General features: G+C 38.6%; 1 protein-coding gene and 2 non-coding genes across 6 annotated transcripts; all 3 read right to left on the reverse strand.

Annotated features, from left to right (window-relative positions):
* Positions 1-4,418: 4,418 nt before the first annotated feature.
* On the reverse strand, positions 4,419-4,582 carry LOC142461800 (U1 spliceosomal RNA). Its single transcript, XR_012786996.1, has one exon. It is a non-coding gene; the product is annotated as a U1 spliceosomal RNA (small nuclear RNA).
* A 27,662-nt stretch (positions 4,583-32,244) lies between these two features.
* LOC142462007 (small nucleolar RNA SNORA15) lies at positions 32,245-32,378 on the reverse strand. Its single transcript, XR_012787157.1, has one exon. It is a non-coding gene; the product is annotated as a small nucleolar RNA SNORA15 (small nucleolar RNA).
* A 40,870-nt stretch (positions 32,379-73,248) lies between these two features.
* Positions 73,249-236,533, reverse strand: PCDH17 (protocadherin 17). Of its 4 annotated transcripts, XM_075563004.1 has the most exons (5): positions 231,666-236,533; positions 231,456-231,539; positions 195,738-195,796; positions 195,432-195,604; positions 120,657-124,463 (listed from the first exon to the last, which is right to left on the reverse strand). In XM_075563004.1, exons 1-5 carry the CDS (start codon positions 234,012-234,014, stop codon positions 123,781-123,783), a joined length of 3,348 nt encoding a protein of 1,115 aa, XP_075419119.1. In that variant the 5' UTR covers positions 234,015-236,533; the 3' UTR covers positions 120,657-123,780. The 4 variants fall into 4 exon arrangements, with proteins under 4 accessions (XP_075419121.1, XP_075419119.1, XP_075419118.1 ...); XM_075563006.1 differs by lacking the exon at positions 120,657-124,463 and adding an exon at positions 73,249-73,302 and having other exon boundaries at positions 231,456-236,533; XM_075563003.1 differs by having other exon boundaries at positions 195,432-195,601; positions 231,456-236,533.
* Between the last annotated feature and the right edge of the window lie 51,825 nt (positions 236,534-288,358).

Here is a 288,358-nt window from a genome sequence, read left to right on the forward strand (position 1 = left end):
ATGCTTTGCCAGGGCTCTGGCAGCAGTCAGGGTCAGCCAGCAGAGACGTGAAGGCAGAGAGAGAAGGGGCGGTTCCCAAGGCCATTATCAGAAGGCCACATCCACAAAGAATCACCATCAGACTGTGACTTGATTGAGAGGCTAAACTCCACCCCTATATTTTTCTGTATCTTCAAGTTGACATAAAATTTTATAAACACCACAATTGAGCTGAGTCCTCTTGTCCAAAATCAACTGAGTATAAATCTATGGTTTTAATTTCTGAACTCTCCATTCTGTATTGGTCTATCCTAACAGTATCAGACTGTTTTGAATACTACAGTTTTATAGTATGTTTTGAACATGTAAAATGTGAATCAATCGTGCAGATTTTGACAGATGTGGTATTATTAGTAGACAATACTCTGTATTTTCCCCTCAGCAATTCAAATATTCACTTCACTGTTTTCTGGTTTCCAAGGCAACCGAGAAGAATTTGGCATTTAATATCGAAAGTTCTTTGTGGTAATTTGCTTCTCTCTTGATTTTCAGAATTCTTTCTACAGTTTGTTGTTGTTGTTCATTCTTTATTTCTTTTTTAATTGATCATTTTTATTGGGGGCTCTCACAACTCTTATCACACTCTATACATACATCCATTATTGGAGGCAGGAGACACTTCTCTCTCAGCTCACACCCTGGGAGATGTAGCAGCTGACAAGACACATGGACCCAACCAGATGCAGAGACCCCTGCCAGCGCTGAGATGTTTCCAATGCCACCAGATCCAAAGACTTTCTACCCACTACCTGCGAGTCTGAAGAGGACTTTTTAGATTGGTATCGGACATATGGGCTAATATCAGACTTATGGGCTTGATCTGGACTGCACTGGTATGTTTTCTCAATGTTCAATTGTTCTTGTATATAAATCTCTTTCTTATACACATATGTGTGTCCATGGATTTGTTTCTCTTGTCTAGTCAGACTGACACATTATGGTACCAGGAGTGAGAGCTTACTTACAGTGTATTTTGATGTGAATTTTTTGGGTCTATTCGACATGACATTCAATGAGATTTTAGTGTTGTCAATTTATATTCTTCATCAGATTTACAAAGTGTTTTTTTTGGGGGGGGTGCATTCTTTTAAGTGTTCTTTTTGCTGCCTTCTCTTGACTTTTCCTCTGGCTTCCTATATTTTTCCTGATTCTGTCCATAATTTTATGTTTCTTACAGCCATCAAGTCAATGCTGGCTCATAGTGACCCTTTAGGACAGAGTAGAACTGTCCCTGTGAGTTTCTGACCTTTTATGTTTAGCAAGCTTGATTTTTCTTTTATACTTATACAGATTCAATCATTTCTTTTGTCTAATTTGCTTTCCTGATTATTTCTCCTGCTATCTCAGATCTACCATCAGTCTTTCAAATTTTAAATGTTCAGTTATTATATCATTGTTTTACTGTTTCTGTTTATTTGTTATAGTGCATAACTATTTATATTATTATTTAGCTAATGATCATTTTCCGAATTTCCTCTCGTACTTTGTGTTTTCCTTTCGTTCTTTCAGTTTGTGTAATAGTACACTGTGTTGTTTTTCTAATCGTCCATTATCTGAGCTACCATATAGAAGATTTCATCCTTTTTTTTATTGTTTTCTTGAATGTGAATATACTTGTAATCTTTGGGGGCTTGTGATTTTGTTGTTGTTGACACTAGGACCTATGAGTGTTGCCCCAAGTGAGTTTTCTCAATTCTCCCACAAACCTAATGCTTTAAAAGATATTATCACATCAAAGCCAAACGTACAGCTATCAAGTTGGTTCCAAATCTCAATGACCCTATAGGACAGCAGCCCGTGCATAATCACTACACCACAAGAACTCCTTCAAAAGAATCTAAGTCATTTGGAAAACTTTAGTTGGGCCTGCCTTTAGGCTTTGTTCATCTTATTCTCATTCCTACGCATTAAGAGACAGAATGGAGTTTAATCCTCTTGGAAACTGGACAACACACTGATTTCTCTCAGCTGAGCATGGTCTTTGTTCACAACTCCCTTCTTTTCTCTGTAAGAGTTACAATTGGAACAGACCTGGGTTCCGTCCTTCAGGTATTTCCAAACCAGTCAAAATACTCATCTTGAACAATTTACTAGCATGATCTTATTTAGTTCTTAGTCAGAAATTGGCAGCCTAGTTAGTACACTAGAGGACCAAGTGTTTCCTAGGGCTCTCTTGTATCCCTGTGGATGCTATAGCAGGAAGGGAGGAGTGGAAACAGTAGAAAAAGTGATTTCCCTACAATTTAGACTTCATCTTTACATTGCTTGAGCTTTTGGGTCCTTATTGGTACCCTTAGCCTATTTTTTGTTTGTTTGTTTGTTTTGGTGCTCCCTCCCTCCCCCCCACACACATTTTTACAAGGTAGAGTGGAGACTTCTGGATGCTTTTGCTAATGTTTGTGTGAATAGAATGAAATTCTCAGATCTGTCCATGAGCTATGCTCCTAGAAATCCTTCCTTCGTGGTTTTTAACTTGATGCACACAATGATAAGCTGATCCTAGCTTTTATGAAAATAACGGCGACAAATATTAATATTTTAAAACCCAAAGTTAAATGAGGTTATCTATTGTGTTCTGTTAATATTATGAGGTTATCTATTACGTTTTGTTAGTATTCTTAGTTTCTATCTAGGTTCTAATATCCATTGCAATTTCTACACAGACGTAGTTAGAGGGTTTATTAAGGAGGTTGATAGGTTGCAAAGCACACGAGGAGTGCTCAAGACAGAGTTGTGCATCAGGACGCATTACAAAGTTCATTCAGAAACGCTAATAGATGTCCAAAGGGCATCTCTCTCCTCTGTGAGCTTTAACTGGAAGGCATTCAGCTCAAGCTTCATGGGTCAGTCACCCCAGCTCCCTGAATTAAGTGCTCAGAGCCATTCCACTCCAGTAAGTGTCAGCCCCAAAGCACTCAGCTCCACTTTCTTGGTTCAGCAAACCCAGCTTCTCCAACGAAGTGTCCCAAGGCACCCAACTCCTCAAGCCAGAGTCCAGCAAAAGCACTAAGCTCGACCTGCTCCAGAGGCTGGGATGTCCTCCTATCCTCTCTGTTTCCAGCCCTGGCTTCTGGGTCTGCTGGAGCTGCTGTTCCTAGGATGGCAGAGCTTTCTCTAGGATCCAGGAGCTTTACTTGTGTAGGGATTTCCGAGTCCAGAGGAGCATTCTACTCCTGTCTCTTGCTGGTAGTGAAGCCCCTCCTGCTTCTCAGAGATCTCATTGGATATGCAGCAGGATGGTATTCCAGTGAATTCAGTTCACAGCTACTCACAAGTGAATCCCATCAGTAGCTGTCCCTACCTTCTTACTAGACCCATGCAGGAAAATGTGTTTGGGTGGCAATGAGTCTTTGGCTAAAAGAGCCACGTTAAATAATTTGCTGCCCCTGCAGCTATATGGAGTTTTCATGATGCAAACATTTGTTCTATAAATTAGCACTCTATAACTTGATTAATTTGATTATCTTTCTAGTCTGTTTTTTTCCCACAAATGTTTTGAAGTCCCCTTGTTGTTAACCTATATCTAAATTAAATCAAACTTTATGGTTTAATTAGTCAACTGTAATATTTGTTGTTTCAAAAAATCATACAGTAAATTCTGCTCCATTTCATTCCTAAAAACTGGGAACAAATCTTAAGACTGAAAATTTCATAATGTTATTTGAAAGGATTAGATGCATTCTAGAAAATAAGTTTTTAATGATCTTGGCTATACTGCTCTCCAATTAGTGCTGGGTCACCAATTAATTTGATTCCAGGTGCCCAGGTTTCCTGGATAATGACACTGAACTGAGCTTTCTTGATCTTTCACCTAATGCTCCCACTGGACTAATGACTTTGACCTTGGTCAGACTTCAACAGCAATTCTCTCAATTTAACGAAGTTTTTTTTTTCATTTTATTTTTAAAATGTGACAAATCAGAAGAAATTCAATCATAGCTTCATTGTCATTCATGCTTAACAAAACTAATTTGGGGACACTGGCTTCTTACCAATAGGTCTGCACTCCCTCTACCTGTGTTCTTCATCACAACCCCCACCATTCTGAGACTTCCTTTTCTCTCCCCTTCACCAGCCATATCTTTTCCCTGTCTTTAAATTTTCTAATTCTCTCTCTTTATATTATTCAAATATTTACTTTACTAATAAGCCAGAGCCCTTCTTGATATTTACTATGCTTCTAAACACAGTGTAGAAGTAAATATTGATTTCTAACCATCAGCAATTATCTTTCCATGTCATGAGAACCAAAATAAAATCCACATTGTCAGTCAATGCAATGCATTTTTTGTCACTTCCTAATTTAAAAAATGGACTTAGTGTAAATTATCTGTCTTGGTAGATTTTATACTTTTAATATTTCTGTTGTTTTTTTTCCACAGGGGAGAGTGCGAATGCAGTTCCCCACAACCACAAATTCTGCAGTCGAGTTTCCCACATTTGGGGAAATAGCAGGGGTCAGCACATCTGGAGTGCAATGGGTGAGCCTCGCCCTGTGAAAACCACCTTCGTGATCACGGTATCTCCCCTGCCAGGTAAGTATAAATTTTCTCTCTTTAAAATGTAATTTTATTTTAGTTGGAACTCAATTTTGTACTTTTTTGGCACCACTTATAACTTCTAGGGTATAATTATGCAATCAAGGTCTACATATTAAGTATTTGGTAATTATTTATTTTTGTCAGGATTTTGCTTCAGCTTGGTTGGTGTTTCTCAACTCTTATTATTTCAATGCAAACCGAAGTTCTAACAGCTATTTTCAAATATATATGTGTATATAGTTTCAAAGCCTTATGCAAAATATAAGTAAAAGAAAATGGAATTTTTCATTAACTTTTAAAAAATGCATATATATGTATTTCTTCATAAAATATGTTGCTTTAAAACAGCACAATAGCTTCTTGTATCTATCAGCAGCATTCAACTAACTTGAAGTTATTAAATTTACATGAAAATAGGGAAAATGAAGAATGATGAACAACATGTAGCCATAGCATAAATTTAATTCAAAATACTTTTTATCTTGGTGATAAAAGTTAGGAATTTGACCTAATTTGTATTATTACTCTTGCCCATTGTGATCCACTCAATTGTAATGCATAGCAGTTCTGTAGAAAGAATAAAAGTGTCTCGGGGTTTCCAAAGTTGTAAACCTTTATGGAAGCAGACTGCCACGTCTCTCTTCCACAGAGAGGCTGATGGACTTGAACATCTAAACTTTCAGTTAGCAGCCAAGCACCTAACCAATGCCCAGTGGACTTTAACACAGGGCTTGCTGTGCGGAGGGTGACAGACCAAACATTGTTTCATGGTCTTGTGCATAGGTTGCTGGGAGTCCGTCATATGTCACAATGGACATAGATAAAATATCATCCAGGATTATCAGAATAAATCATCTTTAAAAGCAGACTTTAACTGTAGTCTATTTACCAGTAACTTCAAAATTAGTCTTTCAAAATGCAAACAACAATATAAATCAACTCATTTAATGTCTCAGTTTAATTAGGTGCTCTTTTAAAACTGCCAATTATAAGGAGCAAGCTTATAGTTTCATTTATTGTTCTTCAGCCTCCTAGCCGAAATAATGATTGTCTGCATTTTGAAATTGCCTCCAATTTTGCCTGTTGAGATTTTCTAAGCCTTATCACTCCCGTTTTTTTTTTTTTGCTTCCCAAGTGAGCAAGCTGATACTAATACCCAGGTGCTCTTTTTTTTTACCGCCAGTAGCAAGTTCAAGTATTGGGCAAATATGGTACAAAGATCTCTATAGTGTTCAAGAGCAAAGATGCCACTCTCGGGACTGAGCTGTATTCAGCCCAGGCCATGGCATCTTTAATCACAATGCATGCATGGGAAAGCTGGAGGATGAATGAGGAAGACAAGAGAAGGATTGATGGATGTGAATTACGGTGTTGACTGGGAATGTTAATATACCACAGACTGCCAGAAGAATGAACAAATCTGTCAGTGTGCTCCTCAGAAGGGAGACGGTGCCACTTGGTCATGTTCTCAGGAGGATACCGTGCTTGGTGAAGCAGAGGGACAGCAAAACAGAGAAGACCTTCAACAAGATGAATAGACCCAGTGGCTACAGCAAGAGGTCAAGCAGCGATGACGCTGAGGCGGGGCAGGAGTCGGCTCGGACTTGGTGTCTGTTCCCTTTCCTGGCTGGAAAGCAACAAACAGCAGCATCAGAGAAGTTCGTGCAATGCAAGCTAGGTTTTCATGAGAGAAATCTCACTCCAAATTCAACCCCAGCCACAATAACTCTCCAAAGTCAATCTCCGTTTCGCTACCTGCCTCAGCATCTAAACCAAATATTAGATCATATGTGCAGTCAGCTTCTGCTGAGAGAGAATAGCGATTGGTTCTGTGAACACAGCTAGGCAGTGCTCCCCCAGGAGGCGCATTCCGTTTCTTCCTTTAGCTTGTTAACTGCGTCCATTATGGGCTTGCTAGCATGTTCTTTCAGCTGCGCTGCTTTGAGCGATATTGACAAAATTCTGAGTGTGGGTTATAAACTTAAGCCATCTAAAGTGGAAATTTTCGTAATTAGCATTTATGATCAACAGTATGGAGTTGGAACCTTCTCAGAGTGGCCCTCAGTCATGTGTCTCAGCCTGGGTCTCAGGTGTAATCATGCATCTCAATTTCAACAGAAGGCATGGCTGACAGTAGGCTCCAGGGAAGAGCTCAAACCTGTTTACTGTTATTTTTATGCTCTAACCAGGCACTGGTTCTCATTTTTTAGAGCACTCTGGGAAGAGTTACGAGACCACTGTGTGCTTACTACCATGGCAAAGAGCAGTCAGCATGAGTCATTCTGAGGCCTTCACGTCTAAGTCCAGGAGGCTGACTTGGAAATGCCTTTGCTGTTGCCACTCTGCCCATAACCCTCCGGCTAAAAAATGATCCTGCTTCTCAGCACGATAGCGAAAGTGCTCATGGCATCTCTGTGGCACAGTCAACAATTTAATTCAACTGTTGCCATAGAGGAGACCTCTAACCCTGGTGACTGATTTAAACCTCGGGAATAAGCATAAATATGAGTAACAGAATGAAAACCAATTCCACACCAAAGAAAGTGCAAGAACCAAACACACAGAGACCTAGAACAACACATACATGGAGAGAATTTTTTTAATGATGTATAGGTCATAGGTCTACAATTGGATGCAGCTGGAAAACCGAAGTGTATTTAATTAATATAAAAATAAAATTGAAAACACCAACTGGCCTTCGTGACTCTACAACTTTGGTTCTGAATTAATGTTAACATCTGGTGCAGTATATTAATTGGCACGCCTTATGGTTTGATTGAGACTGGTGCTTAAATTACAATTATACCAAGGGATCCCACTAACTTTAAACCGGTTATCTCCTGTATCAGTCAGAGGAGTCTTCATTTTAACATTCTAAAGAGACAAAAAAAAAAGCACTAATGATTTTTTGTGACCACCCAGGCCAACTCTACATAGCTTGAAGGTGTAATTGCTAGAAGGAACAAGCCACACCATTAAAGTCTCTACTGTAAAGGGCACTGACTAGAGAAAACGCCTAACTGGGGGAAGAAGGTGTTCATACTGTTGTTTCCTCGTGAAAACAACTGGATATTTCTGAAGAAATGGTCTGTCATGATCATGTGGTCATTTCTGACAAACAGTAGACTGAGACACTAACCTAACTCTTATTTATTTACTTAGGGTAGAAAATTACCATTATCTTTTATTTTCAATGAACTTTAAAAAATATTTTATTGTGACTTGGTGGACGTCTGCAGAACAACCAATTTTACATCCACGCACATTTAATTTCATTGCATTTATTGCATTCCCCTCAATGTAACATCACTTAGTTCATGTCCTCTTGGTAATTCCTGTTTCCATCCCTCCCTTCCAAACAAGAGTCAGAATTGACTCTGGCATTGAGTTTGAATTGGTGGGATGTTTTCCATTGCTAATACTTCTGAACTTGGTCCTTGGATAAATGCTGCCCTGTTGATTTTTTATGACTAGTTATTCTAAGTTGAGCTTGTCTCTGTGTGTGTGTGTGTGTGTGTGTCATTTTTTCCCTTCTAGATCTATCTATTGTTCAGCTAAAAATTGAGCCACAGTAGGGAACTTATTTCCAGAACTAAATGGTGACTAAGGGTTAAGGATTCAGGGATCCATCAATCTCTTTCTTACTTAGACATCTGCTCTTATGATTCTTGTCTTTGGTTTGGAAAGTTTGATTATGGTGTGTTCTACTGATTTACTTTGGGGGTTCTATCCTGTTTGGGGTTCATCCGACATCTTGAATGCTTATCTCATGTGATATTGGGGAAGTTTTCCTTTTTTAAAATCATTTTATTGGCGACCCTTGCAGCTCTTATCACAACCCATACAAACATCCATTGTGTCAAGCACACTTGTCCATATGTTGCCATCATCATTTTCAAAACACTTTCTTTCTACTGAAGCCCTTGGTATCAGCTCATGTCTCCCCCTCCCGTCTCCTTCCCACCTCATGAACCATTGATAATTTATAAACTATTATTTTTTTCATGTCTTACACCAACCATTGTCTCTCTTCACCCACTTTTCTGTTGTTCGTCCCCCTGGGAAGGGGTTATATGTTGATCATTGTGAAGATGATCAACCCCACCACCTACCCTTCCCCTTCTGGTATTGCTACTCTCATTAATGGTCCTGACGAGTTTGTATATCCTGGATTCCCTGTGCTGTGAGCTCTTATCTGTACCAGTGTGCATGCTCTGGTCTAGCCGGATTTATAAGGTAGAATTAGGTTCATGATAGTGGAGGGAAAGGAAGTATTAAAGAAGTAGTGGAAACTTGTGTTTGTTTCATCAGTGCTATGCTGCATCCTGACTGGCTCATCTCTTACTGTGACCCCTTTGTGAGGGGATGTCCAAATGTCTACAGATGGACTTTATTCACATCGATATAATTTTTTGTTCTGGGCCTTTGATTCCTTATACCTGATCCTGTCAACACCTCATAATCACACAGGCTTCTTCCATATGGGCTTTGTTGCTTCTCAGCTAGATGGCTGCTTGTTTATCTTCAAGCCTTTAAGACCACAGATGCTATATCTATTGATAGCTGAGCACCATCAGCTTTCTTCACCACATTTGTTTATGCACACAATTTGTCTTCAGTGATCGTGTTCAGAAGGTGAGCATCACAGAATGCCGGGTTCTTTGAACAAAGTGTTTTTGCATTGAGGGAGTAGGGAAGCAAAGATCCAACGTCTGTCTGCTACCTTAATACTTAAACACATAAGTATATGCACATAGATCTACTTCCCTATCATTGTATATAAATATATTTACCTATGTACATGCCTGTATTTAGACCTCTATAAATGTTTTTAGCCTCCTAGCTCATTCCTGCATTTCCTTTTACTTTCCTCTTGTCCCACTATCATGTTCAACCTTCATTCAGGTTTCAATAGTTCCTCGTGGCTACCTTGCACTTCAGCAAGTCCCACCAGACATCCTATGCCCTCCTCGCCATCGATGTTAGATCACTTGTCATTGGGTTTGTCAGCACCCCCTTAACCTAACTTTTGAGCCAGTGCCCCAGAACGAAAGGAAACCACGGCTTCTAGTTTTCTGAGCTGAAAAAAGCCTTCTGATGAGCGCAGTTTCCCTTATGAAAGAACCTGTGCCGCTTTTTCTCCTTTGTGGGGTCCTTTGTTTGACATGAACTTGTCACTAAAAACTGCAAGTCCTATTTCATTCAGTTTTTTTCTCCATTTTTTTAGTCCACTCCAACCACAACTTAGGTTTGAGGACAAAGAATCTGGAGGAATTTTTAAAAGTTTTTTTCAAAAGAAACATACCATGCATATTTAAACAGCCCTTCTAGAAAGAGAAATAAACAGAAATATACTATTAAAACCTCTATATATGTGGGGTTTTTTTTTTCCCTCCACCATCCTTCCCTTCTCCCTCTTCCTCCTCTCTCTGGCCTCTTTCTTTGTAGTCATCAAAGTCTTGCCTTTGGTGTATTAAACACATATCTTCTTTTTTGCTTTTCGTTATAACAATAGTGATATTAAATATTTCTTTTTGTACAATTGACTGATTTTGCTAAGCATAATATTTTCTAGTTTGGTGTTTAGGAGAGTTGTCCTTGTTTAATATTGATGCATACAATTCCATAGTATGAATGTACCAAAGCTTGTTTATCTATTCCTCTATAGTTGGAGTTTTTGATTGTTTTCATGTTTTTGCTATTGTGGAAACTGCTACATTAGACATAGGTGTGTGCATGTCTGTTTGTGGTGTGTGTTTATTTCTTTAGGGTACACACCAAGTATAGCCATTCCAGAACCATAAGTTACATGTGTTTGCATCTGTCTGAGGAAGTCTCCCACTGGTTTCCATGGTGGATGTTCCATTCTACAGTCCCGCCAGCAACGTCAAAGCATCCCTATCTCTTCATATCTTCTCCAGCATTTACTGCTTTCTCTTTCATTGAATTTTGCCGGAAGTATCAATGTGCGGTGATGTATCGTGGTTATTTCGTTTGTATTTCTCTTAATACTAATGAGCACAAACATTACTTCACATTGTTAGTAGCCACATAGACGTCATTTTGGTAGATTGTCTATTTATGTCTTGTTCCAATTTTTTAGTTGGGTTATTTATATTTTTCTTGTTAAAGATATAGTTTTCTATAGCTTTTGGAGATTAACCTTTTATCCGATGTACTGTTACTGAATATTCTCCCCTTCAGTGAGTTCTCTTTTGATGAAATCCTTTGATGTGCGTAAATATCATATTTTTAGCAGGCTCCAGTTCTATATTTTGTCTCTTACTGTGGGATATTTTTTATTATGTTTGGTATTGTGTTCACACTATGTTTTATAAGGGTCCCTAAGTTTGTCTCTAGTTTTTCATGGTGGCTTTTATTGTTGTGTCATTTATATTTAGGTCTTTGATCCATCTTGAGTTTGTTTTTTTGTACGCTTCATTCTTTTGCAGGTGAAAATCCAGTTTTTCTAGCACTATTTGTTGAAAAGGCTATATCTTGCCCATTTAGTGTCTTTTAGTTCGTTATTAAAAATTAAGTACTTGGTTGTGTTTCTAGGTCCTCAATTCTAATCAACTTCAAATTATTGTACCACCAATGGCATATTTTGATTATCATGGCTTTATAGTAAGTTTTCAGGTCTATGAGTGAAATACCTCCTACTTTGTTTTTGTTTTTTAATAGTGTTTTATTTATCCTGGGTTTCTTTACTTTCCCCATAAAGTTGGTGAATAGTTTTCCATTTCTTTGAAAAATTGTGATGGGATTGGGATCCAAATTGCATTGAATGTGTTAAGTATTTTTGGTAAAATTGATATGCACAATGTTTAGTCGGCCTCGCCAGGAACATGGTACGTTGTTCCATTTGTGTATATTTCTTTTGGCTTCCTGGAGTGTTTTGTTGTGTTCCTTGTATGTCTTTTGTTCCTCTGGTAAGATGTATTTCTAAGTATTTTATCTTTTTGTCTAGTTGTAAATGGTATTGATCTTTCTATATCTTTTTTCAGTAACATCACTTTTAACATACAACTGATTTTGGTATGTTGATCTTGTAGCCTATTATGCTGCCAAATGTTTTAATTACTTTGAGCAATTGTTTAATTGAATCTTTGAAGGGGGGGTTATGTATATGAGTATGTCATCTGCAACCAAAGAGGATTTTAGAAGAAGGATCTGTCTATGAGGATACCATTAGTGCCTTCTTGATGTCTACAGCTCTAGCTAAAACTTCCATAATTATATTAAATAAAAGTGATGATTTAGGGCAATCTTGTCTAGTTCTCATTTGATGAGGAAATTACTTCACTTCCTTCCATTAAGTTAGACACAGGCTATTGGTTTTGAAAATATATCGTTTATTATGTGGAGAAATCACATTTCTATACCTTTTTTATTGAATGTTTTTATCTGGAATAGATGCTGATTTTTTATTCAAATGCCTTTTCTGCATCAATTGATATAATCATATGGTTCTTCTCAATTATTTTGTTTGATGAATTGCATTGATTGATTTTATAATATCAAACCATCCTTACATATTTGGTATGAATCATACTTGATCATGATGTATTATTTTTTGGTGCTTACTTGAATTCTGTTTGCTAGGATCTTATTGAGGTCATGATATGTACATTCATTAGAGATATTGGTCTGTATTTTTAATTCTGGTGATGTCTTTTTCTGGTTTGAGTATCAGAGTTAGAATTGCTTCATAAAATGAATTTAGTAGCATATTGTCCATTTATATATTGTGGAATAGTTTATACAAAATTATTACTAAGTCTTCTCTAAATGTTTGACAGAATTTTCCAGTGAAACCATCTGAGCTTGTTTTGATGTTGGGAGTTTATTTTATTTCTTTTATGACTAGCACTATTCTTCCTGTGTTATAGGCTTCTTGATATTGTCTACATTTTCTGTGGTGATTTAGGTAAACATAGTTCATTTCTAGAAATGTATCCATTTATTCTAGATTTTCAAATTTGTTAGAATATGATTTTTCATTATATGATTATATATTTATCTCATGCTATCTCTATTCTTTTAATATTCTTCTACAGTATTATGAATCAGAAATAAAATATTCCATTGTAGTTTTACAGCAGTTTGTGCTTTGTGCTCTAGACCACCCCAGGGTGATGCAATGGTGAACATGGAAGGAAAATCAAGGGCACCTCATGTTATGAGAATGATTGCCTGCAGGGGCAGTGAATTATTAATGTGTTTCAATCTGTCGTGCATAAGTTCGCTATGGGTTGGGATCGACTCAATGGCACCTAAAAATCAATAACAACAAAGAAAGCATAACAATTAATCCTGTTAACAATAACTCACAACAATCAAATCAGCATCTTCTCCCATCTTCTTTTACCCAACCCACCAGGAAATACAGCCAGTTATTTGTAGAAGTTAAAAAGACTATTCCTAGAAGAGCCATTTCTCTGTGCTACACAAGCAACTTGCTTTGCTACACAATCAACAAACAGTAAATAACTTTGTCACTATGGATTTTAATATTTTTGTCCAATGTCTGTTTCAACAACCTGTCATCAGCCATTTATCTTCACTTCAAAACTAACACAATATTGTGTTATACAGATATTCAGTGCGTACTTCAAACAACCCTGACATCACATGTAATCCTTATAGATATTGCACTAAAATTTCTCTGGGAGTCTAGAGAAAAGAATATAAAGTTGACATTATTTTTCTCTGAGATTCATTTGGTACACTGATTCAGGTCATAAAAATACTAACCAAACCTCTCACACACAGAAAAAGTCCAGCTGAGCCATTGTTCCACACATGGTGCAAGAACCCATAACTGCACTTACCTTCATGAAAACCATTTGGTTCACCAAGAGCCACTCTATTGTGACACTTAAAAAAAAAAGGTATTGTCTTGGTACCTCTGTTAGTCTGGGTACTTTATAGAAACAAATCTACAGAAACTCATATATGAGAGAGTTTTATATAAAGGTTAAGTACACATCAAGAAAACAACCCAGCCCAAAGCTGTCCAAATCCATAAGCCCACCATTAACCCATATGTCTGATCCACAAAGTTCTCCTCCATCTCACGAAACACACACTCTGATGCTGACTGCAGGCGGAAAGCTGACTCAGTGAACATGTAAGCATCTCAGAAATGGCAGGGGTCTCCACATGGCTTCTCCAGCTCCCAGGCTGGCATTGGGGTAGGTCCATGTGGCTTCTCCTCAGGGATGTTTTGCAGGAAGTGAGCCTTGCCAGCTGAAGCAGGCAACTGGTTAAGGCAGCAGCACCCTGGTCCAACCATCAGAAAGGAAGAGACTTGAGAACTTGAAAGGCAAGGCTCATGGAGCTATTTATCCCTCCTCCCTTCAATTAACCCTACATGTGTTTATCGGCCAGGTTGGCACAAGAAACTAAATACCGCAGTACCCTCGATATTTCAAAAAGCTAGCACCATTAAGGCTTTGTTTGTTTATGGAAAGGAGTCCAGCTTTTGCAGTGGTGAAGTCATTTGACTGGTGGTGGAAAGCTTAGCTGTTCAAACCCAACTGCTGCTTCATGTGAGAACGATAGGGCAGCTGGCATCCTGGAAAGGATAGCCTGTTTGCTCATCCCATAGCAGAACTCCTGAGACTATGACCCTCAAGCCAGCCTGCAGGTCTGACCATGACCTCACTGCCACTTCTCATTATATTAAAATGTTGTGGTACCTATAATCACTCATGATAACAAACAGGTGTTACTTTGCAAAAGTGCCAAAACATAACTAGTATTATTAGTCTATTATGATGTTAAAATATTTGGATATATCTAGAAATGTCTCTTTAATGTCTTTCATGCATAGAAAGGTTTTATTTATACACATACATGCTGAGATTAACATTTAAATGACCTTAGCTAAATGACCCACATCCAATGATTCCAACTTTGACTCACAGGCACATTCAAGAATGGAACTCATTCATAATCCAGGACCTTCCAGGATTACTGGAAGGATTTAAGCATCAGCATTAATGACAAGAATTGTTGGACCACAACTGCCTAATTGAAATTTGTGTTTTTTGGATTTCTTACATAAGGATTCCATTATATAAATAATAAGCATGTAGTCATGTAATGAAATGTAAAGAAAACAAAACATCTTCACAACTCAGTACCATGACAGATGGAGAAAAGAATGAAATTGTCAAGGATTTCATTTTAACAATTGTGAGGATGGCATAAGAGCAGAGTGGGTTCTTCTACCATACACAGAGTTGCTATGTACAATTTGCTGACACCTAACAATGCATGTCATCTGAAATTTAATGTGAAGCAGTATTTTTGTTCTCTGCCTCCTCAAACTATTCTCACCATTCTTCCCCATCTCATTCGCTGCCAACATCATCTATCTAACTGTTCATATGCTTAAGCTTAAAAATGCAAAAATTCAAAAGATAGGGACTATCCTTCACTATGTTATTTCCCCTCACCACATTTAACCCTTCAGCAAATATTTTATGTATTACCCCCAAACCTATTATCAACCTATTAATTTCTATCTCTAATGTTATCACCATATTCCATCATTAAGATTTTAACATCTTTGTTGGCATATGACTCATGAATAGTACAATTCAACAACTTAAACGCGTTAAAAAGAGTGGTGCAGTCATCACCACAATCATTTTAGAAGAGTTCCTTCTTTCTGCTGCTCAGTTTTCCCAGGCCCTTTCATTAGGTGCTCCTCAGACATCGTACCGTAGTTCAGTCACATGCAGCAGTCTGCATAGTTCAGTCACATGCAGCAGTCTGCATAGTTCAGTCACATCCAGCAGTCTGCATAGTTCAGTCACATGCAGCAGTCTGGTACAATTGCTATCAAATACGCTTCACAACATTCTCTTCCTTCTGCAGCTCCTTGCTATCGGCTCCCTTTGGCCCCACCCACCTCTTCCGCCATACCCACCAGGAACACTCTTCTAGTTGTTGTCTCTATGTATTCATCTCTCCTGGATTTCCTATACAGAGAAGCATAGAAAAACACCACAAAGACTCAAAAAGTCTACCCACAATGACAAAATACAACAGAAATAAACCCTAACATGAAAAAAACACAAACTATTTTTTTTAAAGAACAAACCCAAAGTGTATCATAAGGGACATCAAGTGACTAGGCTTTATTAATTCAAGTCAGATTTCTCATTTGAGCCTACTGTAGCCATTGTCTCTTCACTATTTTCTGTGTAGTAACTACTCTGTCCCCATCTCTGAATGATGATTAAAGGGAAATCGCCAGAGACGTATTCCCTAGGTAGATCCTACAAATGTATTTTGGGTTCCACGGTCATCTACATCCTTCTGCACACCAGAATCTTACAAGTTAAGTTCTCCTTCATTTGTTTATATGATGTATAATCCTTAGGTCACAGATGTTGGCATGCTTCTTTCATGTGGAATTAGTTGCCATCTCACTTAGGTGGCTGCTTGCTTGGAAATAAGTCTTTACTACCCAGCCACTATTCTTTCTGGTAGGCACCATCTATCAGCCGGGCATTTCTTCACCACACTTTGCTATAGGACCATATCTTCAGTGTTTCTTTCATGAGGCCAAGGATCGAACATATCATAAGAATTAACTAGATTGGAGCTAGGATCAAGTGTTGGCCCCAAATCCATTCTGGGTCACTTTAGAGACATTACTGTTTGTTTATGGTAGAGTATCTTATTGAGGGCGTCCAGACAGCTTGGTGGAGATCCTTACTGGTGCCAGTGACCCGTGCACCATCTTTTCCATGTATGTATCTTGAAGTTCACATTGACAGAGAGATCGTCAAGTCAGCCAGGATCAGATTTTCAAGAGAGGGGGAGGGGAGGATAACAGTTTAGTGTCTGCCTTGCAACATTATGATGGAGGTCCCCCAGACTGGCAGACATCCCTACCAGTGTGATGAGGGATACTGATGGGGAAGTCAAGTCAGTATCGGGGAAAGGGACCATAGACGTTGGGGACAAGGCAAGTGCACATCTGTTGGTAGAGCAATGGGGAGAACCAACTTCCTGGGGGGTAAAAATGACGAATAATATACTAAGGGCCCTAAAGGGGAAGTATGCCTGGTAATATGAACCTAATAAGCCACATTGGCCTGAGTGTCTATTCATTTACTGGGGACCCAGGCCACATGCCATAGAATGCTGAGGCATTGAATCCTGGGTCTTCAAGTTGCATAATATGCTCCAAAGACTGTATCAGAGGGATTGGATGTGAAAATTCCACTAGGTAATCTAGACTGTACCTCAGGCATACCTGTAACCTGACAAATAAGTCACACACACATGGTGTGCAAAGAAGCAGAAGATGGAGATACCGAGTGTTGAGTTGTCATTGGTAGGCAGGCCAACATGGACTTATTTTTTCTTGCCGTATTAAAATATGTGTTGGGTCTTCTGGTAGACCTCTGATTGACATTGCCAGTGATTATTGTGGTGAGTTTTGTCTGATACCCCACTCCCATTGTTTCTGTAAAAAGCATTCAGTCGCATAAGGTTTTGTTCTGTGCAAGTGAATAAGCCAGGCATTGTGATATGTAGTTCGCCCACAGTTGCTCTACCTTGTTTCAATAGTGTTTTTAACAATTAGAACCATGGGCTCATCAGTGACAGTGTAAACAGAAGGTCCGTATAGTTCATTTTTTAACTGGGGATCCAATCGGTTTTCCTACCTTTACTCCGGCCATCTACCCGCTCCCAATCATAAAATAGTCTTATCTCAATGTATAGCAGATACTAGGATTGGCTTCTGAAAACTTGCCACCGATTTCCCTTTTTACCAACGGCACTTCTCTGCTTAGCATACAGCTCCCTGGAGACCTGCTCTATTTATTTGTCAAGTTTATCTATGGGTGCTGGGTTTCAATCACTATGTTTATGCCCCACTAACTTTCTGGACTATTTGTTTTGTTTAAATAATGCAACTTCTGTTTCTCAGTTTAGGGGTTTTGCACTGATACCTCTGAATAGGATATTTTCTCAAATTTCACCTGTCTTTTGTGGTGTGCATGTCCCATTTAAATGTTTCTGAGAGGTCATAGCTGATGCCCAAACTAAAGTAGTCACCAAGATATTCTCTATGACATCACCTTGTTTTAATTACCTTCATGAGGCCTGTTATTATCAAACATTATTTTCTTCCTGTAATGATGATTGCTACATTTTTATTTCTACTGGAAAATAAATTTCAAACCATCTGAGAGGATATATCAGTCTTATTTATGCCTGCGTCCTCACACCCTGGGGCATTGTTTGGATGAAGAAATGTTCTGTGGACAAATATTTCCAACCAGTGAGTGGCCCCCAGTAGAACAGGAAAGAAGCTAACAGTAACAGTGAGCATTTCTGGCTGCTGGTAAGTTAGCTGCTAGGACCTTACAGTTTAATGCTGGGGAAGTGACTACCAATGCATATTCACAAGGTAACTATTTTGTAAAAGAACACTTAGCTACATATAGAATAAATTTTTTTTGGAAAGTATTAGCCTCAATCTTGATATTCAGTAGTTAATCAAAACTGATATTCACAACTAGTAGTTAATCAAACTGAAGTCTAGTTATTCATCAAACTAGTAGTTAATCAAAACTGATATTAACAGCTAGTAGTTAGTAAAACTGAAGTCTAGTTACTTCATTAAAGGGTTTTATTGAGAAGATGAGGGGGCAGTGGTGGGTGGTTCAGCGGTAGATTCTCACCTTCTATGTGAGCCGTGCCTGTCGGTTAGGGGAAGTCTGTGTATGGCTATGATGCTGAATATGTTTCGAACAAGCTTTTCAATCAAGTTGTATGAGGAAGAAAATTGAAAAGACCTAAGTTCGAAAATTATCTGATGATAAACATATGGATCAAAAAGGTCCAATTTCAACTCCTGCTGGAGATTGGGTAGGACTGCGTAGTGTTTTGATCTGGTTTTCTGGGCTTGTCTCAATGACGGTTAACAATATTGAGATGAGGTGGGTTGGCTCACAGATGTGGGGCAGCTAAAAGTAAAATTTAAATAAACAGATAAGAGAGAATAGCTATTCTCTCTTATAAAAGCAACACTTAAGGTAAAATATATAGTCATCCTAAGTACACGCGATAACTAATAAAGAATTAGCAGAATACCAATGATGTGACTTGGCCCAAAACTGTTTGCATTACTTTGAGCACCAGTCACTAACCATGACTCAGCATTCTTGTCTATGAAATATACACTAAGTTTGTCATGATTATCAGTATGACAATTACCTGGAATAATGTAAGTAAAAGCACTTATAAACATCAATGCACTACACAAGTTTTAATAATCATTGCACTTAATTCATTATCTTCCCAGATTGCGTTATTATCATGATCTACTGACACTAGGACAATTCAAGGAATATTTTTTTTTGCAAATCCTTAAAATAGCAGTTGCTATTTCAGGATCACTTGAAGCTAACTTTCAGTAATTATAAACTAACCTTCAGAAGGGTTGTTCTCTTTAGCTATGCTTTCACATACTTTTAAACATTAAACAGCAATAATTAGGCTTTATGAATATATTATAATAATCCAGGATGGCATTTGGTTACCAGTCGGGTTGCTAATCAAGGTCAGTAGTTCAAAACCACGATCTACTCCAAGGGAGAAAGCAGAGGTTTTCTACTCCTGTACAGATTTAGTCTCAGGAGCAGTGACCATTGATTCTTCCCTATTACATATCTTATAGAATAATTGTTATGCACTGTCATCCAAGTCTTTTTTGATATTTAAAGTCAATTCAACATTTAAAAAAATGTTCTCTCTAGCAATCTTTTGGATACCGAAATTGAAAACCATGAATTTCTAGACAACCGCTTCTCCCACAGGTTTCCATCATTTCAGTATGACACCAAGCTAAGCAAGGAATGATCCTTATGCCAAAAATATACAGGAACCATAGCAAAGTGTGGTGAATAAATTAGATGGTGCCCAACTATCAGATAAAATAGCACCCGGGGTTTTATTTTGTTTTTCCAAAAGGTAGTTTATTATTTCATACAGTTATTATAATAAAAGAAGTACACAAACTAGATTGTGCTGTAAGAAAGAATTTTGTAATATTAATGAAAAATATTAAATAATACCTGACTAAAAACAATAAAACTTTTATTTAAGATAGTTCTATATTGCTTCTGTTTTTTCCAATAGTTTTATTGGCACATAATTCACATATCATATAACAGAACTGTTCATTCAATCACATCAAGGGGAGTTGTACAATCACCACCACATCTATTAAAGGCTTGTTTCAAAACAAGTAGCTATCTAAGTGAGCTGTCAACTAAGTGTACATGGAAGAAGCACACCACCATCAGTGACATAATTTGCGGTCAAAGGAGGGAATAGAATCTGAGCCTAAATTGCGAGAGTTTGATTTATAGAGACTATGGATGACACTGGGAGCCCAGACCACATTTGTAGGATCTATGTAGGAAATAGGCCTCCAGTGATTCCCCCCATGCATAATGGAGGGATGGGAGGAGAGCGTTACTAACCAGAGTGCATTGGAGAGATGAGCACAGAAGATCAAAATGATCAACCTGAGGAGAACTGTTAACACCTTGTCAATTGATCGCCCCCCAACCCCCCAGATACGCATTAACTCTGATCTGGTTTTCAAGATTGTTATAGGCTTTGTTTATTCATATTAGGGTTTATCACAGATGTGTTTTGTCATTGGGGTGACCCTCTTGAATTTGTGTTATATATTTGTCTGTTTTTCAGTATGTGAAACCCAGGATTGATGAACTTACAGATACATCAAGTTGAATAAAGGTCTCTGAGGGTTCTAGTAGGGGTGGTGGTGAAGTAAAAGGGAGCTGATGTCAAGGAGTTCAAGAAAGAAAATAACATTTTGAAACAGATTTTAGTAGTAATTGCACAATACTTCTTGATGTGATTGAACTATGGAGTGATATTATGTCTGTATTAGCTCCCAATAAGATGGTTTTGAAGTATATATATCAAAGAGAGAGACAGACAGATAGACAGAATTTGCAGTTACATTAATGTTGAACATGGTATTGAAGAGCATAAACTAAAGCAAGCATAAGCAAACCATGTACCTTGTTCATACACTGCCAGTCACCTGTTTTTATAAAGTGTTATTGGAATAAAACTATGCCTTTAAATATTGGCTATGACAAATTGAAAAATATATGGCCCAAAGAAGATGAAACATTTATTATCAGATCTATGTGACAAAGCATTGCTAGTTTCTATTTAGTTTATATCAAAATATAATTTTATAATTTAAGTAAATCTCACTTACTAATTTCCTATACTTTCATCTGCTTAATTTCAATTACATTTAATATTAAAAAGACAATTATTGACACAGAACATGAAGTGTTTATTATCAAAATTTTACAAAGAAATATTGCTGATTTAGATTTAATTTATAGCAAAAATAGCACCATAATCTAAATTAATTTCATTTGACTTTATACTTTCATCTGATTAATTTTAATTACTCTTAAAATTAACATTAAAAAGACAGTTATTGACTTTTTCCATTCAATAAGCTTATTCATAAGCAAGATATTCAAAGATATTTTCAGAAGGCTGAGGCTAGGTGAAAGGAATTAAGTCTAGTTGAGTCTTATGTCTCAAATACTGTGATGAGGATATTAAAAATACCCGCTATCCAAAGATATAATGCTTGGGTATTAAAGGCTTGAAGGTAAACAAGTGGCTGAGAAGCAACAGAGTCCAAATGGAAGAAGTGCACCAGTTTGTATGATCATGAGGTGTCGTTAGGATCAGGTATTCGGCATCTAAGACCAAGAACAAAATCATACCCAATATGAATGGGGGAAGGGCATGGAGTAGAGACCCAATGCCCATCTGTAGACAATTGAACATCCCCTCACAGAAGGGTCACAGGGAAGAGATGAGCCAGTCAGGGTGCAATATTGTACCAATGAAACACACAACTTTCTTCTAGTTCTTTTGTGCTTCCTTTCCCCCACTATCATGACCTCAATTTTTCCTTACAAATCAGATTAGACCAGAACATTCACACAGCCACAGATAAAACCCTGCCACACAGGGAATACAAGATAGATAAACCCCTCAGGATCAACAATGAGAGTAGAGATATCAGGAGGATTAGGGGAGGATAGGGGCAGAAAAGGGGAATCGATTACAAGGATCAACCTATAACCCCCCTCCCAGGGGGACGAACAATGGAAAAGTGGATGAGGGGAGATGGAAGATGATGTAAAATATGGAAATAGTAATCTATAACTTATCAAGTGTTTGTGAGGGAGGGAGGGTGGGGGATGAAGGGGGAAGAAATGGGGAGCTAATATCAGGGGCTCAAGTGGGAAGAGAATGCTTTGAAAATGATGATGGCAACACATGTGCAAATGTGTTTGACACAATGAATGAATGTATGTGTTGTGGTAAGAGATGGAAGAGCCCCCAATAAAAGTACTTAATAATAATAAAAATATTTAAAATATTAACTTTACTTTCTTGGTTTCTCCTCTCATGTGAGTCTGATAAACCCATTGGAAGAATTCTGTCATAAAATATGCTACTTGTTAGAGATGGACTTTTCCCCATTGTGATAGGTTTCTTGTGCCAACTAGGCCAATAGGAACTATGGACAGAGTTTAATCAGGTCACAGCTTGACTGGAAGGCTATGGGATGAATGGTTTTCCAAAGCCTCCCCCCTTCTTTCTTCCTCCCTGGTGATTGGATGAGCACGCTGCTACTTGGGCTAGTTCTTTGCCTCAACTGTAAATATGTGCTGCACTACCTATGGGACAAGCCAACCTGTGAATCCTGTCACTAGAGCTTAAAGCTCCTTCAGGACCTGCTTTGCCATTCTGCTAGTACATATATTGCTTGAACTCAAGGCTGGTGGATCTTGTCACCATGCATTTTTTTAAGTTAAGATTCCATTGGGACCTGCTTTCCTAAGCTTCTGTGCCTCTGAGTGTTGCTGACCCACCCTGCTTTCTGATGCCTGCAGGCAGATTCTGCCTGTCTTGCCTGAGGGAAGACTGCTATGCTTGTTTCCTTGACCTTGGATGGCAGCCTGTGTGAGTTGAAGATTTTCAGTATATTAACTGTTGCAGGAAAGTGATTTGAACGAGTCCTCGGCACTGCTGTGCAGACTAATAAGCTGTCATATTCCTTCTCATTGTATAAACCTATCCTTTTATATAGATATATAATAATAAATGGCCTGGTTTTGTTTCTCTAGAGAACCCTACCTAACACGCCCATATTCCAATTCATACTCCCTTGTAGACAAAATTCATCATAAAAAAAATTGTCATGCTAAAGGCAAACTAAGACATCTAGATTGTATTGCAGAAGATTGCATCTATTTTTTTTTCATTTTTAAGTTCTCTATGGTGAATTTTTTTCCTGCTTGTAGTGTTGCAGAATAAATAAAATTTAGTTATTTAAGATTTGGAGTGGGGGAGTTTTGAGGGCTGTAATATATCCCCTGAGGTTGTTACTCGTTTTGCCCAACTATCATTTCTCACATAACTTATTTAACTTGAAATTTGGATAAGATTTTCCATCTAAGTTCCCTTCCAGATTTAAAATTCAATGATTTTTTTTAAATGGAGCTTTTTAAAGGAAGCCAGATGTTATTGAACAGCACTGTTTACTCATTAGCAACTAAATAACAAATATTTTGGGCTATCCACTTTTACTTTTAAATTTGAGCATTCTGTTACTATAACAACAAATGCCAACACAGCTTTCCTAGAAGGACAGAAAGGATTTATTCGAATGTATCACTCAATCTAGGGCTTTAATACTTAGCACCTAACACGGACTTTACTGCAGGGTTTTATTTCTCCCTCCTTTGTAATAATGCCTGTACCGTAGTATAAGCCAAGCTCTTCAGCACATTTTAATGCAGTTTTTGTGGTAAAAGTAGGTGCCTCGACTGATATTCAGGTCAGCTTATACTCGAGTATATACGGTATTCTTATTCTTCTGATTTGAAGTTTACAATGAGATTATCGTACCTACTATACCACTTATCATGGCTTTCTATTTGCTTAGTGATGTTCTTTGTGGGAGAAATACTCCAAATATACTTATTTTTGCTAGAATTGCATTAAGTCTCAAGATAATATAAAGACATCATCCAGTGAGAGAAACCATCAGTATGAAGCCATGATTGTGTCTAAGGTATACATGGTTACACAACTAGTGACAGAAAGCAAAGGAAATTGTCAATAATTCATGATTGGTGACAGATCACTTAATCTTGGTAATGGCAGGACTATAGAAACCAAGAGAGGCCACAATTGGACACATCCCCAAATACGGATTAGGAAAGTTTACAGTGTTGGTCCTGGGACTGTCTCATTACTTGGCTGCTTGATGATCCATAAGGACCAGGGTACCCCAATTTCCATCAAGGTATGCCCAGGCAAGTGCTCTGAGGACAAGACTCCCCCTGCTGGGATGACTAGGAGAATTGTAATCTACTTTCAAACACCCTCTGCTAAGAGAAAAGATTTTCCCAAGGTCATTTCATGGTGGGAGGGAGTTCTGTGCAGCCTGAATTAGATTCACGGTTCCCACTATATGTCACAGCTTTCTAAAACCAACGGCGTTCTAATTGGAACTCTGCTACATGGTCACAAACTAGTATTGTTACTGGAAATTTATCTGTAAATGATCTTAGTATGTTTAGTTTTGTCTACATACATTCTCTACGCCAATCAGCTAACATGTTGAACAAAAGGAAGAAACCTATGATTTTACACAACCTACAGGAAAACAGAAAACGAATTGTCATTATTGTACATATTTGCCATTAAGTAGATTCCAACTTGCAGCAAGCACGTGTGTGCAGAGTCGAACTCGTCCCTGGGGTTTTTAAGCCCGTGACTGTTCACAAGCAGATGGACACCTGTAAACGGGTTTGAAATGTATGGCACGTGGTAAAGCATGGAGCTCCAAGGCAATTGCACCACTCAGGGAATCCCAAAGGAAGAATGGAAAAAAATAAGAATATATTGAAGAGGGAAGAGAAAGGGGGTGAATAGTCACATTCATTTTTAAAGACGTTATTTATATATCTACTTGGTTATTGCTTCTTAGACTATTGTAAATAACGGTCCATGAAAAGAGAACTCATACGCTTTATTCTCTTACAACACTTCCGATAAGAAGTTAATAAAATGTTGCTCCAAAATTCTGTCTGGGGATTTCTCGTATGAGTTATTTTCCATTGCTCTGCATTTCTGAAGGAGCCTGGCGCATGGCGTAGGTGTTGGGCTGCTAGCCGCAATGTCAGCACCTCACAACCACCAGGTCCTGCTCCCACAACAAATTATCATCTCAGAACGCCTCTCTAGGGTTACTCTGCTTCAGAAACCACTTGGTATTTTATGTTTGTTTATGTTTCTCTACATTTTTGGAGCTGCACATTTCTAAGATAAATTTCTAATATTCACCTAAGAATCCAGTAAATTCTCTCAACTCTTGGAATTTTTGTCTTGAAGTTTAAGAAAGAAACAGCTTTATTTCCTCCTGTGAGTGACAATCATACAAATATCAGAAAAATGTTATTTATGTTTCCTTTTACTTTTCTTGCTTCTAAGCCAAACACTGTTTATTCTGTATGGCTTCTTATTTTCTCATAAAGTGTGGAACAAAACTCAAAATTATAAAAAAAAAAAGTAGTCTTATAGAGATTAATGGAGCACCAATGCCATGGCCCTTAGTCATCCTTTCGGCCTTGAATGCCACTCACCTTCAGAGTTCAATCTCCAGCCAACAGCAGATGGGTAGATCAAGTGAACAATAACCCTTGGAGGGTGCGCACACCTGCAGAAGTACACAAACCTTAGCATAATCAGGCACATGAGAACAAAATGGTAGCATTTGCCCAAGGACAAAGTTCATCAGTCGGGAAAGGTTAGGGAAGGGGAAACAGAAATAGGTAACACAGGAAGGAAGGGAGAATACTCTTATATCATGAGGATTGCAATTAATGTCACGAGATAAAATGGGTAGGATTGTTGAATGAAAGCAGATTTGCTGTGCAAACTTAAGTCTAATTTGCAATAAAATGTTTACGTAAGTTTTCTGCTTTCTTCCTTTGCACACACATCCATTTGATAACTTTTGTATATGAGACGTACTCTCCGCCTTCTCACACATCCATTTGACAACTTTTGTATATGAGACGTACTCTCCGCATTCTCACATGTGCCAAACTGATAGCAAGGCTTTTGTCCTGGGAATTGGAGTCAGTTTGGTTTTGGGGGGGGGGGGTTTGCTTTAATCTTTTTGTTCAGAGGGAGGTATGCTCACAAATCTAAACATTAACAATATTCTATCACATCTGCACACACTCAAACCTCGCTGAAGGAGTATACCATATAAAAGTCTACCTCTATAACTAGTCACTATTGTCTACAATGTTAAAATAGACTGAATTTCATCATGTTTTAATCCAAAAGAACAGGTAGTTCTAGGGGACCTTACTCCTCTTTCACCTCTTGTATTTTTGTCTTTTTTATTTGCATTTTTATTGGCTATCCATATTTGAGAGTAGAAAGGATTCATTAACTCAAGACCATGAAGTCACAATATTAAGAGGAGGAAAGGATATCTGAATTTCAAGTGGTTGTTGAATTACTCCAGTAAAACCAATTAGCTTTGCTTCTACCACCTATCTGCAGGTTTGTCTTATTGCAGTAACTCTTTGGAATGGCGCTGGGAGCCCAGCACCAGCAAAGCCGTCTCCACCATGGTGGAGAGGTTTCAGCAGAGCTTTCGAACTGAGACAAAATGGGAGAAAAGGTCTGTTTATCTAACCCCCCAAATCTGTCCGTTAGAATTAGAACAAGGGATACCATTGCTGATGTCTAATGGACCTTGGCTGAGAGAAGAGGATACCAGAAAGGCATTGGACTGTGTGGATCACAACAATTTATGGATAACCCTGAGAAGTATAGAAATTCCAAAATACCTCATTGTGCTCACAGAAACTGTGCATGGATCAAGAGGAAGTTGTGCAAACAGAACCAGGAAATACTTCATGGTTTAAAATCAAGAAGGGTGTGAGACAGGTTTGTATCTTCTCAATCATGCTCAGCACATCATCAGAGAAAATGGGTTATACAATGAAGAATGTGGCATTGAGATTGGAGGAAGGCTGGTTAACAACCTGCAATGTGCAGAAAATACCGTTTTGCTTGCTGAAATTAGGAGAACTTGAACCACTTGCTGATGAAGATCAAAGATTGCAGGTGGATTACAACTCAAAGTAAAGATGTTCAACTCAACATGAAGATGGAACTCAGTGTAAATAAGACCAAACTGGATTGATCATGTCTGCTTCTACAAAGACTGACACTCTTACCAACGGTGCTTAGGATTTCTATGAGTCAGAATCAACTCGATTTCAGTTTTGTGTTTGCTCTTCTTTATCCTCCCTCTCCGCTTCCATTTTTCTCATTTCAGTCGCTGGTAATGATGAATGCATCTTGACTGTATGATTGATGAATTTCAAACTGAAGAAACTGGTAATCCTTCCATTCTTCATCACTAGCTTTAGCAGCAATGATCCCTGGCAGTGTAGTGAGATATTCATAGGGATGCTAACTGCAAGATCAGCATTTTATAGACCCAGTCACTCTGCAGGGGAAATATTAGGTTTTCTGCTTCCATAAAGATTCCCAACCTGACCAACCATGAGGTGTCTAAGGGATCAGGGATCAGGCATCAAAGAACAAAAAAATTATATCATTGTAAATGAAGGCGAGTTCAGAGTGGAGACCCAAAGCCCATCTGTAGGCAACTAGAACCCCCTTACAGAATGGTTGCGGGGAGGAGATGAGTCAGGCAGGGCTCAGGGTAGCAACAATTACACATATAACTTTCCTGTAGTTCTTAAATGCTTCCTCCCCCCACTATCATGATCCCAATTCTACCTTACAAATCTGGCTAGACCAGAGGATAGATAGGAACTGGAAACAGGGAATCCAGGATAGATGATCCCTTCAGGACCCAGTGCTGAGAGAAGCGATACCTGGAGGGTGAAGGGAAAGTGGGGTAGAAAGGGGGAACCGATTATAAGGATCTACATACAACTTCGTCCCTGGGGGATGAACAACAGTAAAGTGGGTTAAGGGAGACATCGAATGACAGTGTAAGATATGACAAAATAATAATAATTTATAAATTATCAAGGGTTCATGAAGGAGGGGGGAACGGGGAGGGAGGAGGACATTAGCTGATATTAAGGGCTCAAGTAGAAAGCAAATGTTTTGAGAATGATGATGGCAACAAATGTGCTTGACACAATGGATATATGTGTGAATTGTGATAAGAATTGTACGAGCCCCCAACAAAATGATTAAAAAAAAAAGATTCACAACCATGGAAATCCACAGGGGCAGTTTTATTCTGTCCTTTAAGGCTGATATGAGTCACAATCGATTTCATGAGAATGAGTTTCGTTTGGGGTCTTTAGTAGTTGACACATCAATTTGATGATTTTCTATTGGTCTTCCCTTTAGATGTATAGAGATTATCATACCACCATAGCATTTTACTTCAAAATTGACAGTGAATTTGTCATTCTTAGCATATTAAAATGGTCAATTTCAGTCCGTTTGAACTTAATAATGCTTGCAATATTGATCTTTATGTGCTCCATTTCGTTTTTGAAATTCCACATTTTCCTAAATCCATATCTTGTGTATTCTGCCTTCTGATTGTCAATGGATGTCTGCAACTGTTTCTTCTCATTTTGAATACTGCTTCGTCCATGTCCTTAAGGGCATCTCTATTTGAGGAGACAGCTCTTCCCCCGTCATAGTCTCGGTGACTTTCAGCCGAAGGGATTCCCACTGCTATTCAGAAGCTTCAATGACTAATACCCTCCGCACTGGACTCCCTCCTCCTTTATCTGAGTCTGTTTATGCTTAGGCGCTTCACTGAAGCACGTCCACTATTCTCTGGCATGCTGGTATTTGAAGTCCTGATGGTAGAACTGCCATCATCGCAGCACACTGGCAGATGAGCGGCTTTTGTACCAGGTTTATGCTGTCATTGTAGAATGACTTCTTACCTCCCTTCCTTTTCTATGTTCTGGAATAGTTTGAGTAGCATTGATATTAACTCTTTTTTCAAATATTCGTTAGAACTCTCAAATTCCATGCCGAGGCTGGGGGATTTTGTGGAAGGGGATGGTTAGGAAGAATATGATTGCTTCTTTGGTTGTGTATTTTTAAAACTTTCCAACTTACTACCTTTTAGTTGATTCGGATTCATTGTGACCTAGAAACAAGGAGTAACTGTGAGTGCCTGAGAAGAAAGTCACATCTACTTCCAGAGTGACAACTGGTGAGCTTGGAGGGCTGACCTTGTGATTGGTGGCCCAGTTCTTAATCCACTACCCTATCACGATCCTCTCTTTGGTTATTGTTCGGTCGCATTTTCTACTTCTATTTGTGCTTATTTCAGTAAGTAGTGTGTTTCTAGAAACGTGCCCAGTTTTAGAAAGTGTTCTAGAGAGTAATTTTTCATACTATTCTGTTTTGAATGTGTTGACCTACTTTGAAGGGTGTGTTGTAATGGCGTCCACCTCCTTTCTTATTTTGACTATTTGCACCATCTCATTCATTCCCTGTGTCCCTTTGGTCAGTGCTTTGTCAATTTTATTGATCCTCTCAAAAGCCAACTTCTAGTATTTTTGATCCTTTGTATTCGTGTTCTACACTCTTGTCCATTTGTTTCTGTTCTAATCTTTATAATTTCCTTTCTTCTAGAAACTCTGGACTTTTTTGCTGCATCTTTTCTATTAGTTCAAATTTGGGGCAAACTATTTTATTTTGGCCCTTTCTTCTTCTTTGATGTGTGTTTCTGTTGCCATAAATTCTCCTCTGTGCCCTGCTTGTGCTTTGTCCCAAAGATGTTGGTATGTTGTATTTCATTCCTATTTGATTCTAAGAGGTTTTTTGGGTGTGTTTTTTTTAATGTCTAAGACCATTTCTGAAGGTGAGTCATCAAAACTTAGTGATTTGTGAATTTATATGAATAAATACAACTAACTAATTTAGCTCATTATTAATCATAATGAAAGCATAGATTTAAATAAAAGTAACTGATCATGTTATTTATTACATCATACAAAGAAAATAGTTAATTGCTGTGGCCTTATCTGTTTTGTAATTGAAAGGAGAGTTAAATAAAAGTTTCACAAATAATTTCTCTTCTTTGGAAATAATCACTTGGTCACTGTAACAAAAGGTACATCATTATAAAGTTTCTCAGCTGTAAAACTGTATTTTTTTGTCTTGCTAGATCTGTGGTAATCTAAGAGCAAACACACAGCTACCCAGAGTTAAGAAAAAAGAAAAGTTACAAAAAGGAGAAAGACAACTGAGAAAAATAAATTGAACAAGGACACGTAGGAAGAAGGTCTAGAAGTCTACCCGATTTTTGACTTTCTGAAACATTGAGTTAGACCAGGTGACAACTCTAGACATCAGAAAAATGGTATCTGAATGTTCATGATTCTTAAGATTGCCTTAACCTTTTAAGTGATCCACATTTCATGCCCAGACTTCTGTTAATGAAACTATCTGACTATGCTGCTGCCTCTCCATCAGCAATGACCCTTTCCCCCAATGTTATTGCTTCTTTCTACATGATTTTATGTAGAAGCCAAGCCCATTATTCTCAAGTCCATTCCAACTTATAGTCACCCTCTCAGAAAGACTAGACCTGCCTCATGGGGTTCCCTAGGCTGTAAATCTCTGTTTGAGAGCAGACTGCCATATCTTTCTTTTACAGGCTGCCTGGTTGGCTTGAACCACTGATCTCTCCCTTCGAACCTACTGCTTTCATCACTGCGCTACCAGAACTCATTAGATGGAGCGTGGAATGTGGCTCATTGCAGAGAAAAGTTACCATTGGTGACTGAATGAAATGAGATCCACTTTTGGAAATATCCATGCCATGCATAGGTTTCAGTGGTTTTAGAGCAAAAGTGAAAAAAATTGCAATATGATATAGACAAGTTTTTATTAACTGATTATTTAATGATAAAAGGCAAAACTTGAAGCGTTAGAAATCAGTGACAAATTATTGTAGATCACCAACAGTAGATGGATTATAATTAAATTCAAATTTTGTCACAGATTTTTATCCCATACCTGTCCTAATAATTTTTAAATAATGATATTTACTAACATTTTCTTTCCTAATATTGAAATAGAATCCCTCTGTTAATTTAGAGAGAGAGAAAGAGGTTCTATTTTGTTTGGTTGTGTTTTGCTTTCCTTAGTGAAAGGTAAAGAGTGAAAAGCAAGTCATAGAAAACATAATTATTTCAGAGACAGCAGACAGAATTTTTTACAGCACTAACAAAATGTAGGCAAATGCATAGGGTATTAAACAACATCTCCCAAGTCAAGGTTAGGGAGGCAGTGAGGCTAGGAGTAGGGTGGGGAGGGTGTGCACAGGCAGCACAGAGGCTTCAAAGTGCCAGGAGTGGCCAAGCCTGAGAGAGAAGAAACTTACACAAATCACAGAGTCATAAAGCATTTGCATTTTAGAGTTGGAAGGGATTTAGTTCAACACTCTTATTTCACAGAAGAGGAAATTGAATCATGTTCTGCTAAGTGCTATGGTATGTAGTGCATGTTTCCAAAAATTGCAAGCAACTTTTCAGAACCAGCCTTACATATTAGATAAAATATATCAGTCTTCTCTTCCTGTCACTTAACCATAATGCTCTTTATCCCTTGACTTCCTTGCTATTATTATTTTTATTTTGTTCATTAATAAACTGTCTTCCATTTTTCAAGCATATTACTGGACAAGGAAATTGTATGATCTTCACCTTTAAGAAGCTTATGATCTAATAGGTAAGATCGGAAATATAAAAGTGACTTACAATGCAAAGATAGCAACTGAATAAAGGGGGATTCATTTGTGGTATTATGATTCCCCATTAAAGCAACAACTGATCCTTTCTCTAGATCTCGAGGGGAATATGAAATCTAAGCGTAATCTTAAAGCATGAATGAGTCAGAACTATTTAAATAATTAATATATGATGAGATAAATGTTTCATATATATTATGGTGTATGTGTAGAGACAGGAACAAGGAGAGAGATTGATATATAGGCAATAATTTTAATATAATAATCCCATTAAATTGATATTTTTAAATATCCTTTAATTTTTTCTAGCTGTATTCGCTGCCAATAATCTCTACTTCGTGTCATGGCCTGTTGTAAATGGTGTGGCCCTCCCTTGACTTGGCTCTGACTGAAGGTATGACACGGTGAAGCATGACCTGCCTCTGCACAGTCTTGGAGATTGCTAATGTCATCCAACCCATTGCTGCACCACTTTACTTTGAGCACCTTCCAACCTAGGGATCATTTTCCAACAGTATCATTAACAATATTTTGTTGTGATAAATAAGGTTTGTCACTGGGTAATTGTTGGAAATACATTACCAGGCCTTTCTTTCTACTCTGGGAATCTGGAAATTAGATTAGAAATTATTTATCCATGGTGGCCCTGCTGGTGGTATTTTTAAGAAACATAGCAAAGCGTCTAACATCACAGTCACTATACTATAACAAACTTTTAGATTTTTTTTCTTCTTTTTTGTTCTTTGTGTTCACCTTACAGATGATATGCCATGAAGAAGACACAGCACACCAGAAGTGCGTTAAAGGGCAATGATACTGTGGCATGTGTCTGGTTGTGTAGATTACAGATTAAAAAACATAGTATTCAGTCATGCGTACTTTTAGATTTATTATGGGTTATGGTTTTAAACACTGATGTTGATAAAGCTCCAATTTATATCTTAAGATCACTCTTTTGCCCCAGACTGGTTCATCAGGCTACAAACTCAGTAACTCTATTAGAATTCTAATAACCATCTAAAAGTCAAGATCTGTGATTTCTCTGTACTTATGTACCACATCTATTTGCTTTCTCTTATTCCATGTCTTTAAGCACGACTTCTTAAAGACTCATTTATTTTGATCTACCCTTGTCTTCTTCAAACTGGTCTCTTCTTAACAGTTAGAAACATCTTATTTAAACATAAGTTCCTATGTTACACCTTCGCTTAAATGAATGCAAAAACGTCTCATGTCACCTACAGTAAGAGGCACAGTACTTTCTATACCTCGTGCCCTTTTAGTTCATTATTATCTATTTGTTCTGGTCACCAACTTCTCCCTCATGATTCACTCTTCATTAGGTACACGTGCATCTCACACTGTGTTTCAAGATTATCGGGCATACTCCTACCACAAGATATTTTGTATTTGACATTTTCTCTGCAAGGAATATTTTGCCCTGGATATAAACAGAAAGGCTCACATTTTTGTTTTCTTTTTGTCTCTACTTAAATATCACCTTTGCAATGTGGATTTCCCAAGACAACTCCTCTAAAGTACACTTGAGAGAATGTAGTTCATTCTTCTCTAAATCATGAATATCTCATTTGAATTTGTTTGTTTGTTTTGTGCCGTGCACAGGATAGACTAGAATGTAACAGTTATAGGGGCAAAATTCCTTAAACTCCAAACTTGGCTCTCACAGGTTGGCATAGAGCAGCTCTAGCACACCACCCCTCCGAGATACCTATAAGGAGAGTGCAAGTGGACAGCCCCTGCTCCGAGTTACTTTCACATCATTGGAAATTCCACGATTAGAAGTGCCTTAGAATAAGCATTGCTTTTTCTTATCTAATGGCTGGTACTCTGGAAGAGAGACACAGCAAGTTAAATGAATTATTAATACTCGACAACCTCATTTAATTGGATAATTTGTTTCCATGATAACTACCTATTTTATTTCAGTATGTTATCATTTTGTTTTTACTAAAAATAAGGATTTAAAGATAAGAAATGGGTAATTTTGTGGGGGAAATTACCTGGTTGAAAGAGTCCACGTAGAGAGTAAGGAAGCCAGAGAATATATTGATAGATAAAGATTACACTACCCATGGCTATTTTACTTACGAGATACGAACACAGTCAGGAAATTTAAACAGCAAGAGTTTGCAGAAGGTGAAAGACTTGTTTAATTCTCAGAATAGCAATCCAGAATAAAGCAGAGCAGTTCAACTCATGGCACGTATACTGCATATTGCTATCCATATAAACTGATAATCATCCTTACCTTGTAAGCTTTCCATACAGAAAATGAATTAAAGTATGAGCTCAATAATAGTTCAAAACATCAGATTTTACATTTGACAATAGTAACTATTTTACTTAGGACCAGCTTTTACAGGCAAGAATGATGGGACTGTCTTACATGCTGAGAGAGTTAAGGTTTATTGTGCCAAACATATGTGGGGTTAACTGACGAGCAGAGAGATAAAAGACTCAGTGAAACCTTCCTGGTTCTCAGGTCTCTTGCTCTATGATGGTTGGACCAGGGTGTAGCTGTATTAGCAAGTTCCCTGCTTCAGATGGCAAGGCTCACTTCCTGTGTGACATCCCTAGGAGAAGCCACATGGACCTACCCGGGTACTGGAGCAGCTGAGAGGAGATCCCTGCCAGCGCTGAGATGCTTACACCACACTGGATTCAAAGACTACCCACTGGCCTGTGCGAGCCTCCTGCATTCCACATCAATGTGCATGTTTTGTGGGTTTGAGGAGGATTTTGTAGATCTGTGTTGGATTTATGACCTAAGTCAGATTTCAGGGAATGTACTGGACTGGGTTGGGATGCTTTATGAATGTACACTTAACCTATATATAAAACTCTCTTACATATATGACTTTCTGTAGATTGGTTTCTCTAATTTACCTAGACTAACACACATATTTTGGACTTGTTTTCAGGAGAAACCAGACTCCAAAGGAACTCATGCTTGGTAAAATACAGAGATAGAAAAAGTGAGGCAGGCCCTCATGAAATTTAGTGATACTGTGGGTCCAAGAATCGGAGCTGGCAGTGGTTCGTCCTGTTGTCCATAGGGATCACTGATTTGGAACTGATTAGATGGCACCTAATGACAATAACAGCTTTCAGGACAAGTTTTAAATTCAGCTTTTAATTGGTGAGTTACATTGATAACATTCCATTGCCTCATAGAGAACTCTGAATACTGACCTCAGTTTATATTTTACACATAAAGTAATATGCAAGCGTTTCATGATGAGATTTTTATATTACATATTTGAGAAAGGCATCCTCTCCCTTAAAATTAGGCACATTTTCAGACTTAGCTTAATCTTAAACAGATTTAAGAATGTAGTACTGGAAACAGGGTCAGGTCTATTAGTTGATGCCCATCTGAAATGAATGTGAAGGAAAGTCAACAGGTGATAGATACAAATACATTTTTGACTAGTAAATCCATCACTCTCAAAAGATACCGTGCCCCAGGTGACAGTTACAATTTCAGAAATATTTAAAATGGGAGTATAGATATCTATGTAAAAAAAATCTATGTCATTTAGCCAAAGCTAGTGAATAAACGTGAGATGTATTTTTCTGGGCATCCCCTTTGTTTGTAAAAATCAGTAGGCATTATACAACTCACATTTAATGTACACTTCTGGCTAAAGAAACACAACAAAAATCTTGAATATTTGACGTAAAGAAGTTCACAATAACTGAGAGGATGCAAAAGTAAACAGGCAAGCATTGGGGAGTTTGTTTCAAATGAGTGAGCAATTATTAAGGAGTTTTGCTTGAGTGAGACCAAGTCAGCGTTGTAGGGGGTATCAGTTGAACTAAAGATTCCGGACTGATTAAGAGCAGCTGGTAGAGGGAGGGATCGGGAAGTACATAATCAGCCTATGCGAAGTCAATATAATTGGCCCAGACTCTCCCAGGAGCCTCTGCTCCTTCCTAGTTCCACAAGACACTTTTAGAAAAGGGATTAACTCTCTGCCATAGGGATGTGTGATATGCTGCAGAATCATCTTAGAGTAGCTCAAAACTGTTGTTGCTAGAAATTACCTGGACCAGTCATGACATATCACAATGAGAAATAGCTTCAAAACAGCTCGGAAACCAGATGCAGAAAAATTCCTTCTGTCTTTGCTCCAGGAGAAAATGCCAAAAATGTACCAGTGTATGTTTGAGAAAATCCTTTACCATATCTGCTATCTGTTGTACATTTTGCTTCCAAGAACTTTAAGTCATTTTGCAATGTGGATTTCACAGCCCTTCAAACCCTCATAGTAATAGGCAGCATTAAAAACATTATTGATACCTTATTAAGTATCACTAAGACCTGGAAAATCCTGAATGTGGCTTGTTAGTGTCACATGATTTAGCACCTCTGCAGTGCATATATGTATGATTGGCATAAAGAATGAGCCATGTGAATATTCAAAAAGGATTTCTGAATAATCTCATTCAGCTACATTATAACAGACAAAAATAGTTAGAAATTATATTTTCAAACATTAAAGAAAATGTATATCTACAAATATGAAGGAACTTCAAAAAGTTTATGAGAAATGGAATAAAAAAAAACGCAATTCTTTGCAAACTTTTTTGAAGCTTCTAGTGTATCAGAAAAGAGAGTCAACATAAAACCTACCATAAGTTTAGGAAGATGTATTTATAATTATATAAGATTTTCAACTATTTGAGGAAAATATTAAAATTTAAGAGATTTAGAAAGAGATGAAAGTTATGAAGGACTTATTTTATTTTAAATTTAATATTTGGGCTAATCTCTTATATAAAATATTTGGTGTTAGGTCTAATTATTAGAACTATTAAATAAGAGATAATAGTAATAAAATAGTTATACCTGTGTATGTCGCATGAGCAAGACTTCCCTGTGGCTTTCCAAGCTTGTAATTGTTTACCGGAGTAGAAACAATCCTCTTTCTTCTCAGGCATGTCTGGTGATTTTGAACTGCTGACCTTGGGGTTAGTCACACAACCAGTCTAGTCATGTAATTTTATTTATTAGACTGTTCACTGCAAGGTTAACAATTTGAAGCCACCATTGGCTCCCTCCTCAGGAGAAAGATGAGGCTTTCTACTCCTGGAAAAAGTTGAGGCCTCGTAAACCCACAGACAGTTCGACTCTGTCCCACCTGCTCACTTAGTGAAGATCAACTGGATGTAAGGGAGTTTTTGAGCATGAGCAATATACAAGTTACCTTTATATTCTGGGTCTCTGGGGGAAAGATGGGGCTTTGTACACCCATAAAGAATGACAGTGTTGGAAACTCATGGGCTGTTCTACCTTGTCCCCTAGGGTTGCTATGAGTTGGCATCAATTCCATGGCCATGAGTTATTTATTTAGCTAGTTAATTAATTAACTTATTTATTCCCCCCTATGTTTCTGTAATAAACTAATTACTGTAACTGAGTTTTACCAACTATACACTTCCCTTTAGACATCCATGCTGTTAGCTCTGGGGTTCTACTTCTAGACTTTAAGCAAGATTTGTGTCCTGACTCTTGTCATTTTCTTCTCACATAAAAAATATAGCATTTTTGAGTCAAAATGGCTAGTTCTTAAAAAGTGATAAACTGATGGTATTTAGACTAAAGATTCTCATACTTTACAAATCACCTGGAGCTTTTATTTAATAAAGCAATTTTCCACCTGGGGGTGTGGGGTGCAGCCTAAGATTGTGTACAGCAGTATTTCTCTGCTGCTCTCAGGTGGGTAAGTATCATTCTGTTAATCTATCAGTCACATTGTGCATAGCAAGGGTTTAGAATTTAGTTGCTATTAATTTTTTCTTATCATTAAATTTAGGTAAGTGCGTGAGTTCAGGTAGACTAGAGAAACAAATCCATAGAAACTCATACGTGTTCAAGAGAGTTTTATATAAAGGGTAATTATACATTAAGAAAGCATCTCATCCCAGTCCAATTCAAGTCTGCAGGTGCGATGTTAGCCCATATTTCTGATACCAATCTATAAAGTCCTCTTCAGACTCACAAAACATGCAATGATGCCAAATGCAAGAAGATCACAGGACAGTGGGTAGAAAATCTTTGGGTTCAGTGGTGTTGTAAGCATCTTAGTGCTGGCAGGAGTCTCTAAATGGCTTCTCTGGCTTTACAGGTCTGGTTACATCAGGGTAGGTCCATGTGGCTTCTCCAGCTCAGGGCACTAGAGTAGTTCCATGTGTCTTGTCAGCTGCAATGTCTCCCAGGGAGTGAACCACAAGAGAGAGCCATCTCAGGCCTCCAAGGAGGAAATACAGGATCTCCCAGAATTCTCAGGAGAAGGCCATGCTCACACAGAGGCCTCATTGGCTATTATCTGATTGACAGGCTAGACTCCACCCCTACACTCTTAATCCTCAAATTGACAAACGATTATATTACTACCACATTAAGGCCCCAAACTTGCAGATTGTGTGACTTCAAGAGAACTCTTAAAAGGGGGTGGTGAAATGGGTAGAATTTCAAATACCCAGTGGAATTCTGAAATTGTGAAGCCATTGAGATGGATAAAGACCTGATGCTATTCTCCTCAAATAACCTTTAGATTCAAAATCTCAAACCAAAGTGTTCCCTGGAAGTTGGCTTTAAACTAAACAACAGATTGCCTTAATTAGTAAAGTAAGTCTGTCTTCAGCATTGAACTCATTCAATTAGCAAGTGATGCTAGTAAAGGTATGTGTGAAGCTTCCACATTACAGACCATTAGCTTGGTCATTAGATGCCGGTCTCTTTCACCTTTGCAAAACATATATGGCAAACAGGATTAGGTTCTCAGTGTCTTAGAATATTTTTGCAAAATGCTATTTTGAAGAAGAAATTTTAGCATCACATTTTAGATAAGAATGTATAGAGGAACTAAGACTTGTTCTGTGATTTATTTGTTTCAGGTTAGCACATGCATTTTTGGAGGCATGTAATATATGAAATCCTTGTGCCTCTGTAAGTTAGATCTTGGGCTGCTATCCACAAGGTTATTGGTTCAAAGCAACTAACCTCTTCATTGGAAAAATGTAAAGCTGTCTGTTGCCATAAGCATGTAGTGTCAGAAACCCTGTATAAGGTTTCTCTGAGTCAGAGTCAATTTGATGGCAGTGAAATTTTTGTTTTTATTACATGTATCCTGTAGGATTCTGAGTCATATTAATTGTATGAATTCTATACTCTGTACAAAATTCATGATCAGCAGATTGTGGTAGTTATACAATTTCATGTCAAATTGATAAATAAGAATGAAGGGGTGGAGTCTAGTTTGTTAATCAGGTCAGCCTGGTGATCCTTCCTTGTGGGCATGGCCTTCTCTTGAGGATTCTCAGAGTTCTCTTCCTCCTTGGAGGTGGGACACATTCTCTCTGTTTTGCCTTCCTGTTGACAAGACCCATGGAGCCATGCTGATGGCAGCCAAAGCCCTGGAGGTGCTTCTACTGCCCGTGGATCTACAAGGCTTTCCAACCACTGGCCTGTGATCTTCCTGAATCTGGTATCATTGCATGTGCTGCATGAGTCTGAAGAGGAATTTATAGAATAGTGCCAGACATGTGGGCTAATATTGGACTTATAGACTTGATCTGGACTGGGCTGGGATGTTTTCTTTTCTTTTATTTTTTAAAAATCATTTTATTAGGGGCTCATACAACTCTTATCACAATCCATACATGCATCAATTGTGTAAAGCACATTTGTACATTCATTGTCCTTATAATTCTCGAAACATTTGCTCTCCACTTAAGGCCCTGGTATCAGCTCCTCATTTTCCCCTCCCTTCCCACTTCCCTCTGGATGTCTTCTTAAAATACAATTGCTCTTTAAAATAAAGCTTACTTTTATACACATATGAGCATCTCTGAATTTGTTTCTCTAATCAACCTGACCTAACACACAGAAGGTAATATTCTGGTAACCAAATATTTAGTAGATGGTTCATTCTTTCAGTAGTAGCATAGAAATATTAGTTGCTGTATATTTGCTGCAGGAAGATTTGCATGCTTTGGTATGTGCTAATACATCAGAACATGCTTCACCCCACTGAGAGGAACAATATTCCTATAAAAATAGTTGCATTCCCTATAGAAAATTAGGGAATGTTTTCTATTTCTTCAGACAAATATTATTATTAATAAAATCGCACAAACTCACAACTGGTTATCATTGCTAGCCTCTCAACCATTCAATTATCATCTTCATATTTGGGAAAGTACAATCATGGGCTCAGGCACAGGAGCAATTTTAAGGATAGGGCAGGACGATGAAGCGTTTTGTTCTGTTGTGCATAGGGACACTGTAGGTTGGAGCCGGCTCAAGGACACTGAACAACAACACAATAAAAGCAAATGCAAGCTCCAGACATATAAGTCTTCTTGCTTACCTATCCTTGATTTATTTTTTTACAGTGTCTATGAAGCTGTAAACAAATCAATTTCCTCTGCTAATATGCTTAATTAGTACCTAAAAGGTACTTTTTCTGTTATTGAGTTGGAAAGTCAAAAAGTAAAAAAAAAATGCAGACACTGTCAATTATAATATCGATTATGACCACTTCACACTAAATGATCTCCAGTATCCGGAAGCAGTGTCTACCTAATGTCAAAGCAATTACTCACAGAATTTTCAAGTTCACAGAATTTCAGTGAATGAGAGGTGCAATGCCCCCCGACTGTTTGTTCCAAGGAAACAGATCACGGACCTCAGATCGCAGGTTGAGCCACCAAAGTTGAGTTCCAGCTGCAGGCCCAGCAGAGTCAACCAGAAGGAGGCAATAAATAGAGCATGAAAGAAAATTGCAAATTCTGTCTTCATTGGGAAAAGAAATGACATAAGGAACTAAAGTAAAAATGGGGGTGGGGACAAAAGAAGTCAGGGTAAGCTTTCTATAGGTAGCCCAAATTACCAAACCCAATTTTTAAGTGACCACATTAGCAATTTACATATATACGTACTATAAAAACATTTAGAAAAGAGGTATCATACACACAATTTATAATAATGTAAATACTGTGTTTTCAATTTATTATGTCACTTAAATATTCAGATCATGAGAGACCAAGGACTGTCCCTGAAAAGGATCACATGTTTAGTATGAAGGAGAGGGACAGCAGAAAGGAGGAAGCCGTGGACAGGATGATGGGCACAGTGGGTGAAGCAGTGCACTCCAGCAGAACCACCATTGTGCCGATGGGGCCGTGTCTCATTCCATTGTGCAGAGGGTTGTTCTGATTTGGCACTGATTCGGCAGCACTTAACAAGGGCAAAAACAAGAAAATACTTGAGACAGTGGTATTGCACTAACCCAAATAATAATAATAAAATAAAACAATAGAAGCAAGCAAAAACAAACAACAATCCACTCCTCTCGAGTTGATAACTACACAAAAAGACCCTCTGGGGCAGAGGAGAGCCACCCTGTATGCAGAGTTTCCTAGCATGTCAATCCTGACAGAAGCAGACCAGCACATCTTTCTCCGACTGTCTGCTGGTTTTCAACCACTGACCTTTTCACTAGTAACCAATTTCTCTAACCACTGAGGCACCAGGACTGCAGCTCCATTACACTATGGGCCTGGTGAATTCTATCATTTATTATGCTATCCTTAAGAAGATAAATTGCCACCAGTGGCCACGAACTGTTTCATATTTTGACCTATTCTATTATCCTATTACCAAAGTTGGCCAAGTTACCAAAATAGTGTAGAAATAATAGTCATAGAACAAAATACAAAACTTAATGTTGTTCAATCCAATCTAAACTTTCCAATAAAGCAGGGTGTTTTTTTTAAGTTTTATATTCACCTTAGATCAATACAAAACCCAGTATTTATATTAGATAGGAGTTCATTTTAATGTTGAATTAACACATTTTTTATGCTGAGTTGAGTTGAATGTGTAGAATCTCTTTGTGCTGCAAGTTCCTTAATTTTAATTGCCCAATTATCTGAGACTGCCTTGTTCAGGCTTAACAGGAGCAAGTGAGAGCACGTTAGTAAGCAGCACAACGGTTAGGTCTAGAGGGCTGCTCATGTGTAACTAGAAAGCAAATTACACCGCATTCTTCATAAGCAATATCAGAGGGAAGCCAATAACTAAGAACCTAGAAAATAATGACTAAAAGAGATTGATGTTAAGATTGATTTACTAATTTACTCATTAAATAGTTTTCATTATATTCAAAAGGAGTATTATAAGATAATCTTATGTTACCATTATAAGTCACTTTGATTAGGCAGAAGAACCTGTCTTTTTTTTTTTTTAAGGAGTTTTGTGATAATCAACACCACCTCTTGAGGATAGGTACAATTGAGAAATATTTGACTATTTCTTTAGAGAAATAGATACCTTAAAGTCAAATTGTGAAGTAAAATTGCTTTGAGAAGACAAATAAAATTACAACTAAATGTGTAAGATGCTTTTATTTTATTTTATTGTGCTTACATTTTTCATAAAATGTATTATTAAAAACCACAGTGAAATTTGCAAAGTTAATATTTTTAACAGGCATTTTTCAGCTCTTAGTATGCATTTGCTTCCTGGTGACTTTAAAATTTTTATTCTCAACAATTATTGTCTGGAAAAATTATAAAGAATGCTTAATGATACAGCTTTAAGCATAAAAGTACTGTAGTGTAGAGTTTTATTTTCATTATAAAGATAAATCATCAGTTGAACTTAGTTTGTTGAATTATCATACTTTCTTTGTAAATCAATATTAAGGCTTTAAAAAGACAACAATAACAAAATACAAACTCTGCAGAACATACAATAAAAAATTAAGAGAAGTTTACAACAGAATAAATTTTTAAAAGAAAAAAATCATAGACTACTTAGTTTTTTAATTCTACATGAATAAGTACATTGTGGAGCTAGTGTTCTGTTTTTTAAAATAGGCCTGTTCAATGTGTCCGTCTTCCCCTGTGACAGGTAATGATGCATCAGTATCTCTACATAAAGTACAAATTAATCCAGTAATCTCTACTCTATCTGTATATTCAGAAGAATTGAAGTTCAAAATGCAAACAGAAGCCAGTACAGTAATGTTCAGTTCAGCACTATTCACAATAGCCAGAAGATGGAAACAATCAAAAATCTCCATCAACAGAGGGATAAATAAACCAAATGTGGAACGTACATACAGCGGAATCCTGCTCAGCCATAATGACAAATGAGGACATGATGCATGCTGCTCCAAGCTTGAACCTGGAAAACATCATGCTGAGCAAATAAGTCAGCTGCAAAAGGATAAATACTATATTATCCCATTTATATGAAATAAGTAAACTCATAGAATCACACGTGATTAGTGGTTACTAAGGGTGGGATGACAGGAAGGGAATTGTTCATTTTGAGGGTATTGAGTTTATGTCAATAGTGGGAAAATGGTTTTGGAAAGAATAGTAAAAATGGTTCCACAGCAGATGGACATTGGACCTCCACTCAAGTACTTACTCAGTGCAAGAACACTTTATTCTACTAAATTGGCATTCCATGACACACACCTTCCTGACACTATCACTGAAGACAAATGTGTGCATAAGCAAATGTGGAGAAAAAAGCTGATCGTGCCCGGCTACCAAAAGATATAGCATCTGGGGTCTTAAGGGCTTGAAGATAAACAAGCATCAATCACGCTCAGAAACATCAAAGACCACATGGAAGAAGCACACCAGCCTGTGTGACCAAAAGGTGTAGAAGGGACCAGGTATCAGGCATCAAAGAACAAAAAAATCACATCAGTGGGTGCCCATCTTCCCTATAGGATCACTGAAGCCAAATGTGTGCATAAGCAAATGTGGTGAAGAAAGCTGATGGTGCCCGGCTATCAAAAGCATCTGGTGTTTTAAAGGCTTGAAGATAAACAAGCAGCCATCTAGCTCAGAAGCAACAAAGCCCACATGGAAGAAGCACATCAGCCTGTGTGAACACGAAGTGTCTAAGGGATCAGGTATCAAGCATCAAAGAACAAAAAATCATATCATTATAAATGAGGGGGAGTGCAGATTAGAGCCTCAAAGCCCATCTGCAGGCAACTGGACACCCCCTTACTGAAGGGTCGCGGGGATGAGACAAACCAGTCTGGGTGTAGTGTAGGGCGATGAAACATACAACTTTCCTCTACTTTTTAAATGCTTCCTCCCCCCCACTATCGTGATCCCAATTCTACCTTACAAATCTGGCTAGACAAGAGGATGTACATTGGTACAGATAGCAACTGGAAACACAGGGAATCCAGGACAGATGATTCCCTCAGGACCAGTAGTGTGAGTGGTGATACCTAGAGGGTGGAGGGAAGGTGGGGTAGAAAGGGGTAACCGATTATAAGGATCTACATATAGCCTCCCCCCTGGGGGATGGACAGCGGAGAAGTGGGTGAAGGAAGACGTCAGATGGTGTAAGACATGCCAAAATAATAATAATGTATAATTATCGAGGGTTCATGAGGGAGGTGGAAGTTGGGAGGGAGGAAAATGGGGAGCTGATATTAAGGGCTCAAGTAGAAAGCAAATATTTTGAGAATGATGATGGCAACCAATGTACAAATGTTCTTGTCACAATGGATGTATGTATGGATTGTGATAAGAATTGTACAAGAACCCAATAAAATGATTTTTTAAATGGTTGCACAACTTGAAGGGTGCAATCAACGTTACTGAATTGCACATGAAGTAATTGTTTAGACGGCTATGTTTTATATATTTTCACCACAATAAAAAAATAAATATCAGGAGCATGTAATTCAAAGTCAAGAAAAACTAAGCAATAGAAAAATCCCTGAGGGACACACATGTTGAAATTATCAGATACTAACAGTTCTATTATTCTGTGTTCAAACTATTCTGTTAAATTACTCTAAAAGATTGCATGTGGTCTTAATTAGTAAACAGAAACTCCCAAAAAATAAAAAGAGTAGTAAAGAAAGAAAAGAAAATCAACATAAAGTATAAAACTGGAAAAATATAGGTTAGAAGCTAAGAGTACACTGTCTAAATGAAAAGCTCACAGCTTAATAGTGAAGTGACGATGGTGAAAGAAAACTTTAGAAATCTTGAAGGAAAACACATAGAACTTGTTCAATTTGATGTATACAGAAAGACACAGTTGAAAAGAAGAACAAAACCTCAGCGATAAAGAATCTAATACATCTGTACTGGGGAGTGTGACAAAATGACAGCAAAGTTTACAAATACTGGGTACCGATGGATTTGAAAAAATATATAACTTAGTGTAACTCAAGCAGAATAAATCAGACAAAGCATACTGTCGCACATCACAGTCAAAGGACTGGAAATCAAAGACATAGTCCAAGAAAATGAAATAATGCACACAGAAGAACAATGATTACAATAGTGACTGAATTCGTACCAGAAACAGTAAAGGCCAGAAAAGAGTAGAATGAAAATATTCATGATACTGGAAAAGAGTTGTAAAAGTCCACTCAAAATTCTACTTGCTACACAAATACACATTTGAAAAAGTAAATAGGTGTCCTTAAATAACCCATGATGCTAGGAGACTTATGATAGTAAAGCCCTCAGTCTAAGGGAATTGATAATAGATTGAAACTCAGGTCTCAGAGAGGCAAACTCCAAAATGTGTGTAAATAGCTAAGACACCTTTTAAAAATTTTTACTGATTTTTGTAGATAAATTACTGTGTAAATAAAAAACAATATCAATGTAAGATGGCTATAGCATATTTATGTTTTACATTTATGGTCTGATGCATCAAGAGTGTGATAACAAAAGCTGTGAAAATTTAAGCTGGCAGCTTTTTTTAAAAAATCATTTTATTAGGGGCTCATACAACTGTTACCACAATCCATACATATATCAATTGTGTAAAGCACATTTGTACATTCATTGCCCTCATCATTCTCAAAACATTTGCTCTCCATCTAAGCCCCCGGCGTCAGCTTCCCCTCCCTCCCCGCTCCCCATCCCTCTTGAACCCTTGATAATCTACAAATTATTTTGTCATATCTTGTCCTGTCCGATGTCTCCCCTCATCCACTCTTCCATTGTCCCTCCCCCAGGGAGGAGGTCACATTCAGGTCCTTGTAATTAGTTTCTGCTTTCCAACCCACTCTCCCTCTAGCCTCCCAATATCGCCACTCACACCACTGGTCCTGAAGGGATCATCCGCCCCGGATTCCCTGTGTTTCCAGTTCCTATCTGTACCAGTGTACATCCTCTGGTCTAGCCAGATTTGGAAGGTAGAATTGGGGTCATAACAGTGGGTAGGGGGGAGGAAGCATTTAGGAACAAGAGGAAAGTTGTATGTTTCATTGCTGCTATGTTGCAGCCTGACTGGCTCATCTCCTCCCCAAGGAGGGATGTCCAGTGGCCTACAAATGGACTTTTTGAGTCTCCACTCCGTACTCCCCACCTCATTCACAATGATATGATTTTTTGTTCTGATGATGCCGGATACCTGATCCCTTCAACACCTTGTGATCGCGCAGGCTAGTGTGCTTCTTCCATATGGGCTTTGTTTCTTCTGAACTAGATGGCTGCTTGTTTACCTTCAAGCCTTCAAGACCCCAGATGCTATATCTTTTGATATCCTGGCACCATCAGCTTTCTTCGCCACATTTGCTTATGCACCCATTTGTCTTCAGCAATCATATCAGGGAGGTGAGCACACAATGATATAATTTTTGTTCTTTAATGTCTGATAATGATCCCTTTGGCACCTCATGATCACGCATGCTGGTGTGTTTCTTCCATGTGGGCTTTGTTGCTTCTGAGCTAGATGGCTGCTTGTTCACCTTTAAGCCTTTAATACCCCAGATGCTATACCTTTTGATAGCCAGGCACCATTAACTTTCTACACCACATTTACTTATTCACCCACTTTGTCTTCAGTGGTTGTGTCAGGAAGGAGAGCTTCATAGAATGCCAATTTAATAAAAGAAAATATTCTTGCATTGAGGGAATATTTGAATGGAGGCTCAATGTCCTTCTGCTACCTTAATACTAAACCTATAAATATATGCACATAGGTCTATTTCCCCATCCTCATATATAAATATATTTGCATATGTACATGCCTTTATGTAGACCTCTATAAATGCCCTTTGCCTCCTAGCTCTTTCCTCTATTTCCTTTGACTTTCCTTTTGTCCCACTATCATGCTCAATCTTCATTTGGGTTTCAGTAATTCCTCTTGGTTACATTACCCTTGATCATGCCCTACCAGGCCTTCTAAATGCACCTTACCACTGGTTTGGATCATTTGTTGTTCCCTTGTCCCTGAGTTGGTTAACACCACTACCTTTCCCCTCACCTCCCTCTCTCCCATGTCCCCCAGGAACTGTTGGTCCCCTTTTCTCCTCCAGATTGTTCATCCATCCTATCTTATATAGACAGACCTGTGGAGATAATAACATACACAAAAACCAGACAGAGCAAAACCACGCAACAAAATAAAAAAAAAAACAATAATAAACCGATGACAAAAAACACACATACAAGAAGAAAGAAAACCTTGTAGTTAGTTCAAGGAGTGTTTGTTAGCATTTAGGGGTGTTTTCCAATCCAGTCTGTTGGGGCACCATGCCCTGGTCCCAAAGTCAACCTTCAGCATTCCCTGGGGACTTCTCCAATCCATTACCTTGCTGTTCTGTTACACCCCCTTAGTGTTTTGCCTCTGTGTGGAGAGATCAGATTGGGTGCTATTCCCACACTGTATCTCTGGTGTTGTCCACTATAGGGCTATGGGTCAGTGAGGGGCGTCATGTCTCATAGTGGGGCCGGCCATGTGGTCCTCACTGTCAACTGGCTGCTCTAATTGGGAACATCATCCTCACGGCATGGTGGGCCAGGATGTGCTCCACTCTCTCCTCCTCCCCTTTCATCTGCTTCCGTGTGCTCTGATCAGATGTGTCCCTCTCTTAGAGTTGCAGATTTAATGCTGTCCTTTGATATAAATTCTTCTGGGGGGAGTAAGCTGGCAGCTTTTAATTCCAAGCATAATCCCTGAAAAATATTTCAATGAAGTTCAGATTAAACTCTGTATCCAGACTGATTGATCACCAGTTGCCAATTGGTTGCCATGGAGTTGATTCTGATTTGTGGCAGCCGCATATGTGTCAAACTAGAACTGTTTTCCATAAGGGTTTTAATGACTTATTTTTTAAATGTTCACACACAAAAATACATTGAAATAGAAATGGACTGTATCTGCTTTTTCATAAGTTGAACATCGTTGTGACAAAACATACCTATTAAAACAAAGTAGCTACTTTTCACTCCAGGTGACAGGGACTCAGAGGGTCTGGTGCAACTTCTCTTGTGGAGTCTCGAAAGCCCGGTCAAAGCAGCTTCGACCTGCAGACCTTGCACTTAGCCACTCAACAAGTAACAACACCACCTGCGCTCCTCAGAAGGTCCTCACTCTACCATTATTTTATAACTGATTGAGTGAAAAGCACTTTCAGTACTTTCATTTGAAAGTTAGCATTCATAATGAAGATCAAAAATTAATTAAGCATTTAAATTTTCCTTTGAGTGAACTTAGTAAATGCAGAAGGTCGCTGGAAATACTCGGAGGCAATTTTGCACTACTGCTACCACAGAGAGGAAAGGGGGAATATCTGAGGGGGGAAATCTCATGAAAATCCATGAATACATAAATGATTTTGAAACTTGAAATGTAAAAGAAAAATATGATCAGAAAAGGAAAGGTGGGAAATGAAAACGAGATTGCAGAAGACGTTGCGACAAATAATAAGACATTTTTCAAGCATGGAAGGAACAAAAGGTCAGTGACAGAGAGCGTGAAGGCTCTCACAGATGGGCAGGACAATTTACTGACTGAAAAGACAGACATTGCTAAAACAAAAAACAAATGAGTTCATTGCCTTTCTATTCTCATAGCGGGTTAGGGAAACAGAATCAGAAATGGGCCTAAATCCCCGGGGAATAAGAGAAAGAAAAAAAAAAAAAGGACTGTACTGTGCAGAAGCAAAGGGCTAAAAGATTCATTTGTTAAATAAGAACTATCCATTTAATTTTTTCCTCCTCAAATATATTGTTACCATTTTAACAGAAATCCATGAAGGCTGTTTGCAATAAAAGTAAGGCTGGAACCCTCTCAGTCCATGCTCCCTGTTTTGTAAGCTGAGTGAAGAAGATTGGGACAGGCCCAGGACAGGCAGGGCCTTTACCTGGAATCCAATTTCTCAGTAAGAAAAACAGCATTTGAAAGTAGTTTCAGTAGGTTTCCAAAGGTCTCTATTGACTGCAATGAAAGAAAACCATCAGTTAATGGGGATTTGCACGGAGGTTGCCCTCAGTTCTCTTATATAACAGGGAGTAGTGTCAAAAGGTGTCTGCTCTTATTAAAGGGTGCAGACAATACAGAAAACTACTATTTAAAATGTGTCTCACAGCTTCACACTCACTGAAGAGAGCTACACTAGAATGGATGTGTCTTGTTAGGTTCAGACGCTAGTTTGTACTGTTGAGCGGCTTCATTTATTGGATGGTCCATTTAAATGTGCAACTGGTCCTTAATGTTAAACTGAGACAGCCTCTGAGGAAGGTGTAGCCAAAAGACATAAAATAGAAGCTCTGGATGCAGTTGGAGGGGATGGGGGAGAAGGAGGGAACCCTATTCAAGAAGCAGAAGAATACAGATATTATATAGTTTATGCTTTGTGTGTGATGAGTGAAGCCAGATTAAGAAAAGCACCATCATGTTTTCTCCAAAATGTAGACATATACATTGAATACAAGAACAGATAATATCGTGTGTTAGGCTAAACCTTAAAGTTTCTTTGAAAAACCCTGGCCTCACAAATAGCCCCAGTCCTGATATAAGTCACAATAAAGGGGCAGAGCTAAACACGCTGGCCTATTAGCTCCTTCACTCGGGAGCCCATTTTAGTTAGCCTGCGACCGCGCATCTCTTCACAATTACAGGCAAGTTTGGTTCCCTTTTAAAGCATGTATCCAGCATGGTTCGAAAAGAAAGAGTAGCCAAGAGAGAAACGAAAGAATTGATTGCAAAGACCGATAAGAATTCAAAGATAGAAACCAAAGGGATCCTTCAAAAAGAGAGAGAATTGAGAGCCCACACACCATGATAATTTAAGGAAATTGAGATATTTTATTCTTTAGACGAAAAGCTTCGATGAAAACCATGGCATGTAGCGTAATAGTCTTCTCAGTTTTAAATTTTCCCAAATAACAAGTTTTCTCTTCTATATTGGTGAGATAGATGGAGATGAGCCTGGAAGTCCTTCGTGAACAATGGATCTGCAATAGGAGGGCATACAAATATAAGTACTACTTGGGGAACTTTTATATCAGACCTCAAACTCCTTCCCATCAAGCAATTGCATTCCATAATGACCTGGTAGGGGCCGTTGGGTCTAATACACAGCTAAACACTCAACTCCAAGGCAAAGATTAACAATTCAAACCCACCTGGAGACACCTCAGCAGACAATTCCAAAAGTCCAAGAAAACCTGTAAAGTCATTCGACTTGCCTTGGTGTGGCGGAATCAGATCGGGTACAATTCCCACACTGTGTCTCTGCTGTTGTTCCCTATAGGGCTATGGGTAAGTGAGGGGCGTCATGTCTCATAGTGGGACCGGATATGTGGTCCTCACTGTCGACTGGCTGTTCTAATTGGGAACATTGTCCTCACGGCATGGTGGACCAGGATGTGCTCCATTCTCTCCTCCTCCCCCTTCTTCTGCTCCCGTGTGCTCTGATCAGATATGTCCCTCTCCCAGAGCTGTAGATTCACTGCCATCCTTTGAAATAAATTCTTCTGAGGGGAGAGGCAGGTGTCCACTTAGTAGTTGGGGTTGGGACCGGTCCTCCAGACCTCTCCACTGGTTCCCTACTCCACTCCAGCATGTGGCATTCACATCTTGGAGCATTGGTTGAAGTCTGGTCCCTCTTTCCCTGTGGAGATATAAACAATACCCTCCCCTTGGGTGGGTTAGTGCCCTGTGGCCCTGCTACCCATTTCTTTTTTATTATTATAATTATTTTCCTTTCTCTGCCTCCTTTTTGGTTGTCTACTATGTATGTCCCTGTATTTTTTCTGGTCCCTGTCACATTATCTGGTCCTCACCCAAATAATGTTTGCATACAGTAGCTTTTTCTCAATGCCCATTTTGCACGTTTTTTTAAAAGCTTACCTCAGCAGATTCATTTGGTACTTGTCCTTTTGTGCTTGATTTACTTCGCTTAGCATGATTTCATCCAGTTTTCCCATGCAGTGATGTGCTCATATGTTCATCACTGCTTTTTAGTGATGCGTAGTATTCCATTTTATGTATATACCAAAACGTAGTACTCCATTGTATGTATATACCACAGCTTTTTAATCCAATCATCAGTTGATGGAAATTTGAGTTGCTTACAACTCCTTGCAATTGTGAATTGTGCTGCAATGAACATTGGAGCACAGATGTCTGGCCTTGGTTTCTTTCTTGCCTCTTCTGGGTATATGTCCAGTAGAGGGCTCAGTCATATGGTAACTGGATTTCCATCTGTTTTAAATATCACCAGATTGGTTTCCATAGTGGCTGTACATACTTCCAAGTCCACTATCAGTGGATGAGAGTTCCTGTCTCCCCACATCCCCTTCAACATTTGTTCCTTTTGATTTTTTGAATTGGGCTACCTTTGAGGGTCTTAAGTGGTACCTCATTGTTGTTTTAAAAGGCATTTCTCTTATGGCTAAAGATCGGGAACAATTTCCCATATGTTTGTTGGCCGATCGGATTTCTGACCCTATGAAACTTCTGTTCAGGTTCTTTTCCCACCTCTCAAGTGGGCAATTAGTTTTGTTGTTTTTTTTGAAGCTAGCAGATTATTACAGATTTTAGTAATAATGCCTGTGGCTGATGCATCATTGCTAAAGATGTTTTACCAGTCTGTGGACTCTCTTATTGCTCTCTTGGTGAATTCTTTCGATGTACACAGGTGTTTTTTCTTCAGTATATCCCATTTGTCAATTTGTACCTCCTCTGTGTGTGTGTCCTTCCCTATTTCTGATAGCCTGGGTATTTCCTGTGCCAAAGTTCTCAAGTTGATGCCAATTCCCTCATTGATGGCCCTAATAGTTTGGGGTTTAACTTCAAGGCCACAGGTCCCTTTGGGGAAGGCTAGAAGAAAGACTAACAGTATAAACCTTCAGCGATGTAGCAGGGTCCTCCTTACAAGGGACCCGGCCTCCCCTTCATTCAAGGGATTGTGGGTCTGTAAACTGGCTCAGGTCTGGGAATTGATTGAGCGATCGTGACTGTCTATTCTGCTGTTCACCTGATCTACCATTCTTTCGCCTGTACAGATCACGTAAATATTTGGTAGGCTTCCCATCTATTTCATTCCTAGGGATACTGTGGCTAAGTAGCCAATGCCATAATTCCACACGAGACAGGTTGCTTTGATTATTATTGAAAATTTGTTGTCTATTATAACCACGCCCACCCTGTCTCTGTTGATTCAGTGCTGACACCTTCCCTCTACCATCACAGGGACCAATCAGCTCCATTGTGGGCAAATGTCGGAGTTCGCCTAGGGCAGTGCCCACTGTTAATCCTGGTGCACATAAAATAGCAATTACAGGAGCCTTAAGAGATGCTGGGGCCCACTTCACAAACTTGTTCCTTATGGTTGTGGCAAAGGGTATGTCCTCAGGACACCCCCTTTTTGGGTCTATGGGAATATCTTGATAGATCCATTCTAACATGCCAATTTTACTAAGCTTTTGGATGCCTTCCTCTACAGGGTACCAAGGTAGATCAGGTGCTTCAAGTTGGTCTAATCTAGACCATCTGGCAGTCCATGCTTCATTGAACCAACCAAATAAAGAATTAGATCCTTTTTTGGCTTGTCTCGCAGAGACATTGAAAGAAGAGTCTGTGCTTAGGGGTCCCATATCCAGAAACTCAGACCGGTCTAATATTACATTTCGTGCACCAGTATCCCACACCCAAGTAACCATTCCCAGGAATATTCTCCAGGCTTTTGTTTGTACGTATTTGAAAACTCGAGCAGGTCTTTATGTGTGTAGCGCGCTTCTTCTTGGATAATCATCTCAACCTCACCTTTAGGAGGTTTCTGAGACAATTTAAGTGACAGGTCTAGCGGAGATAATGGGTGGTGAGGGTGTTTCCTGGGTGCTCTCAGCAATATCTTGCGAGGCATCTTCTTCAGGTAATGCTACTGATTCAGCCCCACCTGGCATATCAACTTGAATAGTTTGGTTAATCTGGTCAGGTGTTTCTAAGGGCTCAATATCCTCTTCTTCTGGATCATCAGCCCATATGTTCCCATCCCATGTTTCAGGGTCCCATCTTTTCCCAATTAATGCCCTTGCTTTGGTTTCAGACACTACTCTAGAACTGCAATTCAGCTGCTGTTGTAATTCAGCCACTTGTATAATGAGACTCTGGACCTGGTTCTCAGCAATGTCAGCTCTTTTACTAGAGGAGAGAAGGCTGTCCTTTGTAACACAGATGGAAGTTTTCAAATCTGTTAGTCTGCACCTGAGGCGTGCTTTTGAAGCTCTGAGATCATCCCTCTCCATAATCACACTTTCCATTGTACAAAGGACTAGCCAACCAGCTTCCTTATACTTGTCATTATCACAAAACTCCTGGAAAATATCAAACATGCGAACACCTAGAGCATCTCCTTTATCCAGCACATCATCTACTGGTGGTGCTACTTTAGGTATTATCTTTGCTATTTCACACCATGGATTAGTAAGGGTAGCAGACGTATCCACGTCAAGACTAAATAGGTTGGAAAGCCAATTTAAGAAAACCATATTTATGGTTTATTTATCTAGAAGCACTCCTGGTACCAAAATGTGTTGGACAGGGTTCTCTAGAGAGACAAAACAGACTGCTAGTAACTGTATATAAATATATTTATAAAGATAGATATATAATACAAGAAATGAACCATTAAAGTATATACAGATAGCCAATACAAGAAATTAACAGTTAAATTATAAAGCAGTGAGACACTAGCAGTCCTTTAAGGCTTGAGAGCTGCCAGTTGCCAGTCCCTTTCTATAGAGAGAGCTGGGCTATATATTCCAGGCAGCAAACAGCAAGGCAGTTCCCCAACTGTCATCAACTGTTGGTTCCCCAGCTCCAGAGACGAACACTCCAATTGTGGGGGATTAAAGGGACCTCATCTTACAGTGACACAATCCACAGGTTAGGCATCCCACAGGTAGTGGACCCCTTTAAATTGAGGCACAGAACAAGCAAGGCGAGGCTCACAGAGTCATTTATCCCTCCGCCCTTCAGTTAATCCTACTTGTGTTTATCGGCCAGGCTGGCACAATAAACTATCGCAGTCTATGATTTTATTTTTGTGCATGTAATGAAACAAGGGTCTTGCTTCATTTTTCTGCAGGTAAATATCCATGTTTTCCAGCACCACTTGTTAAAGAGGGCATCTGTTTCCCATTTGATATTTTGGGGGCCTTTATGAAAGATCAGTTGTCTGCATGCTGCTGATTTTATTTCAGGGTTTTCAGTTCTTTTCCATTGGTCTGAGTATCTGTCATTGTACCAATACCATGCGGTTTTGACAACTGTGGTTGAATAGCATGTACTAAAGTCAGGTAAAGCAAGCCTTCCCACTGTGTCCTCTTCTTGAGCAGTTCACTGCTAATTCTGGGCTTCTCTTTCCATATGAAGTTGGTAATCAGTTTTTCCATTTCTTTGAAGAAATATAAGGGTAAATGTATTGGCAAAACTGACATCTTGACTATATGAAGTCTTCCAATCCACGAGCATGGGATATTCTTCCCTTTGTTGAGGTCACTCTTGGTTTCTTGTAATAGTGTTCTGTATTTTTCCCTGTATAGATTTTTACTTGTTTTAGTCAGCTATATCTGTAGATATTTCAATTTGTATTTGACTATTGTGAAGGGTACCACCTTTGATCTCTTCTGTGGTCTTATCTGATGTGTATAACAGTCTAATGAACTTCTGTTTCTTGATCTTGTATCCTGCACTCTGCCAAACTCCTCTATTTCTTCCAGTACTCCCCTTGTGGATATTTTGGGATTTTTCCAAATATAAAATCATATCATCTGCAAATAATGATAGTTTCTCCTCTTCCTTCCCCAGATGAATACCTTTGATGTCTCTTCTTTGCCCTATGATTTTAGCTAAAACCTCCAGCATGATATTAAATAAGAGTGGGGACTAGGGACATCTTGTGTGATCACCTTTTTTCAGTTTGATTGTGCTAGTCTGTTCTCCATTGACTACCACGTTGGCTATTGGTTTTTCATATATAGCTTGTATTGTCTTCAGGAATTGAGCTTCCATTCCTATCTTCTCAAGTGTCTTAAACAGGAATTGCTGCTGGATGTTGTCGAATGCTTTTTACGCGTCTATCGATATTATCATGTCGTTCTTATAATTTTTCATGTGAATGTGATGAATAATACTAATAGTGTTTCATATGTTGAACCATCCCTGCATCCTGGTATGAATCGCACTTGGTCATGGTGACTTATTTGTTTTATATACTTTTGTATTCTGTTGGCTAGTATTTTGTTAAGGATTTTTGCATCGGTGTTCATTAGGGATATTGGTCTGTAGTTCTCAATTCCTGTGGGATTCTTTCCCGGTTTTGGTATCAGAGTTATGCTAACTTCATAGAAGGAGTTCGGGAGTTTGCGGTCCTTTCCTATGTTCTGGAAGAGTTTGTGTAGGGTTGGTGTTAGTTCTTTCCTAAATGCTTGGTAGAATAATCCAATGAAGCCATCTGATCCAGGGGAGTTTTTTTGTTGGTAATCCTTAATAACCTTGTCTATTTCTTCTATTGGTATGGGTCTGTTAACATTTTTAACATCCACTGAAGATAATCTATGGAGGGTTTGTTTTTCCAAGAATTTGTCCATGTCATCCGGGTTGTTGAATTCATTAGAGTACAATCTTTCATAGTATTGCATAATTATCCTTTTGATTTCATTAGGGTCTGTTGTAATGTCCCCTCTTTCATCATTTATTCTTGCTGTTGATTTTCCCCCCTTTTCTGTGGTTAGGTTTGCCAGCAGTCTGTCGATTCTGTTTATCCTTTCTAAGACCCAACTTTAAGCAGCACTTTTTCCCATAGTTTTCTTATTTTCCCTCTCCAGTATCTCAGCCCTGATTTTATTAATTATTTTCTTTTGCTATTTCTAGGATTGTCATGCTGACTCTGCTCTATTTGTTGTAAACTTTGTGCCAGTATATCAATCATCAATCATCCTCTCTCAGGTGTGCATGTACTGCTATGAAACTTCCTCTGATAACTGCCTTTGCTGTGTCCCATAAGTTTTGGTATGTTGTGTTCTCATTCTCATTGGTTTCTAGAAATTTCCTAATTTCATCTATGATCTGTGCCAGCACGCACTCCTTTTGCAGTAGATAGTTACTCATCCATCAATTGTTTGCTCTTGTTTTCTTAATCTTCCTTTTGTTGATTTCCAGCCTTATGGCACAGTGGTCAGAAAGAGACGTTTGTATGATATCAATATGATTAAATTTATGTAGGTTCTCCTTATGCCCAGCATGTGGTATGTCTTCGAATATGTGCCATGTGGTCTTGAGACGAATGTGAATTAATTTAATTTGGATGAAAAACACTGTAAATAACTATTAGGTCAAATTGTCTAATTGTAGTGTTTAGATCTCTAGCATCCTTGTTGAGTTTCTTTTCCTGTGATATATCTTTCTCAGAGAATGCTATATTGAAGTCACCTAGTATAATTGTTGAGGCTATGATTTCATTTTTCATATTTTGAAGTGTTTGGTTGACATAATCAACGTGTCTCTCATTCAGGGAATATATGTTTACAATGCTTAGTGGTTCTTTGCCTACCATTCCCTTGATCATTATATAGTGCCCCTCCTTATTTGTTTTTACGGTTTTCACTTTGAGGTCAATTTTAATCGAGATTAGGATTGCAACACCTGCTTTTTTATTGCTTTTTGCTTGGTATTCCTTTCTCCAGCCTTTGATTGTCATCCTATTTTTGCCTGAAACCTTGAGATGTGTCTCCTGTAGGCAGCAGATTAATGGGTTGTGTTTTCTAAGCAAGTCTGCTAGTCTCAGTCTTTTAATGCCTGAGTTCAGGCCATTGATAGTCCGGGATATCATCTCCCTCTGCAGATTGTGATGTCATCTTTTTGTGTTGGGTGTTCCCTACCTCCTTTCTCATTAGTGTGTTGTGCATTTGTGTGTATCATTCTTGACTTCTTTCCATCCTTAATCCAATTCTATCTTGGGGTCTCTTTTCTCTTTGTTGCCCTTTTGGTGAGGTTGTTCTATGTGGCGGTCTCTTATTTATGATTGGTGAGTGTTGTTCTTCTGCCCATTCTGAGTCGGCAAGGATATTTTGTAGGGCTGGGGGCTTCTAACTTATTCTTTGCCTTTTTCCTTGTCTGGGAGGACTCTTATTTCTCCGTCTATCTTGATCGATAATTTGGCTGGGTAGTGTAGACTTGGGTTTCTGTTGTTTTCCTTCAATTTTTGAAATATGTTACTCCACCCTCTTCTCTTCTTCATAGTTTCTGCTGATAGATCTGAGCATATTCTTATTTGGGAACCTTTATATGTGATTGTTTGTTTTTCCCTAGCCACTCTCATGATTTTCTCCTTTTCCTCAAAGTTGGATAGTTTAACTATTATGTGCCTTGGTGACTCTCCATGGGATTCAGTCTAGCTGGTGTTCTTTTAGCTTCCGGAATGATTGCCTGGTTTTCATTCATTAAGATAGGGAATTTTTCCTGCAAGAATTCCCTCACTATTGTTGCAGATGACTTATTTGTTATATTTTCCTCCAGTAAGCCAGTAATTCTAATGCTGTTCCGCTTCATAGCATCAGACATAGCTTTTAGGTTTTCTTCAGCTTCTCTGATGATCTTATTAGATTTTTGTTCACGTTTGTTAAAGTCTGCTTGGCTGTCCTCCAAGTCACTGGTGTGGTTCTCTGCTACCTCCAGTTGATTCTAGGTCCATGTTTCTGCTACTGGTTTTTGTTATCTCCTCCCTAAACTCCTGTATTTCCCTTTGGCGTATGGTCTTTATCTCCTCTATCATTTCATCCTTTTTCTGTATTGTTTCCCTCATATTCTGTATGACTACAAGCAGCTTTCTGAAAATTTCTTTCTGTGTCAGCTCAATGTCTGCTTCTTCTATGCAAGCTGTTATGTTTGGGCCATCTTCTGCCATTGGCTTTTTTTTTACTGTTTTTTTTTCTTTGAGGTCGTTGGTGCTGATGGCTGTTTGCATTGGGTTGTTTTAGAGGAGCCAGGTGCCATTTTCCAGGGAGTCGAAGAGCACTGTCTCTTTGTGGGAGACTTGTAGGAATGTTTCTTTGAACTACCTACAGCTAATTTCACAATGGAATTAACCTACCACTTTATCCTCCTGTGGCTTCCCTCTCAAGGCAGTGTCCCAAAAGGCTGGTGGGTTGCCTGCTTTGGTATTGCAGAGGTTGGGCAGAGATTCCTGCAACAGCTTGGACTGTTGACTAGTTTTGGCTGAGCTGCCTTATGCCCCAGGTACACAGACAGGGATTCCCTGGTAAGAATTTGGGCAGAGTATCCCCTAGAGGGAAAGCAGGGCTTTCTCAAACCTAGGACTAGCTACACAGGGTGGCGCTTACCTAGCTGGATGTGGTGCAGGTGTAAATACCCTAGGCTAAGGGGAGTGGTTCGGAGGTCAGCATTGGAGTGAGAGAGAACAGGAAAGGGACAAAGAGGAGGAAAAAATTAAAAAGTAAAACCACTTAGACTGTGCGGGGTGGGGGTGGGGTGGGGTGGGGGGAGATAAAGAGAAGAGGGAAACAAAAGCAACAATGTAGCTGAGACCAGAACCCTGCTGCAGAGTTGCAAGGGTTTAATCCCTGTCTGGAGGCCCTGGTGGCAAGCAAGGGCTGAGCTGAGAAAAGCCCCTGCACAGACCTCCAAGATCGTGGGGGGACAGAGAGGAGAGATGGAAACAAAAGCAACAATGTAGCTTTCATTATAATTTTAAAGAGAAATTAATGTTTACAAAATTTATCAAAGTGATTTTGACATATTTAGAAATATCCCTGATCCCTGCCCATGGAGCTGCAAGGGCCCTGTTCCTCTCCTGAGGTAGACTGGAGCAAACTGCAGCTGTGTTGATTCCAAGCCTCCCTATGGGCTCCAAATGGTCCCAGCTCTGGCAGAGATTGTGGCAGAACCAAGGTTAAGCCCCAGCCGGCTTCCACTTATGTAAGTCAAAAGCCCACAGTCCCTCAAAACCCCGTGGGTCTATGCCTACTTATCTTTATGATGCACCTCCTGCATTCTGGCAGCGTTAAATTTCCCTCTAAGCAACTCTCCTGGGCTGAATTCTGAGTAGTCTCTCTAGTATGTGTCACTCCATCGCCATCTTCCCGGAAGTTGGTGCTATCTAGTTTGTATTGTTTTTATAGATAAATATAAAATGTTATTAAACATGAGAAGTATCGAAACCTATGAAATAAAACACCTACATATCCTTATTTTGGGTTTCTATAAAGTGTTACATTTGTATGAATCTGATAATTCTCACATTACTTAATTTTATCACTTAAAGTAAAACTGTAAAATTTCCAATCATTTTACCAAGCTATGAATCTGCAAAAACTACAACCAAATACAGCCAAGAATACAGAGAAAATTATTTGAACTTTTTCCTTTTTTAAATCATTTTATTTGGGGCACACACAACTCATCACAATCCATACATACATCAGTTGTGTAAAGCACATTTGTACATTCATTGCCCTCATCATTCTCAAAACATTTGCTCTCCACTTAAGCCCCTGGCATCAGCTCCTCATTTTTCTCCTCCCTCCCTGTTCCCCTCCATCATGAAGCCTTGATAATTTATAAATTATTATTTTGTCATATCTTACTCTGTCTGATGCCTCCCTTCACCCACTTTTCTTTTGTCCATCCCCCAGGGAGGAGGTCTCACGTAGGTCCTTGTGATTGATTCCCCCTCTCAACCCTCCCTCCCTTCACCCTCCAGGAATCGCCACTCTCACCACTGGTCCTGAAGGGATCATCTGTCCTGAATTCCTTGTGTTTTCAGTTCCTATCTGTACCAGTCTACATCCACTACTCTAGTCAGATTTGTAAGGTAGAATTGGAATCATGATAGTGGATGGGAGGGGGCGGAAGCACTCATGAACTAGAGGAAAGTTTTATGCTTCATCTTTGTTACACTGAACCCTGACTGGCTATTTGAACTTATTCTAAGAAATAAATGAATGGTATTGCAATCAAGGTTTGGGGGAAGGCTTATTAACAACTGTGGTGTGCAAATGGCAACACCTGGAGAACTTGGAGCACCTGCTGATGAAGATCAAGGTTTCTGCCTTCAATATGGACTGCAGTTCAATATAAAGAATACCCGAATCCTCACAACTGGACCAGTAGATAGCATCACAATAAATAAAGAAGAGACTGAAGTTACCAAGTATTTCGCCTGTTTTGTTTCTACAATCACTGCGTATGGAAGCAGGAGTCAGGATATGAAACCATGTTTACATTGGAGCAGTGTGCTGCAGGAGACCTCTCTAAAGTGTTGAAAAGCAAGGACATTACTTTGAAGACCAGAGTGCTCCTGACCTCAATTGCTTCATACACCTGTGAAAGTTGGACATTGAGTAAGGAAGACTAAAGAAGAGTTGATATATTTGAATTGTGGTGCTACCAAAGAATATTAACAGTGCTGTGGACTGCGAAAAAGGATGATAAAACTTTGTCTCACATACGTTAAACATGTTATTGGAAAGGGACATCATGCTTTGTAAAGCAGAGGTGCAGTGAAAAAATGGAAGACCTTTGACAAGATGGATTAACACAGTGGCTTTAACAATGGGCTCAAACACGACAGCTGTGATGAGATTGTCATAGGACAGGAAGTGTTGTTTCATTCTGTTGTACAATGGGGCCAACTTGATAGCACCTACTCAGGACAACATTATAACTCTCCATGCTAATGAGCCAAGGTTGGAGAAATGACTTGATTTCTAAAAATGTCAAAATCACTTTGATAAATTTTGTATTCTTTAATTTCTCTTTAAAATTATAATGAAAGCAACAATAAAAACATATGAATGTAAAAAAGCCCTTATAACTCAAGTTAGTCAATTGTATATTATTATTTTTTAAGCATTAAGAAAATAGAAAAGTGATAGGCTAAGGCTGAAGTATTTCAACTTAAGATAAGCATTCACTTTCAGTGAGGTAATACCTTTCAAGTTCATAGTCATTGCATCTACAAGATAATATTGGATTTCAAATATATCTACAAATATAATGTCATTTTTCTTAACCTCTTTGCATTTTCTTTAAAATTTTTACAGTTAATAGACACACATATATATAAATAGGAAAGCAAACTGCGTGGAAACTTCTTCAACATATTGGAAAGAGGTTATTAATATATTTGCCTACTGTCATGGAGTCAATTCTGACTCATAGAGACCCTGTATTGGGTTTGAGAAACAGCCTCCTTTGAGCATCTTGTGGGTCTGAACAAATAGATCGCAGCCCAACACCTATCCCAAATAATTATCGATAATTTTTTAAATACAAAGTCCTAATATATAATTGGCAAAACAATGACTAGCTGTATTTGAACACTTATTCAAACTAATAATCAAATCCAAGTACATAAAGACAATGAGAAATCATTTTTACTAAATTGAATTGGTAATGATTTAAAAGTCATTTAATTCTCAAAGCTGCCCAGTGTGCGGTGAAATAAACAGTCACTCTCATGCACTTTTGATGGGAGTGTAAATTAGTAAAGCTTTTATGGAAAGCAAGCTGACAATGCAAAGATTGGACATTTTGACTGTGTAATTTAATTTATTTAAAACTTAACTTGAAATATTCTCAACTTATGGGAGTAGCAGCTTTGTAATCAGAGAACGAAGTTGAAACTAAAACACCGTGATGCCCAAAGGTCAAACAGTAAAAATACAATTCATACAGAGAAAAATGGGACAGAGTGACAAGACAATTATTTCTTAAATTGTTTTAATGATACACAGTAAATCTAACATTGAAATGTTATCTAAATAAGGCATGAATCACAAGTAGACACAATTAAATGACTTTATAATCATATAGATAGACACATAGAGATATACATGGAGAGAGAGAATACTGATTGCATCTATAATAAATTTAAGCAGTGATTAATTCTACTTATTGTGATGTGAGTTTATCTTTTATTTTATGCATTTTCTAATTACTGAAAATAAGCTCATAATTTTCTTTATAACCAGAAAAATGCTTTGATTTTTATTTTATTAAAGTACATAACCTTTGTGCTTGTAATTTCCCCTTTGAAATTTTACCATAATGAAATATTCCTAAAGGAAGGCAAAAATAGATGCTAAAACATATTCATTAAAGTGTTATTTGAAAAAAATATTAAAAATTAAAATTAACCATACAGGCCCTGGAATTGCCAACACAACAGAGCAACTGATGAAGATGATTCCAAGTTATGGATAGAGAGGAGACTTGGTTGCTTATCCGGAGGTCCACTAACATGAAGGTGGATATTGGGCTTTTCCAGCCTTGCTCCAATGCATCCACTTGATCAACTACTTGTGTAGGGCAAGTTGTCCTGCATTTTCAGTGTCTTTCCAGATCAAATGTCATTCATTTCATAAATATGGCTCAAAGTCTTTATCTGGAAGAAGTGAGGCTATAATCCAGACTTCATCTAAAACTCACATCCACATATCAGAGATAAACTAGAACTAAAATTATTTGCCTATCTTATCTGCTAGCTGGTGAAAGACATTTTCTTAGGACAGTACAGGTGAAGGGGAAAAGTTGAAGACACTCCACAAGATAGATCAGGACAGTCGCTGCAATGATGGCCTTATTTATAAAGGTTGTGGGGGGTGGTACTGAATGGGACAGTGTTTCACTCTGTTTAGCACAGGTTCCCCGTATGGTGAAAGCCACTTAATAGTACCTAACAACATCTCTAAAAACAAGCAAACAACCACGATTAGAACAACAAAGCCGGTTGTTGTGGTGTGGATTTCAAGTCATGTGCTACAGAGTGATGGATGCCAGTAGGTCTTCAAATCAGTGGTCTTTAGGAAGCAGATCACGAAGCCAGGAGCTTTTCCCCAAGGAGCCTATTATTAGTTTTGAACTACCAACCTTTTATTTAGTAGCAGGGACTCTACTTCTATCACTAGACATGTGGATGAGACTATTGAACATGCACAGTGAGGCTATTAAACATATGTAGAGGTAAAACTAAAAAAAAAAATCTCACCTTGTGGAAACATCCTTTTCTGTTATGGTTTCTTTTTAATTTTTCATCATTTTATTAGGGGCTCGTACAACTCTTATCACAATCCATACATACATCAATTGTGTAAAGCACATTTGTACATTCATTGCCCTCATCATTCTCAAAACATTTGCTTTCCATCTAAGCCCCCGGCATCAGCTCCCCATTTTCCTCTCCCTCCCCACTTCCCCCTCCCTCATGAACCCTTGATAATTTATAAATTATTATTTTGTCATATCTTGCCCTGTCCGACGTCTCCCTTCACCCACTTTTCTGTTGTCCATCCCCCAGGGAGGAGGCCACATGTAGATCCTTGTAATCGATCCCCCCCTTCCAACCCACCCTCCCTCAACCCTCCCAGGATTGCCACTCACACCACTGATCCTGAAAGGATCATGCTCCCTGGATTCCCTGTTTCCAGTTCCTATCTGTACCAGGGCACATCCTCTGGTGTAGTCGGATTTGTAAGATTGAATTGGGATCATGATAGTGGGGAGGAGGGTGGAAGGGGCAAGCATTTAGGAACTAGAGTGTACTTTTCATTGTTGCTACATCGTATCAAGACTGGCTCCTTTTTTTTTTTTTTTTAAGAAGCATACTAGAATGCTCTACATGGAAGACTGGGACTGGGGATGGGAAGGTGTGGTGAATAATATCTGCTTTTCAGCTGTTCTCTGTATGTCATTCACAATTAGAATAGTCTTATTTTAAACCTCACTATTTATAAACTGTAATAATTTAAAACATACCTCTGAAGAAACATGGAAGACAGAAACATTTTATCGCCTTGAAGAGCGGAGGCAAATTTTCAAAATGAGCACTCCTGTGTCCTCATCCCTGGGGTGCAATAAGAGCAACCCACAGTTCGTGTTTTCTGTGAGTAAAAAGTGATGCAGAACATGGAATCCCAACACTGTCTGGTACATGAATGCTTTCACCCAAATATGTACAAACCGTGTCAATCCACTGTGCACAGAGTATCATGGTCAGGCCGTTTTCACGCCTAGTCACGCTAAGCGGGAGCTGAGAAAATACTACTCAGAATGGGCCTCATGGCTGAATCAAGGCTGGGCTGCCACCATCTTGAAATTCATAGATTTGGACAAAGGAGCTCTAAATGTTTGCATTTCACGGGGATTCACAATATCTATTTCCGGCTCTGGTCACAATAAGAAATCACTTATCTAAATTAATGTGATTTTTAAATTTTGAATTGTCCTAATAACAATATTACTTGAATTATCTCATTAGTAGTTTCTGTTAATAAAGAATAGGGCTTACACTTTTCATAAACTGTTTAAGAGCAGGAAATACGTGACATATTCAGCATATCTGAGGTACCAACCTCATTTCAAAGGTTCACACTCTTCAATTTGTTCAAAATAATTTGGGAATCTCCTAGGGTAAAAAAGGCAATTGAGCAATTTATATAAATAACAGATTATAGTTTATTAAATGGAATGATATATGTCAAAAAGCACTTTATAATCCATAAAGAATAACAGTAGTTTAATTATTTATATAATTTGCTAAGTTGCAGGGAAATTTTATGCAATGAAATAGGGTAAAATAGGATATTTGCCCATTATTCACTATAGGAACTCCCAATTGTTCACATTGCTGCAAATATAAAGGTGAATTCTAATTAGAAATAAAATAATTATTCATCCATATTCATGACTTTAAAAATGTTTACTGCTGGTTTTTTTATGTTTTTAAAGAACCAAATCTGCAAAAGCACAATTCAGTAACTTATTTACTTCATCTTAAAGGATCAGGATTGGAATGTTGAATTAGATCTGACAAGAAATTGATAGCAAGTACAAAGAAGAGAAGTGTTTACTTGTTTAACAATCCATAGTAAATGATTTTTACAGGTTTCTTTCTAAGTCAGCACTTTGCAAACTGTTTGTCAAAGTTTCAGTTAAAATGCACTGCTGACATTAGATAATTAATGGTATTGCCTACATATTTAATCTTTGTATCTTTCTGATATATTCCATGTTCCACAGCTGGGAATTGCTGCACTTCAAAGCTAGGCCTAGTCATCTGCTTCTGAATGACATCCATAGCCTTGCAAACCCTGTGAAGCAGTTCCATTTTGCACTTGTGGGGCGACCATGAGTCAGACTTCGATGGACGGCAACTAAGCACAATGCGCAAATCTCTTTTCCTGTGTCTTTCATATTGAAAAATAGCAGACGGTGTGAGGACTTGTAAATGAATAAATGGAGTTATAATAGCTTTTCTGGTGATTTGCTGAAATAATCAGTAACACATAATAAATAACAATTCTTCACTGGTGTTATTACAAGAAGTATAAAATATAGAAGTGGGAAAAAATACTATCACATAGATTGTAGCATTTTGGAACCAGCATTTTAAAACATTTACAAAATAGGATTCCAATTCACATCCACGGTAGCAATCTGAATGACCTAAGAGACAGAACAGGCCTATAGTTTTGATTTATAAGTGATTTACAATGGACTCTCTGTTTGATAATTGGAAAATGGGTGAATGAATGGGTTAACAAGACCAAAATCTGTTTAAATAATTCAATGATTAACATTTTATTTAGGACTGTCTTATTCAAATCTTCCTGAATTACATCATGCAGTATCAAAATGCTTATATTATAGACATAAAATATAAAAAACCTGGAGTTGTTTTAAAAAAAAGTCCATATTAAAATTCAAGAAAAAAATCGAGTTTACTGCTTTAAAATAGAATGATGTTCTTCTTTATCAGTGTCTTGTATCATTATTTTACAATAAGTTGTTAACTTTTCCCATCATTTCTTTACACAAAATTTTGCTTTAATTTTATTTCTGGTGATTGTTAATAGAGATAAAAGTTGGCATTTTTGCATATTGGTTTTATGTTCAGTCATAATAGTTAACGGAAACAGGGAACAATAGATGAAAATAGTTATCACGTATATGGCAGCATTTGGGAACCACCATTTAAAAGCATATACAAAATAGGCCTCAAATTCACATCCAGGGTACAAAGTTGTACTTCGAATAAAGAAGACCACAAATGAATTGATACACTTGAGTGGTGGAGCTGGAGAAGAAGATTGACTCTGCCAGGGCTGCCAAATCCATCTGTCTTAGAAGGAGTATGGCCCTAGTGCTCCTTAAGACAAAGATGGCCAGACTGTATCTTACCTCCATTGGACATGTCAGGAGACCAATCCCTAGAGAAGGTCATCATGCTTTCTAAAGGAGCAGCGTTGCAAAAGACAGCAAGGTCCTCAAGGAGATGGATGGGCACAGTGGCTACAACAGTGAGCTCAGACATAGGAACAAGGGTGAGGATAGCTATATTCTGTTATGCATAGGTCCCTGTGGCTTGGAACCAACTTGGTGTCACCTAAGAACAATGACAACAACAAATTATATGAAGAACAAAGTGTTAAGAACAGTGAAGTAACTATGAAGCAATGGATCCACAGAATGTTACTGCGCTTTATATTTACCAGCGCCCTGATAGGTAATATAATTGTCTGTACACATCACGAGATTCTAGTAGGATTACTAATGTGAAGCAGCATTGAGAAGATAAACCTCTGTGAAATGAAAGATGTCTTCATTAAATGATTTGCAAATGGGTCTGATAAATTGTATTTGAATACATGTAATTACCTAGTTGACAGCATACATTACATCCAAATGCTAGCTAATATAATCATTGTTTGATATTAATTTCAAGTGACTTTTACCGAGCATATTCTTTTCTAACTGGATTAGTTCAAGAAGCTAGATTTACAATGCTGCATATGAAATTTATCTCCAGATATCATTTATCCTCGTTCAAGCTCAGTGAAAAAAAAGGTCAATGAAATAGAAAGAATACTGGCATTGTACCTAAAAATTATCATCTATTTCCTCACAAACCATTATATTAAAAAAAAACCTTGAAATTGTTGTGCTACTAATTTATTCTAGAAGGTAAAATGATGTCTAATAGGAAAACATAAATCTGATTCCTAGTTCTGAATTAAGCAAGTTCTTCCCTTATTCAAATCTCAAATTGTGAACATTTTCTTCCCAAGGAAAAAAATTAATTTACTGTCCAACAATGTTTCAGGTCACCCACCAGCGGCACATAACCTGGAGTGAGCGCAGGTAATTTGGGGGCAGAAAACCCTAAAGAAGTTGTCCTCGCCAGTCCAATTGGATGTGTCCTTCATTTCCTTGAAACTGTACCCTCTACTAGAAAGAAGATCTAGGTCTATAAAGTAGCACTTCTGTGAACATTTTTAATAAAGGGATGTATCATTAAACATCGTTTAAAATCATATACCAGCTGATAAATCAACCCGTGTCTTTCCCAATATCATTTGAAACAAAATTTAAGAAATACCTTGACTTACACAATTCTTATCCATAATTTGAGCCATTTTGCTTTTAGCAAAACTGAAATTTTAGAGGGTTTTGTTTTGTTTTTTTAAACATAGCATGACTGTTAAAGAAAGTGGTAGTCAAATAGGAGTGATCTCTATCATCGAATATATAAAACATGTGTCCTTGCATTAAAGTCTTGTCATGGGTGACTGAGTGTCTGGCCGCGAAGCCCTGTCTGCCCTCCTCCAGCTTCAGTACGGGGAAGGAAAATCTAACCCCACACCAGCCCAAGAGGCAAAGATCAACTACACCTCCAGTCTTCATCCTTTTCCACCCTATCTGACACCATCCATTGCTCTCACACCTCCCTACTTCTCTGCTGGCACAAGAGTCCACTGCCATGGCTACACATAATTTGCATCCAATACTCATGAGCATAAGGATTTAGTAGGGAAGATTATCAGTCAGAAAACAGTAAAACTACAGTTCTCTTGTCCACGGTGCCTTTTTGTGGCCATGCTGGCAGGCATGTCTGTGTGATTCTTGACCTCTGCATCCATGGGCCAAGAAATCCACTGATGCTTTGTCTCATCATCTCAGCAATGCTGCTATGCTCTGCCACATATTCCCAGATAGATTCCTCTGCTCGTACTCTTGGTCTTAGCATGACTAGGACTCTGGTCTCTCTGCTACCTCTGCCACTTCAGGCAGGGATCTCACATATGTTTTACTGGTGGCTCTTTCTTTTTGCTGGTCTTGGGGATGTTTCTTTTTTTGAGGGGGGGGTGGAATGTTTCGTCCTGCTTCTGGGAATCCTCTCTAGTATCCATAGAAGTGGGAAAACTAATCAATCCCTAATTTAGAGACCTAGAACCTTATTTCCATGGTCCTACCCAGTGATTCAGTAGGAGTTAGACATGGATAGAAGAGCAATAAGTAAATTCACTTCACCATTGTGATAGGTAGGTTCATTGTGCCAACCTGGCCAATAGGAACATGTGGGATTAATCAGATCACAGGTTTGATTAGAGAGCAAAAAGCAAATGGCTCAGCAAGCCCTGACCCTCTCTCTCTTGCTCTCTGGTAATCAGACCAGCATGCGGCTGCTTTCGCTAGTTATCTGCTAGTGAAATGTCAGCTACATTCCCTGTGGTATCCACGATCCAACCAGTGGATCCTGTCACTAGAGTATGAGCTTCCTTCAAGACCTGCTTTGTCATGCTGCTGGGGTGTACATAGCTTGCGCCTGAGGCTGGTGGATCCTATTGTCTTGCATTGCTTGAGTTTGATATTCCATCTGGGTCTGCTTCACTAAGCTCTGGAGCTGCTGACTGTTGGTGACCTGCTCTGCTGTTTGCTGCCCATGGGTGGACCCTGGCTGCATTGCCCAAGAGAAGACTCAGCTGTCTGCTTCCTTGACCTTGTACCTAGTAGCCCTTGTGAGTTTAAGGGCTTCCAGTGTATTAACTGTTCCATGGAAATGAGTTGAACTGAGCCAGATGGACTAATTAGTTGTTATAATCCTTCATGCTGTATAAATATATATACACACATATATATATAAAATCATGTGTCCCGGTTTTTTATCTTTAGAGAACCCTGCCTAACACAACCATAGTGTCAAAGAATTGCTATTGAAATATAAATGTGACATAGCCTCCTGTCTGAAAAGTGAAGTATTTGTTTACAGAGGCATTGATGATACCTTGAAAGGTAGAGAGCTGCTCTAAAGCAGTGGTTCTCAACCTGTGGGTCGCAACCCCTTGGGGTCTTCATCTCTAGGGGCTTCCTCTTTTTTGCCACTTTACCAAAACATGATGTCCTTCTCTAGGGACTGGTCTCTTTTGACAATATGTCCAGAGTAAGACAGATTCTCCCCATCTTTGCTGCTAAGGAATACTCTAGTCTTCCTTCTTCTGAGACAGTTCAGTCTGTCCTTTTAGCAATCTATGGTGCTTTCAATATTCTTCAGCACTGCAAGTGAAATTCATGGATTCCTCCATGGTCTTCCTTAATCCGTGTCCCACTCTCACATGCTTATGATGCAATGGAAAACACCATGGCTTGGGGCAGGTGCACCTTAGTCCTCAAAGTAGCATCTTTGCTCTTCAATACTTTTAACACAAACTCCTAGACAACGTCAACCTTTTCTTCATTTATCATGATGGCAACTATTGGTCCAGCTGTGAAGATTTTGGTCTTCTTTACTTTCAGTTGTAATCCATACTGAAGGCTACAATCCTTGATCTTCATCAGCAAGTGCTTCAATTCCTCCTCTATTTCAGCTAGCAATCTTGTATCATCTGCATACTACAGGTTGTTAGTAAGCCTTTGCCAACCGTGATGCCACACTCCCCTTTATTTTTACATCAGTCTCTGATGATTTGCCCATTCTCTGGTAATTTTCCTGCCTGCAGATGGGAGAAACATGGTGGGAGATAACCACCCTGACACACACCTTTCCTGACTTTAAACCATACAGTATTCCCTTGTTCTGTTCACACACTACCTCTGGATCTATGTACAGGTTCTGAATGAGCACAATGAAGTGTTCTAGAATTCCCATTCTTCTAAAGGCTGTGCGCAGCTTATTCTGGTCCATACAGTTTAATGCCTTTGCATAGTTAATGAAGCTGATATCCTTGGCTTTGAGCCAAGATTTTTCTGACATCAGCAATGACATCTACTTTCTCTTCTGAAGCCACCCTGAACTTCTGGCAGTTTCCCGTCAATTGAAAATACAACTCCATTTCAGTCAAACAGTAAACTATAAAATGGAGAAAATCTTTAAAAGTGTACCTGGAAACAGGATAGAAAACAATGTTTTTCATTCTTTACATACTTAGAGTAGTGATTATTAGATCCTTTCACTTGGCGAAAAATGATTGAGGGGAACAAGACACCATTTGAAGTTCTCCCACAATTTTCAGAGGGAATAAGATGTTGGGTGTTTCAAAAGAGAATGTAAGGACATTTTGTAAATTTAGGAAGTGCATCCATGAAAGACAGAGCACAATTGCCCCAGTGGGTTGCTGAGATTGTAACTCTTTTCTTTTCATGGGGAGCTCTTGCAGATAACATAGCAATCCATAGTTCAATTAAAGCAAGCATGATTGCGCAATTGCTTCCACCATCATTTTCAAAGCATGAGACTGTAACTCTTTATGGGAATAGAAAGCCTCATCTTTCTCCCTCGGAGCAGGTGATGGCTTTGAATCACCAACCTTGCGATTGCCCAAGGTGTGAATAACCACTACAACAACACCAGGGCTCACATAGAAGAACTAGATTTTATGAAAAGATATTGACTCTGGATCTACAAAAATCACTGTGTTATCCACATTCAACAGGAGGAAAGCAGTTCACTTGTATAGAAGCGTGCATTCCCCAATACTCAGTACAGATGTGGGCGAGGAGAAAAATATGAAATGAAGACTCATTTAGAACATTACACTGCCTCCCCAACCCCCAAAGTGAGCGCGATTGATACAAATCAAAAGGCATTCCTCTTGCACAGAGTAAAATAACAACAACTTCTAGGTAGTGATTTGTTCACTGACTCCTATGTACCAAATAAACTCCTTTAGTTCAGTTTAAAAGAGGAGATTTACCATACATAACTCATTTAAAAATTAGGCAATGTTGAAAAGTTAAAAAGAGTTACAAAAGCTTCAACATTTAGCATGGTTTGGAATGGAACTTTCCCCAGAGCAAACTGTATCTTAGCCAGGAAGGTTTTGAAAATAGAAACACATAGACATGAGTGATCATGGAAATCAAGAAAATAAAGAAATGATACCTGCTAGCATTTATCATTTGGAATTTAATTAATGGAATAACTTTTATGTTTTCCTGTATTTTGTAAATTAAGAAAACTACAGTTGTATCATTTTATAATCATGAAGAATAAGCATATTAACACATGTGTTAATGACCTCAAATGGATTTTCTTGGGAAGCAAACATCGAATGAAAAACAAAACACATCTTCTCATACTTGGTATCAAGTTATTGGTCATGGTTCTGTACTTCTGCAGTTGTTGCCGGTAGAAGGAGACACTTCCTATTGGAATAGCAACGGATAGCGAATGTTCTAGAGAAGAATAACCAACTACTGAAATACTGACATTGAATTTACATGATCGTGAAAAACAAATGGAGACTCTAACAAAATATTACTTCTGTTCAAGTATCCCTGTCATAGACAAATACAAACAAAAATTAAGAAATTACCTGGTAAATGTTTTAGTTTATACTGAAATGCTACATAAGTAAACCACATTATTTCCCATTTACCAATTCTTTTCCTTAAATAGACACTTGATAACAGAAAAATTATAAAGCCTGAATTGGATATACACTTTTAAGTCATCGAGATTGATTATTTAATTATAACTGCCTAATAATTTGATATTTAAGTTTTAACTGGATTTTGTGCAATGATTTTCCTTCCTGAAAGATTGCAAATATATTCCTATGGTCACAATAAAAAATAAAATGCACAGTAACATCAGAATATTTTAAATGCAGGGAAAAAAAATCAAACTTTTGTTTGTTTCTTCTTTAATCTGAGAATGCATGAAATTGGGGGTCATCTTTGATTGAAGGTGATTTACTATCCGGGACCTAAAAAAAAGTTGAGAAAACATTTTAAAACCCATTTTTTAAACAATATGTGCACCACTTTAGTTAGCATAAGAAAACAGATAAATTTAAGACACAGATGCCCTTGAAAGCACTGTGCATATCATGAACATGTAGGAGAACAAAACAAGATCCAACAAAGTTACAGATTTCAAATTTAGCACTGTGTGGTAAGAATTCTCTTTTGGACACTAGTTTTGGGAAGCTGGGTGGACATTGTCTCTAAAGAACAGTCATGCGAGAAGCAGGAAGAACAGACAAGTGTATACACTATATTAAACAGATATATTCTACTTCAGGTGTCCCAAGATGAGAAAACACACACACACACACACACACACACACACACACACACACACCAGAAATAAGAGAACAGGAGCAAAGGAGAACGTTTCATAAACGCTGTCCTGATATGATCGTTTTTGATACTCTTTGTCTTCGCTTACACCCCGGTGTCTTTTCAATATTCCACATAACAAAATAAGCCTCCTTTTAAATTCTTCTTTTATAAGGCATAAATGACTGGATTCTATTGCTTCCTTTGCTTTCTCTCTCAAGAGACAGAGAAATGGAAATAGGAATTTTTTCATTGTTTCCTCCTCCTTCCAAGTAAAACACACATCAAGCATGTAAGATAAAAATCATCCTTATTCAGATTACCTACACAGTTACTTGTACTTTTAACTCTTAGCAATTACATTTAACTTATATGTATGTATCTGAGAATAGTATGCATTTGTATATATTACATACTTTGGCCTTTTTAGTTGTTATTTAATTAAGTGATGTGTAAGATATTTTATATAGAATATTGGTCGCATAGAAAATATGAGATCACATTCCTTATGAGCTTACACGCAGGAAAAACAAAACAAATGCTGTCAATTGGTTTAGAGCTATAATCAAGAGTCAGCATCTGCTTTTCCTTGGGACTAGACCTCCTTGTTTATTTCAGGTTGACTGAAGAGAGATCATTTAGTTTTACCTAATTTGTAACTATCCAAGGCATCTATAGATACAATCCTACTCGGTGAAAAGTTCAGAATTATATATTACCTTTTTTTTAACCTTTACTTTCTTTTTATTATTTATTATTTCTATTGACTTATTCTGATTCTCATATTGCCTTATTCTTTGGACTAATGAATTAATCAACTAAAAATGGAAGCCCCTGTTTTCACCTTAATCAATAAAGAGAGATGATAAGATATTGACATATTTTGGTTGAATTTCATTGATGTTGTTACATGTGTGAATATTCTCTTATAAATATTATTTCGTAAGTTCCTGTTCACCACTTGTTTTAGGATGCTAGCCTTCTGACAAATACCACAATTTCTGGAATTCAACAGAGGTTCTGAATGAGCTGAAAAAGTACATTAATTGTTTACCTGTCCGCTGGATGCTCTCTGAAAATGTAAGGGAATTCTCACAGTGCTTGGTCTGTTCAGCGATTATGATGATAAAGAAAGAGAGAGAGAGAGAGAGAGAGAGAGAGAGAGAGAGAGAGAATATGTTACTTTCGGCTAAAGGATTGTTGTAAGTTGCTGGTCAGTTGGTTCCAACTCACAATGACCTTAAGTACAACAACCTTAAGTAACATTACCTCATCCTGAAGTATCCGTACCATCATTTGTAGATTCAAGCTTATCATTGCATGGAGTCAATTCATCTCATTGAGTTTCCTTCTAATGATCCAACTATGATGTCCTCTTCTAGGGGCTGCTATCCCAAAATCATATTGTGTCCCTCTCCATAATTTAAAGGTGTTAGACATGGTATTTTCAGTCACCTTATATGCTTGTGACATACAAGCATATTGGACATTGAATAAGGAAGGCTGAAGAAAAATTGATGCTTTGAATTGTGGTGCTAGCAAAGAATATCGAAAGTACCATGGACCGCCAAATGCATCAACAACTATGTCCTGCAAGAAGTCTGGCTAGAGAGCTCCTTTGAGGAAAAGGCTCCTGCGAGGTCAATAATGGCCTATACAGGGAAGAATGGCAAGACTTTGTCTTATATCCTTCAGACAATGTTGTCAGGAGACACCAGACCCTAGAACAGAACACCGCGTTCAGTAAGCAGAGGGGTGGAGAAGAAGAGGAAGGTCCTCCACTGAATGGGTCAGTACACTTGCTGCAACCAGAGCCTCAGGGTTAGGAGTAATTGTGAGGATGACACGAACAGGGAAGTGCTTCATTCGGTTGTTCGTAGAGTTACGATGGGTCGAAACTGACTCAATGGCACCTAATAACAACAGAATTTACTAAATCCCTCATGATCAAGATGTGAACCCAGAGACTAATTTGAGTTACAAGCCATATACTACTTAATGCTATCTCTTCTCCTTTTTTCACACTTCAATTGGGTTACTCTGCTAGCTTTTTCTCTTAGGAAGACATTACACCGAGGTAGAGAAATGTATACAGGCTTCTGGTTGGCTTACTGAATAAATCCTCATGTCATACACCAGAACTTCCGACTTGCTTTGCTGAACACAGCAGGCATTCTATACTGCGTGTGGCTGAGGTGCTAGACTTCTTAAATAAAGATGATGGCCATTCTTTGCACTAAAGTCATGGCAAATGAACTCTTCTCAATATGTCCTCTTTCCACTGGGCAATACACTTCTCTTCTCTGAGCTAACTAGGACTAGCTGACTGGATTTGTCCTATATTTTCTATTCACAGTAAATCTCTATTACCCCGTCACACCTATTTTTGTAATGTGTGTTATCTGACAGCAATTCATATCCTTTTGTGAGCATTATGAATATAATCCCACCAAATAAACAACAGCAAAAGGTTAAATAAATGTTCTAAAAATGTTCTTAAATAATTCAGATATTAAGCCACATAGCTCAACTTTCTGGAAGTCAACAGGTTGCTAATAAGTAGTAAACATATCACTAAATTATGACAATATTATTGACTTGAATTTAAACTACAGTAGATCTAAATCACTCGATAGTATTCAGTGTTGCCAACAGTGTGTCACTCAATGATTCATCACTGATTTTCAGGAAAGCAAAACACTGGTTTGTAGTATTTTTGAATATTCTTTGTCCAAGTACCCTGTGGTAGTTATATAATTGTCAATTTAAGGATAAACATGTGGGGTGGAGTCTAGCCTGTCAATCAGGTCATAGCCAATGAGACTTCTGTGTGGGCATAGACTCCCCTAAGGATTCTGGGAATTCCGGTATTTCCTCCTTGGAGGTGGGAGACTCTCTGCTCAAAACCTGGGAGACATAGCAGCTGACAAGACACATGGACCCACCCTGATGCAGAGACCCCTGTCAGCGCTGAGATGTTTCCAATGCCACTGGATCCAAAGACTTTCTACCCACTGGCCTGTGATCTTCTACATTCAGCATCATTGCATGTGTTTCATGAGTCTGAAGAGGACTTTACAGATTGGTACCAGGCATATGGGCTAATATCGGATTTATGGACTTGATCTGGATTGGCTGGGATGTTTTCAATTGCTATTGTATATAAGTCTCCTTCTTATACATATATATGTGTCCATGGATTTGTTTCTTTAGTCTACCCAGAATAATACATACCCCTACCAAAGAAGATGGAAAGTAACCAAGATAATGTAAACATGCAAAGAAATGTGAAGTCACTCTCATCAGTGTCTGTGAGCCAGTTGTAACCCACCACTAATAGCCTTTATAGGTCTTACAATATTATTTGTAAAGTTTGTATTTCTAAACCATCTTTTTTAATTGAGTAAAATTCAGTATATGTTAAGTATTGCTATTAGTTAAAAAGCTTAAAATGTCAACCACTGGGAGCTTGCAGTGGCAAAGAATTCTGAATTCAGCATCCCAGACACTGCAGATGACCATTTCTATATGTGTAATAAACAACAGAAACAGAGACAAAATGCCATGAGAACCATAATGTGCAACACGGTGGAAACACAGAGATAAAGGGGCCATTTCTCTGAAAATCATTCGTTAGTGCTTGCCTAAATAGACCTACAAATGTTCTAGATAAAAAATAATATCTTTTGCTTAGAAATATCTAACTCAGATCATTCAAAAAGAAAATGTTTTAGTCAATGTTTACTAAAATTTTATAAACTTCATTGTTCATAAAATTCTAGTTGTTGGAAGACATAAATATTTCAACATTATGATTCAAGTACGTTATGATTCAAGGCTTTCAAATATTTCTATAGAAGATTTATAATACATAAGGAAGCAAAGTAATAGACTAGAAACTTTTATTTTATACCCATCTCACAGTTATATCCCTTATAAATCTGCTATGCTTTAATGTACATAATTGTGAAGAACTTAATGCACCAAACAAAGACACCCCCAAAGTGAAACCAGCATATTCTGTTGCATTATATGATCATACTTTCTCAGTTTTAGATCAGAAGAAGATTTAATTTATTTATATGCATTAAATCCAAACTAATAAAACATATTTAATTTAACTTTCTAATTTATTGATTCCAGATTTTAAAAGTTATCCATAGACATCTTGATATAGTCTTGTTTTTCATTCTTCATTTCTTAGTTTTAATTTTATTTAATAACTCACTGCCATACTGACTCTTAGTGACTTACAGGACAGGAAGAGCTGCCGGTGTAGGTTTCTAAGACTGTAACTCGTTACTTGTTTAGAAGCCCCATCTTTCTCTCAGTTTTATCTGATAGGGGAAAATCCATACATTTTTCTGATTCTAAATCCCACAAATAGTGAAAACAGCTTAATGTATTTTGAACTTTTTTCATCTTTTTACTCACCCCCTCCTTCTTCAAATGTTACTTACAAAAATAATTTGGGGTCCTTTTAATATCTGATCTACTTTCCTTGTAGGTTATCCACTTTTTATATTAGTTCTAATGGTTTGAGTCCTTAACTAAAAACAATTTTCCAGATGTGGTGTGGCAATTGGAGGTTAGAGAAATGTTACAATCTTACATTCATGGTAATTCCTAAAACTTAGCCTTAAAACTAATTGTAAGCAAAGTATATTTGATGATTTTATCACACAAAAACACACACAAACATACACAACAAACATAGAAGCTGGCATTCGCATGCCCTATAGTTAGGGTAGTATGTACATCAAGTCTTGTATTCTTGCAACTGTGGCATTCTAAGGATGAAAGGGGCCCTAGATCAAGCCAAAATAATATAGAACACAAAAGCAGCAAAAAAGATATTTCTACATTTTACACGATACTTCTCATCTCTTAATGTTCTGAGATCCTTTCCAAAGCATGCCAAATACTTTTTCAATGGTGGCAAATATGTCCATAATGTCCATTGTGTAAGGAAGTCAACTGCCGGGTGTCTTCACGACCTCTGCTCCTTTCTAACTAACAATGCTATGCCTTGCTGTGGTTGTTTGTGTGGGTACATAAGGTCATTTTGAATAGCTGTTTAAAATTTAGCAGAAAACTTGAAACATACCTACATAAGATAGCCAATCTTGGCATAAATAAGTTAACTACAATTTAAAAGATCTGAAGAATAGCACCATTTTTTCAACCCATTTGGCTCAACCCCACTGTTCGTGAGCAGTCAGCCAAATGATGTGGATTGAAGAGGCAAATCTTGCATTTTTCCCTTTGTATATTTCTCCATTTGGATTCTTTCCTTTACACAATTTAATATCGGTGTTGGTATTCCTCTATTCTCTTGATTACTAAACCATGAATCTGAGGCTTCTGCATAGCTTCAATAATATTTAAATTAGATAGGATATAATAAAAGTGTGTGTGTACAAGGTAAAAAGAATGAGAAGTATAATATGGAACATAAGTCAAGAATCATCAAAGATAAAGATCTGAAATATCCTATGCTCTTTCCTTACCTGGGGCTTTCTCTTTGAATATATATATTCTGACTATCACCCAGTCTATGACTACTTATGTGAGTTTCCAAGACTGTAACCATTCATTGGAGTAGAAAGTCTTGTCTGGCTCCCACAGAGCAGCTGGTGGTTTTGAACTGCTTACCTTGCAGTTAGCAGGCCAATGTATAACCAGCATGCCACCAGGGCTCCGATTTGATGCAATGACAAGATTAAATGCAAGTATTCCATCAGTTAAATTAATAATGTATATGTGAAACCAAAATTGAAATTTTGCTACTTATCTCTGAAAGATATTAAGTTCTTAATATAATTTTGAGACATTTTGGTTACATTATAAATCTGGGCTTTCCATGACTTTGAATGACCTTTAATTATTCACTCAATACTTGTACAACAAAGAAAAAGTTCGTGGATTGAATCTTTATTCTTTGAATCTTTATTCTTTGCCTGGTATGTCCTGGGAAGTTCTGCTTGTTGGTTAAATCTTAAATCCTCCCTATCAATACTCAGCCAAAATTTCATTTAAATACTTTCTATGAAATTTTTACTGTGAATTAAATCATGAAAGAGGTGCCAGAAGTGTCATTTCATATAATGATGTGACTACTTTAAGATCAGAGTTAGGATGTAAAGATCAGAGTTGACTTCACTAAGTGTTTCTAGCACTGCTATTTTTGCCAACATTTCCCCCTTATCCTGGAACGAGTCTTGCAGTTTATAGCTTTAGGTTGTCTTTCTTTCATCCTCAATTATTCTAGTGAAATTCTGGTTAGTCATTTATCTGAGCCAACCCTGGATGGCTGTTCTCTGAAAACTTGAAAGTTCAAGGGGGAAAAGTAGATGTACAAAGATTCAAAGCAATGGTGTGTTGTTAATTAGTGTTGAAATAATTAGTTCATTAATTCATAGCTAGGCATTTCTACTCTTTTACTGTTTTGTGCCCTTGATTTTTGACTCATCCTCCTTTTCAACATTCTCTAAGTCCTTTTTCCCTGCTATGTTATGTCCCAATTCATTATTTTCCATATTCTTGACTTTGACATTTCTAACTCTGGTCTGTATCAACTTCCCACTGGTTGTATCCTTTTCCACAGGACACCCACAGCACCAGCAAAACACACATGCACGCACGTGGGCACCACAGAATCTAATTTAACATAACCAAAATGAAAAGCTAGTATTGACCACAGAAGAAAGTGGAGAAAACAATATTAGTAATTCTGCCTTGATTACTGTGTCTTGAAATGTTATTCCATTTGGCAATTGTTTGTGTTTGTTGTTGTTTTTTAATCACTGCTGAGTGATAGGAATTGGAGAACAGAGACAGAGGCATTCAGAGGGAAGCAGCAATCACGAATCCACAAGGAAAGCTAGAGCATGAAGGGACCAACAAGAGAGGGACCAGGCCTGGAAAAGAGAGGGACCCTCCCTTGGGGCCAGGCCTGGAAAAGAGGGACCCTCCCTTGGGGCCAGGCCTGGAAATCTTGGATCCTAGTTTCTGGAAAACCATCTGTGTAGGGTATGTTACCTTGTGGCAGCATTGAGGAACTCTGATACATAGTCAAAATATTTGTCTTATTAATGTATCAACATCTATTTTTTTAATTTAGGCTCAGCTAATTCCATGAGTGAACAAATGGGACAGACTAGATTCTACAGGGCAACATTCTTACTTCACCATTGAATTGTTTACAGGAAAAACTTCAGCAACTGTTATTGAAGGACAACCTTGAATATCAATCTAATGTGTGTGGGATTCTTTAATACATTTAATATATATAGCCTTAAACTGACATTAGATGCAGTGGTAGTTCAATGCTAGAATTCTAGCCTTACAGGTAGGAGATAATTAAATTCCTGGACAATTTACCTCATGAGCAACCTCCCCCAATCCCACCCGACCCGATCCCCAATCTGTCAGTAGAAGTTTGTGTGTTGCAATGTGCCAAACAAATTTCAGTGTCACTCCACACTAAACCAGACTAGGGGGAAAGACCTGGTGATCTGCTTCCTAAAGTCAACAGACCTTGTGGATCACAGTGATCGGAGCCTCTGCTCGTCATGGGGTTGGTGCTGGGTGCACTTCCTTCCTGAACTGGGCCTCTTTGAGTCAGGGTCGCTTACAGCACTTACCACCACAATCCACACCTGAGTTTGTTTAGAAAAGATATAAAGTGTGGAGAGTGAATTTTTAAATTTGACAAAAGTAAATATCCATCCTTTTTCTTTGCAGTGGGGCATTGAAGAAAACACAGACGAGAGGTCTGCCCTCTGTTCTAGGATGTAGTAATGTTGACTGAGGCAATTCACTGGTAGAGGCTGCATTCTGGGGTATGATCTTTCAACTGTCTAAATGACTCTATTTGGGCAATGCAATTGCTTTGACCATCACATTACTAGTTTGGAATCTAAAATATGCACATGCAAACACACACACACGCACACACATGCACACGTGATGAGACTTCAAAAAGTTTGTGGGAACATTCCATCCTCTTTTAATTCCATTTGTCCACAAACTTCATTGAAACTCTCTCATCTGTAAGAATGGTATACTTTGGTAAGTTAACGAATCCAGAAAGACAAATGCATCCTAACATGTACCAAAAGCATAATCATCGTTGAGCCAATGAAACTCAAACAAATCATAATAACCTGTTGGGGTTAGAAGTTCATGCCAAAACTGGATGATTTCCCCAGAGCCAATCAAAATGATGGAAACATTGGTGCAAAATCACAGCTGAGCAGGTTTAGCCTCTCCTCACGAGCTACAGATGGCAAGTAATTTAGGAATGCCCATTTGGTGAAATTTACCAGTTCCTCTAGAGATCACACATATGGGTTTGCATTTAAAAAGCAATTGCACCACAAATAGCTTTTTAAACAACAGATGTAAGTATTGACAGTAAAAGGATGTCCAAAAAGCAAAGTATGTCCACATAAGAGAAAAAGAGAGCTTATGTTAGACTTTACAGAACTGCATTTGGCCTTTTAACTAAAAAAAAAAACAACAACAAAACAACGACAAAATAATTGTGAAATCAATGTATACAAAGCTTGCCAAGCCTTCTAAATTAGATATGAGGTTCTGTCTTCACATGGTATGACTTTCCGGTATTCTACTTGGTTTTCCACCTTCGTGTATTATAAGGTCACTCTTAAATCCCCAAAGTGTTGGGAAGTACTTTTAGAAGAGTTACATCTTGGAGTGAGTCTGAGCTTTCTGCTTTGTACAGCACTGATTTTGTTGACAGAAATTCAAAATGGAGCTGGAAAATTTAGTGTGTGTGTGTGTGTGTGTGTGTCTGTGTGCTTAAGTCTACACAAAGGACATCTTTCTGCTTGTAGATGTGTGCACAAGTTAGTAAGGATGTTAGTTATAAATTGTGAGGTTTCCAATTGCCTGCCCTTTATTGCTTCCTTTAAAGAAGGAAATTAATTGTGTGAAATTGCCTTGCTGGTGAAGTGACACCAGATCGCAATGGCAGCACAGACCTAATCTAGCAGGAAACCAGGCAATCGCATCTTGTGAACACTCACAGAAATATTTCACTTGGGGAGTGAGCACGGCCAAAATTTTCCTGGAGACATGTGCATCATCTTTCCTTGCCTATATTTAAGGGTTGTAGATTCCTCTTAAAGGCTGTAAGAGTATCTTGCTTTATATCGAAGGAGTAGCCTCTGTACCTCGCAGTACAATCCCATCTAGAGAGTGGCTGTAACTACAACATTATGTGTGGACAAAATAAAGATTTTGACACTGATTGTTTCTTGATTGAGTTACTTAGGATGTTGCTTTTCCCCCAATCTCAAACTCAACAGAGGGGTTGAATACTAATAGCTGTGCAAATGATAACATTAACAGGAAGATGCCCTTTTGGGGCCTGACCGCGATGTGTAGCAGCAGGTGAAATATTGGGGGAGGTTGAATTGCTTTTGTTTGAGGGTACATAAGTGGGCAATTGGTGCTATCCCAGGAAGCAAAGGAAAATGAAATTGCTTATACAAAGAGACAACCAGATTACAATTATTACTAAAATATGTATGACACCATCTTGAGGGTGTAGTGAGGAAGCAGAATAGGGAGTGCCCACAAAGTACTTATTCAGATAAGGAAACTGTTGTTCCCATGTGTCTTCTTGTATATTCAGCTTTATGTTTATACTGCGTATTTCCTAGGAATTTCAATGTTACCCAAGCTGTATTAAATTTAAGTATTAAATTAATTCAAGTGTTTTCTTGTTTCACAGAACAGACTGCATTAGAAATATAAAAGCTTGTACATATTACATATAACACCATAAATGCAATTGATTATTGTACTCCACAGTGTGCTAACTGCTCTTGTGCCATTAGATAAAGAGCTCTGATTTTAGAGATTTACAATTTGAGGGGGAAAAGTACCTAAATAAGCTTTCCCCTTTAGATGGAAAATTATCAGTTGGTTATATTAGATAAGGAATAATCTACTTGTGATTTCTTGCATAAAGGAATGTGCATTAAGACCAGTTCTGAAGGATGAAAATATATGAGGTATATAGAGGGCAAGAGGAACAAACTGAAAATTCCAGGCATACAGAAGACTCCAATGGTGAAATACAGAAATAATTGGGCAGAGGGATTTCCCCTGAGTAGTCAGGTAGGAGGGTGGGAGGTAATCACAATCGGGAGTTCCATACTATTTTATGTGCAGCAAGAGGCTATTTTAGAGCAATCGAAGGTATATATTTTTTTTCCTTTGGCTTCTGATATGATTGCTAATGTCTCCATTGCTTTAGAGGAAGACTGTCCAAGCAGATCTAGAGAGTGCACAATTACATGTTTTAGGTTTAAAAATTTGTGTGAAATGAAAAATGTGATAAAGTGGTTAAAAATGGCATTGACATGTATAGATGGAAGTTGTATTGGCCTGTGTGTTAGTCTGGGTAGACTTAAGAAACAAATCCCAGGCACTCATATATGTATAAGAGAGAGCTTTATATACAAGAGCAATTGAATATCCAGCCCAGATCAAGTCCATAAGTCTGATATTAGCCCATGTGTCCGATATTAATCTATAAAGTTCTCTTTAGACTCACAAAACATGAGCAATGATGCTGAGTGCAGGAAAATCACAGGCCAGTGGGTGGGAAGTCTTTTGGATCCAGTGGCATTGTAAACATCTCAGCACTGACAGGGGTCTGCATGTGGCTTCTCCAATGCTTAGGGCTCAGGTTTCATCAGTGTAGGTCCATGTGGCTTCTCCTCAGGGATGTTTCACAGAAAGTGAGCCTTGTCAGTAGAGAATCTCCTATGTCCCGCCTCCAACAAGGTATTTTATCTCCTTAGCAGCTCCAAATGAGATCATAAAGTTGTAATCCAATTTACAAGCTAAACGCCATCCTTTCACTCTTAAGCCTCAAATTGACAACAGATTATATAACTACCACAGGCCACCCCTTGTCAATTTGACACTTTCATACATCTCTTTAGCCATATACAATTTTCAACCAAAATCATATCTGTACCTAACAGGATAAAACTAAAATGCATACAATTCAACATGTGCTACCCTCATTTAAACATAACACTCTCTAAGTGAACAAAACAAAAATATCCTATGCCTGACAATTACAGTTAACTAACAGGTACACCTCAATTCTACAAATATATTCCTATGAATATATTCCCTCACCTATGAAAATTTGTAAGCCAACCACTTCATGCCTTAATTTGCGTCCCCCCCCCCCATTTTGGGTATCCAATTTCTATACTGCCCACTTACATCAACCCAGTCCTCTGAGGAGACAATCATATCCTTTGTTGTGAAGAATTTTCATCCCAGTTTGAACCTTGTGAAGTCTGCATCCATAAGCAAAGACAAATCAGGACAGGCCATTCTTAAAGTCTGCAGCAATATGCACCAGTTCACAGGCTCAAATATCTTCTCTACATCTGGCCAGGTTCTGGTCAACTCAATGTGGGCTGCCTCACTGAGTCTCACCAGGGTGCCCATTGGATGCTTACCTTTAGACCATGGTCCCATCACAAATTCTCAACAACTCTAGCCCCCCCCCCCCCCGGGCTAGGTTATGAACTTCAGGGCAGTCAACCTGCTTGCTCTTATCTTCTCTAGTCCCTGTGAACCAGATCCACTGGTGTCAGGGGCCAGACTCAACCCTTCTCTTTATTGCTGCATTTCTCCCACTTCCACTCAAGTGGATCCAGGTGGTCACCTAGCAAGCATTTCAACCTGCTCACAGATTTTCTTTAACATTCAGTCCAAGAGAGGAATTTTCTTCGTGGTTTCAGGTTTTTTTTCCAGCTTCTGACAAAAACCACTTATTCAAAATTCAAATACCCCAAAATTCTTTTTTTCCCTATCAATCTGTCACCAGTGTAGGCTTATCTTATCAGGGAGTTTTTTTCAGGCATGTTGAAACACATTTAAAGATCAAATTTTGATTGCTCAAGGCAAAGGGGCTTACAAGCTCTCTATTTTCATACTTCCAATAATCACTTCTATAAATCCTTATATCAATAATAATAAGCAGAAGATATCTATATTAAAAAGCAAAATCAGATACTAAACTCAATTCTGAAAATAGACAAGTTCAATCTTTATTTAGCTTGTCTATATCCTTATTTAAACTATTCTATTGATACAAAATATGGAATTAGACCTCTGAGATCATCAAGCCAGAGACAGGTTTCTATTGGTCATTTGACCTTCTCTTAGCCATTTACCCTAAGCAGCATGCTTTCTGAGAAATTTGAGGGGAGATTTCTACCCCTGAGCTCAAAATATACATTAACATTCATTTTCATCATCTCAAACAGGACTAGCCAAAGACAACAACTAAACAAAATAATCAAAATTTTAATTCCCTATCCTTTCCAGAAGAGAACCCAGTAAACTGCATGTACATACCTGACCTACAGCTAGTCAAAGAAGAAAATCTACCACGAGGGAGATAGATGTCAAACAAACATCCATTCTCCGTTTTTATGATTTAATTCTCCTGTACCCCACTCCTAAGGTACCATAATGTGTTAGTCCTGGTAGACTAGAAAAACAAATCTAGAAACATATGTGTTTAAGAAAGAGCTTTATATACAAGAGCAGTTGAATATTGAGAAAACTTCTCAGCCCAGTCCAGATCAAGTCCATAAGTCTGGTATTCACCCATATGTTTAATATAAAATTCTCTCCAGATTCACAAAACACATGCAATGATGCCAAATGCAGGAAAGTCACAGGCCAGTGCGTGGAAGTCTTGTGGATCCAGTGGCGTTGTAAGCATCTCAGCACTAAGAGCCTATATTTTGATTTTCACAGTTAAAAATGGCACTCTAACTGAAAGAAAAAAATTGGAAATAACTTGCTACCATTCCCATCCTACACACACAGACACATCATGAAAAAATATTATATCAAATAGGAAGACAAATAGTGGGGAAAACAAAATGAAGTGCATGGCCACTGGTAAATTTCCTTGAGAAGGGATCATGGGCCCAGAGCACATGGAGCAGAAACAGCCATGGCACATGGAAGTAGAGTAGAGGAGCCTGTTTTTATTTGTACATCAGTGTGATGTGAATTAGAAACATATATGTCCTCTCAGATGAGATGAGGAAACTATGAGGTAAACAGAAATCTTTCCCAACATTGCTAAAATATCCTAAAAGTTAGATAACTTACTAAGCAACTGTGAGTAGGCGGAAAATCACAACTGACCAATTTTACACTGAATTAATTGGGGACAATGTCAGTCAACAAAATTTGCTCTAGAGTAATGTTTTTCATGGTAAATATATTGACTCATTATAAAATCTTAGTTCAGTGAGGTGTAAAGAAATAAAAACAATAGAGATACATATTTACAGATCCAAGTGTTGGTGAAGACAGTTAGTGAACAAACAGTACATGAAGGGGTACATTTACGTTCTAAAGCATGTGATAAGGAGAATTGTGGTAGTCTGATTTCGGGACTGGGCTGCTAACCGGTTGGTGGTTCAAACTCTCCAGATGCTCCAAGGGAGAAAGATGAGGACCTTATTACCATAAAGATTTAGGCCCAGTAACCCTGTACAGGGTGACTATGAGTTGGAATAGATTTGATGGAAGCAAATTTATTTTGTTTAAAATTGTGTACAATAGGGAAAGAGATTTGTAGTGATTGGAGAAATCACAAACAGTTTGCTAGAAGTGTTGGAATAATGGACACAAACCAGTTTAGACCAGGTTTGTGAGAAATATTACACAATAGGGGCTGAAAAAGGATTTCACAGAGGCTTAACTATAATCACCAAGAAGATGGAAAGCCTTCTCTTCTATTCACCATTCTATACTCAACATTGAGCCTGACACATGGTAGATAATCAATGGATATTGGATTATTAGCATGGAAACATCATTAATATGCATTCTCATAAGACGAGGATTAGTCAATGTTCCCCAGTCTCTGCATTTTTGGTGTTTTGAACTAAACAATTATTTCTTAGTAGATGTGCCACCAAAGCAAGCACAAACAATGATTTCTTATGCAGAATGAGCTATCCTATTCGTTGTAGGCTACTGAGCAGCATCTCCGGCCAGTAACACTAGATCCCAAATCACGTCCCCAGCAAGAGTGCTAATCAAGGACAGTATTGCCAAAAAGTTTTCTGTGGAGGGAAATTTTCCTTGTTGAAAGTCACTGGATTGATCTGTCAACAAGAAAACAAGGAATGGCAATTGTAATGGTTGCTTATGCCACTATGGCTGTTGAGTAAATTTTAACTTATGTAAGTAGACTGTTGAGTAAATTCTGACCCTATGTGAGTAGAGTACAATTGGTTTTTAGAGTTTTTAAGGAAGTAGATGGCCAAGTTTGTCTTTTGAGGCACTTCTGTATGGAATTGTTCTATCAATCTTTCGGTTACTAGCTGAGTAGTTTGTACCAATCAAGAGAGACTAGTCCCTGGAGAAAGGCATTATGTTTAATAAAGTAAAGGGGTAGCTAAAAAGAGGAAGGTTCTGACTGAGATGGATGGACAGTGGCTGCAACAATGGGCTGTAGCACAGGGCCATAGGTAGAGATGGCGCGGGACCAGTCAGTGCTTTGTGCTGTTGGGAATTGAAGCTCTGTGGCACCTATCAGCCACCACCACCATCACCATCCAGTAAATGAAAATAATCATTAAGGACACATAATTAGGTGTTTTAGTTCACTAATTGAGAATGTTCTGTTTTAAGGGTTTTATGCTTTTTATTCCTACTCTAAAGTTAGTATTATTAGCTTCATTTTAAAGACAGAGGATTTCTAAACATCAAATCCCTCTGATTCAAGTTATCATATTCAAATTAGACTATGCAGCTTTCTCTGTAGTTATGTATCATAATATTCTTATATGGCACAGTATATGTGTTAATCTGGGTTGATGAGGGAAACAAATCCACAGACACATATGTATCAGAGAGAGTTTTATATATAGGATAAGTATGCATTAAGAAAGCATTCCATCCCTTTCCACTATAAATCCCTAAGTCTGACTTAGCCCATATGTCTGACACCAATCTACAAAGTCCTCCTCAAACTCACAAAACACACCCAATGATGCCGAATGAAAGAGGATCACAGGACAGAGGGTAGAAAGTCTTTAAATCCAGTTGGCAGGAATATCCATGCAGCTGCTCCAGTAGCATCAGGGTAAGTCCATGTGGCTTCTCCTCAGAGAGATGTCTTGCAGGAAGTGAGCCTTGCCAGCTGACGCATAGAATTAGTGAGCAAGGGACCCAAGAACCAGAAAGGCAAGGCTCACCGAGCCATTTCTATCTCTGCCCCTCAATTAACTCCACATGTGTTCATCAGCCAGTTTGGCACAATAAAGCTTAAGTATCTCAATATATTTATGTTTATAAATATGTGTAAGGGGTAGATGGAGAAAATATCTCTGTGTCTTCTGACAAAATGTATTAATCATATTGAAGATGAGATTATCTGGAATAGCATTTCTCTTTTTATTTGGTTATTATGTTGCTAGTTGATGTCTATAGTGACCTTATGAACAACAGAACAAAGCCCTTTAGTCCTGTCCCATTCTTGTTTTTTGATTTCTTTCCTATTAAAAGATCATTTGTTGGGGGCTCTTTACAGCTCTTAAAACAATCCACACATCAATTGCATCAAGCATATTTGTGCATAAGTTGCCTTCATTATTTTCTTTTTATCAGTTTATTGATGGTTCTTACAATGCTTATTACAATTCATTCATCAACTTTTCAGGCATAATTGTACATATGTTGCCATCATTCTTTTCTAGACATTTTCTTTCTATTGAGCCCTTTGTCATCTCCTATTTTTTCATCCTCCCTGCCCCCTCACCCTCGTGACCTCTTGATAGATTATAAATTATTATTTTCGTATCTCACACTGACCACTGCCTCCCTTCCCTCATGGTTTCTGTTGTTCTTTCTGCTGGAGGGGTGTGTGTGTTTGTGTGTCAATCATTATGATCAGTTCCCCTTCTTCTCCTCCTTTCCCCCTTCTTCTCCCTTCCCATCTGGTATCTCTCTTCCCATTCCTGCACCTGGGTTGTAGCCATCATTATTTTCTAAATATTTACTTTCTATTTGAACCCTTGGTATCAGCTCCTCTTTTTATCCCTCTTGATAAGTTATAAATTATTATTATTTTCATAACTCACACCTACTGCTGTTTCCCTTCCCCCATGGTTTCTATAGTGCATCCCTTTCCAGGGTAGGGGAGGGTGTTATGTGTTGATCATTGTGATCAGTTCCCCCTGCCTCCCCTCCACTTCTCACCTTCCCTGACTACTGAAACCCATTCCTATTTCTGGATTCCGCGTGTTGTTAGCTCTTATCGCTTATCTGTACCGGTGTACATGCATTGATCTAGCCCACAGTGAAAGGCAGCACTGGGGTCATGATAGTAGGTGGTGAGGAAGCCTCAAGGAACCAGAGGAATATTGTGTGTTTCATCAATGCTATATTGCACTCTGGCCGACACATCTCTTCCTTGTGACCCTACTGTGAGAGTATGTCCCATTATCTACAGATGGGTTTGGGGTCTCTGCTCCAACCCCTTATTCTTAGCAATATGGTTTGTTTGTTTGTTTGGGGTCTTCTGAGGCCTGTTACCTGATCCCATTGACAACTCACGATTGCACAGGCTGGTGTGCTTGTTCCATATGGGCTTATTGCTTCTCTGCTAGATGGCCACTTGTTTAACTTCAAGCCTTTAAGACCCCAGAGAGTTGGGCACCATCCACTTTCTTCAGGGCATTTGCTGTGCACCCATTTGGTCTACAGTGATTGTACCAGGAGGGTGAGCATCACAGAACACCAGCTTGTTAGAACAAAGTGCCATTGCATTGAGGCAGGACTTGAGCAAAGACCCAAAGTCTGTCCACTACCTCAGTGTATTGCCATATAAATATGTGCACATAGGCCAATATCTCTATTGTTCTGGATTAACGTACTTACATTTGTACATGCCTATGCTCACCTATCCATAGCTTTTTTTCCTAGATCTTTCCCCTGCTTCCTTTTAATTTCCTCCTGCCCCACCATCATGCTCACCCTTCTTCTGCCATTTAGTAATTCCTCTCAGCTAGATTGCTGTTGCTCCAACACTTTCCCCCGACCCCTCCAGATCTCTCCGACCTCCTCATCCCTGATTTTAATTTCCTAATTGTCTTCATCTATGGCATTGTTTGCTCACCACTCCCTTCTCCTGCCTCCTCCTCCCTGCAAGTCTCTCCATAATCATCAGTAACATTGGTTTCTTCTTAAGCTTGCTTCCTATGCCTATCTTGTGTAGATAGACAATACCAACGTTAATAGGGACAGAGAGAAAGATAATAATAATGAGAGAAAAAATCATTGCTACACTTGAGCCCATTGTTACAGTCAATGTCAATCTATCTTGTTGAGGACCTTCTTGTTTTTCTGCTTCCCATCCACTTTATTAAGTATGATAATAGGTTCACAGTCTCCATACCAGACAAAGTCCCATCACCCTCCTTTCTAGGGAGAATTCTGGCTATATATATCTTTTTGGTAATGTGATCACCAGGCCTTTCTTTTGGGTCATTTGTGGGTGGACTCCAGCTGTGGTAATTATAGAATTGTCAATTTAAAGTTTAAGTTTGTAGAGGTGGAGTCTAGCCTGTCAATCAGGCCATAGCCAATAAGGCTTCTGTGTGGGCATAGCCTTCCCCTACGGATTTGGGGAATTCTGGTATTTCCTCCTCAGAGATGGGTTACTCCATGCTCACACCCTGGGAGACATAGCAGCTGACAAGACACATGGACCCACCCTGATGTGGCGCTGGGTACTAAAGAAGCCATGCAGAGACCCTGCCAGCACTGAGATGTTTGTTTCCAATGCTACTGGTTCCAAAAACTTTGTACCCACTGGTCTGTGATCGTCTACATTTGGCATCATTGCATGTGTTTTGTGAGTCTGAAGAGGACTTTATAGGTTGGTATCATACATATGGGCTAATATCAGACTTATGATCTTGTTCTGGACTGGACTGGATGTTTTCTTAATGTTCAATTGGTCTTGTATATAAATTTCTTTCTTATATACATATGTGTGTTCATGGATTTGTTTCTCTAATCTACCCAGACTAACACACCAACTTTAACTTGTTAATATTTTAGTTAGCTTCCAATGATGGTTCACTATGTGGTTAGCCAGTTATTTTAAGATAATTCAAACTTGTATTATTTTGAGGTCTTATCATCAAAGAAGGGGTCCTGGTGACATAGTGGGATATGCATTGAGCTGTTAATCACAAAATCAGTAGTTTGAATCCATCAGCCAATTTACTCTGTCTATTCTTTTTTTTAAAATTAAATTTAATTTTATTTTTTAATCATTTTATTAGAAGCTCATACAACTCTTATCACAATCAATACATACATCAATTGTGTAAAGCACATTTGTACATTCACTGCCCTCATCATTCTCAAAACATTTGCTCTCCACTTAAGCCCCTGGCATCAGCATCTCCTCTTTCCCCTCCATCCCTGTTCCCCCCTCCCTCATGAGCCCTTGATCATTTATAAATTGTTATTTTGTCATATCTTGCCCTGTCCAACGTCTCCCTTCACTCACTTTTCTGTTGTCTGTCACCCAGGGAGGAGGTCACATTTACATCCTTGTAATCTGTTCCCCCTTTCCAACACGGTCCCTCTACCCTCCCAGTATCGCAACTCACACCACTGGTCCTGAAGGGATCATCGTTCCTGGATTTCCCTGCATTTCCAGTTCCCATCTGTACCAGTGTATATCCTCTGCTCTGGCTAGATTTATAAGGTAAAATTGAGATCATGATAGTGGGGGAGGAGGAAGCATTTATGAACTAGAGGAAAGTTGTATGTTTCTTCGTTGCTACATCGTACATTGACTGGTTTGTTTCCTCGCTGAGACCCTTCTGTAAGGGGATGTCCAGTGGCCTACAAATGGGCTTTGGGTCTCCACTCTGTAATCCCCGCCCCCTCATTCAAAATGATATGATTTTTCTGTTTTGATGATGACTGATACCTGATCCCTTTGAAACCCCGTGATTGCACAGGCTGGAATGTTTCTACCCTGTGGGCTTTGTTGCTTCTGAGCTATTTACCTTCAAGTCTTTAAGACCCCAGAAGCTATATCTTTTGATAGCCGGGCACCATCAGCTTTCTTCGCCACATTTACTTATGCACCCATTTGTCTTCAACAATCATGTCAGGGAGGTGAGCACACAATGATACGATTTTTTGTTCTTTGATGCCTGATAACTGATCCCTTTGACACCACTTGATAGTACAGGTTGGTGTGCTTCTTCCATATGGGCTTTGTTGCTTCTGAGCTAGATGGCCACTTGTTAACCTTCAAGCCTTTAAGACCCCAGAAGCTATATCTTTTGATAGCTGGACACCATAAGCTTTCTTCTCCACATTTGCTAATGTACCCATTTTTCTTCAGACGTCAACCCAGTTCTCCAAGATGTGAATGAAACATGCCGGAGGGAGTAGGGAACCAATGGAGAGGTCTGAGAGGCCGACCCCAATCCCAACTACTACGAGGAGACCTGCCCCTCCCCCAGAAGAATTTATTTCAGAGGATGGCATTAAGTCTTCAGCTCGATGGGACACAACACATCAGAGCACATGGAAGCACATGAAGGGGTAGGAGGAGAGAGTGGAGCACATCCTGGCCCACCAGGCCTGGAGGACAATGTTCCCAATTAGAGCAACCAGTCCACAGAAAGGACCACATGGCCGGCCCCACTATGAGACATGATATCCCATAGCCCTACAGGGGACAACACCAGAAACACAGTGTGGGAATAGAGCCTGATCTGGTCCCACCACACTGAGGCAAAACGCTAAGAGGGTGTTACAGAACAGCAAGGGAACAGAGTAGCGAAGTCCCCAGCGAATGCTGAAGGTGGACTTTGGGGCCAGGGCGTGGTGCCCCAACAGACTGGACTGGAAAACACTCCTAAAGGCCAAGAAACGATCCTTGAAATAACTACAAGCTTTTTTTTCTTGTGTTTTATTTTGATTTTTGTCATTAGTTTGTTGCTGCTTTTTTGTTGTATATTGTTGCTTGGTTTTACTCTGTCTTGTTTTTGTGCATGTTATTATCTCCACAGGTCTGTCTAAATAAGATAGGCTGGATGGACAATCTGGAGGAGAAAACAACGGGACTGACAGTTCCAGGGGCACATGGGAGAGGAGAATATGGGGGGAAAGGTAGTGGTGTTAAGAAAGTCAGGGATACGGGAACAACAAGTGATCCTAATCGGTGGTGAGGAGGGTATAGGATGCCTGGTAGGATGTGATCAAGGGTAATATAACCAAGAGGAATTACTGAAACCCAAATGAAAACTGAGCATGATAGTGGGACAAGAGAAAAGTCAAAGGAAATATAGAAAAGAGCTAGGAGGCAAAGGGCATTTATAGAGGTCTAAATAAAGGTATGTACTTATGCAAATATATTTATATATGAGGATGGGGAAATAGATCTATGTGCATATATTTATAGGTCTAGTATTAAGGTAGCAGAAGGACATTGGGTCTCCACTCAAGTACTCCCCCAATGCAAGAATACATCCTTCTATTAAATTGGTATTCTATGATGCTCACCTTCCCGACACCACAGCTGAAGACAAAGCAGGTGAATAAGCAAATGTGACGAAGAAAGCTTATGGTGACCTGCTGTAAAAGATATAGTGCCTGGGGTATAAAGGCCTGAAGGTAAACAAGCAGCCATCTAGCTCAGAAGTAACAAAGCCCATATAGAAGAAACACACCAGCCTGTATGATCACAAGGTGCCAAAGGGATCAGTTATCAGGCATCATCAGAACAAAAAATCATACAATTGTGTGCTCACCTCCATGATACTCTGTCTATTCTTATAATGATTTGAAGTCTTGGAAACCCAATGGGGCAGTAGTTTTACTCAGACCTGTATGGTCACGCTGAGTCAGAATAGAATAGATGGGAATGTGTTTGCTTTAGAGTTTTTTGATAGTGCCACATAGAAAAATGTTAATTGAAATTAATATAAACTGAAAAAATATAATTAGCTTTTGGTGATTCTTAACCTGATATATTTATCTCAGAGAAAGAGTGGAGGTTCTACAGTGCTTCAGACCATACTTTCCCTCCATCTTTCATTGAAATTTATATGGCATGTAATCTCAGTTACAAAACTTCAAATCTCCATTTCATGTGTCATATAAAATCCTATAAGGACTAAATATTATAGCAGGCACCCTCCAACTGTGCGATCCTGATTTACTCCTTTGGTTACATTTGCCAAGATGGCACCTCACTCTGCCAGTTACACTGATATCTCCTTTGGAGGTCCGAAGTTCTTCAAAGTCAGACACATTCATAGGTTGAATGGTTAGGCTGAAACTAATCTTGTTTTGCCTTTCTTTTTCCTGAGAGGTGTAGTCATGCCGTGTTTCTGATGACTCTGCAGGAGCACTGGTTAGATGAGAATTTTGACTCCATAACTTACTATTTACTTGTTATGATAATTACTTGTGATTGGACAATGGATAGTGTTCTAAACACATACAATCCCCATGAGTTGGAGCTGACTCAATAGCAACTAAACAGAACAGAAACACTTAAAATATGTATATTCTTGAGCAAGTCATTATATAAGCCTGGTGGATCTTCAATGTTTAAGCTCTCAGCTGCTAACTGAAAGATCCACGATTTGAACACACCAGCAGTTCCATAGAGAGACACGAAGCTGCCAGCTTCCTTACAGATTTTCCCTTGCTAAGTCTATGGGGAAGTGCTACTCTGTCCTACAGGGTCACGCAAGTCAAAATGGGCTCTAGGGCAATGGGTTTGGGAGTAAGGCTTAAGGAAGTCGAAAAGTTTAATGCCGTAAAGTTTAAGAAATGGAGATTCCATTTTTCCATTCTGCATAATCAAGGCAACAATAATGTATGACTATAGGATCTTTGTACAGAAGGAAGAGCTAAATACAGATAGAGTACTTAAAACTGTGCCTATACACAGTATGTCTTTGCTTAGCACTTGCTATTTTATATTGTATCATAACATTGGAGAAACAGAAGCCTGTGGGCAGAGATATGTAGACAGATACAGGGTTTGTGAGGACAGACAACTGAGATTGCAAGATTACTAGGCTTTAAGCACACACACATCTTTATGTTTGTTCTTTCAATTCTAACAAATGTGAGTAAACCAATTTTATAAAGTTTAAGTGCTATGAAAGCTTATTCAAAAATATTTGAGTACCTGTTATCCTCCAAACCTTATAAATTGTTAACATCTACTACTCATTTTTAAACCATCACTTTCATGGTATAAATTCATATCCTTTATATTCCTCGACATTCCTGAAAAAGATTTTTTAAGAGATAAGTGAATAATGAAGGCGTCTATTAAATAATAAACTGATTTCATTTACCAAGTTCTTTTTCACTCAACTCATGGTCTTTTTATATTTCATTGTGAAACAGAAATTATAGTTCTCTTTGTCTTTGTATGAAAGCTCCAAAAATTGCCAGTTTATATGAGGAAGTAGCTGTTTGTAGGTGCCATCCTTTGCCTCCAACTCATAGCAGCCCTATATCAAACCAATAGAAAGAACTACCCTGTCCTGCACCAGACTCACAATTGCTATATTTTGAGTCCATTGCTGCCTGCAGTCACTGTGTCTACCCATCTCTTTGTTAGTCGCCCCCTTTTTCACTGTGGTTCAAATGCACCTGCCGCTCTTCGGGAGAAAGATGAGTCTGTCTGCTCCTGTAGAGATTTACAGCCTTGGAAACACTTATAGAATTCTCTGAGTTAGAGTCTAGTCAATAACACTGGGTTTGGCTTTGGTTTTCAGTTGACTTTACCAAGCATGATGTCTTGTGATGGGGACTAGACCCATCTGATAATATGTCCCATGTACTTGAGACGAATTCTACACACTCTTTGCTTCCAAGGAGCAGTCTGGTGGTGTATCCACTCTAATAGATCTGTTCTTTCTTTTGGCAATAAATTGTACCTTCAATATTCTTTGCCAACACCATAATTCATATCAATTTTTCTCCAGTTCTCCGTGTTTGTAGTCCAGTCTTCACAGGCATACGAAGCAATTGAAATCACCATGGTTCCAATCAGGTACATTTTAGTTTCCAAAGTGACATCTTTGCTGATTTGATTTAAACGAGTCTTGTACAGTAGATTTGCCCAATCTAACACATTGTTTAATTTCTTGATTACTGATTCTGTGATCATTGATTATAACTAAGTAAAATGTAATTTTGATGCCTTTAGTCCTTTAGGCTGTTATCATAATGTGTGCTTGTCCATTTGTGAGGATGTCAGCGTGTTTTCATTGACTTGTAAATTATACTGAAGCTGTACTCTTTGATCTTTATCAGCGAGCACCTCAAGTCCGCCTCACTTTCAGCAAGCAAGTGTGTGTCACATCCACAATGAGTCTTCCTTCAGTCCTGGTCTTCTTCTTCATATAATTCAGCTTCTCAGATTATTTGTTCAGTATGAAAAATGAACATGCGTACTGAAAATAAACCCAGAAGCACAATATTCCTGGTTTCAAACCATGTTCTATTCAACAACTGCCTCTAGGTTCCATGTTTGTTGTTGTTGTTGTTAGATGCCCTAAAGTTGATTCCAACTATACTGACCCTATATGCACATAATGAAACATTACCCTGTCCTATGACATCCTTATAATTTTTGTTTTATTTGTGCTTATTGTTGCGGTGCTTTATCAATCCATCCTGCCAAGGGTCTTCCTCTTTCTTGCTGCCTCTGTACTCCATAAAAAAACAAACAAACTCACTATCCTTGAGTAAATGCTGATTCATAGCAACCCTGTATGACATGGTAAAACTTCATTCGTAGATTTCCAACACTGTACCTCTTCACAGGTGTAGAAAGCCTTGTCTTTCTCCCTCCAAGGTAGCTGGTGGTTTTGAAATCTTGACCTTGCAGTTAGCAGTCCAACATGTAACCCACTACTCCATTCCCATTCTTCACAATGTGATTCACAGTCTAGTATGATCTGCGCATGCCTTTGCATAGTTAATAAAACACAAAGAAGCATCTGTCCTGTGTTTTCTGTTTTGAACAATATCAGTAATAATTTTCCTCATCCCATGTTCTCTTTGGACTCTATCTTGACTCTCAGTTAACTCTCAATGGACTGCTGCAACACTTTTTAAAGTATCATCAGCAAAACTACTTGGATACAACATTAATGATAATTTTGGTATTCTGTTGAATCATCTTTCTTTGAAATGAGCACAAATATGGATTTCTTCCAATCTTTTGGCCAATTAGCTGTCTTCCAACTTTCTTGGCATATATTAGTGAGTGTTTCCAAGGCTGTTTAAATTCATTGGAACAGATTAAATGATATTCCAAAAACTCCTGGAAATCTGCTTGCTACTAATGCTTTCAGTGCATCCTGGGCTTCTTCGTTTAGTAGCATTGATTCCTGAGCTTATGCTACCTCGTTAAATGGGCTAAAGTCAAGCAAATCTTTTTGGTATAGTGACTCTGTGTATTCCTCCCATCTTCTTTTCCTGCGTCATTCAATCATTTGCTTATAGGATCCTTCAATATTTCAAATCAAGGCTTGATTTTTTTCCCTTCTGTTCTTTCAGTATGAGGTAGGTTAAGGACATTCTTCCTTTCCCCCCCTTTTTTTAACCCCAGGTCTTTATACATCTATGGTAGCACTTTACTGGGCCTTCTCAAGCTGTTTCCGAAATGTTCTTTTCATTTCTGCCACTTCTTCGTTTCTATCATTGGCATAGCTACTGTAGGATCAAGAGAAGCTTCGGAGTCTCTTCTGACATGCAATTTAGTCATTTCTTTCTTTTCTGTCCTTCTATTGACCTTTTACTTTCTTCGCATGCACTTGAGATCCTAGGTGTCATCTCACAATTCAGTTATTATATTACAAGCATCAAATGTATTCTTGAGACGGTTTCTAAATCCAGATTGGATTTATTCATCAGCATTTTATCTCTCCAGAGCATATTTTGGATCTCATCCATTTGTTTTAATTTTTGAATCTTCAACTTGTACTTCATACATATGGGCAATCGATAATTGATTCCACAAAAATTCCCTGACCTTGTTTTGGCAGATCATATCGAGCTTCTCCACTACTTCTTCCCACAGGTATAGTCAATGCCATTTTAATGTACTCTGTCTGATGGGGTTTCACATGTATAAGCACCATTCATGTTTTTTGGAAAAATCATTTACAATGGAGAAGTCATTGGTCTTACAAATTTCTATCATGAAATATTCAGCTTTGTGTCTATTAGCAAAGCTTTATTTGCCAATTATTGTTTCTTCCTCTTTGTTCTCTACTTTTACTTTCCAGTCACAGTGGAATTCTGCAATATCTCCATCACCGCCATGGTGTGTATGTGTGTCGTCTTCTGTTGTGTTTGGTGGGAGAAATAAAATGCGTGTAATTTAATATTCAATAAACAATCACAAATGAGTGATTCATAAAAGAAAGAGAAAACTTGGTGGAGTGGAAACTCTAAGAAGATGATATCTGGCATACAAATGGAGGGAATGGTTTAGATGCCAGTCTAGCAGGTTCACCCATGGTGATAAAAGAGAAGACAGATCTGGGGTGCAGATTTAATTGTAGGGGTGGGTCTGTTTGGAATTATCTTTTGATTGCTTCATTAGTTTCCTCAGTGCACTTCCATGATATTTGCTTCTAGTACTTTGGTAGCTATAAAGAATTGTTCATTTCTTTCCAATAAAATTGCCTTCCCAATTCGCTTGACCAATTGCACTGTCACACTCTCTCTTCATGAAATGAAGTCACAAGGATGTTGTTGGCAACTACTGGTGTCAAGTACAAACTCTTAAGAGGGTCATCCATGTCGGGCATACTTGGGATATAATATTCTACTTTATCCTTGCATGCATTCCAGACTCCAGTCACAGAGGTGTACTTGCCAATATCCAAATTTGGTGAAATAACAGCCAGATGAGCCTTTGCTTATCATGTTTCTTTTCCTGCAATTGCCTTCCAGCTTCCTACTGATTTAAATCTCATGATGGTCTAATTTGAATGTTATTTGAATGCTTAGAAATGTTTTCCCAGTCCACTGGGTGGAAGACACTCAAAAAAGGTAATATATTCATGAAAAACTATACATTTCAAATGAGTCTCTGTTAGAAATCCGTGTGACCTTAAACAAGTCTCCATGGATTCCTCCATTCAAAAAAGTGGTATTAATGAGAGTAATATCTAATTTTAGGATATAAACCTAAACGAATTAACCTATTTTAGAATAGCTTAAAAATATATGCACCTCTTTTTCACATTCCTCTCTCTCTCTCTTTTCCTGAGTTTCAATGAAGTCAGATCTGATTCAAGAAAATCCCAAAAGTTTCAGAGTAGAACTGTTCCCCATGGGACTTTCTATAGCTGAGTGTTTGAAAAAATAAATCACCAGGTCTTTCTATAATCTTCTTTACTACGTCTATATTTACTTATTACATCTCAATCATTCTCTTACAAGTTATTCTTTTATTTTACAGATTTATAAGATCTAATACATTTCTTTGAAGTGCTATACAATATGTGATTTCCCCCTTTAAAAAATCATTTTATTAGGGGCTCATACAACTCTTATCACAATCCATACATACATCAATTGTGTAAAGCACATTTGTACATTCATTGTCCTCATCATTCTCAAAACATTTGCTCTCTACCTAAGGCCCTGGCATTAGCTCCTCATTTTGCCCCTCCCTCTCTGCTCCCCCCACCCTCATGAACCCTTGATAATTTATAAATTATTATATTTTCATATCTTGCCCTATCTGACACCTCCCTTCACTCACTTTTCTGTTGTCTGTCCCCCAGGGAGGAGGTCACATGCAGATCCTTGGAATCGGTTCCCCCTTTCCAACCCACCTTCCCTCTACGCTCCCATTATTGCCACTCACACCACTGGTCCTGAAGGGATCATCTGCCTTGGATTCCCTGTGTTTCCAGTTCCTATCTGTACCAGTGTAGATCCTCTGGTCTAGCCAGATTTGTAAGGTAGAACTGGGATCATGATAATGGGGGAGAAGAAAGCATTTATGAACTAGAGGAAAGTTATATGTTTCATCGTTGCTACATCGCACCCTGACTAACTTGTCTCCTCCCTGAGACCCTTCTGCAACAGGATGTTCAGTGGCCTACAAATGGGCTGTGGGTCTCCATTCCACCCACCCTTGATAATTTATAAATTATTATTTTGTCGTATCTTGCCTTATCCGATGTCTCCCTTCACCTACTTTTCTGTTGTCCGTCCCCCAGGGAGGAGGTACATAGGTGATATTTTAAGGGACTGAAAAATGAAGCAATTTTTATAGTCATCTAAAAATTAATGAGCCATGTGTTTCAAATGCATTGTATCATAAACATTATCATATTGACTGTCACAATAACTCAATGAAGAAGGCATAGCTACCATATATGAATGCAAAGAAACGATCACTAATAATGCAATATAGTATTCAAATTCATTCAGTGTAAAAGGATTTGAGGTAGATTTTCAAATACAAAGAGACATCAAATTGTTTGTGAAAATGGAACAAAAATATAATGGAAAATTTCCACACTTTCTGGAGCCCTTTGTTCATCCCTTTGATTTTAAAGCCTGCATTCTATATGAATGATCTGTAATGTAATCTCTTATACTTGAGCTAGACAACTAAGAAAACTCTATATGGGAAAAAAGGAAAATAAATGAGGCATTACATAGACTTATCAGATACTGAATCCAAAATATATTTTGTTTTACTTCGTTGTTCCCAGCCCATGTGATGGGACCAGTACTATCTGAATGTATGCATGCTTCCTGCACCCACTGACTGCCGTGGATCAATGCCACCTCACAGTGACCCTGCAGAACAGAGCAGAACTGCCCCTGCAGGTTTCTCGGCTCGATATGGTAGTAAAAAGCCCTGTCTTTTTCCTGAGGAGCAGGCTGGTGGTTTTGAACTCCTGACCTTGCAGATCGAGGCCTCGCTTGTAAGCACTATGTCACCAGGGATCCTACGTGATTTGTTTTATAGAACTAAATAAATTCAAGACTTTTAAAATCATTCCATAAAAAAGAAGAATTTTAAATGTCCAGAATTCTGTATCTCAAAGAAGATCCAAGGGAACCAGGCCAATAGTGGCAAAGGTACTAATTTGAATCACACACAGAGACTTGGTTAGAACCCTCACTGCGTGGAACACAATGCACTGGTTGGTATAAATATTTTTTTTGAAATGTTCCCTTAGGGACGACCAAATCTGTTGCTCAAACATTACCACCCACATCCATATGCATCACTTTTCCTGCCAATGTTTTTCAGTTGGTTATTGCTGTTTTCTTTTGCCACCCTGTAGACCTTATAAAGTATGCATGCCTGTATGTGTGTATATATACATACATATACACACATATATAATGTATGCATGTGCATATATATTTATGCTGTTTAATGTCTACTTGCTGGTCAAAAGCAAAACAATGTAACAGAGCAATATTCACCAGAAAAGCACTGGCAGGGATATGATACATATTGGATCCCCATTGGCTCAATGATCAAGCGATCAGCTACTCACCAAAAAGCTGGTAGTTTGAGTCCCCAAACATGCTTTGCAAGAGTAAAACCTGGATAATCTACTCCTGTAAAGATTACAGCCTAGAAAATCCCATGGGATAGTTCAACTTTGCCAGTGAGGTCACAGTATCTCTGGCTTTATCTATCTACCTATATAAGACATGACAATTTTATTTTAAAAATACTCTTGATCAAAGTATATTTACCATCCTTCAGGGAATTCTAATCTATTGCTAGTTACTGAGGTTCTTAACAATATGAAACAAGACCTTCAACACTCTAGATAATTAATACAAATAACACATTTGAAAAACATGCCAAATTATCACTTCCCGTTGGAAGAAATCATTTATTTCCTTGGGGGGGAAATCCGTCTTTTACTCTAGTGTCAGCACATCGTTGTGGCAGTTTATTAAAACTGGAAGTGGGAGTTATACAGATTAGTCTAAATATCTTATTTTGCTTTTACACTAGGTTTCTGTTAAAACAGAACAGATCATTATATTCATTCATCACCGTTTGACTGTGAGGTTGTTTCACACCAAAAATAGGCAACACTTGTGGCATAGACGGTAATTGAGAGCAACAGTAAATCACATTTTAAGGACTCATCACGGTGAGAATGAGGCACTTCGTTGCTACTCGTGCCTTCTTATTAGGAATGTTGCCAAGAAAGAGACATTTAAAGGTTTCTTTAAGCAGTGCCTTCTTTCATTAGTCTTTCTTTAAAAAAAAAAAAAGTATGTTTTTTTATCCAACCAAAACGTGTTCTCATGTCACTGGGGGTTCCCTAACTACTGGGAATTCACCACCATTTAGAAGTTTGGGATGCATAGCAACCAAAAGCACAGAGTAGAACTGCTCGTCTTCATGGGAGCAAACAGCCTCATCGCTCTCATGGGCAGGTGCGTTTGAACTGCCAACCCCCTGGTTTTCGGTCCAATGCTTAGGGTGCTCCATCATCAGGGGTCCTTGGAATTCCCTGCATGGCTCTCTGCGGTGTGTTTAACTGAACTGTGGATAGGCACATGGCTTCCACTTGTATTTTCAGTTGTCCTAGGTGAATCATGTCTTTCATTATGTTTCTGTGACACATACTATTGGATCTCAAAATCCAACGTCCACTTTTGATTAAATAAAAAATACTATGAGACACAGAATAAAGTAAACAAAAAGAGCTTGGGAACAAAAACTTCCAAATGACAAAATTGCTCTGAGGGTAATTGCTTCCATAAGAGTTTTTTCTCATATTAGAGTGCATGAATTCTCCGGGATCAGCAGACATATGTTTCAGAATCACGATGTTTTCTACCAGAACGTGGAGCATGTGGGTTTACATTTTGAACATAATGAAAATGAGTAGCTATTATAATTTGGATCTAAACAACAATATATTTCAGTTGAAAATAATATAGAATTAATGTGTAAACTATGCACTTATCTAAAATACATTGGGATATATGTACTAATGGATGCATTAGAAAAGGTCAAAAAGAACTAAGTGACAGGAGATTTGCAACACTGTAAGATACACTAGTAATTTAGCAATACCAAACTTGAAACCACCGGCCGTCAGTCCCTAAACAGAGCCATGTGCCATATTCATGTTCATGTTTCATTTTGCAGTTTAGCTTCAGCAAAACACAATCATTCATCATCTTAAATTAATTGTGTTTAGTTTAAAATTTATTGAATTTGTAATCCTGGCTGTATGATGTCCGTGAATTCCTTTGTTCTTCTAGTTAAAAACAATGTACGGGATCTATATTCACTTTTAAAGCTATACTTGTTATGCTTTATATCTATTCATATTAACTGTCAGAGTATGCAAATAACTTCTTATACTTGAAGGAATTTAGATTAGTTTTCCCTTCAAGAATAGGGAAGTCTCACAGCTTGGACAATCTGTAAGGGACTTGCCCAGAACTCAAAATTCAAAGTGTTCACGCATGCTTTTTGGACAGCAGTCATTCCAGCAGAAAGCTTCCAAGAATTATAACTTTAGAAACAAGACATCATCCTTGAAGCACTTGGGCTTTGCATATGATGCTTTTATTTTCTAGAATTCCAGTTTCTAGTCACCCATTAGTCCAGTCCCCTCTGTCAATACGCCAACTTGTACCTATCCTTCCAATAGTTTACTCTGTAAGTCCTTCTAGTTGCAGTTCCTTAAATGGAAATGCTTCGGAGAATCAGCAAATACATATCTAAGGCACAAAGTTAATTAGATCACCTTATTCCCACCGGGCCTTAAGTCCTAAACTGTCTTTATACAGATTGATTCGTTTCCCTAGCACTGATAATATTGGGATCCCTATCTTAAATTATCCACATAACATTTTTTTGTTGGGAGTGAAAATATTTGTGAGATGGTCCAATAAGTACTTTCCACTTCACATAATCCATTTGATCATTTAAGGAAAAAGGGGTGCAAAGACATTTTCCCTATTTTGATAACAATGTTTTGCTGGGGTTCTAATCATAATCTAATCTCTAGGGGACATGGTATATAGACTCTCAATCAATTTCACAAATGTGGATTTATTCCTAAGTGCATAATACTAAATCATGAACTGCATGTGAAATTCAGCCATTATTGCATGAGCTCTCTGACATTTGTAATTAAAATTGGGTAGACACAGTTTTCTGAGTAAAATTTAGCCAAGAAACTGAAAATGGGTACAGAAAGACAACAAAGGAATCCGTACTTTCATGGACTTTGTAATACATGACATTTATGCAGGGAAAGTATTTCCCGGAGACTCGTGGTAGATATTTAAATGTGCAGTAGCACCCAGGTATTGTTTTATGTTTTTCTCAGGAAAGATGACAAGTTCTGACTTTACTTTGTAACACCTTCCTCTTTTAAATCATTATAATGCAACAATTCTGTTTTTCACATAGCAGAGATAGGAATGCTACATAAATTAAAAGTCAAGGAGAATGTATATTTTAGGGAATATTTATTTTCTCCATTTTATTTTTAATCCTGAGACTAGTTTTTGGGTACATACACCTTGGGACATCTATTAACTTCAATTACAATTTGATCATCAGATAAATTATAAGGATAAAATTAAATATTATATATAATATTTAAATATTATCATATTTAATATTTAGTATGAATTGATATATCATTCATGTAATCATATATAATATTTAACATGGTTTATATAACATTAGTATATAATATAAATTTAAATATAATATTCATATATAAGATATACTATCTAGTATTTTATATTATATATAATATGTTTTATTCTTGTAATTTTTAGTTATATATGTATATATCTATATACACACACACTAAATCTGAGTTATGCTTTATATCTTTATAAGGTCAATTTTTACACTTGATATATAAAGTAAATTTAGAGTGTTTTTCTAGATTACATATTGTTGGGGAAGGTTAACCGAAGAATTTATCTTTTCATTTTTTTTAATTTATATGAGTCATACATAAATTGTTCCAACATGGACTATATTAGCAATATTTCTTCTCGTGAAAATCCTCACAATCCAGGTGCACTGAAAATACGTCCTTCCAATTGAGGCTATTGTTCTTCCTGGATGACAGTGTAAGAATATTTTGCTTTTCTTTAAGGCCCACAATGAGTAGGTCGGGCGTGAGCTGTTATTACTGAGGGAAAGTCAAGAACTCAGTTGGCTTTTACAAACTAGGGACTGCGTTTTCTTTTGAAATAATGCTGACTTTGCCATTAGAAGTGTAAGTTAGGGCTGTAGCATGATTTCCTATGTGTTTAAAACGGTTATATTGAGCATTGAGAGAAAAGGGAAACAACTCTTGCATTTTTTTTCTAAAAAATTTTCCCTCATTTGGCATGCTTTCTCTTGATTTTAAAATAATTTAATTGACTCCCAGAAAACTTAGTAAGCTTCCCCCCCACACACACACCTTTGGTGCAAATTTCTTTATTTCAGAAAACACTTATAAAAAATGGTAAATTATTTTTCTTCTAACAAATGGCCACCCTACTCACCCCGTTTCCCTCCACCCTTCAATTCTAGTTGCGTTATGGACGTCATTTCTGTCACTTTTTGCTATGGTGGTTATTTGTGACCCCCTGGAATTCCAAGCTCCCCGGTGCTCAGATCCGGGGATATGCGACAAAAAGATGAAATTTATGTAGAACTAATGCTTAATGTCTTTTCAGTGAAATGCGATTATAAATGACTTCAAGTGGAAAGCGAGGAAAGGTCTATTCATTATCTTAAATCAGAAATAGTCGCCGTGGTGATATCTATTTTTCTAAAATTCCATTAAAACGATATTCTTTTCTGGCTGTTGATTTAACTTTGGAAGAAGAAATCCATAGTTTTAACAATTATCTGAGTTGCATAACAAGGCTCAATTACTCCAGCTGGTATTGACTGATGTATTTAATATTGTAATAAAGATGCCAACGCTGAAAAAATGGGTTAGTTTGAAAATAAGGCAACATGCCATTTTTTCTACAGAATTGGCTAATGAAAAATATTTCTTACAATGTGATAAGACTGCTCAAGTAAATTTATGCTACGCCGAATTCATGAGCTCTGCAGTAGTTCTTTGGCATGCAGCAGCCTGCAGGACCTACAGTGGGCTCTCTATTTGTGTGAGGAATGGGGAGGTTTCACTGACTGGTAAGCTGTCCACATTACAAGGGATCACTTGGAAATTCTCCCTGATCTGTGTGGACTTTCATCTAGAATGTTCTGTTCTCTAGAATGTTCTACTTTGGCGAATTCTATAGCGCACATTCAATAATTACACTCAATTGTAACTTTCTTTGCTCCCACAATTCGGGGAAATTCTGTTGAGGTGGACATTCGAAGCTGCGATTCAGAATTCAGTGAGTCTAGTCCTTGAAGAACTTGGCAGAGGGTAGAATCAGTCCTTGGGATGCCAGGGTTAGTGGCTCTGGGCCAGATGCTAATTTTGAATTCCTGGCACACATCACGTTGTGTCTCGATTAAGCCAGGTCTGTGAGTTCCATGCAAGCCCAGCAACAGATTTTATGCAACACATATATTTGCAGTGAGAGCATCTTTGATTCAATTCTAGCTTTAAACATGTGACAAATGACTTCTACACTATACAGCACACACTACCTTGAAAAAAATGTGAATAGGAAATGTTAGGTATGTTATTGTTCTGTGGTAGCTAATTCTAAATTTTAACAAAGTCAAAGTAGGGAATTTCTTGCTAGGGCATGTCAAGAAATAAAGGACTCACTTTACCTCCATGTAAAAATAATGTTAATTCTAAGAAAATTATTTGTCTCTCCCTACTTAGTGTATGATAGAAATGAAACCATGATGTTGCTTCTGTTTGTTAATTCAAAAGTCTTAGAAAAGATGGATAAAAATAAAGATGGGGGGAAGAAAATGTTGATGTATGAAACTAGATTAAAAATATTTCTTTAGATGATCCATATCTGTGCCTTATTTTATTTATATGCACCCATGTGCCCTTCCAGGAGGTTTTCATTTGTTTTCCACAACAGGAAGCAAAGGCTTTTCAGCAATGGGGGAGTCTCCAGAAATACAACGCTTCTTGTAGCAGGGTTTGGACCTCGTTCTTATTTTGAAGTCACTTGTAAATACATATCTATTTGCAAAGGTTTTTAAGCTACTAATATAGATTTTTAAGCTGGGAGTTCGAGCCCTGGAGCGGTGCTGTGGATTGATATGTTGCCATAATGTTCTGACCTTGATCTGTGCCCAGCTGCTCAGTTTTCAGCCCAGATCAAAAAGACCAGGGTGAGTGCAGGACTGCTGGCACTGAGAAGCACAATGAAATTCAAGATGCTGGGAAATCTAATGTCCAGGAGCTCTACACACAATTTCTATCCATGGTAATAATTAAAGAAAATAAAATCAACCAAACTATAAGAAATGTTGACCTTTTGTTCTGAGAAACAGGTCCATTAGTTGAATGATTGATTTTGCATCCCCCCCACCACCACCACACTTATCTGTGTGTGTGTGTCTTTTCATTGTGTTTTATGAGACTATTTCAGGCCCATTGAATATTTAAAAGAGAAAGGAAATGGAAAAACAAGGGCAAATTTAGAAACCCTTATTCATTTGCTGGATTTCATTCCAGCCAATCTTCCACTGAGTCAGAAATAATGTGGCTCTTTGGGATAATAAAATGGGTTGTGTTATTATATTTCATAAACTTATTTTATAACATGCTCACAATAGTCGATGGGAAACACAAGTAGAAGCATGAGGAACTTTAGAAGCACAGTAGGGAATGAGCTGGTTTTTATTCAACACCGGCCTCACTTCTTTGGGTGTATCTGGTCTAAATGTTGGACATTATGGTCATATATAATAGAGATGATATAGGGAGGGCCTGACATCTCCTAATTTTTCATTCTACCAGTGTAGTGCTAGCCACCTCCTGTTTTTATGATACCAATTTAATGCCAGCCATTTCCTGTTTGCATTAGACCATTGTGATGCTAGTCTCCCACTGTTCTCATTAGTGCAGGACTGTGTAATAGCAGCCACCTCATGCTTTCATTATAAGAGAGCGGTATGGTGCCAGCTGCCACTTGTTTAACTTTACTGAGAAGCATTTGACCATGGACTACACACTTCCTACAAGCTACTGGCAAGCAAGGTAAAGGCCTCAAGGGTTTTGGTGAACTGATGGTAAGAACTGAAGTGACTTATTGACTACCACTGTGAGTGGATGATAACAGCCTTTGCTGGCCGGGAAACAGAGTAAATTGATTAAATTCTTGAACACTTTTACTTCTATTTTCTTGTTTTGTTTTAGTTTGTGTTTTTAGGGGGAAAAATTCTGAATTTTGAAGTAGTACTTTGTGGTAATATGTGGAGGTATTTATGCTAGAGACAAAACCATTACATTAGTGCATAAAATTCATTGAAAACTTAGTGTGCATAAGAGTCTCAGTAGCTTTAAGCTTTTCATATATGCCTCATGCATTATTATTATTATTATTATTATTCAAATTTCACAGATTAAGAAATTGAAGCACATGGCTGTCACATGAAGCAGAGTCCTGGAAATTTCTTCTGTACATGAAAGATCCCCAAACCAAAGAACCCACGCCATTGAGTGGATACCGACTCAAAGTAATCCTATAGGACAGGGCACACTTTTCCCTGTGAGTTTTGCAGACTGTAATTCTTTATGAGATTTTGAGCTGCTCACCTGGAAATTAGTAGCCCAACGTGTAACCACTAATGCACCAGACATCCTAAAAAGTCCAGGCTAGTAAATAGTTTCAGCCTCCACGACTACTCACCTCTGCTGTCGTAGCTCGAAAACAATCATGGAGGAAAGAACCAGGAAGCAAAGGGTATTTATAGAGATCTAAATACAGGCATGTGCATACGTAAATAAATTTCTGTGTGACAATGGGGAAATAGCTCTATGTGCATATATTTATAGGTTTAGTATTAAGGTAGCAGATGGACACTGGGCCTCTCAAGAACACTTTGTTCTATTAAACTGGCATTCCATGATGCTCACCTTTCGGACACTATCACTGAGGACAAAGCGGGTGCATAAGCAAATGTGGTGAAGAAAGCTGATGGCACCCAGCAATCAAGAGATATAGCATCTGGGGTCTTACAGGCTTGAAGATAAATTAGCATCCATCTAGCTGAGAAGTAACAAAGCCCACATGGAAGAACCACACCAGCCTGTGTGATCATGAGGTGTTGATGGGATCAGGTATCAGGCATCAAAGGACAAAAAAATCATGTCATTGTGAATGAGGGGGAGTGAGGAGTGGAGACCCAAAGCCCATCTGTGGGCAACTGGACATCTCCTTACAGGAGGATCGTGGGGAGGAGGCGAGCCAGTCAGGGTACAATATAGCAATGACGAAACTTAAAATTTCCTCTAATTCTTAAATCCTTCCTGCCCCACCCCATATCAAATCCCTTACAAATCCAGCTAGACCAGAAGATGTATACAGGCACAGATAAGAACTGGAAACACAGGGAATGAGGGCAGATAATCCCCTCAGGACCAATAATGAAAGTAGCGATACCAGAAGGGGAAGGGGAAGCTGGGGTAGAAAGGGAGAACTGATCAACTGATCGCAAGGATCTACATATAACCCCCTCCCTGAGGGGGATGGACAACAGAAAAGTGGGTGAAAGGAGACATCAGACAGTGTAAGACATGACAAAATGATGATAATTTATACATTACCAAGGGTTCATGAGGAAGAGGTGGGTGGGGAGATGGTAAAAAAGGAGGAGCTGATACCAAGGGCTCTAGTGGAAAGAAAATGTTTGAGAATGATGATGGCAACAAATGTCCTTGATACAATGGATGGATGTATGGATTGTGATGAGTTGTATTAGTCCAGTAAAATGATTTTTAAAAAAGAAAGAAAATGAATGAGTGTACATGAACATTTACCATGCAAGTGGCAAGCCACATTTGTCCCGCTGACCCTTACTTTCTCACATCCGAAATGAAGTCACATAGCCAGAGGGGTGGATTGGAATGACGTGGTTAGTCTAGGGAGCTAAGCTGCAGGGTCCATGATTCTAACTTGCGTTCTCAACTTGTTCTCCATAACTTTCTCACTGAAAATACCTCCCCCTCATTCATTTGGGAACTTTTATGGTGCATTAATGAAAGTTTTCAGACAGAAAAATATATTTCCTTAGTTCTGTAGGGTTATAAAATATTCATATATTTTATATTTTCCTGACTTTATGCCAAATCGTTTCACTTAAGAAATGTCTGTAAGAATTACTTTTGAACAATAAGCACCATAAATGTGAAATGTCTCATCCCAAAGTCAAGGAGTCTTTATCTGTGGATTTAAAAAATACAATCTTATATTTTGACCTACATACTCTTTTTGTTACATAAAATATTATGGAGTAATTTTTTTAATCTAGCACTTTATCATTCTAAAGGTGGTGTTTTATTAACTTTACCAAGTAGGGTAATTGACAGATGTGTAGAAGTTTGTTGAAATGATTAAAAGCTGTTGAGAATCGTAACCTGCCAGTGTTCCCTGAGAAACAAAGCCCTATCCATCTGTTAGGGGACTCTCTGGATGAGTGTAATGAGTCACCTTTCAAATGGCAGCTGTCACCCTAGCATTTCAACCTTATAAAAGGAAATATCTCTATATATCTATATATGTGTGTGTGTGTGTGTGTGTGTGTGTGTGTAATGATGTAATTACCTCGATGAAAAGGGGGCAAAACTCCCCAAGGTCAGAAAGCAAGCCCCTGCGATATCAGGCTGTGATCTACGACGTGGACCCCAGTCTGTTTGAGGCTAATACAAGTCACATCGGCAGGAGGACAATTAATATTCAGAAAGACATTCAGGGTCTGCCTGTAGCGTCTCCCTTGCCTTTAACATTTCTCAACATCAATATTCCCTCGCAGAGAACGTAGCACCTGTGGAAATGACTCTGAGTGAACGGCAGCAGTGAAACGTCAGAGACAGGGGGGAGGGGGATGAGAAGTCAGTGCCCTCCCACGGGAGGGTCGGAAGCTCTTCAAGCCCCACTGTGCCCACCATGTGTACAGCAATGTGGGCATCAGTGCTGCCAGGTGGGGGTTGGTGGGGAGACGTTTGTCTCATTGCGGCTTCTTCGTCTACCATTTATATTGACTCTCTTTGTTCTGGTGTTCGCTCTAAAGTAAGGCAGGTGGAGTCATTACATTTGCTGTGAAACAAAATGCAAATCCCACTACGCAAATAGCCCATTAAGAATTACATCGTGAACAGTAGTAGTATGTCAGCAATTACATGGCTTATTTTAGTTTTTTCTTATTATCATTAGAGGAAGATTCCAGTGGAAAGGAACGTCAACAAGTTGTGTGGGTGCTGGAGTAGTGACCCTGGACTCAGACTGGCGGTGTCTCCACGTGAGCTGGGTTTTGCCTCTTTCCGCCCGCTCTTCTGGCTCGGGGCTCTTCCAAACGTTCCTGGTTAGCGGGGAAATTCACTTTCACCGCAACAAATCCATTAGCGACGCACTGCATATTCAGCCAGGTACACCAAATAAAAACAAAAAAATGTGGATTGGGTCTGGTAATTCCGATTTATATTAATTCGCCTGTCAACGTGCAGACTCTCAACTTTGCCACTGGAGTTTCTGTCACTTTTTCTTTAACACATTACCATTATTATTTTTAAACCAGAGTCATTTCAAGTTCAAATTCATGAAATGTGCATTGGAACCACCCACCCTGCATGACAAATGGATAATGCAGAATGTGTGTCAAGAGAAATAACTTTTAAGCAAGGATTTGTGCTCACCTTCCACTCAGCTCATTTAGAAAGTCAATCTGACAATTTTTTGGCATCCACGAAATACTTTGAAATATATATTTTCCCAGTGATTTGCTGGTGGAAAATGTTTAAGAGATAAATAAAGGTGTTCCGCCTGTAACATTCATCAGACAGCTGGGTGGTCGGCGAACTCTGCTTGAGTGTGTGTTTCCTTCACCTGCCAACTCCCTTTTATTCTCACCTTTCTAATACATGTTCCTCACAAGGGCCAAGGTCATGGGAGAGAAAGAGAGAGTAAATAGACACACACCTCCATTCAATGCAAGGCCGTGTCAGGGATAAGCTAGTCATATCAAGGGGTCCCTCAGGCAACAGAGAACTAGACTCTTGAAAGAGCCCTGGAGGAGTACCCTTTATCTTTCTTTTACCTCGGGAGTAAGCTTTCATCCACCCTTCCTGGGCAATCGGCTTTATGTTGCATAAGGAAGAATAAATAAAACAGTCATTTCAAGCAAAATCTTTCCCTTTTGTTCTGTGGAGATTCTCCCAATATGTGTTGTTGCCACTGATTAGAACCTGACATGATACTCGCAGCTGCAGGATGACTCTGGCCTTGCAGTTCTTGAAAAACAACTGGCTGCCATCAAGTTGATTCTGACTCAAAGTGACCCTATAAGGCAAAGTAGAATTGCCTCTATCAGTTTTCAAAATTGTAGCTCTTCTCGGGGATAGGAAGCTTCTTCTATCTCCTGAAGAGCAGGGAGTGGTTTCAAACAGCTGACCTTGAAGTCATCAGCCCAGCACCTAACTCACTAAGCACAGGGGCCTCCTTCATGACACTTCAGAAGATAGAGAAGCAGCATGTTCCTCAGACACGAGGGTGGTTAATCGTGGTCTTGCTCATTTCAGACCTTTTCTCAGGAAAGATCAATCTCTAGAACAAGAGGTCATTTTTGCTACTGCAGAACGTCAGAGAAAATGAGGGAAAACTCTCAGGGAGATAGATGGACTCAGTTTTCCCAACAAGGATTTAAGCAGAACAACAATTCATGAATATGGTATAAGACTGGCCAATGAATGGGAGCCAACATGGCATCAGCTAGTAACAACAAATTTCCAGACTAAAATAGATTGACGGCAAGTTAGGGTATATTCTTTATGCTAAAAAAATGAGAATAAATTCCAAGACTACTGTCTAAAGCCTAGGGCAATCAAAAACATGTCAAACCTAGAATCCATTGTCTATTATCCAAACACTAATATTGTTTGTCTTCTTCCTTAACCACATCTTCTAATTTATATATATTTATATATAAATATATATATATATATATATCCCACAATAACATTAACATTGTTTCTAACAGTTACTGTTGTGTGCATTGTAGAAAGCTTAGAAGCACCCTTGGTCTTGCCTGCTAGATGCCATTAGCAAAATTACACTCAGATATGAACCAAATTAGCCTCCTCTGAGAACTACTGATTTAAAGCCATTCTTTTTTAATTTTAAACAACAATAAAACAAAGACAAATTCATGGTGACCGCGGCTGTTGCAGAGCAGAATGATGCACCATTGGGTTTAGATAACCATGACCTTTAAGAGCAATGCCTCTCTTCTGGGGCATCTTTGAGCGAATTTGAACAGCCAGCATTTTGACGAGAAGCCAGTGCTTAATCATTTTCACAACATGGTGCTACCAATTCCCTATTTTAGTTCCTAAATTATATATATGTATATATATATTTATATATAATATATATTTATATATATAAATTCCTGTGTTCTCATATGTAGAGAATTATGGAATAATTAAAATTATGGAAACCCAAAGGGAGGACATTTACATCAGCTTGAGACAGAGGAAACAGACAGTCCCAATTCTTATGAATGTAATTATTCTGCCTACCAGAAGTCACACAACAGATTCCAGGAGATGTTTTGAGAATCTAGAAATTTTTAAAAAGTCAATCTCCAGGGATGAAAGTCATCCACGACCTTGGTCTTCGTCTTTCTCTTTGGTCTCCCATTTCCTCCCAGAGCTCCAGACGTGATTGCAGCTTTCAAAGGAAGAATTATTTCTGGGAAGTTGGAAACATGCACACAAATGCTCAGCTGAATGCTTGAAGCTGAGAATGGCAAGATTCAGCAAAGTTGGCATTGCCTCTGGAGAGTTGGACCCAACCCAAGAACAAGGTGCTATTAAGCAGCATCTTCTAAAGAATGGATCACCAGGCAGAAGCAAGCTGTCCTCGTGTTTTGGGTTTTTTGGTTTTTTTCCCCCTAATTTCACATTCAGCTTGGCAAGACTTCATCAGAGCTCTCCAAGCTACTGAGCCTAATTCAGGTCTCTCCTTCGGCAGAAGAGAAAATTGTGACATCTCCAAAGCGCAATATTGGGTGTAGTCCTGAACTTGACCTCACCCTCCTTTCTCCCTTTCCAATAAAAGAATAGCCTATGTAAATGTGAAGAACTTGCTTTTGTTCCGGAAACCATCACCTGTTTCTGGCACCTCTGCTGCCAAAATCTCATCCCACCTTGAAGCTACCATGCGAATTCTGCCTTCTTCAAGAAACTCCGAGTTCCTTTCCCACGTAAATTTCCCATTGCAAGTTCTGCTTTATCATAATACTAGCCACAGACAATATGTGTGTTAATAGCTTCCATCACCACGGTATTTTAAATTTTATAGAAATAGATATTGCATTTTGTTCATAGGAGGAGGCTTCCAATAATTTGTGGGGGCACGCTATCTTTTCATTCTATTTATCACAAATCTTTTGAAGGCCCCTGAGATCAGGGTGTTCCACGAATCTGCAGAACCACCATGATTCTCGATGCATCCGTGCTGAGCAGAACTGGAATGCCGCCCTCCTGACGAAAAGGCCCACCAGAGAAGCCACATGGACTTCCATGATTAATTCCTTTCCTCTCCGGTATTGGAAAGGGTGTAGAGACCTCACGCTTGTCCAAAATGAAAGAAATGAAGTATGTGTATGCTCAGAGGTAAGCCTTTTTGCTTACCTTTAATGAAAGACAACACTTGCCATGATGGCATCTTAAAATTTGTTTTTCTTAAAATATACCCACCCAGAACCGTCGAATTGACTGTAATTTATGGGATTCTATATTAGACTTCTGAAAGTATAATCCTTAAAGAAGACGAAAGCTTCATGTTTCTCCCTCAGAGATGCTGGTGGGTCTCAACTGCTGATCTTGCGATTAGTAGTCCAATTCTTACCCCAGTGAAATTAGGGTCCCTTTCTTACTATGTAGGGAATGTATATTAATATGTAATGAAATAACTTGTCATCATTATTTCATTCAATTCTTGAATCCACTAGGCAGTCCTTCACTGATTCTTTATTCCAATCTATTACTTCATCTACCTCTTCGTCCATTGTAGAAGCTGTGATGGTACAGTGTTTAAAGTGTTCACCTGATAACAGGAAGCTGGTGATTCACACCCACCAGTTGCTGTACAGGAAACAGTCTCTTTCCTTGAAGATTTTCAACCTTAAAAGAAAACACATACCACTACAAATGTAATATTGTCCTCCGGTGCTATGTGAAAAATACTCTTTGCTTCAGAGGACCCGATGGCAGATGGGAACACTAGTTGCCTCTTTATTTTGGTGTCACACAAATGCTTTGAGAGCTGTGTTTAAATGAAGTCAACTGGACAGAATGTATCTATCCCTACACTGCCTTGGAAAGCCTAATGGGCTGTTCTACTTTGTCCCAAGGGGTCACTACAAAGGGGTCACTCCGAGTCAGAAACCACCTGATAGCAGTTTGGCATGGTGTTGATTTTATTATACATTCTCCCCGCTGTAGTACTCCAGGTAGGTTACAGCTAAAAATTATATTGTGAATTTATTCTCTAGGTTAAGAAAGACAATCTGGGGACTTTGCTGTGTGACACGGTTACAGGATAAGCCACGACTACCTCCATCAGGTCTCTAAGCACGTGGACTATGAGGGTTATTGGACTAAAAAAGGAAACAACTTATCAATTGATATCGGGGAAAATTCATGAGGTGGAAAAAGATGAAAATAAGAGTAGGCACGTGAGGGAAATAGATGAAACATTATTTTAAAAACTACCAAAGCCCTGCCACTGAGTTGACGCTGATTCGGAAGGCCCCTCATAGGACTTCCAAGCTGGCAAATCTCGACGGCCGTGTCTCCTGTCTCTCCGAGAGAAGCTGTGGGGTTTGAGAGCTGGCCTTTCGGTCAGCAGTCAATAAATACGAAATGAGTCCTATGTAAAAGAGACACAGGGACAACAGCTTTTAAAAGGGAAAACATAAAGTATTGAATATCCTTGTTTAAAACTGCAGTGATATGTTTCAAAATACAAGAAGGGACATATTAAAATATGATTTAATGCTATGAAAAAGGCTGTACTGAAATATTTAAGATCAATGATGTGGAAACTGTACATTTTGTCTGTTTGAATTTACATTTCTAAAACCTAAAAGAACATACTGGTGATACGGAAGAAGTACCATTTATTTCTGGACCTCCCAAGCATACCTGTGAAACAACAGCTGTGTGTTTTCTCTGTCTGTAGGAGACTTGGGTTCCAGAGAGCTAACTGCTAACGGACTCAAGCATACTAACGGCTCTGAGGGAGACAGAGGAGCCTGGCTGCGCCCATCAAACCACAGTCTCCAAAACTCTAGGGAGCAATTCTACTCTGTCCAATAAAGCCATGAATTTTAATTGATCTGAGGGCAGTGTTTTCCCTGTTAAAATATATATATATACTAAACAATATCTTTATAAGTTAAAGTCAAGCAAGTTCGGACCAACGTCAGTTTTGATTAATCACCCTGAAAAATGACTGATAATATTTGTAATTTCTCCCTTTTCAGCTAATCACTGGAGATATAGATGATCTGTTTTATCTAAAGGGAAAGAAGTCATAAATATAATTTTAAAATGTGTCACACATTTCTTAGCCATCGAGCTGGTGTGTAAATCTCTTCTCATCTTCTTTTTGTTGGTTTTTACTACTGACTTTGAAATTGAGTCTTCTGGTTGCTATGAGTCAGGATCAATTTGACAGTAATGGGTTCAGGATTTTGTGCATACATATTAATCCATATGTATTGGTGCAATATTTTAAATGCATCTTCAATATTACCAGTTTTTTTAGGATTTTCCATAAAAACAGTTTCTAATACTATTAGTGTAGAATAAGCCCAATAAATTAACTCGAAAGACTGAGTAAAGTCTGCATGGTAGCTTTGGGTGAAGATGAAGGGTTTATAGAACAATATTAACCCTTTGATATTTTCATGAGACCATACCATCAATGTAGTGAAACTTTGCATTAGATGAGAGTGGAAAATTCAGGCTAACTTTACAGAGACACAATATTTATTATTATTTTTCTTTATTTACTTGGAGACCACAGAGTTCGTTCTATGCTGCTCAGAGAATTAACTAACAAGCAGCAAATCACTCCCACATAAGCCATCTAAAGTAAAAGATGTGACTATCAATTAAAGGAGAAAATAGGTTAGTAAAATGCTTAAATTTTTACTCAAGTAATTTAAGCTACTAGAAAGGCAAGATATTAAATAAGACCAGATTACTGACTTCACAAAATTTGATTCACTCACAGATTTTGAACTTTCGGTTCACTTTTGATTTTTTTACACTTACCAACTTGTCTATATTAGGTAAACCGTTATCTCTCTGTGCTTCAGATTCCTTAACTCTGTTATTGCTTGGAAATTTATTCCAGTTTTCTGTTAATTTGAAAGCTCACTACAGACAGAAATCCTAAGTATTAGATGTATAAATTCTTCTGTCAGTTGGCCAGACTTGATGCTGTAAATTCTTAGAGAAGCAAGGAGAAATGTAATGTAAGCAACATGAAATGCCAAGTTCATAATCTAGTATAAGGCAAAACAAAAGGAGTGTTCCAAATGTGGGTTCTCCCATCCCAATTTTTGAAAGATATTATTAAGTAGTTTCAATTAAGATGTGGATGGTCAGGAATGTGAAATTTTAAAAATATGTCATAATAAAACATATTTTAATGGAGCTATGGAGCTAATTTAATGTGTATAGAAAATAGAATAAACAAAATTTTTCTTATCTCTCTAATATATAGAGAAAATGATTTCTATATAAAATAATCTAACACTGCCAATATAAAATAATCTTGCTAAACTGGATTCTTTGTAAGAAAGTAAAACAAGGAAACAGGTGGCCTTGGGCTGTCTCAGGTCAGAGTTAGGTTGCTGATCCTGAAGTCAAGTGTTCGAAGTCACAGGCCGCTCTGTGGGGAAGAGATGGGGCCCTGGACTTCTGAAGAGTTAGTCTTGGAAACCCACCAGGGAAGTTCTACCCTGTGCTGTAGGATCACGTAGTTGGAATCAATTCAGTGGCAGTGAGGTTTTTTAAAGAAAGAGTATACTTCAAAAATATTTTCATAAAACATCTTGAGGGGTAGGAAGCCAAAAGGGAGGGAGTCCTGAGGTAGAGGAGAAAAGTTTGAAATTCATCCTCAGAACTTTGCCCTAATTGACCAAATGTTTCAGCCAGCTAAATCCACATCCTTGCATGTAGCACCACCCACCTCCGGGGATGCTAGATAACTGACATAAAACTCCTGCTTGAAAGCTGTTTTTCAGGAAGGGCCAGTTTGGACCCATGAATCCTGGCTGGCGTATGATGTCCAGCAAGCGCTTGCAGGGAACATCCCGGAATAAATCCAGCTCACTCCCCGCCTCTGCAGCACAAACCATCCCCACGAACTATTGCACACCTGTCCTGTCACAAGGACTCTGCCTGATTGAACCATTTCCTGGAAGTCCCTGCCCATCTTTAGGGATAAATAGGAAGCTATTTCCCCAGTTTGAGACCCTGTTAAAACCCTGGCAATTTCTTGGTTTGGGGAGGGTAAGGGAAGTATTGCTTTGGCCTTCCCTGTGTCCTCTAAGGAGCGTTTTGCTTTAAATAAATATTTGTTCCTGTGAAGAACTTTGCGTGTGTGATTATTCTTAGTGGGTAGAAAATAAAACCTCTCCTTTATGGAACTGGCCTGGAAATAGTGACCACCTCTGACAAAAGGAAGACAGTTAAATAAAGCTGGAGCCCCTCCTTTTAAGAATTTAATCCCGACTATTGAGTAAGTTATTCAAAAGTCTAAAATCAATTGAACATATTTCCTTGACCCCTTTATAGCCATCTTCAAAAGCATGTGAAGGTTTTAAATATGGTCCCTTAATTTGCTGGCCTATATCTGTGTGCTATACTGATTCAATAGTGACCTCTACATTTTCTTTTCTTTCTACAAAGATCTATTCCCTAAGACTGTCGGGCATATCTCCTTTAAAAAGTTACTTGTTTGACTTTTTGATATTTCATCCCTGGGAAGGATATCTGGAATTTGTGTTCCACTCATGACATCCTCCTAATTGCAACACAACCAGACTGAGTTCTTCCTTGAGAAACACATTACTACTCCAACATTGGTCAGATTCTCCTTAAAGAACAGGGACGGCGTGTTGACCTCCTCCATTCAAAACCAGTGATGAGCCGGCTAGGCTAACGGACTTTACTATACTTAAAAATACATTTGTTTTTCATTAGGGAAAAACTAGTAGTGCCTAAGCAACATAAAGCAGATTCCTGTGTTAGTATCAACCAGGCACAAGCTAAGAATTCTCTGAAGGGAAAATAAAATGGTCACTTAGGGTCCTTATATGTAACTCATGGCATCTCAATGCTGTTCACGGATTAAACAACAAATCAGCCACGCTGTGAGCAAACAAATGGACAGTGTAGTTGCGTAGTCAGTCTACTCAGTGAAGTTCATCCCATCGAGGTGCTCTTCCATCTGGGAGGGGATGCAAGAAACCCTTCTTGATTTCTGTTTTGCTGGATTCAGAAGAGAAGTAAAGAAACAAAACCCAACAGACAGAATAGATGTTGGTTTGGAATCTGGAAGAGTGCATTTCCTGAGTCAGATTACAGAAAAATATGTGACCGTATGTACCTAAGAAATAAATGCAAATGCTAAATTCAATGTATGAAGAATTTCATTTGTCTCACCCCCACCCACCCCCAGATTGTGACGCAGATACATTCCCTTGTTTACTATTTACTCCTGGGGCATAGTATATAAAGGACAATCGAAAGTAGGAATTTAATAGGTCCTTGTTGAATAAGTAGAGAGGCACATTATTTAAAATGACATGATAAACATGTTCACTTTAAAAAACCATTTGTGAATATAGGTTTTCACCAGGAGTGTAAGATTATGAAAAGGTTTACACATCGACTTTTCTGAAATCCTTTGGGATTGTGTACCAATTTATCTTCAAGTCGATTAAGATTAAAATTCACCAGGACTATTAGTCTGTGACCTCGTGGTAATTATTTGACTAGCCAATTTACACATGTTTTGGAGAAAGGTTGTCTTCCCATTCCTCTCAAATCATTGCTATTGCTAATTTTTGAATCTCCTACTTACAGGCAAGCAGAAACCTTGCAACCAAAAATAAGTTGTGAATTCAATCTCCTTTCTGAAGCAATGACCGACGGGCCCCTGTGGCAGGTGGCAGTACGCAGTGCTTCGCTTCTGGGTTAATGAATGCAAGGGAAGGCAACGGCGCTATTAGTAATAGCTTTTTATTCGGAGTCCTCGTTTTCCAGAGAGGTCACATTAAACACAGCCATTAACAACAGCGTTGAGATAAATCCATACAATGTATGCTGCCTTTATTGTTGTCCTTGTTCACCAATGGCTTGGTGCAGCTAAGAACCACATGGAGGGATGGGGTTGATATATGGGAATAGCCAACCTGCAAAACACTGGGGCCAGGGAAGTTGGACATTAATCAGGTCTCATTCAATTATTTTTCAAAACAACACATCTTGATAGCCAAAACTCTCCAAATGAATTTGAATTAATTTTCTGATAAATGCTGTCTGTTGTCAAAAGAATATCATTAGGCAATAATGTGTGGGTGTAGATTATGTCAGACCGCAGTCTACTTGTTGACCTCAGCAACGTCCACTCCAGTAGGCAAGAACACAGCTTCCACCTGGTTCTGATAACGCTTCCTGCTCTCTGACTACACGGATTGGGTTTAGGGTGTCATTTTCTAAATCGAGCAGTGTCTAGATCCTTTCGAGGAAAGTCATGTTTTACAAGATCTCAGCTAATTTAGGAAAACAAAACAAGTCAATTTTCCAACCAGGAATTCAATTGATTCGTGGAGTAGTGCGCCAATCTTTGCACATAGCCTGCGATGGGAATATGCATATCAGGTTAAGAAATAAAATGGATCCATTCTTTGAAATTGCATGATATGTCTCTTTAATGTATACTTTGGTATCAGTATAACTAACACTTACTCTCACTGCTTTCACTGATGAAAATAGTTTTCATCATTAATATTTGATGGGAAGATTTGTTTAAAACCATTAAAGAATTTATCAGTAAACAATTGTTGGAACTCTGAGTTCTAAATAAAAGGTCCCTAAATTACTTCTTTATTTGTGCTTGGAATCAGTTATTTAAATACTTTAAAAGGTAAAATATTATGAAATTCTTAATTTTGAGTGTGTGCGTGTGTGTGTGTGTGTGTGTGTGTAGGAGGGTGTGATTTAAGACAATATTTTATATTCTAAATTATGGTGAAACCACACTGTTGATCATGCATCACCCTCTGGGGCAAGATACTCCCTAAAGATGTGATTTTGGCATCTCTTAAGGCTTCCTGGGAAGCCAAGCACCAGAGTTCTGTGATGAAGGCAGTAATTAGCCAAATGAATAAAAGTAAAATTCCTTCCACTCAACAATAAAAGCTAAAGAGTCCTTACTACCGAATTACCACCATCTTGTGAATGAACAACGGTCACCACTAAATGCAGACAATGTGTTAAATAGCTTACAGCAGTAACAGAGAGTTCTAAGGTACAGCCCTCATCCATTGGCACAATCAATTCTTAAAATCTCACGGTGTTTTCCTTCTTCGGACACACATAACAAATTGAACGATTTACTCAGCAGTAAGGATGTTTTAAAAAATAAACCCCACTCTCTTAGTTTATTTCATCTACATACTGCCTTAGATTTTACTAAATGGCTATCTGTCTAGTAAGAGAGAGGCAATATTGGTAAGACTAAATGGAAATTGGTTTCCCATCAAATTTCTGCTATCCACCTGTTGTCTCCTGGCTTAAAAAAAAATAGCATATAAGAGAGTCGACACATTTCAGATATATAAGTTGTCCAAAATATAGACAGTCAATGAAATTTCGCATGTACAAGATCCCTTCTTTTTCTCATTTCCACATTTACGAATAATAAAAACTCAGAGTAGAGCTTTGGAAAAGCTGTTACTAGGGACCAAAGACAGTTCTCGGGAGAATAAGGCTGATGGGAGTTGTCCTCTTCCCTCTGAAAGCAGTGTTGCAGGTGCGGGACAGTCTCAAATCGTGACGGCATTCGACAGAAATATTTTCAGTAGAATTTTTTGAGGTTTGAAATTACAAAACTACATTCCGTTCTATGTTGGTATCAGTTTTTGCTTTTGAATAGAAGGATCTTATGACATTTATGCTTTTTCTACACTGGCTTAGTGGCCAGAAAAGAAGGCACAGAATTCTCCACCAGTATGCAACGGGTGCGCGTTCCTGCTCCAGGGTACAAACAGCCTTTATTTAAGTCAGCGCCACATCCTCTAGGTATGGGCTGCAGACAGTTTGTCATGAAGCTGTAAAATGCCAAAAAACTCTAAACGCTGAGGGAAAACGTCAATCAAGGCATTTCCCATCTGCTGCTACTTCTGCAAGTGCTAATTTTTCCAATTCCTGAAATTTGAGGTTTCCCAGCCTCATATGGAAGTTAGAAACCTGCTAAATGCCACAGAAAAGGTGCCACTAAAATGAGAGAAAAGAAGGTGTATTGTTCTCGAAGGACGCCAATAAAAAGAGGCAGAAGAGCATTGAAAAACAGGAAAAACCAATTTTCATAAGACCCAGACTTCTTGAAAAACACTACACAATGCAAGTAAACGGTGCTGGTACCACACATGCATTAAAGCATTTTTCGTGTTTTTGAAATATAATGGGAACACACATCCCGAACCACGGATGACACTTTTGGAAATTAATGAAGGGCCTGGTATCTACATAGGCAGAAGCTGTGTGTGTTACTGGGGGAAAGAAACAATGAGAAAGTTTCAGGTACTAGTACAAATGGCATTCTGGTGACTTAGCATGACTTTAATAAAAGCTTCTACAAGGACTTGCACAGAACCATGACTGACGGATGTATTTTTTGACCTTTCGGTTAGCTCCATCAGCTCACTCAAACACATTTTGAACAGATTATGTACTGTAGTACTTGGTAGACTATACATTAAACAAGAGACTTTGCTCTGAGGCTCTGCTTCCCACACTCCATGGGGAAAAAGGAAGCAGGAAAAAACAAAACTCATAGAGTTCGACAGCTACCGAGGCAACACTTGCCATTTACAATATAAGCCCAAAGATTTTTGCAACACAACTATATATTAATTTAATAAAATACACAATATAGCTCTTATACACTCAACAATTTGGCTCATATGCACGGAATCTGCAATAAATCAATAAAAATATGTCATTTGATGTAAACACATTGAATCCTCTTACACTTGCGCATTTAAATGGTCATATGATTTGTAAATGTCTAAGATATTTCACCTTCCTGAGCTACTTTAGTGTCCACAAATGAAGAAAAAACATTAGCCACGTTAATTTTTCACCGATTACCGTTCATTCGATAACAGCTATGTTTTAAAGTTTTCCAATGTCAAGTTTAGAATGTCCTAAGTCGTTATTTGTTGGGCACTAAAATGCTAAGTAGGCATTTTACATCTTTAAATTTCCTTCTTCTCCTTTATGAAGTGAATCTGTCTATGTGTGTGCAGGACAAGATGGACTCTATCTTTTTACATTTAACTTTTATACGACATGAAGTGTAGTACAGACGACCAAGGTTTTTATGTGTTTTAGCTTTTGACTAATGATATGGAATGTTCCTTGTGTTTCTATGTGTGGCAGGGAACTTTATACAGAAATGTTTACCACAAATATGTGTTAATGTTTGGTGTAGCTTGGACTACTGCAAGGTCTTTGGGGACTTTCAGTAGAAGCCTGTGATGACTGTTAGACATCCATCACAGATCGCAATCAGGACCCTGCTTTGTATGGGGTTGATAGGTAAACAGTTAAGTCAGCATCCGTCACGGAGGGAGGACAGCCTTAGCGTGATCAGAAGTCCGGTCTCACACTGCATACCTTCCTAACTTGACTCCTCATCCTCGTTTCCTTTCTTCTTCCTTTTCCTTCCTCTTTCAGCATCCTTAATTCTGTCCTAATGTGAGTTTGGTCCACACAAAACCATTCTTATCTCTGAAAAACAAATAGCAGTGAAAACAACATACTCGTGGGCACTTCAGATGTTCACTAAAAGCCTTAAAGTAGCATTGGCCGATCTTCATCCCTGGAAAACAGCTTGTCGCCAGGAGGGATCATTTTTAAATCAACAGAAGAGACAAGAAAATGCCAATGCCTTCTTTCTTTCTTTCTTTCTTTCTTTCTTTCTTTCTTTCTTTTTCTTTCTTTCTTTCTTATCTTTCCTCACTTTCTTACAGCCACAGGGTCATTTCCTCGGCAGTCCTGCAAAAGCTTATCAATTTCTCTCACGACTTCCTCAGCATCTACGGACTCTCTGCCCAGATCCCTGCTGGGGTGGTCCAGCTGCTCCAGGACGGCGCCCATCTCGCTGGAATCTCGGCTGGTTCTGGAATGCACATCCGCCAAGACCCTTGCCATCTGCTCAGATGCCAGGAAGGGTGGGTCTCTTGGTTGCTTACTGGGCGACAGATACTGGCCGTCAGCGGGCAGGTACTGGCTACTCGCTTCGGCCAGGGCTCCTGGTTTAGCTTCGCAGCCGTCTAGAGAGCCTTTTGTGGAGGGGCAAGGCTCCACGCACGCCTTGGTTGGGCTGCTGGATGCGGAGGGGACCTCTTGGAGGAGAGGGCTCAGGGCACGTTTGGCTTTTAAATAAGGTTTAACATTGGCAATGAGAATAGTGTGCTCTCGCTTGTCTTTTCCAAATGTACAAAAAGTCTTTTTCCCGGTGGGATTCACAGTTTCGTAAGTCTCAGTCTCGACATTAGCTTCCACTGTGGGTACAAAGAGATTTGTGCGGTAATCTGCATTTTCAGCCTGATTGGCTGCGGGGAACTGTGGCATCCAACACCTGTCAGAATGACCGAGCACTCGACATTCATCTGTGCAATTAACGCACTCTTCTTGTTCTGCAAAACAAAAGAAGAAACAGCAAATCCAATCATTAGGGCTTCCTTGAAATTTCTACAGAGGCTGTGATCAGCTCTCAGTGGGCTTGCTTGACCTCTGGTCTCTTAATTAAAAAGGAAAAGAAAACAATATTAAAACATTTCAGGGTGGTTGCGTAAACCTGCTGGCTGAGACAATGGTTTTATTTAAGTCTATTCTCCAGATATTGGCAATTCCCTCAACCGAGGAAGAAGTAAGAAGTGGCCTTGGGAGACTGGCTCTCAGCAGAACAGAGCATCCCTGCAGACTAATCTCCTGGCGAGACCAGTTAGACTCTGTTCTTCATAACCCAGCCTGGAAACAATGGATTTCAAGCAAGGTTATTGGGATTCTCTTCTTTCTTTCTTTCGCCTTCATTTTTCTTAAATCAAATAACTGGTCACAGACTTGCTTGCAAACTTTCATAACAATTCCTTAATTGCTTCACTCCCCCACCCATCCCAAGTTTGATCCCTATTTTACTTGTAATTGTTATGTTGGTAACAGTCATAGGATAAAAAGGTTTCGTTAAAAAGCCTGCTTTTCCCACTGAGAATGACAAATGGAATGTTCTTTCCGAATGTATTACGAATCAGCTTGTCGGAAAGTGCACATTGATGTTTTATTAGATATGCGTATGGATCATGTAATCCGTTTTCTTCACTTCTGCCTCGTTTGCTTTTGGTGTAAGTAGGTGAAAATGGATTTACTCAACAGATATAGTTCAGAATGAATGACAAATCATGGTGTTCTATTTTAAAGGGTAAGGCTTTCTGTGAGAATTTTTACTTCTCTCCTTTGCCAATAAGCATATAGAGAGTCTAAATAAAACATTCTTTAATGATCCCTATTTCAAAGATGCTGAACAAGGAGATATGAAAGAAAATTCCTTCATTATGATAGCAGCTGTGTACTCCCATCAGTCCCAATATTTTAAAGCATAACTTCTGACTACATCTTCCTGTCACCCCTTTTGTACATGGATGGTGGTACCCTTATGTGTAATGGTCCTGTTTAAATCAAGGGACCTTTTTTTCTAGGAGAGGATATTTACATTTCCCTCTATGTGATGGGAGTAGAAATCCCTCGGCACTTAGAAACCCCTGGGATTTCCTATTGATTGAGGCTAGTTGATCCCTACAAATGCAGAATGTCCCTTGCAGGAAACAAAAGTCCACCGGCATGATACTTAAAAGAGAAAAAACAAATGCAATAGCATTGATTAACAGATACTTTACAAAGTCATACATAAATATGAGTATATGTTTAAACCATAAATCACTCCTTATCCTAAAAACATTAAAAACAAAACACAACTTGATGTCAATCAAAAGATTGTATGACAAAATAATTCCCTAAGAAACTAATATTTTTTGTTTGATTTCTAAGGAATCAACTTGTATTGACAAAAGGACATTATGGCATTTCATGGTTGGTACCATTTACATGTGTGAAATTTGAAAAAAAATGAGGAAGTAGTTGAATTTTAACTTTTGTCATGGTCATAAAATCATGTTTTCCCATGAGTGAGTGAAGTATAGTATGTGTATTATGAATACAGGTAAGAATACTGAAACATAGTTGTAAATGAGTTTGCACTCACAGAGTTGAAAGTCAGGGCTCGACAGACAGACAGATCTGTTAAGGTTAGACAGAGGGACTTGAAGAGCAGGAACAGCAGAGGTGCTAGGGTTACTTCCTACACAACAATTTTTAAAGAGGAAGCTGGGACCAAAAAAGAGAGGCGCTAGAAAGGTTTAATATAAAGTATCTGCTCTCTTTCTCTTCCTTGACTGGGGATCAAGAATGTTATCTCTTAAAAATTCCCGTTATCTCTTTATGTATGTCAGTAAGTGTTAGAGTAAAAATGTCATTTTTATCATTTCATTTAACCACTTCTCATCTTAAAATGCAGTAGAAAATGGTATTATTGCACTTGGTAATATTTTAGCATCTTATAGAGCTGTGAATTTTTCAAATCCCTTTATACTCCATAGACTTACTTTGAAATAAGCTAACATAGATTTATATCCCAATATTGACTGACCTTTCACTATTTGGATAACCTACCCACTGAATAAATTCAATATGAATTGAAGGGGAGAGGAAGATAGAATAATGCAGATATATGTAAGTGTAAATCAACCTTGCATTTAAAACCACCGATGTAAAGTGCACGTCGGTGCTAACATCCTGCAGCTTTTACCTTGTCTTCCTTTTGTAAGAATCAACGCAGCAATTTTTGAAGTACTAAGTATGACGCATGATAAAGTGTGCCCCTCGTGATGAGATGATGATTGGAATGGCCTCAGTCCTCAGCCAGTGGACAAAATTGAACGAACACTGTCAGACCAGCAGCAGAAACTATGAGCGCAACGGGAACTGCAACTGTCCGGTGCCACACTGGAATTGACGCCCAAAGTAATCATTTTGGAAGTTACACAAATAAATAGATAAATTGATAGGGACACCAAAGAGACATGGGTCATAACAGTGGTTGACGAAGCAGAGAAAAATTATAAAATTGAACAGAGAGAGAAAGAGAAGGGAGAAAGGGGGAGAGGGAGAAGGAATGTATAGGAAATGAAGAGAAGAAAACAGGTAGAAAAAAAGACAACGAACAACGACGAAGGGGAAACTTAATCTTCAAACTTACTGTGGAATAGATGCCAACTCCTATCAATTCTCTATTTATCTATCTATATTTAGTGACTCCATATATATTAGAAGGAACTCTGCCATTTGAACTTTTAAATTTTATTTTAATCCCATCAATATGCTAATTACATTTCCTAAGAAGAAGGGGGCGGTGTATTGTCTCGGTCCCTAGAGCTATTAAGGTATATAATCAAACTGCTTTCTGCTCCTTACAGAGAATAGATTCTGTAAAAGGTAGAGTGAATTATAAACCATAAAAATGAAAGGGAGGCAAATGATTTGTACAAATTAGATTGAAAGGCACTATTTATGTAAATTAAATATCTGTATAAGAAAACAATATTTGAGACTCTGAAGAGAGGAAATCAAAGCAAAACCAAGTAATCATACCTTGAATTCTTCCTTTTACATCAATCCAGGAAACCCCCCCAAAAAAAATTCACTCTAATTTTCAAATTTCCCTCAATACAACAAAGATGATCACCCTTCCACATGATACACTCCTTGCCTACAAGATATTGAAACCCAAATGGAATGTGGAGGAAAAATGAGAAGCTAAGAAGTGCTTGTATCGTAAAAACGAAAACCTTGTAGACTCAACCACTGAAACAGCTCTCTCAATTAATAAACTGTACATTAATAAATGTGCCTACACTTGTCATCATCAAACGCACTATTTAGAAACAGCCCTGCCTGGACACAAGTGTGGGAGGGTCCCCTTTTTCTGTCCTCAGCGTTCCGGAGGGTGTAAGAAGCATAACTCCGAGCTAGCAGTACTCCACTCTCAGTTCAGCGCAGACATGATGTGCTCGTGTCAAGCCAGAAATCTGTAAAGCTCCAAAGCCTTCCAAATAAGAGATGCAGTTGTGAATTCTGCTTGGAGTGGATTTTCTCATTGCACTGATTGATTGCTCTGGATGTATATGTAAAAAGCAAGCTTAAATGGCACTTCTGTCATCTCTGGTTCTATGTGCCTAACATAAAATCATTTCTAGATTATAGCAATCTTACAAGTACTACGAAGAGTGTCACCCTATATAAAATCAAGCTGGGCCGAAAGCGCTTAACTCACTTGCCCAAAACGGTATGCCTAATACCTGGTAAAGCAGACTTTGAACCCAGGTCACAGGATTCTTTACTGATTCATTGATATATAATTAGGAAAAAAACAAACAAGCACAAGTGTGTTTCATGCTTTAAGATTTTATATTCATTTTTCTGATATGTCAAATGCCATTCTATAGACGTGAGCTTAATTCTTTTGAAGAATGAAAGAATCAATATCTATGGATATTGGTAGTATTAGATAACTCACCCCACTTCCTGTCATTAAGTTACCACTCATAATGACCTTATAAAATATGTCTCCAGATTTCTACATTCCTCAAAATATGGGCAACTCAACCAGTAAAGGTGGATGAAAAGTGCATATCATGGCTTGTTGACATAAAACCATCTCGGGCTGGTCGGATACGGCTGCCATTTCTCTCACAGAAGGAAACAAAATAGTGTTTGCTTTGCCTTCCTTAGTAAACAGTCAGATTGCTGTTATTTCAGAACAGACCCGGTTCTTAGATGCTTGTCCTCGATGCCAAACCCACTGTCACTGTGGCTATTCCAACTCAGAGCAACTCACATAAGGTTTCTCAGCTAGAAATCGCCCTCCCTCACAATGCCTGCCTGATGAGTCTGCATGGAAGACCAAGGACTGAGGGGCCCACCACCTAACCCAGAACGCCAGCAGGGCTCGTTCTACATGCCCAGGATGGATATTTTGAAACAAAAGCAGACAAATGAAAAATCGGAGAAACCTTGAATGACTGGAAAGAATGAGGGAGATAATAATCTAATTTAAGCATTTTAAATTTGAATACTTTTCAGAAACCTGTTCCTTGCAGGAATTACCTTCAAGCTAACCCTCGAGGAAATACATTATATTCACCTTAATAAATAAAATAAAGCTGATTGGGTTTTTTTTCTTCTTCCCCTATTTTTTTCTTATATGAAAACAGTTTGATTTCCCCTTTCTGTTGATAAAAGCAGAATTTGTTAAGTATCTAGTTTTTATAATGCGTGATTTTTTAAAAATATATGAATCCTCTTGTTTCCTGGGATGATTGGACAATGTTGGATGTCAGAAGCATCTCAAAAAGTTCCGGGAAAACTTGAGTGGAAAGATAAGAGAATCGCTCCACTAACTTTTTATGTCCCCTGCTCCCCCCAACCCCCAACACACACACACACATTCACCTCTACTATGCGTTTAACATTTGAAATAATTTTCTCCACTCCTAAAGCCACATCTATTCCACAGGCCCCGAAGGAAAGACTCTAAACAAATTCACTTGATTTAGTTTGATTTTCTATCATAATTTATGAGATATTTTGGATTATACAGGCCCCAAAGGGAACTATCTAAACAAAATAACTTTATCTAGTTTGATTTTACATCATAATTTATGAAATATTTTGAGAAAGGGTATAACTGTCCCAAATGACTATAATACTTTCTATTTAGCTATACTGTCATACACACACACACACACACAAAGAGAGAGACTTGTATTCAAAAATCTGAATAGCAACATATGTGATTTACCCTGCTATATATATCAATCATGTAGATCAAAATCTACCGTGATACAGTCATTTTCTCCTTTACCACTTTCATGTAAAATCTACGATTTAAACAAAATATTTACTAGTTCTGGCTATAGAACTTATAATTACATAATTTAAATTTATTTGGACATAAAGCTGCCTAAAATATTTATATTCATATTGACTTCTTTAGTGGAAAGCTTTTTTCTAAACCTAGCATATGCAGTTGAATAATTCAGTCTTAGAGATTTTAGGCAAGCCAACATTTTGAGCCAAAATACAGGAATTATGTCACCTGCAATTACTCCAAGCAACATATTTGCATGGGAAAGAAATATTTAGATGAAACTCCAAATTATCTGCCCTTAAATTATTGGATCTTAGCAATCTTCCACTAGTGTCACAATCATTTGATTTTTGCATGATATCAATTTTGTAGTGTAGCTGTATCACTGGGAGTGTGTCGCCTTTTCAATGATGGATATGAGGTGTCCAGAATTACTATGTATAATATTTCAATTTGAAGCAACATGCTTATTTAAATCAGCAAGTATTAGCTAAGATTAAGGGGCCCTCTGCTTAGTTGTAGTTGCATTGGAAAAGCAGGAGGAAGCTCGTGTGTGCAGGGATTCTGCAGTGGTCTCCGCAAAGAAATGATGTAAGAAACCAGTCCATAAGTCTCTTTATGTACATTTACCTTTTTAGTCTATTATGTCATGTTCTCAGGCAGGCGTTTACACAAATCAGAAATTTAAACGTATGCTCTCTGCTGTTGAAGAAGTACAGGCTACCACCCGAAGAGAGATACTTAGCAACCAATTTGATACTACTTAGGGAAATGTTAGAAAACATAAAAGGTTTTCCGCTCCTTCCTTTCAGGTTTGCCTCCTGCCTGAGGACCTCACATCATTTGTCGGTCTATCTGAGAGCTCACAGATCCTTTCTAGCACAAGAGCTCCATATATGGATCTGGTTTCTGCTTCTGACTATTTTTAATAAAGAAGAAATAAATAAGAGGTGGTACCTGACATATTTGAAAAAACAAATCCATAAATCAGGCTACTGAGGATAATGTTTTCAAAGATGCTGTGGCTACTGGAAAGGGATATTTGCAAAGGAGTTGTTCTACTTCCTGACTGTCAACAAAGCTATGTTATTTCTGCACTGTGAATATCTTTAAATAGCAAGAGCGCGCTTCTCTTGAGCGTGGTGGCTGCTACTGTTTCTAACAGCAGCTTCAAATTAGAGTTGTTTCCAAGTAGATAACTCTATAAATGGAAGTTCATTTTTTATTTGTTCTCATTTATCTTTCTTTTTTTTTAAATTTCTAATTTACCTTCTTTCACCAATGTAAGCTTTCATAACACCTAATTAGCTGTCTGGAAAAGCAGAGAGCGGGCACCCATCTCTATTTATGGCGGGCACAAGTGTTGTGTAGATGAATTCTCAAAATCTAAGCAAAGCACCTGTCACTGATCCTCCACCTGCCAGCAAACTGTAAGTCAAGACCTGCGACCAGCAGTTTATGTGCAATGAGTTTCCTCAAGGCATCCAAGCAGCTCTTTCCCTTCTTTCAATAGACCCAATCTCACACACACACACACACACACACACACACACACACACACACACACACGTCTCTATGAGCACAAGTTCTAATGTATCTGCCTATATTCTAATGTACCAGAGAAAACACAGCAATACTAAAATGAAACCCCAGCAAAGTCCAACAAACCTCTAATAACATGGATTTTCCCCCTTGGTAAGTTGACGCAGTTTGCAACATGCTGTGAAGTGACACTTCTCTAACATCAACAACTCTTTCTCTCCTGGCTGATGGTGATTATCCTTCCTTACTCTCCTTCTCCTCCTGTGCAGCACTAACACTTGTTAGGATGCCGGGGTGAGTCATTCCAATGACACATTGACAATCTATATTCATGCAAATTATTTCCATTTATGACTTCTGTGTCCCACTTACTCGCATATTAGTTAAAAATAAACCTTCTGATGTCTCTCCGTCTGACTTTAGAGGAGTAAAAATTGATTTTTCAATGCTCTTTCTAGAGAGTGCTAATACAAGAAAACACCTTCTTCTTGTATTAGAACTAAAGATGTAGTCTAATACTAAGATTTCTTACTACATGTAATTTCCTCTGCTCATGATTACATGACTTCCTGGCTTGGTATCAGCAATATTTTTTAAATGATGGCTGTATCCCTAAAACACCAAAAAGGAGGTAAGAGAAAGGGTAACATTTTGGTTAATGACTGTAACTTAGTTAAATGACCTTTATCAATTCTAATGCATTTCCTCTGACTCTTCCATGTACAAAAGGAACTATGTTATAGTACATACACAGCAACCGCTTTACAGAGACACCGATATAGGCTGTGTGTTTGCTTCTTTTATTTTTGAATGTACGGGAAAAACCTAATAGGCTGCACAATTCTCACTTTGTGCAGATGCCTGTTTGTGTGTTGGCAGTGATATAATGATAAGACAGCAGAAATAGGACTCTGGGTGCTTAAATTATTTCCTAATAATCAGCCCTAGGGGATGACAATTCAGACACAGAGTTCACATAATAAAAAATACTATGAAAGAAACATGAGCATTTTCAGGTGGATGGGCTGCTAATCTGGCTTTTCCCGGTTTTACCTTCGTTGTGAAATGCATCCTGTTGGCTTAGGGTAGCAGGGAGCCTATTTTGAAGAGGAAGTTACTCTAATACTATCAAGTAGTTAAACCATGGCAGCTCTGAAGCCCCAATCCTATAGCGTGCCCCTGCATTGTGCAATGCTCCGGAATGCATTGCCACAGCTTTGTCCAGACCCGAGGAACTACCGGTCTATATCGTATTCCAGCGAATCCAATCACAGCTGGGGATTTGGAGCTGCTTGTTCTTTGTTATCTGCTGCTGGGTATTTGTGCTTGCTATCCAGTGCACCTGTACACCCTCGGGGCAGGTTGTTCTTGCTGTGACCCTTTGGCCAGGCTAAAACATTGACCCAAGTTAAATTTTCTGGTCTACTTGCTTAAAAATAAGTAGCCAAGAGTCTTTTAGGAAGAGAATGCAAATTAAGTCAAATGGAAATATAGTAAGAAATACAAACACAAGAGTGTTGGGAGTTTGATATGGAAGCATTAAGACTACAGAAAAATTAGAATCTACAGCATGCACAGGGACCCGATGGTACAGACGGACATAATTGTGTTTCGTGGCACACTGCTCTAGCATTAATATTCAAAATGCAGCTGCCCCCCTCCCCAGTCCCATCCTGGAGGCCCAGTCATCACCTGGAGAAGAAGCAGATGTTGGCAAGTGAAGGCCCAGCTCAATGGGGCCATTGCTTTTCTAGTAGGCAGCCTGGGAGAACTGGCTCTGAGGATCAAGAGTGCACCAATGGAACAAGCCTTGTATTTTCATTGAGAAAAGGACTGCAAGAGACCCTCTTATGGGAAAGCAGGAAAGAAAGATATGCAACGCCGATGCTGCACCAGTGTAAAGACAGATCAAAGGCTGTGGGAGCATGAGATTGGTGTGGTTCAGCAGTTACATTACAGAAGATGCATTCAGTCCTTCATGAGGTCCCAATGGCCCAGATGGTTCGGCCACAGAATATTAACCAAAAAGTAGGTGTGTCGAGCCCACTCAGAACTAAGGGCATATTGGAAGCACAGTGTGGGATGCTACTTCTGGAAGGTCACAGCTTTGCAATCCCTACGAAGTCATTCTATTCTATACACAAGAGCCAGAATTGACTCACTGACAATTTAAGAATAAGAACAACACATTAAAACACCTACTTCATGAACATGCATTGGAAGATTTCAGGCAGACTCAACTTGACTTTAAACAGGCTAGCACAGGCCTGTTTGAAACATAACATAACAGGCAGTTGTGCAGGTAGACATCTGAAAAATCTTAATCTACATCTATCTGGCTCAAAAATTCTTGAGGTTGTAAGACTGTATCTCTCTTTGCCAAAGAGTTTACAATTTGCTTGGAAACAAGAAACTAGATTTAAAATCAGCATAAGGGCACATGAGGGAGGGGGGAGCGGGGAGGGAGGGGGGAAAAAAAGAGGACCTGATGCAGAGGGCTTAAGTGGAGAGCAAATGCTTTGCGAATGATTGGGGCAGGGAATGTGAGGATGTGCTTTATACAATTTATGTATGTATATGTATGGATTGTGATAAGAGTTGTATGAGCCCCTAATAAAAAGTTTAAAAAATAAAATAAAATCAGCACAAGGCAATGATTGAGGATTGATTGCCCTTGAACTCCTTCATAGAGGAGTGTGCAGATGGTAAATACTCCCGGATGCTAATGGAAAGGATGGAAGGTTTAGGCAACCGAAGAGCTTCTGAGGAAATGGCTGTCAATGTACTCCCTCAAAACCAGGCACAAAAAAGTTACTCGGTCACCACTCTCTTCTGACACACATGGGGCCAACATGAAGTGGAATTGACCTTGTAGCAACTGGTATGTACATCTTATGACCATCAAGTAGAAGAAATACAGAGAAAAGTATAGACTGTACCATAGTGAAAGAGATGGTGTAAAAGAGGGTGCTGGATCTGGGATTCGAGGATGACGAGGATTTGGACAGCTCGTGGAGAACAGGAGGAGGGCAAGGCAGGTGAAGGCACCAAGAAAGATGAGGAAAAGGTACTATCGGAGGACTGAGCATGTCAGTGAACAACGAGGCTGCTTTATATAGCAAAAGACATTTACTGCAGCGCCATAAAAGGAAAGCAAGGTAGGACAATTGGGCACTGCCTAACAAGAATGGAAAACAGACCACTTGTAAGGCAAATCCAATGGAACAATCACACATGGGCTCAAGAATTGTAACTTATGTCTCAGAAGATATTAGATCACCTTTATTTATATACAAGCTCACATTCACTGCCAGCTAGTTGATTCCAACTCATCGCAACCCAATAGGACAAATACAGAGTGGCTGGTGGTTTCAAACAGCTGAACTGCGGTTAGCAGGCCAGTTCAAACTACTGAAGGCCCAACTGGAGAAAGAAAGGGCTCAAGCACTCATAGAGCTGATCTACCCAGACCCAGAGAGTCTCTTTGAATCAGAATGGAGTCAAGGGTGACAAGTGTCTTTTTATATTTGAAAGAGAAACTATTTAAAAATTAGCATGCTCTCTGAACATAGGCACCTAGAGTTTTGGACACAACCAGGATGGCAGTCCACTGGAGCATACTGAGACCTCATGTGGCTCACTGGCACAGTCCTGTTGGCTACGCGAGGTACCTTTCAGTTTGCATCTCCTCAACTACCTGATGGCTTAACAGGCATTCTGCCTGACAAGTGTAAGTCCTGCTTTTCATACAACCATAGTAGAGCATTGCATTTTAGACGGCTGCTCACCAACTTTGAAAACCACGGACCATACTCACTGCAGTAGGATGTTGGTCCCCTGAACCTATTGTCAGTCCTATTCTAACTGAGTAAACAAACGTGTGATGTATTTGACTCTAATGTACTTGCCGACTAGGAAGTCAGGATTTCTCAGTGGCAGCGAGTGTGGAAGGAGCGTCCAGGATGCTCCGGTGCGCCTTATTGAATTTCTTACTTCTCCTTCTCCTTTATTTCTCTCAGGTTTTATTTTTAATTAACCATAATGTTGCACAAGATCACAAGCCTGCTCGATTAAGGAACACTTTTGAGGAGCGAAAGAGGAAGAATCTGGTAGAAATAAAATTCTTACCAGGATCGAAGGCAGAGGTAATAAATACTCCTGCAATGTGATTGGAAGGAACACAAATAAGGTAGATTTTTAATCTAGAAATTTTTAATGTAATATTGGATATGAAGAAGAAGAAATATTAATACACCCAGAAGACATTGGTCTTTGATGGTTACCAGTGACAGGATGAGGAAGAAATGGAAATCCCTTCTGGAGAGTGGACAGTTACCATTTGGTGGGTGGGAATAGCGGGACTCAATATGGGGAAAGGCTGCACAACTTGACCAAGGTACATTATGACAATAAAAATGCGCACACATAAAGGACATGTAGGGAAAAGCCATATACCATTTTGCAAGAGCAGTGATAATGACCAAACACATGTAAGCACATAAAGCGACATATATGCCGGTCTGTGCGTGGGTATATGGGTCTGCATAAGCACAGACTTGGTTGTGCGTGCTGCGCTCCCTGCCACCGAGAAATTCTGCGTTCATAGACACCAAATACTTTACAGGCAAATATTTCACAAGTGAAGGCTTAGGACTAACAATAGGTTGAGGGGACCAACATCCTAGTGCGGCGCGTATCATCTGTGGTTTTTAAAGTTGGTGAGCAGCCGTCTAAGATACAACTGTGGTCCTGGCCTGTGTGGAGCAAAAGAAAGAGGAAGATCCCAGACAAAAGAGAAAGCAGCGAGCAGATTAGCAGCTCGCACAAACCACGGCCTCAACTAACTGGATAATGCTTGGCTACAACGAGAACCTACAGTCATCCTCCACAGGGACAAGACGGCGCACACCTATGAATCCTGACATCGGCAAGATGTTCGCGTCCTGTTGGCCTGAGACGCTCCCTGCAAACCACTGCTCTGAGATGCCCTTCAAACTCAGAACTGAATCCACTCTGAGAAATCCACTTTCATCCCAATCAGAAGAGGTTCGCAAATCAACAATATCTCCTCTGAGCACTGCGCTCCTTTAAATAATCATCTACATGAAAGTGCTCCGCGTGTGCCATAAAGCAAAGATGAGAAGGGGAGAGGGGAGGGAAGAAACGCTAGATTATCATGGAAACGAAACAAGCTGAATAGAAATATCGAGAATGCTGACACATACATGGTGGAAAGGGTTACCAATGCCACTGAGCAATGTGCAATGTGAAACAAACAAACAAACAAACTAAATTCACTCTCACGAGGCCATGCTGGCTCATAGCAGCCCTACAGGGCAGGGCTGCCGATGCTGCAGTGCTCCATGGGAGTAGAAAGCCCTGTCTGTCGCTCACGGAGCAGATGCTGAATGGGGACTGCTCATAGAAACGGTTTCAGGGTAACCTGATATTCTGTGTACACTATCACCAAAAACAAATAAAACCCCTTTTGCTTTCCTTCAAAAGAAGGATTTATACTTTGAAAAGTGGCAAAGCTTTCACTTCTTCCCTGAATTAAGCTATGGCATTGCTCTGTAAGCAACATCATGATTGTTACAGTTGGTTCACCTCATCCAGGTCCTCAGGCTCCTCGGTTGGTATGAAATTATGGTATGCTTTTGACTTTGAACAAAATGCTGCCATTAAAGGGAATGAAGACTAAATTGACAAGGTATTGAATATTACTGCTGATCTCCGATAGGATTTATAATTTTACTACTCCTTACAGTTGTGAGTCTGTAATGCCAGTTTTCAGATTCATCCCAGAACTTGCATAAAGTTAGGTGCACTGGTTCCTATTCCTGTGAGGAATGTACTCTCTATAGCAACATCAGAGCTCTCGGTGAGATATCATATTTATATCAAAACCTAAATGGCCCATTTCATCCCTGGGATGTCATTTTGAGACAGTAAATAAATATCCTATTTGATACATTCCATTCGAACACAGAGGTCAGAATACTTTGTCCTTTGGAATTTTTTTATAGATTGTGACACTAGTATTGAAATCAAAATTGATATTTAAATAATTACCTCCTTATAATTCTAAATTATGGAAAACAGTGAGTAGCCTGAAATCTGTACCTCAGCATCTGTGTTTCCGTCATCTCTCCTGGGCTTCTCGCTTTGTCTTTGGTTCTTCTGCGGCATCATTGTACCACATATGCCACGTTCTCTCTCCTGAAACCATTTAAGTGACCTGCCTCTACATTCCTATTAGGAAGATGTGAATTAATTGAGCCCTTTTAAGGGTTAAGCCTTGAAAGGGTTAACATAGCTTCCCAAAGAGCCTGATTTATATGCAGTGAGAAACCTATGCTCTGGCAGGCAATAGTTAGCAAACGCTGCTTGGTTTACAAGGACAAATTTAAAATTCTAGCAACTTAAATAATACTGTGAATTTCAGACCCAGGACTATTTACATATGAGACTATTCTTCCTCTTCGAGAGAATGCTTTCCGTGTGCTCTTAGTCCCGCGTAAACTAATCCTGGCACTGACAATGCACCGTTCCGTGATGACATGGATGAGCACATCGAAAATTCAAGTCATCCTCCCAGCAGAGTGCTAATCCCGAAAGGAAGGTCAATGAAAACACGCCTATTAAGCAAACTCTTTGCGTGGAGGCAGCAATATTGTCTTCTCCTGGGTTTTCTCTCGGGCCTGCGTTCGGAATGTTACGGGGGATGTGAAGCTCTGAACCAGTTCAAATCCCCTTGTTCGCGTTCTGGTTAGAGCAGGAGTTACTCTTCAATTGCTCAAGGCCAGGAAACAGAATCAATGCCATTTTTGGCTGTTTCAGAAAACAGAGTTAATGAAGATTGAGCTAATTCTCTCCAGCTTAATATCTAGTAATCAATGCCTGCCAGTAGGAGCTGGGACTCTCATATGATGAATTTTTTTTAAAGTGTAATAGTTTTATATTCATAATGGCATCCTAAGTGCCAAGAGCTATTCATCAAATTCGTAGAAACTTTCTCTTAGATAGATCTAAAGTTTCAATTACGTTATCTTAAATTAGATGGACACAGTTTCAAAGGAACAGATGGATGTCTTGCTAGGATCCGTATTTTGAAAATTATAATACTTTTAAAGAAAGAATAATACAAAAGAGCTTAAGATTTAAATTAATTGTTGTTCTATGTGAAATCCTATTTCCATAAATGATTCTTATAAAATAACATGTTGCAAAAACAGTACATGCATGTATGCATATACGCAGATGAAGATAAGTATATTTTCTCAACCAAAATTTTAATTCTAAGATTTCTTGCCTGTGAAAATAAAGTCTTTCTTTTGGAACTAGTATATTTGATAGTGTTCCAAAAGATAACTTTAGAATAAAATACAGGTAGTTTGAATGTACACAATTTTAACCTAAACAATTCTCGCTACCAGCAGCTGATGTCACCGCTATTCTTGCTATTGTTATTATAGATGGATAAACGTAGAGAGAGTTGGATAGGAAAGGTAATTGACATTTAAAGTAAAGCCTGTTCTTGGAATTGCTTCCCTAAAAGTATCTGTTCTTATTACCTTTAGAATATCAGATGTTTATTGGCAACTGTAGTATACTGTAAGCTTATTGGAAGCTGGGTGTGTTTGTTTGTTTGCTTCTTGTCTTGCATGATTGGGTCATCTCAAGAAAGGAAATTTAAGCAAAATCAATACACTCGATATTCGTGTTCTAGAGTAAATATACAAAAGTGTTCCGTGTAATGGGTTTTACTGGCAATAACAATCCATTTGTCTTGCAACTGCTTTAGTGTTTTGTCATCATAAGCACATGGCACAGCCAGGAAGAAGTTGGGAAAGCGGTCTGAAAGCTCACCTACAGAAAGATAGGAGATGCAGCCCTCTGAACCCCGTGCTAAGTAATCAGAGGGTCAAAACCTACTGGAGACAGCTACTCCTGAACCCCAGCAAGGGCGACAATGGGCTCCTAAAAGGGTGCAAGCAGTTATCTATTCAAGGCGGAATGTCTATCAAATGTGTCTGGGGCAGAATCATAAACACGTTCTTATCTTAGAGAGTACTCTCTTGGTATCGGATGATTAACAACCAGATGCACAATAAAGAATGGGGTAAAAGTTAGTATTTTAACAAAGAAATAAACATAAATAAATGATGCTTGTAAATTTATTTTCAATCACATAATCTAACTCCAGTCTAAATAAAAATTCACATCGCTATCTCTGAGAGAATTCCTTAGGGCAAAGCCTTTTGAACACCAGCATGCTATATTTGAGTTTTGTTTTCAAAAGATGTATGCTTAATAAAAGAAATCCTTTATTGCTACTAATGCTATTTTCTGATCACTGTTTAAAATTTTCCATAGTCATTATGAAAAACAAAACAAACCAACAACTACGATATGATCTGACCGACTCAGTTTAATGTTCAAAGTCCTCCGTAATCTAAGAATAATTTTCATATTAATTTCTTTCTCAATTTCTCTTTTTATAAAAAATCCATCTTTCCAGATCATATACCACCAGGTAAAACCTATGTACTTCTTGGTTTGACTCCTTATTAATCCAAATTGAAATTTGGATGAGCCTATCTTCCACATTTTATTTTCCTTTGGGTTTTTTTAATCCTAAAAGTCCTCTGCAAATCTCACCGTGACTATCCAGGACTTCACTCATTCGGTCACTCATGTAATGATCAGTCCATAACTATTTACTATCTACCTGTCAAATGGCCAGAAACCCACAAGACAATATGACTATTAATAAGACAAGGCTTCTATGTAATGTTTTCAGTGCTGGAGCAACATTTATCATCTTCAAAATTCTTTTTAGAATCATTTGAAAGGAGGCGTAACTTCAACTCCAGTAATCAGAGACTTGCTTGAGGGATTTTACTTCTGTACATTTCACTGAATGAATCTGTCCGTACCTCCTCACATAAGATTGAGAAAGGATAGGACTGCCTTTTTTATATCTATGCTGCTTTAGAAAGAAGTAGAAGTACAACAATATCACACATTAGCATAAATCTATTATATCTTCTTTGAAAATACACACTTGCCAAAACAGGTAGCTGCTTCCTGTCTATATAACTAGAAATTGGGCCATTGTAGTATTAAAGAAACAATACGCTTAAATTCTACCAAGTAAAAGTTTGTACTTTTGTTTTCAATGTCTCGCAACAAATCTCCAGAAAATAGTAGGAATCTTCTAACTAAACCTTAAAATTGCTATACATATATTATGAGTCTATATAAATAAATTGGAGAATGTAGAACTTTCTCCAAGATGCATAATTGGAATAGGAAAATTTCTGCTCAAACCAGAGAACAGACTAGAATTTTGAGAAAGTGTCAAACCAGTCAATATTTTGAATGACATTTAAATTTTGAGGTCCTTCTGAGTTTGTTCGCTGACCTCAAATTTACCAGAATTAAGGTCCAAGGAATGACTAGAAATAGAATGAAATTTAAACTGTTTGACTGATAAATCTCTGATATAAAATTTTGAGGTTCATTTGTTGAGATGAGAGTAGAGGCTCACAAAGGAAAGTGATGCAGCTGCTTGTTATTAGATGTGACCATTCTTCTTCCAAGTTTTGTTGAAAAATGGTCAATTTATCACTCAGAACAACCAATGTCACTGCCATAGGGTTGATGCCAATGCCTAATGACCCTCCTTTCAGAGGCTGTGACTCGGGAGGAGACAGGCCGAGCTTTCTCCTGAGGAGAGGCTGAGGGTTTCAACCAGGTGGCCCATGGGATCGGAACCCAGCGTGTAACCACTATAGAACCATGGAATCTTCGGCTCTAGGTTTCTCTTCGTTTTCGATTTGTCTACTTGGTTGTTAAAAGTAAATGTGCCTGCATACGATTTTACATAAAATTCCAAATATTAGGCATGCATATAAATTTTAGCATTTATGATACTTAAAGTACATATTAGAGCATAGAATTCATTGATTTAATTATTACCCACACAATATGGAAACGATTATATGGAGTCAATCATACATTAGGAAATTAACACCGATTTAAGCAAAAAGAATAATGCATGGTTATGATTATTTTGCAACATAGCACATAAAATGAGTATAGCATATATTTATAAAGAAAATTAAAATCTTACAATAAAATAGTGAGCAAGATATAATGGCACACATGGGAAAGGATTCCGGTAGGTTAGCTACGATAACTCAATTTTGAATTGAAGAACTTTAATATAGCATAGACTCACTGCCATAGAGTTGATCACAACATGAAGTGATCCCATAGGACAGGGTAGAACTGTCCCTGTGGATTTCCAAAAATATCACACTTTTCAGAAAAAAAGGTAGAAACGCTTATCTTTCTCCTGATTGCATATACAAGTACACCAATAGAAATATTGACAAACTTCACCACCTGATACTTTAAACAAGGAAAATCGAAAACTTTAAAAATAACAAGATATTTCTAGGTTATTAAGATGAATACTCAAGGGTAAATAAAACCAAAAAGTGAGCATCCATATACGAATACAGTTCCCCTTTGTGCACATTTCTGCACAGTACGAACATGAATGGAAAGTGCCCGTATCTCACTTAATGACAAAATCTTTGGGGACCGCCTAGGATAAAATGAAAGGCCTAATCCAGCTTATTCTGGATTTCCCGGTGCTCAGTGAGAACCCACTGCCCGCTCGGTGCTTCAAATGAGTAAACGGCAGGGTTAAGCCCAGGTGTGCATGCACTTATGTGCACACGCACCAATGAACATGCTCACGCACAGAGGCCAAGGAAGATGCCAGGCCCCGAGAGAAACGTCTCTCAGGACACCGGAGATATGTGTATAAAATCTCAGAGTTGAAAGCTGAGACAACTGATACATAGAAATGATATTTTTGCCTCTAACTTTTACAGAATTTAATAGCATTCTCTTTTAAAATGAATTAAAGTGTCATGAGTATGAAATCTACAAGTACTTTTAGGGAGTGATGGAAAATTGAATCCAAACATGTATGTATGTGTTTAGTCAACCTTCCCAGCCTGTTCTCCAAAGCATGAAGGGCAATTACGAGGTCGCTGTGAGCCTGCACTGACTCTGGCAGTGAGTTCGGTTTGGTTCCATTTGGTTTGAAACCCAATCACGATCCTTTCTTTTCCAATTTCCATTCATTTTCACACCAGAAAATAATGCACTTATTTCCTTTTTCTAGTATAAACAAACCAACATCAAGAAAAAGAACAATGATTCCTAGATTGCTATATCTTACAAGAGTTATTATTAAAGCACTGTAATAAGTTGATATGACCATTTTCACCATTGACCTACATTTCCCTGAAGTAGAGGTTAAACTATGTAGAAACAAATGAAATTTCTCAAATATATTCCAATGTTCCAGATCCAATGCTTATCTATATGAGGTGGTGAGTTCAATGTCATCTGAGGCTGATTATCCTTTCTGCTTTTCACTTGGTTACTCCAATCAGCACCGGTGCACTTTCATTGCTTGTTTAAATCATACACAGTAATGCACATTCATGTAGAGAGGAAAAATTAACTACTGTGGAGGACTTTGGTCTTCAGCTTCACCAGCTATGAGAGTCAATATAAATTTGGTTATGTTCTAACTTCAAGAATCCATAGTATGGCCGTTTGTAGAGACTTTAGAAATGGTGTAGAGAAAGATCTGATCTAGTCCCACAATATAACATTCCCCGGTATGTGGGGTGATTGGCTCTCTTAAAGGAAAGAAGATTATGGGGACATCAGTTTCTCAGATGCAACACCATTCTTCTTCAGACGGAAACACCTAAAACGTATGTGAATAATCAAATCTCCCTTTCCCTGTATCAGTAAGAGAAATTAATTTAAATGTTAGGCTTTTATAGTAAATATTTTAGAGTTGAGCTACTTAAAGCCACTTTAACAATAATGAATCTGGGAAACTCTGGTAAAAACGAATGTTTCAACTCTCCATTTTAATCGTCATCATTTTACAACTTTTGTACTAAAATAAATTGCCTTTTGAAAATCACTCGCTGAACATTTAAGATGACCTCCCCTTGAAAACAAGATGCATTAGCAGTCTTCCATGCTTTTACTTGCAACACTACTTTTCTTTGGAAAAATAAAGCCTACACGCTCTGCAAGGCATCTGTTTGTCTAGTCTTTTTGAGTGATATCATCTAACAAGTCAAATGCGGATCACAGAGAAGAAAGCTAGCAGATGAAGAAATTGCTCACCTGGAGGAGGCAGACCAACAGACTGAAGTCTAGTTGTGATGGTGTGTAGGGTGAGGATAGCAAAGGAAAGCAAAGTCGGGAATGCTTGAAAAATAAAATATTTTTAGTTAACAAATAGAAAAGCCAAAGTGGGGGAGAAAGGGGGTCCAATTGAATCATGAATCCTGTCTATTGATTTTGATTTCAATATTAAAATCCCCTAAGAATGACCAATGCTTAAAAGATAGGCTTGGTGTTATCTCTTTAGACACTTAAGATATATTCTTATTGGAAGAAAATTAGATTATTTTGTTTTTCAGTATTTCAGTTTGAGTGAGAAAGAGTATCAAGCATGAATCCCTAAGAAAGTGTAAAAATACTTTCCGTATGAGGACGCATTAATTCATCCTGTATAAAGAACTACCCTTTTGCCAATAGTTGGTAGAGGATGTATATATAATGCAGATAACAGTATATTTTATAATACCTCTAGGAATCAAGGCTTTTAATAAAAAAATTTTTCCTGCATGTTAATGTTAGTTATGCAATATATATTGCTTAGAACTTGAAGCCTTAGATTCCAGAAAATTCAGCTTTTTAGTCAGTCAATAAGAAATCTCCAATTTTTAAAAGCACATTCAGTTCAGTAATGAGAATATGTATATATATGTTTCTATATGATTATTTTTTAACCAAGTTAAACATTCAGCTAAAACAAAGTAAGAAAATAGTACTTTTTTGAATGAACCTCTAATTTGTGTACAACACATATTAGTAAAATTGATCAACCTCTTAATCTAAAGGAAAGAACATTTTGTTTTGCTTTAATGTTATTGAAATGTGCAGTAAATATGAGGTATTGATTGGTGTCTGAAAGTCTTGCCAAAAAAAAAAAAACCTGTCTGTGAGCAAGAGTAGTTCCATTTTTAAAATAGTCTCATTTTCTTATTTTCAACCTTCGTTCACCCAGTGTGGCCTCCTGTTTCCCGAGGATGTAAATATGCAGGTTCCCAAGGGAAACCACATTCAGCAGCTAGGAACTGGCAGCTTGTACATTTTGCAGATGTTTTTCTTTCCTTTTGCATCCCCACATCCTCACCAGCTTCCTGTTTAATGTGTGCATGTTTCTCTCTTCTTCTTAAAGGGTACACCCACAACAAATGGAAACACCTGAAAACCAGTCTGCTTCGTGCTCATGATTGAAGACAGACTAGGAGAGTGGTTAATAAACGGAGAGCATGGGGAATGAGAATAGAAGGTCAGAGGGAGAAACCTGACTTGAACAGTTAAAAATTGTCAGCTGACCCCTCCTCTGATGCATGCTGGACCTGATTGGTTTTCCACGTTTTTGTATTGTTTTCTGTTGTTGTTTTTGTTTGTTCATATTAAGGTTTATTTCAGATGTGTTTGATCATTGGAGACCACCCTCTTGAACTTGTGTTATATGTTTTTCTGGGGGTTTCTTTTGGTGTATGAGACCCAGGATTGATGAACCTATGGGGACAAGTAGAATGCGTGTTTCTGGGGTAGAGAGTGTGTGTGTGTGTGTGTATGGGTGGGGGTGGGGTGGGGGGCGCTACAACAGTGTTGGGGGGGTCTATAAAGGGAAGACTATGGCAAGGTGTCTAGAAAGGGAAAGAATGTTTGGAAACTGACGGTGGTAACTATTATACAATGCTGCATGATGGGATTGAAATATGGAATCATATGCTATAGGTATGAAATCCCAATGAAAAAGATTACTGTTATACACATAGCTCAGACAAAACATGCGGGATACTTGCTGAGATCATGAAAAATAATTCATCTGTATCTCACTTTGTTGCTCTGCTCAGCTTTGAAAATTCTAAAGGGACTCTAATTCTTGCCAAAGACATACGAGGAAAAGATTCTAGTCTGCAATCTTCTTGTATTCTCATGCTTATCATATTCATTTGACTTTTTCATATTTGACACAATTCTCAAACATTTTCTATCCTATTAGCAACTGGAGTTTGTTTTTCTATCCACTGACAATGCATTCCCACAATAGTAATCAAACTCCAATAATCGATATGTAATAGATTTTATGCATATTCAAAATAACTCATGATTTTTAAATTGTATAACCAGTAACCCAAAGTGCACATTCTTATACTCACATAATATATATCTCATCCAGATTGGGAGAAAGTAACTGACGACATTTAAATATCAGGATATAAAATACCAGATAGCAATAAGATGCTGTGTAGAATAGTAATTAGGCAAATTAGAAAGTAGGTTACGGAAAGGTAAAACAGAATTTAAATGACTAAAATTTGTTGGGGTTTTTTCACCCCCACTGCATCACCCATGTATTAAAATTTGTTTCTATATCGTGGATCGTAAATAAGTGAAATTTGCAAGAGGAGTTTATACATATGCAAGTAAAATTGGGGCCTCAAGTATGTATATGTGTGCTTGTGCATGTGCATATAACACACACACATGATTGCCCCAAATCATTCTAAATACTTTGAACATTTTCAAAAAAGCCTGCAAATTAATAACCCTTCAGTTTCATGTTCCCAAAACGGCTGAAGCTCATTTCAGTTTGTATAATGTTTGATTTTCTGTGTAGTAATCACATTTTTGGTCCCATCTGCATGAGCAACGTTGCTTATAACTTCAATATATACTATCAGGTTATTGAACAAAATGTCTAACTTTAGATTTGTGCGCATATGTGCATGAGTATGTAGATTAACAATCAAAAATAAATAGTCTCTTACAGGGAGAAAATATGTCTGTGTATTTGTAAATATGGCTTGATAACATGAATATTCTTAGAAACAACGCAGATAAACAATTCAATCCACAGATGCTCAGCATTATCTCAAAGCATCTATTATTGCACTTTCCAATTTGTTCATAAATGGAAGAATGAATTATAAAAAGATATTAAAATCTTCCATTTTTATATGTTTATTGATAGAAATTTCAGTAATTTAAAAAATTTAAATGGAAGAGTAAGGCAGAACCATATTTCCTTTAAATGAGATGATGCTAAATTTCATCAAAGCAGACCATATATTAACAATCACTACATGCATTATTAGACATTTTTAAAGTCAGTGTAGCACACATGCACCCGTATGCATATTGTGCTCTTTTTGGGTGCTATGTCTAAATATATTAATATTAAATCAAATTTTTTTTCTCTACAGTTCTTTCTTCTTGAAAGAAAACAGAAGTTGGGGGAGGTTTGGGGGATGAAATGTCAAATAACTTGTCAAATTCCATAACCAGTCCATTATGAAACTGCCCCAGGAGATAGAAGAGCATTCCAAACACAACAGTATCCAACACTATAAGCAGTGTGTATTTGTTATTGTTTATTCATGTATGCCTTAGCAAGTCCAGAGCTTAAGAATCAATCCAGCTAAGGTTAATAATTTTCAGTAAAGTGACTAAATTTAATGACGTGTAAAAACTCACACAGTCTTCTCAGCATGCTGGATAATAGCTCTTGTAGTTTTGTGAGAGCCTTCGATGTGTGATGTTTCCTCAATGGCATTTCAGTTTATGTGGATGAAAATTCAATGTGGACTGCACTTTGGCATAGCAAATTATCCTCTGGTCTTTCCTTTCAAATAATGTCTTTCAAGTCCCAAGCTCACCTCTTAGGTTTCAGGGGTTCTTTGTGAGAATCTGAGTCACCTAACCAGGCATTTCAACTACTGAGTGAATATTTTCAGTATTTGGTTATTAGTGATTATGGTGAATGGGTAAAACGATGCAAGTTAGCTATTTAGAGTATACATAGTCCCAGAACTATGATCAAAGATATAAGGGGCTGAATACATTTTCAGTTGTCTATAATATTTCATTGCATTCTAGGCAGTTTTAGTGAAGAGGCTTTGTAAACTGCGATGCCTCCGCCAAAGCCATGAAGGCAAAATGAGTCATGTAATCATCACTACCCCTGCCTAACGATGGCCACCAGGAGAGGGAAATCACGGCCGCCATTCTACGGTGATGTGCAAACACAATAGCATGCTGACGGCTACAGGCTTAGACGGGATTGAATTTCAGAGACTACAAACGGAGATAGCTGAATTCTCATTCACTTTAGGCTTGGAATCAGAAGACAAGTATCTAAGAGTATAGAAACCACATCAGAAATAAATTCTATCTCAAAATTTCTCTGGCTTAAGGGAATTTCCATTATTAGCAGCCTTCTGAAAGAAAGCAAATACCATCGGTGGGCATAAAAAAATTTTAAAAAACAAAAAGACGTTTTTGAGTTTTCAAGCCGATATCAACTAATACTTTGCCCCTACAGGACAGAGTAGAATTGCTCCTGTGAGTGTCCGAGACTATCACAGCAACAGAAAGCCTCGTCTTTGTCCCTTGGAGGGGCTGGTGGTTTCAAACCGCTGACCTTGTGGATAGCAGTCAAATATGTAAACACTATACCACCACCAGGGCTAATGCAAATAAAAACATGGTGTTTATACCGATTCCACTACTCTAAAGAGTGAATGTTGGAAAGTTCATTCCGTACCCTGATGTTTGGAATTCAAATTTTATTTTTGTAAATAAAAAGGTAAAGCATAAGTAGATTCTTTGTTAGTTTGCAAAGAATTGCTAAACCCATGAGTCGCTGAATGCTAGCATCCATGTAACTTAAAGTCAGAGTAACACAAGCCGATAAAATACAGGACGTGAAGAAGGAAAATAACTAGTTAACTCCTTCCAGGCCACGGAAATTATTCTATAAAAGATATATAAAACAGGAATTTACTTTTGCTCCCCTCCACTTAACATCCCATCATCCACCTCCCAAATTAAACGTTCTTTGAACATCACCTTGGGCTTTTCGCTACTCCCCAAAGCCCGCCAGGTGTCCAAATGGCCTCTAGGCTTTTCTAGGCTAAAGAAAACTTTCCATCACGCCCAACTCTTCCATGGTGCTTGTGGCTCCGAAAGCAAGCTGATGGGATCACATCCAGATTCCCATGGCTTGCCAAACCCACGACCGGCAAAAAAGCTTCGGTTGGGTTGATGCTGACTCCGGGGGACCCCGATGAGTGGCAGTAGAAATGAACCCCGTGGGATTTGCCTCGGTTTATTTTCACCCCTCTATCTCCTGAGAAAGCAGCTGAGCGGCACAAATGGGTGAAGCCTGGGCCTGCTAACGGCAAGGTTGGTGGTTTAAACCTACCAGCCACCTGGGGGGGGGGGGGGGAGGAGAGGAGGCTGTCTGCTTCTTTAAAGATGGACAGTCTTGGAAATCCAAGGGAGCCATTTAATTCTGTCTTATATGATCGCCAGCAGCAGATGGATTCAATAGCTGTGGTTTGGGGTTTTTTGAGGGGACTTGAAATGGCACCTATTTCCCTTCAAGCTGCTGGTTGTATAAACTGTTTGCACCATGCACAGACACAAGTCTCAGATGCTTGCCACCGAGTTAATTCTGGCTCCCGGAGACAGTGCTCCAAAAAGTCGGAGAAAAATAGAGCACCCTGCTTTGAACTTTGTTGTCCTCCTCTTGGCCAGAGACAGGGATGACTTTAAAAACTGGAATCAACATTTACACAGGCCAGTTAATTCCCTGATTTGTGAACCGTTAATCAAAAGGAAGCAGTGGTGTCCATAAAATAAAAATCATGTCCGACATATTAAAGCAGGCATACCCTCGTATCCTCCTATGGAGAGGAGCGGTGAGCCAGTATCTCCTGGCCGCCTCCCTGGCTGTGCCTGTTTCTAACCGTTATTCCTGTCTCCTGTTTTGAAGGTACAGGAAGCAGCAGGGATTTATATGAGGACAAAGGCTCTGAGGGCTGGAAGATGCTCTTCTGTGCATGTGGGTCATTTATGAAGCACAGATTCTGTTTGCCACGTGCAGTTACGCACTGTGCCACTGAGAACACAGTAAAGGCAGAGAGAACAGCTAAGCCAGCCTCTGCCTTGATCTAGTTTGTGGAAGTCAGAGCTTTGGCCTGTGGCTTTCCACACAGCCTTCTGCGTGTTGTTTGAGTGGTGGTGACAAGCTGGGATTGAATTTGGTGAATTTACACAGCTAGATTTCATGACTTTAAATAAATGTCTCACCTAGACTTAAGTTCTGGGGCCAATCTCTTAATTTTTCTGTCCTTTTGATTTCTCATCTGTACAGTGGGGATAGTGATGGAGATGATACAGCCCAGAGTTCCTGTCGTCTTAAAGGAAGATGCGTGCAAAGCCCTTAAAAGAGTTCACGCAAAGCACCATCCTAATACGAAGGCAGGAATGGCAGCAACCGAATGGCAGCTGCTCTGTGTCAGTCATTTATTTATATCAGGCTCTTGGCTCCAACCTTACTGTCCTTAGGTGGTGCATACAAGTGACAAACTTTGCTACTAAGTGATAGGTCCAAGTTCAAAAGTTCATCCAGGGCAGCCTCAGAAGAAAGACATAGAGATCTATATCAGACAAGCCAATCACTGAAAACCTGACCCAGTTCTACCTGGACCGACGGAGGCCTTCATGATTAGGAATCGCTTGTTGCTGGACTTTGTAGCAACACAAAGCAAAGCAAAGCATAGAGTTGTAGTCTTTAATCTAGTCACACTTAACATGGGAACACATAACAAGTTACTATGTACTAATTAATTAAATATCAACTTCCAGCTGCAGTGGAAATATCCTAAACATACTACTCTTTACCGCTAGATTGTTTCTGTAAGAAATGGAGTCAGAATTTCCTCTATCCCAATTCTGCCCTAGCCGAGGAACATGTGTGCAGATGCACAAAACCAAATATAAACATGACACATTGTCCTGGAGAATGAAGGTGCCAAGCAAATATTAAAATTATAAAAGATGCAGTAAAATTCTGAGTATTTACATATTAAAACATGAGAAGCAAATCCCACAAGCAGTAAGCAAGGGCCATAGGCACACAATGATTCTCCTCTCCCTTTAAGGACTCTTTAGGGGGAAATTATGAGCAATGGTGAAAAGGTAAAGGGGTTTGCCCTGCAATTTAGCAGTGGTTAGAGGAATAGAAGGCGCCCTAGTGAACCTGTGGATTACACACTGGGTTGCTAATTATAAGGTTGGCAGTTCAAACCCACCAGCCATTGTACTGGAAACAGATGGGGAATGTCTGGTCCAGTAAAGATTGACAAACTTGGAAATCATATGTTTATATCTGTATCCGTATCTTTATCTATCTATCTATCTATCTATCTATCTATCTATCTCGCTATTATCTATCTATCTAATCTTTACTTTATATCTGTATCGGTATCTATATCTATCTAATCTTCACTATGAGTCAGTATTGACTCACTGGTAGTGGGTTTGCTTTGGGTTTGTCAACCATACCATACCGGTTGCCATTTAATCTGTCCTCACTCATGGTAATCATTGTCATCAGGGGAGAACTGTGCTCCACAGCATTTTCAGTGGCTGATCTCCAGGCCTTTCTTCTGAGTCAACTCTGGGTAAATTAGCAGCCCCAGGCTTTTGCAGTCTTCGTCACCTAACAACTCTCATGCCCTACGCTGACCGTACCTTCCATATGGGCAATCAAGCAGAGAGGAAAGACGTTTAAATAGGAAGCACAGGGCTAGCATGGAACTTTGATAAACTGTGGAAGGTCATGCCAAGTTTGGTTTCTTGGATATTTTCAAAGAGCGAATTCTGCTTCCAAAGGACGACATTGACTCTGCAGCTCTGGGAGATGGACATATATGATCAGAGCACACGGGAGAAGATGAAGGGGCAGGAGGAGACAGTGGAACACAGCCTGGCCCACCAGGCCGTGATGATGATGTTCCTGAGTAGAGCAGCCAGTCCACAGAGAGAACAACATGGCTGGCCCCACTATGAGAAATGATGCCCCTCAGTGACTAAGGGAGACAGTGTGGGAATTGCACCTGACCTGATCCCACCACACCAAGGCAAAGCACTGGGGGAGTACAGCGGAACAGCAAGGGAATGGAGTGGCAAGGTCCCCAGGGAATGCTGAAAGTGGACTTTGGGGCTAGGGCATGGTGCCCCAACAGACTGGACTGGAAAACGCTCCTAAGGGCCAGCAAACGATCCCTGAACTAACTACAAGCTTTTCTCTAGTGAAGTGTTTTGTTTTGTTCTTTCAGTGGTTTGTTTTTGTTGTTTTGTTGTCTGGTTGTATACTGTTGCTTTGTTTTCCTCTGTCTTGTTTTCGTGCATGTTAGTGTGTCCACAGGTCTGTCTGAATAGGACAGGCTGGATGAACTATCTGGAGGAAAAACAACAGGACCGACAGTTCCGGGGGGACTTGGGGTGGGGGGGTAAGGGGGTAAGGAAGTGATGTTAACAAACACAGGGACAAGGGAACAACATGGGACCCAAAATGGTAGTGAGGGGGGAGTGGCAGGCCTGGTGGGAAATGATCAAGGGTAAGGTTGCTTAGAAAAGATGTATACTCTAGCTCAGGTGGCGACGAAGCATGGTAGTAGGGCAGGAGGAAAGTCAAGGGAGATAGAGGAAAGAGCTAGGAGTCTAAGGGCATTTATGGAGGTTTAGACAAAGACATGTACATGCAAACATATATATGAGGATGGGGAAATAGATCGATGTGTCTATATTTATAGGTTAAGTATTAAGGTGGCGGAAGGACCTTGGGCCTCTACTCAAACACTCCCTCAATGCATGGATACTTCCTTTTATTAAATTTGCACTCTATGATGCTCACTCGCCCAACACAACTGCTGGAGCCAAAGTGGGTGAACAAGTAAATGTGGTGAAGAAAGCTGATGGTGCCTGGCTATCAAAAGAGATAGTGACTGGGGTCTTAAAGGCTTGAAGATAAACAAGCCGCCACATGGAAGAACACACCAGCCTGTGTGATCGAGTGGTCCCGAAGGGATCAGTTACCAGGCATCAAAGAACAAAAAATCATATCATTGACTGCACACCTCCATGATAGGATTGCTGAAGACAAATGGGTGCATAAGCAAATGTGGTGAAGAAAGCTGATGGTGCCCGGCTATCAAAAGAGATAGTGTCTGGGGTCTTAAAAGCTTGAAGGTGAACAAGCGGCCCTCTAGCTCAGAAGCAAAAAAGCCCACATGGAAGAAGCACACCGGCCAGTGCGATCACGAGGTGCCAAAGGGACCAGGTATAAGGCATCATGCAAAAAAAAAAAAAAAGATATATGTGTGTATGTGTATATATATATGTGTGTGTATGTATCTATATATATATGTGTGTATATATATGTATGTGTGTATATATATGTATGTGTGTGTGTATATATATATATATATATACCATATTGAATGAAGGGGGAAGTGCAGAGTGGAGACCCAAGGCCCAAGTGTCGGCCAATGGAGATCCCCTCATAGAGGGGTTTAGGAGAGGAGATGGGTTAATCAGGGTGCGAGGTAGTACCGATGAAGATCACAGCTTTCCCCCAGATCCTGGAAGTTTCCTCCCCCCAACTACCATGATCCGAATTCTACCTTGCAGGGCTGGATAGGGCAGAGGTTATACACTGGTACATATGAGGGCTGGAGGCACAGGGAATCCAGGGTGGATGATACTTTCAGGACCAAGGGTGTGAGGGGCGATGCTGGGAGAGTGGAGGGTGAGTAGGTTGGAAAGGGGAAACTGATTACAAGGATCCACATATGACCTCCTCGCTGGGAGAGGAACGGCAGGGAAGGGGGCAAGCGAGACTCCGGATAGGGCAAGATATGACAAAATAATGATGTATAAATTACCAAGGGTACATGAGGGAGGGGGGAGCGGGGAGGGAGGGGGAAAAAAAAGAGGACCTGATGCAAAGGGCTTAAGTGGAGAGCAAATGCTTTGAGAATGATTGGGGCAGGTAATGTATGGATGTGCTTTATACAATTGATGTATGTATATGTATGGATTGTGATAAGAGTTGTATGAGTCCCTAATAAAATGTAAAAAAAGAAAAAAATTATTTTCCATAAAATCTTAATACTTGAAGAGAATAATGATACATGCTTATTTTTAATCTGAACTTGCATTCATTGTTTATGTGTGTGTGGCTTACAGACATTCATAGAAATGGTGGCTCAGACTTCTTAATTAAACATTGGTCACAAAAACTTTTGTTTCAGAATTACTTGTTCTGATTTTTTTAACACGTAGTTTAAGCATTGATGTGTGTGACTGACTGTACCTTCAATGCATGGCAGTTACATCAAAACTGTATTTTGTCTTTTTCTAAAAACATTTTGGGTAATATCCACATAATTATAAACAAAGAAATGATGCTCCCTCCCTCAGCCTGGCCATCCTTTAATGGAATGGAGCCAACCCTTGGAAGTGCTGGCCATCCCTGGCCACTTGTCGCTATTGCTAACGCAGGTGCACAATCTGCATGTGGTTTTACTCTCACAGTCTGTTTATGTATGACAATATTTTAGAGGTGAGAAGAATTTTAGAGATTATACAACAAAATGTCTTTATTTTTCAGATCAGAAAATTGAGACCTGATGGGTTAGTGAACAACAATCAAAAAATGTTCTCCTGATTCAGTCTAGTTCTTTCCCATGTTACAGATGTCGGTCTTTTTATATTGGTTTGTTGCTGTCCCAATAGACAAGCAGACAAACTAGGGCACTTTTCAAAGTGACCAGAATCGTGATTTATAAATAGGCCTATAAGTCAAGGTAAGTAGATTTTTCTGGGTAAACCATGGCATATGAACACCTGCCTGGCAGCAGAAAAAAGATCAAGTGTAGCATCATTTTAACTGCTCTGAAAAGTAATTTTTTTAATAAAACAAATTAAGTGTTCATTTAAGTTCAGTAATCTTAATCCTCCCCCCCCCCGTGGAAACTAATATGAAGTTATATTTTATAATTTAAATTGTTTTATGTATTCATTAACTGGTTTAAAATAAGTTGATATTTTTATTTGTATATATAGAGAAGGGCAGGGGTAAGGACTCTTCAGTGCTTCATAATGAACAGTACATACATACTGCCGTGAACCTAAATATGAGGAGTGCGAGGATCCCTAAGTAAAATTACGTGAATCAGAAAGCTGTAAGTCAAATAAGGAGGAAAAATACCCAAGCCTTACAAGACAGTTAACAGCAGATAAAGCCAGTCTAAAAGAGTAGCAATAAAAGCTAAATATATATATATTTCTATAACGCTGTTGAGCCAGGATAAAAATGACAATATGCAAAAAGATTCTTTGAATAAATTATACAAAATAGAAGAGACAAACGTAATGTGTAAATTTGATGAAGGTAGTCTGGTAGAGCTCACTTGAGTAATCAAAAAATGACAGATCAATAATTAAAATTATAAAAGCAACTCAAAGAACCATTTCTAAAAGAGTCGGGAAATTAATATAACCTCTCACGATTTTGGGGGGAGTAAAAAAGATATAGCTATCATTTCACACATTAACAATACTTTAAAAACAGAAAGCAATGAAGCATCATTAAGTATAAAACCCCTGAGAATAATGAGGACAATGAATGTACAAATGTGCTTTACACAATTGATGTTTGTATGGATTGTGATAAGAGTTGTATGAACCCCTAATAAAATGATTTTTAAAAGGCATTGTTATTAACTAAAAAAAATAAAGCCCTCTGCCATTGAGTCAATGCTGACTCATCATGCCCTTGTAGGACCCAATAGAACTGCCCCATGTGGATCCCAAGGCTGTAAATCTGTACCAAAGCAGGCTAGCACAGCTCTCTCCCATGGAAGGGCTGACTGAACCCTGATCTTGCCGCGGCAGCAGAATGCTTAACCACTGCACCACAAGGAGTCCTCATAATGAAGGAGAGGCCTTGCAAAATGCCTGCTGACACACCACCAACGGCTACCAGGAAGTGCACACATTACAACAACACAAGCCCAAACCTTGCAGAGGTATCTGGACTAGTAATCATCGGGGACACTAAAGGATCCCCGCAATAGTTAATCTAATGCATCTGCCATTATCTGTAATACTTCAAATCTGTGCCTTGAGCTAAACAGTTGTCAAAATGGGGCTGTTTACATAAAGCTGAATCAGAGTGGGTGACAAAGATGTGAAGGCTATTCTAATTGCAGGCTTTTCCCTCATGTGTTGACATGAAATGGTTAGCTGGGAAATGCTTTGCACAAGGTTGCAAAAATCACTGTTTTCCCATACAGATATGCTATGAAATATGAAAGTGACTGTTCTCTTTCGGTCGCGAGCTTGTCGACTTCAGGAGTGTCCGAGGACTTTCTAGAGGCGCCAGCCCAGATTATCCTCACAGCTCTATGACCTTTATGGATCAGCTTCAGAGAAAGACAAGATGGGCTTTAGTCACAGATTTCTGTGCAACAGTTTGAATGAATTTCAACATCAAGTGGTCAAAATTAGGAATTAAATGATGAAAACCATCGTATGCTGCTACTAGCTGCTGATCAATAACATAAGCAAGACTGTCTAAACTTTAGACTATTGTAAACTCCAAAGACCAGTATTTGAACTCTGATTTTATTTCCAAGCTGTGTGCTTCTCGGCCTGTACATTCCCTTTGAATGTCAAGTTCTCCCTCCGTCCCAGAGGAAAGCACCTTGTTCTCAAGATGGTCTTCTATGAACAGTCTCCAGGTGCTCAGGTAGATCGAGAGACAATGACTAGTTCTGAAATAACTTCCTGCAAAATGTCCGCCATGTAATTAAAATCTATACATGTATGCATAAAGTCAATGCAATTAATTTAGAACCTCTGATTAGTCTGTACAATGTTCGAATGAATCTGATAATACCACTAACTACACAGGACAAGGTTAAAAAAAACTTTATTCCTGGAAAACTGCCTATGACATTTCACAAATATACACATTTCTCTACTTTATTAAGGCTATCGATGTACACTGTGAAGGAATGTAGGGGTTTTGATTCTATGACTTGATGATATGTGGGGAACAAGTAGAAAATGTGTCTTAATATATTGGCAAGAATGATAGAAATCAAAAATAGAATTATGATCTGTTTTCCTTTTTTAAAAAGGTAATCTAAATTTCATTTAGTGAACAATACATGGGGGGAAAGTAGAAAATTATGAGTAATTAAAATGTGTTTTAATATATTGGCCAGAATGACAGAAATCCAAAAAAGAATTATGATCTGTTTTCCTTTAAAAAATGACAATCTAAATTTCACTTAGTGAAAAGTGCCACAAAAATAAATAGGGGATTTATTTCTGACTCTTTTTAAAACTTTTTAGATAAGTCAATATATAAAATCAGTAATTCTTTTCCAGAAGGTTTTTTGTAGTTCACTTGTATTATAAAAGATTTATAACCCTAAACAGCAGGTAACATGGGGAGAGAAGCTACACAGGTTGATCTTATTCGGCAGCAATGTTACACTGTAGACAGTAGAAGTTGAACATACTAAATCCAGTCTAAAAAACATACAGCTTTTAAAAACTAAATATATGTGACCTCCTCCCTGGGGGATGGACAACAGAGAAGGGGGTGAAGGGAGACACCGGACAGGGCAAGATATGACAAAACAATAATCTGTAAATTATCAAGGGCACATGAGGGAGGGGGGAACAGAGAGGGAGGGGGGAGAAAAGAGGACCTGATGCAAAGGGCTTAAGTGGAGAGCAAATGCTTTGAAAATGATTACGGCAAAGAATGTATAAGTGTGCTTTATACAACTGATGTATGTATATGTATGGATTGTGATAAGAGTTGTATGAGCCCCTAATAAAATGTTTTTTTTTAAAAAAACTAAATATGATCTCTTCAAGACAAAAAGAACATCACCTAAGATTTTCAGTATAGAGCACTGGGGCAAAAATTTGCTAAACCACTGTTCTGCATGGACAATGTGCTTCTAAAAAATATTTTATGAGTAAATAAGAACTCTGCTGTAGAACCATGAAGGATAAAGAAGAGTAGCGTGCCCAACTTAATTCACAGGGTTTTCACTGAATGCAAACAAGCAATGTAGCTCAATGGAGAGGTATTTGATCCCCTGAGCCAAGCACCCAAATAAGTAGAAGATGCCTCACAAATGACTGGCTGCTCGCTATAAAGCAAAGCAAATCATCCCACCACATGCAAGAATTTCCTAATGCTTTCCTCAAATCTGCTGCAAACTCCAAAAAATAAAATAAAATAAGTAAGAATTAGCTAAAACAAGCCAAGTGGGCAATTATCAAATTGCTGAGCGGGTTAATCAACTGTGGATGTGGGGGGGAATATTTGACTCCTTTCATCTACTAAAACAGATAAAAATTTCAAGTTTCATTTAGAAAGACGAAAAGGTTTTTTTTTCCACATTGAGTTTCAATTTATGATTCATTTCTGAACTCTATTTTTTATACTTAGATGGCAGAAATTCCCATCTTAAGAAAGAGAACCCCTTTCTGTATCTCGGAGAAATTATAAAAGTAAATTTTATTTTCACTACGTAGTGCTTTAAGAAGTATAGTGTATTCTACAGGGTATAGTTCCTGGCAAAGAGTTAATTAACTCTAACCTATTCAAATAGCACTCAAATATTTTTACTCAATTAATTTGCTTACCAGGAGGATATATTCTTAGTTTATATTGTTAAAACAGTCCTTTTGAGGTAACATTGACATTCTCAATCAATATTCTATTTTTATGACATGTTTGGTTAATATTCTGGTTTTAAATGTTTCTCCATCTTTTAAAATTACTTTCCTTTTTAAAATGGTAGGTTAAATAGTTAGCTTATACAAAATTGTAATTCATTTTTTGAATTATACCTTGAAAGAAGAAACCTTGAGTGATTTTTTTCTGTAACACTAGATGATATCTAAACTAGAGGTGTTCATCGATTAGAGCAGTAGGGCATGTGGGTAAGGGTTTTGATACAGAGTAAAATGTAGTCCTTGGCGGGATTCTGTTCCATCATACTGGCTTAATTTTCTCTTTCAAAATTAACTTTATTTCTAAAAAATTACTCAGAAAAACATTTGACAGAATATTATTTTTAAATGAGTTGATTTTCATTCAAATAATGAGAATATTATGAAAGCCTTTACTCTAGAGATTTTTAGAAGCTATACTTTTCCTCTATTTTTCAATTTATCTGCAATACCACTTTTAACTTATATTATTTATATGAAAATCCTGTTTCTGACAGCATTTTAAAACATAGGGAGTGAGTTATATTTTCCAGATGAGAAGCAGTAATTTGCACACACTAAACAATGATAGTGTCCCTTTCATTTCAAAGTTGCTAAATTTGAAAAGTAAATCATCAACAGACATTTGGATATTATTTTATACAGGGTATCTAAAATTGAATAAAAGTAACTCATATGCTAATTTTTTGAAAAGATAAAGCATAATTGGTATTTCATTTCTCACCAGCAGTGGCCAACTTTTTAAAAAATTTGATTTACTTGGAGAATTGAGACTTTCATGTACTAGAACACTAGTGTGTCCTATTTAGCAGGGTTTCATTGAGCCACAAGCAGATAGTTAATAAAATACAAAACACTCAAATGCACCGAGCACAGAAGGCCAGTATCCTCCTCCTCCTCTTCCTCCTCCTCGGGGGATGACAAAGGCGTACTGACCCGGCTCTGTGGGCACACAGGATTTGCCGTCCCTGCTCGGATCCTTGATTAATATACCCTAGAATGATGCATCTGGCAATGGCCTACATACGATTTCTCTGAGGACGAGGGAAAAAATAGACTCTACTAAAACGGAGCGATTATACTACAATATACTGCAACTGTGAGTTTTCAGTAAAAAAGGAAGCACAACAAAACAAAAAGACTAAAAATGTAATAATGAACAAATGCGGAACTCACGATAGGGGCTTTGAACTGAATATAAATTAAAACACAAATTTCACCTTGCTTTATTTTACTGTAGAGACGGAATCTGGCGATAAGTGTGTTTATTTAGCAATGTCCGAACTCACCCAACCTCTGTTTTTAAGATTATACATCTGCTCTTGAATTCTAAGACAGCTAATATCTTTGAACCCTTTCTGAACACTTCTTTTTCATAGGACACGGCACAGGAGGACCCTCCTTCAGTTGCAAAACGTGTTCAGAATCATTTGGCATTTGATCTTGTCAGTTTCTCTTCACAGTTAAGTATGTAAAGTACATGGGAGACAGCCTTCCTACTCCTGGAGAGATTTAGTCTCAGAAACCCACCATGCAGGTAGTTCTCTCTCCTACAGGGTCCCTCTGAGCTGGAACTACTCCATGGCAGTGGGGTTATTATTATTTATTCAATACAAGGTATTGCTGGCATCAAATTACCAACAAGAAGTCAGCTATTATAATGCAGCAATTATATTGTGCTCCAAAATGACAGCAGAAGTAAGCTTTGCTCTCATTTTAAGTACAACCCCCCTCTGACAGAACACAGGCAGGAAAAAGACCTATGCCCTTGGACAGTTTGCCTACTTCCGGCTGTCATAGCTCGACAACTGAATCATGACAATGTTTGCCACGTCAAGAAACGATTGATTATCTTTTGCATCCAACTTGATCTAAAAAGAAAATGTAAATCTTGGCTATGTAATATCCAAGACATGTGTTGCCATCAATTATATGAACTTCCCTGATGTGCCATTCATTATATACTTAGATGAGAGAACATTTCCCTATGCATCAATAGAGTCTCCAAGTCTCTAAGAATTAAATATCAGGACGTCTGTAAATAGGGAGCCTTCTTACTAACTATTTTGAATTTGAGCTCTGAAGATAAAGCTGAATATACTGACGTTTTCAAAGAAATACAGCATGAGAGATGGGTGGAGCACTTTTCTTAAAAATCTTCGTGTCAAAATCAAGGCATTATTTGAGATATATATTTTGTCCTCATTCCATGATACACCTATGAAAGTAAGTGAACTTGTCAGTTCTCTCTCCCTCTCTTTCATTTTGTTCCCTCTCCCCATTAAAAAACTCAAACTATTTAAATTCTCTTTGACATCACATTTAATTTTAACTGATGATCTACATGAAAGTATTATCCTTTACTACTTCGTTACACACTTACTTCCTTGGTATTTTTAAACTATTGTAATATAATAGAATGGGAGTGCTAGCCCTAGCCATATCCTTTGAGAAGAGAAGTCGGGCACTCTGACCTCCAGGCGATGCTGTGTCATGGATTTCTGTCTGACTCTGGGAAAACTAAGAAGCCCAGCTCTCCATTTCTTCAACTGAAGAATAGTTAAAACTTTAGTAAGTAAATTATGTGCCCTGATGACAGATATGCACAAAAGCACTTTGAGTATAAATTCAAATACATAAAAGTGCTTGTCATAAACACATTGTAATAGCAATATTTGGTGCTAACTTGGCTGGGCTAGTATTCTCAGTCATTTTGCAGTTGAGCACCCTGCCACCCCCCATGATATAACCTACAATAATGTAATCATCTCCATGATGTCTGCTTGGACAGCCAAGCTTTGTGGGAAGATTATGGGTTTTGACCTACTTCATATATATCACCAGAAGTGATGGAAAGCTTTTTGGCTCCGAGCTGCTCTGCAGACTGCAACTGACTGACTCGTCAACTTCCAGCTCTTTGGACTTGAGCCAAATACCCATCACATTGCCTCCTGACTCTGCAAGCCACCAGAGCCTACCATTTGACCTACTGACCTTGAATTCATCCATCTCTGTGTCCACCAGCTGTGCTATCTTGTTTTGTCTTCCTGCCTCATCTTCCTGGTTCATCAGCTTTGTCAGCTACTTGAATCGGGAAAAGCCTCCCGCCTTCTATCTGACCCACAGACTTGAACTAGACTGGACTTTCTCACTTCAAAGCTGTGACACACTTTCTTGATATACATGTTATAGATATATAAATATAGACATAAATGTACATATATATCACACAAATATGTATATACATTATTATCAGGGTCACTGGTTTTACTCTTCTGGACAACCCAGTCTCACACTCACATATATATGTCTATTACAAGTTCACATAAATACAGATGTATAACAAGTTCACATATATGCACAAATCATTTTCCCTTTTGAAAGAGAAAGTATGGAAAGTAGATAAGAAAGTAACAGAAGTTGAACCAGGAACGTGAGCTCACCTTCCTGGCACGATTTCTGAAGACAATGGGTGCACAAGCAAATGTGGTGAACAAAGCTGATGGTGCCTGCCTACCAAAAGATATAGCATCTAAAGTCTTAAACGACTGAAGATAAACAAGCGACCATCTAGCTAAGAAACAACAAAACCCACATGGAAGAAGCACACCAGCCTGTCCTGACTCAATCACTGAGGATAAAGCGGGTGGATAAGCAAATGTGGTGAAGAAAGCTGATGGTGCCCTGCTGTCAAAAGATATACAATCCAGGGTCCTATAGACTGGAAGATAAACAAGAGGCCATCTAACTTAGAAACAATAAAGCCCACATGGAAGAAGCACACCAGCCTTTGAGATCACAAGGTGTCGAAGGGATCAGGTATCAAAGACCAAAAAAATCATAGCATTGTGAATGAGGGGGAGGGCAGAGTGGGGACCCAGGACCCATCTATGGGAAATTGGATATCCCTTTGCAGAAGGGCTGCATGGAGGAGATGAGCCAGTCAGGGTGCAGTGTAGCAATGATGTAACATACAATTTTCCTCTAGTTCTTGAATGCTTCCTCTCCCTCCTCCCCCCACTATCATGATCCCAATTCTACCTTATAAATCCAGCTGGGCCGGAGGATGTACACTGGTACAGATAGAACCTGAAAACACAGGGAATCCAGGACAGATGAACCCCTCAGGACCAGTGGTGAGAGTGGCGATACTGGGAGGGAAGGTGAGGGAGAAAGGGGGAACAGATTACAAAGATCTACATATAATCTCCTCCCTGGAGGATGGACAGCAAAGAAGTGGATGAAAAGAGATGTCAGATGGTGTAAGATATGACAAAATAATAATTTTTAAATTACCAGGGGTTCATGGGGAAGGGAAGAGCACGGATGGAGGGGAAAATGAGGAGGTGATACCAAGGGCTCAAGTAGAAAGCAAATGTTTTGAGAACAATGATGGCAACATATGTACAAATGTGCTTGACACAATGGATGTATGGATTGTTATAAGAGTTGTAAAGCCCCCAATAAAATGATTTTTAAAAATAAAGTAAGGTAAAAGGAAAAATAATGAAATAAAAATAAGATGACTACTTAATCTAGTATTACAGAATGCCAAATGTCAGGTAGTTTATGTTTTTCCCTTCTTTTTCAGTTCACTTAATATTGTGAGCTTTCTTAATGCTACTTAAAGAGATGTGTTCAATAAAATAATGTGAAATACTTATAGCATTTTAATGTTCTAATGTAGTTATTTTATTTTAAATAAATCACTCAGATTAATAAAAGTAGTTGAAATTTTGTCTATAATACATATTGTTATTTCTTGTTTTTCTTCTAAAATTTACCTATTTTGTCACTTTTGAAGATATAAACAGAAAATACATACCAACAGTTTCTACATGTGCAATTTAATGACGTAGATCATTGTGTAACCGCTCTCCCTCTCTCCCTGTCTAAGTGGAAACTAGTTAAACAGCTTCAGGGGTTCATCCACCCATGGCTCCAGAAAGGGTGAAGTTCATAGGAATTTTAATCTTTTCTTTATCCCCCCCACCTCTTTTGATCAGTATTCTTTATTGGAATCTTTTATCAAAATGTTAATGATTAGTAACAGACACTGTCCAGTTCTGTTCTATAGCAAAGAGATTGTGGTTTATTGAGGCAAACACATTGCATATCCTCCTGTTCCTGGCTCTCCTCTATTGCTCTAACAAAGACCCATTTTGTGCCTTGACTAGCTCACTTGCATTTTTGTTTAAGACCTCTGGTACTAACAACAAACTAGGGTATCCCATGAAGCCATGACCCTAAACTTCTATAGAATTCAAACCCATGACAGAATCAGGTTGTATTTGAGCAGCCTCAGCATTTACTCTTTATTTTGTCTCGTGTCAATACCACTGTAATACAGCTTGCTAATTCATCTTTTTCAGGCACATGATCAACTCACAGCAATGACTCTAATTGGCTGTACAACCCAACTCTTGAGCAAAGTACTTTTTCGATCACCATTAAACTTTCTTACTCCCTCCCTTTGCTCCTGGCAACCAATAACAGACTTCTAGCTCTAGACACTCGCCTTTCCTTGTCTTTGTATTTAAGTGAGATAAGACATTATGTTTCATTTTCTGATGGTTTCCACTTCTTGATATTGTGATCAGGGCTGCAGTGAACAGTGGTGTACCAGTCTCCTTTTTGAGTCTCTGCTTTCAATGTTTTGGATCCATACCTAGGAATGAAATTGCTAGTTCAATTTCATTCAAATGGTAGTTCTTCTTTTTACAATGGTGGTACCATTTTGCATTCCCAACTAGGATGGATAAAGGCTCTAATTTCTCCACATCCATAGCAACAGCTGAGAGTCCTGCTGCTGTAGCCATTTATGCACTAGGTTGCCAACCATAAGATCAGTAGTTCGAAACCACAAGCTGCTGCATGGAAAACAATTGAGGCTTCCTTCTCTGGTTAAGTTTTGCAGTTCAGAAACTCACAGGAGCAGTGTTACTCTGTCCTAATGGATCACTTTGTCAGAATCAATTCATATTCTTTTAATTTTTTAAATTTTGGTTGGTTAATGATGCTCAGCTTTTTTTCCTATATAGTGAACATTGGAATGTCCTCTTTCGTGACAAATCTACTTAAGTTCTTAGCCCATTTTATGATTGGGTTATTTGTCCTCTTTGTTGTCAATTATAATTTCCTTTTAATAAATAGAGGACCCCTGACTGCATAGTTGTCATGCGTTGGGCTGCTAACCACAAGGTAAGCAGGTTGCAACCATCAGGCACCCCACAGGAGAACGATGAGGCTTTCTAATCCTGTGAAGAGTTAGAGTCTCAGAACCCCATGGAGACAGGGCTGCTCTGTCCCACAGGGTCACTCTGAGTTGGAATTGACTCGATGGAAATGCGTTTAATTAATAACTCCTAATGTGGTATTTTCAAAGTGATTAAGATGGTGAAATGTCAGTGTAGTTAACTTCCAAAGAGATCTTACAATATGCAAAACATTAAAAGCCAAATTGAGGAAAATATGATCAAATGTTGAAAAATCAGATTGTAACTACTTGCAAAAACATTTAACAGATATATTTCAAGAAAAACTGCCAGTATGCTGCAATTTAAGGCTGAAAAAAATAGATAATTTTTCTCAGTTGTGTCTATAAAATAACAACAATTTAGTAATAAGCCTAGAACATTTATTTAAAGCATGATAATGCTAAATATCAATGTCTCCTTACCAGAAAATAGAACATAAAAAGAAATGGTAAAAGACATTCTTTTATCAGCCTGTACCATGAAACATTATCAAGTTGAAATTATCTTCCTGAATGTTATAAGCCTTTTAACTTCCCGTTCTCACTGGCATTTATTAAACCATAATTCACCTTAAATTGGTTTACTTGTATTAAAATTTCATAAGTTCTGCTATAGCTTTCAAAATATGGAAGACAGAGTTTGATATGCATTCAAATATAGATTTGACTTTAATTCAGATATAAAACATTTTTATCTATTGGAATATTATTTTGTATTTATTAATTAGCTAAAACATGTGTGAGCCATCCATTTTCACAGTGATAGATATTACAAATATTTTAGATATGCTGATCTATTTATGAATGAAACATTTTTAACAATGTTATTTTTCATGGATTTTCACCAACCTATTTATGATCACTTCTAGATATGCAAAGGCAATATATAAAGCTATTAATAAAGCTAGTAGACTTTTACTTAGTGTGCAGGCATACTATATCTAAGAGTAAAAACTAATTTCCTAATTCTTTAAATTTTTAAATTCAAATATTAAAGCTTTACCATAAAATATAAATCTTAGCAGGATCAAATAAAACAATATTTATTTTCCTGTCTGAATTTTAAATCTCTCCATTGCACTGGTAGTCTAGTTTCCTGAATATTCTTTATTTCATTTTTTAACTCCCTTTTAGCATAACCACATATTCAGGTTTTCCATGAAATATGTTTTTGTCCCAGTGTAAAGTCTTTTACTTCAAAAGTGAACCTTTAGAAATAAAATAGACAGCCATAGTATTAAATGCTGTATTTTTAATAATATAATTATGAATTAAGGAAATCAAGGTTGTTTCAAATTATCAAAATGTTTGTTCTATTTCTGTTTCTCGTTGTATTATATATGTGGGAATGTATTTATATATAATAAATGTGTTTTAAGTTGGTGATATAATTTTGACTAAAATAGCTAAATATCTGTAATTTCTTAATTTGGGACACATTGTTGACTAATGAACTGGCAAAGAGTTCCAGGTTATTTATTTCCTTCCAAAACTATGAGGAAAAGATTTATAATGGCAACATTTCCCAAAGGAAACAATATTTTAAACTCAAATAACTAAAATGCCCACAAAATTATTATGCCAAAATATTAATACTGCATTTAAAAGTCACAAGGGAAACTGTTTTCAAAGATTACATAGTTGTGCAGTCAAGTGCAGTGCCTACAGAAAAACTATTTAGAACAATATCATTTGTAAACATACTGTGGCTGGATTCTGAAAAATGCCACATCTGGCACTAAGTCAAGACTAGCTGACTGGTAACACACACACGTACGAGCACTATAAAAGCCTGGCACGTGGGGCTCCCGGGTTGTATTTTTCTACCCATGAGAATGTTCACTTTTACTATTAATTTACACTCTCTGATCATAAACCACAAATTAAGTATGCAGTTTCATATACTAAAAATTAATGATTTTTCATTTTCACTATGCCCATTTCATGTCAGTTGCATACTTTGATAAAAACAGGGTATATTATAATTTTGGGTTTCTAAATGGCTACACTAAAAACTGAACTCTCTTACACATCATTAAATGATTGTTTTACATTCTAACTGGATAGAAAACCTTTTCACACAATCCCCTAAACTATTACATTAAAATTAAATTATAGTAATTCTTAAAACCAATTTGTGAAAACATTTTTGCCCACATTAAACCAACAAGATAATCAAAACCCAGCATGAATACAGTTGGGGTGCTGATCTAAAAATTAAAATAATTATTTTTATATGTGATTTCTGAAATCTAATTAAATATAAAATATTAAATTCCCAATACATGTTCTTCGCAAAAATGTTTGCATTTTAGAGACTGAATTTATTGTTCATCTTAAAATTTCAAGGAGATTAGAACTTTTTAATTTAATTTTAAATCCTTCTGAAAATTCAAGTTTTATCAGGAACCATACAAATATACATATATATAAAGAAACAGAGAGAGATCATACATATATCGATTGTGAATAGTACTAGTACTCCTAGAATCATACCTTAAAAATAATATTTTAAGGGGTAACTTCAGCAGCATGTTATTTAAATGACCCATTGTAATATCACATGTTTGATAAGAGTGAAAATAAAATTTATTTCTCCCAAGTTTGGTATTTTACTTATAGAAAACTAGATTCTCTGAATAAGCAGATCACAATTCCCATACATAGATAAGACAGTTAACCAGAAATTATCATTCCCATTTTCTATGACTAGGCGTGCAAATTATTAATCACAGAGTCACAGTCTTAGCAAGAAGTTCGAGTCTGCACACACCGGTTCAATGAAAGTCAGAACTAACCTTGGCAACTAACAACACCGTCTACTTCTCTATCTGATAACAACTTCTACTTCTACCTCATTCTCAACATCTGTGCTGCTTTTGGACCTGAAAAACAAATGGGAACATTGAACTATCCATTCTCTTTGCCTGGGATTCTGCGCCCAAGGTACACTCCGCGGTTGTCCTCACAAACTTAGGTGTTGACTAGAATAATGTATTTGCCATGAGGACATCATTGACCTTGCTTTTGGCAACGTGCCGGGCCCCTTGTGAATATTCTGTTAAAAAATGTTGAATGAATTGTCTAGCTCAGTAAATATTTTTAATTACTAATGTCGTCATCATCAATTTGATCACCAACAAAAATGCAGAAAATTTTGGACAACGCAGATGAATTTCCTCTATAATGAATTATCAGTTATGAATACTATCCATGTAGAACTAATCATGGGTTTTTCCAAATGGAGAAAAGGATTCAAGCAGAGGTTGTTCTTAGCTGCCAAAGCAATCTTATGCTGACAATACAACACAACAGCTACTCATTGAAGGCATTAAAAACAAAACAAAAAAAGGCTTGAATTACTGAATTAAGAAAAACCTAAACTAAGCTGAAGAAAAGGAAGGAGGAAGAATGCAGCGGAGCACACCTGGGCCCACCAAGCTCAGAGGATGATAACCTGGCTTGAAGGACTCAATGTACAGAGAGGACATATAGCCTGTCCCATGGCAAGACGCAACATCCTGCACTGACCCATGGCCCTACACGGGACAGCACTGGAGACACAGTGGGGAGTGTGCGACTGAGCTGACCCCCCACACTGAGGTAAACACTGGGGGTGTGCAATGGAGTGGTGGGGGAAGCAGAGCAAGGAGGTCCTGAGGGAGAATAAAGGATGGACTTTGGGGCCAGGATGTGGCACTCCGTCAGACTAGTCCGCAAAGCACACCTAAAGGTCAACAAACAGACCTTGAACGACTAACAGCCTTTTTTTTTTTTTTTTTGGCTGTCCTTTTGTCTTGTTTTTCTCTCTTTTTCTCTTCCTTTAAATTTTGTATGTCAATGGCTGTTTTGCTTGTCAATGTGTCCGTGTTGCTGCCGTCAATGCCATGTTCTTATGTGTCACTTCGGTGCTGTCAAAGCCATCTACATTTTTATGCACATATTACTACATCTGCAGGTCCACCTAGATAAGATAGGCTGGACAAACAATGTGAGAAGAAAAGAATGGGACCAACGGTCCTGAATGGACATGAGAGTGGTAGGTAGGGGAAGCGAAGAGGTGTTGGCCAACCCAGGGACAAGGGAACAATGAGTGGTTCAAAACCAGTGGCAGGGAGGGGATGGGAGGACTGGTAGGGAGTGACCAAGGCAAGGTAACCGAGAGGAATTACTGAAACCAGAATGAAGGCTGAATATGGTAGTGGGACAGGAGGAAAGCATAAGGAAATAGAGGAAAGGAGTAGGAGGCAAAGGGCATACATAGAAGCCTAATACAGACATGTACACATGTAAAGATATTTATGATTATGGGGGAAGCAGACCTATATGCATATATTTATAGGTTCAGTAGTAGGGTAGCAGGTGGACATTGGGCCTCCTAGCTCACACTCCCCCAATACAATAGCCCCTTGCTCAGCTAAACGGTCATTCCATGATAGCCACCTTCCAGAAATGATCGCTGAAGACAGACGTGTGCATAAGCAAACATGGTGAAGAAAGCTGATGGTGCCCGGCTATCAAAAGATACAGCGTCTGGGGTCTTAAAGGCTTGAAGGCAAACAAGTGGCCATCTAGCTTGGAAGCAACAAAGCCCACAGAAAAGAAGCACACAAGTCTAAGTGAACATGAGGTGTTGAAGGGATCAGGTAGCAGACACCAATGAACAAAAACCATTATTGTGGGATCACCTTCCCCACATAAACGCTGAAGTCAAATGTGTGCACAAGTAAGAATGTGGTGAAGAAGGCTGATGGTGGCCGGCTATCGAGAGATATAGTGTCTGGGGACTTAAAGACTTGAAAATAAACAAGCGGTCATCTAGCCCAAAAGCAACAAAGCCCACATGGAAGCAGCACACCAACATATGTGATCATGAAGGGCTGAGGGGACCAGGTTTCAAGCACCAAAGGCAGGGGGGTGGATCATATCATCATGAATGAGGGGAGTACATGATGGGAACCCAATGTCCATCTGTAGACAACTGGACATCCCTCGACGAGGGGTAGTGGGGAGAAGATGAGTCACTCAGGGTTCAGTGTAGCAATAATGAAACTCACAACCTTCCTCTAGTTCTTTAAACGATTCCTTCCCCCTAACCCCCAACTATCATGATCCCAATTCTACATTGCAAACCTGGTTAGACCAGAGGATGCACAGCGATACAGATGGGAACTGGAAACACAGGAAATCTAGGACAGATGAACCCCTCAAGACCAATGGTGAGAGTGGCGATACCAGGAGGGAAGAGTGGGGCTAGAAAGAGGGAACCTATCTCGGGGATCTACATATAACCTCCTCTCTGGGGGATGGGCAACAAGAAAGTGGGTGAAGGGAGGCGCTGGAGAGTGTAAGATAAGATAAAATAATAATTTATAAATTATTAAGGGTTCATGAGGGAGGGGGAGTGGAGAGAGAGGGGGAGGGAAAAAGGAAAATGAGCTGATTCCAGGAACCCAAGCAGAAGGTGAATTTTGAGAATGATGAGGGCAACGAGTGTATAAGTGTGATTTACAAAATTGATGTATGCATGGATTGTGATAAAAGTTGTATGAGCCCCAATAAAATGATTTTTTTAAAAGAAACACCTAAACTAAAATATCCACCCACTTTGCTTTATTTTACAAAAGAAAAAAAAGTTTCTTTTGACGTATCAGTATCAGCATACTTTGGAGCTGTTCCAGGCTGCCGATTACTGCAGTAAGATGAGGAACTGAATATATCAAATCATATGGGTTTTTCCTCCCAGGATATAAAAGTTCCATTTATACTATGAGGTAATCTACTAAATGAGCATAGCATTATGCAAAAAGTTTGAAATATTGGGAAAACATACCTAAATGTGACAAAGACATGCAATAAGGACATGTTTAAAAAGCAAACATGATAAGAAGAGAGTTGCCTCCAGGCCCTATGGGCCTGGAGGCACAAAGAATCCAGGGTGGATGATACCGTCAGGACCAAGGGTGTGAGGGGTGATGCTGGGAGAGTGGAGGGTGAGTGGGTTGGAAAGGGGGAACTGATTACAAGGATCCACATGTGACCTCCTCCCTGGGAGAGGGACGGCAGAGAAGGGGGGGAAGGGAGACTCCGGATAGGGCAAGATATGACAAAATAACAATGTATAAATTACCGAGGGCACATGAGGGAGGGGGGAACAGGGAGGGAGGGGAAAAAAAAGAGGACCTGATGCAAAGGGCTTAAGTGGAGAGCAAATGCTTTAAGAATGATTGGGGCAGAGAATGTGCGGATGTATTTTATACAATTGATGTATGTATATGTATGGATTGTGATAAGAGTTGTATGAGCCCCTAATAAAATGTAAAAAAAGAAAAGAAAAAAAAGAAAATGATTAGGGCAAAGAATGTACAGATATGCTTTATACAATTGATGTATGTATATGTATGGATTGTGATAAGAGTTGTATGAGCCCCTAATAAAAAGTTTAAAAAAAATACTAAACCTATTTAAAAAAAAAGAAGAAGAGAGTTGCTTGACACTAGTTTGCCACAGACTTTCAATTTCCAAAAAGAAAAAGCATTATGTTTGGGAAATTCAATAAGTGAAGAGAATAAAATAATACTTGGCAGAGGTATTTTTGTGAACATAAAAGGAAAATTATACTTGCTATCTCTACAAATGCAACGTTCACTGAGGAATTCTCCAGTGTCCTACCTACCTACCTGTTTGAAAGTGTACAGCTCCTTCAATTGTCTCTAGATTGATTATTCACAGAAAATGGCAAGGAGAGGGGTTCCCTTATGCCTTTTCACCACAGGTTAAAAAAAGAAAATCCAAATATGGCTTAATCTCATTGTGCTGAATAGTTTTATCGCGATAAAACACACTCACAAGCTTTGAATCATACCAAAAATATTTGCATATAACAACCAAATCAAATTTATGGCCACTAAATCAATTCCAGGTTATCCAGACCATATAGGGCAGAGTGGAGAAGTCTCCCATGGAATGTCCACAGCTGCACTCTTCACTGAAGCAGAACGCCACACGTGGGGAATTTGAACCACCGAGCTTTGGTTAGCAGCCACATCATAAACAACTACACCACCAGAATTCCTTTCATGACTGACAATAAGAAAACTATGTCTGTTCCAGGACCTTGCTCCCTGAGTGAGTGCCCTTCAGAGCTTGGGCCTTGGCCATCAATGAGAAGGGGAAGGTGAGGTAGTTCATCATGGGAGAGTTTGTGCCACTCATTCCCTTGCTTGGACAGAAATCATTGTTCTTTGCAGGTATGGTCAAGTTGGTGTAAAAAGCCTGTCTTTAATATGATCTTAATCAAAATATGTTACACTTGATGGAGTCCAAATAAAAAGCACTGAGTAGTTCAAACAATAAACAAATCCTTTTGTATTTCCAGACAAAATTTCTTAGCCACTCTTTTGGTGATGCCGTTTTTAGATTTTTTTTTAAAGTTAGAGTTAGCTTTGTTATAATATAGTTTGCCTTAAAGAGCTAGTCAAGTCTATGAAATACACATTTTAAGTCAATTGAAATTTAATTGAATTTGATTTGAACATTTTAAACCAACAAAAATATTCCAGCACCCTCCGTTGACATCAAGAGCACTGTTCCACAGAGTTGGGAACTGGGTTTAATCCTCTCTTGAGTTTTTGGTGCTATCTGTGGGTCACTTTGAAATTTGACAATGTCCACCAGTTAGTCCTCTTTCAAACGACAGCTGGGGGTACAGTGTTTAGGCTGCTAAAATCTACTCGGCAGCTCAAAAGCACCAGGTCCTTCCACAGGGGAAATTCAAAGCTTTCTACTCTGGGAAGTAATTTCCGTGTCAGAAACCCACAGGGTCAGTTCTACTGTGCCCTACAGAGTCGTAATGAATGAGGAGCAACTTGACAACGAGTGAGACCCCTCTTCTCAAATTTCATGTGTAACCTAGTTTCCACTTATGAATTATGGCACGTGAAACTGTTTAATCATCAAATGTAGAATGTTTATGAAAGCGATGTCAATGATACCTACAACCCACCACCATAGAATTGATTGTGACTCATAGAAAACCTTTAGGGCAGAGTCGAGCTGCCTCTTTGCGTTTCCGAGACTATTAATCTTTACAGCAACTGAGAACGCTTCTTCCTCTCATGGAGGAGCCAATGGAGTGGAGCTGCTGAGCTTTCCAGTTAACGGCCCACAGCATAATCAGGACTTCTTAAGATTAATGATAACTATGTACACTTTAATATTATCAAAATGATTAGGGTTGCAGCAATGTGCCACGTTTGGATTTCTATTCCAATCATTTGATTTATATTCCAATCATTACTTAAATATTCTGAAAAAAACACTAGATGTTTTTGATTAAGTCATACTTGGAAATTGGAAATAATCCTATTTTACCTAACTCAAGGTTTGTGTATTAAGAAGATGTACGTCCTACGATCCATGTTTGAGAAAGCCTTGATGATTCAAATAAGACCACAAGGATCCTGACAGAATGACTTGCACATCAGCCCAGGGTGCTATTCTAGGCTCAACCATTACCAATGTTCTGTGTTCACTACTCAAAGGATTTCAAATTCTTTATCCAGAGCATATCTCTGGAGGAAATGATCAAAATTTCATTTTGGTCTCAGAGCCTCAAAGGTACATTATGGTACCCCACCGACTTGGACGTGATCAGAAATTGCAGTTTTCCTCTTCCAAATGTATTCTACTGGTCCAGTATGACTAGGGATACGGAAGCTATCTCAAATCTCTGTCTGTTTTCAGGCTCACATAAATTCTGGTCTTTCATACTTTCATACAAGCCCTCTTCCTCGGAGCCTCTTCCCACTCACACTGACCCGACAGAGGGTACCATGCATGCACGTCTTGATGAAGGCAAGGAGTCTCATCTCTCTCCTGTTGAGCAATTGGTGGATTTGAACCCCTCATCGACCAGGTAGCAGTTCAGTATTCCTTTTTATGGGGGTGATTAAATCAGACCAAACTTACCACCTTTTCCCTTCAACAAGTTGTCTATGCAGTAACAGAAAAAGCTTATAGCTACACGACTTTTATTTATTCCTGTTTGAATATTTTCAATCGCTTGCAATTAATCACTCAAAATGCACACATTTTAGATTTATAGCCAAAGTTCTGGACAATACAGTCTCTTAAATATTATGTATGTATTGGCATCCCAATATGTTATGCACTTAGCTGCTTGTCAAAATATGCCACGCAGGTGCTCTAGGGGAGAAAGAATTGGTATCCTATGTCTGTCATGACATACAGCCCAGTCAGGCCTATATTGCCCTTTCTATTCTGTAGGGTTATTATGAGTGAGAACCAATTCAAGGGCAATGGGCTTGGATTATTTTTAAAATAAATTAGAAAATTTTACAAATAAACATTTTATCTTACAATAACTTTAAATTTACTAAAAAGAAAATGTGAAGATAGTAAAGCATGTTCCCATACATCCCACACTCAGTTTCCTCCATTAGTAACATTAGATGTTAGTCTGTTAATCCCAAGATCCATAGTTCAAGGCTACCAACTGCTCCATCAGGCAAAAGATGAGACTTCCAGCTGTCCAAAGATTTAGAGCCTTGGAACCCTTATATAAGGTCACTATCAATCCGAATTGACTCAGGGCAGTGAGTTTTTGTACAGTAGTGTAGGTTTGTCATGTTTCATTATCTGCTTGTGATATATGATTATAAACTCAAGTCCACATTTTCCCCCAGTTTTCTTTGGTTTTCACACAAGGTCTTTTTTTTCTGTTTCATATTCCTATCTTGAGTCCACATCTCCCCCATGTGGGATGGAAATACAACCTGAAGGTGTGAACCAAGTTACACTTTTTTGATGATAGCATTAAGACCCCTACCTTAGGACCAGATGTGAACTAGGCCAAATGCCTGGTTTTCCTTGGATGTGCAATGGGGTCACTTGACAGTTCTACTCACATCGCCTCACCTGGAAAGCCAGACCTCTGCTTTGCCGCTGAGCTTTGATAGAAACAAGAACTGCGGTGACTTTGGGACATTTTTTGACCCTGGACCCTGCGTTTGGCTTGATTCTGCCTGACCCTTAGATTTTCTCAATGTTTCCTGAGTTTCAGTGAGATGCGGCAGTGAATCACAGACTCGGGACGATGGAGGGATATATTCAAGGGGGGCATTGGGGGAAATGGAACAGAGTAGTATCTATGAAGAATTGGACATCTGGGATATTTTCCACCCCCCATTCCTTGGTATAAAGAAGTCCAATTTTTATTTTTGAATGATATAATGGCATTCAAATTGAGTAAATAGGGTATGTTGCTAAATAAATATTTATTGAAATCTTCAAAGAAGTATAGATAAAATAAATAGAAATAAATATTTTATTTATCATTTCTAAATTATTTTAGCTAGACAAAAAAATAGCTTGTTTTCATAGTTAGCTAAAAAATCACCTTATAATTTTGCTTAGGGACTTAATATGGAATATCGGTTAAGAAAATATTTATCAAAGTAAACATAACCAAACACATTGCCATTGGGTCAACTCTGGTGCACGGCAACCCCATAAGACAGAGTAGAACTGCTCCTGTGGGTTTTGGAAACTGTAATTGTTCACTTGAGAGCCACGTCTTTCTTCTGTCAGGCAGCCAGTGGTTTTGAACTAAGGATTTTGTAACCCAGTGTGTAACTCACTGTGCCACCAGGGCTCCTTAGGAACCAAGGAAACGGGTGTTCGTTTATATTTCCCTCTGGTACACATTCTATTCTGTCTTTCTAAATTGGGGCTTGCACTCAGTATGATAATGATTTATTTGGTAAGAATATAAGACTTGTTCCAAGGAGTTAGAGACTGAAGATAGCATTTAGTCTCTGTGGTTATCATCATCCAATGCTATTTGAAACGTCTTCTGTTCACCTACTGCCCCTACCTCGGTTCCCCTGCTTCTTATCACAGCACTCTCCCAGGTGGCAAGCCTGCCTCCACTCTAACCATCTAAACATCATACAATCGGTGGGGTCTACTGAGCCATATTTGCTTAAAAATAAAAATATTTGAATGCTTGGTAATTTTCATTGATTTATGAAATACTGTTACAGTTGGCCCAATATGTGTGCTGATTGTAAAAGTCATCAGTGCAGATAAATCCATGCAGAGCGATGCAGGTGCGATGAAAATAGTTTAGGCAGTGAAAGAGTTATCAAAAGGGATAGTAAGATTAAGATATATAAAGGACTGGAAGGCTAAGAACTCACTGGTAGAATCATTTCTAAGGCTATAGGTAAGAATACCTCTTCAGTGAGAGAGATTATATGAGATCTGTCCCCTGCAGTTTGCGCTTTAAAGAAAAATTTTATTTAACATAATAAAAGGGGTAAACTTCAGACCAAAGTTCCAAATTTCTTGGGTAGTACTGGAGATATCAGTGCTGATTTTGCTCACTGTTTCCTTCTCTAAAATATTGAGATTTTTTTTAGATTAGGCTGCATAGCACCCCAGAGGTTAGGAAATAAAACCACTAGAAGATTTTTGTGCTTCGGCTAGAATTGTTTGCAATTGACATACAACTTTGAACTTTTCTACCTCTGATTGTGAAACTCATTTTCTGCTTTTTAACTAGGTATATGTAGACATGTATAAATTTTAATGTGTAAACTTATGTTTATGCATAAATTTATAGGCAAAGTTTTACTGGTAAAATCATTTTTGAAGTTACACTTAGTGTATATTTACCAGAAGATTATTAACTTCTAATATGCATTTTAATTATGCCTGAAAATTCTACCAGGTTTACTGGGGACATATTCATGAAATTATAAAACATATAAGCCATAAATGATAAGGTGTTATTATATAGCTTTATTACAGCAAGAATATTCAAACACATTATGTATTAGGCTAATTGTTTCTAGGCTCACATGGCCATTTTTATTAGTATATATTTTTAATTAGAATGTTTAAAGAGTGACGCAAGCAGCCTTTTATAAGCCATAGAGAAAATTATTTGCTTTAGATTGTGAAACTCGGTTTTTATGAATAAGTGAAGTATATTGCTTAATTCGTTTTAGAAATATGATTTTGTGGATGCCCACATGTACATAATCTCTGAATGTTTATTACTTAATATCATGCAATCACTTAAACATTCTTGATATTTTGTTAATGCCATCAATGTGTGAGTGATGTTTTCCTTTTTCATCATTATTTAATGAATTGTCCCTGCCAGTGCAGTAGCTAGTCTACTTTAGTGTCCTCATTCATTCTCGTTTCAGATAGGTCGATCTGCAGTACATAACCTGCTGCAGTGCCAGGGCACCTAGATGACCCCTGAGAAACACCCATGAGTATTCCCTCCTGAGTGGACCTCTGCCTTCATTCACGACGACTACCAGGTGATCGTCTTTACTAAGTAAGCTCCGTCAGTTGGTTATATATGCACACCCTCTTAAATGTTTCATCAGCAAGTTATTTACTTACAGGAGAAATGTTAGTTAGGCTATCCAAATGAAATGAAAAATCAAATGTAATCACTCATGATTGACAAAAATAAACAAATATTCCCTCTGGACGAGTATCTTTTGCTTGTGTTTTATTCATTGCTCAGAATGTTTTTTGAAGGCTTTTGGACAGAGCAATGAATTCAGAGGATATCGTGATATACAAAACTTCAAATCATGTCACACTTCCCTCTGTTTTTGAAACCAGACAAATCTGCCAAGATGGCCAATGGGTTTATTTCATTTCAAGTCTCCTTAGGTCAAAATCCAATCAGATGACTCCACTAAAAATAACAAGTGTAAAGGGCTATGTGGTCAGATTCCGAATCCTTTCACATTCCTTAGCGCTAACCCACCTGGGATCCCGATTTCTTTCCATCAGACCCATGCATCCCATGCTGCAAAACAAGCTGCCCTAGGGACTTTTCATTCCTGGTTTTGGCTATGGGTTCCCTACCTGTCATTGATCACAATATTCTTCCTCACGTATTAAATACCCTCGTTACTCTGTGTATACAATCCTGTGTAAGATATACTCAATTAGTAGGGTCCTAAGAGCCATAGTTCCTTATTTGATGTATTAAAATCATGCATGTTATGCCTATGATGATAATCTCATTTTGGAGAGAGCCTCTGCTATACTATTGTGCAGGATTAAGGTGGGATTGCATCTCTAACTCAGTAGCGAGTGTGAACCAAGTCACAGCCTCTGTTCCCTTGAAAGTATGGCCTGCCGAAAGACAAAACCACACAACAAAGTTATTCCTCCAACCCAAGGAGAAGGCTCGGGATATCAGAAGAACCATGGATACAGCCTGTTCAAGATCTCTGTGTGAAATAGCATAGACTGGGGCCAGAGGATGTGGCAAGGGAGACTAGGGAAGGAAACGCGCCAGGCTGAGGGACCAGAGACTGAAACTAGCAGACCTTGAGACAGAACAGAGGAACATTGCAAAGACTGGAACTGTGAGGCAGAGCAGCGGGCTGGCTGTCTGTTCCTCAAAGGAAGAGGCCAAGGAACTCCACAGCCAAGAGGCTCAAGACTAGAGAAAGAGTCAGCTGCTAGTGGAGGAGAGGTCTTCCTGTGGAGCAATAATTGTATTGTTACTGTTTACTTATGGCAACCTATGAAATTCCCTAATAAACCCCTTGAATCGTGAGTATTGCCCGTGAGTTCTGGTTGGTCATTGCAAAGAATCGAACTAACCTGGGAGACAAAATGCCAGGGGAGGAGCAGCCAGTATCAGAAAAAAGAAGGATGGAAGGGGAAGGCCTGTCGGACTCCTGACTTGTGGCAATAGGGGAGTCAAGGAGTCAGATACGGCCCCCATGCTTGCTTCACAGAATAGGCCCTGTTTACCACCCTAGTTTTAGGAAGGTTTATCTAGTTTGGGTAGTTTACTCGCTGCTTCCCTTTTCATATATTAACAAAATTAGTTTTTTTTACATATATATCACAATATTTACCTATTGCAACTACAGCTACAAAAAAGGTGGTCATTTTCAAGTGACTATATAAGTATCTTGAAGGAGATGATAATAATTTATAAATTTTCAAGGCTTCATGAGGGAGAGGGGAGCAGGGAGGGAGGGGGGAAATGAGGAGCTGATACCAAGGGTTCAAGTAGAAGGCAAGTGTTTTGAGAATGATGATGGTGACATATGTACAAATGTACTTGACACAATGGATGGATGTATGGATTGTGATAAGAGTTGTATGAACCCCCAATAAAATGATTTTTTAAAGTATCTTGAAGGAATGCATGGATGCTGAAGTAATATTGATGGCATGGACTAATGGTAATGAGGTCTGCTCTTTAACATACCCTCAGTTTCTGAAATAAATTAGAAAGTTCCAGTGTAGACTGACTTAAGATTCCATCCAACATCTACTGCTTTCTCACCATGCGAAGCTATGCTGAAGTACTTAACAAAGTCCTTCCAGGGGAATACGCAGTTTCTAAAACGTCCTGCCAATCTCCCTTTATCCGGTTACCCAGGCTAACTGCTTCACCAGTCCGCCCAAAATCATGGTGATCTCTGTGGGTCACAGTAGAACTGTTCTTCACAGGGTTCTCCAAGTGTGATTTCTTTGGTAAGTAGATCACCAAATCTTTTTTCCAAAACATCTCTGGATGGACTCAAACCTCCAACCTTGTTTAGTTAGTAGACTGGTGTGTACACTGTTTGCGCCTCCCAGAGCATCTGGCTGTACCTCTCCACTGCCCACGAGTCAATTTCAACTCACAGAGTCAATGAATTTAGAGTGTTTGATTTTTTAAGGAAACAGATGGACACATTTGTATACCAGGGAGAGACCTGAACTGCCAAACTTTGATTTAGCAGCCAAACATCTAATCACCACGGGACTCATTAGTCTCCCCTTAAACATTCTAAATGCTTATAAAGATAAAACTCCGATGACGAGATAAAGGCTATTACATAGTGAGGACAGTTAATAACATGAAATAGGGAATGATCAGGACAACAAAACAAATTCTTCCTCGAATATGAATCTTGAGCACCTTAAAGAGCGTAAATGGCGCAGCCAGATCTATCCCCCCCACCCCGGCCCCCCATGGCATAGGTGTTTGTTTCAAAAACACATCTTGTGCTGGGAGTGGGACAGCATTTGCTGTCGCTCTGGAAGGCCTAATAGGACTCTAAGTTAGCTACTGCAGTGATTGAACAACTAAAATGTGTAGAGATTATAGTTTATCTTCTCAAAGTAAATATTTAACATATGAAGTTAATTATGGAGTGGTAATAGCTTTTCTTTTTTCTAAATTCACTTAGGCAAGACGTTAACTGGCCATGTCTACTACAATTTGGTAGGGAATTTAATTAGATGATCGCTCTCGGGGGTAGTTTTTACATGTGCGTTACTGCCTGGATCATCATACAGTCTAACTGGTCAGACCCCAACATGTAGAGGAAGTTACAATCTACAATCCCTAGTTTCTAATATTGAAATTGTAAAAATGCCAAAAATGTTATTTGTTGTGCATTTGGTGGTAAAATTTTACGAGAACTGACATAGGCGAGTTAGTTTCATGTCTCATCTGTGGTGCATATTCAGACTTTCCACTTGGGTACAATTGGGTGTGTTTGGCTCCCACTGCTGCTACCATTTCCATTGGGAATGTCGAACTGGTTATGCACAGTCTTAATTCTGAAAACTTCTTAATTCTGAAAAAGAATGGTTTTTTTTTTTTTAAAAGAATTATGGGCCTGTATATCATTTAATCACAGTCAGAATCCACTCAACAGGCATGGGCTTGAGTTAAATCAGCTTTGAGAATGCGTGAGAGTTATAAGAATGAAAAGTATAGGAAGATGTAACTTAAATATATTAATATGCTTTGGTAGTTATATTACAGTTTGTATTTTGTGGGTGTGTTTTTTAAACAATTATAAACATAAAATAATGACCACATCTGTGTTTAACAGATGTGCACCTGGGGGTAAAATATCTTGGTAATTTTCTAAGCTCTGCTGGCTTTTCACAAATCTGAGTGTCATTTAGATAACACAAGTGCTTCTGTGAAATAATGAGATTGATGAACTTTGCTTTCCACTTTACAGGGAAGATTGGAGCCACCTATGAAGAGCTCTCTATAATTATTTTTCCCTTCACCTCCACTTTGCTGTTTACCTTTTCAAATGTAATGTTCATGATTTTCCTCACAGAGAAACCATATCTCTTTATTTCAAGACCAGCCTCCCCACTGTGCTCCCATGAATACCATCACTCTAGGCCAACTTTTAATATTTACTTCTAATTGGCTCATTTGCCCGGTGTGTTGATATACTTGGTTTTAACTAATTTAACTGAAATAAGTCAAGCATATTTCTATCCACAATGCTATTTTCCTTAAGCTATTGTTTTGTTTTGGGTGGTTTGCTTTGGTAGGCTTTTGTCTCTGCCACTCCCTTCCTCTCCTTTGATTTCCAGTGGTCTTGAAATAGCATGGATATGCATGCTTCGGCTTCCTGACTATACCCACTTTTTTATCCTTTTTCTATCTCACATTCTTTCTTTTATCTATTCATTTTATTGAATTCATACCATCGTCGCCCCTGCGGGGAAAACCAGAGCGACCTGCTGGCTCTCAGATTGCATACTCTTCTTCCCACTTCATTTTCTTGGATATCTCTGATCCTCAAAGAGGAGCAATATGTTTCCTCTTGCCTATCTTTGGCTACTATGACATCATTGCTTCGGACTTCCTCCTCTTCCTAGCTGACCACTCTTTTCCTGTTTTGATTGGTATCTTCTTCCTCCTCTGTCCCTTGCCTTTTGGATAAATCCACTTACTCATTGCCACCTGAACATTCCGAGTACACTCCAACTATCAGGAGTGACTTCATGCTCTTCCTCTCTGCCTTTCTTTTAGTCTGGATCAACCACCTGGCCTGTCTCTCAAGTCACCTATGGGAACTCACTATTGCACACTTATCAGTGGTCTTGGTCTCCACTTCTGATTTCCAATGATTTTATTTTCATTTTTACTTGTTAGATTATTCTTCATATTTTATTATTACAATATGATTTATTTCTATTACTATATCAGTTTTTATAGAAAATATGCTTCATATGTCTTTAGGGGGCACACTGAGGTAATGTATCCACATAGGAATGCAAACTGCACATGAACAAGTATATTTATTTTTCTTACTATTAAATTCACAACACTTGGTGCATAGCTTAGAGCACAACAGAAAATTAATAAGTACTTGCTGAATAAATATTCAGTCCAGCACCTAGGAAAGTGCCCTTGTACATCACAGGACTAAAGAAAGAGTAAGTACATGACATTAAAAATTCAGAACATATGTTTCTTCTTCAAAATAGTAACCTTGAGAAGTCTATATGCACTACAGTGATATCTAAGCACCTATTTGGGATTGTCTTCAAAACTATTTTGTAAAATAAAACTGGCTCTGTACCATTTTGTTTTAAACAAAAAGACCATTCCTTAACACATTGATTCAATATAGCTTTCAAGTATATTTGACTGGAAATCAAATTATAAAATTCTGGACTTCTAAAATTTCTAGTTAACGGACTCTTCTTGTGGGCCATCAGATTTTGAACCATTTCAGAACATAATGAACATTTTTCTTGGCAGACTGAAGTATTATTGAACTTTTCCTCTTCTCAATTTCAAAATATTATGGTCTGCATTTGTCTTTCTTGCACCTGATTCTCTCTCTTTTTTTTTCAATAGCCTTCCTCATCCACATTTTGGGGTACAATCTCTTGCCAATTATTTCCAAAACTTCTGATCTTACCCTTGATATGTGAACTATAACTTCATGTAAGCACCTGACTTGGGCATCTCAGGTATTGAAAATTAATGTCATAATTCCAACTCTCTTACTGCTCAAATGTTTTCCCTAAAGGGACCTCATCCTACTTGCATTGCGTTAGTGAACTGAGTGACTTCTGTACTCACCCAAGTCACAATCCCAGGATGTGCTAACATACAGTATTTTATTCTGCTTCATTGTTTCTGAAAGTTTTCTCAAAGATCTGATACACTGAAGGTTTTGGTTTTACATAGTTTTCATTTTGTTTTCCCTATAGCATCTTTGAATGAGGAAGTTTCAAACTATCTCTTTGAGCAAATTCCATAATTCATAGGAGCAACGGTCATTTACAGAAAATGGTAAAATTTCAAATATTTATGAGTTAATTTAACATGTGCAGTATATATTACATCAACAACCTACTTAAAGGGATTAAATAATTCAAATTGCACTCCATTTATTTGGACATCAAACAATTATTCCTTTAGAATCCCTCCCCCGACCCCACAAAAATTCAGTAGCAAGTAAAGCAATAGACAATTCATGGTAAATATATAACAAATTTTAAAATCTTCACTTTTTTCATTTTATCTCCTTGCTGACTTACCACTGCTCTTGGACTCCTCTAGCCCTGCCTGGGATTACTATGCCATCTCCTAATATATCCCTGTCTTCCCTCAAAGAGTGCCTATGTAAATAACCATCAAGAAAGGACGCATATTGATTTCATTGGGCAAATCTGTTCCGAATGACAAAGCAAAGAGGTTACCTTGAGAATTTAGATATGCCTGACCCATGCCATGGGGTTTTCAATCAACTGAATTGCATATAAAAGCAGGCAATGCATAGAGAAAGCTTCAGAATAATGGATGCATTTGAATGATGGTCCAGAATAGTAAATATGCCACAGACTACCTGAAGAACAAGCACATATGTCTGGGAAGAAGCACAAATAGAATGTGGCTTAGGAGCAAGAGTGGTGAGACTTGGTCTTAGCTACTTTGGACAAGTTGCCAGGAGGGGCCAGTCTCTGGAAAAGGACACCACACTTGATAAAAGAGAGAATCATTGAAAATGAAGACACCTTTCACGGAGATGGATTGGCATAGCAATAGAAGGGAAGCCAAGGGCTGAAATGTAGCAACAGTTGTTTGTGCAGCGCGAGACAGTGTCGCATAAGGACTTTCGGAAACACAGGGCTGCTGATGCACATAGGGTGGCCATGAGTCAGGACCAAATCAATGGCACCGATCAACAACTACTCAGCACTGTCACCAAAGGACTATTAAAATTTGAAGTCCGAACTGTTTTTTATCCCTTAAACCCCTCCAATGGTTTTCTTTTATCTTATAGCATTGTTTATAAAGTCACACCACTGCAGTGTCTCTACCTGTACCCCACCTTCTGTACGCTGTCTTTACTAACCACGTACACCACTACTCATCTACTTATATGTGAACTTAAGACGCATTGTCAAGATCAGAAGTTCCAATCCACCTACGAGAACGATGGGGCTTTCTTCTCCTGCAAAGAGTGACAGTCTTGGAAACCCACGTCCCACGTCCTATAGGGTTGCTATGAGTTGCCATCAACTGGATGGCCAGGAGTTGTTTTTTTAATTTTTTGTCTCATCTCATCTATGTTCTTGAGCGTGTCCTACCATCTCCTGTCTCCTTCTCTTGCTCTGGTCAGTGAACCAGATAACTTCTGAAGTATCAACTCAGGTGCATCCGTCACTGGGTATGGTATTCTAGACTCATAGTTATGGATTTTATTAATAATTTGGACATCTCTCACTGCAAGGACTTCATATGACACAGGCACATTTTCTCACTACCATGTGAACCTTTGAGTACCCAATCTGTCTCATCTCCTCTAAAAATATGGCCTAGCACTAGCCATTTAAAGTTAAATGCACAATTGAAAAAGCCAATTATTAGAAATCTCTTTTGGAGTCATTATTTCTTAGTGTACTATAGAGAGAGCTAGCCTACAAGTAGCAGCACTATACCAAAGCTTACATTTGGAAAGAAACATTATATTTTGACGTTTTTAATCAATATATATCAAAGAATCAATAATTAAGCTCTCAAACATGACTGTGTACATCTTAAAAATCTTCAGACCATGAAAGATGATGTGACAAATTCGAAGTGCCGCACGAACATGTGGAAGTTTCTACTCTGTGCTGCGGGGTCCTGGTGGGGCAATGATGGAAACATTCACTGCTAGCCAGGAAAGCTACTGGTTCAAAGCCACCAGCTACTCGGGGGGAGAACGATGTGGCAATCTGCTTCTGTTAGAAATCTTAGAGGGGAATTTTATTCCACCCTAGAAGATCTCTGGATTGGAACTGAATCCATGCCAATGGATTGTTGTTGGATGTCCCTGGAAGCAGCACAGTCAGGTGGAGAATGTTCTAGATTGGAGAATTATAAATCTGGGAGGTACTCCCTCTAATACAAACTCGATAACTCTGTGAGAGTCACTTTATCTATTTGCTTTCGGCGTTGGTTATTCAATGGTAGGATTTCCGCCTTTCTTTCATGAGGCCTGGTTTGATTATAGCCCGATTCCCTCGTGCATAGTGGAGACGTGCTGCTGCTGCACAGGACTTGACAGAGTTCCAGACAAGACACACTTGGAAGCAAGGTGTGGCACACAGGCCATAAATCCAGCCCAGGAAAATCCTATGAATCATCACTTTGTTTTACTGAGCATGGGGTTACTACGAGATTAGAGCTGATGCAAAGACAAACAATCCAAGGTTTCTTCTTGTCCAGTTATTATGACAATTATTCTATGGCTTTCAAAACAATAGGGAACTTGAATATTCAAACATGCTACCAAAATTAAATAGTGAAACACGGGGGATTTTGTTAGGAACAGTTGTGCCATCACAATGTTCGCTATTTTTGCACATTATTGCAGACACTGTTTCAATCTATCTCTTTGAGAGTCTTCCTCATTTTTCACAGATCCTGTGCCTGAGGGAGCTTGCTGTGCTCTTAAGGCACTGATTTCTCCCAATAATACATCCAAAGCACATAAAACAGTCTCACCATCCTCACTGCTAGGACGCATTCTGGTTGTACTTCAAGACAGATTTGTTCATTCTTCTGGTACATTCAGTGTCCATGGAAAACTCAGTTCCTTCTCACTGACATCATCAGTCCTCCTCCGCCTGCCTCTGCCATTGCCCGCTTTCACCGGCCCATGGGGCAAAGGAACGGACAGAGTTTGTGGAAGTGCACCTAAGGCTTCAAGGACACATACTTGCTTTTTAAGACTGTAGAGAGTTTTTCTTGGTAGCAAATTTTCCCAGTACAACGAATCGTCTGATTTCATGACTGTTGTTCTCATGGTCCCATGGGTATTAATTGGAACCAAGTAAATTAAGTTGTTGAAAAAGCCACTATTTTCTTCATTTATGATGATGCTACTCAATGGTCCAGTTCTGAGAATTTTTGTTTTCTTTATAGTGAGGTACCATTTATACTGGATTTCTATCTTTGAGGATCATGAGTGCTTCGGTCCTTTTCACTTTCAGCAGAGTTGTGTCATCTGCACATCACAAGTAGTTAATAAACCTACTCAAACCTGTTGTCAGGCTGTTCTTCAGCTAGTCCGGGTCCTCGGATTCTTTGCTCAGCACACAGATAGAGTAAGCATGATAAAAGAATATAATCTGATCACGGATCTTTCCTCCCTTCATCCTCTTCCTTTAGCATCATTTGGTTATGGATCATATGCTACCAATTAAAATGTTTAAAATTGACAGATTCCTTTAGGAATAGGAACTCTGTGTATTCCTCCCATATTCTTTTGATGCTTTCTGCATTAAATAATTTTCCCACAGAATCTCATGAGTAGATTGCAATTCAAGGCTTGCATTTTTTTTCCAGTTCTTCCAGTTTGAAAAATGAAGAGCAGTTTCTTCCTTTTTGGGTATTCTAAATCCAGACCAGACAGACAAGTGGTAAAGGGAACACTTAGACGCCTAAATTCACATTTATTTTCTTATACGTTCTAATTCACAGACGACTTGATAACTTTTATTATTTCTCATTTGAAGACAAACTCCTAGTTTTGTTCTGTCTGCTGAATAGTGGTGTAGGGTTTACTTTATTTTATTTATTTTGCCATTCTAAAAATACACAAAGTAAAATCTTTTGCTTGAGTAGCAACGAGCCACAAATATTTGGAAAACACTATGCCAATTTTCTTATTTGTAAAAATCATTTTTGGGTTTTTTTTTTGCTAGACATGGGCGATAGTCTCAAGATGATGTTGTGTCTATAGGAAATCACACAACACTTGTCAAGAGGCATGACAAAGAGTAGCAAACGCCAGTGTGATAAAGCCTCTCTTTTAATGATGCTAGCTGCTGACTTCTACGGTAGATGCCGCCAAATGAGAAAAAAAAGTTGATACTGAAACTGTAAGGTTCAGTATGGGACAATTGTAATCTTTGATAACCAAAAATAAACTGATGCTGCTTGCAGCTCAGGTAATACCTTTCTCAGTAAATTGCAAAAGAAATAGGATTTCCCTAAGCCCTAAAGAAAACAATAAAAAAGCACAACAAAGTAGGGACCTTACTATGACGGTGAGTGCTGGTGGTGCAGTGGTTAAGCACTGGATTGCTGACTGAAAGGGTTTGAACTCACCACTGGTCCATGGGAGAATGACACGGCAGTCTATTCCCAAGAATGGCAGCCTTGGATACCCTATGGGACAGTCGACTGAGTCTGTAGGGTCGCTATGAGTCAGAAGCCATGGCAATTGGTGTTTTGGTTTTAATGAAAACTCAATCTAATAAAAATTTAGAGTGCTCGAAAACAATACAAAGTTGTGGTGACTAACGCATTGTCTTTAAGACCACCTAGGCGGAAGCTCTGACTTTTAAAATATTTGTCCTCACTATTAAATCGCCAATATTGCTTCCCCTGCCTCCGCATATGGCAGTCATTTTTCTCTTTGTTCCAAAGGCAACTTTATATCCATCTTTCTTCATATTATTTATATTTCAATATGTTGTCTTTTACGAGATTTTTAGAAATTTTCAGATAGCAGCTGAGCAGGTGGACAATTGTTACCAGCACTTGCTTATGTCTACAATAGGAGGTTCTGGACAAAGAGACTGCTTAACTGGAGGAGTAAGAAGACAGTCACCGTGTTGCCTGGTAGAAAACAGAAGAGGAATTTGGGAATAGAAAATTCCTCTCCCATTCAGGGTCATTCCTCGGGAAAATTGCAAACTAGGTCAAGTTTTTAATTCAGTGCCCTAATCCTCTTGTTCAATAGCCTTCTTTCTCCTCAAACCCGGAGCATGTGTGGTTACATACCCGCCCCCAGATGGGTCACAGCCTCACCTTCCAGTCTTTCTTAACTAGCTCCTTTACAGTTAGGTTCAGGTTGTGGGAACATGAAATTGCCTTTCCAGAAGAAGGTGGTGAAACTGCAGTCATTCTGGAGACTCTGAATGGCAACAGCAATTAAGTGATCAGCCAATAACCAAGAAGTTAACAGCTCAAGTCCACCCCAGTGGCATCGCCAAAGGTAAAGTTTGCAGATGCCTTCGGAAAGGTCACAACTGTTGAAACCTTATGCGGCACAGTTCTAGTCTAGTTCTAGACAACCATAAACCCCAAAAATCAGACGGCCCTCAGCAAACAGTTTGGTTATGTTTCTGTTTGCTTCCTTGCTTGCTTATTTGTTTAGTTTTTGTTTGGCTTTTGCTGTTTGCAGAAGACCATTTTGTTTTATTTTCACTTTTCCAAAAGCGCAGGAAAAAACACAGAGGCCTGAGGCTCAAAATTCTGAGAGTAGCTAACAAATGATGCGACCCTATCTAGCCTATCTTTGTTCTGAATATGGATGTCTACAACCAAATTCCTTACTTCACTATATATTTAAAAAGGATAACCCCAAATCCATCCATGTTAGCTTCGGTAGTTTTATGGAATGCTGTCTGAGAAGAAGGAAGGGAACATGGAAGAATATACTTTGATTTAAAAACTGGAATTCATGATTGAAAACCTGGCTTGTTTAGTATTTCTATTATGCTTAACTTTCTATCGATTGTCTTTTTATTACACTTGAATCAGGAATTCCATTGTGAAATATTTTCAATCTGATATGTAATTTAACAAGTCAGAGGACAGTGAGACTCTGAATTGAAAATTAAATAAAATTATTACACAATTCAAGTAGGATGAGGAAAAATGTGAATGAAGCAACTTCTGAGGAGCAGAAAAGTCTGGATTTCAATCAAAGGGGAAGGAGTCACCCACCAGAAGGTCCCCTACTGGGCAGTGTGGGGCTGGGGTGGAGGGTGGGGGCGTGAGGAGAGTATAGATTGCTGAAAGTTCCTAGTTCCTATTTTACTATGGCACAAGGTGATAACACAGTTATAATGTAAACAAGATGTCTATTCCACAAGGTTTAGGCTCCTGGAACCTTGTTTTAATCAAAGATAAAGATTTTAGGAGACTGATTGCTTATGGGAAATTGGAACTAACACTTGGTTATAAGTGAGGAACTCAGAGAAAATATCTGTTAGCTTTTATATATACTGCCTATTTACCATTCTATATTCCACAGACTGCTGAATTCTAGGAAGTGCTTTTTAAATCCTTCTTTCTTTCTTGGAAGAAAGGGTGTCACTGACCTCCAAGTCTCATTTTGTAGACAGAAATTCTACCTTTTCTTTTAAAAATGAAAACATAGATTAACTTCTGAGGTATAGGAATTAATGTAGTCCTGGCTGGTGTGAAAGGTTACTATGCTTGGCTGCTAATGAAAAGGTTAGTGGATGGAGCCGACCCAGAGGTGCCTCAGAAGATTGGCCCGTCATTTACATTAGGAAAGTTACCTCCTGGAGTACCAGTTCTGAAACAAAGGGGGCCCATGAGTGGGAACCAACTGGACAGCAGTGGTTAGGAAATGGAATAGGTTCAATAATTCTGGAAGAGTTTTCATTTTTATACAACTCTATGTGGATGATTTTTACAGAAATCATGTTGTTGCATTTACAGTAGCATGCTGTGATTAGTTACTTTTTCCAAAATATAAAAGTCAGTGATATAAAATCAAATATATTTTAGTTGATTCTTTTCATGTTCTTTTCTCATAAGCAATTATCTACTGGAAAGAAATTTATTAACTGAACAAAAAGGAATTTATTTACTCTTTTACCAATATGATGATAGTAAACAAATTTCAAAGCATTTGAACTGGTTATTTTAATTTCTGTCTTACTAGTTTTGTAGACATTTAATGAAGAATGGATTATAGAAAACATCAAATTGACTAAAAGAAAATCAGGGGATGGAAGTCTAATTAAATAAATAGAAAATAAGCACAATACATAATTTTTTTCAACAAGGAGAGAAACTAGTATAGCCTCTTTCTACCAGAGGGCTTACTAAATTCCTTAAAGCGCCTCCTTATCCTTAGCACACCCTCACTTTAGCTATTGAATTCTGTCCATTTTTTTGGTTAAAATAATGGAAACACACATGAAGGCTATGAATTTAGGACAGCTAAACTACCAAAAATACACAAATATTAGGAAGAGAACGAATGGGGAAAATCAGCTGCACCAAAGTAAGGATGGAAATGTCAAAAATGTGAGGTAATAAAAGGAGTTCTAGTGTCTTTGTGGGCAAGGTGTTCAGCTACTATACACAAGTTTGGTGGTTCAAACCTATGAGCGTCTCTGTTAGGGAAAATATGAGGCTGTGTGTTTCCATAAAGATTTACAGTCTCTCGTAAACCCAATGTAAGTTCACCCACTATGAGTCAAATTTGGCTTAATGGCAGGAGGTTTCACTGTGAGGTTATTTTTTGAGCTAATTTAAACAATTGCAACTATGAGAAAATAACGAGGTCACTTCCAGAGGAAACTGTGATGATTATTTTTGGAATTTATTTTTAATTACAAATTAATTTGGAATTTATTTAATTTTAAATTTAGAAAATGTTTCCATATAGAGTTAGAATACTTTTTTCCCTAGAATAAGATAATTTAAACAGGAAGAAATTCAACAGAAAGCAAAAATGGGAACCATATGATACCGATGATCTGTTAAGGCAATCTGTCTGAAACACTGATACAGTAAGATAAAACAAAAATAGTTAACAAGTTTCTTGTTTAGGTTTTTTATTTAGTTTCTAATTTCTTTCTTTTAAAAGGTGTTTATTACTTTTATCTTCAGGATATTTTTTAAACTATTAAAATTTAGGGCTTACTAACAATATAATTGTCTTAATTTGATGCTTCACTGTAGAGAAGTAATTATCTTTTTATAAAATAATAAGTCAACAAGTATTGCTACTGGGGTTTCGGTGCATATATCCACAGGTTTTCTCAAGGAAAAGTTTAAACACTGTGCAGCTGTGACTCACTGCAGACGAACTCTCCCAGGAATATACTTGCTTTAGGCTCATTAGAATTCCTCCAAGAAATAAAGGTAAGAAACATTGCAATCAAAGGCCTGGCTAACAAGGGATCTTATGGTCAGTCGCCAGCACTGTTGATTATGGCAACTGTTTTCGGGGGGATCCCAAGGGAGTCCTCTTGATAGAGCTTCTTGGGGACACAAGACAATGATGGTGGCTCACGACGAGGAAGTTTTATGAAAACTGAGAGCTACCGCAGTGAGACGTGTGCCAAGGAATTCCGACCATGAAGACAATGCACCTGTCCACTCTTCCAGGGCAGCAAGGGCTGCTCTAGGAGGACATCACCGTGAAACCTTACCGCATCCACTTTAGAGCCCTGGTCTTGCGCCTTCACACCTTCGTTCCCCAAACTCAAAGAACCTTTCGAAGGAACACAACTGGGATTGATACCCAAACTGCTGTCTGGACGGCAGTAATTTGTGAAGAGCAAAAACCTCTTTGAGGAAGGTAACACTGATCAAAACACCCTGCTCTGACGTGCACAGACCTAGATGGGGAATCGGTCAAGAAAGAATCCTTTCACATTCTGATTTTTTGATTAATGAAAACTTCTATGATTTTGTAGGAATGCTTTCTTTTAAAACTAACACTCCTAAATGTGTAAAATAATTTGATTAGAGCTTTGTCTCTCAGTGTATTTTCAGAGGATTAAAAGAATATTTTGTCCAAACAATGGCTGATTGTCACTTCAGCATTTTAAAATGAAATTGAATAAGCTGATCATTATCTAACTAGCATGAAGTATTGGGTATGTGATGTCATTTTCATCTTAATACTGGCATAATATTAAGAAAAGTTACTTATCCATTAAATGTGAGGGTAACAATACTTACCAACATGAAGGCTATTAGAACTAAATAGGAAAATGTATTTGAAGTAAATATGAGTAGAAGGTCACATAATGCATATGAACTATTTCAATGTTTTCACCTCTTGTTCACATAAATTAGCTATGACTTTCAATTATGCTAAAATGTTTGAGCATACGACTGGATCAAATTAGTTATTTAAGCTTTTTTTTTCATTTGGAGAAAAATTCATATAGATAAGACACAGGTTTGACCTTGGGTTAAACTTATCTTCTACACAGGTTAATAAAAATCTCATAAACTCATGTTTTATACATTTATACTATAACATTTTAAAAACCTGTTGTTTCACAATTTAAATAAGCTAGCACTAAAAAAATCTATCACAACTTATAGTAAGCAGCAAGAACACAATACATCCTAGTTCCCTTCCTTTGAATCTCAATAGGTAGACATGCGTATGGCAACCAGAGAAAACAGGTTGGTTGATAGGCTAGATTTTAGATTGATTGAGGAAAGAGACAGAAAGAAATGCAGAGATAGAGTTCACATGCCTTCATGAAGGCAATCTCCAAGTCAAATTATTATTTTTACATTGCTATAGATATTATTTTCTTAACACATGAGTATCTGCTGATTAACCGAATAACTCATCCAGCAACCCATTAATGAATTAAATACTGCTTCAGATGATCTTCTTAAAACCTTTTTTGTTTAATAAAATACCACGTTAGTTGATCTTTAAAAATCAGTCCTTGTCCCTCCTACATAACTCATCGTTTCCCACAGTATGACCTTCAAGTTCACAGGAGTCTTTTCCTACTCCTCAGAAGAGAAGTGGAAAGAACTTGTTTTACAAGAGATTTTTCCACTGATATTCTCACCCTTGACTAGATAAGAATTATTTCATGCATAATCTCCATTAGCATTATTACTAAATTTAGGCTTCTTTTAAAAGAAAAGTTATCTTTTGATGCCATGGTCTAATTTGAAAAAATAACTTTTCAGTAAAAATTATGTTTTCAAAAATAAATCATTTATTTTTATCTAGTGAATATTGTTCATTACCATCAAATAAATTCCTAAGTTGGTGGAAGGAAATGAATTAAAAACTTAGTGTGAAATTAGGTGCATGGCTTTGGGGACAATTACGTTTGTTTTTGATGAATAAAATTTCTCATAAAAATAACATAAATGCAAACTCGTTATGCACCTTTATGAATAGAATCCAATAAAGTATATATTAATCCTTGTACGTATCATATACACAAACATTTACAAACTGCTGCCGTGTGTAAAATTCCATACTGAAATCCAGCAACTCATTACTTAAAATGTGTGTAAAATACTCACATCAAATAACCAAAATCAACCAAGTACATTCAGGTTGCATCAAGGAAACCTAGGGACTATCCTAGTTCTGAATACTAGATAAGTATTCAAATTGCTCCCAATTAAAATAATTTGTAAATGCTTTGTAACAAAGTAAGTATTGTAAAATGTCAGAAAAAAATATATTTCTGGCATTTATTAATAAGGATCTGAGACTTCTTGTGAGGTAACCTTTCAGGTAAACTCAGCATAAGCTATATTCAGCACAGAAATACAATAGTGCATGCATATATTATTTCTGTAGAAAATAAACATACACACGTCAAAAATATTGCAGCAAATATCATAAAAATGTTTTTTAAACAAAACTACCCAAATGTCCTTCAATCTTCAGTTTACACCAGCAAAAAATAGCAGTTTTGGCATCCTTGAGGGATGCAAATTTGTGTTCCTGTGAAATGTTTTTTGAGTTTTGGTAAGAAACAAAAAATCTGAGGGGACAAGATCAGGGCGGTAGAGTGAATGAAGCAAGGTTTCTTGAATAAAGCCCCATAGGACAGCCCCGCTAACCCTGAAAAGCAGGTCTAGAGTCTTGATGGGGAAAATTTATTGGTGCAATCTTCCTGCTTCTTTTCCCACCAATATAACTTTTGATTTTCTTAAAACTTCATGGTGATTGTCCTTTAAGAACATCTGTCTAGATGACCCCCTGGGGCTCCCAAAGGCAGGCCCCATGGCTTTCTGAGGTCACTGACTTCTCTGCCTTGAATTGAATTGACCCAACAGATCACCTTGGAAGTTCATGGTTCTGATTGTACCTTTGTTTTGAAGATGCCCTAAAGAAACTAAGCCAACTGTATTATCGAAATTTGTCTGCTGGCACTCACTGATCACAGAAAAAGATCTTAAATCTGCTATTTTCATTTTATTTTATTGGGATCTACTGTGGGAGCAGATTGTCTTAAGATGAACTCTGAGAAAAGAGGACCTGGCAAAGTCTCTGAACTTGGAAATATTGGTACCAATGCCAAGAACCTAGAGCAGAATGCTGTCTTGGGCTGACAATTAACAGAGTGCGTTTACTGGACAGTCTAAATTTCATTTCCTTCTTCAAGTTGTACGGGACGACTACATTCCATGGCTTAGGCAAAGCCTGTGGGAAGTGGCTGACTATTAGCTGGGGAAGTAAGGCACTCGATGGTCTGATCTTCAACCAAGACAAGCACGTTCTCTCCTATTCTCAGGGAAATTGCTGAAACACTGCATTCTACAAGTAGCTTCCCCTCCAGGCCATAGAGAAAGCAGATAAACTAGTCTTCCTTCTTTGCTTGCCTTGAAAGAAATTGTGAGAACTGGTCATAGAACGCAGGATACGAGACGAGAGCTGCAGAGAAGCCTGCCCCTCCTAAGGAACTGGGCCTTCGAGCCTCTCATCCTGGACCTCCCTCGGGCCCGACTTTGTCTTGCGTCTCTGCTCTCTCTCAATTGAGACCATGTTCAGCTCCACTTGGTGTAATTTGTGAGCTGGTTCTCACAATGCACCTGCTCAGGTAGGAGCTGGAGCCCCAGTAGCAATACTTTTTGACAAATGTGCTGACATGCATGCAATGTGTGTTTGCATGTGTGTTATGTCAGGATACATAGATGCATACTGAATGTGCATATGTGTTGGTATTTCAACAGTATTTGAAAGTCAGAGCATTATTACACTTTTGTTGTCATTTCTGTAATTTTGTGAGCATTATTTCTGCAGAGTTTTGTATAATAGGACAATCATATAATAAGCAGAAATCTATTTACTATAAATTACCAAACAATAAATAACGCAGATGTTAATTTGTCATTTAAAAGAAAATGAAATAATTGGAAAAAATTCAACACTATGAATGTCTTAGAAGAATATTATTACATTCTGAAATTATTTCATTAGGTTTCTCAATTTTTACAACAGACCATAAAAAAACTGTTCACACTTAAATCTTACATATAATAATAACTTATTTCTCTTTGGGAAAAGATAAACACATAGTTGCTTTTTTTAAGCATAGAAACAATAAAATTAGTAAAATGGCAAATGAAGTAAACTGAGTCAAGAAGTTTCCGTTTACTTGATACCAATGAAAACTAGGATGACAACTAAAAGCAGCAGCCAAATCTGATGCTTGGCTATTATTTGGATTTCTTAAAAAAGAAATCTAAACTGAAAACAGGAGTGCACTGAAGAAAGCTATAGACTTCCAATAAAGTTATCACTTCACATAAATGTGAAATTTACCAAGTTCAATAGCATAAAGTAATATTTTATAATGCAATGAGCAAACGGATTCTCTAAAATTGGGAAAAGTTAAGAAACGTCATCCATGAAGATAAGAATAATCAAGTGACTTTGGTCCCATTCTCATTTCAAGAAAATTGAGGACGAATGACCTCTTTTTAATCTATTGTTACTGAGAAACTGAATTGCTGCTTGTCCTCTGGGACCGTCTTGGGATTTGCTGTTTCTTTTGATACATTATCAATGGTCCATTCCACTGGGGTCAACGGTAACTCTAGTTCTAGTAGGTCTATAATGCTTGCTTAAGCTTTACACTCGGTAGGCATTGGAAGGGCTCACTCACCTTGTTCAGGCGGTTGGCTTTTAGTTGAAGTAGTTTTCATCTTGAGTGCCTCCCTAACAGACATGTCACAGCAGGAGCCTTTGTTAGTGTCTTGGTCACTGTCAGCCTGATCACTGTCCCCGTGCCCACTGTCTCTCAGGCTGGCTCTTTCTGGGTCCTTAAACGTGGAGCTACTGAAATACATATAAAGAAAAAGAAGAGAAAGTGTTGTCTCTACGAGTTTCGATCTGAAGTATAGTCTCTTGCAAAGCAATTTTGACAGGAATGCAAATGGGGAAGCTGAGAAAGTTATTTAATAGGCCTTACCTTTGAACAAACTGCTGCCTGCTGCCCATGTAATTGGGCTCTGCGGGAAAATTGTCTGTCTGTGAAAGAGAAGGAAAAAAATACGTATAGTTGTACACTGGACAAATCTCCTGCAGAGCAACAAGATTTCCTAGTGGAAAAATGATTAATAATTCAAAAATTCCCTTAATCTTCAGATTTGTACATTTTAATTAAATGGGAAATTGCTGACATGCAATTATGTACTCAGAACAATTAAATGATTCCGGTCCACAAATTACCTGTTAAGGTAAACAATGAGCTGCCATCGCTGGCATTCGCTGTGAGCACCGGGATGGATAAGGCTGTCTGTGTATTTTCATTACGTAGATATGAAGATTGAATATTTGTGGGAGGAGTGAGAAAATGGCCTAATTTCTCCATATTAAAAGTGTGAATTATTAAATCATTCTCATTTTTAAAGGTAATTGCATCATCTGCTGGGACTCAGTGTCCTTCTGGATGTCACACGAAGTCACACCCTCCTCAGGGAAGAGGCAGAGGGCCTTTCCTCCACAGGCTGCCAGCAGCAAACCCCAGCCTGGCACAGGGGCTTGATCTCAGGTGTGCAAGTCGTTATCATGCACATTCCAACGATGGGCACTGTATTCAAATACTGCAATGAAAACAGGTGTTTGTTTTCCGTCACTGAAATCAAACAACAACAAAAACGAGTAACTTCATATCTTGAGAGTAAAGATATTGAGAAACAGGCTTTTTTTTGTTTTTTTCCCTGGTGGTGGTTTTCACTGCTTCCAGACTGACCTGGAGGTCGGCCAAGCAGAACTGAATTCTCCTTGTATCGTGAACAGAGTCTTTTGGAAAAAAGAGACTGGATCTTTCATAGATCCCGCTATACTGTACATTCAGACACACTACTTCTCCGTGCAGCTGACTCAGTGACAAAGCTCCTCTTGTGTTCTTCCCCACTTCATATCACACCATTATGCTCGGAAGCAGCCAGGGGTTTGCACGCGATCTTCTAGCACACAAGTGTCACTGATGCGGGAGCAGGCAATTCCTGAAGCAGAGGCCCTAGGTAAGGTTTAACCTGGTGTAATTGATATTTCTCTTCTTTTGTTAATCAGACTAATGAAAATCTAAGATTCATTGTACAACACATTGACGGTGTCTATTAGAATTTCAAAAGGGCAGGTTAAGCTGAATACTTCCAGTATTATATGTTTCACTCTCTGCTAGAAGTTTTGAGAAAGAACAAAACTCACAACTGTCTTAATCTGCCGTCTCTTATTGTTCAAATTCTTTCTCACTCGATATGAAAAATGAAGGTGAACAGAAAAGGCTTTGGATTTGCTGCTCATGCCTGACATTCGTTCACTGGTGGGGGAAGGCACTGGGGTTTTCCCCAGCACATTGTCCTAATCATCACTTTCAATGTTGCACCTCAATATTTGTGTCCATAATAACAAATGATGAATGTGTAACATTAAACTAATCAACTAATAACAAAAATTATTTTAACCAACACCAGGGGGGGAAATGTTGCCAAAATAATTTTGCCAGATTTAAAAATAAACCAAAATTAAGTAGAAATTGAGCATCAACGCATCTTGGCAACCTAGAATGTATCCCTTTAATTTGTTCAAAAACATGCAGCTTGCTGTTAAATAAAAGAAAGCATTAGTATCGTGAAATAATCCAGGAAAACAGAGGTTGCAGATTGCAGCGATAATGTAACATCAATGGAAAATAGAAGTGAATTACAAAATATAAAATCCATTATAAAATGTCTTAGGGCATTAAAGGTTTTCAGTTAAGTAAGTGTAGTTTCATAGCCTAGAGATTCTTCTTCAGTTATGTATGAGAAGGTAGAACATGAAAACTCTTCTAGTGGCAGTATATAAAATGCTTCATACTGCACAACTTCTAAGCAGTTCTGAAAAGATGAGAATTAAACAGGAAAAAAATTCATTCTCATGATGAATGAATGGCTGTTTTTTAAATGTATGTGGGCTCGTGGAAAGGAGTATTGGGTGAGCATGAGGCAATAGCTCTGCTACGAGCTATTGGGTGGATGAAGATGGAAAACAAGACAGGGAGAAAAGGAGAATGCTGGCAGGGGCAAAAGCAAAAGGTAAAGGGAGAAAGAGCATAAAAGGGAAAAAGGGAGAGAGGAAAACATAGGGGAGAAGAAAGTACAGCAGGAGGGAATGAAAAAGGAAGAGAAAAAAATTGGTTTATTATCTATTTTCTGCAAAGGGCCATTTTGAAAGCATGCTTAATGTGTAGAAAAACAGGTATTAATTATTAATGCCTGCATTAATTCATTAAAGTAGGCAGTGATGTAGGAGATTACATATACATATGTATGACATATATGGTAATATGTATGATATTAATGAAGTGGCCTTTAACAAACAGATAACTAATTTAGTATTCAAAAAGTATACTACTTTTAATGTATAAAGTCACATTTTCATTATCTCATCTCCAAGATTACCTGAAACCTCATTCAAAGTAATCTGGATATAAAATACCAGCATTTGCAAAGAAAGATGGTGCAAGGGGGGGAGGGAAGCCATATGTATGTATAGTTAATGGTCGAAGAAGGGCATGCAGATTTTCCACCATTATGTTCTAAATATTTATTCCTCATTTACACTTTTGTAAATATAAACGTTTAGGCCCTAGAAAAAAGCTAAGCCTGAGGTCAGATATTATAACCTTTTAGATAACTGCAAAATAATTAAATATGCTATTTCTATATCTAGAAAATTTAATGTCCATATAAACTGATTGCTATAATATTTGCACTTCAAATTCAAGTTAAACACAATAACTTCAAACTGTTACCTTGAAAATATGTCTTAAAAATTGTACTTCAAATCTGTGAGTTGTTGTTATAAGAATTCTCAAAATAGACTGTAAAAACTTTAGGATGTTGTGATCTTTTTCATACTTACAATCAGGAATAAACTAAGGAATGAAAATGTTGTGTTTTTTGTCAACGTGATCATTTTCCCATAGAAGAGCAGTTATGGACTTGAAATAGGCAATGGCCTCTTGTAAGTATTCTTGTTGTTACTTCACATGTTGAAGGTAATAAAAACCTGATGTTTCTTCCCGGTGTCCATGGAACACACACTTATCAATAAATAAGCAAGTGCACTATTTTTAAGTGGATTCAATCAGAAATATATGAATGGTCTCTTCGATGATGTGCCTTTATGAATTTCTATACCATTATGTATTTACAAAAAATTGTAGTAAATATATAATATCTAATTTCAAAAGTTTTATCTTCAGGATGCAAAAATAATTTTTTTCTAAAATAAAATATATCCTACAATATTCTTATATTACTAAACTCTGAAAAGCATATTAAGTGATTTATCAATTACTGTATAAAACCAGATATAAAAATATTTTCTACTTTAAATAGTAAAAATAGAAAATACATCAAACACTTGTCAAAATTCAACATCTATACACAATAAAAATACTCAGCACACTAGGAATGTAAGGAAATTATTTCAATTGTATAAAGGTTGTGTCAATCAAAGAAAGGACAACCAACATATTACTTAGTGGTGATCTCAGAAGCTTTCCTTCTAAGATCACGGACCAGCGGGAGATGAAAGCTCTCCATACTTGCCACTGCTATTCAGCTGAACTAGGAACCTTAAGTTCAACAGATTGAAAAAAAAAAAAAGACTTACAAAATGCAGAAAAGGAAGAAGAAAACTCCCTCGTCAGAAATAACATAATTAATTTGTGCCAAAAATAACCAAATAATTAAAACAAGCAAACAATAAAAGCAATACAATCATCTCCTATAATGAATAAATGAGTTCATATTATTTTTTTGTACATCCAGGGTCAACACTATTAAATTAAATCTAGCTCTGAAATTTAACACCAAATGATTGGAGACTGAAATTTCAAAAGTAACAAAAGTTATATGACCTCCCACAAATCCATATTTATCTATATATCTAAAAAACAAAAAACATAAAAGTATAGGTTCTGCATGCAGGACACTACAAAGAGCAGATAAAAATACCCAAGATTTAACTAAAGGCATATAATGTATTTATTAATTAGAAAGTCCAACATAATTGGGATGGCAATGCTCATCAAATGATCTACAACTTGACAAAATTTCATTTAAATTCCCAGCAGAACTTTTTGTATATACAGACAAGACTATTGGTCAACTGAATTTTTATAAAACTGCAAAGACAACTTGGTGGATAATTCAACGGAAAGCAACCTCAACTAAGACTTCACACTTTATCCTCTCCCCACAAAAGACAAATAAACAAAAACACTGTCAAGAGGAATTCTATCTGCAGCTCCGGGAGAGGGTCATATCTGATTGGAGCATATGGGAGTAGATGAAGGGGGAGTTGGAGAGAGTGGAGCACATCCTGGCCTACCAGGCCCTGAGGTTGATGACCCCCAACTATAGCAGCCGGTCCACAGAGAGGACCACATGGCCAGCCCCACTATGAGATATGACACCCCTCACTGACCCATGGCCCTGCAGGGCACAGCACCTGAGACACAGTGTGGGAATTGCGCCCGACCTGATCCTACTACACCCAGGCAAAGCACTGAGGGAGTGCAGCAGAACAGCAAGGGAATGGAGCGGCAATGAAATGCTGAAAGTGGACTTTGGGGCCAGGGCGTGGTGCCCCAACAGACTGGACTGGAAAACACTCCTAAAGGCCAACAAACAATCCTTGAACTAACTACAAGCTTTTCTTTCTTGAAGTGTTTTGTTTTGTTCTTTGTCAGTGGTTTGTTGCTGTTTTGATGCATACTGTTGCTTGGTTTTGCTCTGTCTTGTTTTTGTGCGTGTTATTATCTCTGCAGGTCTGTCTAAATAAGATAGGCTAGATGAACTATCTGGAGGAAAAACAATGGGACCGACAGTTCTGGGGGAACATGGGATAGGGGGAGGTGGGGGGTAAAGAAGTGGTGTTCACAAACCCAGGGACAAGGGAACAACAAGGGGTCCAAATTGGCGGTGAGGTGGGTGTGGCAGGCCTGGTAGGGAATGATCATGGGTAAGGTAATGAAGAGGTATAGCTGACCCAGGTGGGAACGGAGCATGATAGTGGGGCAGGAGGAAAGTCAAGGGAAATAGAGGAAATAGCTAGAAGGCAAAGGGCATTTATAAAGGTCTAGACAAAGACATGTACATATGCAAATATATATATGAGGATGGGGAAATAGATCTATGTGCCTATATTTATAGGTTTAGTATTAATGTGGTGGAAGGACCTTGAGCCTCTACTCAAGCACTCCCTCGATGCATGAATACTTTCTTCTATTAAATTGGCATTCTATGATGCTCACTCTCCCAACACAACCGCTGAAGACAAAGAGGGTGAACAAGCAAATACGGTGAAGAAAGCTGATGGTACCTGGCCATCAAAAGAGATAGCATCTGGGGTCTTAAAGGCTTGAAGATAAACAAGTGGCCATCTAGCTCAGAAGCAACAAAGCCCACATGGAAGAACACACCATCTTGTATGATCACGTGGTTCCAAAGGGATCAGTTATCAGGCATCAAAGAAGAAAAAAATCTTATCATTGGTTGCACACCTCCATGATATGATCGCTGAGGACAAACGGGAGCATAAGCACATGTGGTGAAGAAAGCTGATGGTGCCTGGCTATCAAAAGAGATAATGTCTGGGGTCTTAAAGGTTTGAAGGTAAACAAGCGGCTATCTAGCTCAGCTGCAACAAAGCCCACATGGAAAAGCACACCAGCCTGTGCGATCACGAGGTGTCGAAGGGATCAGGTATAAGGCATCATCAGAAAAAAAAAATCTTACCATAGTGAATGAAGGGGGAGTGCAGAGTGGAGACCCAAGACCCATTTGTCGGGCACTGGAGATCCCCTTACAGAGGGGTCTAGAGGAGGAGATGAATCAGTCAGGGTGTGATGTAGCACCGATGAAGAATACAGCTTTCCTCCAGTTCCTAAATGCTTCCTGCCCCACAACTACCATGATCTGAATTCTACCTTGCAAGTCTGGATAGAGTAGAAGATGTACACTGGTGCAGATAGGTGCTGAAAACACAGAGAATCTAGGGAGGATGATACCTTCAGGACCAGGGTTGTGAGGGGTGATACTGGGAGGGTACAGGAAGAGTGGGTTGGAAAGAGGAAACTGATTACGAGGATCTACATGTGACCTCCTTCCTGCGGGACAGACAACAGAAAAGAGGTGAAGGGAGACATTGGACAGGACAAGATGTGACAAAATAATAATTTATAAATTATCAAGGGCTCATGAGGGAGGTGGGAGTGGGGAGGGAGGGGAAAAAGGAGGACCCAATGCAAAGGGCTTAAGTGAAGAACAAATGCTTTGAAAATGATGAGGGCAAAGAATGTACAGATGTGCTTTACACAATTGATGTATATATGGATTGTGATTAGAGTTGTATGGGGTGCTAATAAAATGTTTTAAAAATAAAGGAATTCTAGTTGGGCAAATAGGTCTTAAACATGATAACCAATCATGATCAAAAAGAGTAAAGAAAATGAGCTTCATTCAATTAAAAACTTTTTTTCTCTGAAAAAGACACTTCAAGAGAAGCAAAATAAATATTAAAGTTATAGACTGAGGGAAAATATTTGTAAGACTGGATGACAATATGTAAATCATGTTCAAAACTAACCAGTAAGAAAACAAAGCCCAACAGCAATGACAACAAAAAATCTTAATAGTAAAAAACTTCAACAGTCACGTTATTGTATAGGACATGCTGATTTCAAATATGCATGTGCAAGACCACTCACGGTCATTAGCACTTGTGAAATGAAAATTAAAATTATTTTAAAATATCACTACACAACAATTCTGATGATTAAAATACAAATGCCTGAGAATGACAAGTGCCAACGAAGCCGTGGAGAAACTAGAATTCTTCTACATCTAGATGAGAATACAAAAAATTGAGATACTATTGGAGGGAGAATTGGTTAAGCTTCTTAAAAAGTTAAATAGCCACATATCACATAAACCAAATATTCCCCCCAAAGATAAGAAAACCTATGCTCAAGCCAAAAGTGTATGCAAACATGCTCACAGAAGCTGCTTTGTGATAGGAGGAAAAGCAGGAGTCCCCTCAGAAACCCTTCAAGAAATGAATGAAGAAATGTACAGAGATACAAGAAGACACTGCTTATTTTAAAAGACAAGTAAACTATTTAGGAAATATCAACATTATACAGAGTGGAATAAATCAATCTCCAAAAGGTGCATAAGGTATAAATGGAATCCTGCTAGAAGGACAATCTCAGAACAGCAAAAGTGTTATGACAGAGAGCAGACCAGTTAGGGGTCAGCGGCCCCAGAGGGCAGGGAACAACGGCAGCACAGGATAGCTTCAAGAAATGTGTGCGGTGATGAGACTGTTGTAGCACCGCATTGAGGAAGTAACTTCATGAAACTGTACATGTGTAAATGGTAAATCTATATCCCCTAAAATCTAAATTTACTGTGTGGTAACTTTTGAAAAATAAAATCAAAATATATATCTGAGTTTTTCAGTGTCTCAAATATGTTGAGAATTCTTCTGTCCGAGAAACTATAAAATTATGAGTTCTTTTATTAATATTTGGAATCAAGAGTGCTTAAAATTTACCTTTCAAAACGGTATCAAGCCAACTGCTTAATGTCTCCTTAAAAGCCCATATTCACTTGGACAGGCTACAAATTGATTCTGAATACAAAGATCGATTTAACCATGCCAGCAGACCCAAACTACAGCCTATAAGGGAGTCACGTGAAGCATGAATTATTAACCTAAACTTTCACGGCTTTCTAAGGTTGTTTTTCCATGCATCTCCCATTTATCCAGCCATGGCGTGAATTCATTCAAGGAAGATTCAAGTCTGAATAGGTTGCAAAGGAGTCACTTCTCTTTCAGGCCAAGGCACTAGCACGGCTATATTGTGAAGAAATGTGATCCACTCACTCTAATTCAGAAAACACGTCTTAAAATAGGCCTACACTTGGAAGTAATGCCATTTACGTTGGGGAGACTCGAAGAGCATGCACTAGAAAAAGATACACGTACAGTACCAAAGTATATGCAAAATATTGTCCAAACAAGTTTATAATGTTGTACATTTGAATAACACTTTCTACAAATTGGGGTCATATGTTTTATATGAGAAAAAATGGGGGAAACTTTGTGATAATAGCATTTTCCTTATAAGTTTTAGATCATGTAAACGTCATTGCTGTGATGGAGTTACAGACACAGTGTAGCACTTGGCTACTACTCACCAAACGTTGCAGGTACACGTACCCCAGAAGTACCTAGCAAGAAAAGCCTGGTGCTCACTCCCCAAAATCAGCTACTGAAAATCCAATGGCACACAGTCTAACCTGACCCACATGGGGTCACATTGATTCACAGCGACTTTTACAATAAGCTGCTCTGGTTTGGTTTAGAGAACGATCATGAGGTGAAAACTGAATGGAAGTGTGATAAATTGCGAAAGAACATGTAGATTAGATTTCCACAATATGACTCTCACGTGGGGTGAGAAAAATAAAGACGCCATCATTTTGAGTCTCATTCTAATATATTTCTAAGTCGAAAAATTCAAAATACTACTCTGTAAATGTCCTTCTGCAAATGAAGAGAGAGGGGGTGAAGTGAGCATCAGGGAACTGGAGTCTAAGGTTTGTTGTTCATCTTGCATTGTATTTAAATAAGTTTTGCTATCACACTCTGATCACTAAATGGCTTATATAAACAATTACCTCAGTGCTAATTGTCAGCATTACCCTATGTTACCCAGTACTGAGTCAGAATTGCCTCCATAGAGAAGACACCTAGCTCTGGTGTACTTCCAGAATGAATGGAGCCACAGCACCGGAGGTGGAGGGTGACCTTGAAATCACATGGCTTTCCTCAGTTGCCTTACCAAGAGGAGGCTCTTGACAGATGTCACTTTAGCCTAAAGGGCAAATCTTTTCATTTAGAAACTATCCATTTTGATCAGACCATAGAAATCACACCAAAATGCAGTATTCAACAGGGTAATATTCATAATTCCTGAGATTTCATCAGCAATTATAGATCAGGTAGTGAATCAAGATATCATAACCAATACCTAGTAGAAAAGTCAATCAATAGAAAAAGATTCAGAGTAGACAGGGATGATGAAATTGGCAAGCAAAATCCTTTAAAGAGTCTGAGAAATGTTGTGACTAAGCTCCGAGGGCGTTAGGGAACAGTCCTGACAATAAGTGACTTCTTCAACTTTGCACCCCTGGTGTCTCTTTGGTCTCATCTGAATCCTGGCCCAGGAGAGGAGAAATAGTGAGTTTTAAAAAGTCCCAAATGCAATTTCTAAAAATGAAATCCACAGTATTTGCAACAAAATGCACTTGATGGGGCTGACAGCAATTAGACACTGACAATCAAAAGATACATTGGACACTCTTTGCGTGTATTCCTCAGTACCTGCCTTGCATTTTTATGTCCACTTTTTCTTGACACATTGGTAAAATATAGAGGATAAGGAAGGAGAGCAGATGATGCAGTGACTAAAGTGCTCGGCTGCTAACCCAAGGATCAGCAGTTCAGAATCACAAGTGACTCCACGCGAGTAAGATGGGATGGTTCTCCTCGCTTCTCCAGGGTCACTATTATTCCAAAGCTACTGGGTAGTGGTGGGTTAAAGAATGAAGACAGGCATGTAAAATATGCACAGGAGCTCCCACTGGCTACCACAGAAACATGGAGATTTGTGTGATTGAGTATTTTTTCTGGAAGAGGAATTTTATGTAAAATCAAAATGATGTCTTTGAAGCAATCGTTAAGAGAGCAAATTTAGCACTGGATGTAGAGTGAACAACAAAAACGTGTTTTTTTCTAAAAATATGTACTTTTAGATATGGTGTCAAATCATAGAATTGTGGGTTCAGTTTTTGTCAGACATTCAGTGTTTTCCCAATCCAGAAACAAGGAGGAGTGATATTTTGAAAAAAAAAAAAAAAAAACCAAAAAGAATCCACGTGGATAAGGGACAAAAATCTGATGGCATTCATTGATGCCTCTGAGTTGAAAAACAAATAAAACAAGCTAAACTTTTCCCTTAATCCAGAAGCACTGCTTTTCACATTGATAACAAGCTTTCTCTTTGCAGGAGAGTGAACACAAGGGAGGGTTAAGAGGTGAATAATTCACTTTAAGCCTTTTCACACCGACACTGCTTCTGATCGCTTTGCCTTCAACAGAATAGTGGTGTGGTTTTCCCATGTTGCTGAATTAGGTACCAGCATTTCAAGCCCCCACTTATAAAGTTATCTGACAGCACCCATGGCTTTGGAATTTTTAAAGTGCATGAAGAATGGCAATAACTGTATTTAGCAGTGATTTTCAAAATAATACATTTTACACAAGTATAGTGCGGCCGTCATTTGTGTTTTGCTACTAAACGTATAATAAAAACATGAGAAAGCCTTACCACAGTTAGAAGGGGGGGGGAGAACCTAGAATTCCTTTAAATTAAAAATTGAGGATACTAAAAGCTATTTCCTTTAAGCAAGACTGGTAAGTCTATCTCTCAAATAAGATGGCATCAATTCTGCTAAAACCTCTTGCAACGGTTTGCTTCTTCTAAATGACATTGATAATAAAAAGGTAAGGCATGTGCTAATTTTAAAAGTACAAGGGAAAAAAGCCAATTGATTCTAACTCCCAGTCCCTCCATCAGGTTTCAATGGGATAATCCTGATGGCAGCAAACTGGAGCATCTTTTTGCTGTGCCTCAAACCACCGTCTTTTTGGTTCGCAGTTGAGTGCCGAACTGCTCTGCCACTAGGGCTCCGCTAGTGCTATTTGGTTTCTATAGAAGCACAAAGGAATAAGGAACACTACACAGATATTTAGATATTTGTTATATAGCCTAAGGACCACGAGTTGAGCTCTCAGAAAATATAGCAAAACTTAAGGACTGTTAACTGATTCCCCAGCTCAGCGGCAGTCTTCAGTGCAGCCTCCTACACATTCTGTGTTTTCATCCAGTGGAGCTGGGGGGGTGGGGGGGGTAGTTTGGAGAACACTTGAATGTCTTTTTCTATGTCTTATCAAGATTTCTGGTCTGAGGAGCATCTCCTCTGCTTCCCTCTAACCATGTTCTTTTTTCTTCTCCATTAAGAGGAGCCCTGGTGGTGCAGGGGTTAGGCATTGGGCGGCAATCCACATGGTTGGCGGTTTGAAACTTCCAGCCGCTCCGATGGAGAAAGATTGGCCTTTCCAAGTAGGTTAACAGTTATACTCTTGGGTCACCATGAATCAGCATGGCAGTGAGTCTGGTTTTGGTTATTAAATATAATGAAGGATTTTGCCCATTGGAAAAAATTCTCTGCAATTGGATCTCTACAAGAACATCAAAATGTGGATGAAGGAATAAAGACTCATTACAATACTTCCAGTACTTTGAATGAATGAAGAGAAAGAAAATGCAGGAATAAGAATAAGCAACACATTATTTTACCTATTGCCACTGACGATACTGAATCTTCTGAAAGATACATTTCCTTGAAATCACATCTTATTGTTTTAAGAAACATTAATAAGCAAATGTCATATTTTCAAATGGAATCATTTAGGATTAAAATCCATGTTTGAGCCTAATTTGTGTAGCTACCCAGCAGGCACAGCGGTGCGAGCACTCCGCTGATAACTGGGAGATCCGCTCCCACATACGGACAGCCTGGAACCTCTAGGGAGAGTACTCTTCCGTTCTATTCTGTTACGATGAATTGGAATCATTTATATGACAGCGGCTTTGGTTTGGGTTTGTGGCCAGACATGTTTTGAAACTAGACTATACTGAATATAAAATTGTGCTGGAAAATTTTGAATCTTTTGTATCATAATTTGGTCTACCAAAAGCCCAGCATTATCGATGTTTATTATTCATTCATCTCATCGTCTCAGAATATGCGAGGAAATTGTTGTCCACATTATTTTAACAGAAAACTACAACTATTCAACTTCCTCAGAGTTGCCCATCATATATTCAGTTCATGTCAGAACAACATTTGTGAGAGACTGCAAGCGCCAGTCAGACACTGAGTTGCGATCTCAGACGGTCAAGAACAATGATGACCGATCTCAGTACTTTCGGAACGTGTTAATGAAAAATGAATGAAAATCATTATAAAAGTAATTTTTAAATTAATGTTACATACGATGAGAAAAATACTATTATCACCTCTAATTTTAAAATGGCTTTTTGAAAAAGTCTGCAATTTTTCTGTTCTAAACTAACACGTTAATTTATTTTAATGGGCATTATGTCTTAATTAGATAAGCCAGTTTTCCTTTTACTGAAAATATTCAAAGTAATAAGGACCATTTACTACAAAATATTCAAATGTATGTAGTATGTTCAAGCAGGTAAGAGTTGGTTCAGACCCTGGCAACCCGATGGGCAGAGTTATCAGTCCCTTAGGGGCCCCAGGTTGTAAACAGAGGCAGACTACCACATCTACCTCTTGCAGAGTCGGTGGGAGGTTTGAATGACTGACATCTTGGTAAGCTGACCACTTACCACTGACTCAACAAGTCCTTTGCCAGCATTATAATCATATAAACTTGGCATTTCTGAACACCTATCTTTTAAAACATAAAGTAAATTTACAATATTATAAATATTCAATGATTATGCATTATTAACAAGCAAGCATGTAAATTAAAATAACATGTCCATGAGCTAGTGAACTAATTTATGTTCTCCAAATACACTAAAATTAAAATGATCATGAACCTAAAAGAAAAATATTGTGAAACTGAAAATTTGGGGAAATACATTCCTCAGTCTTTCTCTTAAAAATTTTAAACTATTCATCAGAAATAGTCTATTATCATTAAAATGAGATATATTTTATCGTATATTATATACGGGCATGAATATATTTCTCATATGTATATGTAAATATATGGATATGTTTATCCATATATTTATCCATAGTATTTCCATATAGATATGGGTATGTATATATTTATAAAGTGCATCCCTTATAAATCTTTTTTATTGAATATATACATATTGTTTATATATGTGTGTGTATATATATTCACAAAAATAATTTCCTGCATAGAAATAAGTTCATTATCTTTCAATACATTACCTCTCTATGTACATTCTCACCTAATAAGGGGCCCTGAGGGAATACGAATGAATACAAATTGAAATGGTATGATATACACATTTCCAAATCTTTTCCTTCTTCTAGCTGTAGGAAGATATAGGGGACTCTTAATTATTTGCGATTGTAAACAACCAAACAATAAACCAGAAAAATCAACCAATACACTTTAAATAATTAGCAAGTATTTCACGGGGAATTTGAAGTCTTTACATTTTTACATGGCTATCAAAGATTTACTAATCCTTTTGTACTAATACTCCTCAAATAGATAAAAACAATGATAAATATTAAATTTATAAAGAAATTAACACGTTGAATTTGGATTTCTGGATGCAAAAAAAGTCTATTTGAAAAAATCAAGAATATGTATAAGATACATAGATACGTGCACACAATGCAAAGATTTGTCAGCGCAATAACTATAACAAAAGAAAAGGTATTCCAAATTCTGAGGAAAAATTAATCCTTTATCAAATTTATAAGTATTATGAGAATATTTATTAATTTCCCTATGAAGTACAAGAATAAGAATCACATTTAAAATGTATGATTCAATAGAAGTAGTCTATTTCAGGTAGGCGTTCATACCTGAAATTAAAGTAAATGTCTTCACCAACGTTAACATATTTTTTATTAAACATTAGCACAGAATGAAATTAAATATCTCTACTCTTTATCCGACTGTCACTTTATAGATCTAATTCAAACATCTCCAGTTCTTTCTTTGCTTGAAGACTTTAATTCCAAGAATTTTTCTCCCTTAGTGAAAGAAATAATCTTATGTAATGACAACCATTTCATGAGACAATAGGCTTGTGTTCCTCCACATCTACTTTCGAAAGAACAAGTGATCATAGTGATTTAGTTAGAAACTGGTTATAATCTGCATAATAAAATTTTTACACATGGGTAATTGGAGGTAAAAAAATAAACAAATATTTTTTTAACAAAGATTAGTGCCTCAAGAGTATTGTTCAGTCAATGTCAGCCTAGAGCCTGCTGCCTGGTTTTGAAAATAAAGTTTTATTAGCACTCAGATATGCTTATTCATGTATGCATTCTTCAGTTGTTTTTGTGCTTCAGTGGCAAAATTTAGTAGTGTGAAAGAGATTGGATGCCCCATAAACACATACTATTATTATCCAACTTTAGCAGAATCAGTTGATGATCTTGGCTTAGAAGAAAAAATATGGCTCTTGTAAGTCATTCTTATAGATAAAATAAGAAGGAGGGAGAGAGAGAGAAACTGCAGTCTGGCCCACCAAGCCTCCATCAAGACATCCTGCTCAGAGCGGCCAATGCAGAGAGAACTGAAGAACAGGCCTCACCATGAGACATGATGTCCCCTCACTGACACACAGCACTAAAGGTGACAACACTTGACACATAGTGTGGGAATTATGACCACTCTGACTCCCCCACACCAGGTCAAAGCACAAAGGGAGCGCAACAGGGCAGCAAGGGGAGTAAAGCAATGGGGTTTCCAAGGAATTCCAAAAATAGACTTCTGACTCCGGGGCCAGGGCTTGGGACCTCATCAGACCCCATTGGGAAACATTCATAAGTATCAGCACACAGGCCTAAAATTATTTATAGACATTTCTATTTCTTTTCTTTTTTCTCTTTATCTTTCTCTCTCCTTTTTTTCCTATGTCCATCTATATAAGATAGGCAGGATAAACAATCCCAAGAAGAAAACAACAGGACCAATGGTTCTGGGAAACATGGGAGAGGAGGTGAGGCAGGAGGAGGAAGGGGAAGCCAATAAACTCAAGGACAAGGGAACAACAAGAGATCTAAAATCAATAAGGAGGAAGGCATAGAATGCCTGGTGATCAAGTGCAACGTAGTCAAGAGGGAATTAGCGAGAGTTGAACAAAGGTCAAACATGATAGTGGGACAGGAGGAAAGTAAAAGGAAATAGAGGAAAGAACTAGGAGGCAAGAGACATTAATAGAGGTATAAATATGTATATATGTAAATATATTAATATAGAATGATAGGGCTATAGGTCTATGCACATGTATTTATATGTTAAGTATTAAGGTAGTAGGCGGGCATTGAGCCTCTATTCAAAACCTCCGTCAACGAAAGAACACTTTGTTCTAATAACCTGGCATTCTGTGTTGCTCGCTTTCCTGACAAGATGGGTGAAGACAAAATGGGTGCCTAAAGAAATATGATGAAGAGAGTTGATGGTGCTTGGCTATTAGATGATATAGCATCTTGGGGCTCAAAAGCTTGAAGTTAAACAAGCAGCCACCTAGTAGGGAAGCAACAAAGCCCACATGGAAGAAGCACAACAGCCTGTGTGATCATGTGGTATCAACAGGACCAAGTATTAGGCATCAGAAGAGCCAAACAATCATATCAATGCAAATGAGGAGGGTTGGGATGGAGACCGAAAGTCCATCTGTAGACATGTGGACATCCCCTCGAAGAAGGGCCACAAGGAAGTATGAAGTCATCCAGGGTGCAGTATAGCACCAACAAAACGTACAACATTCCTCTAGTTCTTTAAGGCTTCCTCCCCACCACTATCACATCCCAGTTCTACCTTACAAAGCTGACTTAACTAGAGCATGTACAATGGTATAGATAAGAGCCCTTGACACATGGAATCCAGGACAGATACCCTACCCCACTCCCAGAACAGTAATGGGAGTAGTGATACCATGAGTATAGGGGAAAGGTAGGGGACAAGGGGAAAAAAGGGGACCTTATTGCAATGATGAATGTATAACACATCCCTTCCCAGGGGGCTGAACAACAGAAACATGGTTAAACAGTGGAGGTTGTAAGATATGACAACAATAATTTAAAATTTAACAAGGGTTCCCGAGATAGGAGAGGAAGGGGAAAAAAGAGGAGCTGATACCAAGTAGAAGAAAATTGTTTTAAAAAACGATGCTACAATGGATGTATGGATTGTTATAATAGCTGCAGGAGGCCCCAATAAAATGATTTTTTTAAAGTAAGTAACACATTCGTTCCCTCAAAGGCATCACTCTTCAGCTCTTGGTTACTTCAAAGAACACATTCTTACAGTCAGAACATGCTCCTCCATTTCCTACCCACATGCTCTCTTTCATAGTGTTCCAAGGCTTCCTAGTCTGTTGCTGTCTCTTAGGCTCAGCCAAGGAGCATGTGAAAGCTGTGCATTGAATAAGGTAGAGGGGAGAAGAAGGGATGTGTTTGAATGGAGGTGCTGGAGACCACAGAAGGTGCCACGGCTGCTCAAAGGACAAGCAGAACTGCGTGGGAATAAGGAAGGTCAGAGTGCTCCTCACAGCCCATGATGGCAGGACTCGGTCTTACGTTCCTTGCATCAATTGAGTGACCAGTCCCCAGGAAAGATGTTTACCAGACATTATGTTTGGTAAAATGGAGGGTAGCCGTAAAGAGAAAGGTCCTTTGATATGGATTGACCCAGGGTCTGCATCAATGGGCTCAGGCATAGAAACAATGGTGAGACTGGCCAGGACCCTGCAGTGTTTCTATCTGTTGCTCACAGGGCTGCTATCAGTTGGAGTTGACTCTGTGGCACATATCAACAACAACAACCACAACCACTAGTGTCAAAGTGATTACAAGTCGGGCTGCTACCCACCAGGTAAACAGTTTACCATGACCAGCATCTCAACAGGAGAAAGAAGCTACAATCCAGTAAAGAGCTACAATCTTTGAAAACCACCGGAGGCAGTTCTACTCTGTCCTATAGGGTCATTCTACTCTGTCCTATAGGGTCATTCTACTCTGTCCTATAGGGTCATTGTGAGTAGGCATTGACTTGATGGCATGAGTTTAATAGAGCTATAATAATAATTTCTCTCTCTCATCTCCCTCTCTCTTCTCTTTCTCCTCTCTCTCTTTCTTTCTTTCTACTTTTCATTTTTTCTTCCAGACGAGGTGACAGGTTTGTGGAATTTGTGACCTGGAGAATATGTAAGTAATATGATCAAGTTTCTTTTGCCTCAAAATCTTTCAAATAAACAATATCCGAGTCCTACATAATTCATTTAGTTTTTATGCATTGAACATTGTATTCTATTCATCATTGTGGCATCTGTTTTACAGATTTATTATTCTCAGTCTAATAATCCTTATAAGTAAACACTCTACCATTCCTAATACCAGGTCATAGCTCCATGATTTACTTTGTGCCTGTAATTGTTCACCTTCGAATGATATTTACCACAAAGAACAGCAGTGGGGTCTATTGGACAATTTTGATCAGAATAAAAGAATCAAATTCCACTCTGTGATATGACCTGAGCATCTGGAGCTTCGTCTATACTCTATAAAAGTTGACCAAGCTACAGGCTCGTTTTTAAATGACTGTCACTGGGCAATAGGTTGTACATGGACTCCAGTTGAGTTTTGACGTTTGCTATGTTAAGATTAAGTTGCACAGTGGTTAAGCATTTGTACGTAATGAAAAAACACCCTTTTTCTCTCCAGAGAAAAGACATGGCAACCTCCTCCGATTCGGAGTGTTATTAGGTGCCATCAAGTTGATGACAAAGAAGAGGCACTGTGTACAATAAAACGAAACACTACGGGGTCTTGTGCCATCCTTACAATTGTTCTTATGTTTGAGCCTATTGTTGAAGCAACTGTGTCACTCCATTTTTTTTCAAGGACCTTCCTCTTTTTTGCTTCTCCTCTCCTTTCCAAGAATGATGTCCTTTTCCAGGGATGGGTGTCTTCTGATAACATGTCCAAAGTTGGTGAGACAAAGTCTTGCCATCCTTTCCTCTAATGGGTATTCTGGCTGTGCCCATTATAAACAGGTGTGTGGTTTCTTTGGGCAGTCCCTGGCACTTTCCACTATCTTCTTCAGCACCATAATTCAATTTTTTGTCCAACTTTGACATGTGTATGAAGTGATCAAAGATGCCATGACTTGGGTCAGGAACACCTTAGTCCTCAAAGTAACATCCTTGCCTTTCAATGCTTTGAGGAGGTCTTGTGCAGCAGATTGACCCCATGCAATATAGCTAAAGCAATCATGTGGGGCTGCTCTCCACTACGTTATATAGGGCTGCAGGGTGAAAAAAAAATCAACTCCCTGGCATACAACAAATGTGGAGGCATTAAAGAATTCTCATACCGATATGACCGTGGTCTAAAAGCTATGGTGTGATTCATTCCATAATAATACTACCAGATGTTCTTGAGCTCGATGGAATCCTTTGGATGATAAAGACATTCCCACCCTGAGAACACACATGGTGTGAGAATAAGAATCTAAAGTCAGAGTCCAGTGATATTACTCATTTATTCTCATACGTCCCATTGCCATCATGCTGACTCTGACTCATAAAACCCAGACAGAACCCACTGCCACTGGGTCAATTCCAACTCATAGAAACTTTCATGCATATTTACAGCAGAACGTAAGTCTCATTTTCCTCCTAAGGAGTTACTGATGGGTTTGACCTGGCCAGTCTGCAGCTAGCAAGCCAACGCTTACCTGGCAGTGTTGTATTTTTTTGTGATTAAACTCTCTCATATAAAAGTCATCAATAAAATGAGAGTTATAGAATGACTTTCCTCCCTCTCTCACTAAATTCACTGCCATTGAGTTTGCTCAGATCCGTAGGAACCCTTTAGGACAGAGTCAAACTTCCCCTGTGGGTTTGATGAGGTTTGGGGAGTAGATGAGGTTTTGGAGGGGCTGATTGTTAAAAACTGCTGACCTTGCAGTTAGCCAGCCAAACCAGAATCCTTGACACCAGCAGGACTCCCACTTCTAGACTGTATCAAATCTATTGTCCTACCATAGGCCTATTCGGGATCCTGCTCTTCAATTACTACCTGCTGTAAAGTTTTCTTCCTTCACAGGTTTCTCCCATGAGAAAAGCATCATTATTTTTATTTTAAAAAAAGGGTTTAATAACATCTTTCTACTTCAGAATTTACTTTGGTTGCTTAAAAAGTGTAAGATATCTAGAAACTAATTACTAAAGATATTCTGCACCAAATTGGACATATTTCTTAATTCTTTAAAATGAATGTCTCCAATCCCAATTTAGCTGACTCAATAAATTAATGAAATAAATTAGCATTCTGGTGAGCTTGCTCTCTTACAAACTATGGAATAATTTAATAATTTGGGAATAAAAGTCTACTCATATAAACACCTCCATATAGGTCAATTGAAAATTGTTTTTAAGAGAATATATCTGCATATCCACATCCCAAATCTAATTGATACATACTATTTTGTATCGTTTGTTCTTGGGAGTGATAATAATCCACTTATACTTATTCAGCATTAGTTATTATCTTTCATTTACATATAATCACATTTATTCTTCAATACAAGAATGCTGTAAGTGGCAGACTTCATTGTATCTGATTTACAACCAACTCACTGTTCTTGCATGGGTCCTGACTCATAGAGACACTGCAGAACAGTGTGGAACTACCCTGCCATTCTCAGGCCACCTGTCTTCACAGAAGGAGAAGGCCTCATATTTCCTTACAGAGAGATGGGTGGGTCCTAACTAGTCATATTTTGAATTAGCAGCTCAACACTTAACATACTACATCACCTTTTTTAAAAATTTTCTTTTCTTCAAGTTAGGCAACTTTCTCTGGACTAGAACCAATCAACTGATCACTATTATGCTTCTTAACCAGAAAACTTGGGAATAGTAACTCAATTCAGAAAATCTGAATCTCTATCAGAAAATAACTGAGCCAATGAACTATTCTATAGCCATTAATTTGTCCAGAATCTCAACATTATTCATTGTTAATATGGCAAAATAAACCTCTCCGTGACAAAGTTATATAAAGTTAAGCAAAAATCAGTTAAGAAACAGCATCTTGAGTAAATACCCTTTTTACTTTAAAATGTGTGTGTGTGCGTGAGTGCTTTCATGAGGATCTGGAAGGATATGTAGGCTACAATCCTTTATTCCAAATTAATTTGCCCATCCACAGGCTCAGACATCTCTACCTTTTTATAACTGAGAATGATAATTTTATATATGTCTTCTTTACTACTGCTCCTTCCCAGTATGGAGCAATACCTCAACATTAAAAATATTAATAAATTAAAATAATTGAAATTATAATGAGCCTTTGTCAGTTCAGATCTCTGTCTTTTGCATTTTGGAATTATGAAAAAGTACAAGAAAGAATTCAAAGTAGTTCTCTGGGTAGCAAATTAGATAATTCTACATTTTTAAGCATCCCCGACTGGGGAGGTCAATGTGCTGCAAATACACTGCTTGGCTGCAAACAGAAAGGTTGGTGATTCAAACTAACCCAGAGACTCTTCAGGAAAAAAAAGGTCTGGGAACGATTTTCCAAAGGAAACGACTAAAAAAACAAATGAACCTGGAGAGGGCACGCCTACTCTTACACACACAGCTGACAGTGTGTTCTCCCTTCCCCTTCTTTTCAAGACTGGGACATTTTGTCATCATATAGAATTGAAAAAAATGTAATTTTCTCCTTTTGAAGTACCATGCATGTATTCAAATAGAATCAGATAGCTTATACATAAAATAGGCTTAATGTTTTTTAAAGTGAAAGAATAAAACCTGTCTAGCCTAATTCAATCTACTGGTCCTGGTACCTTCTTCATGAAAGGACAGAACATCACAGACATGAAACGGTACACGCAGTAGTCTAGTGACTAAATAGCTTAAGTTGAATGCATCACAATAAGCGCTTCATCCGTTATCACAGAACCAATAAACAAGCCTAATGAGAACCCTGACACAGTGTAACATTACACTGCATTTCCCTCGTCATTAAAAACACACAGATACCCTAAATGTATTTAAAATTATTTCACATGTCAAAAATTGTAAGTCTTATAAGTATGATATGCTGAAAGGAATATTTTTAAAAATAAGACCCACGGTCTTATTTGGCTTATATGAAGATTGCGATAAAGTACCAAGTATCTGAGCAATTAAATACACCAAAAAGGTATTAGTAAGGCATCTAAAACAGCTTCATCATTCACCCATACCATGTGTTTCTGATATTACAGAATCAATAAAAACGACATTAAAATAGCATTAAAAGAAACTTCTCAAAAAAAAAAAAAGAAACTTCTCTTTCAATTAATGCCTATAGATGGATTCCCCATTTTCAGTTCCCCTGTTGATTTAATATACTAGATTACATGACAGCACTGGCTTGTAAATAAAAATGATCTGAATCCTATTAATGGAGGTGGGCTGCCAAAATAATCAGCTTCATACTTAACAAGTGCTCTGATATTTGGAAAAGCTGTGAAATGGGATTATAAGGTTAAGCTTTGTACATGTGGGTCATCACTATATAAATATTTCAGGGACTTGATTTCATAGACTGAAAACACCTGTCTAATCAGACTCGTTTCCCAGTTACACAAACTTCAATGAGGAAGCAGTACCCAGAAGCTGGTGCCAAACATCGGGATCGCTTTACAGAACATACTTTTTATATCTGTCAAATAATTTTATCATACATCACTCAGCTAAGTGCAAACATTTTTAAAAAGTCATACTTTAGGAAGGTTCAGGAAATGTGGTTGAGATTATCAACATATGTTATTTTAAAACTCATAATTCTAAATACTTCAATGCTTCCCCCACCCCTACCTTGTGTCATGGTATATAATTTGAGCATAAATGGATGTTGTAAGTATAATTTTAATGTAACATGGATCTACAGAATAATTAATGAGCATACAATAACAGTAAAAAGTTCAGTAGTTCTTCTATTTAATAGAAGCATTAATGAAGTTGAACATGCGTTGGTTTTAACCAGATCCCGGGTTAAATAACTACATTGGCTCTTTTGGTCAAATATATAAGCACTTAATAGATCTGACTTTATTTATTTTATTTTGGTTTGTTTCATCCAGAAGAGTAATTGGATTAAATATGCGCTGATGGTTTTCTCAAACTAATTTCGTGTGTCTAAATTGAAAACACAGATTTTTAAACTCTGGCCCAAAATGGCAGCAAAAGTTCACTGAATCAATGTCCAGTGATATTTTCTGGGAGCAGATGGGTGCAATGACACCTCATGATCGGATCTTAAATGCTTTCATGCACCCAGTATCTGTTTCCCAACATGTGGACTTTACCTTAATGCTCTAACAAGATAATGCGCTTATTACAATTAACCAATTGTAGTGATATATCCATTTTCCAATTACTTGTATCATATTACCTGGGAATATTGCACCAGAGCTCGTTTTCTTATATCGATCCTAGCCCCACAGCCTTTCTGTCCTCATTCACAATTCCACCTAGCAGAATTCAAACTACAGTTTCATTTCATAGCAGGTGTTTCCTGGGATATCTGATTTCTCCAGCTAAATAATCAGTATTGAACATAAATACCAACTTTAAGTTCACTGAAGTACACTGGAATTTTCAAATCAAAATAATATAAAGACCAACTGTAATTACTTCACAGTCTCTTTCTCATTTTATGATATTTGTCTCTTCGCCCATTCTCTAGTCTGCAAAGACATAAACATCTGAAGAAGGTTTATCAGGAGGGAAGAAAAATTCAACGCTCGATTTCCAGGAGGGCAGATGGAGGATTTTATCTACACTCTATCTCAATTGCGCATACTCTTTTGCCTGAAGAACAAGGGAAAAAGAGTCATGCGGAGAGGTTTATTTTATTGCTTTTACAGAAACAAAAGCCATCTATGTTTTACCTCTCAAAATAAATACTCAGTAGATTAAAGGAAATACAAGGAACTTTTTAAAAAACTAGTAGGTTGGTATCTATTCAATACACTTTAAATGAAAAATATACTTTTCAATCTAAGCCATCTCAAATCCAACTCAATCCACTGGAAACCCAACTACAGGCTTCTTGGGTCCCACTCTACCTATGGTTAAACAATACTTGAGTGCTAAAACACCATCTTGGACTCACCAACAATGATGACTGAATATTTTTTTAAATATTTGAGTTAATGTAAATATACAAAGTCCTTAAGGCCCTCCTGCAAATAGTACCTTCTCAGAAAGACTGACACAGCAAGTAGACCAAATGGCAAGAATGAGAAGACTTAGAATGGGTGAGAATCAAATATATTCAATTCATTTCCTTTTATTTTCCTCAGTTTATGTGCTTTAGCTTATATTTTGATACCTTTAAACTAACTTACTTCATGGAGTTTTAAAACAGTGCCGGTGTTCAGATTTTACAGTTTATGTGAAGACTAGCAGAGATGTCTCACGACCGGTAGACCAAAAGTTCCCATTTTCCCCAACACTATGTGGAAGACTCGTTTCCAGTGTCTGTAAGGCACATCCTTTGGAGAAAGTATATATGATGGACCAGAAAAAGCAGCACATTCATATAAATAGAAGTAAAATTCAAATTGATTTTAGATTATTATGGAACAGTTTCAATTCAGTTGATTTTAGAGAACTCCTGCTCAGATACAGAGGTGTCTCCAGTGACACCAAACCAGCTCCTATCCAGGTAATCCATCTGCAGGAAGCAGCAGCGCTGATTACTGATAGTGCCTTCTTCCTCAACGTTCCAAATACTTCAGGATGCATGTACAGATAAATTTAAATATAATATCTAGACATATTTGGATATGGTCGTATTAAGAATTTGTTAGTATGGACTGACCTTATACAATAGTTAATATTATTATTCTATTCTTTTTAGCAAATGTTTCTCTTTTCTGTGATTATTAAGTTACAATAAATAACTGATATTTTAATGCAGTTTGAAAATTCCTAATGCTTTGAAATTTTCATCCTAACAAACATCCTTATTATTTTATGTGTAATATCTAATTTTAAAAAATCAGGCACATAGGAATTTCATATCAACATAGTTTTAAACTAATAAATAATCTCAATAGTGTTTTAAAAATAATATTCTTTATTAGTTGAATTGGTGTTTAAGGAGAGCAACGTCGATGTGATTGTATTTAAATAATAGTACTAAAATGAACAACACGGTGTTCATATAAATGCTTAGCTTGGATTTCCTCAGTGTGTGCACAGAATTTCCATGACCATTAATGCAAGATTTATCCTGAAAGGTTGAGGGACACATGGTGAATTGTAATATTATTAGTAGCATTTGATACTTAACCAGAGTGATTTACTTTCCCCAATATCAGATAGGAAATAGTAGACACCAAAAATGATTAAATTACAAAATGATATATCAACAAATGAAAATAAATGCAATTCTAACATAACATGTAGTTAAACGGTTTATCTAAAATCTCAGTTCATTTTTTTTAATTACATGAAAATAGCATATATATAGTTTATGGAGAGTGTCCATAAATATGTGTCTTTAAGATGAATGAAAGGATATATAAAATGAGGACATACATTTCTTATCATTTTCTATTTGAATTGCATTTTTCAATACTGTATAAAACTGTACTAAGAAACAGGTTCAAAGATGAAGGGTATATGCTAAAGCTAACACTATTTGTATAACTACATATACATACACAATCCTGTATATATATCATATAGACATACACACAGCAAATACTCTCCTGAGAAGGACATCATGCTTGGTAAAGTAAAGGTACAGCAAAAAGAGGAATTGCTTAAGCAGATGGCTTGACACCATGGCTGCAGAACAATGGTGAGGATGGAGACACACGGGCCAGTGTTTTATTCTGTATATATAGGGTCACTATGAGTCTGAGCCAACTCACCAGCACCTATCAACATCACATACGCACACACGCATCTTGTGAAGTTGATGCTTATAATTCTGAAATTTCATAGCCGGTTTTCTTTTTACTATTAATTTGCAACATTATCATTAGAAGCATGTAAAAATGTTCATTATATCTACAGTCTCTAAATTTTAAGAAATACAAAAAAGAATGTCAAATATGCAGCATTCTAATAATTTTGTTTTAGGTTTATATAGATATTTTAGGCTTTGACCTTAGGCTTATCAGGATCAACCTCCAGTAAATATCTGAGTTCCTCATCTTGGGAAATTACTTAACTATTAGAGTCAATCACAAATAATTGTTACTTAAGTGGCCATTACGTAGCGGACCCTGTGCTAGACCCTGTGCTTCTGTCAGCACAGTGGCAGCCAAGAAGGATCCTGTGAGACGGATCCTGTGAGACTCCTAACTACTGGAAAGTCACACCACCTAAAATGGTTCAAACTTAATCGAATTCATTATTTTGGGTGTCGACCAGTTTGATCTGAATTAAGTTCAAGGTATACGGATCAGAATTAGAGGCGGGGTGGGGGCGGGGAAGGAATGCCTGAAGACAGGTAAAGTGCTAAATCATCTCTTAGCAATCCAATTTTCCTGGCTGGCTATTTATAATCCTCAGGTATCAAGTAGCTGGGGGCATCAAGCACAGAATAAAAAGCACTTCCGTAGCTTCTAGGGGATTCAGTTTCTGTTCTGAAGTTCAGAAGACCACACATATTTCTACCTACTGCACGATCTCTTGATTTCTCAGCTCTGCCAAATGGTCTGCCTTCAAACTTAGCTAAGCTCCTGAGAAGAGTCGTGGAGAATAGTAGCCTGTCCTCTGCTGAGACAGTCCTGTGTCGACTTTTCACCTGGGGCCAAAGTTAATGGCTGATTTGTGGATCTGTATTTCTAGAGATTCACTATGGAAACACCTACATAACCTATAACCGGAGCAATCTGAGCCCCTCGAAAAAGCAGGCAACACCAACTCTAAAAATGCACGAGGAACAGAAAGATCCTGGCAGGAATTAATCTGCCATTTTCACACATCTGCCCAAGGGAGGTATGGTAATTGCAAAAATTTACTCTAAGACTGCTGAGACCCATAGTAATTATGTTTCTTTTTCATTTTTTTTAATAGAAATAGCCACAGGTGGTAACAAATTGGGTTTTGAGATGGGGAACTGGGCATGCATTTTAACGCAAATTACTATGTAATTGTCTTGATTATAAAATATCTTCGAAAGTCTATTGCTAAAAAAAAAGTCTCCTTAAATGTGTGAATCTGTTCCAGTTTCTCACCACGTAGGTTATTACTTTATTTGTTGGTACTGGCACATCTGATAACCTGGGTCACACTCTGTGGAATGGGCGTTTGCCAATGTCTCTTACACATTGCTATGAATGGGATGGATCCTATAGAACTGTTCCCAAATATCCTTTCTTATTAACCATGGGGGATAAACAGTGGCTTTCCTAGATGTTCAGCATGTGAAAATTCAGTGAATAATCACTTTGAGTGCACTAAACATACAAAACCCAGAAACTCACCCACAGTGCCAGCTATACCGACTCAGACGAGATGATAGAACTGCCCCTTTGAGTTTCTGAGACTGTAACTGTTTACAGGAGTAGAAAGCCCCAGGTTTCTCCTGCAGAGCGGCGGCTGGTTTCGAACGGCTGAGCTTTCAGATCAGAGCCCAAGGTGTAACTACTACGCCATCAAGGTAACAAGGTTATATGTATTTGTTTTTTCAGTCATACGAGGTTATACGTATTTGTTTTTTTCAATCCATGCATCTGGTAAGATGTTAGTTGTCATCTGTGTACTATCTGCTGCCAATAATCTTGTACTTTATACTTAGGTTCATACAGATTTATGAGCGTAATTTCAGTTTTCTAAAATGACAAGATATTCAGTGCCTACAATATGAAGAGTCAATATATAACTCAAAACTCCCACTAAAATAAGTTATTTATGACTTAGCCAACATTATAATCAGATATTAGCAAAAAAACAAGGACAAATTATTATGACACAAGGTCAGTAAATGCTAAAAGTAATAACAAAAAACAAACCATCCAGGGTCTTGCATGGAAGCTATGTGAAAACAATTTTATATGCAAGTCTTAACTTGGCCTTAATGAAATGTATAATGAAGATGAAGTAGATTTTTCTCTTATTTTCCATGACTTATAAGTCCTCTTATTAACATTATTAATGTAATAAGTTAATTGGAGCTATGCTATTTTAACATAGATGTACAACTACTAGCACAAAATAGAAAGGAAGCATTTTATATCCCCCAAATATAGTGAAGAATAGGACAACATTCTGTTTTTGCTGACCAGAGTATGGAAATCAAATTATTTTTATATGGTTCAGAAAGCTGGTATAACTAATATTCATATAAGGGAATACCACTAAGCAATCATCACATTTGATATGAAAATTATCCTGCTTGGAAGCTAATCCTCTCCTTTTTAAATATACTGAAGTTATAACATTAATTCTTAGCAAATTGGGCTATGATTTTGATTACTTTATTTCTCAAGCATTCTCATTTCTTACTGTCATTCCATCTATCAAAATGGGATCAGTAAAAAGCACATACAAGTTATTTTATAAATTCGGTGAGCTAATTCTTTGCAAGATAAAGTTGAGCTGATTTTATAAATTTCAATTCTGCATATGCAACTGCTCTGGCGTTATGAAGGAATAGAAAAATCTCTCCAATACTCAATGATAAAATAATTGCAATATAATCATAACTTTTGTGGGGTAAAAATAAAACAAATGGAGTTCAACAAAAGTATTGGGGGCTATTATTAGAAAAGAAATGGTATACTGTAAGGGTTAAACTATAGTTTTGAGCATTCAATACTTCTACAACTGTTTGTACTACAAATCAATTCAAATGTGAGAATTGATCTAAGATGTGGCGATCTGAAATTGGCCAGTAACGAAAAGATTCCTTTGATCCCCAAGAACACGCTTGCCTACGTTGAATCCCTGTTGCGTTCGGTTTTAGGAAAGGAACTTCCTGCCATTTTAAGCTATTTCCTAATGCTTACTGGTATATATGTTCAGGTTGCGTTTTAATGAATTGAAGGACATAAAAATTTATGCATACATATAATCAAGTCATTCTCAGCAATGTTTAGTAAGGATTCAGGTAGAAATATTGTGGAGAAGCATACTAATTCATAATTTGTGATTCAATTATGGGGTTTCTTTCTTAAATTATCACCTAGAAGAACTAAAGCAAATGCATATAGAACCCCATAGTTGTTGAGAAAATGGTAGCTATTTAAATAGTCACAATTTTGAATGAATTTGTTATTTTAAAACATAAATGCAATCAAAAGAGCATTGAACCTTTTCAACATATAAAGCCATTGCCTCCATTATTTCTTAGTAAAATTTACAAATAGGTAGCTAGTGTTTCTTGAAAACAGTATACATGTACAAACACTTATGTGTATATATGCTTGTGTATAAGTATGTATGTGAGAGAGAAATTTCAAACTCAGTTTTGATATCCTAGATTTCAAACTCTTTAAAGGTTGCATTTCATTGATAAAGAGGCTGCCTTTGGCTAATAAAGAGAATAAACAAATAATGGTCCTTTAAATTTCCCCTTAAATTTGTTCAATAGTTAAAAATCAATCAAAAACATTACAAGTTTTACAATATTAAATATTGTTCAGATGGAGATTATTATAAAACAAAACAGAAGCCCCAAGGTTCATCTTTGCCTGGTCCACTTTTCTTTGCACATGAAGACTTTTCAAGACTATTTTTTGATAGAGACATAGAGAAAAATGAGAAGATGGGTCTCTGTTTTAAAATAAGTGAACTAAGATTCATGCCTAATACCATTAAATTATTTTAATATATTCTGTCACTGTAATCAGACCAAAGCCTATTTATGTAGATTAGTTACATCTAAAGTCTCATTTATCCAACCTGTATTTATCCTTTGATCACAAAGCTTGTTAACTTAAATGGTCTTTTATTGTTATGATTCGTTTTCCCATAATTATGCCATTTAACTGCCTTATTTTTTTGAATAAATATATGCAAACGCGCCAATCATATGCAGCTCTGTTATGCTAGATGCTCAATGAACTGTAAGAGCCATTTCACTACAATAAAACTGCCTGGAAGAGGTCCAGGGCAAAGCCTACAGATCTCAGTAATCAGAATGTCACTAGGAGCAGAACAGATAAATACAAGTATGTCACCTATATATCAATAGAGTCTCTCAAACACTGTCTGCAGCTAATTTTGCATGACTCTCGCTGGGAGAACTTGGTGCATACAAATAAGATGGCAGCCACAATTTTGCATCAGGCAATATGCCACAAGTTGTTGCTGGTATTCTTTTGCTTTACCTTTGAAAATGTTGAGTGCATGCTTCTTTCGCAGCAGAGGAAGCATGCGCGTGTTTCCGCTTTGTCACAGCAGGGAATGTTGATGTCATTAAGGACTTCTCTATTATAGGTCATTTATTTCAGAAGACCAAAGGATAGCAATATATCACTGTCAGTGCTAGTGGTGAAGGCTATGACTAACTGTGAAATACTGTAAAGCCTTCAAGGGGAATTCTTGTCAACATCTCTTTTTACTAAAATAGATTGACAATAGATTAGTGTAGGGCTGATGAACTTTAAACGTGTTTTGTAGGTGGGTGGTCAAAGTCACGCTGTCTTCAGAATAACAGACAAAAGGAACCTTATGCTATTTTCTAACAAATATATAGTCATTGGCTGAAGGAATTCAGTACCAAAAAAGAAAGAAAGAAAGCTTTCCCTGACGGCCTTACTAAAATATGACTTTTAGATAATGCCCTCTGGGATTTATTAAACAGAAGTATTACTGAGGGGAATATCTTCTGAAGCAATGACTAATATCATAATTAGCAGGTGCATTTGTAAGAATGTACCCACTATTGAGTGTATTGCAGGACTGGATTGTCAGCCTCTGGGAGGTAAGTCTAACTTCTTAACTGGAATAAGCCCAGTTCTCGTGGCTTCTCCTTCCTCCTGCTGTTGTTTCATCATCGGACTCAAGGTGAAGACTCTCCCAGCGCTTCCCTCAGTACTGCCACCTTCCCCAAAGGGGGGTTGACACTTGGAAGCTAAGCTTTTGTTGTTATTGCTATTGGTTTTGCTTCTTTTTCCCTTTTTTATATAAATTTAACCCTACTGTTCACTGAAAGCCAATTGTTCCTGAACTCATTCTCTCCAGAATAGCCTGGCTCTACTTAAAGAAGCTTTAAAATTGCTTGAAGCTCAAAAGTCTTTATTTTACCTATATTTTTTAAGAAAAGGCTTTGGAGTCATCCTTACAAAGAGTGCTATCTCTAAATTGAGAGCTATATAAATGGAATAAGAGTTACACTGAGAGGGCACTTATAGACTTTCCACTGAGATTCGAGACATATATACATCTATACACATACTTTAATTTTGCCAATTTTTTTTATTTTTGACATTTTCATAAACATAAGCAGAACCAACCTTTGATTGAAAAATACATGTAGGCCAATATGAATATTAAAAAGCATAAGATTTATCATAACTTACACCTTATACTGTTATAGATATATTTCTATTTCCTTATATTACACAAGCAGCACTGACAGTGAAAAGTCAGTTGATAACCTGATAATGGTATTAACACATGACAAATTATCAATACTGTCTTTTTTAACAGTTTATCTATCGAAAGGTTTGAAGACTTCTCTCGTTAAAATATGGATAATTTTTAGACTTTTAGCAAATGTGATACTTGGAGTTATTTTAAAATATTAATTTAATTTGTCCTCATTTATAAAGCTGCAATATATTGTAACATTTAAAATAATATATATAATATATTGAATTTTATGAAGAAATATGTCTGAAAAATATGTACTTTGGCATGGCTTCAACAACACAGTCAACAGTGATAGATAATATTTTAGATTATGTAAATATCTTTTCTTGACTTAGGCAATGTGTTCACGAAAGCACAATCACTTTAGTGCATACTGTGTTATGATCTAAATTCTTTAGTGATTTTGCAAATCTTTAAATAATTCTTTAAGCAACAAAATTTCAAAATCTTGCATGTAAACTTATATATGATATTTATTAGAATTATAGAATGCACTAAGTAAAATTAAAAATTTTCACTTTTATGATTTTTTTTCTTTTAGTGAAAAATGGGGTTTCAACTCCATGCAAGGATGTTAAAGTACTTCCTACTTGATATCTAATAACTTTATTAGAAGTCAAAGCTAGTAGATAAAGACCTACTTTTCTTATGAATCATTACTAAATCAACAAGTATTAAAATAAATAATTTTTGTTCTCTGGTATTTTGTGAAATAGAAAAGTGCACACAGATTTGTGTTGGAGTTGAGATTTTCAGAGAAACATAAACCTAGTAATAAAAATAAAAACTGCAAGCATAATTGGGTGTAAACAATCATAATAATCTGGGTGTAAACACTAGAATTACTTTGTATTGTGATTGAAAGACATTTCAAGCTCCTGAAAGCCCAATTCTTTTTAAAAGTATGCATCTCTGCTTTACTTGTGCTGGTTTAATGATAATACTGAAATAGATGTTTTAATGACTGTGCACTCAAATTCACTCAAAGTAGCGCCAGACCTCCTTCACCTCCATTTTAAAATCCTTAAACTAAACCAATCCTTATGAAGAAAAATACCAATGGACAGATCACTCCTGGAAAGCACCTTCATGACAGACAATCCCTTCTGCACAGTCCAACAAGCCCCATAGATAATCATGCACATCTATAAAGCCGAAACTAATGTGTGTACCTCATCGAAATAGGCGTTTTATGAATAAAAGTGCAACAGAATAGTCCCAAAATCGCGAATGAAGAGATAAAGTCAGATGTTCTGAATCTCTTACGGAAAGAGGAAGCATCCTGGAGTGAAAAGTTTTGAAGATCAAGATAATGGGAACTCAGGAGTCTCTGTTATCAAGGTTTCCTGATGTTAGAGAGGCAGGAATAAAGGCAGACCATGGATAATGTTGGTCCTAAAATAGACACTTTCCTTTCACCTTTTCACTCTGCAATATTGAATTTACTGTTTACATTGTGATACGTGGGTCCTCTGGGCCTCAGTTTCACTTTTTGTGTATTTTGACTGGCTCTAAGCAGTTGCAGTGTACTTAATGCCCTCTCATTGAAAAGGCCATCCACATATATAAAAAAAGGGGGGGTTCTATCTTCCTTGCTTCTAGAGTCAATTGTAATGTGATCTTTAAATTGAACTGTAAAATACTGAATTAAAATACATTTCCTTTAAACTTTTATTTTAGTGGTTTTTATTCTTCTAGCTCAATGTTTTATTCTGAGTTCATGTTAAAGCAACATATAGTAGTACTATTAAAAGCTATCTGAAAGCAGAGATGTCTGATCAAACTGGAAATTCCTCCATCTGTGAGGAAGGTCCCAGCCTTCCTTCTTCTTTACAAAGAGGGCCTTTGAGGAAACCACCTGTTGAGAAGATACCCTGGGATTTTACAAAAAGTTCTGATATACCAACCATTGCCAATTATTCTTGAGACGAAGTCCTGATCTCTATTTGATATCAGACTCTAATATTGACGTGATAAATAATTCATATGTAAATTTCTTCTATGGGACCTTCTGCAACAAATTTGTGTAATCAACTATTTGCCTTACCTCTGGACTCATATTCTTTGAAATTGATTTCTTATAGCTTTAAAATGTATGAGATTCACTTCTAATTACTTTGTATTGTGATTGACATGATTGTGATTATTTTAATAACTATTCTATTGTTTGAACACTTCATAGACAAATTTTAACTTCACTGGGGAAAGAAAAATTCTGCAATATCTTTTCCCCACAAACCACTTTTTTAACGCCAGTTTATTGTCATTATTCTGTGCCCATATTCAATAAAAATACTCAAGAAGAATTTTAACCGATTTTACCTATTTTAACCTTAATGTTTTACACCTTTTGTACCACACAAAACACATTCCTACATACACAAATCTGAATTCAAACTATCAAATGATCCTTCTAAATCATGCAGTTACTAAATCTCATGTCACCACTGTACGTTCATGTGTCTCAAATAAGTTAATTATGAAATGCTTCTCATTTTGAGTTTAAAGATACTGTGCATCTTCTAAACAAGATGCATGAAAACAGAGTTCTATGTAGTACCTGGTAGGGCAAATGAACTTTGAGGATCAAAATGCATTTTCTCAGAAGTCTGTACTAACTACAGCCACTAAGAGATGCTTTTGAAACAAGAATATAGGATACCTGAATGCTTTCAGTTTAGCATGCGTAAGGGTGACACTTCAAATAAAACAGTTACAGCACACTAGTTATCTGTATTTAAAGAAGGAGAATCATTGTGGTTAATTTCCTTCACTCTCCAAAATGTACCAAGATATCCATTTCAAAGGAAATTAGCATATTAGGAATTCAGAAGGCATCCTCAGAACAGACAAATTTCAGTAGGAAATAAAACTTGATTTAAGTTTATTTTGAGGGCATTTCCAGGGCAGAAACAACATTTGAGACACTTTGAACAGGAATTTTGGAGATTTAAGACCCAAACTCATTCTGTGAATCTATAGCATGAATTAAAATTGTGCAAGAAAGAGAATTGAGGGGAGGTTCTACAAGCTCTGCCCTTGTTTGACATTAAAGAGAGAGGGGGGTGATGTGTGGCATTTACTGTGGCTTAAGTGTTAGTGCTAATGAAGGAAGGGAAAGGGCCATGATGGTGATTCTAATCACCATTCTTCAAGGAAAACTCAGTCTCAGGGACTGCAGGGTGAAGATATAGTGCCGTTAGTCCTGTCCCCTAAAACTGTCAGATACTTCAGTCCAAAAGTATGCCTACCTAGTTTGGCCAGGAATCAGACTTGCTTGGAATTCTTCTACACTAATCACATTTTTAAAAAAAATTTAAATAATAATTCAACTGAAAGTACATGAACTGGACGATTAGACATTATCCCTCTGTGACATCTTTGCAGTCACCAAAGATAAAAAATAAAAGAAAGGTATATAGCAGTACTTGTGTGTGTAAAACAACTAAAACAGATGTCAGCAGAGAGATATTTTAACATTTCTCTCTGTAGAAATGTTGATGATCAAAAATACCAATTTCACAGACACAGAAAGATTTTCATAGAAACCATATTTTTAAGGGAAATTTTCTTCTTCTGTTTTTCAGTTTTATATACACCTGAAAAAATCATAATTATTAGTATACAGGAAGCACTAAAAAAGAAAAGTGTGTTTAGTCATTGGAATTTAATAGTGCAATAGAAACTTCAGTACTCAGCAGCATCAAGTACAAGATTCTGTTTTACAAGAACATTCTATTATTAAAGGAAAATACCACTACTATTTTGTAGAGCTCATTACCCATATAAAATATTAGAAAAGATAAGATTAGCTATGAGATATTATTACTTCATTTTAACAATAAAAATGTTACGGAGTCAAGTGTCATGAAAGGGTATTTGCTTTCCAAAGCATGAAATTATGAACAAATTATTTTCATTTGCCTCAATCTAATCTTGCTTCCTAAATGTCACTTTTAGTTAAGCTCAGTTTTGAATTTCAAGTACTGTTCATCCTGAGTAATTTGTAGCAACACACATTCATAATGAGCACGAATTAAGTGTGTAGGGTGGGGGTGGTGAATGAGGTGGGGATTGGGTATATGTACAACCCAACTCAATAGTGGGTAAAAGAAACTAGCAGTGATTAGACATAGCACAGTCACCTGCTGTTTTTAGAATCTATATGCATGCTAGGACAGTGACTTAGTTTTTGAAATATATAAACAATTTTGAATTAAGGTATCTAGCTTCATTAAATATAATTTAGATACACTGAAAATACACAGTATGCTTTTTGGCACGTCTACTTCCCTTAATGGACTTCACTTCTCATTTTTAAAGTATGAAGTGAGTCTGTGACCCTTCTAGTCCACTGTTCATTCTTCACTGGATACATGAACCTGACTGAGGAAACCACAGGGGACAAGTCAGTGCATACAAACTTTCCACAGGTTCTCACTAGCCATTATGCAGAGCCAGCATCCATTCAAACATTTTTAAATCACTTTAGAGTACAGCTGACATTGCAAAAGTTGAAGCTAAACTATTGCATCCCACTGCAATTTGTGCTGAAGACTAAATGTGATGTGTGTTTCTAACAACACATTTAAAACATAAAACTGAATTTTATGTTTGAAAACTTAGTTGGATTTGACTCCAGCTCTGAGACTCTGACAGTTGTTTCTTTGTGTCCCATGAACATCACTTTCTCAATTTGTCTCTGTGCCTCGGTTGAATTTTGGCATTGCGGGTTTTGTTTGGTTTGCTTGTTTTTAAATGATTTGTTTTCAAACTCCGGCCTCCTTAACTACAACAAGAGAAGTCTTCTATTCTGGAAACCTTTTTATTATGGAATGAAATGCAGACAAATAATCTTAGAACTGAAATTCTAAAGGAACCATGAAAACTAAAGGCTTCCCTAAAATTTTAAAACCTATAAAAATAAACTTTAAAAATGCAACGGAAGCAAGTCATTTACATCTTGCCGAGCTTAAACTATTCACATGGGATGGGTTATGTATAGAACACAATGTACAAGCTGTCAGTGTCCAAAGTATAAACCATTTCCATTAAAAAGCCAAAAAAACTCCCCTGTCACTGCTACTGGCAGTGTGGCTTGCCCTGTTACAATGGTCTCAGGAAGGCTCCAAACAGCACTAAAGTGAAGTCCCAGTTATGCTAAAAGTCTCCTACCTGAATTATGGACATCCGAGTGGCGGGGGTCTCGCTCGCATTAGTCCCTTGTCCGGTGAAGCTGGTGTGGCAGCCCGCGTGACCCTGCGGGACAGTCAGGTTGTTGGAAGCTGGTTTGAGATACATCACCTCCGACCGGGGCGAGCTGAGGGGCAGGCGGGTCTGGTAGTCGAAGTACATGGGGGAGGTGGCCAGGGAGGGGCTGCTCACCACGTTCATGACGTTCATGGCGTTCCTCTCCTCCACCTCGCTCTGCACAAGCATGATATCATTTTTATTGATCTTCTTCTTCTTGCCCTTGCCCCCGCCCAGCTGCGGGTGGCTGTACTCGGCGATGCGGCAGTTGTAAGTGCGGATCTCCTTGTTCTCCCGCTTGCATTTGACGGCGATGGTGATCATGGCCGCTAGGAGGATGATGGAGATGGTGCTCAGAGTCACTATGAGCGGCAGCGACATGTCCCAGTGGTGCTGCTCGCCGTTCACCCGGGGCACTCCCTCGGGCAGGGAGCCGCTCACTGAGCGGATGATGAGCTTTGCCACCGCAGAGAGGGTGGGCTTGCCGTGGTCTGTCACCTTCACCACCAGCTCCACCACGGGCGTCACGTCCTCCCAGAAGGGGTGCAGCGTGCGGATCTCGCCACTGGACGGGTCGATCTCAAACAGGTGGTCGTCATTGCCGTCCACGATTTCGTAGGTGAGGCGCCCGCTCTCGCCAAAGTCGCTGTCCAGGGCGCGCACGGTGCTCACCAGGTAGCCCAGGCCGGCGTTACGGGGCACCTGCAGCTCGGCGGTGTCATTCTGCAGCGTGGGCAGCACGATCACCGGCGCGTTGTCGTTCACGTCCAGCACCGTCACCCTCACGGTGGCATTGCTCTCCAAGTGCGCGGGCGCCCCAGAGTCCTTCGCCAGCACCTTGAATTCAAAAGCCTTGGTCTGCTCGTAGTTAAAGGAGCGCAGAGCATAGATGGCTCCGTTGGTGGGGTTCACAGACACGTAGGTGTAGATGGACACGTCGCCGATGTGCGAAGGCAGGATGGAGTAGGACACGGTGCCGTTCTGTCCCAAGTCCGGGTCCTGGGCGAGCACAGAGCCCAGGTACTCTCCGGGGATGTTGTTCTCGTGCACCTGCAGCACGTAGAGCCCCTTAGTGAAGCGAGGCGGGTTGTCATTCTCGTCCAGGATCTTGACAGCGAACGACTTGGTGGAGTTCAGTGGGGGCGAACCCCCATCGCGTGCCACGATGGTCACGTTGTATTCGTCCTGAGTCTCGCGGTCCAGCGGGCGGTCAGTCACCACCGTATAGAAATTGTCGTAATTCTCCTCGAGCTTGAAGGGCACCGAGCCCCCAGGTCCGCCCAGGCCCCCGCCGCCCGTGCCTCCTCCGCCCAGCACGCGGCACTGCAGCTGCCCGTTCTTGCCCGAGTCGCGGTCGGTGACCCGCACCAGGGCGATGACAGTGCCGGGCGGGGCGGCCTCGCTCAGCGCCCCCTGGCGCACGGAGACGAAACCAATGGACGGCGCGTTGTCGTTGCGGTCGATGAGCTTGACCGTGACCTTGCAGTGGGCAGGAATGGGGTTGGGCCCCAAGTCTCGGGCCTGGACGTCGATCTCCAGCATCCCGTTTTCTTCGTAGTCCAGGTTGCCCTTAACACGGATCAGCCCGCTCTTGGGGTCGATGGAGAAGAGCTCCCGCACGCGGTCGGGCACGTAGCTGCTGAAGGAATAGAGCACTTCGCCGTTGGGACCCTCGTCGGCGTCGGTGGCATTCAGATCGATGACCACCGTGCCCAGAGGGGCGTTCTCGGGCAGCTCCACCAGGTAGGAGGGCGCTTCGAAGACAGGGCTGTTGTCGTTCGAGTCGATCACTTTGACGTTGATCTGCAAGGTGGCCGAGCGCGGGGGCTCACCTCCATCCAGGGCCGTCAGGACCAGTGTGTGATGGTTCTGCTGCTCGCGGTCCAGGGCCTTCTGGATGACCAATTCGGGAAACTTGGTGCCGTCGCCGCGGGATTTGACATCTAGCGCGAAGAGGCCGTGGTCGTCCCGGGTGAGCAAGTAAGTGCGGAGCCCGTTCTCGCCGGCGTCAGGGTCGTGCGCGCTGGTGAGGGGGAAGCGCGTGCCAGGCGCCGCGTTCTCCGAGATGTCCATTTCGAGCTGGTCCGAGGGGAAAGAAGGAGCATTGTCGTTGATGTCCTGGACCTCCACCTTGATCATGCAGATCTCCTTGTCGTTGGCGAACACCTCAAGGGACAGCTGGCACTTGGCGTTGTGGCGGCACAAGGACTCGCGGTCGATTTGCTGCTTGGTGTAGAGAAGCCCGCTGTCGGCGTCCACGTCCAGCAGGTGTGGCGCCGAGTTTTCCAGCACCCGGTAACTGCCCGACTTGCCGCGCCCGCCGCCGCGCTCTGCGGGCGGAAGCCCTGGCTGGAGCCGAGCATCTTTGCCGATGTTGCCGATCACCGTGCCCGCACCTTGCTCCTCCGGCACGGAGTAGTTGAGGTTTTTGAGCGTCAGGGCAGGGGCCCACAGGAGGAAGCAGCAACAGATGGAAAGGTACATCCCAGACCGGTGGGGTGGGGGCCGGAGCAGGCGGACTGGAGGGGCGAGCGGGTGGGTGCGCGCCAGTCTGGGGCCCCGGCGCCGCGCGCGCGGGCGACGCGAGCCGGGAGCCGGGGAGTCGGTCCTCTCTTCCCTCCGCGCTCGGGCTGCGGCACCCGGCGGGCTCTCCGGATTCTGCCCAAGTTCTCGAACCTGTTGATCTACAGCATCTGCACTGGGCGAGGAGCAGTAGCGCGGTGGAGCCGCAGGGACGCGGAGCCAGCCGGCGGCTCCGGGACTGCTGCGGGGGGGTGGGGTGGGGGGCAGCCCTAGGCTTTGTCTGTCTCTGGCCGGGACTCCGGGCAGCAGAAACTTGACGGCCGAGGCTGGCGACACGTAGGAAATCGCGTCTGGGAAGGATGATAATGAGCTCGGGAAGGCGTAGGTCTCCCTAGCCCCGGCTAGGGCACCGCCAATCCTCTCCCGCCCCGCAGCCTCGGGAATACAGGGCACTTGGAGTGGGGGAGGGATCGGGGAGGTGTGTCTCTAGGCAGATCGGAAAGTGAAATCCTTACTTGTTACTGGTCTCTCGTGCTGAAATTGATGGGGACGCGGAGCCACGAAGAGAGTCCCGGTGAGATTGTGCAGCTTCCCCAGCGCCCCGAGAAATGTCTGCGCGCTGCGCGGGCTGGTCTGTTTTCAGGCAAGGCTTTGCTGCATTTAGAGATCTAATCTCCCGTTGCTGGCTAAGGCGGCGGCGGCGGCAGCGGACTGCATCCCCCAGCCAAGCGTATTTCTCTCTCTCCCTGCCGAGCAGCCAAAGGGAGGGGAGGAAATGCAGCGCCAAGAACTAGTGTCCCGATTTGTAGTTTCCTCCCTCCACCAGGCTCCTCCCTCTCTTCCTCGGAAAAGGCTCTCTCGAATTCCAGAAAGCCACACGGTCTGATCAGCGTTTGTGAGGTGAGTCAATTGGAAGGAGGAAAAAAAACACACAACAAAAACCCCCCCAAAAAATATATACACACGCAGAGAGATCTCCTCCCCTGTTCGTAGACCCCACGCTCGGTGATTTCTCTACGCCAAGCCAGTCGCCACCGCTACCATCCCATCCTCTCTCCCCCGGAGCAAGGACTTCTGTGGTCGCAGTTTAATTCTAGTTTGCTTTGCTTCTCAGGCGAAAGGAAATCAACAGGCAACTCCTGGTTGGACGTGCCGATCGGGAGGGGGAGGGAGAGGCGGAATTCAAAGGCAGGGGGAGCCCCCCTCCCAGGCCTCGCACACACACTCGCCCTGTCTCCGGCTAGAAGGAAACAGTCTCTGCATTCACAGGGCTGGGCTGTCAAGTGCCTCCCTTTTCTTTCTATTCAGCATCTCCTTCCAATGGCCCTGCCTCCCAGCCCTCTTCATCTAGAAAGGAAAACCTTGGCGAGCAATAAAAGTGGTGAATATTTGAAGCGAATAAAGTGCGGTGTATTTTTTTCTTTCGATTTTTTTTTTAAATAGTAGAAGGATTACGCTGGAGGATAGGAACACACATCGAGGTTTGGCGAGATGCAGTCTGCAGTCTGGCTCTCGCAGTCCCTCGGAGCTGCCCGGGGAGGGCAACGGGCGAGGAGCTGCGGCCGAGGCTGTCCAGCCAGGGCCGCCCACCTCGGGGGCTACCTCCCAGGGGGGCTGTTAGGCACGGGTCTGTGGTCCGGACATTATTTCGGGTTCTGTAGGCTCCTGGACACCCGGAGATGACACATCCAAAAATGCAGGTGTTCCGAGCTGCCCGGATGAGTCAGAGGCAGCGGGACGAATCGCATTCACTCCCCACTCCTCGTCCTGCCTTGGCAGACAGGAGTTGCGGCTTCTCCCTAGCGCTTTCTCTGACTCACTCCAGAGAAAGAAAAATCGAATGCATGTTTTTTTGGGGGGAGGGGGGCAAAAAAAAAAGGAGGGAGAGGGAGTGAAGCTGAATCCAGCAGGACTTTTACTCTACCTCTTTCTGCCGGATTCCGGATCTGGAAAACCAGACGTCTGCTCTGCTAGGTGTATTTAATGTTATTTTGTTTGGTTTTGTTTTAAGAAAGAAAAAAAACAGAGAAGAAATCCCTCTTCTTTAGGCGTGAGGCACCCCCATCTCTCTCAGCGCCTTGGGGGTGAAATTCGGTCTCCAGCGCGTGTCCACAGCTTAGTCCTGCATTACAGTTCAAGGTTCTCCTCCCAACGCTCCTAATTCACAAAGTCCAGCCCCGAGGCGCACAGTTCATCTTGCCGTCCGCGGAGAAGAGGGCTTTCTTTTTCCCCCCTTTCCTCCGGTTCGGTCGCGGGTGGTCGCTGTCAATCTGCTGCGTGCCTGGATCAGCCCACGGTCTGCGAGAGCCGTGCCGCTTTCGAAGCAAATAAATCCATGTGGGCAAGCCAAGCTCCGGAGGGAACGAAGGTGAAAATTCAATTCAACAGTTGGAGTAGCGTCTCCCCAGCCGCCCTCCGCCGCTGCCGCAGCCGCCCGGCAGGCTCGCCGGCCCGGCTCTCTCCCCAGCGCCTCTTGCTGACTGACTCTATTCACCTCACGCCGCCGCTTAAACATTGATACGGATTCCCTGCCAGCCAATCCGCGAGAGGAGGAAGGCCCGGCCTCCTCGGCCCACGTCCAATGGGAGGCGGAGAAGAGGCTGGCGGGGGTGGGGCCAGGAGCCCCAGCTTTTCGGAGTCATTGATTAGATCAGTTGGTTGGAGAGGACCGCTGCTGGTGGAGCCCAGCACCCAGCGGTGGCGGCGGTGCCCGCGGCCACACCACAGGTCTTCCCAGGCCTGTAGCTAACAGGAGCGTGGTCTCCAGGGTCTTTCCTCGAAAACGGGGAATAGATGTAGGAGTTTGACAGCGATTTCAATTTTTCAATGCCTGGTATACGCAGAAACGGGCATCGCAGCATGTTTGCAAAATAAGACAGCTGCGGTCTTTCTGGTGGGTTTCTGGACACACACCCACGCACACGCACGCACCATTATTGTACATACGCCCATGCCAAGGGAGATGCAGATCGTCTGACTCCGCGTGGATCCATCTGAATGAGGTGTGTGTGCGTGTGTGTGTGTGTGTGTGTGTGTGTGTGTGTGTGTTCGCGGGGTGTGATGTGTATTTCAGGGGGGGGGCGGGGGATGAATGTGAATGCACGATGCGACAACACGCACGCCCGGGCTTCTGTCCGCACTGATGCAAACACGCTGAGAGCAGCAGCAATCAATATGTAACTTTCTCCATCCTTGGAGAAAAATCAGCTGTCCCCAGGCATCCATGTAAGGGAAGTCACTTGATTATGAAAGTGTTTCAGAAGAAAAGCTGGAGCTCAGTGGAAGGGAGGCAGTGTCTCCTGAGAGGAAAACCTCTTTCTTTTAAGGAGTAGTGCTCGCTGTCAGGGCTTGCTTTACAGCCTGTGAAAACTCAAACCTGGATAAATAATCCCCTGGGGGTCTACCCTTCCCGGAAACCCCTCTGAGCCCAGGTTCAATGTAAAGCAGGCACCCACCAAAACTCAAACCTGGATAAATAATCCCCTGGGGGTCTACCCTTCCCGGAAACCCCTCTGAGCCCAGGTTCAATGTAAAGCAGGCACCCACCAAAAAGCAGAGTTTGGGTGGTTTGTTCTGCCTCTTTCTTGTTCTTAAAATTCCACATGGTAATTTGAATACTCTCTCCTTAAGACTAACCGTCAATAACCACATTTTACCAAAGCCCCTATACATAGAAGCTGAGCCATAAAATAGGAAGGCGATCAGCGGGAATTTCAGTGGGAATTCCAGCTATCGCTATCGGTCAAGATACTGCCCTAGAGATAGATATATGCGATTTGTGCACATCAAGATAGATATCTGCGATTTGTGCACATCAAAATACATGATTTTTATTTCTCTCTCTCTCTCACACACACACACACACACACACACAAACTCCTTGTATATTCAAATCTTCAACTACAGATCCTAAGCTCAGAGATTTCTTCTGACCAATTTGCACAAACATCTACAAGTCACGGGTGGTTTGCTTTGGATCCAGTGATGCTGGGAAAGAGTTAAGAACATAAAAGAAATTTGAAGTATTGAAATAGAAAAGGTGAGTGTTGTGATTGCTGGAGTATTGATCACAATTCATAAATACTAAAGCTAAATTGCCATTTATAAATTGTGAATGACTAACTTACAAGTCTGTAGTATGAATCATTCAAAACTCAAAGAAAATCAAATCCAGACCAATTACAAGAAAGTTCTGAAGGTTGTTGTTGGGATAATTGCTTACAGACTCAGGTAAAGGAGCTATTTATTTCCCAGTGGATTCAAATGAGGTAAACTATAGTCTGAGTTTACAGTTTGACTGGATCAAAAATTCAACCACTCCTTTTTAAAGTCTCTCTGTTACAGTCTGAAAATTCAACAACAACAAAAAGAGCACTTTACAGGCAGATCTTCAAATCCTAAGATGCCTTTGAATTTTCTAAACAGGTAGTTTGTCATGCATATACTGATCCCATTACTGAGCAGAGCTTTGTAGAAAACTGGGAGGTTTTGCTGAGTGAAATTCCAGCTTCTTATTCTTGGAAGCTTCTCATTCTTGGAAGCTGAGGCATGGAAGCTGAGGCAAAGAGCAGCAGCTAATTTAAATAAAGAGTAGTAATTATACGTTTATTTATAGATGATTGCTTCTTTTAAAATGACAAATCCGTGGCTTTTATGCATTCCATATTAATTCAAGGAAAGTTGTAAAATAGCCACACCTGATTGAAGTTGTTTATACACTCATATAAATAGAACGTGTACGTACGCCCCCTCCTCTATTGCTTGACTGTCTCTGTTGACTTACAGCAGATGGAAATTACCTACTGCATTTCATTTTCAACAATCTTTCTATCATGCAGGGCTGATCAATATGTAAAAATATGATTTGAATCATGATTGACTGGCAAGTTTCACTATATGACTCTGTAGAAAGCACAATTCCACTGAACTTGGAACAGCCGGTCGGTCATAAAGTGCATAGAGATGGAAAACGCGAAACTATCTGTCCATCGTTCCTCTCAGGTGCACCAGGAGGCACAATGGAAATATATCTAAGTTGCTGCAGTGCATTCTTCTTTATCTGAATTTCTTTTTTATTGAAATTGTACTGTTTATATCTTAAAGAAGATTCACTCATATAAATGGCGATTTTAATTTAAACGACACAAACTAGAGGATGAAAACAATGCTGGAAGTGAGAATGATGCGTTACTGATTGATTAGTTGTGCTGTTACACTGAGTAGGAAGTTTGAGAAGCAGAACGCTTAAGAGTGACAGCCAGATGAATCGACTACCTCAGACACAAATATGCCTACCACCCCTACAAGTAATTATGCTGTGTCTCCCCCTAGTGTTTGCAAAAGGAACTGCCACTTATATGGTAAAAACCACAGGGTGTCTGAGGACAGGAAAATAAGTTATATCTCTGTGTCATTCTTCACTTTTGTTTATTTTGTAGCATTGTGTCCCATTGTCAAAGACTGATAACTAACAAATAATAATTTTAATTAGTACTTATCATTATTAGTCTAAAATCATCTTTCTTTTCCATCCCTATTTTACATATTTAAGAAAATAGGATCAACTGTCATTTTAAAGGTAACGAAACCAAAATGCCAGTTCCATTTCTTTGGTTTTGCTTTAACTATTTATGACTTAAAAACTACAATAACTCTTAATAATTTTTAATCACATTGTAAGATTTATGTGTTTTTTTCATTTATTTTTCTCTCTATGATAGAGTTCAAGAAAGTATTTTTTCTGGTGTTTACCATATTGAACTCATTTTTTAAAACAGTTCAGAAGACGGTAGCCATATTGCATCAGGTCGAAGACTATAAGAAGTAGAGTTGCGTAAACCAAGGATCTATGAAATCTCAAAAAGAATGTACAAGTTACCATTAATGTTACCTACTCAAAAATAATAGTGGAAACTTAAAACCAAAATTATATTCCTTTTGATACCCATATATTAGATATAAAAACATTCTGTTTTTAATAAAAATATGCTCATATAGACACATGTTTTTATTTGTAAAGTAGGGAAGGTCTACAGGCAAGCTGATTGATATTTTGTTATGGCTTGAAACAGAGAAGTATTAAGGTCTGTATTTTATAGACAGAGATTGATGAACACAACTACAATTTTCAATAATTGAATTAGTAAGATTATTAAGAAATCATCTTAAGGCTGCTACTTTATGTTACTGTATCATTTAACTTTCCCTAATCATAACACTTTATAATATATATTTGCTAGGTGTTCAATTTATCAGACTTAATCAAGTAGCAAGAATGGCAGAAATTGAAACACTCTTCAGAAATTTTTCTTGGTTTCTGTGTTCTTGAGTTCAATATAATCCAGTCACTAGAATATTCTTTTGATGTCACTGCTAATATTTTTAACACTCTCAATGGTTTATAAAAATAAAGAATTGTTTCCCCAGCTTTGACTTCACTGACATTTTATCGCCATTTTACTACCTGAATTCATGTATTTATATATATATATATATATTCCCTGAGTACCTTCAAAATAAATATAACTGAACTATTTTATTTTTCTTAAGTAGCAAAAAGTCTTCATTATACCACACTTAAATTCTCAATTAAAATTTTCATTGACAAGTTCTCATAATTTTCATGGTATCTTAAGAGATATTTGTGATTCAGCACAAATACACAGCTATTGGCTATTTGCTGACTTTGAATAAAAGCTTTCCCTTTTAGCAATTGAGAAATGCATGCTAGCAACCAGACAACCACTGTAATGTCCTGAATATTAATTGTAATGATGACATAGCATTAAATGTAAGATTTAAATATCAGGAGGAAAGTTTTAGAACTTTATTTTAATGTGTGTGAATTTAATCCTTCTTGCATAACAACAAAATTAATTATATCTATAAATAAACAGAAAGTATATATTTTATATAAAATATTTTCTTACTTTTATTAAATCAAACTATAGTTTTTTAAAAAATAGAGAGATTAAGTTGAGGAATAATATCTGTCAGAAGTATTGTATATATAGTTATGATTGCAGACATGGCAGACCAATATATTTGCAACATGCTCTAGTACAAGAAATGTGTTCTCAGTGAACATTCAAAAATAAAGTAAGAATATTACCCCAACATGTATATAGACACATGCCACATCTGCAAGGAATTAGTTTGTAATTCACATACCAAATTACTCATATTCATAATGGGTACTTATGCATCCACTCATGTGATTCAGTATGCAAATGAGGCCTGGTAACATACTCATCAACCCACTAGCCTCAAGGTCAACTGTGGCAAACTACCTGCCAAGCATGTCATGGGAAAAAGTTGAGGCTTTCTGCTCCTGTAAAGATTTAAAGGCTCAGGAAGGGGCAGTTCTACCCTGTCCTGTAGGGTCATTATGAATCAATAGCCACACCATGTCAGTGGGGTGAGATTAAGTGTCCCTGTAAGTCACAGAAAGATTTTTTAGATTAATCAATGATGATTAACTTTTAAACAGTGACACATATCAATGGATATATTCTTAAGTGCTACGACTTAAAGGTAAGATTTAATTTAGGATATTTTTTTAAATTTCGGTTTCTTCATAAGAGGTAATTCGGTGTTGCTTTAGGAAATTGCACATGACTATGTTTGAATAAAGATAGACTTGAGAGAGAGAGAGAGAGAGAGAGAGAGAGAGAGAGAGAGAGAGAGAGAGAGAGAGAGAGAGAGAGAACATAAAAACCAGAATCGTCCGGTCAAATCATAATTATTGTAGTATGATGTATTGGTTTATTAAAAGTGCTGTCTTTGTTTTTCAGTGAAAATTTTCATTCTAAGACAAATTAGCTGAATCTTCATAAATCTCAAGTGACACATTTAAGTCGTCTCCTAACTTAACCAGCAACAAGGAGGGAGGGGATCACTGCATGATATAACCCAGATTTCCCGGCTTCCTTAGATGTTACAGGAGGTAGGGTGGCTCAATGAGTTGAATATTAGGCTACTAACTAAAGGTCAGCCCTTTAATCTACCAGCGGCTCTGAAAGAGACCAGCATCAGTTTACTTCTGTAAAGATTTACTGCCTGTGAATCCTATGGAGTAGTTCCCCTCTACCCTATCCAGTCGACCAAGAGCTGAGATGGGGGTGTTTGTGTGTTGTTAAAGACATTATATGCCAGAACTCCTTATGGTCTGTTTCACAATACAGAGGTGCACTTAAGTATTTGCTCTTAATTTTTCTTCCTAGGAATATGGTTTTCTTTTTTTCAATCTGTGTACGGTACTTTTCAAATAAAATTATGAATAAAGTAATTCATTTATACACATGATGATTTTGTCCCTAAAATATAGTGACTGAGACTAGGTAGGGAAATCGAATAATTACTTCATGCACGGTACAGCAATACCAACAATTCCTACAGTTCAGCAGGTTAGGGCAGTTCAAAAACAGGGAGACAAGCGGAGGAGGGAACCTGGGCAAAGCGGTTCAGTAGGTGGCACTCTTTCCTCAGAGTCAGTTTGGCAATGATGACCTGAAATGATGTTCCAAAGAGCTGTGTCACTGGATATCCTGCCTTTCAGGTGAGGCAAAACCCAAAAGCTTATAATCACTTATGATTGTAGCAGGTCACTCCTTGCTTTCCATTATTCTGAGGTATGGGAGGAGCTGGTTATATATCTGTCTCACAAAGATCAGTAAGAACATGCGGGAACTATACTGAACTCTTCAGAAAGCAAACAAGTACTCCACAAATCCTCTGCATTTTAATTATCATCGTCATAATTAACCCTTCCCAGTCTCCATGACAAGGTCTTACTTGGATAATTACGTTCTGCTTATGTGGATTCCTCTTTTCAGGGATCTAAGCATATTGTTTTTCTCTTATCATTTAACAATTCTGAGCAGTTCAATTGAAAGCCAAGTACTGCTAAACAGCTATTGTCTCTCACCCTCAAAACAGCAAGCTTTGTTGAGGTAAAGCGCCTTTGTTTAAAACACACACCCACACCAGACACGCAGAAACAACTGCGTGCCCCCTTAAATATACCTGCCCTTCCTGGAGTGATGTTTTTGAAAGCATTTTGTAAGTAAAATCAAAGAACTGCTGAAAACATAGCTTTAAAAATCATTGTGGATGGGTTCATTTTTGGAGCTACTGAAATCTAATGTTTAAATTGAGACTTTTAACTCACATCCCTGGCTTTCTGAGTTAGTACCATCTGTTTTAGGAAAAGATGACAGGAGAAAACTCAGAAAGAGCCATGGCCAATCCACAAATTTCTAATGCTAAGATAGAAATTAAATGAATGATGTCCCCAGAGAATACAAAAAGCCTGGGCCAGCATTAAAGATCTCTCTGTCTCCCTCCACGTGGACCATCAGGCGGAGCTGAGACCTGCAGAGATAGAAATATGCACAAGACCAAGACAGAACAAAACAAAGCAACAGTAGAAAAAGCAACAATAACAACAAATCAAGAACAAAAAAAGAGAAAAGCCTGTAAAAAAATGAATGAAAGTATTTTTAATTAAACACCCAGAGGCATATGGTCAATTTTGTAATAAATGAACTAGATACCCCTTTGTAATCAAAAGTGATTCTCATGGGCCATCAGGTCAATTCCAAATCATAGTGACCCTATAGGACAGGGAAAACATGGTAATCGTGTGTTCTTTTTTAAAAGTAGCCACTATCTATACTGTTTTAAATAAAAGCAATATAGATGCTTGAGTACTGCTTTAAATACTGACCAACTCTTGTCATAAAAGCAGACTCAATTCAGAAACCAATCGGCCATATTAATAAAGGTCTCTAGCTGAAGTAGGCGAGCAGGGTAGAGAAGTAAAATAAGGCAGGGTTGAAATGCGAATGCAATGGTCACCCATTTTATAAATATAAATTAGCCCTATGCTCTGAGTATACCCATAAAGAATTTGCTGCTGTGGAATCGATTTCAAGTCACAGCGTCCCTAGCGGACAGTGTGGAACTGCACTACAGGATCTGCAGGACTATGCTCTTTATAGGAGCAGACTGGCGCATCCCTCTCCCACGGGGGTTGGTGGCCTCAAACTGCTGGCCTTTCGCTTATCCGCCAGATCCTGGGAATTTGAACCCTTTTGGGACAGGCATATTTTCAAGATTTTGCTAAATGCCACAGAACAGCTCTACAGGTCATTGATGGCCATCTATAAATTCAATGCATACAAGTGAAATACACATGAATAGTATAGACATTTTATACAGACAGGAAAGTTATCATGTTTGGAACAATTACCAAGAACAAGTTTTTCTCTGATAATATTAAAATTTTAAGAAAAGTGAGATAAATATGTGTGAATCCTATATGCACTGCATTTTAGTAATTTGTTTTTAAAATGTTTAATAACTGAACATTTTTATTTCATATGTTTTCTATATATGTAGCCAGAACCTTTATTTGCAGTGGGAAGCTTTATAGATTTCAACAGCTATGATGCACACCAGTGAATCTCACAATGAACTCAGAAGAAAAGTCTACCTCGGGGGCAGCCTTTGGACTTCACTGTTCACGTTTAGCAGCAATAAGTCCATTGAGAAACCAGGCCTTTCTCACTGTTCCTGGTGAAAGATTCACATTTGATTCTGCCTCCTTAGACGTGATGGCACTGCTGATGGGCACAGGGGAGAGCAGGCACAGGGGAGAGCAGCAGTAGGAAGGATTTGAAAGGTCATTGCCTGGCGACACCAGTTCAGCAACATGAATCAGCAACAATGTGAAAGTACTCATCAGACTCTCGTGCCCTGGATCATTTAGAGAGTCTGCCAATTGCCAATTTCTAATACATGGCACATGACAACATGTAGGGAATGTTCTAGAAGAAAGTAACCCTCTCAACCCACAGAATCCAGGTTAGAAGAATTTTAACATTTGGGGGAAGCACGGTGTATCATCCCATGTAATTTATGGATAATACTGGAAACGTATGAGAAAGTAAAAATCTAAGTAAATTGTTTCAACGTGTGCATCTATAAAAGAAAAGAGGATTTTAACCATGAAAGTTTAAGCAAAGTCTAAACTAAACTCTTGCCTTCATTTCTGAGCATCTTAGTGCCCTGAAGAGTTGCCACTCATTTTTTTTTTGCCTTTAAAGGATGGTTAAAATTTCACTAAAATAAAGGGTATAACAAGGGGATTTTTCATTATTGGTGGAATAATTAATTGTGATGTATTTGAATAATCAAGATTTGTTTATAGATAAAACTGATATGAAACCAGATGGAAGGAAATGTCCAAATCATAAAACACTAGAAGGAACTTTCCTGGGAATAAAAGAAAGAGACTCTTAGAAAATGTAACTATCTTGTACCACAGATAGAAAAAAAAAAACCCAAAACAATAAACTGTGGGTGTGCGATGGTGTTTTGGACAGGGTTGACTAGAGAAACAAATCCAGTGACACTCATAAATGTGTAAAACAGAACTTTATATCAAGAATTATATATTGAGGAAGCATGTCAGCCCAGTCCAACTCAAATCCCTAAGTTTGATACTCATCCTTAAGTCCCTCTTCAGACTCAGGTAGCCACATGCAGTGACGCAAAGTGCAGGAATATCAAAGAGTGGTGGGTGGAAAGTCTTGCAGATCTTATGGTGGTGGAAACATCACAGGGCCTGGTAGCTTCCAGAGTGGTTTGTCAGCAGGAAGGTGAAGGTAGAGAGAGAAGAGGTTCCCAGGGCTCTCCTTATGAGAAGGCCACACCCACCGACTGTGACTTGATTGGCAGGCTGAATACCACCCCTACACTTTTCTATAGCTTCAAGTATGCTTGCAAAATCACAGATGGGTTGCAAAACACCAAGCTTTGCGTGTGGGTTTTTGGCTTTGTTTTCTTTTATCAGTAGTTCTAGTCAATACTGACAACTGACTGAACCCCATCAGAATTCACATCATCTCTAAGAACACATACTTTCGCCGTTAAATTTTTCCTCTGTGACAAAGAGCAGGGTAAAGATATGGTCCTGCAACAAAAAGGTATCTGTGTTTGAGGAATCAAAGCTTAGGATACCTTCAGAAGTACAACTAAATACAGATATAGAAAAGAGTGTTAGAAAAATTTTTATTTATTTTCTCAGAAAGATTCCTGGAGATATTACGTTTCTGCAAGTTGTTAGACATACCTGGGGTTTTAAAGGCTTGAAGGTAAACAACGGGTCATCTAGCACAGAAGCAACAAAGCCCACTTAGAAGAAGCACACCAGCCTGTGTGGTTACAAGGTGTCAAAGGGATCAGTATCAAGCATCAAAGAACAAAATATCAAATCATTGTGTGCTCACCTCCCCAATATGATCTCTGAAGACAAATGAATGCATAAGCAAATGTGGTGAAGAAAGCTGATAGGGTCCGGTTATCAAAAGATATAGAGTCTGGGGTCCTATAGGCTTGAAGATAAACACGTGGTCATCTAACTGAGAAACAACAAAGCCCACATGGAAGAAGCACACCAGCCTGTGTGATCATGAGGAGTCAAAGGAATGAGGTATCAGACATCAAAAACCAAAAAATCATATCATTGTGAATAAAGGGGAGTGTGGAGTGAGGACCCAAAGCCCATCTGTAGGCAACTGAACATTCCCTTATGGAAGGGTCGCCGGGAGGAAATGAGCCTGTCAGGGTGTAGTGTAGCAACAATGAACCATACAAGTTTCCTCTAGTTCCCAAACGCTTCCTCCCCACCCACTATCATGATCCCAATTCTACCTTACCAACCTGGCTAGACTAGAGGATGTACACTGGTACAGATAGGAACTGGTAACACAGGGAATCCAAGTCAGATGACCCCTTCAGGACCAGTGGTGAGAGTGGCAATACCAGGAAGGTGGAGGGAGGATGGGATAGAAAGGGGGAACAGATTATAAGGATCTACATATAACTTCCTCCCTGGGGGACAGATAACAGAAAAGTGGGTGAAGGGAGATGTCAGGTAGTGTAAGATATAACAAACTAATAATTTATAAATTATCAAGGGCTCATGGGAGAGGGAGTGTGGGGAGGGAGGGGGGAAATGAGGAGCTGATGTCAGGGACTTAACGTCAAGAGCAAATGTTTTGAGAATGATGAGGGTAACAAATGTAAAAATGTGCTTTACAGAATTATGTATGGCTTGTGATAAGAGTTGTATGAGTCTCCATTAAAATGATTTTTAAAAATTTGTTAGACATGCAAGAAGGATAATATAATATTTTAAAGATCACAGCTGTGAAATACAGAATTGGTTGTTTTATAAGTATTTGCATAAAGCTGGATCCTTGAGAAGTTAAAGATATCCCAACTTTTTCAAACCGCTACATGACTCCATCATAGCTGACAGACAGTGACTCTTCTTTCCTTCAGTTCTCTCCCACCCCACCTTTGGGTTCCATAATTCACTGCTATGTCTCACAGAACTCATGAGTGATCAAGGAAATGGCTCATGCATTTGCAGAGAGACAGGAAAGTTACAAATGCATGGGCCAGGCATCAGACTGGACCTTCTCCTGATTCACATGGTTGCAGAGGCTGGAAAACCCAAACCAGTGGTCAGAAGAATGCTGACTCACAAGCCTATGGAAGCTGGTGAATCAGGTGAGATAATAGGTTGCTGGTTCAAGAACTGGAGACAGATGATGACAGTTGGATGTGGGATTCAGAGAAACTGTGCCTGTATGTGTGCTTCAAAAACTCATGAAGAAATAAAGTTAGAAGATAGTTTGTTTTTTTACTAGCATTTTGCAGGCCCCTTATGTTGGATGCAGATCTTTCCTTCAAGGACACTCCGCTTCTATGATCAATGTGATACAAGGCTAAATTTTTTCTGAAGGTGAAGACTGGTGAAAGAGTGGTGGCTAATGTCACAATGAATTAGTGACTCAAGATCCTGCCTCATGAATGTAACAGACGATTCACTTCCAAATGGGATGATAACCACAGGAATAGAGCTAAGATTTACAATACATCCCAAAATCGATGAAAATTGCATCAGACCACAAAAAGAAGGATAATTATATCATTATATAAGTGCTAAGTCACATGATTACATAACTGCTCAATAGGTACCCAGACTCCATACACTTTACTTGTATCAACAGCCATTGTGTTGTTGGCGTTAGGTGACAATGAATCAGTTGCAATCCATCGTGACCCACACACAAAAGAATGATGGCCTAGACCTGCACCATCTTCACAATTGTCCCTATGCTTGAGCCCATTGGTATAGCCACTGTGTCAATCAATCTTCTTGAGAACCTTCTTCTCTCTCTGTGTCCCTCAACTTTATCATGCATGATGTCTTTTTCCAGGGACTGGTCTCCCTGACAACACATCCAAAGTATGTAAGACATGTGTCACCATCCTTGCATCTAAGGAGCATATTGACCATACTTCCTCAAAGACAGATCTGCTTGCCACTGTAGCAGTTATGGTACTTGCAATATTCTTTGCCAGGACCACAATTCACACACATCAGTTCTTCTTCAGTCTTTCTTATTCTATGTTCCACTTTCACATGCATATAAGGCATGTAAAATACCATGGTTTGAGTTAAGTGTCCTTAGTCCTCAAAGTAACATCAGTACTTTGTAACACTTAAAAGAGGTCTTGTGCAGCAGATTTCCTCAATGTAATATACCATTTTCTCTCTCAACCCTTCCTTCCATGGGGATTGGTTGTGGATCCAAGTATGACAAAATCCTTGACAACCTCAACATTTTCTCCATTTATCTTGATCTTACCTATTGGTACAGTGGTGAAGATTTGGGCTTTCTTTACCCCAGTGGTTCTCAACCTTCTTAATGCCATAACCCTCTAATACAGTTCCTCATGTTGTGATGACCCCCAACCATAAAAAAGATTTTCTTTGCTATTTCATAACTGTAATTTTGCTACTGTTATGAATCAGGTAACCTGGTGAAAGGGTCATTTGATCCTCAGAGGGGTCGTGACCCACAGGTTGAGAACCACTGCTTTCCAGACTTGTAGTCCATACTGAAGGCTGAGATCCTTGCTTTTTATCAAGTGCTTCGAGTCCCCTTCACCCTCCGCACACAGTATCGTGTCATCTGCATATCACACATTGTTTATAAGCCTTCCTACAGTTCTGATGCCACATTTTTCATACAAACTAGCTTCTCTGATTGTCTAATTATCTAGTCTTGCTCTAACAGAAATACCCTTAACTATGGTTAAATACCATTAACTCTCTAACTTCAACAAACATAAATTTATTATTTCAGAGTTTAGCAGGTTAGGGACCCATGCTCCAGGCCGAATCTCCAAGGTCATGCTTTTTGTCTATTGACTCTGGGGGAAGATCTTGTCAACAATATTCCCCTGGGTCTAGGACTTTCTCAGCACAGGGACTCTTGATTTCTTGATTGTCCTAGGTTCTTTGGATTGCCATTGATGGACTACAATTCATTACATGTCTCCAAAGAGGTTAATTCAAGAAACAGCCTAATCCTGTAGACACACCCTACTTTATTTACATAAGTGCTTCATTAGCATCATAGAAGTGAAAATTTACAACTAGGATAATTACATTACATCACAAAATGAAGGAAAATTACATAATACTGAGAATCTTGACCCAGTTAGGTTGACAATTATTTAGGAATGTGTATTTATAAATAGCAAAGAGATAAACAGCATCAGAGAAAAAGAAATACAATGGCAATGCCAAATATCCATGAAGAGCATTATATTAAGATAGCTCAAAAATAAAACAATAAAAGAGAATGATGAGAATCTATAACCAACACTTCCATTTTGTTTTTCAGATAAAAAACTGAAGCTTGTAAATTATTCTACAGCACTCAAAACACTGTTGCTTCTTCAATAGCAAGAATGACGACCTGCCCCTCCCCTCAAAGCAAATATATTAAGTGTTAACTCTTAGTTCTGTCCCCTGCTCTACTCTGGGTGGGTCCCACCTTGTGAGAAAGAACAGCATATGCAAGATGAGCAATAGCCGGCTGCATTTTCTCAAATACCAAACCACTGTGAAGTCCAGAGGGAGTACCTACTGGGTGGTGTGGTGCAAATCGCCATTAGCCACTCACTCACTGGACAAAAGCTTGGTTGTTTCAATTGACCCAGAAGGCAGGCCTAGTATTCTGCTTCCAAAAGGTGAAAATCCATTGCAGTAAGTTGATTCCAACTCATAGCAACCCAGTAAGATAGTACAAGTGCCCCATGTGATTCTCTAGGCTATACTCATCACAAAGGCTGACTCCCACGTCTTTCTCCCATCTAGAGCCAGAGTTTGAACTATAGACCTATTGATGAGTAGTCACACACTTCACAACCACGGAGCTGCAATGATTCAGTGCTTATGAAAGCAGCAGTCAAGGAATCACACATCACATTGCATTGGGAAAATCTACAACATATTTCTTTAAATTGTTAAAAACAAACAGAGATATCACATTGAGACCAAGTTGAACCTCATACAAGCCATGATAGTTTCAATTGCCTCACATACATGCAAAAGCTGAACACTGAGTAAAGAAGACTAAAGAAAACATATGTATTTAAACGATGATGTTGGCAAAGAAAGTTTTGGACTGCCCAAAGAATGGAGAGACCAGGCTTAAAATAATTGCAGCCAAAAATGTTCCTTTAATGCAAGTATGGTAAGACTTGATCTCACTTGCGTTGGACGTAGTATCAGGAGGGTCCAGTCCCTGGAGAAGGACATGTGCTTGGTAAAATGGCAGCCAGAATGAAGATTCACTGGACTGGATTGACACAATAGCTGGAACAAGGGGCTCAAGCACAGCAAAGGTTACGAGAATGACCCAGAACTGGGTAGTGTTTCCATCCGTTGTACCTGGGATTGTGATGAATTTAAATGAACTAAACAGCAATGACAAAAGCAACAAGAAGTTCTGATAGCTGACTGATTACATTAAATCAATTACATTGTTCATAATGTTACATGTTGTCCAGACATGTTCCATTCATGGAGACCTTCGATGTAACAGTACACAACCTTGCCCAGCCGTGCACTTTCTTTATTCTCACTTGTAGGTCTAAGTTCATTCTTGTGGTTATTGTGTCAATTTATCTTGTAGAGGTGCTTCCTTGTTTTCACTGTCACTGTATAGTGTGCATATTTCCTAATGTCATTTCCAAAGTAAGCATGATGAACTTTTGTCATTCTGAATTCTAAGGAGAATTTTAATTGTATTTTTTCTAGTACTGTTCATTTTTCCAGAAGTCCAGAGTATAAGTTATATATATATAGATAGATATTCCTTTTTAAAATTAATTTAATTAATAAATTGATTAATAAATCATTTTATTGGAGGCTATTACAGCTCTTATAGTAATCCATTGATACATCAATTGTATCAAACTCATTTGTACATATGCTGCCATCATCATTTCAAAAATAATTTTCTTTCTGCTTGAGTCCTTGCTATTAGAGCCTCCTTTTTCCATCTCTCCCCCACACTCCTACCCTCATGGACCCCTAATAAATCATATTTTCATATCTTACACTATCCACTGTCTCCCTTCATGCTTGTTGGGATGGTTTATACATAGATCATTGTAGACAGTTCCCCCTTTCTCCCCCTTCCCCCCACTCTCATGGAATCGCTATTCCCATTACTGTCCCTGAGGGGTTTAACTGTCCTGGATTCCATGTGCTGAGCGCTCTTATCTGTACTATTGTGCATGTTTCAGTCGTATTCCTAAGGTAAAACTGTGGTCATAACAGTGGAGGGGAGGAAGCACTAAAGAACTAGAGGAATGTTGTATGTTCCATTGGTGCTATACTGCACCCTGGCTGACTTGTTCCTTCCTTGTGACCATTCTGTGAGGGAATGTACAATTTTCTGGCTTTGGGCCTCCTCTCTGATCCCCATCATTGACATTAATATATTTGTTTGGGGTCCTCTGATGCCTGTTACCTGATCGCGTTGACGCCTCATGATCACACAGGCTGGTATGCTTCTTCCATGTGGACATGTTGCTTCTCGACTGGATGACTTCTTGTTCCACTTCAAGCCTTTAAGGCCCCAGACACTATATCTTTTAATAGCTGGGTACCATAGTCTTTCTTTACCACATTTGCCTATGCACTCTTTTTGACTTCAACAATTGTGTGGGAAAGTTGAGCATCCAAAGTGCCAGGTTATTAGAACAAAATGTTCTTGCCTTGAGGGAGTACTTGAGTAGAGACCCAAAGTCCATCTGCTACCTTCATACATGAACATTTAAATGCATGGGCATAGACTTATATCCCTAATAATACATTTATATATCTACATATGTGCATGAATATATTTGTACCACTAGAAATGTCTTTTGTCTGCTGGCTCTTTCTTCTATTTCCTTTTACTTTCCTCCTGTCCCACTATCATGTTCACCCTTCATTCAACTCTCCGTACTTCATTCAACTCTCCGGCTATACTGCACCTTATTAACCCCCACCAGGCTTATGTGCCCTCCTCCCTGATGCTTCTCTTTTTTATTTGGCAGTTTCTGCATGCATATTGGATGATTGAATAGATTACGACTGGCCTCCAGTCCTCCTTAGTCATCAAAGTGACATCTTCCTTTTTAAAATTAGAGAGAGGTCTTTGGCAGATTTACTCAATAGTGTATGTGGTACTAGTTGCACATTAGTAACACATTTTTCTTATAGAAGTGTGGGTTAATATCTGGAAATCCACTGTTGTATCCATTTTGTAAAAAAAAATCCTGTACATTTATCTCAATGTGTGCATGATATGACACAAGAACTAAGCCACACTAATAGTTTATGGATGTAGTCTAACGTTTTTCAGTTGAAGACATACACTCAACCCAGCATCCATGAGTGCAATCCGAGTCTAGTGAATGCATGGGGCCCTGGCAGCTTTGCTGCTGAGTGCAAACAGGTCGGTTCTCAACTCAGTACTGGCTGAACCTGGAAGAGCAGAACTGCCCCATAGTGTCTGCTTTTTCCTTTTTCAAAAATAATAAAGCTGCAGAGTATTTTAGTTGTACAGATCTACCACTCTGCAAATGTTGTTTCATTGTGAGATCATGTGACTGCAATCAATATGGAAGAAGATCTCCAAGTTTTAGCAGGAAGGCACTGGGTAGTTTTGAACCTCTGACCATTGGGTTAACAGTAAAACACTTACCTGCCACACCACCAGAGTTCTTAGCGAGAGAATTAATGGTGCCTAAAGGGTTAGGTGGGGTAAGACTATAGCGTGTTCAGGAGGGTACATGTCATGTGGAGGTTGCAAATGTTATTGGAAGACCTATTTTTCATCGGTCTCATTAGGCAAGTCAGTAAACTTCTCAAAGACTTAATTTTCTGATCTCAAAACAGACAAATGAAATATCAGATGTTGTCACCTTCCCAGTGGCTGGGGCCCAGATGACATTTGGGAAAGATTCTACTAACTCTAAAAAAATCAATTTGCACCAATAATCACATAATTAGTCAGTTGTAACTAAACTGTTTTAAAACGGCATAGTGAACATTTAAGGACTACAAACAAGTTTTCTTAAGATACAGTGGTTGCATAACTATTGTTTTAAAATGACTCATCACTCCAAAACCCTACATGTGGCTTACACTAAAAAGTTCCATATGTTTAGAACTGGGATTTCAGGTTACTTTATTTGATTAAACTATTAAATATTTTGCCTGTTCAAGACTAGCGTTCTTTTAATTTACATACGCATCTGTAAATAGCTAGCTAGATCATATTTTTACTTTGGCCAACTTTTTTATTTGTTCGCTCTTAAATGTATAGCAGTGAAAATGCAACTGTAAAGAGCATAGATAACCTCTCAAAATGTTGCATGGCATTTTCCCCAAACATCTGTCAAGTAAAAGGTTAGAATTTTCACTTCTAAAAGAAAAACATATACCAATTAGCAGCAATGGTCTGCTGCCTACTGCATGATTTTTTGGCAAAATTGACATGCTTGTTGATTATAGGAAGGGTGCTTGTACATTCTCTGTATTGAATGTTTGTCAACAACCTGATTTGAAATGGTAGCTTCTCATATGATTTCTTAAATTACATGATGCATGTACTCTGAGCTTCAACATGTGATTGTCTTGACTATTGTACATATTGTAAATAATTATCTGTTAAATAAATTGATAATAATTTCATAATTTCCAATACTAGTAAATAATGCTTTGCCAAATTTGTAAGAGAATTTAACACTGGAATCCTATATTGATTGAAAGACTTGTAGTTATCAAATATTTTAGATGTCAGTAAATGCTCATAAATATTGATATCAGAAAGTACACAATATGAATTTTTTTCAATTTTCTTAAAAGGATTGATGCTACTTTGTCCATTATAAAAATATTATGTATGAAATATTTTTAATTTGTGCTTGTGATACAAAATAGTAACATGCTTTCCAAATGTGATTCAGTTATAGCTTTTATAATGCATATTAAAGAACCAAAACCATAAATGAACCATAATAGTCACACTTTAATTAAATTACTTTTCACCCAGTAATGATCAATCAAATCAATATTTCCATATCAGAACATGATTCTTTTACATGGTCCATAGTGTTCTATGGTGTATATAAGTTGTCATCTATATAGTCAGTTCCTTCTCAAGAGGTAAACAAATTATTGCTTGTGTTTTATCATTAAATGTTGAAGGTACTATATTTAATAATATATTTTAATTACTTGTGGAAGTATTATACATGAGATTAATTTTCTAGAAATTAGTCATTAGCAATACTAAAATAGAAATAAATTTAACAATAAAGTAAATTTCATAACACATAGGTTTTTTTAACCGTTGCCATGGCATTGATTCTGCCTCATAACAGCCTCTTAGAAGTCTTCACAGGAGCAGACAGACTGGTTATCTTCCACAAACTGTTCTTGGGTTTCCATCACCAACCTGTGGTTAGCAGTTCAATGCTCATAGGCTCCTTACGTAGATTAAAAACACAACTGACTGTACAGAGTCCATTTTCACTCATGTGTTATTAAAAAGCAAAAGAGATTGTTTTCTTTAAAACAGACATGGCAAGAAAGTTTAAAAATTGATTGTAGATAAAATTGTCCATTGAACTAAAAAGATGTCTTACTGGGTTCTATTGGTTAAAATGACAGGATCGAAATACAGATAGATGAGAGCTTCCTCCTACAGAGGATCCATGTTGCATTCTGTAATGCCAGCAAGCATATTGGTGTCATGTAAAGCAATATATCCATTAAGAGGAAATATGAATTAAAATATTTAGGAATAAATGCCACAGGATGTGACACGCTTTTTCAAATGATGCAGAAAACAAAGTGGGCATACAAAGATGCATGTGCATATGATATATGCGTATGTAAATGCACATACTTATGTGTGTCCTATATAAAGGAGTAAGAAAAAGATAAAACCGTAAAGCAAATAATAGCAATATGTATATTTTAATCCAGTTAATAGTTTAGTGACTCTCTTTGCACTATTCTTATTCTTGCAACTTTTTCAAAAAGTTAGAAATTATTTTCAAGAGAAAAATTATAGAAGTCAATATATATTTCCAATTACTTTCTAAAAATCAGAACTCATTGTTCCTATTTTATGACTTCCTCTTTCTTTTCTATAAACAAATCTTTTAAATTAATTTCTTATTTATTTTTATTTAATCATCTTATTGGGGGCCCATATAGCTCTCATCACAATCCATCCACCCATCTATTGTGTCAAGTACATTTGTACATATATCGCCATCATCATTTTCAAAACATTGTTGTGTTGTTTGTCTATAAGCAAAATTTAATGTTGTCTAACCTCCTTCCTTCCAGTCTCCTTTTTTCTTCCCTGCTCCCATCCCATTACTCCCACCTTCTATCCCTTTCTCCTTCCATTCATTTCTTCCTCCTCCTCGTTGTCAAAAATCCAGGTAGCAAACTCAAACAAGGTAGGCACTCTAGACCCTAAAACCAAAACCACTACTACCAAGACCATTCTGACTCATAGTGACCCATTAGGACAGAGTAGAATTCCCCCTTTTTGTTTCTGGGACTGTCAGTCAGGGGAAGGGATGGTTTCTTCTGAACAATTGCTGAGCTTATGATTGGTAGTCCAATGATAACCCCACACATCGACGTGGGCCTCTTGGTTTAGGGTTTGGCAAACTTACACTTGATTTTATCCAAAAGGCTGAGAAGTGGTAAGGTTAGGCAGGCCTAAAGTCTGTATAAGGCAGACCTAAGTTCTGTTGAAGACTGAAATTTTGCACTGTCAGGGAAGGGAACAACAGATAAGAAACTAGAGTAAGACAGAGCTATTTGTGGTTTTGCAGCGGGATTGGAAATATTTGTGTTTGAGCCTGATTATTATCACATATAGACAAATATGGATATGTGTGTGTGGTGTGTATATTTGAACATTTATACACTTTTTCCTGTTTTTCTCCTGGAAAGAGTATAGTAAAAGTACCAACCTAGTAGCAACGAACTCCTCTAGACTCCATCGTTTTCTCATATACCACTCAATAAAAAGCAGGAATCCTAGGAGAAAAGGTCCATCTAGGGGTGAAGTAAGGGAAAAATGGCATGAGTCAAGAATATCTAGTCTTGTAAGAAAATAAGGAGATGTCAACAGGTGATATAAATAGAAAAAAGGAAAAACAAAACTATGTAACTCAATTTGAAAGGATTTAGAGGCCAAACTGACAAGGTTGGTGTTCAAATAATGATAGCAATAGAGTACGACACTGTGAGTACACCCGGGTATAAATAAATCAATAGGCTAAAGAGAAAACTCTATATTAGAAAGTCAACTGATAAGTAAAATCAAAATTGTCGTGTTAGAAAATCAGAGTTTGCCAATCATCTGTGTAATAGCTAACCCAGGCCAGAAAAAGCAATGGATGCTAATAGTAATGTGTGAAAGTGGTACGAGGAACAGGCCTTTTATGTAGTATTAAGTATTTCACTCTGAAATAGTTATTGATTACACAGGAGTAAAAGTAACCATACAATGGAGAAATCCAGCTGACCTCTCATTACCAGATGATTAAAATGAACACAACCAGCTGAGGAGAAAATAGATACTGCGTGCTAGCTGCTGGAATGCAATAGAAAGAAAATGCATCTTTGGTAATCCTGCAGATAATTTAGTAGTCAAGAGTAATGGCCCCCAAAGAGGTAAATCCCCCAAACCTGTACATTGTTGGGCTACATGGCAAATGAGAATTAAGGTTTTAGATGGAATTAAGTTACATGACTTCGAGATGGAACGATGATCCTGGATTATCTGAACGGGCATTAGAAATGGAAAGAGAAGGCGAGAGCTGACAGGGAAAGGTCTTAGTCCTGGTTGCTGGTTTCAAAAACAGAGAAATGGAGTAATGTGCCAAGGAATGTAAGCCGCTTTTAGAAGCTCCATAAGGTAAGGAAATATATTTTCCTCTAGGTTTCATACAAAGTAAAATCTTCATTTTAGCCCAAGGAGATCAGTGGTGAGATTCAAACAATTCAACATCCAGTTTGCTGCCCTAATTATTACTTTAAGTATTAAAAAGACATACTGAAAGGTGGTTAATTATTCCATACATTTAATCCTAAAACAAGAACAATAAAAGAGGTACACAAAACTGCATTAAAAGCATTTTAAAATTGGGGGGTGGGGGAAGAGGACCTGATGCAAAGGGCTTAAGTGGAGAGCAAATGCTTTGAAAATGATTAGGGCAAAGAATGTACAGATGTGCTTTGTACAATTGATGTATGTATATGTATGGGGTGTGATAAGAGTTGTATGAGCCCCTAATAAAATGTTTTTTAAAGATACATATGTACTTATGTTTGTGTGTATAAATGAATGAATAAATTCTTCAGCATAGGTTTAAAAAGCATTTTAAAATTAATGAAAAAATCTTAATACTTGCAAAAACAATAAAACTATTATTTAAGATATTTCCAAATTGCTTGCAGAATGCTGTCTTCGCTTTTAATATTCTTTGCTTTTACATGAGCATCATCGGCTGTGTGATTTTTCCCGAAACATCTTTTCTTTGTAGGAGTAGGATGGCATTCCATTCAAAGTAGGCCAATGAGACAATTGTCGTTGTCTTTGACATTCTGGAAACGCACAACTTCTCTTCTCTGGATATATTATGTCCATCTTGGAAAAAACCCTTTCTGCTTCTGTTGAAGTTACAGCAATTATTGTGACAATATTTGTAGCTCTTTGAACACTTTCAGGAATTGCATAGTTTAACTGGTTCACCCGACTCAACCAAAAATTAAGTATTGGTTATATCAAACCAATGCGAACCAACTGAATCCCACCACTGAGTAAGACCCCTTTAGGTTTCAGATCTCAAAAGCTATAGGACACTAAGTTTGCATTGTTTTCCGTCAATGACCTTGCAGTCATTTATTACAGGAAGAGGAAACCGATAAGGAGATAGATGACAAATAGACTAGTGTGTACACTTCCAATATACCAATTCTGGAGAACGCTTGGATTCAGGACATGCAATCTTGCACAGCTACATGTTTGCTTTTTTCCCCTTGAAATGTGTTTTTTTTAATGATAAGCAACATTCTCATAAATAGAGAAAGTACTGATGCTGTCAGGTTTTAATTTTACTTGGATCAACGATCTAAAGCATAAAACAGAGTATTTCTATTCTTCATACACTGAACCAAAACTAACCCCTGAAGTCATCTATAGCTAAATAACAAAAATAATGACTGCCACCTGGAAGTGTGGCGTTTCCTTGTAAAGTCTCCTACACGAGATCAAAAGTCAATGGTTACTTAAAAAGAAAGGCAAGTGGAAAGGGGTCAGAAGCCTAGATAAATGGAAATGGAACTACTAGAATAGAAATAAAGAAAAAGATGTCACTGAACATGTGGAGAATGTACTGAATGGAAACCTAAACTTCTGTTTAGTAAAGGTTTTCTAAAAGCACAGCTTAATTTTGAAAAAAGAGATATCAAATTATGAGAAAACAAATAAAACTAAACTCATTAGTTCTTTTCTAATAAATTTTGTTTAAGGGGAACCTCAAGTTTGATTTTCTAGTGGTCTATATTTTATTTACTTATGTTTACAGGTGAAGATAGTGAGAATATAATATTGACTTAAATTAGCATTCTATCATGCATTTTATAACCATCCTTATGTTTATTTTAATTATAGAATACCTCTGGGAGTAAAGCATGTCTCCTTTCCCAAATAGCAAATTAAAAATCAAAATATTCAAGTACCGTTCCTAGATCATCGAGCCATTATATAGCAGAGACAAGACTTCATTTAGGAAGTATGACTGGGCCAATAAATTAAAAAATCGCTTCTTTAAAACATCTTATTTTTATTTTTTTAATTATTAATTTTAAAAATGCCTGAGCGTAGGTGGAGGGGCAGCTGGACTTTGCATTTCACAGTGAAGGCCGACCCACAGTCCTTTCCCCATCCAAACTGTGGTTACATCTTTTTCAGCTGAGCTACTTTAGGGGATTTACTTCACCTATCTGTGCCTTGATATTATTATGCACTCAATGAACTACAGAGGTAAAACTTTGACTTAAGTCTAGTCAAGCAGTAAGTTCCCAAAATTGTTTTTGTTCTTATTAACATTTTTGAAGTAAAATAACAGTAAATGGTATTGTCTAAAGTAATGTATAAAATCAACACCAGTGGAGGTAAAGGAGAGTTCTTAAAGCTATTTCAGGATTAAATAATGTAATGTATTAAAAGATATAATGTAAAGACACTCCTAGGACTTAGAACAATAGTCATTTAATATCATCATCATCACCATCATCATCATGTAAAAAATGCATTGCATGGACTAATGTAATAAATCAATAGAACTGGAAAATTTACAGTGTTTCACATATGCAAGTGTTAATTAGATCTCTTCACTATCCTCTATATTGCAAGAAACAAAAATAAAAACAAATAAACAGACAATTAAAGCATCAATTCTTTAGCTACTTCATGGTAATTTATAAAACTTTTATCATCGGAAAGGTTCTTTTACAATAAAGTCCAGAAAAACATTTTTGGCTTTTGCAGGACTTAGGTTTGTATGCTGGCTCTGCAAAGGCTCGACATTTGACCTCCGGCAAGTTACTTAAACAATGATATGCTTCCATTGCCTCATCTGTATAATGAGGATAATAGTACTTTCAAGCTCATGGTGTTGCTACAAAGATTAAACAAATCTGCCTACAATAAGTGATCACAACATATGGTCTAGCTCACTGCTGATATCATAGGAATCACAAGTGGATGAAGCCTATTATTTTTAAATCCTGGTATTTAAAGTTCTAACTACTTTTTAGAAGCATTCACTATATGTTAGTCTGGGTACTTTAGAGAAACAAATCCACAGAAACTCGTGTATAAGAGAGAGTTTTACATAGAGGTTAAGTGTGCATCAAGAAAAGATCCCAACCCAGTGCTGCCCAAGCCCACAAGTCCAACATTAACCCATATGTCCAACACTAGCCCACAAAGTCCTCCTCCATCTCACAAAACAGATACAATGATGCTGACTGCAGGAGGAAAACTGAGTCAGTGAATGTGTAAGCATCTCAGCGCTGGCAGGGGTCTCCATATGGCTGCTCCAGCACCCAGGGCTGCATGGGGTAGGTGGCTTCTCACTGGGGATGTCTTGCAGGAAGTCAGCCCTGAAAGCTGAAGCAGGGAACTGTTAAGGCAGCTGCATCCTGGTGCTAACATCACAAAGCATGAAACCAGAGAAGCAGGCTCACAGAGCCATTTAGCCCTCCGCCCTTTAATTAACCCCACATGTGTTTATCAGCCAGGTTGCCTCACACTGGAACCAAAAATGAGTAGTAAAACATCAGCAACTGATTATTCTTAAAATCAGTCCTGCTTCCTTTATAAAATTCCTGACCTTTTAAGTAAAAGCTAAGTAGATCATTTTATCATAGAAATTGTCAACAGATTTAAAGATTTGTATTGCATTGTTATATAAAAATGGTTTATATAGTAAGTTTTAAAGGAAAAGAATCATCAAAATTCGATAAGAATTTATATTTATCTTTTCTTTTTATGTTTATGATTATCAATATGCCATCATATGTTAACTACTTGGCAGGTTTAATTTTGAAATGATTTTATGGTATATCTTTTAACTTGCTTTATTGTTTCAATTTTCCTTATGCAGTCAATTCATTTTTCACTGAGTGTCAGATCCACAGATTTTAGCAAACTATTTTACTCATATAAGTCATACAGATAAATGACTTGATGCTACATTTTAAGATTTGTTATGTTAATTAATCAAGTACTTAATTCTATTTTAAGAGAAAATTCAAGAAAGTATTTTCATTTCTCTACTCATTAGTTTGATTTTAGAATTAAAAATAATTTATGAGATACCAAATTGTCGTAAGCAGAAAATGTACTTATGCTTCATGTGACTTTAATCAATATCATGAAAAATGGCTATTTACATATTCTTGTACTGCAGTAGACACTCTTTGTGCTAAATACGCTTTTTATTTGAAGCATAGATGGTGAATTATTTGGCTGATAGATTAGGTTAAATGAAATTATACGAAGGTTCTTCAGAAAATGTGTGGAAATATTCCATTACCTTTTAGTTCATTTTCACTATCTGAAGCCCTCTTACAAATTTTAAAGAACTGTAGTAGGCATTAAATAAATGCAATGTTCTTTCTCAAACTTTTTCTTATCTCCTGCTTCTTCACCCTTTTGGCAGCAAAAGTACTGGTTAAAATGATGATTATAAGAAAATTTAAGATGAGCACATGGTTAGCTACGTAGGTATAAAAAGCAATGGCTCCATAACGACTGAACACTTAGTAAGTGTTAGGGGGAAAGGATGTGACATTCAAGCACATGCTAAGGAAACTTCCTTACTAAGCCTTAGAGGACAAGAGCAAAACAAATGAAGTCATTGCCAAGGAGGGACACCATGAGCACGCACACAATCATGAAGCTGAATGGAGTCCGCCTAGTCACACTCATGGGGGTAATGTCATATGAAAGAAAACACAGGAAATTGTCCTAGCTCGTGATTAGCAGCAGAGCAATCCCTCACTGTCCCAGGTAGGATGACAGGATGACATGGGAGAGAACCATGAATGGGATCTATATACAACAGAAGATTTTAACAATCAGAAAGTGAGCTATGTGGTGGTCAGGAATTAGGGAATGAAGCCTGATGATAAGTCGTAGTCATCAGCACCCCAACTTTTAACTTAAACTAAATAACATGCAGCTATTGTAGAGGAGTCATCAAGTGTCTATCTAGGCAAATTCCCAAATCCTCGGTGCAAGTTTGAGAGCAAACTCCCTGTCCCTGAGTTCAACCCTCAACCTGGAGTTGTATTTTACTTCTAAACCATTCTTTCAGAGTCAAACTGCCCCTCCCCAGGTTTCTTCCAAGTTGTCAAAGCATTCATTCCATTTCTGGTTCATGGTCAGAAAGAACTCAAATGACATTTGAACTTAATGTCAAGACTTAAAATGGAGTTAGGGCCCCTGCTGTAGAGTGCAGCCTTCTACAAACCGAATGCTTTAGAATGTATGCTCTAATAACCTATTTAAAAATCAATATGCCAGCCAATACTATGAAGGCTTCATTTAGTATTGTTATTGGATCACTGTGGATTGTATATTTGTCATCAACATGTAGGACAGTAAGTACCTCCGGAAATAGGCCAACAAGCTTCTGTCTGTATGTCCATTGCCTAGTGACCTAATTAAAATAATCCTTATGACCAAATGAGAATCGTATCCTAAATCTAGCAATGCAAATAGTCTCTCACCTATGATGCATTTAAGCTATGAAAACAGTGCCTACTACAGCCCCTGCCTTTTTTGGGGGGTGGGGTGGGGGATACATATTAATCCAAAGATAGAAAAGGCTTTCTCCTCCTGTAAAGAGTGACAGTCTCAGAAACGCACAGGGCCAGTTCTCCCCTGTCCTATAGGGTCTCTATAAATCAGAATTGAATGGATAGCAGAGTTTAACTTCATTATTAGTAATATGTCATCTATTCGATATATAATTTTCAGTTGATAATCAAACATATCAAATTATTCTGGAAGTTGATATGTAAATATTTTCAGTACCACAAACCTCACATGTTGCTAATAGTCAGGTTGGCACCGTAAACATACCTATCACAGACTGCTTCATAAAGATACTGATAATAAAAGGCAGTTACAATGAAATTAAAGAAAGGGATTCGACTTGCTAAGGAGTTCTTAGAATGGAACTCTGCCACAAGTTGGCATGTTGTAGGAGGCATACAGGAGTCCAAATTCAAATATGATTTATTAAATCTTGTACAGGTGAAGGACAAGGGTAATTCATCTAGATGAGGGAAATCATCAGCAAGAGGCCATAGCAGCATCCCAGGATTTACAGGCAAACAGCCATGTGAACAGCACATGGGAGTGAAAAGCAAATGGTCACACAAGCATGATGGATGGCAAGTTAATACATCACGGTTTCTGGTAGGACTACAGACGTGGGAATAGGATCATTGTTGGGACATGCAAATTATGCTGGAGAAAAGAGTTTATAAGAGTGATTCAGGACCCTAAGACCAAGGCAGTCATGGTATGATTCATGACAAGTGAGTCTAACCCCAATTTCCATCAAGGGCCCCCCTAGAAATGTCCTTGGAGCAGAGACTGTCCCCCAAGGCCTCCACCCTGGGCCTGCTGGGAAACAGTCGTACTTCCTATCATGCGTGGCCTAGGGTAAAGCTATTGCTGTTGCTGATTAATGGTCAGAGAGAATTCAGTGGAGACTCAAAACAGATTTAGGGTTCCAACTGTGAACCCTAAGCTTCTGCAACATTAGTGCTCAGGATTTTACACTTCAATACAGGGACCTTTTATGCCGGTTAAGTGAAAAAGAAGAGCACGTGTTCCTAGTGCCCCAGAGCCTCCATGTGCAGATGGATTCGGCACAAAACCTGCTGAAATGTGTGTCTGCAACCGAGGATGATGCTAGACGAGTGCTCTCAGTAATATGCTTGTCTTCGTCTCCTGAGGGAGTCCTCGAAATAAGTCTCACTTAAGCAATGGCTGCTGAGGAGATCTGCTGGGCCAGTCAGGTTCACAACAGAGATGTCAGCTCGGAGGTCTGTGATCGACTGTTTGGGGCGATGTAAAAGGAGTAATCTTGACAGATTTTCCTGAAGGACACAGAACAGTCATGAGGACCTATTTATGAAAAAGCTTTAAGAAATTGAAAACTGCATTAGTGAGAGAAAGACCAGGGAAGTAGTGTCAAGGAATTTTTTTCCCTCCTCAGCAGTGAACCTGCACATTCTTGAAGGTAGCAAGGTTGTTCTATGAGAATTCCATTTAGAAGCTTTCCCCCAGTCACCCGACAGCTCGGATCTCGCCCACTGGGACGTCTTTTTGTTCCCCAAGCTCAAAGAACATTTCAAAAGACCACATTTTGATTTCTTCTATGACAGCAAAACGGTCACTTTTGATACAGCATAAATCAAAAAGCACAGAATTCCTCAGGAAAGCATTAGTGAGATGGAAACATCACCTTCAAAAGCATATAGATTTCAGATTTTTATATTTTTGTTTAATAAAAGTGTCTGTGATGCCTACTGACTTGCCCTGATGTACAGGGAAAACTAAACTGACAATCAATGGCCTCAACACAAAACAAAAGTCAGCAAACACGGCTTGGAACATGAGTTGACTTTTATTTAAGTATGTAAATTGAAGAAAGAATTACACTTTTGAAGTATTGCTACATATGAGCACAAAATTGCTATAGTGATTTGAGCCAACATTACATTTTTCTCACAGTATTTCTTTGGATATTGATTTTACAAGGATGAGATTATTTTCTTTAATTTTAGTTTTAAATGTATAGCTAGTTTAACATTTAGTAATGAATTTTAAATAATTGATAGGTGAATTTAAATGTTTTGCAGTTTGTTTACCATTTAATGAAAAAATAGGTCTTCCAGTTGTAGTAACTTAAAAAGGGGGAGAACAACCAATAGAAATATGACTTAAGAATGTTTTTCAACTTCCAAGCAAGGCATAGTCATTTTATATAATTTGCAGGTGTCATTTTAGAGAGACAATAGAGTCTGTACTCAATTATGTTCTTTTTTTCAGACAACAGTTTGCAATCAGGAGAATGTGTGATGCGTTTTAATCAAAGATTAGGACTTTTTAATTAAATAGGGCCTTTTGTGACTAGTCATTTGACATTAATTACTGTTTTCGTTGGATTCCTTTTGATTTGTAAAGGGCCCTGAGCACTGCAAAAATTATATCGCACCACAGAAATTGTTGATAATTAAAACAAAAGCTTGTCTTCATCAGCCCATCACACACCTTAAAAAGGAACATCATTTTACATGTTAAATGGCTGCCTTAGATAAACAGACCAGAGGGTTTTAAAGGAAAAATAACAGATGGCATGTCAAGCCACTCGCTTTGGATGGGCAGTTTGCAAGTCGTTAATTGTAATGATTTATAAGCTTTTAGGGGCGAACTAACTGGCACGAGGTGTATGCGCAGTTTTAAAGGATCAGCAACCCTAGGGGAATCATAAACCTAACTCACACCCCTGCTCTGAATAGAGGTCATCGATCAAACTTAATGCTAAAACAGAAACTCACCAAAAACTTCAAATAAGACTTTTACCTTTGAAGTCATGGAGGAAAAAAAAAATCAAAGATGAAACTCCTTTTGTAAGATAATCTTTCAAAGGCTGGACAATACTGATAAAAAGGGCCTCCATTCACCACTCTGTGCTTGGCAGCACATTATGCAGGTCTTTGTCAGACTGATAAGCTAAAATTGGGCAGTTCAAATCCACCCAGGGATGTCTCAGAGGAAAGCTCTGACATTCTGGTCCCAAAAGGTCACAGCTTTGAAAATCCTATGAAGCACAGTTCGATTCCTAAAGTAGGAATCAAATTGGAGACATTTTATTTGGCTATGCTTTTACTCAAATCAAAATGATTTAAATATTAATGAATTTATTAGTCTTAAAATAACCTTACAGAGAAACAAATTCAGGTAAGATAGTAATCATAATAATGTGCTATGTTTATGCAGAGCCTCTATGATTTGACCTGATCTGATGCAGACTGAGTTGGGATACAGGAAACACACATTTCCCTAGCCAGACTGCCTTGTCACGGAGGACATTCAATTTTACTGTAATTTGCCTTAGGTGAGGTGAGGGTCTGTGGACAGAATAAAACCAATTGGCCTGAAAACGATGCCACCCAGACCCTCGGCTTCATTAGAAACATGTCCTGCCCAACTGAGTTAAATGAACGTACTCGCAATAAAATGTAACTTGAAAAATCTCAGAAGGTATGAAGAAAGGATACGGAGTCCTGAGAACGGAACATATTTTGACTAAATTTGGCTTTTTCAGACCACGTGTGGAAACTAGTTTGATACAAGTGACCTGGCTCAAATATGCAAAACAAACGTTTACAAGAGTAAAAATTACTGAAGTAACAAAAATAATTGAGACCATCTCATTTTTAATTAACATACAGAGGTAATAAAGTTGTCTTAAGAGGATTTTATTGATAAAAGCCCCAATCTTACTCTTTTAGGCTCTCTTCTCATAAAACATGGAACAGAAACAGGATCTGGGCCTCCTGTGGAGGCTACATCGGCGGTCTCAGCCCGCATGGTGTAAATCGAGGAGCTCTTTGGGGAGGCGTTGAAGAGATGGAAACGCTGTATTTATCAGCGTGTAGACGTAGATGGGAGCTATGATCTGAAACAAGTTTCTCGTTTTGTTAAGTCAGCTTCCGTTTTCCGGTTCTTCCTTTAATAACCGCTTGACACAATGTTTAGGTCTGACAGGAAAGGAATCTGGAAGATTTGCAAGGCTCTGACACTTCTCCATCGCTCTTTTTTTTAACTTTAACTTTATTCGTGCTCATTGTGTTTTATCTTCTGTCTGTGGAATAGAACACATACAAAGAAAAGCGTCCTGCGCTATATGGGTGGGGTCGCAGGCCCTCCCGTCAGAGCAGGGGCCGTCTCACAACAGGCCCGCTGTGTGTATGCGGCTCTTCCCGCTTCACTTCTTTCCCCACACACCCTCTTTGTCCCCAGCCCCACTTCCATCCTTGGCCTGATTATAGTTTTCAAATTCTTTTTAATGTTTTTGTTTTAAATGTTTTATTAATAACTTTTAGCAATATTTGTTTACTTACCTTCATTGTAGATTTCCAAACTAGCTGAAAAATTCAAGAAGTACAGTATTTTGAGACTAGAAAGAATTTTCGGTGTATCTTTTCTTTCCTTCCAAATCTTATTATAGAATACATTCTCATAATCATCAATCTTTACCAACTACTTGCTAGGCATGTAAGTTAAAATGCAACATGCCGTTTATTCAGAAACTCTGAGTTATGATTATCCTTCTAATACAAATGAGAAAATTCAGACAAGTTTAAAAACACCCCAAGATGACCAGTTCAGAAAGTCCACTGTCATGAAGGAGTGGTCGACTGATAGTGCACCTGTAGGACAGAAGAGAACTTAAAAGTCACTCAGTATGAGTTTTGCTATCATGCAGGGTGCATTAGAAAGTGGATTATTGCAGTTGTTAAAATTTAACATCTTATACTTTTATATCCCTTTTATATTTTTTTAATGTGTTCTGGCTGTTAATGCTTTCTGTTTTCTTTTTTATTGATTAGAGCCCTGATGGCTTACTGGTTCCAAGTCGGGCTTTTGTCTGAAGGTCAGCCGGTGGAAACCACCAGCCACTCCAAAGGAGAAAGATAGGGTTTCGACTCCCATAACATGCTAAGCTTCAGAAACTCACAGGGGGAAGCTCTATCCTGTCCTATAAGGTTGCCATGTGTCCATGTGTGATTGAATTATTGAATTGTATGCTAAGTAAGTCATACACCAATAGAACTATTAAAAGAGTCACAATTTCCAGCATAAAGACACCTTCCCAGCATAAAGGAAGCTGAAGGGCAGAATAAGACACATTTCCTTGGAAGAGACTCGTAGAAAAGAACAGAGATACTGGAGATAATTAAAGGGTCAAGTGAAGAACGATGGGATGTTCACACTATCCCCACAATGACGGAACAGACTCCTGAGTTTGCAGCCTGATGTAAGAACACGGCATGTAGTGTGCTAAGGATCTGGGGTTCTAGGCTGCCCGTGCCTGGAGAGAGAAGTTCAATTCAGAGGATCAGCCAGTAGCAGAAGACTCAACAGAAAGTCAGCCTATGGTGGGAAGTCCACCATTAGCAGAATGTAAGGTCCTGCCTTCATTTCACTAGGCCTTTTAAAATTATGGTCGCTAATGGTCCATTGAACTTATTTCCCAAAGCATCCTTTTCAATAAACGTACCATTTTTTATTCAAAACTTTCCTCTGGATCTGATCTGAATTTGGTCCCTAGCCTTAAATCTCTCCTGTAAGCAGAACAAGAACCGAAAAGTAGAGAAGCTTGAAATTTTGAGCCTCTTCATGGTAACAGAAAATGATTCAAAGATTAAAAAGTTTTGAGACATAGAAATAAAGGATTCCCAGAGAAAACTCCTCAAAGACGCCATTAAGTGAGGTCTTAACTAAGTCTGCACAGAAGAAGCACATCAGGCTGTGGGGCCCAAGCATTGCCAATAACCCAGACCTAAAGGAGGCATGCTAACCGAGCTTACGATGCGGACATCTGGTGTGCAGTAGGCTATGGATGCCGGTGGGAGCCCAAATCCCTCTGTAGGATCCACACACGGAGCAAGCTTCTGGCAAATCCCCTCCTAACATAGTTGAAGTGTGTAAATAACTTGTTATCAGAGAGCATTGGAGAATCAATTAGGGCAGAAATCATTATCAAGATGTAAGATCTGATCATTTGATCTCCCTTTTGACCCACTTAAAGCTATTTCAGTTTTAAAAGAGAGAGAGAAAAGGGGAAATACACATGGATCAAGCCCATGGTGAATCCTCTCTGACCAGAGACCAGCGATGTGAGTAACCTCACTGTCATAAAGAATGCCTTGGAATGTGGCTTGTTAGGGATGCAGTTAAAATTTAGCACCCTATCATTTGATCCCACCACATGTCTGTGAGTTGTCCTACGGTGATGGAGTGTGTGTGTGGCTGGGATGCTGGAAGCTGCGTCGCTGGTATTTCACATGCCAGCAGGGTCACCCACAGTGACCAGGGTTCCAAAGAGCTTCCAGACTAAGAACAGTCACGGAGATGGACTCGAACCCCCACTCCGGAAAAAGGCACCCTGATTATTTTTAGCTTCAAAACACTGTCAAAGCCTAAACACAGGAATGAGAATATTGTCAGAGATGCTGAAGGAGAACAGACTCCTCAAGTTGAGGGACGAGCAATGTGACTGAAGACAAGATGCATTTCTGGAGCGGACTGGATCATGGTGACCTGAGTAGGGAAAAGCCTGTAAGGATCTCCATTTGCTTACGGAACAAAACTCTAGGTAAAGAGAAAAACTGCAAAAATCATCTAATGACTGGAATTTTGAATGTGTACAGTAGGAATTTAGGAAAATTGAAAGTGATCAAAAATAAAAAAGAACACATGAAGATGAATGTGCTAGGTATTCGTGAATTAAAATGAACTTGGATTGGCCGTTCGAATGAGAAAATCATAGGATCTACCATCCGAGGAATAGCACAACCAAGAAGAATGGCATGTCATTCACTGTCAGAAAGAACCTCACTAAGCCCATCGCAGAGTACAAAGCTATCTGTGATTGGGTCACACCTACATCCACTTTGAAGGATATCCAATCAATGCAACTATTACAACGATGATTCAACTTTATGCACTAGCAACCAAAGCTACTAATGAAAAAATTGGAGAATTCTACCAAGGACTTCAATCAGAAATTGATCAAGCATGGAATCGAGATGCATGGATAGTTATTGATGATTGGAATGCAAAAGTTGAAAACAAAAAGGGCGGATTGTAGTTGGAAACTATGGACTTGGTGATAGAAATGAAGCTGCAGATAGAATCACAGGATTTTACAAAGCCAACGGCTTGTTCATAGTAAATACCTTTTTTAAACTACACAAAATGCTACCGTAGACCTGGACTTTCCCAGATGGAGAATGAGGGGATACCCCCAAGAAACCAGAGTTGAACTGAGCAGAGCAGAGCTTTCATAGCATTCATTTTCCTGGTAGGCGAGTATCCAGCAACTCACTCTGAGTTAGTGCACCCAGTGGCATTGCCTGGGAAGGTTCTCTTTGGTCACAGTGAATTTTTTCATAAAAGCAGTTCCACTCGAACCTCATTTTTTTGTGATGACCGATTTTAGAGACAATGTGTGGCTGCGAAATTTTGTTTTGTGCTCAGGAAAAATGCCGCAAAAACTGTTGTGATGCTGAACACAGCTGACAAGGAGAGCGCTTTGGGGGGAAAAGTATACAGTTCTTTTCTCATTTCAAAAAAGGTGAAATGTCAATTGATGACAAACCTTATTCTGGATGTCCATCAACTTCCCAAACTGAAGAAAATATCAACTCATAGTGCATTTGAAATTCGTTCCACTAGGATAGACGGTTAATCAAGCTTTCTACTTAGAGGTTCTGAAAAGATTGTAAAACAGTGTGCAACATAAAAGGTCTGGTTTGTGGCAGATAGGGGACTAGTTTTGTCACCACACAAAGCACCTCCTCACACAGCTATCTCAGTGCACCAGTTTTTGACAAACAAACCCAGCCTGCCTCTCTTGCCCCATACACCTTACTCACCTGACCTCACTTCGTGTTTCCTGTTTCCTCAAATGAAGAGAGACAAGAAAGGACAATTTTTAACAACATAAAAGAGGTGAAGAAAAAAACGAGGGAGGTGCCGTCAGTCAGCCATCCAAACAGATGAGTTTGAAAATCTTTTTAAGAATTGGTCACAAAAGAAAAATAAAAAGAAAGAAAGAATTGGTCACAGAATTGACAAATGCATTAAGTGTAATGGAGGGAGAGTACTTTGAAGGTGATGACGTGGTTTTGTAAAAATAAAAGAATAATAAATATATCATATTCAAATGAAAGTTGAACACTGAATAAGGAAGACCGCGGAAGAACGGACACATTGAATTGCTGTTGTGAAAGGAATGCTGAAAGTGCCACGGGCTGCGACTAGAAGGACAAAGCAAGCGGTAAGTGAAGAAGTAAGGTTAGGGTGCTCCTTCAGACAGGCGTGACGAGGCTTGGTCTCTCAGACTTTGGACATATTATCAAGAGAAATCAGTCTCTGGAGAAGGACGCCGTGTTTAGTAAAGTGGAGGGGTGGGGGAACATAGGAAGACCCTGGACAAGACAGATGGATTGACACAGTGGCTGCATCAATGGGTTCTTGCATAGGAAAAATGGGCAGGATGATGCAGGATTGTGCAGTGTTGTGTTTTGTTCTGCGGTGCACAGGGCGGCTATGGGTAGAAGCCAACTCATGGCACCCAGCAACAAACATTCGAGCGCCTATTTGACCCATTTTAATTTTTTCTAGTGCGTAATATTTTCTGCTTTGTTTTCAGTTGAGGTTTTTATCTGTTTTACTTTGCTATTATTGTTCGTTAAAAAGTGTTTCGCTGTCTATGAAACAAAAGATGTGTAAATCTATAGAAGTAGTAACTGGATTCTTTAGTGGAATGGCAAAGGAAGTCGGAGGAAAGTGGGGAGCTAATCACGATGAGTAGAAGAATGAAGGAAATAATCTAAAACAACTTGTGATGACAGTACACTTTTCTTGGTGTGATAGAACTATTTAATTCCATGATATGTGGATTATAGTCAATAAAACTGTTGGGGGAAAAGTTTGAAAGGCAGAAAGCAAAAGAGAAAGTCCTCACGTAGTGGAAACACTCCAGGAGCTTGTCCCAAGAGGGACACTTGCTCTAACAGACCAGGTGCCCCAGCCGCCCCCATGCGCACCACTTTGCCTACTGCCTTGGGGTGCTCATTAAAGGAAAGACACTTTTCTTGAATGTTGCCTTTCAGAAAGTACCAGTTCTGGCTGAGTCGTCCTGGCTGGCAGTGTTACCTCCATGAGAATACAAAGATGCAACATCGAAGACCAAGACTTGCTAGCTCCATGCAGAATCCCTGTTATAGACTCATCTCAGAGAACAGCCTATTGGATTACCTGCAAAATCCACCTTCCACCAATTTTAATAAATATGTATAACCTTTGCATAGGAAAATAAATATATGCTGTAGCCCTTTGATTTGGGGATTCGAGGCTTAGTGTTCCTTGTGCCTTCTTCATCTTCACTGGCGCGACTCATATACTTAGCCCTTTGCCATAGTTACCCGTTGGTGAGGGGCTCAAGGTCTTGAGACTTTCCACTCCTCAGTTCTTGTCCCAGCTCCAAAAAAGATTTCAGGTGAGGGACAACATTCAGAACAGAGTCAGAGGAAGATTTGAACAGGGAATACTTTGGAGGAGAACTTGCAGGGGCCCTTCGCTAGCCCTGATAGAATGTAGATGGGGGAGCACAGGGTGCTTTTATCCGGCAAATGGCTGATCTCCCAGCACTTGCTGGCTTTCCTTTGGGTCTTCTGCTATCAGTTCCTTTTCTGCAGTATACCTTCTCTTACCAGTCTATCCCTGCCCCCCCCCCCCCCCCCGCACCCCAGACTTCATGGTGTGCTCCTGTCTCTGGTCCCCAAACCCAAGAATCTTTCCATACAGTGAACATCCTGTCTTTCTCCACCCAGCCTTGGAAATGTAAATCAGTGCTCTTCAGTCTCCTTTGTACTGGAGAGGGGTGTGGGGGAAACGTGTCTCTACCTCTCTTTTGTGTCAGGCTTCCTGCCATGCCATCTTGACCTCTTTTCCCTTTCCCTGTTTTGCTAGTTAACAAAACCTTTGCAGTTATAGAAACTACTTCCCTGACATTCTTAATCCTCCCAAGACAAGGGTCCTCATGTATAGTGCTGGCTGGGGAATGGTGCCCCTAGTGTAAGGTGACCAGACAGTCCCGATTTTTAACAATCTGTCCCGCGTCCCGTGGCGTTTTTAAAAAGTCCCGATTTTTGGAAAGAATGCAAGACAAGCTAGGGAACGGCGTGAGAACAGGAAGGGAATATACGTAATACATAACATTATTCAAACAGCTGCCCGTAGATGTAGAAAATATTGTTATTCAAATATATTCTTATATCTATATAAACACTGTGTGCATTGAAATGCTTAAAGAATTTGGTGAAACTGCGGAAGTCGAATATCAGAAAATACTTGGATACAGTAAAACGTACTGGTTAGCTCTTTTGCCAGCTGTCGAAAGGATTTTGAAAATATACAATCCTTTGAAATCCTACTTTCTATCACAGGATAAATGTCCTATAATTTTAGAAGACTTTTTTGAAAAAGAATCTTCAAAAATTTGGCTAGAGTTTGTACATAATCAAGCAGCTCATTTTTAAAATGCTATAAAACTTATTGTAGGTGACAAAATTTCGGTAATTGAAGTAGCAAATGAAGTTAATAATTTAAAATTTCAGTGTTAAGAGTGGTTAGAAAATAATTTTCTTACAGTAACTATCCATAATAGTATCAGCCAGCTAGAATAACAAGGTGTAATCAATCGTGCAGATATCATGAATCACATTAAAAAGTTCTATAGTAACTGCATAGATTATTTAGAAGAGTGAATGGTACATCACAGTGATATTGAACAGTTTTATTGGGTTACATTAAAACAAGAACTTAATTGGAATTATGTGAAAAAAACATTCGATCATATTTCAAAATTTCCCATATAGTAATATTTCCAAAAATGATATTTTTAATGAGGTATCTGCCTGGTCTTGGCACGAGGAACTCCATTTTGAATCCAGCACCTCCATCTTACCTTTCAAACTCCCCCCTTGCTGTCCTTCCACTCCCTCAGTGAACACCCCTCTCAGAGTAACCACAAAGAAAGGGCAGGATGACCGTGGTCAGAACGGAATGTACCCAGAACACCAGGTATCCCAGGCAGCCCACCAGCTGCACCTGCTAACAATAGAAACACCCCCACCCCCTGCCTTCTCTCTGGCATATAAAAATTTCGTCTCGGCACCTGTGGGGCGTGGTTCCAATAACTCAATACCCTGAGTTGCTGAACCTGCCTGCAAGCTTCTCAATAAAGCCTGCTTCTAAAACTTTGCCAATTGGATCTTTGGTTCTGTTTCGTGCCCCAATAAAACTTACAGTATCATTATTAAAAAATATATTGATAAGGAAAAGGTTAAATCTTGAGCATCAGAAAAAGTCACAATAGAGAACAAATAGTAATATTTCATCATTTTGAAACAAACCATGTTCCATACAATAATGCACTAAAAATTGTGGAATATGCGCTGTCCTTACCAGGAACTAATGCTACGAATCGAAGTGTTTTTCTATGGTAAATAAAGTGTGGACATCAGAAAATCACAATTAAGTGTTGAGATTTTGAAAGCCATTTTATGTGTGAAATATAATTTAAAAAATTCTTGTGAAAATTTCATGATCTTTTAAATGACAGCAATCTACTAAAAAATTCACTCAAATGAGAAATATGCCAAAGAATAAAATAATACTATACATATTTTAATGTATTATATTTGTGAATTGTTCTTACGTTGAAATTAAAAAATATATATTACAATACTATTTTTGCGTTCTATGAAATTTTTTTTGCTCCATATAGACCAAATTTTTAATCAAAGACCTGTTAGGTAGCTTACCCTAGGGAATTGGGAAGTCCATTTACGCATGCCCAGGAGAGCCAGCAAGGGACAAAAGCTGGATTTTCCCGCCGGTGGGCTTGGAGGGGCGTTACACCTGGAGCAGCCCACCTGGGCCAGGTGATTGCAATTCAGCCAATGGGGTCGTTCACTACACCTCCCCTGGGAACCCTTGAAAAGGCAGGGACTGGAAGGGAGAGGGGTTTTTGGTCTGGTCTTCGTGGGAGGAGAGAGATCCTTGCGTGACCTGGGGCAGTCTCTGCCAGGCCGCATGGTCAGAGGAATCCTATGGGTGCCGCATAAAACCTGATGCTTCTTTGAACTTTCATTAAATTCACTTGGATCACAAGCCCGGCTTCAGCGTGAAATCTTTCTCGCACGGAGCCAAGGACTGAGGTTGGAATTTAGGCCGGAGAGAGAAACCTAACAGACCCCTTCCCCCAACCCACCCTGGTCAATGGTGAGAAGATGAGTTTTAAATACTCCATTTTGATGTTTTCAGAGAGTCAGTTCCATGCCTCTTAAATGTGAGGTGCCACAGAACATATGGAAAGCAAGGTAGAACTATATTAAGGAAGAGGGGAACAGGTGGGGTTAGAACAAGCCTAGAAAATGTGGAAGTCCTATATTTACAAACCAGGAGCAGATTGTACTGAGTTTGCAACGAGGCTCTATTTATATATCAGTCTGTCAGCCCAACATCTGCCTCAGTACTCTTTTGCGGTCTCAGCCCTTGGGTTCCATATTGTTTGGGGTCCAGCATCACATTCTCAAGAAGTACTGGTGACGCAAGGGTTGAAAGCTTGGCTGCTAAATTAAAGTTTGGTAGCTTCCACCTTCTCCAGTGAAGATTACAGCCCAGGAAACACTGCGGAGCTATTTGATGTTGTCCTGGTGGGCTTTTGTGTGACTGGGGATCAACTTGATGACAGCAACTTTGATTTTTAGTATCAGAATAAAAGGACATGCTCTTTCTATCTCTCTTGCTCTCTTTCACTCTTATCAAACAGCCAGCCCCACCTTCTTTTGTTGCTGGAGCTGTAAATTATCAAGCCTTAATCCTTCGATTGTTCTAAATTGCCACCTGGTCCTGTCCATTTACATTCAAGAATCCCTTGAAGGCAGAATAGATCCTTTCTGAAGGTTCTCAATACTATGACCTTTCCAAAACAGATGACCTGCAGTTTTCATAGACATCTCTGGGTGAGTTTAGACCACCAAATTTGCTGACTAGTAGTTAGACTCTTAACCATTTGAGCCTGTAACACGTCTTTTATCTCTCTCTCTCTCTCTCTCTCTCTCTCTCTCTCTCTCTCTCTCTCTCTCTCTCTCTCTCTCACACACACACACACACACACACACACACACGAATTACATAATTCAATTTGTTTAAATATGTTTTGGGGTTTTGTATGGTAAGGACTACCTTGTCAATTTTGAATCATATGCTACCATAAAAGTGCAACTTCCTTATAATGCTTTGGCATAGTGGTTACAGGTGGAGCTGCGATCTGCACCACTGGCAGTTTGAAACCACAAGCAGCTCCGTGGGAGAAAGATGGCTTTCTACTATGATAAACTGTTAGTCTTGGTTGGAAATCCACTTGGGTGGGGTGTGGGTGTGTGTCTCATTGGGTCAGCATTGATTTCACTGGTAGTAAATTTGGTTTGGGGTTGTTTGTTTTCGGTTTGGAATCTTCAGGAGAACAGATTGTCAGTCGGTTCTTTGTCTTGGGCAGTTGCTAGTGGATTTGAACTGTTACTTTGGGGCTAGGTGTCTAACGTTTAACCCTTGTGACGCTATGGTACTGGTACAACTTGGTCACCAAGTCCTTTCTATTATTTAGGCTAGTCACTCTAAATCTCAAACACTCACTCTGTAAGGATCTATGCAAGTTTCCCCTTTGATTAAATCAAACCAATGCTTTTATATTAATCTCACTAGAGCTTCAATTATTAGCAGACTTCTTATAATAACTATTTGCTTCATATTTTATTCTCTTTAAGGAGATACAGTTTTGAATTAAACATATTGAGTAATAAAATTTAGCACCTTTGCTCTTTTAAATGCAGTGTAACCCAAAATTACAGTCTTAATACAACTCAATAAACGAGTTTCAGGAATTTTTTGTTCTCCCACTGTGCTTAAGGAACCCTGTTTTCCTAGTAGTTATGCATTGGACTGCTCACCCCAATGTCAGCAGTTCAAAACCACCAGCTTCTCTGAAGGAGAAAGATGAGGCTTTCCTGTAAAGAGTTAGTGATTGGAGATGTGAAAGATTTTGCCTGATGTTGATCAAAATACTAGAACTATAACCTAATTTGTTATTTTAATGTGTTAAAAATCCAAAGTACAACAGCTTCCTCCGTGTGGTAAAAATTCTTTTTGGTTGAGATGATCTTGTCACTGAAGATTCAAAATTCATTTCAATTTTACAATAAAATTTTCTTTTAAGTTTTATCAGCAATGTCCTGACTCAGGAAGGGGGCTGGCAAGGTCAGTAAGATAAGTAGCCAGAAATGAAGCATACTCATTCAGCCGCTGCAGTGGTGGTGATCTAATAAGGGCAGATACAGAAGCATCATCTCAATTTATGTAAATAAAGGTGCATGAAGCTTCAGGGATGGGGGTCTAGTGGCCCCTAGAGATATGCAGGTAAAGATAATTTCCTTATGGTCATTGCAAAACTTGACTTCTTAGCGTTTCAATTGTTATCCTATGATCATTATAAAAACCTGCTAATCTCCTTCCCTTGACATTGTAAAAACCTGCTAACCTCTTCCTGTTATCATTAAAAAGAAGAACTGCCTCTGTTGCATAGTTTAAGATACATGGGTTGTTTGATTTTCTTATTTTTTTAATTTTAACAATTTATTAGGGGATCATACAATTCTTATCACAGTTCATACATATACATACATCAATTGTATAAAGCACATCTGTACAGTCTTTGCCCTAATCATTTTTTTCTCCTCTTTGCTTTTTTTACATTTATTAGGGACTCATACAACTCTTATCACCATCCATACATATACATACATCAATTGTATAAAGCACATCCATACATTCCCTGCCCCAATCATTCTCAAGGCATTTGCTCTCCACTTAAGCCCCTTGCATCAGGTCCTCTTTTTTTTCCCCTCCCTCCCCTTTCCCCCCTCCCTCATGTGCCCTTGGTAATTTATACCTCGTTATTTTGTCATATCTTGCCCTATCCGGAGTCTCCCTTCCCCCCTTCTCTGCTGTCCCTCTCCCAGGGAAGAGGTCACATGTGGATCCTTGTAATCAGTTCCCCCTATCCAACCCACTCACCCTCCACTCGCCCAGCATCGTCCCTCACACCCTTGGTCCTGAAGGTATCATCCACCCTGGATTCCCTGTACCTCCAGCCCTCATATGTACCAGTGTACAGCCTCTGCCCTATCCAGCCCTGCAAAGTAGAATTCGGATCTTGGTAGTTGGGGGGAGGAAGCATCCAGGATCTGGGGGAAAGCTGTGTTCTTCATCGGTACTACCTCGCACCCTAATTAACCCATCTCCTCTCCTAAACCCCTCTATGAGGGGATCTCTATTGGCCGACACTTGGGCCTTGGGTCTCCACTCTGCACTTCCCCCTTCATTTAATATGGTGTATATATACATATACATATACATATACATATACACATATATACACATACATACACACACTTATATCGTTGTTCTTTTTTTTTTTTTGCATGATGCCTTATACCTGGTCCCTTGGCACCTCGTGATCGCACTGGCCGGTGTGCTTCTTCCATGTGGGCTTTTTTGTTTCTGAGCTAGATGGCCGCTTGTTCACCTTCAAGCCTTTAAGACCTCAGACACTATCTCTTTTGATAGCCGGGCACCATCAGCTCTCTTCACCACATTTGCTTATGCACCCATTTGTCTTCAGCGATCCTATCATGGAGGTGTGCAGTCAATGATATGATTTTTTGTTCTTTGATGCCTGGTAACTGATCCCTTTGGGACCACTCGATCCCACAGGCTGGTGTGTTCTTCCATGTGGACTTTGTTGCTTCTGAGCTAGATGGCCGCTTGTTTATCTTCAAGCCTTTAAGACCCCAGTCACTATCTCTTTTGATAGCCGGGCACCATCAGCTTTCTTCACCACATTTACTTGTTCACCCACTTTGGCTCCAGCCGTTGTGTCGGGAGAGTGAGCATCATAGAGTTCCAATTTAATAAAAGAAGGTATTCATGCATTGAGGGAGTGTTTGAGTAGAGGCCCAAGGTCCTTCTGCTACCTTAATACTTGACCTATAAATATAGACACATAGATCTATTTCCCCATCCTCCTATATATATTTGCATGTACATGTCTTTGTCTAGACCTCCATGAATGCCCTTTGACTCCTAGCTCTTTCCTCCATCTCCCTTGACTTTCCTCCTGCCCTACTACCATGCTTCATCGCCACCTGGTCTAGAGTATACCTCTTCTCTAAGCAACCTTACCCTTGATCATTTCCCACCATACCTGCCACTCCCCCTTCTCTACCATTTGGGGTCCCATGTTTTTCCCTTGTCCCTGGGTTTGTTAACACCACTTCCTTACCCCCCCTACCCCCCCACCCCAAGTCCCCCCGGAACTGTGGGTCCCGTTGTTTTTCCTCCAGATAGTTCATCCAGCCTGTCCTATTCAGACAGACCTGTGGAGTCACTAACATGCCCGAAAACAAGACAGAGGAAAACAAAGCAACAGTGTACAACCAGACAACAAAACAACAAAAACAAACCACTGACAAAGAACAGAACAAAACAGTTCACAAGAGAAAAGCTTGTAGTTAGTTCAGGGATCGTTTGCTGGCCCTTAGGAGCGTTTTCCAGTCCAGTCTGTTGGGGCACCATGCCCTGGCCCCAAAGTCCACTTTCAGCATTCCCTGGGGACCTTGCCACTCCATTCCCTTGCTGTTCCACTGCACTCCCCAAGTGATTTGCCTCGGTGTGGTGGGATCAGGTCAGGTGCAATTCCCACACTGTGTCTCCGGTGCTGTCCCCTGTATCACCCTTAGTCACTGAGGGGCATCATGTCTCATAGTAGGGCCAGCCATGTTGTTCTCTCTGTGGACTGGCTGCTCTACTCAGGAACATCATCATCACAGCCTGGTGGGCCAGGCTGTGTTCCACTCTCTCCTCCTGCCCCTTCATCTGCTCCCATGTGCTCTGATCAGATATGTCCATCTCCCGGAGCGGCTTGTTTGATTTTCACTGGAACTTTTAAACACTTTGGAGGTAGAAACCCCCTTCAACACTTGCAGGAATAAACTTAGAATTTCTTGAATCATTTTGTTCTCCGTCTTGGGCTAAAGCAGTGATGAGTATCTTGGATCTTGTCTGTGCCCACATTACTGTCTTGGGAAACCCACAGGGGCAGTTCTACCCTGCCATAGAGTCAACTCAATGCTGGGGAGATTGTTTTATTTAATTTTGTATTCTTTGTATGAGATTCTTCAAGAGATGCTTGGTCTTGCATTAAGGCTTAAAGTACTGAGTACTAAGTTTTCAGTAGGCTTTCAGAAGGCTAGGGGCATACAGTTGAAGCCCCAAATCCATATTTGAATCTGCACATAAATTCAATCTACCGTATATACTCGAATATAAGCTGACCCAAGTATAAGCCGAGGTACCTACTTGTTACCTGGGAAACCAGAAAAACTGATTAACTTGGAAATAAACCTAAGGTGGGAAATGCAGGATGTGAATTAACACAGAGACCAGAGGGGAGAGATGGAGCGCAGCCACAGACACATCCTTACCAGTTCAACTGCCAGCGTAAGTGATTCACTATGGGTGCTTCTGCGAATTGGAACTGGGGTACTACTGACCCATGTATAAGCCGAACCCCAGTTTTTCAGCAAATTTTTTGTGCTGAAAAACTCAGCTTATACACGAGTATATACGGCACTTTGAATTCCTTCTAACCATTTAATCAGCAGCATGAATAGCTTTGCCCGAAGGCAGAATGCCTCAGAAAGTGGATTTGTTGCCACTCCCTGAGCCAGTCCAGGAGACGCTGCATAGCCCTTAAGGATTTGCCTGGTGTGTCCCCAATAAAAATTGGGCTGCAAGAGTCACACAGTGATGAGTCATACCATGATTGCTTCTATTGGAGGGTCTTGAACTAATCTTATAAACTCTTTTATCTAACAGAATGTATATGTCCCAATTATGGTCCCATTCCCATTCCACCTGTAACTGATGTACTGATCTGCCATCAATGCTTTTGTGACAGTTCTCTGTGCCCTTGATGAGAGTATTATAGAACTTCCTTGCAAGACGTTGAACTACCTTACAAGAAGCAAACGCAAGAAACTCCATTTCGGAGAAGAAATAAAGTGTGACATTTAGGCCCAGCTAAAAAGTTTGGACACTGTCAAGAGCTAACAGATGCTCTGAAGAAGCCACCCTAGAAAGTTCAGAGAACCCTGGGTACACCAATGAAGGGAATGCCAATTGGGACTATGATGATGAAATAGTAATGTAGTGTGTTGCTGCTATACCTGATATTTGTTTGAAATGATATTATAGTTTAAGTTTAAATTAGGATTGTAGAATTGTTTAATGTGTGTTTGCAGTGAATAAACCAAGCATTCGAAAATGTCAAAGAGCTTTAAGTAATTATTGACGGTGCCTCTCGTGACAGCCCTCATGTCCTTTTTAAGTCTCTGTGTCTCTGCAGACCCTTGGATGTCAACACGAGGGACCTTATCTGCCTGGTCTCCCTCATTTGAATGATATGCTCTTGTCTTTGACTTATCTTGTTTGAGACTTAATAAATGCCCTACTTAAATTTGAGGTTTAGAATTTCTTTTAGGATACCCTAAAAGAACAGCTGGATTAAGATGCCAGGAGAAAAACAAAAAACAGCCTTTCAACAACAACAAAAGTAAACCAGTTCCCTGACTCCTATTAGCTGTAAATAATCTGTGATTTGCTATTTAAGGGTTTGCTCGAGGGCTTTTCTCAGACCTATTCTTCAAAACAGAACGATGCCAAGCTGCTACAACAAAAGAGTAACAATCTTTGGCCTGGTATCAATCAGACTAAGGTTTAAACCTAAGGGAAAAAAATCCTTATTTTGATGTTAAACTTTATTACTACTAATTATTTCTTCTTTTCTAATTAAACTAGAAGAAAACCTATGGCTTTGCTCTTTTCTTCCTTAACTCCCCAGCATATAGAGAGTAGATCACTTACTCACTTTGAGCAAGTTGATTCTGACTTATTGTAACCCCATAGGGCAGGGTAGAATTGTACCTGTGGGCTTCTGAGACTACTCTGTATAAGAATAGAAAGTCAGAACCAACCCAGGGACAAGGGAATAACAAGGGAACTAGAGTCAATGGAGAAAAGGGGGTAGGATGCCTAGTGGGGATTAATCAAGGGCAAAATAGCAGCAAGGAATTACTAAATTCCAAATGAAGGCTGAACATGGTGGTGGGGAGGGGAATGTAAAAGGAAATAGAGGAAAGAACCAGGAGGCAAAGGATTTTTATAGAGGTCTAAATATAGGCATGTACATATGTAAATATATTTATATACAATGAGAGGGGAATAGAGCTATGTACTTATATCTATATGTTAAGAATTAAGGTTACAGATGGACATTGGGTGTCAACTCAAGTACTCCCTCAACATAAGAACACTTTGTTCTAATAATCCACATTCCATGATGCTTACCTTTCCTACATGATTGCTGAAGACAAAATGGGTGCATAAGCAAATGTAGTGAAGAAAGCAGATAGTGCCTAATACAGTGTCTGAGATCCTAAAAGCTTGACGATAAACAAGCAGCCATCTAGCTGAGAAGCAACAAAGCCCAGATGGAAGAAACACACCAGGCTGTGTGATCAGGAGGTGCCTTTGGGATCAGGTATCAAGCATCTAACACCCAGAACAAAATCTTACTCAATGTGAAATGGGCACAAAGGGGAGTGGACACCCAATGCCCATCTTTAGACAATTGGACTTCCCCTCACAGAAGGGTCACAAGGGAAAGATGTACGAGTCAGGGCACAGTATAGCACCAATAAAACACACAACTTGCCTCTAGTTCTTTAATACTCCCTTCTACCCACTATCATGAACCCAATTCTACCTTAAAAATGGGATTAGACCAGAACATGTACACTGCTAAGAACCCACAACACAGGGAATCCAGGATAGATAAACCCCTCAGGGCCAACAGTGAGAGTACAGATACTAGGAAGATAATGGGAAAGTCGGGGGAGGAAGGGGAAATTGATCACAGGATCAATATATAACACCCTCCCAGGGGGACAAACAACAGAAAAGTAGGTGAAGGGTGACAGAGGATGATGCAAGATAGGCAAATAATAATCTATAATTTATCAAGGGTTCATGAGGGAAGGAGGGGGAAATGAGGAGCTGGTATTCAGGGCTCAAATAGAAAGAAAATGCTTTGAAATGATTATGACAGCATATGTACAGATGTGCTTGACACAATGGATGAGTGTATGGATTGTGATAAGAGATGCAAGAATCCCCAATAAAAGTATTTAATAAAAAAAGTAGAAAGCCTTGTCTTCCTTAATCAGAGAGGCTGATGGTTTCAAACTGCTGAACTTGCAGTTAGCAGCCCAAGGCCTAATCACTATGTCACCAGGGCTCCTCAGATAATAGTCAGAAGGTTAGAAATAAGATTTTAGAAAAATCTGGATTTTATACTCTGATTAGATAAGGGCATATTTTTAATTATTTAGGGTTGAAATCAATTTGAAGGAATTAAAATTACAACTATGGATTGCATCGTTTAAATGAACAAAGGTATAACATTTTCTTACTCAATATTTTTTAAGCTCAGGAATTTAGGTCATCAAAGACAAATATGAAATAAATAGTTATCTTAAGAAGCTTGTTTATAATTTAATGAAACTGGCATATTTTTGTTTGTTTTCTCTTAGAACATGCATTGAGAAGACTGTCAAATTAAAAGTATATTTGGTATTCTTTGCATTGCTTACTTTCCTGGAGAAAGCCTATCAGTTAAAATGATGAATTTTAACCTTTTCCATTTCTCCCAGAGAACATTTAATTCATATTCTTCAGGTTCTTTGAAACTGGCTCCCCATACTGATGAAGAAATTATTGTTTTATAATATTTACTGAGGCCCCGTTACTGAACCTTCCTCAAGGACATTTCATTTACTTTTAATGTGTAAATCCCTGAGAATCATTTTGGAAAGGAAAAGTAGGGGGGAAGCAGTAATCTATGCAGCTAATTGTGTGGTTTAATGAATTAAAATTAAGTCATAATAAATGATATTTAATACAATGCATGTAGTGAATAGGAAATACAAAGGTCATGTTATCAAAGAATAGTAGAATCAAGAACTAGAATACTAATGGATGAAAACTGCCCTGTATAAAATTATTCTTTTTCTCTGAGTCCCATTTTTCATTCTTTTCAAGCGGACTGTTCTCAGAAATTCTCAATAAAGTTAGAAATATGACTTTTTTTTAGTGTTCCGTGGCTCAGATAAAGTACAGGATTGTGTTATACATCAAGATGTGCTATTTTTGGAAGTAATTAGATTAAATCATCATGTTCTGAACATTAATTATCTGAAAATGTGCACCATAAGCTGTAATTTAAGAACAACTTCTTGATTCTTTTTACAAATGACAGACACTGAAACACATTACTGAGAAGATGTTGACTCATTTAGTGAAAAGCTTCACTACTGAGGATGTGTTTTCAGGGTTATTACCTAAAAGGGTGTTGGCAGACCTGTGTACCAGTAGTTGGTCACCATAGCTTTTCCATTGCTTTCCCACTGAAAGGGATGTTACTCAGGAATAAGTACAGAAACAATATGTATAAAATATGTGTTCCATGGTTATTCTGTTGAATAACTTGATAATTTCTAATATGTACTAGGAGGCTTCAAAAATTTCATGGAAAAATGAAATGAAAATGGAATTTTCCAGGAAATTTCAAAGCAACTTTATTAGTGAGATGGAATCTTGCTACACACATTAATTATTTCTTCTCAACTAGTTCAAATCCTCATCATAGTAATAACAGAGCAATTGACATCTATTGTACTATTCAAATGTATTATAATTCAGCTCACCACCATCAAGTCATTTCTGACTCATAGTAACTTTATATTCCAAAGCAGAATATAAAGAAACTCCTCTGGGTTTCTGAGATTGTAAATCTTTACAGGAGTACAAAGACCCATCTTTCTCCCACGGAGCAGCTGGTAGATTCAAACTACGAACTTTACAGTTATCAGTCCAAGACTTGACCCACTGTGCCACTAGGTCTCCAAATACAGTATTGTGGCATAAATTTTAAAGACTGAAACTTGCTTTGGAAAATAATAAGCACCACAAATAGCTACATACTAGGTTGATACAGTTTTGTAGTTTCCTTTTTTTAATTTTCTGTTTGGCCTAGCAATGTAAGCATAGGTTATGGAGCTATATAGCCGTGGTAAGATTCTGGGCAGTCAACTTTCAAGCTGTGTGAATTGGGAAAGTTGCTTAACTACTCTGTGGCTTGTGTTCCTGACCTACCTACCAGGTGTGAGTATTAAGTTCTTTGCCATTAAGTAGAACATGGCAACCCTATAGGACAGGATAGAACTGCTCCTATGAATTCCTGAAACTGCAACACTTTATGGATGTAGAAAGGCTGTATGGATACTACAGTTAAAAAAAATCTGTACAGGGAAATATTTGTTACCAATCTTAAAATAAGGAAGTGATGAAAAACTTTAAATAATATTATATATTAATTGTAAGTGGTAAATTTATGGCATATAACAGGTAGGCAGAAAACCCAGACTTTGAATACAGAGGGAAGAATTAATTTTTCTCTTTTATTTAGTCCATGAAAATGTTTATTAAATTGTTGCTACTGCTGTTCAGTACTATTGAGTTAGCTTTGATTCACAGTGGCCCCCAGCACAACAGAATGCTATACTGCCAGCCCTGTGCCATTCTCACAATCAGTGCTACTTGAGTTCATTTTGTTGTTGCTGCGTGAATTTCTCTCATGATAGAATTCCTGTATTTCACTAGCCCTTTACCTTCCCAAGCATGGTGTCCTTCTCCGGGGATTGGTGCCTCCTAAAAAGATGCCTAATGTACATGAGAAGATGCTTAGCCAGCCTCACTTTATGGAGAGGCGACTGTACTCTTCCAAGCTTAAGTTGTTTTCCAGGCAATTTATGGTATAATCAATGTTCTTCACCAAAATCATAGTTCAGAGGCATCAAATCTTTATTATTCATTGTACAATTTTGAATGCATATGAAGTGATTAAGTCTATGAGATGGTTGCCAATCCTATGCCTCCGTCCAATCATGGATTTTTCTCTAAGGGAAAAGCATTACCCTTTAGCACTTCAATGGGGTTTTAACAGCAGATTTGCCCAATGCTGTTTGCCTTTTGATATTTTGACTGTTGCCTCCATTAGCATTGATTTCGGATCTAAGGGAAATGAAATCCTCGACTATCTTCAAAGTTTCCTACATTCATCATGATGTTATTTATTTTTTCAGTTGTGAGGATTTTTGTTTTCTTTAGGTTGCGATGTAATCCACACTGAAGATGGTAGTTTTTGATCTTCATCAGAAAGTCCTTCAAACCCTCATCGCTTTCAGAAAGCAACGTTGTCATCTGAATACTGCAGGTTGTTGATTCATCTTCTTTCAGTCCTGATGAAATTTTATGAATTATTATACAGTCTTCAATAGAATTCTTCTCTTCAATTCATTTGTTAGTTTATATTAAAGGGACATATGATTTTCATTCCTGCATGTTTCTAGTCTTTTAGAGAACATCACTTGAAAATTCATTTATCTGCTGATAACGGGCATGTAGCAAATGCAGTGGTTAACTCCAGTGAGTAAATCTTTCTTTCATCACCTGCCATCCTTTCCGAATGTTCTTGGTGGCTATTTCGGCACACAAGGAACAAAATCTATAAGTCATTTAAAATCTCACTGGTTTGCAAAATCTTGTTTACCCACACAAGTGATAGAGCCTTAAAATTAGGACAGGATGTTGAGCCATGATGGAAACTTACTATTTCATTTGGAGTACGAAGAAGCAGTATGGTCCTCTTCTAGTGGTTGTAGTAAACATAAGGTTGAGGCATCACAGCCATATCTTAGAATGGATATTCTAAGCTGTAGAAATTAATGGAAATTTCTGGAAAAAGTTAGCAAATAATGGCTTGCCTTTTATTTGTATATTTTATGTCCAATTAGTTGATGCTTTGAAAAAAGGAATTAGCAAATAGCCATGTTGGATTTCTATTCAGCATGGCAGACCTACTAGAATATTGAATATATATTGGTTTTTCTCAGGGCTATGATTTAGAGTCAACAGCATAAAAGAGGCTTTTTCTTCCACAAAAAAGACTGAAGGGCTGTGGTCATAGCATTGAGGACAAATTATATACTGGGTCTCTGTTACCTAGCATTCGTTCTTAAGAAGGGATGATAGAATCTTTCAAGGGAGCAGGGACAATGGACTTTTTCTCTGGAGCAGGAACAATGATAAAAAAGAATCAGATGGTGCAATAAACCAGTGATCAACTGCTATGTCTCACTCCTACTCATTTGCATTTTTGACTCTGAAATTAGTTGATATTTTTTAATATAATTAGGATTTTTGTTATTTTCCCAATTTTATTATATTGCCCTCAGTCCCTTATCTCTACTTGTTGAACCAACCTAATTCTGTAAGGCTCATTTACTTCCACATCTCTATTAAGTCTTATCTCAATACTTTATAATTAAATACAATTTCTCTTTTGGTTCACTCATCTGGCAATTTATTTATACACTTTTATGACACTTTATGTTTCTACATTATCTATTTTATTTAATTACTATATCAATTTTCTCCCTACTAAAATGATAAAGACTTAGTGGACAAAGGTTTTGTTTTATTATCTTTGTGTTCCTCACAGCACCTTTCATGTTGCTTTGCCAAAAGCAACCCCTCAATAAAACTTGAATTATACCATCCTGCCTTTTTCTGTGAGTGTCAGTCACATGATTGTGTTCCTGTTGATAGAATGCTTAGTTTAGTGGTTCTCAACCTTCCTCATGCCGCGACCCTTTAATACAGTTCTTCATGCTGTGGTGACCCCCAACCATCACATTATTTTTGTTGCTGCTTCATAACTGTAATTTTGCTACTGTTATGAATCAGGCAAAAGGGTCATTCAACCCCCAAAGGGGTCACGACCCACAGGTTGAGAACCGATGACTTCGTTGAACATCTGAGAATGCAGGAATATGGCCCTTTAAGTATCTTCAAACGAATTGCTGCCATTGCTAACTTCTAGAAGAGCTTGCGATTACTAGTTCTCAAGTGGCTTGAGCTAGCTGTGTTACCAAGTCTGAGCATCTCTCAGCAGCATCCACAATAAATTGGCCGTAGGATTGTCAATAATTGTGTAGTGTGTCTGAACCCACTAATTAAGACCGTGGAAGAGGTAGTCCATTTTTAAATCTCAAGTCCATCATTTACATTGAACATGTACTTTGGGGATGTTATCAAGAGGGAACAGTGCCTGGATTAGGACCTCAAGCATGGTAAAGCAGAGGGCCA

This window comes from Tenrec ecaudatus, chromosome 11 (assembly GCF_050624435.1).
Source record: "Tenrec ecaudatus isolate mTenEca1 chromosome 11, mTenEca1.hap1, whole genome shotgun sequence".
NCBI classification, from domain to species: Eukaryota; Metazoa; Chordata; class Mammalia; order Afrosoricida; family Tenrecidae; genus Tenrec; species Tenrec ecaudatus.

Excerpts from the sequence above, each read along its gene's own strand:
- PCDH17 (XM_075563002.1), bottom strand. The coding sequence starts at position 234,014 with ATGTACCTTTCCATCTGTTGCTGCTTCCTCCTGTGGGCCCCTGCCCTG. Across the intron at positions 195,797-231,455 it reads CTCGGATGTCCATAATTCAG|ACAGACAATTTTCCCGCAGA; the intron begins GTAGGAGACTTT and ends TCTCTTTCACAG. Across the intron at positions 195,605-195,737 it reads AGGCAGCAGTTTGTTCAAAG|TAGCTCCACGTTTAAGGACC; the intron begins GTAAGGCCTATT and ends TATGTATTTCAG.